Source organism: Phocoena sinus, chromosome 6, assembly GCF_008692025.1.
Source record: "Phocoena sinus isolate mPhoSin1 chromosome 6, mPhoSin1.pri, whole genome shotgun sequence".
NCBI lineage: Eukaryota > Metazoa > Chordata > Mammalia > Artiodactyla > Phocoenidae > Phocoena > Phocoena sinus.
The window spans coordinates 84,729,326-84,936,890 of NC_045768.1; the positions used below are offsets into that span (position 1 = coordinate 84,729,326).

Genomic DNA, 207,565 nt, shown 5'->3' on the forward strand with positions numbered 1-207,565 from the left:
CATTTTACATTTAAGTCTTCAATTCATTTTGAGTTGACTTTTGTGTATGGATAATGGTTCAGTTTGATTCTTTTGCATGTTGATATCCAGTTTTCCCAACACCATTTATTACAGACTCTCCTTTCCCATTTAATATTCTTGGGACCTTTGTTGAAAATTAGTTAACCATATATGTGTAAGTTTATTTCAGGTTCTCTATTCTGTTGGTCAATGTGTCTCTTTTGATGGCAGTATCACCTTTGTAATACAGTTTAAAGTCAGGGAGCATGATGCTTCCAGCTTTGTTCTTCTTGCTCAAGATTGCTTTAGCTATTTGGGGTCTTTTATGGTTCCATAGAAATTTTAGGATTGTTTTTTCTATTTCTGTGAAAAATGCCATTGGGATTTTGATAGGAATTTCAACTTAAAGAAAAAAAATTACAACTCATAAAGGTACCTATTTTGTATGTGGAACCTATGCTTTCCCATACTTGCCATGCATTTGGTCCATTTCTTGCCTTATAGGTTTAAGTTTGCACAGTACCATCCCAGTTTACGCCTAATATTTCGGTATAATTATTAATAGCACCCCTTTATACTCTCAGAAGCATCCCAGTTTGGATGAGAAATTATATGTTCACCTTATACATACATGTTGTAATACCTCCAACATGAATTATCTCCCAACTCTCCATATTGAAAAGATTCACAGCTTCCATGACATAAATAAAGCACTACAGTTTGATAGAATAAAATAGTACAATTTATACCATATGGAGTTTTACACTTTATTCAAAGATTGAGGACTAAGCTGGCCTTTTTGGAACAGGGCAGCAATCCTTGGCTACATCTAAAATCTGCTCACTACTGCTATGGTGTCCTCTGGAATTTCATGACTCCAGATTTCACCTTTGTCAACAAAGGATGAGTATGTGCTGTTATTTGGCAAGAAATATGAAGTCAATATTCTTGTTAATTAGAATTTGTTTAGGATTATCATGTCCTCACATAGAAAAAAGAAGCTGCTACATTGCAACAGTCTGAGAGTTGGGACCTAGTTACATAGACAGGTTGACTTTTGGGGAAATTTAAGGGTAAAAATTGAATATTAGCAATATTGTGAACTATGGTAAGCCTGTATATAGTGATAATAGTGAGAAAATGTTGCATATATTGTAGTCTTGAAAGAATGCATCAAAAGCTTTCTTTTAAGGATTGAAAAGCGCCCATTTTGTATTTAAGAGAAAGCAAATCTGAAGCTCAAATGTTAAGAGATCTCATGCAGATTTAAACCTGATTAAAAAAGAACAAAACTGAGAGACTGGCAAATAAAAATGCCATAAGCTCCTTATTTCGTTGTTTTGTAGGTAATATCTTATTCATCCTTTCTCTATATCTGGAAGTAAACTCAAAAAATAGGCTTTTTAAAAACATGCTAATTAATTTAAATCCTCATAATTAACTAAAAGTCTATTTAAAAAATAAAAGTGATGTACCATCTCTGCAGCTATAAAGAGAGAGAGAATTTTATTTTGCATCATAAGTCAAATTCAAAGGATCTTATTTAATAAGATGTTAAGTTGAAACTTTCACAAAAATACCCATCTTGTTCTCCTTGTGAAATATGGAGACTTGTGTGAATTTGCATTAACATTATTTAGGTTTTGTCCTCTATGAATGTAAAGTCTTCCAGGAAATATTATTTGACCAGAGTCCTTTTGAAAAACCCACTAGAAATTATTGTCATATCCTTTGAAAATAACCTCCAAAATATTCTATATTTTAAATTATTCTTCATACTTGATAAATTGTAGCTCTGAGTGTCATGTTGACTTGAAGATGCAATGTGGCCACTTTTTTAGGAACATCTCTGTATTCCTAAAGTATAAAAATACTTGTCAGATTTCTTTATCAATGCACAAAAAGATCATTGCCAGCTTGATTCTGTTGGCACATAATTGAGAATCTGTTTTTCAATTAATTTAGCATGAGACTGGTGATTTTGAGAGACTTTTCATTGGTAACCTACATGCATTTTTTTTTTTTTTTTTTTAGCGTTACGCGGGCCTCTCACTGTTGTGGCCTCTCCCATTGCGGAGCACAGGCTCCGGACGCACAGGCTCAGCGGCCATGGCTCACGGGCCCAGCCGCTCCGCGGCATGTGGGATCTTCCCGGACCGGGGCACGAACCCGTGTCCCCTGCATCGGCAGGCGGACTCTCAACCACTGTGCCACCAGGGAAGCCCGACCTACATGCATTTTATTCAATAAAGTTTTATTTAGATTTTTGTGTTATTTTTAAAATACCATTTTAGAGAATAAACTAAATAGTATAAGGCAATAGCTCCAAAACACCAATCTGTACACCTCTGTTTCCAGATAATCAAATTTTCACTGATTCTTGATGAAAGGAGAAAAATAACACAAATTACTGAACTTTACATAATACTGATTTATGCAATGTAAAGGATCTTCCTTTATGAGATTATGTCCTTACTGATTTTTTGTATCACAATTCTTTCATCTATGAAATAAGGATGATGGTTAACATTAATTTTTATTATTTTTTAATGTACTTGGTAAAATAAAATTTTCCAATTTTATGTTTATTATTAAGATAGAATTTTTATGTTCTGAGAAATTAAGAAGTTCAAGTCCTCTGTTATCATCAAAAGTCACACATTACTACCATTTTACTGTTCATAAAGTGTTTAAAATAACATACATACAGCAAAAATACCTGCACCAAGTTAAATTTACTAATCAGAAATACTGATTTTAGTCCAGAAGTGAAGATGCTCAGTGTACCTGTAGGCTAGGCTTCTCTTCTACTTGACTAATACTGCCATTGATGATCATAAAAGCTGGACAAAATATAGAAAACATCTGCTTGAAAGCACCAGAAAGATAACGTAGTAAAGAATTGCTGGGCCAAAGAATTGCTTCCAAGAGAAGACAGGAATCTTGACAGTTGGAATCATTTCCTTCTGGGACATTTGTCACTTGAAAGTCTGACTAGTGCTTTTGAAAGCTTTCATGTAAAAGAGGGACAAAGATTTTCACCAAGGGAAAAGTCTGATTAAATCCCCCACTTTGGGCCAATACCGTAAAAGATGGTACCATAAGAGTAATGGTGAATCAAAAGCATAACACCCCTTACTCAGAGTAGCTCCCAGTTATTTAGGTGGCCCATAAAAATCTTAGTCTCTGAAACTGGATTAAGTAATCCAAGATGGCAGTGGTCATACGCACCTGCTCAAAACAAATGAAAATCTTTTCTGGGGAAAGATAACATCCTAGGGCTCATTCAAATAAAATGTTCAGCACATACTCATAGAGAACCAGGCACATAAAGAGACAAGGCAACATGAATGAAGACCAGTAATAATCATAAGCAACGAAACTAGATCCATAGGGATTCTGGATATTGGAACTAACCATGCTTACTATATGTAAGTAATCAAAACATAAGATGGAAAATTCAGCCCCCAAAACCCCACAAAACCCTGAAAACTGTACCGAAATGACATAGAAGACTTTTTGAAAGAAGTATCCAGAAATTTTAGAACTGAAAAAGTATAGTAACTGAAATTAAGAATTCAATGGGTGGGTTTAACATCCAATTTGACATAGCTGAATAGAGAATTACTACAAGATAAGACAGAAGAAAAAGAAAATAACCAGAGTGAAGCATAGAGAGAAAAATAGATAAAAATTACGGAAGAGAGACTAAGAAACCCAGAGGAGATGGTGAAAAAACAAATCTAACATGCATTCCACTGGAGTTCCAGAAGAAAAGGAAAGAGGATGGGTCAGAAGAAGGGAATATAGTTGAGAATTTTCCAAGCCGATTGAAGACATTGTTATTACCCAGATAGCCTAGGAAATCAGAGTGTGAAGCAAATGCTTATTTGTTTTAACACTTTATTGGAGAGTGTTATCCCACAGGAGCAGGAAGGAGGTAAAAGTGGTGTGAGACAAAGAAGGAAATAGTACAAATATTAAGGACTGTGTTTTTACCAACGTGGCCATAAACTCACAACAAGCTTATTATTTAGTCTCACAGGGCATCTTCAGAGAGGGTACATGAGCAACTATTATTACAACAGTCTGGTTGGGAGGAAGAAGGAAGAGAAGGTTATCCACCAGTTCTCCTCTTGCATTGGGTAGAGTCCACCACAGGGGTGATAACTCATAAACTTCAGGATTGTGTGTGTGTGAGTGCCCAGTGGGTACAATGTTATCTCTCACCTCAGCCACACTGGGAAAGCCCCAGGGCAGGATATGAAAGTGCATGGTGCATGCATGATGTGAGACAATTGCAGATTGTGCCCAAGTGTGACAAGGGATGGGAGTAGCCACTACAGACGGCAGGGGTGGGGGTGGAACTGGGGGCTTTGACCTGAATCTGTGACAGAAAGGCTAGCGCATGGATCCAGGGTGACACACAAAGTAACTCTTGTACAGATATCAGTCCAATCAATTCAAGAAGTCCTACAAACCTGAAGCAGGATAAGAAAAACATTGGAGTAAAACTACCAAAACCCAGGAAAAAGAGAAAATCTTAAAAGAAGCCAGAGGGAAAAAAAGGCAGATCATCTTTAAAATGAACAACTAAAATGATAGTTTACTTCTCAGTAGAAATAATGGAAGTCAGATGACAATGAAATGGGCTCTTCCACTGGCTGAAAGAAAATAACTGCCACAAGCCAGAAACTGCATGTTGTAATCTCTACGACAGCCGCAAAAGAAGAGTAAAATGTGTCTAACTTCCTAGCAAATAGAGAATAAAAGTAAAATTTTTTTAAAAAGCAATCAATCCAGAAGAGGTAAGAATGGAGAGAAAATAAAACATAGAGCAGATAGAAGAAATATAAATCATGTGGTAATTACACAAATATATAATCACAAAATCAAATATATCGATAATTACAATAAATGTAAAGCGATTAAAAGCTCCAATTAAAGCACAAAGAATGACAGGCTAACTTAAAAAATAAACCCCAAGGAAGAGAGTTTAGAGTTCATCTCCTCCCAAGTTATCTATAAAGTATCTATCTATCTATCTATCTATCTATCTATCTATCTACCTATCTATCTATACATACATACAACCACTTGGCTATGGTTTGAACTTGTAAACTATAGGAATCTCACTATATCACTATGTCCTGATGCAGATAATTTTTTCTAATTCAGCTCCTTTGCCTCCAAACGTTAGAGCCCTTTCATTAATGAGCCAAAAAATTCATTCTAGTTTTACTTTATGGAATTCCATGACAGTCCTTCAAATATATAAATATTGGCTACCTATTTTTTCCTTTTACATATCCCAAATTCTTTTCAACAGCTTTTACATGATCTTCACCATCTTTTTATACTGTTTATGAAAACAGCCTCCTCTATGTTTGGCTCGCTGATTCAGCTTGCTGAGTTATTTTTGGATTCTGCTTGAGTTGCCCATCATATTGGCACTTTCTTTAGTTTCATGTCATTGGGAAATGATACGAAGCCCTGCTTTCTGTGTTTTCATCTTATTCAATGAGAAAAATATTGAATAGAACATATCTGATGACAGTGCTTTAAAGCAGGGATTGGAGAGCTTTCTTTAAGTTGACGTTCATCCATTAATCAGCATTCTGAAAGTCTCAGCATTTAAATATTAATATCAAATATGAATCAATAATAGCAATAACAAATGTAAATCAACAAGCAGCTCACTTTTCTCCAATTTTTCTACAAAGTCAGCACAAAAGGCTCTGTTAGACATCTTGCTGAAATTCAGATACCCTAGGTCTACTTACCAGACTAGAGCTAACAATTTCAGTTGTGATGGTAAATCTCATTACCATTTGTTTATGGAGACAGATAGGCAACTATAAAATGCAACCTGCAGGTTTAGATTATTTTGGTACAATAATCCGGCCCCTCATGCATCTAGAAGCACTGAAACTGCTGGATATTACTTTTCTAAGAAGAAGCCACATTGGAATGTACTGGATCTTTGAACCCCTGGAGAAATTCAACTGGTCTCAAAGCATGAATAATCAATAAGTAAAACCAGTCATAGCTTTCAGAGACCCCAGGGACCACTGCAAAGGAAGTCAAGCTAGACTAAGGTCTCCTACAGTCCAGAAATTACAAAGAGGTTTATCTGAGGCTCAGAGGGCACTGGTCTCAGAATCTAGGTGAAGATGCTCCATGGAGCATTTGATTTATGTGGTACCAGAACTCTGAGGTCCTTCTTAGTGAATTGGAACCATGGCAATGGACTCTTTTCCTAGGGGACCTGTATGCATTAGAATGCTTTATGCTGTGTGTAACAAAACCCTGACTCAAACTGGCTTCAACAATAGAGAAATTCAGGGACTTCCCTGGTAGCACAGTGGTTAAGAATCTGCCTGCCAATGCAGTGGACACTGGTTCGAGCCCTGGTCAGAGAAGATCCCACATGCCGCGGAGCAAATAAGCCTGTGTGCCACAACTACTGAGCCTGTGCTCTAGAGTCCATGCTTCACAACAAAGAGAAGACACCGCAATGAGAAACCCGCGCACCGCAACAAAGAGTAGCCCCTGCTCGCTGCAACTAGAGAGAAAGACTGTGCACAGCAACGAAGACCCAACACAGCCAAAAATAAATTAATTAATTTTTTAAAAAAAAACAGTGAAGACATTCATTATTCCAACTGTTAACAGCAACCCAAGAAACTTTTCATCACTCCACTTTGGAAGAGAAATAGAACTACTGCAACTGACTTCCAACTATTTATCTGAGATTGAATGGAGGTGGATGAATCAACCAGTGCCCACGACGGTGGTTTTTGAACCCTGAATGTAGAATAGAACTCCTAGTTCTAACCCAGGGTTTCTTTCCTAACTTTTAAGATAGAGCAATAAAATTGAAGTTAAGGGTGTAAACTGGCTGGCCTGAGAACATCTAATAGGCTGTAACTTTACCCCCACCTACCTACCTATGTACAGTCCTATGGAGACTCTCCAACACGGCGCTGACATAGTTCTTAAATTCTAAACAGAGGCCTGGGGTGAGGTGTCGTGGGAGAGCACGAGTTCCAAAGATATGATGCTTGAGAAGAAACCTATTTTTTCTTTTGGAAGCTTGTGGCAGAAAATCTACCAGAGGGGAAAGACACCTAGCCTAATTTTCATCAACCTAGCCTAATTTTAACAAATAATAAAACATAAGCTGATGGATGATTCTGTATTTCACTGGCTATTCAATAATGGACTTAGTGAAAAGAAACTGGAACTAATGAATAAGCTAAGAAATGGGCATTGACTTCATTAGTATATGCTAACCTTACCTTTGATCAAGAATATATGAGCTAGCTAGCTATATAATATGGGCAACAATACTTGTCTTTTTTCTTTTTTTGGCCATGCCATGTGGCTTGTGGGATTTGGGATTTTAGTTCCGTGACCAGGAATTGAATCCGGGCCCTTAGCGGTGAGAGCATGGAGTCCTAACCACTGGACCACCAGGGAATTCCCAGCAATATTTTTCTTAATTTATTTCTTACTTATTGAGGTGTTTTGAAAAACAGGGAAGTATTTTTGACAACCCAATTTATTACATGTACTAAAATTTACAATGTATACTAAAAAGAGAAACTATTAGATGAATTACTGAAAATGAAACATTGATTTTACCATAGAATGATTTCAGTGTTCTTGGACATGTACGTTTGTCTCAGTCATGGGGATTGCTCTTTCAAAGAAAAGAGGATTGAAAGGAAGAGAATTTCATTTCTAGAGGAAAATGAGTGAGTAACTTGTGTTGATTAAGAATAAAAATTGCCTGAAATTGAAGCAACTCTCATTCAAGCCACATACTTTCTGTCTGGTCTCTCTACCTTTGGAGAGACTCAGCATATAAATTTCTAAGAAATAGACAGGGAGAATGTTGGATTTGCATACAAATGTTGGTGCTTTTGCCAAATGTAGCTATGCAATGTAGGAAAGCCATCTCAGGAACTGACAACACATATTTGGATAATGGCATCTTGGGATTAGAAAAGACCATGTATTTCTATCTGATGCCTGCACTGCATTCTACAAATAATTACAAGTTAATTATTTTTGGAATTTAATATTTTAAAGCAAATATTTCAATGAAACTTTGAGACTCACTCAACCTCCTATGTATAGATAATTAATTTAGCTGACTATCCTTTTGACACTTCATAATTTATTAATTTGCTCAACAAATTTGATATCTGCCAGACAGGCCCTGCTCCAAGCACTGGGGACAGAGCAGAGAACAGAATGGGTACAATCCTTGTGCTTGGGGAGATTACATTCTTGCGGGGAGGCAGGATAAATAACTAAGCAAATGAAAGCAGGGTAATTTCAAATAGTGATTAGGCAATGGGACAGGATGATAGGATAGAGAGTGATATAGGAAAGCAATACAAATTGGTCAGAGAAGGCCTTTGAGGAGGGGATCATTGAGCTGAGACAGAAATGATGCAAGGGAGGCAGCTATGTGCAAAAAATCTTCTTTCACATCAACTGTCCAGATCTTTTGTCTATCTTTAAACTGAATCATTTGTCTTTTTATTATTGAGTTGTAGTAGTTCTTTTTTTGTTTGTTTGTTTGTTTGTTTTGTTTTTTTCGGTACGCGGGGCTCTCACTGCTGTGGCCTCTCTCGCTGCGAAGCAACAGGATCCGGACGCGCAGGCTCAGCAGCCATGGCTCACGGGTCCAGCCACCCCGCAGCACGTGGGATCTTCCCGGACCGGGGCACGAACCCACGTCCCCTGCATCGACAGGCGGACTCGCAACCACTGCGCCACCAGGGAAGCCCTGTAGTAGTTCTTTATATACTCTATATACAAGTCCCACATTGGATATATAACTTACAAAAATTTTCTTCCATTATTTGAGGTCTTTTTACTTTCTTCAAAGCTTCTACCACTGTTGTGGCACTCTCCTTCATTCTGGCTCACAGTTGTACTTAGTTGTTAACATGCAACTCTCTTCCTTGAAATCAGAAGCTAGTTGAGGGTCATGCCTTTATTTTGGCACACCCTCAGAAACCTAGATAATTCTTTGCCCACATTTGGGATTTGAGGACTAAATTCTAGGTCCTGTTATCTGAACTATTTCAAATAATATCACTAAAGCCAGAGATTGTTTTTCAAGCAAAGATGACCCAACTGCATTGTATCTGGATGAAATAAATAGATGAACACAGTTGATTCTATCCATTGACAATTATTCCCTTTAACAAGGAAAAATAACATTGCTATGTCAGTCAACACTTTATAAATAAGTCACGTACCAAAAATTCATTTGTATGGCAGTTATTTGTAATGCTGAACATATTTTCACCTAGTACCAATTTGATAACAATGGTTTAGTTTATGATTCTGGTGCTCGAAGCCAATTAAATTTTTGAAGAAGCATAATGCCAAGAGTGCACTAAGTACATCATAGGCAAAAAACAAACAAACAACAACAACAAAAGAAAAAAACATAATCCTCATGATCTGGACTGGTCTAGGAATTGAAGATTATTCATCATGTTATTTCTATGGGAAAGTGTGTCATAGCATTGGTCAATAGCATAAATACAGGTCTCCTTTCTGTGTGAGTCTGTTATAGACCCAGTGACCTCTGATCAACAAGTCTGAAGTTAAAAGATCATTTGGAGCTATAAGGAGCATTTCTCACAAACTCCAGGGTAGACCAGTTATTCCTAAGGATGGGATATGTGAACCTGAGGTATTACCCAATTGCCCGTGCCAAGAAATAATAAACATGTGAGCTTTATAGACTATCAAAATGATGGCCATGAGAATTATGCAGTTACATGGACATACATATTTGCACATATTCACAAGTGCAAAAATGTAGGACCTAGTATGTTAAACAACACCTCTCTCTCCCCGCAGCCATTCACCCAAAAGGGAAAACAACGACAAATTCTGGCAGAAGAAAAAAATATAGAAACAAAGAGATAAAAATGCTAACAATAATTGTGTTTGGCATGAATTAGTGTTTCCTGCTTTTCTTTCTTCTCAGTTACCTCTAATTTGCTAAACTTGCTTTATAATAAAACACCAGAATAATTTAGCTTCATAAATTATAACTTCTGTGAGAGCAGGGATCTTATTTGTCTTACATACAGAGATATCACCACTGCATATAAGAGAACATGGTACAAAAAAAAGACACTTAATGAGTATTTGTGTTACATAAAGTAATCAAAAAGTTACAAAACTGAAAAAATAAGAGTTTGTAATGCAGTGATGGTAAAAGAGGTAATTTCTCTTCTTTGTACTTTTCTCATATGGAGTAAAGAGAGACCAGCACCATGTGAAGATGCAAAGAATCATATAGGTCTGTGTTGTGGAGAAAGAGTCTACAACATGAATGCAATCTGCTCTTAGCAGAACAAAAAGGATGTGCAGAAGTGAAAATTGTATACAAAAATCCTAAGAAATAGACATGTCCTATCTTGCTCAGTCTACTTTAATTTCCAGGAAGGATGAGCAAATAAGGAAAGAAGAGGAGTGCTTGCAGACATTTTTAAATTGTATCTGTTTGGTTGTAATATATGTGTGTAGAACGGTGTCTCTCATACCTTAGATTCTTGAAGAACCTTGAATTTGTGATGCTCCTTTGAATCTTTTAGTACAACTCCAGGTATTCTACCACTCGTGTGTTGACATTATAATGATAACCCTAAATTTCATATATTGCCATTATCTAGCTCTTAAATGTCCCTAAGGACATTCCTAGTTCTTGAACACCTCTAAGGAGAAAAAGAATAGAACAGTACTGCAAAATTGCCAATCTTAGTTTGTAACAGATCTTTTTTTTCCTACACCCTTACCAGTATATTTTATCTGGATTATTTTCAAATAATTTTGGTAAAAATTTTGTAAGAAAGATTGCTAGAGTAGATTTCATTTTGCATTCTTTTTGGCTACTTTACCTTCCAGTTTTGAATGAATCATATTATTAACTTCTTGTTTTATATTCCTACTTAATATTACCAATGAATATAAATCTCTTTTGTTTGTGCTAAAGTATACTTTAAAGATTATCTGGCACACAAAGATGGAAATATTGCTATTCTATAAATAACAACATTCTTCTCATGATTTTCTACATTTGGGTCACCCAAACATGTTTTTTTACCTTTGACAGAATTCTCCAAGGACTTCAGATGTCTAGGGACAGTGCAGGTTAAAGTACTATTTCATACTTCTTTTCTAAAAGGTAAACATGACCATTTATAGCTCTTAAAAAGTCATGTCTAGGGACTTCGCTGGTGGCGCAGTGCTTAAGAATCCACGTGCCACTGCAGGGGATACGGGTTCAAGCCCTGGTCCAGGAAGATCCCACATGCTGCAGAGCAACTAAGCCCAGGCGCCACAACTACTGAGCCTGTGTTCTAGAGCCCACGAGCCACAACTACTAAGCCCGAGCGCCGCAACTGCTGAAGCCCACGCGCCTAGAGCCCGTGCTCGGCAACAAAAGAAGCCACTGCAATGAGAAGTCCCTGCGCTGCAATGAGGAGTAGCCCCCGCTCGCCACAACTAGAGAAAGCCCGCACGGAGCAACGAAGACCCAATGCAGCCAAAAATAAATACATAAATAAATAATTTTTAAAAATAAATATATAAAAAAAGAAAAGTCATGTCTAAAGGATAGGGAGAAATTTATATGTCTCACGTAAGCATCTACATTTTTGGTTCAATTTAGTTTAGAATAAAGGTGGTTTTACATTTTATGTCAGGGCTGATAATCATAAGAGGCTTAATATAAATCTTCAAGCTTCTGAATGGCTGCATTTTAGGCAACTAAAAAGTACTTCTGCAAAGTGCTGAAACTGAAGCATGAGTGCCTTTATAGTTTTATAAACTCAAGTCACTGAAATGGTTTTTTTTTAATTAATTAATTTTATTTAATTTTGGCTGCGTTGGGTCTTCTTTGCTGTGCACGGGCTTTCTGTAGTTGAGGCGAGCAGTGGCTACTCTTTGTCACTGTGCACCGGCTTCTCCTTGCGGTGGCTTCTCTTGTTGTGGAGCACAGGCTGTAGGCGCACGGGTTCTAGGCGCGCGGGCTTCAGTAGTTGTGGCACACAAGCTCAGTAGTTGTGGTTCACGGGCTTAATTGCTCGATGACATGTGGGATCTTCCCAGACCAGGGCTCGAAACCATGTCCCCTGCCTTTTCAGGCAGATTCTTAACCACTGCGCCACCGGGGAAGCCCTGAATTGGATTTTTGAACAGATGAGCGTATAAAATAAAGGTCCTTTTCCTCAAAGATGTTTAAAAATGGAATAAGCAGACATGAATCTGGGTGTGACAAAAGTGAAGTCCTGGAACTTTATTTTCAGTACTAGATAAATAACTTTCTAGACCATGTAGTCAAGTAGCACTAGAGAACTGAGATATCAGAGGAATGAGAAAAAGGATTACATTATGTAATTTTACAGTTCTCTAAACTTTGATTCTCACAACTCTGTAAGCAATGTAAAGTCATTGCTTTACGAATGAGGACACTGGAATTTAGCATGTTCAAGAAACTTGCTCCAGATCCCTTCCTCAGACTTCCTGTTAAATGTGGAGGACTGGAAACAGGTATAAACCTCCACAAAATGAAGATGAAAAGGCACACACTCACAAGGACAAAAGAAATGGATGAAGAAAAGACAATGCCTTTGATGATATGAAGCAGATGGATGAGGGCACTTACATAGTGGACCCAAGAGAGTTAGATCATGAGCCAGTGATGGGGAAACCCAAGAAACCACCCATTTTGTACCACAGAAACACCTAGAATTTCCAGGAACAGATGGAACCAGCTACCTCCCAAGGTGGAGGTTAGGATGAGGCTAAAAGAAGGGGAATATGTTTCAGAAGTACCAGGACCTGACATCACCTCCCTAATGGGGAGGCTGTGACAGCCCCTCCTCAATCCCTATGGAAGACTGGAAAAGGTAAAGGAATCTCTGGCAAAGGGGGTGCTTATGAAAAAGGGAGATTAAGTGAAAATATTATAATGGATATTGATTCTCCCTCCCTCATCTCCCAGTCTTCTTCCTCCACTCCAAATGGCTACTCAGCTAGTAGATTTTTGGAGCAAAACTGCTAAGTTGCACAGCTCTGGGGGAGCCTTACGTACACACAATTTATGTGAAAGACACCCCTGGTGTGCAGTGCCCAGGCTTGCACAGCCACACCTGAAGGCCCTGGATCAGAAGCACCTTTGAGAAACGAGACCAGCCTAAGACACAAGACACAAAGTTGATGCTGTCAAAGATTCACCAACTGAATGGCCCAGCCAGGTCTTCTCATAGTGAAGACAACGTTTGACAAGCCCTTCCTGGAAGCACAAACCCTGAGAGCTACTCTCTGAAACACCATGCTTCAATATGAACTTCTAGCCAACAATCACCAGACTGAAGAAATTTCTCATATGAAAGACAGAGACTGAAAAAATTAGAAAAAAATAAGGTATGGAGGGAGAAGAGAAAGTTATTATTTATGTTATCAGAAGATAATGCATATGTGGAAGATAGTATTATAAGAAACATTTAGGGAACCGAAAGGACCTCTTGGAAAAGCATCTGACATTTTCTCATTATCAAATACAAAGAATGAAAATTAAAGGAACCAACTACTCATCTTATTTTTAAAATTTATTTTATTGAAGTACAGTTGCTATTGAAGTTCAATGTTGTGTTAGTTTCTGCTGTACAGCAAGGTGATTCAGTTATACATATACATATAATTTTTCATATTACTTTCCATTATGGTTTATCACAGGATATTGAACATAGTTCCCTGTGCTATATAGTAGGACCTTGTTTTTTATCCATTCCATATATAATAGTTTTCATCTGCTAATCCTACAATTCCAATCCATCCCTCCCCACCCCCCTCCCCCTTGGTAACCACAAGTCTGTTCTCTATGTCTGTGAGTCTGTTTCTGTTTTGTGGATAAGTTCTTTTGTGTCATATTTTAGATTCCATATATAAGTGATATCATATGATATTTGTCTTCGACTTGCTTAGTATGATAATCTCTAGGTCCATCTATGTTGCTACAAATGGCATTATTTCATTCTTTTTTTATGGCTGAGTAATAGTCCATTGTGTGTATATACCACATCTCCTTTATCCATTCATCTGTCGATGGATATTTAGGTTGCTTCCATGTCTTGGCTATTGTAAATAGTGCTGCTATGAAACTTATCTTATGAAACTAGAAGAGGACTACCAACAGAGCCTGAGATGGCATTAATGAGGAAAAATAAGAAATTAATTAGTTAGAAAACATACAAAAAGGACAAAACTTTAAAAGCTGTTTTTTGGGGGAAAAACCTACAAACAGAAAAATTATATGAGTTAAACTTCTTACTAACCTGAAAAGGAAAAAAAATGTTCAAGATCAGAAAATCACAAAGGAGAAATAACACAGATATGAGTAAGATTTAAAAGAATCCTATGAGGGGAAAAAATACTTGTGTGTCTGAATGTTCCACAATACTTTTTATTAATGTGAAAGAAATAGCTCATTTGGAAGTTAAATAGAATACAAAGCAATATGTACAATGAGAATCCACTTTTAATAAACAAAACAAAATAAAAGCATATATATGCCTGAAAAATGAATGAACAGTATAAATATAGGTCATCTTTCAGTCTCGGATTATGGGCGATTTTTATATGCTAGCTTACATGCATGAGTAATTTTTTATATTGGTTTTATAACAAGAAAAATACCCAATGGTTATGGTAGTAAAATTTTAAAAAACATTAAAGAATTTAGGTCACTGAACAGTAACTCTTTAGTGTAACATTTAAGGGAAGACAATTTTAAATTTCCCAATTTACTTTGCAGTTTCCACACCAACATGTTTTATTTTGTAGCAACATACTTGTTGCAATGTTTCATGTTACTCATATTGCTAGGACTATGGTAATACAGAAGAATAAAAACCATTTTGTCCTTCAATGAGATAAAGCCGTTAGGGACAGATACTTGGCTACTAATTTCTTTCTTCAAGAAAACTTTTATTATGAAAAAACTAAACATACACAAAAGTAGAGAGAACAGTATAATGAACTGTTATGTCCATCAATATCTTCCATAATTATCAACAAATCTTATTCCCTCTATCCATTTACCTCCAAACCCACTGGATGATTTTGAAGCAAATACAAGGTATCAAATATTTTCACTTATAAATATTTCAGTATGCATCTCTTAAAAATATTAAGACTGATGTTTTTAAAAGATTACTACAATACCATTATACTACCTAAATTTTTAAAAATGTAATATCAAATATCCAGTCAGTCATCAGATTTGCTCAATAGTCAAATTATTTACAATATTTCAATTAGCATCTAAAGTTTATCTAATTTGTACTTTTTCACTATTTCTTCTCTCATTTTCTCTTCTAATTCATTAATTTCATATTCTATCTGCAACTGGTTGATATGTCTTCTATGCTCATTTCCCATTTTGATAGAAGTTTAAGTTTCAATATTTATGCATTAGACAACTATTGATGGCCTTGTAAGTAATCTACCTATGTAGTTAATCTTTTTTTTTGTAAAAAATTGACTTGATAGGTCCCAGGAAACTGCTTGAAAATCATCCATAAAAAGGAATTTTGAAAAGATTTTCTTATAAAGAAAGCAGTGTTATAAGTTATGTATGCGTGTTGTTATTAAAGGGATAATTCGGCGTTAACATCTCTTTCAGATTCAGTGAACCACTCTCCTGGTTTTTCTCCTGCTTCAGCCTTTGTTCTCAGCGTCCTGGATCCTCTTCCTCTACTTGATCTCTAAATGTTGTGGTTCCTCAGACTCAATTTTAAGCCCACTTCCCTCTTAATAGCATCTTCTTATGTGATCTCAATAATTCCCATGTTCTAAATGACATCTTTATTAATAACTTTGACTAAAAAATATTTTCAAATAGCAAATAAAAAAATAAACCAAAACAAAAACTAAACAACCAAAAACAAAGTAAAAAGACAAATGACACATTGGTTTAAAAAATTTCAACTTAAATAAAAAGTGAATATATAGAGCATCTTAAAAGAAAAAGAAAATAATCAATCCCATAGACAAATGGGCTAGAGATGAGGACAGACAGATCACAGAGAAAGGTGCAAATTGTCCTTAAAAAGATAAAAAGATTTTCTACCTCACTCATGATAAGAGAATACAAATTAAAACTATACTGAGATAGCATTTTTATCACTTAGCAGTTTGGGAAAATTCCAAAAGTTTGGCCACATACTGTATTGATGAGGTTATGGAAAAGGGAACACTCTCATACGTTGCTAATTGTGGGGAGGGGACACTTAATGGGGGGAATTTGGCGATAGCAAAATTACATGTGCACGTATTCTTAGACCCCAAATGCTGCTTATGGGAATTTATCCCAAAGATACACTGGCAATATTATGAAAAGGCATACGTACACTGCTATTCATGGTAGCACTATTTATAATGGAAAAACCCTGCAAACAACCTAAATGTCCATAAACAGAGAACTGGTTGAATAAATTATGGTGTATTCACTCAGTGAAGTGGGGTGACTATCTTTTTAGATTGTCAATCCAGGACACAGCCACATAGGAAAAAAGATGTATAATAAATATACACATATGTCTTAAACATAAATTTATGAAAAAGATATTTGAAATTGTATATTCTGTATTTAATTTTCTGTTACTTAAATGCTGTTTTTAAAACAAAACAATAGGACTGATTAACAGTGGTGATCAGTAGTAATTGGTAGTAGGAACAACTATTTAATGTGTGAGAAAAATATAACTAGAAACATCATACAGAGGATACTTATACATTATCCCTTAACACAGAAGTTTACTTTAACTTTTTTATAACTCTTTATTGGATTACTGTATCTTTCCCTTCTCAGGGAAAATGGTTTCTAAAGCAGAGAGATAATTAGAAGTTGTGAAAATAAATTTGAATTTCAAATAAATTATGGTTTTAGTAAAGAAATTAAGAAAATCCTGTTTCACTTGGCTACTCTGTTCTGATGATTTTTCTTTTTCTTTTCTTTCTAACTTTTATTTTTCAGTTATTTTGGATGCAGTCTTATTTCAAAAATTTGGTGTTTTGCTTTGTTTGTTTTTTTGTGTGCTGTATTGGTTTTTGTCACAATCTACACATAATACTGAATAACTCAGATGCAGTCAGTTCATCCTTTTCTAGATTTCTTACGGCCCCTGAAAAGATCATCAAATGCTTTTGGAGAAACAATATAAATTTCTGTTTTACTGTCATTCTTTTCTATATTCTTATCTTCAGTGTATTTAGTGAGTACCTACTATAGGCCAACCACTGCTTTTTATGGTAGGGATACAACTTTGATCAAAATAGTTAAAGCTCCTGCCCTTAGGAAACATTATTCTATATGAGACATGAAGATGTATATTTTTCTGTTTTTAAAATCAACTTTACTGGGCTTCCCTGGTGGCGCAGTGGTTGAGAATCTGCCTGCCAATGCAGGGGACACGGGTTCGAGCCCTGGTCTGGGAAGATCCCGCATGCCGCGGAGCGACTGGGCCCGTGAGCCACAACTACTGAGCCTGTGTGTCTGGAGCCTGTGCTCCGCAACAAGAGAGGCCACGACAGTGAGAGGCCCGTGCACGGCGATGAAGAGTGGCCCCCGCTCGCCGCAACTAGAGAAAGCCCTCGCACAGAAACGAAGACCCTACACAGCCAAAAATATAAATAAATAAATGAATTAATTAAAAAAAAAATCAACTTTACTGAGGTTTGATTTGCACACAGTAAAATCCACACGTTGTGTGTACTTCAATGAACTTTTACAAATGAATTCGGCCATATAACCACCACCATAATCAAGATACAGAACGTCTCCATCCCCTCAAATCACCTAGCCCTATTCCAATTAATCCTTCCTTGACACCCACCTCGTCTCCTGGCAGTCACTGTTCTGTTTTGTCATGAGAGATTAGTCTTTTTTAGAATTTCATATAAATGGAATCATAATCTTTTGCTCATACTCTGATTTCCTTTGCTCAGAATAATGTTTTATGAGATTCATATTTTTGCATGTCAAGAAGTCATCCCTGTTTGTCGAAAATTACTATTCATTATATGAATAATTACATATCATTGTATGGATATGCCACCAGATGATGAAGATTATGGTTGTTTCCAGTTTTTGATCATTAAAAATAAAGCTATAAAGAGGCAAAAACCAGAGCCGATCAGTGGAAAGTTAACTATGTGGAAACATCTGCTAAAACACGAGCTAATGTTGACAAGGTATTTTTTGATTTAATGAGGGAAATTCGAGCCAGAAAGATGGAAGACAGCAAAGAAAAGAATGGAAAAAAGAAAAGTTTAGCCAAGAGAATCAGAGAAAGACGTTGCATTTTATAATCAAAGCCCAAACTCCTTTCTTATCTTGACCATACTAATAAATATAATTTATAAGCTTTGCCATTGAAGGCTCAATTGACTGAAATTACTTTAACATTTTGGAGATCATGTATGTCTAAAAGCATGAATTGGAACTGCACTGAAAGTCAAATTCACTTAAAAAAGAAATTAATGTGGCTTCACCAAGAGAAAAAAAAAGCTTTTGTGTGTGCACATTTTCATTCCTAAGTAAATACCTAGGAGTGTGATTGCTGGATCATGTAAATGCATGATTAATTTTATAGTAAAATTAATCATGGTAAACAGACAAACTGTTTACCAAAGTGGTTGGACCATTTTGGATTCCCATCAGGAACATACGAGATGTCCAGCTGCTCCATGTTGTCAACATTTGATACCGTCTTTTAAATTCAGGCTATCTTAATGGCTATGTAGTGATAAGCATGCGTTTCGTTTCCTACCCATACTAGTCTACTTATGTAACCCCACTTTAAAACTGATCATTAATTTCAGGAAAAATCTAAACCATGTAAAGGGTCTAAAAGAAAATAACTGGCTTGATTCTGCTTATATTTTGTTTCAATTTTTCCGCATGAAATCCCCAGTCTCTCTAGGAAACATAAAACCGGTGTCAGGCAGCACCAGCTCGATGGAGCTCTCGTAACTGGGCTCTTCATGCAAGGCCCCAACAACTAACCCCTGCGCGTACTTCCATCGCTTCCTCGCGCCTTCCCGGCACCTTTCTAAGAATTTCCCAGAGAACCGCGCGACGCGAAGCGGGACGGGCTCTGGGCCCTCAGGCTCCGCCCCTTACCGGCACTCACCCACTACCCAGGACAAGGCCGCAGGCTGGAGAAGGAAGGTAGCTTCCGGTCTCGCGATTGGCTCTAATCCCGCGAGAAGAGAAGATAGCCGCCCCGACCTAAGGCTGTTGGTAGCGAGGAAGGGGGTGTGGCCGGGGAGCGCGAAGTCCCAAGGCGTGAGGGAGAGGAGGCGGGGTCGCGCGCACCGGGCGTACGCGTGCGCGCACGCGGCCGGTCGGGCTGGGCTGAGAGGGGAGGGGTTGGCTGCGGCGGCCCAGGCGGCGTCGTTATTTCCGCGAGCTGGGCGGTGCGTGGCAGCGCGGGTGGCCACGGGAGAAGTAGATAGGGACCGCTGTTCGGAGCCATTGAGACTTCTTCCCTCCCGTGTCAGAGAGCCGCAGCACCCCGCGCGCGTGGCGGACCCTGGGGACGCCAGGTCACCCTGCGGCCCCTGCCCTCCCGCCGCGCTTCAGGTAGGAGCTGCGGGCTTCCCCGTGCCCACTGCCCGCCGGGGCCCTGGCCTTACTCGGTGTTATCGGGGCGACGACCTGGCACCGGGCGTGCCAGTTCTCCCGCGCGACGACAGCCCTGTCCTTGCCTCCGTGCCCGTGGGGCTGGGGCCGGGCCGGGCTGACCCGGGTGGGGCGGTCCCCTCCTCAGGTGCGCCCCCGCCCTGGGCCCGGCGACTGGGGCCCGGCGGTGCGCTCCCTCACGCTATGCCCCCCGGACAGGCTGTGTAGGGGTCCGGCCGGGCCGGGAGAGGTTGGCTCGGCGAGCTCCGGGCAGGTGAAGGACCACCTTGACTTGTGTAGTTGCTGGGGTCTTGGGCTTCGAGAGGGGACCCTGAAGAGTGCCTTGGTTATTTGTGGCCAGTGTTGAAAGTAGGAAGCTCTGGAGTTGGTTCTCTTTGGGCCAGCTGTGGGATGGTTTGTGATTTTTTCTTCCTAAATAGGCAAAGCAGCAGCAGTGTTAATTGACGTGGGATTTAATTGCAGTAAGGTAGGTTTTTACAGTGCGGTCCTCAAACTCAGAAGAGCTGTGCTTAAAGAGTTTAGTAAGACTTTCATCCAATACTTAAACGCACATGGTTTGCAAATACTCTTGCCCTGAAAGCTACATTCTCTCTTTTACACCAATATTAATTTTATAGGAATAATGGTTATGAAAGCTTCTGTAGACGATGATGATTCAGGATGGGAGCTCAGTATACCAGAAAAGATGGAAAAAAGCAACACAAACTGGGTGGACATAACTCAAGATTTTGAAGAAGCTTGTCGAGGTGAGTTTGAATTTTTGAATTAGAAGTTCAAAATTTTGGAAATGGTGCAATAAAAATGTGGATTGTGATTTCTAAACTATCTCAATAAATGGAAAAAATCAACATGTGTGGTTTATCGAGTTTGTTAACCACACTTATTCATTCTCTATCCTCTGATTTTAACTTTCATTTAAAGCCAGTTTATGTAGGTTATAGCATTAAATACAGATGTTCAGGCAGTTTCTTGGGTTAAAATTTTCTAACTTTTAAATAACAGGTTAGAGAGCACATAGCAGTCATTTCAAACTGTGGAAATACGAATTCTGTTGCCCTAAAGACGGGAGTATTATTGTATATTTGAGGTTTGAAAATAATCGGATCATGTCATTCCCTGCTTAAGATCCTCCAGTGGCTTCCTGTTACATGTAGAATAAAATTCAAACTTCTTCCCTTTAGCCTATGTGATCTAGTGTCTGCCTCAGACTTTTTTTGTACCACTGCTTCACTAGACTCATTATGTTCGGTCATGAGATCCTTATCTCATTAAACACACTAAGGTTGTGTCCCCAGGTCTTTACATAGCTGGCTCCTTCCTGACCACTTAAATGTTACCGTTCCAGGGACTCCTCTGGTGGTCCAGCGGTTAAGACTCCGTGCTCCCAATGCAGGGGGCCCAGGTTCCATCCCTAGTGAGGGAACTAGATCCCGCATGCCGCAACTAAGACCTGGTACAGCCAAATAAATCAATAAATATTTTAAAAAAAAATGTTACCGTCCCAGTGAGGTCTCAACAGCCAATCTAAACAGATTTATCCCCTCATTCTCTTCTGTACAGCTCCACCTCAGTTGAATCACCCTGCTTTATTTTCTTCATAGCACTTATCTACTGTGAGAAACCATCATTTTCAATTATCTTTTATTGTTAGCCTCACCCACTGAAATATAAGCTCTGTGAGTGCAGAAATCCTGTTGATAACGCAAAACGGGAGAGGCCACGGTGGTGGGAGGCCCACATACCGCAAAAAAAAAAAAAAAAAGTTTGTTATTCATAGGCCACCCAATTTATGGTATTTTAGTTATAGCTGCCTGAGTGGACTAAGATTCTCAATTTAATTTTTCTTTTCTGCTGTAATGTGTTTTTTTTTTTTTTTTTTTTTTTTTTTTTTTTTTTTTTGCGGTATGCGGGCCCCTCACTGTTGTGGCCTCTCCCGTTGCAGAGCACAGGCTCCAGACGCACAGGCTCAGCGGCCATGGCTCACGGGCCCAGCCGCTCTGCAGCATGTGGGATCCTCCCGGACCGGGGCACGAACCCGTGTCCCCTGCATCGGCAGGCGGACTCTCAGCCACTGTGCCACCAGGGAAGCCCCTGCTGTAATGTTTTTAATTTCTAAGATTTTTTCCCTCTGAATGTTTCTTTTTTTTAATAAAAGTAGAGTGTTTTTGTTTCAGGGTTGCACTATTTTTTCTAAGAATAATAATAGTTCTTTTGAAATCTTGTTTCCCAACTTAGCGTCTTTCCTCCAACTTGCCTTTTTTAGTTTGTTTTCTTTGGTTTCTATCTTTCGTGTTAGGGGATTACTTCAGATATCTAAGGATCCTTTGTTGCCTGTTGAAGGTGGGGGGAGGCTGCCAAAAAGCCAGCTGGAAGCTCGGAATTTTTGAGCAGGACTCCTCTGCTATGAACGCCAGTATCAGGTGATCTGACTTGGCTTTTGTGTTGGAGAGCCTCTGGTGTCAGTTATTTAGCTCCTTCCTCTTGGAAAGATTATATTCTGTAGAGAAAAATTTATCTAATCTCCTGCTTGAGGTTGAAGATTTGACTGTTTGCCTGTGATTTAACAGTTAAGTGGGGGAAGAGGTCTGGAATTTTTACATATTCACTTAATGCCCCCTCTTTCCAGTACTGAATCCTACCCTTCAAATAACCTTCTGTCCCTGGAGATTTTTTGGTTTGCCCTTTTAAGCCTTCAGTATTATCCAGGGTGAGGGAGGGGTAGTTATCTTGTTCTGTAAATTAGGGCAGTGCTCTGGGCTGTCTAATGGCTCAGTTCTCTATATTTTAGCCCATCTTTATATCCTCACTTTCAGAGGTAAGTGGTAAATCGGGTTGGTTTTGGCTTTCTCCACTGCTGGTTTTATTTTTCTTGGGTTTGCTAGGAAACGTCTTTCTGTTTCCAAGTTTCCCTAATTTTGTTGTATTATTTCTGCACCAATTTTTCCTCTTCCTTTAGGTTCATAGCTTTCTTTAAAAAAAAAAAATTTTTTTTTTCCTTTAATTGTTTAAATGAGATTTCAGGAGGGAGTTAAAGGTTGTTGCATGTGTTCAGTTGGCCACCTTTACCCAGGGGTAAACTTTAATTCATCTGTTTAATTATCACTGTACAACGGTACTGGATTCCAGCTATATTATAGATTCAGTAGGGTCTTCATAGCGACCCTAGCAGTGAACTTAACCATGATTTACAATGTTATGTGTAGAAATATATTCAAAGATCTGTAACACCAGTTTTCAAATTATCTTCTCATTTATAAGAGGGTAAAATGTATTTGCGTTGTCAAATAGTTACATGTTTTTCTCATCCCGTTAGATTACTTTTCTTCAGGGGAATGATCGTATGCTTCAAGTGCTTAGCACTGCTGCAAACCCGAACTCCAGCTACAAGTTATAGTTCATTGTTCATTTCCAAGGCAAAAGGGAGGATGTCCTAAGGAACTTTAACAGAATCATCTAGTACAGGCCTTCATTTTACAGATGATAAAATCTGGGCCCAGAGTGATCGACTTGCTTCTAGGTCTGTGGAGTGTTAAGTGAAGCTATTTGATACCCAAATCTACCCTAAGTATATGGTAAATTATTACAGCAGTTCTCAACTTTTTGGTATTAGAACCCCATTATACTCTTAAAAATACCCTCTTATGCTTTTAAAAAGTATTGTTTATGTGTATTATATGTATATTGATGTTTACGGTATTAGAATTTAAAACAAATTTTAAAAATACTTGTTCATTTGAAAATGGTAATAAACCCATTGCATGTCAACATAACATTTTTAAAATGAAAAATGTATTTTCCAAAACAAAGAACAACTTTGAAGAGTGGCATTGTTTTATACTTTTGAAAATCTCTTTGATGTCGGCATAATAGAGGACACCTGAATTCCCTATCTGCTTCTGTGTTCAGTCTGTTGCCACATGTCATTTTGGTAGAAGTATAGGAAGTATATCAGGCCTCACCAAATGTGTAGTTAAAAGATGGTGGAACCTTTTCAGGTAATTGTGGATATTCTTTGCTACTATACCAAAACTTGGCAGGTGGTAATTTCTTAAAGATTAAGATTGCAGTGTGGAATCTGAAAGCATATCAGTGGACCTTTCATGCTGTGTTACATAAAGTATATTGGTCTGTCTAGAACATTGAAGGGATCTTTTATCCATGCCTAATTTTGTAACATGCATTGCTATTTGCAAAATATTGGTTTAGTGAGTTAAGCACATTTTCCAAGTGTTGACACACTTCATTATTCAGTATTAAAAAGCACATTTGTTAATATCACCACAGTATCCTCAGGAAAGCCTTTTTAAGTATTGGGACACTGTCAAGTTCACAGTGGCAGCTAACATGCTTTCCAAAATTCCGATTTTTCCTTGAAAGCTCAAATTTTATCACTGGCAATAAACCTTGTCAGTTATTTTCCTAAAGTGACAAACTCATTTATTTTCAAGAAAATGCCATATTGTCAAGTCTGAATAACTATAATTTGTCACTGTTCTTTCAAGTAAAAGTGGCGTTTCATGATAGTTGTGCAAGAGCTTTTCCTTGAGACGGTCTCTTACTTTGGTAAGCAGAGGAAGTGTTTATGTACACTTCCATTTGTCAAATAGAATATTAAAAAGATGTATTCAAAGATTGAAATTTAATTAGGTATATCAGGACCAGCCCTAGGATGAAGTGAGTGAGGCAATTAGGGTACAAAATTTAAGAAGGCACTACTTGAAAGTGCCTTCTTAAATTTTGCAACCTACATGCCTTACTTGCACTCTGGTCCTGGCCCTGAGATTAATAATTTTTTCTGTTCCATCGAGGACTTCTTAAGTGAAAGTGCATGGAAGTGAAGAATACACTGTTTAGCTTGGGGCCACTGTCTTGATTTGTGCTGAAGATAGAGTTTTGCCCTTTTCCTCTTTACACCATTGCTTTTGCATCATCATTGTAAATGTCAACACAATGAAAAAAAGTTTAGTATTATTTACAAAATGTATTAGTATTATTTTAGTATTATAACAAAATGACTTTAACATCACAGGCTCCTGGGTTCTCAAACCATCTTTGAGAACCACTGTATGTTCTATTATGCTTCATTACAGTATTTTGATAAATGCTTCTCATTGATTTATCTGTTTTGGTACATGGAACTTTAAAAAATGAATGTCATTTAACTTATTAGCTAGGGAGATTAGTAATATTCTGAGAACTGCTTCTTTATATCTTCCACAGGAGTTGACCATCAACATTTAAGCTACTTTACTTGCACATTGAAATCATCTGGAGTACTTTAAAACCACTCTGGGTCCCACTCCTAGAATTTGATTGGTTTGGGGTGCTGATTGGACATTGGGGTTTTCAAAAGCTCCCCAATTGATACTGATACGCAGCCAAGGTTGAGAACTGCTGCTTTATGGAGGATTAACACTCTTTTGATCAGCTGTTTATGCAAGTGTTTTCTACATTATTTAAATAAAATGTAATAAAAAAATAGTTTCAACACTGTTCCTGGGACAAAAGGAGATTAGATTATGGTGCCAAGTAGTTTAAAAACAACTTGAGAGGGCTTCCCTGGTGGCGCAGTGGTTGAGAGTCCACCTGCTGATGCAGGGGACACGGGTTCGTGCCCCGGTCCGGGAAGATCCCACATGCCGCGCAGAGGCTGGGCCTGTGAGCCACGGCCGCTGAGCCTGCGCATCCGGAGCCTGTGCTCTGCAATGGGAGAGGCCACAACAGTGAGAGGCCCGCGTACCACAAAAAAAAAAAAAAAAAAAAAAACAACTTGAGAAATAGCATACAGTTCTGTGAAAAAGTTTACTTAGGGAGAAATGTATTAGTGGTTTTTTAAAAATGGGCCTGATAATTCTGGTTGTATTATTGTAGCCTGTGATGGGTCACTTGTTAATTCTCAGAAGTTCAATTTATAGTTAGTGTTTAAATATTCACTGTGTAGAAGACATTATATTAGTAATTGAGTAGAAATAATATGACCATTTCTTAGAAAATGAAGTTTAAAGGACTGCAAGCACATTTTTCAGGTGCTAATATTTTGTTTCATTTTTTTCTTAGAATTAACAGTTAAATATAAATATGGTATTATTCAAAAGATTTTTCTCTTTGTTTCTTTTAGAATTAAAGTTGGGAGAACTGCTTCATGATAAGCTGTAAGTATTTGTGTCCTTTGAAATAGTGCAGTGTAATATTTCCATCTATTTTGTCTCCTGTGCAGTAGTATTCCTTGAAGTCTGAGTAATTTTACATTTCAAAGCTGTAAGAATAACACTGACTATATATTTTTAACCTTGGTCAGCTGTTTTGGGGCAGCTGACCTTAGTCGTGATAGGAAGTGGTTGTACCTAGTGAAACTGTGACTTATGGTCATTCCTTGAAGGTAGGTATACAGGATGTGGAATTTCTTGAGAAAAGGTATTGGTTGCATGTTGTATGTGATATGCTGGTTGATGACCAGAGGTAGGTGATTAAATGCCTAGATGAAAGTAGATTGAGAATCCCTAGAAAGGTAAATGAAAGGAAATTCTTGATTATATTTATATTCCCATAGATAGCCTCAGTTCCTATACTGCTGTGGCCAGACTCAATTTTCAAGGTTGGGAGTATGAAATTTTAAATTAGTAAGTAGACAAGATTGGACGTTTGTTAGGGGAAGTAGAAACTTGAAATTTAGTTCTTCTCAGACTTTAGTGACATCAGAATCATCAGAAGGGGTTTAAAATACAGATTCCTGGAACCCACCCCCAGAGTTCCTTATTTAGTAGGTCTAGTGTGGGGTCACAGAAGTTGAATTTCTCAAGTTCTCAGGTGAGATTGATGCTGCTGATCTAGGGACCACACTTTGAGAACCACTGTAGGTCATCATTTTGATGTCACAGGCAATGATAGGAAGGGTATAATGAAATCAAACCATAAGCTAATGCAGGAAAGAATGTGGCTCCTGACTATGGAATAACATTTGAGAGAGGGCCGCTAGAGGGACATAGCCCTCTTCATTTCCCCAAGGTTTTAGACACTGAGTCCAGGGATCATGATTGCCAGCAGCCTACACTGGCCATCTATTAAATTTGTATCCTTTTAATCCATATCTTCTTTAACTGTCATTTTTTTTCCCCCTAGCATGTACGATGTTCTAGCCTTCTGTGTCATTTACTTATCTTTATTGTTTGTTTCCTTCCACTAGAACGTAAGCCCCATGAGACAGGCAAATTTGTTTTGCTCACTCATGTATCTCAAGTGCCTAGAACAGTGCCTAGCACATAAGCAGGCACTCAGTATTTGTTGAATGCGTGGAATAGCTAACTTACTGCTACTCTGGTTCCTATAGCAATTTTACTAGTGAAGCAAATACCTTATTTTTTTTTAAATTTTTTTATTGGAGTATAACTGCTTTACATTGTTGTGTTAGTTTCTGCTGTACAGTGAAGTACAATGTATCAGCTATATGTATACTTATATCCCCTCCCTCTTGAGCCTCTCTCCCACCCCCCACCCCACCTTTCCAGGTCATCACAGAGTACCGAGCTGAGCTTCCTGTGCTTTATAGCATGTTCCTGCTAGCTATTTTATGCATGGTAGTGTATATACGTCAATCCTAATCTCCCAATTTGTCCCACCCTTCTCTTCCCTGCCGCCTGTGTCCACGTGTCCATTCTGTACATATGTGTCTCTGTTCCTGCCTTGCAAATAGGTTCACCTGTACCATTTTTCTAGATTCCACATATATGCATTAATATACGGTATTTGTTTTTCTCTTTCTGCCTTACTTCACTCTGTGTGACAGACTCTAGGTCCATCCACATCTCTACAAATGACCCAATTTCGTTCCTTTTTATGACTGAGTAATATTCCATTGTATATATGTACCACATCTTCTTTATCCATTCATCTGTTGTTGGACATTTAGGTTGTTTCCACATCCTGGCTATTGTAAATACTGCTGCAGTGAACATTGGGGTACATGTGTCCTTTTGAATGGTTTTCTCAGGGTATATGCCGAGTAGTGGGATTGCTGGGTCATATGGTAGACTTTATTGATCTAGGGTTTTAATTGTGCCATTAACAACTTTTCTTTAGTTGTTTTCATATAAGTAATAAACGGATACTTTGTTTTTAACAAATTTAAACATTAGGGATGAAGCAGAACTTCTCATGACACCATCTCTGCAACACAATCTCTGTTCTTTGCTTGGAGATAGTCATTGTTATAAGTCATCAGATTGTTACATGTCCTTGACCTATAAAAATATATATTCTTATATACGTGAATGAAATCTGTAAAACTAGTTAACTGTAAGTGGGGATATATAGTACAGTATTCAGCTTTGCCATTCTTTATGTAAGGGACTTGAGCATCTGTGGAGGCTCCTGGAGCTAACCCCCTGTGGATAGCGAGGGTTGACTGTGTGTATTCTGCAAATTCCCCACCCCCCACTTTCAGTATATCTTGGAGATCTTTCCATGTTAACTCCACCTTGTTCATTTTAACTGCTGCTTTTTATTTTATAAAATGACTGTGCCATAATTTGTTCTATGGTATCCCTATTGATGGACATTCAGATGGCAACATATTTTGGTAACGTGGGAAAATTGAAAACATTTAATTTATACAAGCCTCTTTATACATATACATGTGCAAATGAATTTTAGAAGCCTAGAAATCAAATGATTGGATTTTAATGGATTCAGCCAAATTTTTTCCCTCACAAGAGTCTTTATCAGTTTACACTAACACCAACAGCATATGAGAGTACAAATTAAAAAAAAAGGGCTTCCCTGGTGGTGCAGTGGTTGAGAGTCCGCCTGCCGATGCAGGGGACACGGGTTCGTGCCCTGGTCCGGGAAGATCCTACATGCCGCGGAGCGGCTAGGCCCGTGAGCCATGGCCGCTGAGCCTGCGCGTCGGGAGAGGCCACAACAGTGAGAGGCCCGCGTACCGCAAAAAACAAGAAAAACAAAACCAAACCAAAACAAAAGTTTCCTTACTCCCCCCAACCCCTGCCAAAAACCAGCATCATTTTGTTTTGCATTACTTGATTACATTAGAATTTGAATAGCTTTTTACTTTTTTATTAATAGTTTATATTTTCTCTTCTGTTAATTATCCATTCATGTCCTTTGCCTACTTTTCTTTGGATTATTTGCCTTTTCCTATTTGTATGAGTTAGTTATATATTCTGGATATTAACTTTTCAAAATTACCTATATTAAAAATATTTCCCCTAGATAATTGTCAGTGTTTTAACTGACTGGTTTATTGCTACATATAAATTTTTAATATTTTACACAGTTGGAGTTACCGACTTTTTTGTTTGTGGCTTTGTAAATTATTAAAAGAGTTTGTTTGCTTATTTTAGGTTTAGAACTTAGATCTGCCTGGGGTTTGTTTTATTAAATTGCGTAAATCAAAGATTTCACTTTTTCAGGATGGTTAGCCATTTGTCTTAATAGTATTTATTGACTAATACACGGTTTTTCCACTAATTTGAAATTCCACCTTTATCTTATGTACTTCCTACAAAAACATGGCTTTGGATTGTTTTTTCTTCATCTGTGTGTGCTAGAATGCTTTTAATTATTACAGGTTTATAGTATCTTTGATATTTGGTGAATCCCTGTTCTTTTATTGAAAAGGTTCTTTTCCATTTTTGCATATTTTCTCTTTCGGCTTGACAAGCTCATTGAAAAATACCATTTGGGTTTTGATTCACAACATTGCATCAGATTTATAGATGAGAGTTTTCTTCAGTATGCTCATATTGTCAGAGTATCTTAAATTGAAGCATTAAGAGGTTTGATGGATTTCAGGGAGTGTCTCCTTAAAGCTCTTCTTTTTTTTTTTTAATTGAATTATAGTTGATTTACAATGTCGTGTTAATTTCTGCTGTACAGCAAAATGATTGTTATACATATGTATATATATTTTTTATGTCTCCTTTTCCATTATGTTCATCATAGGACATCGAATATAGTTCTCTGTGCTATACAGTAGGACCTTGTTGTTTATTCTCTATATAATAGTTTACATCTGCTAACCCCAACCTCCCACTGCATCCTTCCCCCAACCCCCTCCCCCTTGACAACCACAAGTGTGTTCTCTATGTCCATGAGTCTGTTTCTGTTTCGTAGATAGGTTCATTTGTGTCATATTTTAGATTCCACATATAAGTGATATCATACGGTTTTTGTCTTTTTCTGTCTGACTTCACTTAGTATAGTAATGTCTAGGTCCATCCATGTTGCTGCAAATGGCATTATTTCATTCTTTTTTTATGGATGAGTAGTATTCCATTTTATTTATGTACCACACCTTCTTTACCCATTCATCTGTCAGTGGACTTTTAGGCTGTTTCCGTGTCTTGGCTGTTGTGTAATAGTGCTGCTGTGAACATAGGGGTACGTGTATCTTTTTGAATTAAAGTTTTGTCTGTATATGCCCAGGAGTGGGATTGTTGGATCATGTGGTAATTCTATTTTTAGTTTTCTCAGGAACCTCCATACTCTTTTCCATAGTGGCTGTACCAACTTACATTCCCACCAACAGTGCAGGAGGGTTCCGTTCTCTCCACATTGTCTCTGGCATTTGTTATTTGTAGAGTTTTTAATGATGGGCATTCTGAGCAGTGTGAGGTGGTACCTCATTGTGGTTTTGATTTGCATTTCTTTAATAATTAGAGATGTTGAGCATCTTTTCATGTGCCTGCTGGCCATTTGTATTTCTTCTTTGGAGAAACGTCTGTGTAGGTCTTCTGCCCATTTTTCAATTGGGTTGTTTTTTGTTGCTTTTGTTGAATTGTATGAGCTGTTTATGTATTTTGGAAATTAAGCCCTTGTTGGTTGCATCATTTACAAATATTTTCTCCCATTCTGTAGGTTGTCTTTTCATTTTGTTTATGGTTTCTTTTGCTGTGCAAAAGCTTCTAAGTTTGATTAGGTCCGATTTGTTTATTTTTCTTGATGTCTTACTGCTGCTGCTTTTCTGAGAGAAATGATTTAATGTAACAAGGTAGATGCCTTTTTTTTCCTGGTAATCTAATGGCTTAGACTAAGCAAAATAGGAAGTCAGTAGCTTGATGGACAGTCACTTTCTTTTAGGCTTTTCGTTTCTCATATCTCAAAGATATACTAACTAATCAGTCCACACTACATCACAACTATCTGCTTCTGTGGCTAATAAGCCACAAACACCAGACCATCAGAATTTCTGGATTTTATTTTTTTCTTATGTAATTGCCAAAACTTTGGGCATTATAGATGGTAACATGCCAGGTTTTTAGACTTTCAAGATGTAAAGAAAATGAAAAAAATCTAAAAGTTACATTTGATAATGATTATTCCAAACATAACTTTCTAAGTGTTAAATAGTTAGAGAAAATTATTTAAAGAAGGCAAAATGAAATCCATTGTAGATCAGTTGATCTCTTTTTTTTCAAAAACTTCTAACTTTTTGAAGGAAGAACTAAAACAACTTTGGTTTTAATTCTTTTCTTGCCTCATAGTACATGTAAAATAATTTGAGTGACAAGTACATGGAAGAATTTTTATGTTAAAGGAAGATTATCTAATTGAAGTAGAAGTGATAGCAAGTTGGAAAGACCAAATACATAAAATAGGGTAGTTATTTAAAGTACTGTAATAACTTTTGTACCATTGTAGGAATCTGGGTAAGCTTATTAGTTCATAAACAATTTGTAGAGTCAATTTTTTTGTTTGCAGATTTGGTCTTTTTGAAGCTATGTCTGCCATTGAAATGATGGATCCCAAGATGGATGCTGGCATGATTGGAAACCAAGTTAATCGAAAAGTTCTCAATTTTGAACAAGCTATCAAGGTAGTCACCATTGTGCCGTTTGTGTTTTCTTTTATTGTTTGTTATTCATATGTTAAAACATTTTGATTAATAATGGAAATTAAACTTAGTATGTTAAAGTGTAATTTTCTTAAATGTCTCTCAGGTATGTAAACAAGCGTTGGTTATCTTTCTCTTTCCATTGAAATTTGTATTGTTTAATGTCTCCATTAAAAGCTTGCTCTAAATTTGTGTCTGTGCACACTTTTTAAGTTAATTTTTGAAAGGATTTGAGTATGTATTCACATACCTGGGTAATTGGCTTAGGGATTAAATTTTATGTATTAATATATTAAGTAAAATGCTTGTGGTAGTGAACTAGATGTTTAACTCAATGAGAATTGATTTAGAAGTTCATTCATAGTTGCCTCAGTTTAATTTTTGCATATTTTGTGAAGAAAGATTTGCTAAGTAAGTGGATAGTGTTTAAAAAAATTATGAGTATAGTTAGTATAGTTAGTTTAAGGGAAATGTTTAAAACTTTTTTTTTCTTTGTAAGTAGTTTTATTTTCTTTGTGAGTAGTTTCAGTTTATTAAAATGCTTCATACTTATTAATGTTTAAAACTAATTTGAACTGTGCTTTCAAAATGCTTGTTGGTTTGACTCTATTTTTTTTTTTTTCTGGCGGTACGTGGGCCTCTCACTGTTGTGGCCTCTCCCGTTGAGGAGCACAGGCTCCAGACGCGCAGGCCCAGCGGCCATGGCTCACAGGCCCAGCCGCTCTGTGGCATGTGGGATCTTCCCGGACCGGGGCACGAACCCATGTCCCCTGCATCAGCAGGCAGACTCTCAACCACTGAGCCACCAGGGAAGCCCTGACTCTCTTTTTTTATAAAGGCCTTTATTCTGTTTCAAATTCGAGAGGCTTTGATTTTTCATATTGAAGACCCATTAAGATACATTATTTTTAAGAATACAGAGTTTATTTGGCACCTTAGTTTTATCAGATGATGAGATAGTTTCCTTAGAATTGATATTTTAAAATATTTATTGTACGTAGTAGCCATACATATTTTTAAAACTTATATGTCATATTTCTCCTTCTTTTTAGGATGGCACCATTAAAATTAAAGACCTCACCTTGCCTGAATTGATAGGGATAATGGATACATGTTTTTGCTGTTTGGTAAGAGTTAAGATAACATGTTGGTTAATTTAAAAACTGTGACTTACTTGAATTTCAGTTTGAAAGTATATACAACAACATTGAATATGAAATATATGTAATGCTTGGTCTAGTAAGATGTACATAAGATTAGCAGGCCAAGTTATGCTGTAGGAAATAGCATTTTATCTTTTCATCTGGGTGGTTTTAGGTTCTCATTTTCTGGAAGGATATTTTCTTTCCAAGGAAGATAATAATATATAGGCATTATCCAGAGTACCCTTTTTATTCTCAAGCTACCCAGGGAAACAAATCTGAAATTGGGAGATTCCATTAATAAGCATGAAATTAAACCAAAGAGAATTTTGGATTGGCTTTGGATAAGTTTTTTTCCTAATCTAAGGTATATTGAAGTAAACTGACCATTTTCTACTATGAAGAAAATTTTTTAGTGATTTATATATATATGCTGAATAGGTTGTCTTCCCTGGATCATGTGGTTTAATTGTGGGAAAATTCTCATTTGTACAGCCCTTTTTTCTGCCCCCTTCTTTCTGGCTGTCCCTTTCTTTTTTAAACTTGATATTAAATCATTGTCCTTAGAAATAATATAAAATTTCTTCATTTGTGCATCTAATGAAATACTCATTGATTGCCAGTGTGTATGAAATACTTCTGTTATGTATTTTTTGTGTGTATTTTTCACTTAGGTCTTTTTTTAAAAAAATAAATTTATTTATTTATTTTTGGTTGCATTGGGTCTTCGTTACTGCGTGTGGGCTTTCTCTGGTTATGGCGAGCAGGGGCTATTCTTCATTGCAGTGCATGGTCTTCTCATCGTAGTGGCTTCTCTTGTTGCGGAGGACGGGCTCTAGGCGTGTGGGCGTCAGTAGTTGTGGCATGTGTGCTCAGTAGTTGTGGCTCGCAGGCTCTAGAGGGCAGGCTCAGTAGTTGTGGCTCACGGGCTCTAGAGGGCAGGCTCAGTAGTTGTGACACATGGGCTTAGTTGCTCCACAGCATGTGGGATCTTCCCGGACCAGGGCTTGAACCCGTGTCCCCTGCATTGGCAGGCGAATTCTTAACCACTGTGCTACCAGGGAAGTCCCTCACTTAGGTCTTACATCAGCTCTGCGAGCTATCTGGTACCACTCTTATCTATTTGCCTAGGGTTACTTTGCTAGTAGGGAGCATAACCAGAATCCTGATCCTGATTCTTCTTCCTCCAAAGCTGTCTGTTTCTCTCAGAGATGTTTTTATTACTCTTTAGCCATTTACTGTCCTAGTGGAATAGGATAAAAGGAGGCAAGGAGGAGAATTTTTGTCAAAGTTGAGGAACTATTCTATGAGACTCGGGGCTGTATCTAAGTTTGAACTTGAATAGGCAGATGGTTTTCAGTCTGGAAAGTCTTCTGCACACTAGTAACGCAAAATACATATCTTAATTAGAGCAGTTTTCATGTGCTTTTCTCATTTTGTAATGTAGCATTTTTTTTTTTGCTCTATTGCAGAATTCTTGGACTTAGTGTAAGTTATAACTAAATAAACTTGGACAAATTATTTACACTCTCTGACTATTTCTTTATATGTAAGATGAGAAAAATACCGCCTTCCTCAAAGTGTTAGGAAAAAATGAGATAAGATATATGAAAATACCTAGCATAGTACTTAGATGTCATGATTACTCAGTTTTGGCTGCTGTTCTTCTAGCTTCTAGCACATGGTACTTGCCTCATGGTAGTCACTCAAAATAGTGTTGCCTGATTATTTTTGTGTTTTAGAAAGATCCCTCTGAGTGGGGGTACTGAAGTAGAGGTGGGAGGAAGGGAAACAGTTGCATAGTTTCTTGTAGTAATCTAGGTGAGATGTGATGCACTTGACTGGGTTAGTAATAGTTGGGATGAAAAAGAAGAGTTGAATGAGTGGCTAAGAACTGGGTTAGCTATAAAGTTGTGAATTCCTTAATTTCACAGGTTTTTATTGACTGCTTTGTAGAACTGATAGCTTTTGGATGTGATGTAAGGAGGCCCTGTAATTTCATTAATCTCCGAATATTTGCAAACAATTATATAAAAGAATGCTTCCTATATCTATTACTTTAAGGTAATCATGTTTTTAATTCTTGAAAGACTTTAGTTAATGAAAGTGAATTCTAACTGTACTTTGTCTTTTCTGACCTTCCTTTTAATCATCTTTTAAATCTTGTGATTAATCATATTTATTTGGGCCTGTGGCTCTCTGGCCTTTGACTGTTGGATCAGACTTTTCAGACTCTGTGTATCACCTTAAACATGTGTGTTCCTTTATTTCTTTATAGATAACATGGTTAGAAGGCCATTCCTTGGCACAGACAGTATTTACGTGCCTTTACATTCATAATCCAGACTTTATAGAAGATCCTGCCATGAAAGCTTTTGCTCTGGGTATCTTGAAAATCTGTGACATTGCAAGGGAAAAAGTAAATAAAGCTGCTGTTTTTGAAGAGGTAAGATTTTGTAATACAAGAATTCCTGAAGCTCATTGACTACCTTATTCACTGTGAAGTATTTAAATGATTGTGTGATATGTATTTTTTTGTCAACATTTATAGTTAAAAATAGTTTTTTAAAGTAATATGCTGTTGATGTTTACAAACATATTGGCTAAAGCAATCCAGTTTTCTCCAAGAAAGGACCTTCATCTTAATGTGTGTTCCTTTTGTCAGTACCATTCATTGAATATCCGTAATGTACAGACGTACTTTATTTTGGATGTTGTGGGGATTCACAAAGAAAATAGAAGAGATAGCCTCATCCCTCAGGTCTCTTATAAATTATAACACAAGTTAATCTCAGTCTTTGGATAAGAGGGAGCTAAGGAAAACAAAGTTATGAAGAATAATTTAGAATATAAACGTTTTCTTCCACTTAGTAGTAAGTACCTCAGCCTGAGGAAGTGTTGTGCATTTTAGACATAGAAAGATTTTTTTCTCCTTATCATAAAAAAAAGATTTCAGATACTGATATTTTAAGGGGAGATGTGATAGCATTTGAAACTATTGATAAGTAATTATTTTTGTTTAATTCTTTCCTTTGTTGAAACTGGTTTTGTTTTTCACACTGTTACTGATACAGAATAAATATCTTAGGCTTCAGCAATCATTCAGTGTAAAGCTTTTCTAAATTTATATTATGTATATGAGAATAATGAAATATATGCCTAATGAGATTTTCACATTTGAATGTGTAGCTTATGAGTTGTTTTTGAAATACTGTGTCCTTCTTATACACTCATTGGTTATTTAGCTACATATTTGAATTGATAGGGATATCATTATGGAAAGTCTTATCCATTTGGATGGAATTTTTTAAAAGATTAGTTTGAGTTAAAAAGTGAGAAGAGTCATACAAATTATTTTAAGTACATTCTCAAAGTATACCCAAAAAGACATAAAAAATCAGTGGGACAGAAAAAGGATTTTTTTTACCAAATAGTACTGGAACAATTAGTTAGTACCCTTGAAAATTACTTCATCAGCATTTTACATCTGCCTTAGTCCATTTAGGCTGCCATAACAGCATACCATAGACTGGGTAGCTTATAAACAATAATTTATTTCCCATAGTCTGGAAGCTAAGAAGTGTAAGATCAAGGCAACAGCAGATTTGGTGCCTGGTGAGGGCCTGCTTCCTGGTTCATCTTTGCACTGTGGCCTCACTTGGCAGAAGGAGGGGTGGGGAGCTCTCTGGAGTCTCTTTTATAAGGACACTAATCCCATGTATGAGGGCCCCAGCCTCATGACCTGATCACCTCCTAAAAGCTCCATCTCCCAGTACCATCACATTGAAGGTTAGGTTTCAACATATAAAATCTGATGGGACACATTCAGTCTGTTTATTGCAGTTGATTGATATGTCTGAAGTCTCGATCTATAGGTTCCCCCTCTTTTTTATTTTTTTTTAAGCCTTGTGACTTTTTGTTAAACAACTCTGTGGGTTCCTCCCAAAGGCCTCACCTCCAAATAACTATCACATTGGGCATTAGAATTTCACATATGAATTTGGGAGTGGGGGGGAGACACAAACATTCAGTTTATAACAACATCAAAGTAAATTGTAGCTAGAAAAAATATTTCAGGTGTAAAAAGTTATTTAAAAATCGGAAGACAGTTTACGGAAATAAAATGACCATTAAACATAAGATGCTTAACCTCACTTTAGAAATGCAAATTAAAACTGTGAGATACCATGTTCTACCTGTAACAGGCACTCACATGCTCTGTGTGTGTGTGTGTGTGTGTGTGTGTGTGTGTGTGTGTGTAGGATATGAATAGTCATTGTTTCCCTCTTTTTAATCTTTAAAAAAAAGTTTATTTGGAAATATTTTCCAAATAATAGCAGTTACAGTAACTGCACAAAGAACACCCAGATTCACCTGCTATTAACCTATTATCTCATTTGTTTCTTCAGTTTTTCTCTCATGCATGTATGTATATATGTATTTTTTTCTGAATCATTGCAGAGTAAGTTGTGTACATTATGATCTTCTTCCCTGAGACACATCAGTATGCACCTTGTAAGGAAAACGGCACTCTCATACACAACTACAGCACAATTATCAACCTCAGTAAATCTATAATACCAGTCCATTACCCATGTTCCATTTCTATCAGTTGACTCAGTAATGTCCTTCTTATCTTTCCCTACGGTATGGGATCCAGTCTAGGATCATGTCCTTCATTTAGCTGCATATCTCTTTAGTGTCCTTTAATCTACAACAGTTCCTTATCCTTTTGTCTCTAATGACAGTGATATTTTTGGAAAATGCAGCCCTCTCCTACTTTCCCTTTTTTAATAGAATGTTCCTCACTTGGGGTTTGTCTGCTCTTTCTTCATGATTAGATTTGTATTATGCAGTCCTGGCTGGCATATGATGTGAGTGATGTTGTGTCCTTCTTATGGTATCACATCTGAGGCATACAGTGTCCATCTGCCCCTCAATGGTGATGTGATTTTATCACCCCATCAAGGTGTTTTCTGATTGCTATATGGTTACTTTAAAAAAATTTTTATTTTACTGAAGTATAGTTGATTTACATTGTTTTTGTTTTTGTTTTGCGGTACGCGGGCCTCTCACTGTTGTGGCCTCTCCCGTTGTGGAGCACAGGCTCCGGACACGCAGGCCCAGCGGCCATGGCCCACGGGCCCAGCTGCTCCGCGGCACGTGGGATCCTCCCGGACTGGGGCACGAACCTGTGTCCCCTGTATCGGCAGGTGGACTCTCAACCACTGCGCCACCAGGGAAGCCCGCAACTCTAGTTTTTTGAGGAACCTCCATACTGTTTTCCATAGTGGCGGTACCAGTTTACATTCCCATATGGTTACTATATCTAACCTTGCATACATAATAAGCAATCTATAGGGAAACACTTTAAGATCATATAAATATCCTGCTCATTAAAGTCTCTCCCTGTATATTTAGTATCCATTCATGGTACTTGCTTGGACTAATCTTGACTGTGTTGGCTGCAAAATGATGATTTTGAACTCTAGCACCTCCTCCACATTTATTAGTTAGGACAGGATTCCATTATAAGCAAGATTTGTACATTTTTTGATGGGAGTGTAAATTCATACAACTTTTTAAAAGAGCAGTTTAGTAATACCTGTGACTTAAAATGCATGTCTTGTTTCAGCAGTTTCACTTTTAGGAATTTAGCCTATAAATATATTTGTGCTTATCCCCAAAGGTCTACGTACAAGGACATTAATTGTACTAACTAAAGTCCATCAGTAGGAGACTCATTAAATGACACTACATTCATGCAGCCAAGTAAGTGCTGTGTAACCTTTACAAAGGAGGACGTAGGCTTACTTACACAGATGAGATTAGATCTCCAAATTAATGTAAAATAAGTCAGGTGTAGAAAAGCATGTGTAGCTTGCTACTGTTTTTTTCTTTTTTCTAAAGAGATAGGTAGTTAAATCTTCATACACAAGATAACTAGGGTATTTGAGGGTCAGGGTATATACTTGTTTTTACTATTGGAATTTTTATTATATGCGTGTATTACTTTCTTTTTAAATAAACTAAAAAAATTTTTTTTATGATAGAAGTAATCATCAAATTTCTATATAGTCTCTGGATGAAGGACTTACTAAGAGATGGGAGAAATCCTAAAGGAAAGGACTAATAGGAAGAAAACTGATAGAAAAAAGTCTTAGGAAAAATATAGACAACAAAATAATCAATTTTTATGTATTAAGGTCCCATTCAAATAAAGCATAACACTAAAACCCGAATGAATAAATGCACAATAAAATAAATAGCCCATTCATAGAGGAAGGTTATCAAATGGCCATAATATTTTAAAAATTTAGGTTCAGTGTAATCCAAGAAAAACAAAATAATAATCAGTTCACTTTTCATCTACAAAGTTTTTAAAATGAGAATATTCAATGTTGGTAAGGATGCAATATGTTGGCACATTTTTTTTTTTTTAATAGTGGGGGGTATGCATTAGCATAGCTGTTTTGGAAAACAGTTTAGCAGTGTATATATCAAGAGTCTTAAACATATTGACACCATTTAAACTACTTAGTTAAACTCTAGAACTCAGCCTTAAAGAAATTATTAGAAATGTGGACACTTTATGCTCAAATACATTAATCATTGTTTTTAATAGTGAAAATTGGTATCAATCAAAATGCCACCATTAGTGTTATGGTTGAAATAAATTATGGTTAATTTATTATACATAATTGATTACATGTAATGAATATATAGTGATGACAAAGTAATATCATGGAAAAAGGCATACTTTAAAAGATTAAGAAGGCAGCACACAATGTAATCAATTATGTAAAAATAAAGAAAACTGAAAAGAAACATAAAAGTTAGCTCCTAGGCTGGAAAGATGATATTTTTCCTGTTTTGCTAAACTTTTCAGATTTTCCAGATAAATTTGTCTCAGTTTTAATAATTAAAAAAAAAATTGATCTAGTAAAATCCTTAAGAGGCCTGGTGATGAATCAATAAGAGCGACTTAAATAATTTGCTTGTTTGAAATGGATGCTTCAGAAGTTCCTAAATGATTATGTATTTTGTCTCTGCTTTGTTTTTACTCCTGAACTGGAGACGTTTTCAGTTGCCTAAAGATGTTTCTTTCTCGATATCTTGCTCACGTGCAAATGGGAGCCACAGTTCCCCCATCAGGTGGCTTTTCCTCTTGGATTCTGTATCTTGTAAAATGGTGTCTTTAGTGTTATCTTTGATTACTTTTTTTTTTTTTTTTTTTTTTTTTTTTGCGGTACGCGGGCCTCTCACTGTTGTGGCCTCTCCCATTGCGGAGCACAGGCTCCGGACGCGCAGGCTCAGCGGCCATGGATCACGGGCCCAGCCGCTCCGCGGCATGTGGGATCTTCCTGGACCGGGGCACGAACCCGTGTCCCCTGCATCGGCAGGCGGACTCTCAACCACTGCGCCACCAGGGAAGCCCTGATTACTTTTTTTAACCTCCAACATCCAGATCCTTTCACCTTGCAAGTGTCTTGAATCTGGGCACTGTTTTTTCTTTCCTCTCATTGTTCCTGCTTTAGTTCATGCCTCTGTCAGCTTTAGGTTAGGCTCCTGTGAGAGTTTCTGAACTCTACTTTCTGGCCTAGTCTTTTCCCTCTAGTCCATTCTCCACTTGACCATCAGTTATCTTCTTAAAGATATCTTCTTAAAGATATCTGGTCATGTTCAGTTTTGCTATTTGAAAGTTTTCACTAGGGTGTGTATTTTAATAAAAGTAATAATACTTGTACATAGTATACAAAATCGAATAGCCCACAAGACTTACAATGAAAAAATTATAGTGCTCTGCTCTTTCCTTATCCATTCATAATAATATTCAATTCTTTTACCTTTTTCTACTATCTACTTCTGTGTTTCTGTATAATAGGCTTATATTCTAGTTTCTGGGTTTAAGGGTTTATCAGTTTTTAGCTATAGTATAGCAGCACATTTTTAGCATATGTTTAGCATTCATACATTACCTCCTCCTCACTTCAAATAGTAATTCACTTTGTGGTTAAATCATTCAATTCTAACATTATTGTGATTGTATATATATTAATGACAGGTGAGCCAGAGTAGTGTATGCTTTTTTTCCCTCATACAAATTTTTTTTTTCTTGAAGGTAATAACTGCCACTTCTTTTCGGTTTGCTTAGTTTTATGTGTACTTTTCCTTAATTCTTCCTTTCCCATTATTATTAAACACATCAGGTAATCCATATATTTCATCGTGTATATAAACATCTATATCTATATATATATATCAGGTAATTTATAATTTTTGTTTTGAAATGCTCTTGAAGTTCTTTGTTCTCTAGCTTCAGGCTGGGTCAGTTGCTTTCTAGGCCCACTGCACAGCTGTCATCCCAGGTTTCTCTGCACCATTCTCCTGGGAATTCCATTTCCCTCTCTTTTTGTTAGATCCCTAGTTACCTGCATCTCGTGCCTTTATTGTTCTTAGTTTATTACTTTGTGCAGTGTCTTCAGTTTCTTCGGGGAGACAGGGAGGGAATTTTTCTTTGAGACCTTGCATGTCTGAAAATGTCTTCCCTGCCCTCACACCTGATTGATAGTTTGGCTGTAATGGATTTCTAGGCTGGAAAATAAGCATTTTGAAGGCATTGTTCCACTGATTTGTAATCCCAGTGTTACCATCCTGATTCTTGATATGTGACTCATGTTTTCTCTTTAGAAGCATTTAGGATTTCTCTTTTTAATGACCATACCTTAGATTAGTCTTTGAAACCCCTTAATGATCTTTGAAGTTTAAAGCATCCCGTTCTTAGACCACCACCTCTGTTTCTAAATTACTTGTGTTCTGATTCCTAGAGTTCTTCACTCCTATTTGGACTTCAGTTTATTTATATCATTGCTTCATTGTTATTAACCTCTTGACCCTCTTTTCCAAATTTAAGTATCATCATCCTTTATTACAGTCATTCCCTTGCATATACTTTCAGCTCCCTTCCTCTCTTGCCTTGTTATACCTCAATTCTAGTTGAATCTAACCCTTTGCCTACCTGCACATCTCAGTGTGACTGGAAAAAAATGCATTTCCACTGATTGGTCCTACTACCATTTCATCACCAGTAACTGCATGTAGGCCCTCAGTGCTCCCTAGCAATCATTACATCTCCCTAGTTCATTCACTCCACTCCCCTCAAACTTCTAACACTTTGGCCATCCTCACTTGAAGCAAATGACCTGCCTTTCTATTGCACTGAATAAACGGAAGCAGTCTTCCCACCTACCTGCATATGTGACCTCTTTTCTGCTGCCCTTCTGTTACGTAGATGAACTTTCTCTGCTCCTAAGAGTGATCCCTTCTGCTTGCGCCTTAGATTCCATACTCAGTCTTATATTCAAAGACATTGGTCTACCAATTCTCACCTTTATCCCTTGCGTAATGAATTTGCTGCTCTACTGGATCATTCCTATCAGCATACAAACATGCTTTATTCATGTTACTCAATCTCAGAAATACCATTTCATGGCATAGTCTTGTCCTTCAGCTTCTGCCCATATCTCAGTTCTTCTTTTCAGCCAGTATCCTTAAGAGGTGTTCATACCCACTGTCTCTGGTTCTCTCCTCTTCTCTGTTGAATCCACTCCAGTCAGGCTTTGAACATGTGTTCCACCAAAATTGTGACATTATGGTCATCAGAGACCTCAGTGTTGCTAAACCCAGTGGTTAATGTTTGGTCTTAAACTCGACCTATCAGAAGATTTTGACATAGTTGATCACTCCATCTTTGAAACAAATTATTTTCTGGTTTCTCATCTCACTGGTTGTTCTTGTTTGTCATCTCATTCTCTAAACCAGCAATATCCAATAGGAATATAATGCAAGCCACATACATAATTTAAAATGTTCTAGTAACCATGGGTAAAGTTAATTTTAATAACATTTTATTTACTTAGCCCTATATATCTAAAATAATACTTCAATATATAATCAGTTTAAAAATATTAATGACCCTAGCTGCATAGGGTATCCTGTGTGGAGGATACCAATCCATAGTACTATCACATCTGTTTTTTATTTAGTATTACTACCCACTTCTATGGAAAGCTGGGCAAGACACTAATTGTAGGGTATTATCTGCCTGCCACTGGACCTTAGAAGTGGGGGAAGAGACAATTTACAAAACAGGAAATGCATATGGCTTACAAAATTGTGGGAAAAGAATTTTTTTAAACAACTCACTAATGATCCAAAAATGCATGTTAAAACTAGATATCATTTTTTTGGCCTGTGAAATAAATGGGTGTAAATTTGAGACAACCTGAAGCTTGCAACAGAGCAATAAAATGGACAGTTCTTTTTTTTTTTTTTTTAATCTTTATTTATTTATTTGGCTGTGCCGGGTCTTAGTTGTGGCACGCAGGATCTTTTAGTTGTGGCATGCGGGATCTAGTTCCCTGACCAGGGATCAAACCCGGGCCCCCTGCATTGGGAGCACGGAGTCTTAGCCACTGGACCACCAGGGAAGTCCCTAAAATGGATACTTCTTTTCACTGTTGGAGAGAGAATAAATTGGTCCAGATATTTTGGGGAAAAAATATTAATGAAATACTTTGAATTCTTTTTTTTCTACTGAATATTCTCAATCTGGTATGTATTTTACACTTACAGCATATCCCAGTTTGAACTAGTCTCATTTCAAGTGCTCGGTAGTTATGTGGCACACAGCTCTAAACATTGGTGTGACTCAGGCTTAGTCTTTACACTTCTTTATCCATACTCTTGATGATCTCATGCAGTTTCATATTTTTAAATTCTGTCTCTGCTAATGAGGCCAAATTTATATTCTTAACCTAGGCTTGTTCCCTAAATGTCATATTCATATATGCTGCTGCCTATTCCTACATTCTCACTAGGATGTCATACATAACATTTCCAAAATGAAGCTGCTGGTTTTCGCCTTGCTTCCAACTTCTTTCTTCTGTAGTCTTCTCAATCTTAGCAAATGGAACTCCATTCTTCTAGTTGCGCAGACCAAAAACCTGGGCATCATCCTTAACTCTTCTCTTTCTCCTGTACCCTGCATCTAAACCCTCAGAAAGTCCTTGGCAAACTACAGCCTGCAGACCAGCCCTGCTGCCTGTGTCTTTTATGGTCCTTGAGCTAAGAATATTTTCTTTCCTTTTAAATGGTTACATTTATATAGTTATATAAGTGCCTACTCAGTATTCTCTGTTTTGCCACTTGGTCTGCAAAGCATAAAATATATATAACCTGGCCCTTTAAGAAAAAATTTGCCTATCCTTAGTCTATACTATCTGTTTATTGATTTCATTAGCATACGCTGGACATTGTGGCAAGTGCTGGGAATAAAATGATAGGCATATCACTTTGCTGTGCACAGTGAGGATGGGAGTCTAAGAGCTCCTTTCTTAGACATCCAGCTTCTTATTCCTCTAGCCCTACATCTTTTTCTTTTTTTTTTTTAATTTATTTTATATTTGGCTGTGTTGGGTCTTTTCTGCTGCGCGCAGGCTTTCTCTAGTTGCAGCGAGCAGGGGCTACTTTTCAGTTGCTGTGTGCAGGCTTCTCATTGCAGTGGCTTCTCTTGTTGTCCAATTACTTGGTATCTTCCAAAAATTGCCTTATGTGTCTTGAATGTTGTCTTCCATTCTGTCTTCTTTGTTCTTTGGAATTCAAAATTTTCATTCCTTTACTGATGATTTCAAGAGGTGTAGTGGAAATACCACATTTAACCAAAAGTCCATTGTTTCTACTGCCTACATGATAAAATTCAAAACCCTTAGAGTATCTCTTTTTATCATCTGGCCCCAATTTTATTACTCATTTTTATTACTTCTTAATTTTTTATTGAGTTATATGGCATACGACATTGTATAAGTTTAAGCAGTATGGCATATTGATTTGATTCATTTATATTGCAAAATGATTGCCATAGTAGCCTTAGCTAACACCTCTATTGTGTTACATAATTGTCATTTCTTCTAGTGTTGGGAACAATTAAAATGGAGTCTCTTAGCAAGTTTAATGTTTATAATAGTTTTGTTGTCTGTAATCACTGTACTGTATATTAGGTTTCTAGGACTTACTAATCGACTAGTTGCAAGTCTGTACCCTTAAACAACATCTTCCCAATTCCCCCACCCCTAGCCCCTGGTAAACACCATTTTACTCTTTGCTTTTACGATTTTGGTTTTTTTAGATTCCACATATGAGAGAGATCATACAGTGTTTGTCTTTCTCTGTCTGACTTAGCATAATGTCCTCAGGGTCCATTAATGTTGCTGCAAATGGCAGAATTTCCTTTTTTTCTTATGGCTGCATATTATTCATTGTATAAATATACATATTCTTTATCCATTCATTCATTGATGGACACTTAGGTTGTTTCCATACCTTGGCTTTTGTGAATAATGCTGCAATAAACATTAGAGTGCATGTCTCTTTGGTTACCTGTTTTCATTTCCTTTGGATATACATATACCCATTAATGGGATTGCTGGATTGGATGGTAGTTCTAATTTTAATTTTTTGGGTAACCTCCATACTGTTCTCTGCAGTGATTGAACCAGTTTACAGTCCCACTAACTGTGCACAAGGGTTACTTTTTCTCCACATCCTAGCCAGCATTTGTTATCCCTTGCCTTTTTGATGATCACCATTCTTATGGGTGTGAGGTGATACTTCATTGTGGTATTTATTACAGGCGTACCTTGGAGATATTGTAGGTATGGTTCCAGGCCACCACAATAAAGCAAATATTGTGATAAAACGAGTCACACGAATTTTTTGGTTTCCTAGTGCATGTTAAAGTTATATTTACTATAGTGTAGTCTATTAAGTGAAACAGCATTATGTCTAAAAAAACAATGTACATACCTTAATTAAAAAATACCTTATTGGGGCTTCTCTGGTGGCGCAGTGGTTGAGAGTCCGCCTGCCGATGCAGGGGACACGGGTTCGTGCCCCGGTCCGGGAAGATCCCACATGCCGCGGAGCGGCTGGGCCCGTGAGCCATGGCCGCTGAGCCTGCGCGTCCGGAGCCTGTGATCCGCAACAGGAGAGGCCACAACAGTGAGAGGCCCGTGTACCGCAAACAAAAAAAAATACCTTATTGCTAAAAAATGCTAGCCATCATCTGACAATGCAGGGTTGCTACAAACCTTCAATTTGTTTTTTAAAAAATGCAGTATCTGCAAAGTGAAATAAAGTAAAATATAGTAAAATAAGGTATGCCTGTATACCTTTTTCTTCTCCCCTGGCATTTTATTCTTCAGCTGGTCCTGTATGTTATTCTCTTTCATTATCCCATGCTTGTGCACAGGATGTTGCTTCTGACCCCTTGGCCTTTTCTCTTCTCCTTACCCTTTTAGGGCAGAGTCTTACTTATCTTTAAACTTGTATCCCAATCTCCTGACTTCCCCAGACTTCAGTTTTGTTCTCTGTTGTTCTTTAGCATGTTCTTCTGTCATAGCTAGTGTCTGTGCATGCTGGTTTGCATAGAGCAGTCCTGCCTGACACCTTTTGTCCTGGTGTAATTATTATAGCGTTCCCTCTTACTCTTAGTATACCGCTTGAATATGCATGTGATGTTTGGAGGTACTGCTTCATTTTGTGAACATGAAGTGACAGATGTAAAAACCTAAAAGCTTAGGATAGTGGAGCCGAAAGAAAGATTACTTTCTAATATTCTGATGTTCATGTTATTTGGCATGCTGTAAATCTGTATCACTTAAGTCAGTGTAGTTGGATTTTTCTCTTACTGGCAGCTGAGCATATTTCTAATACAACAGTAAATAAATGAAACTATAAAAGTTCTTGGCTTGTCTGGCAAAGAGTAAACACTATTATCCATTTGATGTATATCTTTCCAAGTGTTTTTTATGTATGTACCCATGTGTATTTTACTTAACATGATGGAATTATGTAGACTGTTTGCAACTTGCATTTTCCCACAGAGTATAGAGAATAGATTTCTGCACATACCAGCACATGTAGGTAGATCTACCTCATTGTTTTTATTTGCATTGCATCGTGTTGAGAATACAGATTTTGAAGAACTATTTCTGGCATGAATCATCAAAGGATGCTCAAACTAGTAGACAAAAGTGTAATGAGACACAGGATTTGTACCTAGCCTCAATGTATCATCCCACAAGACATTTATTAATTACAAAAGGGAAAATGATAAGTTTACAGTGTAGACACTTAGTATCTTAGCCAAGTGGCCAGAGTTAACCACCAGTAATGGGATAAGTCAACACCATGTGTCTCCAGATTCAGTGATCTAAGAAGGACACAACATCACTTCTGTGGTATTCCGGTCAAATATCCTATCAAATATTAAATTGATTTGAATTTCGGAAAAACATAAGACAAACCCATATTGAGGGACATACACAAAATAACTTTGGCTTGTACTGTTATAAAATGTCAGGGCATGAAAGACAAGGACAAAAGAAATGTTCCAGGTTAAAGAGACGTCAGTTTCCTGATTTGATAATTGTATTGTGGTTTTGTAAGAGAATGATTTTTGTTTTTATAAAATCACACTGACATTTACAGATAAAGGGATATCATAGTCTGCAACCTAGTCTCAAAAGTTTCAGGGAAGAAAAATAGAGAATTATAATGTAAATGTGGTTTAATGTTATCATTTGGGTGAAGGCAACATGGGACTTCTCTTTACTATTTTTGTGATCTGAGTTTTTTTCAGAATAAAAATTAGAAAAGCCTCTGGGGAGTGAGACCACATAAGTTTGTGTTCTTACTCTGTCGCTTACTAGCTCTGTGGTTTTTCAGAATTTAAACTTCCTATGCCTCAGTTTCCTCATTTATAAAATGTAGTTTATAAAAGTACCCACCTTAGAGCATTATTGTGAGGATTAACAAATTAACAAGTAAAATGTTTAGAACAATGCCTGGCACCTGATAAGCACTTAATAACATTAGCTGCTATTAGTAGTTGTAGGAGCAGCAGCAGCAGTAGTATTCCACTGTATGTACAATAAATTACAAGCCACTTACTAATGGACATTTAAATTGTTTCAAGTCCTAATCTGAATTATCTGTGCTCATGTTTTACCCTTACTTGTACCCTTACTAGGTTACCCAGTATCTGGTCTGTGGTAGGTACTCAAATTTTAGTTGAATGAATCAGATTATTTTAGGAGCCCTTGAAATATTTATGCGAAGTATTTTATCTGTGAAATGAATGTTTAAAGCAGTAATAAATCACAACTAATACATTGTGACTATTAAGTTTTAGAAGCGATTGAAACAGTTTTACTTAATTAGAATATTAGTACAATCAAGATTACTGCTTTGGTGAAATCACATTCAATTCTGATATTGGGTGTTCTGTTACAGTTATGATTGTAAATATTTACTATTCTAAATTTCTTTGCAAGGCTGCATTGTTTTAAATGCTGTGTTTTATAGAATGCTAAATATCCCTTATAATTTTCTGCAGTTATATCTTGGTAGTATTGTAAAGATATTGTAGAGTACAAGTGAAGAACATGGGCTTTATCTGTCAAGACATCTTACTTCTGTCCCTGGATAATAAGCTCTATAATTGCAGTGATAGTATTTTACCATTGTATCCCTGGTGTGTAGCCTATACCAGCCATTATAGGGTGCTCAGAAAATGATTTGTCCATTGCTCAGAAATGGACAAAATTTTTTCCCTACTAATTACTCACCTCTAAAATCTTGATATCAAGCTGTCAAACTATATCAAAGGATATCAAACTATCCTTTGATCCATACCACTTACTTGGATTCCCCTATTCCTTCTGTCCTTTAGTGCCATAGAGACCTCCAGTTCATAGGTGCTGTCGCTTTAGTTTTCTCTGTTACTTTCCTCACGTTCTCATTTCCATGGCCCAGTTAGTGCTAAAATTGCTTTCGTGCACCCAAACAACAGAAGGCAGCTGGGGAAAATTCACATCTGTGTGTCTGTTCTCACTTTAATTTTAGGACTGCAAGTCTCAGATGGGCACTCAACACTAGAGACAATCCTATCCTACAACACTTCTGTAGCAAACTTGCTTTTCTAGTCTCTAAGGTAACTTTTCCCCATCTGTTACTTCTCAGACCTCCAGTGCCAACTCTCACTGTCAGCTTGCTTTCTACCATAATGGGATATTAGATACAGTCAGATGTAATTAGAAGTATCCCATCTTCTCATTATCACAAATGCTAACCTGTTATGGTATCCACACTGTTGTTAAAACGAAAGTATCCCTGTGACATTCTAAGCTCTCAGCCCCTCCACTGTGTTCTAGATTCCCCCCCCTCTAGCCTACTGCAGTTAGTATCCCTTTCTTTGTATTGTGTTACTGCTGTATCCTTCTCTACTAGATTATTCTTACTGGCATATAAACATGTTTTTACATGACTCAGTTTAAAACCAAAACACCGCAGTTCCCTTGATGCCATGGCTCCTTATATCTACAGTCTCATTTCTCTGCTACCCTATATGTACCAAAAACTCCTTGAATGAGCTGTTAATATTATTTTACTTTCTCTTTCATTCTCTTCTCACCCACACCAATTGGACATTCTTCTACCACTACAGAAACTGGTTTTAGCAAGCTCCTTAATGATATCCGTCTTGCTAAATCCAGTGTTCTCACTCCTCCCTCTTCAGCCTGTCGGCTTCACTAGACTCAACTGACCACTTTTTGAAATACTTTCTTCTTATCTTCCTATTATGACAATCTGTTGGATTTCTTTCTTTCTCACTGGTTAGTCCATTTCCTGTGCTTGCTCCTGTAGATCTCCAGTTCTCTTGGGCTCTCCCTGGGTTGATTTCCTCTAGTTCTGTGGCTTTTAATACCAACTATAAGCTGATAAAGTCCAAATTGATATCTCTAATCCTGATTTCCTCCTCTGACTTTCAGACTCAAGCAAGTGCCTTCCTGAAATCTTCCCTTGGATGACCAAAGGAAATACAAACTTAATGTAGTTAAAATTGTGTTCCATTTCTGCCCTTAAACCTGCTCCTTCCAAACTGCCCCATCTGAGTAAATGGCATCATAATTTACCAGTTGCTCAGACCGAAAACCCTTGATTGTACTACAGTTTACCTCATATTCAGTTCTTCAGCACATCATGTTGGCTTTACCTTTTAAATATATCCTGATTTCAACAACTTCTCATCATTTCTGGTTATGGTATCAGTCCCGTTCACCATCAGCTCCTGCTTGGAGTGTTGGGTGGTATCCAGTATCTGGTCTCTCTGGGTTTACTTTGATTTTTGTCCTCCTTAAGTCCACAGAGTTTCAGTAGTGATATTTTAATGGCAGCATCTGTTGACATAACTCTTCTGCTTCAGACCTCCAATGACTTAGATTAAGTTCTTGTTACTGAGGTTTGTATTTATTACACAGACCTGTGATAGTCTCCCAGATGAATGCTTTTCCTTAGACTCTTCTTGGCAAACTTAAGGGTCCACAGATGGGGCTTACAGGTTGCTTTTTTTTCCCCCTGTTTTGTTTTTTCTACACAGTGTTGGGCTACTTAATTTTTTAAAACTTGGTAACATTAAAAAGTCTGATGATTTTACATTAAATTAGGTTTTTGTTCTGAAAACCTAGGAGACCGTACCAAACTAGTGCTGTATTCATTCATGACCATAAGAGGGTAAGCAGCGGCCTACTTCCTTTAGATGACATGTATGTTCTCTCATTTGCCACAGTCTCCACCACTCCTCAATGTAACTTGTAACCAGCCTGATGTTCTTAGTAATGTTAACGGCCAAATGGCCCCTGCCCTGAAGTAGCTCATCATTCCTTCAACAAATATGTTTGAATAGTACTCTGTGCCAAGCACTATTCTAAGCCCTAGAGATAAAGCATGAATACAACAAAGCCCTGAGCTCAGAGATTATGCATTCCTTGGGACAAATAGTCAGTGTGTAAGTAAACAAATTACATATATAATGTCAGGTGCTGACAAGTTCTGTGAAGAAAAGTAAAGTAGGGAAAGGGGATATAAAGTGGTGGAGGGTGCTATTTTAGAGAGAATGCACAGGGTAAACCCTCGTATGAGAAATTGACATTGAGGGCTTCCCTGGTGGCGCAGTGGTTGAGAGTCCGCCTGCCGATGCAGGGGACACAGGTTTGTGCCCCGGTCCGGGAAGATCCCACATGCCGCAGAGCGGCTGGGCCTATGAGCCATGGCCGCTGAGCCTGCGCGTCCGGAGCCTGTGCTCCGCAACGGGAGAGGCCACAACAGTGAGAAGCCCACGTACCGAAAAAAAAAAAAAAAAAAAAAGAAATTGACATTGAAACAGAGGTTGGAATATAGTAAGGGATGGAGCTTTGTAAATCTTTTGAAGAAAATCAGTTTGGGGAGGGGGTTTCAGTGGGTACAGAGGTCCTGAGAAGAGTATGTGTTTGATATGCTTGAAGACAACAAGAAGGCCTGTGTGATTGCAGTGCAGTGAACATGGAGATGAGTGGTAGGTAGGAAATGGGGTTGGAGAGGGAGACCAGGGCCACATGATGGAGGACCTTAGAGGCCATGGGGGAATTTGGGATTTTACTGTGAGGAAGAAAATTCCTGAAAAGTTTTGAGTAGAAAGTGACATGAAATGGCCTATCTTAAAACAATCCCTTTGGCCTTTGGTGGTGAATAAATTATATAGCAGACAGTTGTGGAAGGTGGGGGACCTGTCTGGAGACAGTTATAGAAGTGAAAGATGGTGGATCCTTGAACTGGAGATAGCTGTGAAAGGAGTCAGACTTGGTGATTAGAATTTGGAGATAGATCCTACAGTGTTTTCTGATGGATCTGATATGGGTTTCAGGAAAACAAGATGACTTGAAATACAGGTTTTCAGCCTGAATAATGGGATGGGGGTGCCTTTTAGCAATGTGGTAAACACTAGGAGAGTTCCTATTTAGACATGTATAATTTGAGAATCCTGTTTGATGTCCAAGTAGAGATAGAGTATAAACTTCATCTGGAGCGTAAGTTTATAGCTCTGTAATACAGCCTGAGACTTTTGAAAGACCCAGTCCTGTGAGGCATACAATTCTCCTGAGTTCTTTCAGACTAGAGACATTGTTTGTACTTCTGTTTGTCAGATATAGTACCTGACATGAATTGCATGCTTACTGAATGTTTTTGTTAAGAGTCCAGAAATCTCACTATAGTTCTGGCCACTGCTGTGAATATTTGTTATTTCATTATATTAGGCTTTTATATACATTTTTATAAGAATCGTAATATGGCAGAAACACTCCTTTAATAGAACTTCTAACTTCTTAGCTGAAATCAGCCAGATATTATTAAACTCTTCATAGTGAATCCAGCAAACCACTTAATTTGCTGGTATCCCAGCAGTGTTTTAAATGATTTTGGGAGTGGGAATCCATGTATGAATCATTTGTTTTCTTTACAATGGGCAGAAGCGGGAATGTGGTTTTGCTGTCACTGAGTAATTCTGTTTGAGAAGACTTAACCTTTTAGCCTAACAGTGTGTAAAATGACATATAATAAGTTTTGAAGAGTCTTGTTTAAATTTTGCAAATAGTAATTATTACATATTTATTGTTCACCTGTGAATGTGAGAATTCTTTGTAAGTGGGAATTATTTGTGATATTATCATAAGCATTATTTTGCAAATGAACATATTAAATGCAAGTATGTTTAAATAGCCTAAGGACAGCAATTGAAATTAAGGGGACAGAGACAACATTAGAATGTGGTGTTTTAATGGTATGCCTATGAAGATAGCTTGGATGTATGATAGCAATATTTAGGGTGACATTCCATTACTGTTTTCTTATTAGCAAATAGTGATTTTGTAAGAGAAATATAATGAAAGGTTTTGCTACTGTTCAAGGGCCTAATTATTGCTTTTCTGTATAGGAAGATTTTCAGTCAATGACTTATGGATTTAAAATGGCCAACAGTGTGACAGATCTTCGAGTTACAGGTAAAAAACCATTTATAAATATAATTCACAAATTTTACATTTGGATTTGTTTCCTTTTAAAATCATTGTCTCTCTTTCTAGGCATGCTAAAAGATGTGGAGGATGACATGCAAAGAAGAGTAAAGGTATATATTTTTTTCTCTTTTTTTGGTATAGGATATTTATATTCTTCTAAATGGCAGGTTAACTTTAGCTAATTACAGATAGCTAGTGTAGGTAGGACCACCAACTTTCTTTATATATGCTGTACCGTTTTTTGGTAATGAATTAGAACACTGCTAGAGGGGTTTCTGGTGAAGTAGTGTTACTTTCAAGTGTTGAAAATTTAACCGTTTCAAAGTTTTTCAATTTTTTGCCAGTGTTTTAAAATTTTAGTATGCTATTTTAAGAATAGCATAAGATTCTAGAATTTTAAATTCCTCAAAGGTAAGGACTACCTTCTTCACCTTTGTATCATTAATAGTTAGGGCAGTGTCTAGAACATAGCAGAAGAGCTCAGTAAATGGAAGCTCCTCAAATCTGATTAAAAGCCTTCTATGAATGATATCCTTTGACCAGATGATCCTGATGATTTTGTTCTCATAGAAATTAAAAATGAAAAAAAGTTACATTTCTTCTGTTTTTTTATACCTGTATAACACAGCATGGTTGTCAAAACAATTTTGCATTATTGTCTTATCAGATATTTACAGTTATTCAGTGCATTAGGCAATAAAATGTACTTTTAGATGAAGAAAATACAGCTGAAAAGATTAAGTAACCTGTCTTGAGTCTTATTAAGGGCATGCCATTAGTAAGTGGCAGCTCCAGGGCTAGAACCCCGATCTACCAGATCTTCCTGTGGGTACTGCCTTGGAATTTTGTCAGAATAGTCAACCATATGTAACACATGTATTAACAAGATGTTTTGCATTTTAGTATAGAACTGATCAGTATTTACCATGTGACTTTATGATGTGATTTTGTATAGGTTACTTTTTTTTCTAACAGGGTTAGTTTGGAGAGCATCAGGAATTTCAGTTAATAGATTTTTTAAAAGCAGGAAGTACTATGTACCATGTGCTTCTGCTTTTCATTGTTCTGCTTTTGCTCTTTTTAATACCTTATTCTTTTGTGTGATCTTTATAATTTATATCAAAATGAACTTTCTGTACATAGTATTAATAAGAAAATAAATAATTGATACAGCTTTTTTCTTCCAAACATTTTTCTTCAAATAAATTCTTGCATATATTCAATAAATTAATTTATTTCTTTACCTTGTATAATTGTAATCTAATGCTTTTACAGGTTTGTGTGTGTTTTAATGTACCTTTTTTAAAATTTTAGAGTACTCGAAGTCGACAGGGAGAAGAAAGAGATCCAGAAGTTGAACTAGAAGTAATTGAACTTATTTTCTGGTAGATAATATCAGAGAAGTTAATGTTGTAGTTTTATGAACTACGTTATAATTTATGGAAGCCCTTTTTAAGGTATTTCTTTACAAATTGGACATTGCAAGGGAGTTTATTTCCCTTGTATTTATTTTGATAGAATTATAATACAGCTCTTTCAAATACGTGATTTCAAAGCTCTTCAATATTCCTGTGAGGTAGGAAGAAAAAAATGATTTTTTTTTTTAACAGATGATCCACCAAAAGTTGGCAGAATTCAAGAACTTACACAGTATCAAAAGTTGTCAAACCTTTGTTAAGATCCTAAATTTTCTGACTCTGCTTAAAGCACCTTTTTATCAGTCCTTTTAAAAATGCTAATTAAATCAGTTTTGAAATAATAGTGTAACTCCTGACTTAGGGAAAAATCAGTGCTCTTGACACATAAGCTTTATTATGTATTTCTATTTCGATAAAATAGGCTTTGTTTTATTATGTTTTCTGCAGCTCATTTTTCAGACATTTAAAAGACTATAAGTGAAGGTGTTTGTTATGTATTCAATAGTAAGTTATTAACACTGAGATTTAGGACTTAAAATACTATATTTTAAAATGAAATTTCTTTGACAGACTTTGCATCTTTTAACTTTTAGTCCTGTCTTGTTTTTTAGCACCAACAGTGTTTAGCAGTATTCAGCAGAGTGAAATTTACTCGAGTGTTACTGACAGTGCTTATAGCTTTTACTAAGAAAGAGGTAAGGGTATTTACTATAATCTAAATTTTAGTGTTTTTTTTTCGATGGAATGCTTTATTTTGGTAGTTCTGAGACTTTTCCATTGAAATGTATATGCACACATATACAGCACTCAGCATTTGGTGTGTTTACATCAGAGTATCCCTGATTTTCTCCAAAAGTCACATGAATTTTACATTCTGCTCCATAACATGTCCATGTCTGTTGTTGATATAAAAATAACATATTACGTATTAGTTGGTAAAATAACAGAAGCTGAAATTGCTTCTGGGTAGTTATTGTGAATTGGAGAAATTAAAAATGAGAATTTTAGGTAGGCCTCTTTCATTCAGTTAAATAATTAACTTAGATTTGTGTGGAATAAATGGTGAATATTTTTGTGTGTATATTGCATTAACTCTAAGTAAATTATAGACTAATTTGTGAATAGTTAATAAGTGGTAAGTAGAGATCCAACCTTTACTAACTTCTGTAATTCTGTTCTTTTTTTGAAATTTCACCTTGATGAATGATTTAGTAGGAATGTTGCAATTTCCCATTTTCTAGTTGATTGCATCTCTCTTTTTTTTTTTAAACATGAGATTAGTAGAATAAACCAGAAATGTTTCCTATTGTTCTTTAATGGCTCCTACAATGTATAGATATGGGTAAAAAAATTATTTCTATCCTAACAGGATCTGGGCATCCTATATTAAGTGAATAGTTTGTGAAAACCAATGTCATTACAGCAAGCATTTAATTTCATTATTGTTTATAGGATTTTCCTATTTAATGTATATCTTTCAGTGAAAGAATATGTAAGAATGTTTTTGGTGATTTATTTGCTAGACCAGTGCTGTTGCAGAAGCTCAAAAATTGATGGTTCAAGCAGCAGATCTTCTTTCTGCCATTCATAATTCATTGCATCATGGCATCCAGGCCCAGAATGATACTACAAAAGGAGGTAATTGTCTCTTTTGCTCCTACTCTTTTTTTGTTCTTTCCCATCCAGCATATATAGTGTTTGGTTTGTTCTAAAATATCCGTTAAGTCAGTCTATGCAGACTTTGGAATGTTTTGCTCCATAGACTTATATAGAGTGTTTATGGTACCTTCTTTTTAAATTTTTTCTAGACCAGTTTGCCATCCCCTGTATCTTACTGTTTGGGTTCTGAATCTTTACCCTGTCTCGTGATCAGGCTGTGATGTCAGCAGTAAATCGTTCTTTTTTAATCACGTCTCCCCTCTTACTCCTTTGAGAGATCATCAGCTCCGTTACACAGTCTTCCCTGACCCCACCAGGCAGGCCTAGGTATTCCCTCTGTGGCCTCATTGCATTCATACATGCCTTTGTTACATTTTTTTAGTATATCATATTATAGTTTACCTTTTGTCTTTCCATGAGATTTTTAGTACTATTAGGCCAGAGTCTCTTCTTTGCATGTCTCTACAGTGCTTGGTACATTGTTGACAGGCAGTAGATTTTATTTATGAATTAGGCCTTAAAAATAAAAGGAATAGTGTACCTTTATTGTAAAAGCTCCAACTGAGTTAGCATTTTAGTAATGTGTAGCAATTTTGGTTATCCTTAAAACCATTAAAATGAGATGATATTTGTATTTTAAAATTAGTTTTTCACAGTTGTTAGTCCTCTGACCAGGAAGTCCAGTTTTATTGATTCACACTCTTTTCCTTTTTCATCCTTTCTCCTCCTTTTAGAGACAGAAGTTGTGGTATTCCCCTTCCCATGAATTTTTTTTCTTAATCAAAGGTTAGGTAGTGGAGCAGTCCAAAAGGTAATTTAGTTTAGGAAATCAGTATTATCTTTATGGATAATAATTATACTGAACTTATAAATTCATTATTAATTCATTACCATTTTCTCCAGGAGAGGGGAAGATAAGTGACTATTAGATGATTGACTAGGTGACATTCTATAACCATGGGACCTTAAAAAGAAAAAGGTTTTTATGCATAGCAAGCTATCTAGTACATGTTTACAGAGAGGTAAACATATCTACAACTCTTCAATACTTTGAAATCTAGTGCAAGAATACTTTATGAAAACCACTGTAAAATACATTGCTTCCAAATAATTTGGTTGGTTGGTTGGTTATGTATCGGTAGGGTATTGTGATGCAAAACAAGAGTCTTTCAAATGACTATTCTGATGCTCCTTTTGCCATATCCTGACTACTGTGGGCTGTTCTGGTCTATAACTGAGAATAATAATTGCCATGGGAGCATTAGTTGCCCATGTGGTCTGTGGCTTCCCTGTAGTTCAGATCAGTCAGCACTTAAAAACAAGCAAACAAACAAACAAACCTGTGTGTATATTCTCAACTGTTTCTCTGGTTTTATGGGCTGTTGATGAGTGAGCTTTAGGAAGATGGCTTGCATAAAGTTGGTTTGAATAAACTAAGCAAGTGAAGTTTTAAATTTAGGGAGTATTCACTCTGTGCTTAGTTAAACACTGTTTAAGCTCACTTAATTTAACTTTGTAATTATCCAACTGAAGCGTGAAGCTAAACAGTTCTGTAATAAAAAAAAAGTGAATGCCTTCTCAGCAATGTTTATTCTAAGAAAATGGTGATAAAGCCATAGTGTAGATTAGTTTTGGTCTCAGGTTATTCATTTTGCCTTCTTAATATTTTTTTTTTAATTTATTTTATTTATTTGTTTATGTCTGCGTTGGGTCTTCTTTGCCGCGCGCGGGCTTTCTCTAGTTGCGGCGAGTGGGGGCTACTCTTGGTTACAGTGCACAGGCTTCTCATTGCGGTGGCTCCTCTCCTTGCGGAGCACGGGTTCTAGGCTCACGGGCTTCAGTAGTTGTGGCACACGGGCTTAGTTGCTCCACGGCATGTGGGATCTTCCCGCACCAGGGCTTGAACCCGTGTCCCCTGCATTGGCAGGTGGATTCTTAACCACTGCGCCACCAGGGCAGCCCTGCCTTCTTAATATTAGTACAACTCCAGCTAGTGACAAAATGACTGTGTAAAGCTTGAAATTGCTGAACATTACTTATAGCTTCTCATTGAAAAGCTACTTAATCAGTGGGAACTTGGAAACAGCAGTGTAAAGGGAGAAAGTAGGAAGAATCAAACTTGATTCAAGGATTACTTGCTGGTGGGTTTACTCAGTGGATGTGATGTGTTGAAGATGAAGGAGGCAGAAATGGTTTGGGAACAAGAGATGCTTAAGGAAGGCAGCTCAGGTATGACGAATGGGAGTTTTTGACGCGGTGACATGGAACAGTCCACCGGCAAAGTAAATATTTTGCTCTGGAAAATGGATGGAAGAGCAGGTTTTGGAGTTATTTTCATGTTAAGTGCTAATTAAAGTTGAAGGAGTGGATATGGTTCTTCAGGGCTTGCTGAGTTCAGGACCTTGAGTTAGAACTTTGTTGAAAAAATAAGAAGAGGATCCAGTGAAGCACATGTTGCTCCTTGTATTTGTTTATGCTGTTGTATTGCTTGTGAATTCTGTACTTCTTTTTATATGTCTGTGGAATTCTTCAAAATAATGTTCAGATAATTTCTTCCAATGAGATTTTCCATGTTCTACTTGTCAAAATTTATTTCTCTTTCCCATATTCTTTTATAGTTATCTGTGGTTTAGGCTTGGTTTACTCTTTAGAATGCAAGCATCTTTAACATTTGCTAATGGAAATGAAAAATTTAATTAAACTTATGTTGCCTGAAATTGGTAGGTACTTTTGAAGTGTATCTCCAAATCTGACGTTCAGTTTCAAGAGGCCTTGGAGAATTCCCTGGTAGTCCAGTGGTTAGGACTCTGTGCTTTCACTGCTTCAAGGCACGGGTTCAGTCCCTGGTTGGGGACCTAAGATCCCACAAGCTGAGCGGCACGGACAAAACAACAAAAACAAAAAGAGGCCTGTCATTCTTTTGAAAAAAATTAAAAGGCGTCTGATTCAAGTGGTAGATTAAAGACATGCATTTACCTTCTGAAACCTTAATGAAACAATGGTAAGTGTTTGGATATTTTTAAAAAATAGGTATAATCAATAACGAGGAAAAGGAAAAGAAGACAATAGCAACAGAATTTTAGAAGCTGGAAAACAGAAGGACATTGAGCTGTCTGTCCACAAGTAACTGAGTTCTTAGCCACTGATAGGGAAAGTCAAGATACAGTCCAGTTTATACTGCAGACCTCTGAAGGGCCTCATTTTTAGTATACCAGATACCTCTAAAAATGAGGATGAGAATTAATGGTGATGAGAACTGGTTGAAAACTGTTTAGAAACAGAGATTTCCTCCCCATTTTCTCCATGGTAACATTCCTGAGCCTCAGAATACTAAAAGTTTATTCTCTGGAATAGGGGAGCAGAGAGATTCTGAACTGAGAAGATACCAGACACTGTTGAATGGTACACATTATGGGGAGCTAAGTGGTAATTTAAAAACTTATTGTAACACCTGTTCTCCCCTTTCCTGCACACCACGTGAAGCTCTAGTTGTTTTTCCCGCCTACTCAGCTTCCAAAACAGTGCAGCCTGGCTATTGCACTTCACCTAAGAATTTGGAAGACCCTTAGGGAAATCTGGCAAACCCAAGAGATGGAGAAAAACATCAGCAAAATCTAAATTTATTGGTATTAGCAGTTCTCCTGATAAAATGGTTTGGTAGAAAAGCCTAACCTAATTCATAGAGCTCTTAATGAGGTTTTGGTCCTTTAGTTTCAAGCCCGAGTATATAGTCATGGGGGGAAATGTCTAGCCTATAAAAAAGGCCAAAACAGGCAAGCAAACAAAAACCTTTAAAAAAAATTTAAAAAAATAATGCATATATAAAACAAAAATAAGATGTTATTAAAAAAAGGGAAAAAAGAGTATATTTGAGGTTCACAATATAAGAGCAGAAATCATTAAAAAATAGAAAATATAGAACATAAAGTTGAGGAAATCTTAGAGAAAGTAGAATAAAAATGAACAGGTTGAAAATAAGGAGGAAAAAAGTAAAAATACTATAGGATCAGTCCAGAAGGTCCATTGTCTAATAAAGATAAATAATAAACAAGATAAATGAAGGATAAATTGATAAAAGTTTTTCCAGAAATAGAGATCAGAAAATAGAAGCAAAAAAAAATATCACTTGATCATTTAAGAAGATTTCCTGGAAGGAAATGAAGCAAATAACCAGGTTAAGAGGGCCAGTTAAGAGTTACCCAGCACAATTAGGATGAAAGTAGACCTCTTATCAAGGCATATCATCATGAAATTTTAGAATAGTGGGGAAAAGTAGAAGGTCCTAAGAGATTTGAAAGGGAAAAGGAAGTGCACACACAGAATCAAGACAATGTAATCAAACTTCGACAACAGGAATGGAAGCTAGAAGTTAGTGGAGCAAAGAACAAAGTTGAAGTAGTCACACTTCTTGATTTTAAAACTTACTGCAGTGCTACATTAATCAAGAGAGTTTGGAACTAGCATAAAGATAGACATAGATTAGTGGACTAAAATTGGAAATCCAAAAATGATCCCTCATGTTTGTGGTCAGATGATATTTGACATGAGTGCCAAGACAATTCAATGGGGAAAGAAAAGTATTTTCAACAAATGACACTGGGACAATTGGATAACCACATGCAAAAGAATAAAGTTTGGTACCCTCCCCAACCCCTTTTTCACATCATAAACAAAAATTAACTCAAACTGGATCAGTGACATAAATGTAAGAACTAAAAATATGAAACTCTAAAACCTAGACATAAACCTTAAGAATCAATAAAAAGAAACATTAAGTCAATGAAAAAATAGGCAAGGGATCTATATAAATTAGACATTTCTCTGAATAAGATTTACAGATGGCCAATAAGCATGTGAAAAAATAGATGTGCCATGGGAAATGCAAATCAAAACGAAAAGATACCACTTCCCAACCACTAGATGGCTGTAATCAAAAAGACAGGTAGTAACAAGTGTTGGTGAGGTTATGGAGAAACTGGAACCTTCATACACTGCTGGTGGAAGTATAAAATAATGCAACTGCTTTGGAAAACAGTCTTGCAGTGTCTCAAAACGTATAATGTAGATTTATCACATGACCCAGCCATTCTAATATTAGGAGTATATATACACCCAAGAGAAATGGAAATATATGTCTATACAAAGAGTTGTACATTAATGCTCACAACACTATTATTCATGATAGCCAAAAGGTGGAAACAACCCAGATGTCCATCAACAGATGAGCAGATAAATGCTGTGCATCCATGCAATGGAGTAGCATTTGGCAATTAAATGAAGTACTAATATCTGCTACAACATGGAGGGACCTTGAAAACATGCTAAGTAGAAAAAGCCACTCACAAAAGATCGTATATGATTTTAATTTATATAAAACATCCAGAGTAGGCAAATCCAGGGAGACAGTAGATCAGTGGTTGCCTAGGGCTGGAGGAGGGTGGGAAGAAGGAGGACTGCTAATGTATATGGAGTTTTTTCTTAGGGTGATGAAAATGTTCTGTTTTTCATGGTGGTGGTGGTTTTATAACTTTGAATGTACTAAAAAACTATTGTACACTTTTAATAGATGAATTATATGGTATGTTAATTATATCTCAGTAGAATTGTGATTAAAAGGAAAGCAGTGGACCGGTGTTTTCAGAATTTGGGGGGGAAATGGTTTCTAATCATTGAATCCTTTTCCAAAATTATCATTTAATTGTGAAGAAAGATAATTTCAGGTATTTAAAATCTTACAAAATTAATCTCCCCAAAAGTTTTTCAAGGCTACTGGAATGTGCTCCATTAAAACAAGGGAGTAAATCAAGGTAAAGGAAAGTATGGAGTTTAAGGAATATAAGAATCCAGCATAAGAGAATAATGAAGGAAATCATAGGGTGATAGTGCAGCAAGATCATAAGATACTATATATCAGAGCATAATACATGGAGGACAAGTCCAGACTGAACAAAGTCACAAGGCTTGAGGGTAGATGGCGCAAAGTAGATACAAGATCTGTTGTCACCAATGAAATTGATACAATAGCTGTTCTCTTTAATGTAGAAAAAAGAGATTTAGAGAATTGGCAAAGGATTTGGGGTCGAATTAAAGTGTTAAGTACAGGGCTTCCCTGGTGGTGCAGTGGTTGGGAGTCCGCCTGCCAGTGCAGGGGGCACGGGTTTGTGCCCTGGTCCGGGAGGATACCACATGCCGCGGAGTGGCTGGGCCTGTGAGCCGTGGCCGCTGGGCCTGCGCGTCCGGAGCCTGTGCTCCGCGGCGGGAGGGGCCGCAGCAGTGAGAGGCCCGCGTACCGCAAAAAACAAACAAAAAAAAAAGTGTTAAGTACATACAAACAAAGCAAACAAAAAGTAAGAAGTGATTAACTTCAGAATATATATGAAAGTAAAACTTATTTCCATGTTTGCGAAAGTTATCCATGGCCCAAATATGAATGTAATTTACTTAATCATAATGGTGCTGAACATTGATTATAATCAAAATTTTGATCTGTGTTGCGAGGTGAGAGGACAGAAGTGTATATATGCGTATAATTTATATGTGCTTATAGCTGCTACTTCATATCTTTTTCATTATCTCTTTTTTACACATATCATCTCCTTTTGAAGCTGGAGTAAGTCAGATAACGTGTAAAACTGAAAAAATATGAAGTAAGTAGCACTATAAATTTGGTGATATGGAGGTAAATACCAAAAGAGCTAAGAAGAAGTGGAAGACATTGCCTCTGGGAAGAGAGGAAATAATGGAATTGGCAGGAGAGGGTGGACAGAAGATTGTTAGTTTTAATAAAAACCTTGTTGAGCTCTTTGATTCTTAAGTGGTATGCATTTATGACTGAGTAAAAGAAACTAAATTAAAAGTTAATGTGAATTAAAAGTAGATTAAAATATAGTTTAGAATTATGATGGTTTATTGTCTGGTAGACAATAGGGTTAAATAACAAAAGGGTTAAATAACCCTTTAACCTCCTGAGGGCTGTACTTGGTGCTAAAGCAGAAATTATGCTGCCTCAACCCAGTCAACTTCATATGCTGGTTTGACAGTGCACAGGAGAGGTGGGAACTGACTTCTTTTTAAAATCACCACCCATTAGAGAGGCCTATGTCATGAGGTACTAGTGCCAGGAACTTGAGATGGTTTTACTCTTTTTTTTTTTTTTGTGGTATGCGGGCCTCTCACTGCTGTGGCCTCTCCCGTTGCAGAGCACAGGCTCCAGACGCACAGGCTCAGCGGCCATGGCTCACGGGCCCAGCCGCTCCGCGGCACGCGGGATCCTCCCAGACCGGGACACGAACCCGCGTCCCCTGCATCGGCAGGCGGACTCCCAACCACTGCGCCACCAGGGAAGCCCGGTTTTACTCTTTTAAAACATTTTCTTTTTACAAAAAATAAACATACATCCTCACACATGTGAGGGATATGTGTAATCTAGAGGACTTCTGGTTTTTGGAGTTAAAGATATTTCTGCTGCTTGCTTCTCTTGTCTACAACCAATTGAAAACTATAGGAATATGAGAAACAGAATCCTCTCAACTTCTTAAAAAATAGGAAACCTTTATAACCTTAAAAAAAAAGAAAAAAACAAACAGCCAAACACTGTAACAGTAGGACCCAGATGAGGGAGAACAAAACCCCACCCCTGACATAGCACCACACAATTGGGAGAGGACCCCCAATACTCAGGTTCTATCTAAGGAGTGAAGCATTTGGAGCCTACATCTAGCACCCCAACTTTGACTCCTTCCTGAGGGATAGGCTCCCAAAACACTTAGCTCTGAAAGCCAGTGGGGCTTGTGTCCATGAGACCTATAAGACTATGCCAACCAGAGGAGCAGTTCCTATTGGGAATGCAGTCACTTGCTATGACTGTCCCCACAGGGATCAGCTCGGAGGAAGCAGGCAAAATTGCCCATCTCCTAGTCTTTCCTTGAAAGAGGTTTATCTGTATACATTAAAAGCTGCTGTCTGAGGGCCAAGCATCTAATTTAGCAGACACTAGGGGCCAGCTGCCTGGCTTCTGCCTCCAGCCCACTCCAAGTCACCGGAATCTGCCTGGAAAAGTTTGTACATACATTTGCACCCCAGCTTTTGTGGCTTCTGCCTGAAGCATGGGACCCAGATCTGGCGGTGATAGCCAAAGAGGCTTCCAGTCATGAGTTCCAGAAGACTATAGCAAAGAAGCATTTTTAAACTGACTCTACACCCCAAGGTTCAGCACAGAGAGCAAACGAAATAACCCGTCTTCCAGTCTTTCCCTGAAATAGGTTTAACTCTGTACTTTAAAAGCCGCTGCCTGCATGCTGGGCTTCTAATTTAGCGGGCATCTAAGGGCTGCCTGAAATCTTCCCCAGAGACAGGGGAAGCCAGCAGGCATCTCTCCCACCTTCTCCCCATTAGCCTGCTCCAATAATAAAACCCACTTGACAGCGTCTCCCAAAAAAAAGCTTGTACACACATCTGGTGCCCAAGCTTTTGCAGCTGCCATCTGAGGGATGAGCCCCCAGGTCATCTGGCTCTAATGGCCAATGGGGTTTGTATTCAAGAGTCTTACAGGGCTTTATCAAACAAATAGTTGTTAATGAGTGTAGGAGAACCCTTCCCCATGGCCATGTACGAAGGTCCAGCAAAGAAGGATTAGGCAAAAACAACCTTCTCCCACTTTCTCCCTGGAAGAAGTTTAACTACATACTTATCCAGCTGCTCCCTGAGGGTCCAGCTTCTAAGCAGCATGCATCTAGGTTCTGATTGTGATCCTTCCCATTTGGACACTGATGGGTCTTGGCACACCCTCAACTACTGGGAGCCACTAAGAGCAAAGGAGGCGGCTTGGACGGTCACAAAACTTTGAGAGAAAACTAAGGCCTTGGTCTGGGCTGATTGACGAGGTCCATCTCTTATATGACAATATTCGTCTCCTACATGAGACCACTCCGTCAAGACTGGAAGATATGACTGTTTTATCTAATGCACGGAAACCAACAGAGAGTCAAGAAAAATGAAGAAACAGTGGAATATATTCCAAACAAAGGAATAAGGTAAATATCCAGAAACAGATCTTAATGACATGGAGATAAGTGGTTTACCTGATTGAGAGTTTAAAACAAAAGTTATAAAGATGCTCACCAAGGTTAGGAAGTAATGCATGAACAAAATAAGAGTTTCAACAAGGAGATAGTAAATATTAAAAAGTACACAAGAGAAATCACAGAGCCAAAGAATTCAAAAAATGAACTGAAAAATCGAGAGGTTCAACAGCAGACTAGATCAAGTGGAAGAAAGAGTCAGCAAACTTGACAGGGCAGTGGAATTCATTCAAACAGAGTAGGAAAAAAAGAGATAGATTATGGGATTTGTGGGACAACATCAAGAAGACCAATATGTGCATGATAGGGGTTCCAGAAGGAGAAGAGAGAGGAACAGGGCAAAAAGCATATTCAAAGAAATAATGGCTGAAAACTTCCCTAACCTGGGGAAAGAAACAGATATCCAGATCCAGGATGCTCAGAGAGTTCGAAAGAAGTTGAATCCTAAGAGACCCACACTCAAACACATTATAATTAGTCAAAAGTTAGAGACAAAAGCTTTTGACAATTGTCAAAAGTTAGAATCTTAAGAGCAGCAAAAGAAAAGCAACTGGTTGTGTGCAAGGGAACCCCCCATAAGACTATCAGTAGCTGTTTCTGCAAAAACCTTGCAGACCGGAAGGGAGAGGGATGATATACTCAAAGTACTGAGGGAAAACAAAACAAAAAAGCTGCTAACCAAGAATATTCAGCAGTTGTCCTTAAGAATTAAGGAAGAGAGAAAAAATTTCCAGACAAACTAAAGGAGTTCATCACCACTAGACTGACCTCACAAGAAGTGTTAAAGGAAGTTCTTCATTTGAAACAAAAGGACAGTAGTTAGTAACAGGAAAACATGCAAGTATAAAACTCATTGGTAAAGGTAAATTTATAGTTAAATTCAAAATAATTCTAATATTGTAATGGTGGCAGGTAGACCGTTTATCTCTGGTATGAATGTTGAAAGACAAAAAGTATTTAAAAAACTATAACTGCAGTCATTTGTTATTGGATACACAGCATAAAAAGATGCAAATGGTGAAGTCAAAACCATAAAATGTGGGGGGAGGGAGCTTTTGTATGCATTTGAAGTTATTATCAACTTCAGATAGACTGTTATAAATATGTTTTATGCAAGGCTCATGGCAACCACAAAGCAGAAGCCTATAGTAGATATGCAAAAGGTAAAAGGGAAAGGAAGCATACCAGTACAGAAAATCATCAAATAATAAAGGAAGAGAGCAAGAGAAGGAAAAATGGAACAAAAGAATTGCAAAACAACCAGAAAACAATTAACAGACAGGAAATGGTAAATCCATACCTATCAATATTTATGTTAATTGTAAATGGGCTAAATTCTCCAATCAAAAGACATAAAGTGTAGATAAAGGTTTGTCAGTTTTATCTTTTCAAAAAATTAGCTCTTAGTTTTGTTGCTCTTCTATTCTTTTTCTTTCTCATTTATTTCTACTCTGATCTTTTATTTCCTTCCTTCTGCTAACTTGAGCTTAATTTGTTCTTTTTCTAGTTCATTGAGGTGTAAAGTTAGGTTGTTATTTGAGATCTAATTTCTTAATATATGCATTTATCACTATAAACTTGCCTCTCAGAACTGCACTTGTAGTATCCTATAGCTTTTTGTATGTTGTTTTTTTTTAATTTTTAATTTCTTTCAAGATTTAAGAAAAATTTCTCCTTTGTTTTCTTCTTTGACCCATTGGTTGTTCAGGATTGTGTTGTTTAGTTTCCACATATTTGTAGATATTCCAGCTTTCCTCTTCTTGTGTTCTAGTTTCATACTATTGTGGCCAGAAGGGATAGTTGGTGTGCTTTCAGTCTTAAATTTGTTAAGAGTTGTTTTGTGTCATATCGTATGTTCTATCATGGAGAATGTTCAATGTGCCTTTTTTTTTTAATTATTCTTTGGCTGCGTTGGGTCTTCGTTGCTGCGCATGGGCTTTCTCTAGTTGCGGTGAGCGGGGGCTACTCTTCATTGTGGTGCATGGGCTTCTTATTGCAGTGGTTTCTCTTGTTGCGGAGCACGGGCTCTAGCGTGCAGGCTCCAGTACTTGTGGCTCATGGGCTCTAGAGTGCAGGCTCAGTAGTTGTGGCACATGGGCTTAGTTGCTCCACGGCGTGTGGGATCTTCCTGGACCAGGGCTTGAACCCATGCCCCCCTGCATTGGCAGGCGGATTCTTCACCACTGCGCCACCAGGGAAGTCCCTCAGTGTGCCTTTGAGAAGAATGTGTATTCTATTGCTTTTGGATGAAACATTCCATATATGTCTGTTAGCTCCATCTGGTATAATGTGTAGTTTAATTCCAATGGTTTTTTTTTTTTTTTTTTTTACTGATTTTCTGTCTGGGTGATCTATCCATTGTTGAAAATGGGATATTGAAGTCTCCTGGTATTATTATTTCCCTTTTTAGAGCTCTGAATATTGGCTTTATTTTTGTGCTCCTGTGTTGGATGTATAAATATTTACGTTTGTTATATCCTCTTGATGAATTGACTGCTTTATTATGTAATAACTTTCTTTGTCTTTTGTCTGTTTGTCTTAAATTTGTCTACTTTGTCTTAAAGTCTATTTAATCTGGTATAAGTTTAGCTACTTCTATGCTTCTTTTGGTTTCCATTAGCATGCTTTTTCAATTAATGCTTTTTCTAGCTTTATTCACTATAGCTAAGGTACGGAAACAACCTAAGTGTCTATTGATGGATGAATGGATAACAAAAATACAATATATATACAATGGAATATTAATCAGCCTTAAAACAGAGGGAAATCCTCTTGTTTGTGACAACATGGATGAACCTGGAGGGCATTGTGCTAAGTGAAATAAGCCAGACAGAGGAAAACAAATACTGCATGGTATCACTTATATGTGGAATTTAAAAGAGATAAAGTTTAACTCATAGAAGCAGTAGAAACATGGTTGCCAGAGGCTGAGGAAAATAAGGAGAGGTTGGTAAAAGGGTACAGACCTTCAGTTAGAAGGTGAATAAGGTCTGATGATATGATGTATGAAATGGTGACTATAATTGATAACGCTGAACTGTATAATTGAAATTTGCTCAAAGAGTAAAACTTAACTGTTCTCATCAAAGGAAAAAAATAAATATATGAGGTGATGGATGTGTTAAATTAACTCAGTGGAGGGAATCCTTTCAGAATTATACATATATCAAATCATCACATTGTACACTTTAAATATCTTACAATTTTATGGTCAATTATACCTCAATAAAACTGGAAAAAAATATAAAAAATAAAAGGAACTAGTACATCTTGGAGGAATGGGTGATTTCAGGGCTAGGACAGGGAAAGAACAAGATGAGCCTGGAATGTCTTATTAGCTGGAAGTGAGTAAATGTTCAGAGAATGATGGGACAGGTCAATTAAACACAGAAAACAGCTTAAATGGGCATTCACACAGTCCAAGCTGGGGACAACTTGAGCATCAAAATAAATAATTCTGATAGATCATAACCAATTGAATAAAAGAAGAAGCCATGGTTCCATACTGATATAAATAAATGAATTAATGAGTAGATAGTTTGATGATAATGAGCATACTTAGGTGTCCTTCCCCTGCACCCCAAATATTTATTAACTAGAAAGGGAAAAGGTAACAATAGTGAAGAAATCTGGCAGACACCAACTTAAGTGATCAAAGTTAACACCACTAGTAGTTAGTTAAAATCTCCACTTTGCTGATGGGTTGCAATAAGAACAATATAATGTCACTTCTTTTATAATCCAAAGGTTAACAATTTGAATCTAATCACAAGGAAACAGGAAAACCACATTGAAGGGCAGTATACAAAATTATTGACGTGTTATTCTTCAAAGTTGTCAAAGTTATCCATAGAAGCCAAGCAGAAGAACTGCTCCAGATTGAAGGAGACTAAGAGACAATGAAAATAAATACAACTTGTGATTCTGATGTCGATTTGAAGCATATTATTGGTACAGTGTGCAAAACTTGAATGAGGTCTGAGCATTAGATGGTAGTAATTGTTCATTGTTAGTTCCCTAATTCTGATTGTTGAATCGTGAATATATAAGGGTATGTTTTTATAGGAATAACACTGCCATTGTATTTGAGAGTGATTTGGTATTGACTGCACTTGCAACTTTACTATAAGTTTGAAATTGTTTCAAAAGAAAAATCCACCTTAAAAAATAATGCAGAAAAGCAGATTAGCGCGTATAAAATGTTGATGTTTTGTTTACAAAAGTAACGTTGTTTGAATGGGCAAACAGTGGTATATCCATACAATGAAATGGTTTTCAGCAGTAGAAAAGATTGAATGTTGATGCACACAACATAATGGATAAATCATTGAAACATTATGCTGAAAGGAGTTAGATATAAAAGAGTACAGATTGTGTGACTCTTTTTGTATCAAAGTAGGAACAACTGATTTATTCATGGAGGAAACAGTGCCATGGTTGCTGGGCATGGGAGTGACTGGCTCCCTTTTGGGGAGATGAAAGGGGACCTTCTGGGGAGATGAAAATGTTGTATACGTTGATTGGGGTGGTAGTTACATGGTTGTATATATTTTTCAAAACAATGAACTATAAGCTTAATATTTGTATTGTATACCTCAATAAAGTTGAAAATATATATATATATATAAATAACCACACATGAAAGAAGCTTGTAGTAGTGGTTAGTTCTCAAGAGATTAACTAGTCACAAGTGAGCAGGAGATTTGCTTTTCTTTGTACCTCCTTTTGTTGCATTTGCAACTTTTTAAATCTGTTGCATGGATACCTATTCAAAAATACACACCAAAGAAACTCCAAACTTTATAGATGTGTCTGTAATATCATTTATATGCATATTTTATTGCTTATATAACTTACTGTGACCAGTGATTAGGATACAATATTCATTGAGACTATGCTTTTTGAGGTTAACAGTTGTGGTTAAATACCTTTTTATAACGTGTGTGTGTTGAAATATTTATAACATGAAATTTGCCATTTTAACCATTTTTAAATGTAGAATTCAGTGGCATCAAGTACATTTACATTGTTGTGAAACTGTCACCACTGTCCGTATCCAGAAATTTTCATCTTACCAAACTGAAACTCTGTACTCACTAAATAATAACTCCCCATTTCCCCCTCCTCCAGTCCCAGACAACCACCATTCTACTTTCTGTCTCTATGAGTTTGACTACTCTAGGTACCTCATATAAGCAGGATCATACAATATTTGTCCTTTTGTGTCTGGCTTCTTTCACGTAGCATAACTTTATAACATTTTATAAAGGGAAATCAAGTAGCCAAGAAGTGTAGTATAATATAACAAAACCTCAGCAGCTTCTGCATTGTTTTCTAGAATTCCTTCCAACTTCAGGGCATCTAAAACTTATTTCAATAAGTCTAACTGAAAATTGCCTAACTTGGGAGAGATGTATTATCCAAAAACGATATAATGTCTCTATCTCTTTTGACTTACACACTTCCAAATCTTTAATTTTGGCATCTAATTAATTTTAGAATAACTTACTTTGTTAAGTTAAATCAAAGCACATTGTTACTATAAATCTTTTATCCAAGGACCTTGTGCTGTTTGTAATACTTTTCTGCTATTGATAATGAAGGTCAGTTATCTAGCAAGAACTTTAGTAACTAAAACACTCTAAACCAATGTGCCATAATATTTTGAATATAGTAATTATATGTTATTATTGTATACTTAAAAGAGTGCTAGTGTGAAGGGAAAATCATTTTATTTGGCATTGAAGAATTTTATGTATTTTTAACTGGAAAACCAAGACAATTTTTGTACACCTATAGACTTGTAAAGTCAGAAGAGAGTCTAGAAGTTGTCTGATCTGTATCCAGTTTAATTCAGGAAATCTTTACTGAGCGTAGCACACAATGGGTAGAAAGTGATGTGAATTAGCATCTTTTCTAGGCTCATTTAGTAAGGACTATTCAGGTTATTTTAATATAAGACAATCTTGAGATAAATTGTGTGATAGAGATATATGAAATTTAGTGGGAATATGTTAGACTGGTTTATTCTGGGAGGGCTTGTGTGGTAAAGCTGTCTTTAACTTTTTGTAGTTTGTGTTGCCATGAAATCAGATGCAAACTCCTGCCTGGCTTTTATCCCCACTCCTCCTTAACTCTTCTATATCCTGAATAACGGCTTTGATCTCTTATTATATTTCAGTTCTTATGCTCTTTTCTAGTTAGGCAAGTTACTATGTCTTGTATAGGATGGTTACAGAGTCCTTAGGCATGAGATTCAAGAACAGCTGAGACTTAAAAATAGCTACTAGGATGAGACTTAAAAATAGCTACTAGGAACCACTTTAGCACTTAACCATTTACAAAGACTATGTCCAGAAAAATGTAGGGGGGAAATTTAAATGTGTGTAGAAAATAGAGAGAAACATGTAGATGACTTCTAACTGTTGTGCCTAGGGATTTTGTCCTCACTCTATTTATATGCATCTATTTTTACTTTTGAGTTCAGAGAAATTATGACTTGGAAAATTGCAGCTCCCTAAGGGAAAAAGAAAAACAGCCATATTATCTGTCTTCCAGGCCTTTGATATGCTTGGAATACTTTGTCCTGACTAATATTTTATCCTTTAACTAAGTTATCATTTAGGTCTTTTTTAAAAAATTTTATTTATTATTTTTGGCTGCATTGGGTCTTTGTTGCTGTGTGCTGGCTTTCTCTAGTTGCGGCGAGCAGGGGCTACTCTTCATTACAGTGTGTGGCCTTCTCATTGCAGTGGCTTCTCCTGTTGCGGAGCATGGGCTCTAGGCACACGGGTTTCAGTAGTTGCAGGCACATGGGCTCAGTAGTTGTGGCACACGGGCTGTAGGGCACATGGGCTTCAGTAGTTGTGGCGCACAGCCTCAGTAGTTGTGGCACACGGGTTTAGCTGCTCCGAGGCATGTGGGATCTTCCAGGACCAGGGATTGAACCTCTGTCCCCTGCATTGGCAGGTGGATTCTTAACCACTGTGCCATCAGGGGAGTCCCCATTTAGGTCTTTTCTTAGACTTCACTTCTTTGAAGTCTTTCATCTAATTTTTACATGGATAAGACGCTCCTCTGACATCCTGAGCTTATCCTCACTGAATTATACTTGCATCTTGTGTTCATCTAGACCAGTGTTTCTCAACTGGGGCTTCCCAGGGACATCGGGCAATGTCTGGATCCATTTTACAGTTAGGAGGTTGCTACTGGTATGTAGTGGGTCGAGGTCAAGGATGTTGCTAAACATCAGCTGTGCAGAACAGCTGAGTTTCAAAAGTTAATATTGTTTTATATTGCACTTTTTTGTTTGTATAAAATTGAAGTCAGAATATATTGTGTTTGTTATCCATTTCCCATTAATATTTACTTCTTTCCATGGTAATATAAATTTTCATGAGTGTATTATTATGTATTTATCTTCTACTTGTGGTTTAAAGCCTAAAAATAGATGTATTAAGAGTAAATGCATATTCCTGGGTAATAATTTTCCATGCATATTAGAATACTTTCAGAGAAAATCAGTGTAATGGACTATTTAAGTATCTGGATTCTGTGCGTTTATCATTAAAGTCTGAAATGTATTCATGTTAATATGGTAAAGAAGCTTCTTACAGCATCGTTACTACTACTTTTACCTTAGTTCTAAATGAAGTATTATAGATCAGAAATTCAAATTATTATAGTGGTGGCAGTCTTTCATTTTATTTTGAGCATGCATATCTTGTCATTCAGCAAACAAGTATCCAGTACATGTTATGAGCCAGGAATTTGGTGTTTGGGATCCAACCCTGTTCTTGCTTTCAGAAGAACTCAGAGAGAGAGACAAATGATGTAATCCCACACAGACAGTATAGTAGTATATATACAAAGAACATTGTATATACATCATTGGGAGGAACAATGATGAGAGAGAATTCAAGCTATATCAAGTTCAGGCTAAGAACAAGGGGGTAGGTTTTACAGGTAGAGAGAATAGTTTGTATAAGCAAAGAGGCATAAAAGGACATGATACTTGTAAGTCACTGTGCTTGTTTATATCTTATAGTACTTAGGGAATAGGAAGTATTAAAAGATGATTTTCAGACAAAGGTAAAACCATGACTCTTATACAGATATAAAAGTGAACATGTGTTAAGAAACTCATTCAGTGACACAACCAGACATGAAAAGTTGTAAAACACACGTTTATATGGAGTAGTGGAATATTGAAATAAATTATAAATGGAGGCAAAACATTTTTCTATAGAGTATAGAAGAAGTCGGTTGAATCTCTACCAGACAGAACAGAATTTCATGTTTATCAGTTACCTACAATTTCTAGATTTGTAAAATAGGTCCCATAGAGTCAGTCTGACAATGCATACTCCATTGGAGTACAGAATTTTTTTCTATAAAAGTGGCAGGAAATTTCAAGTTGAGAAAGACTTAGTTTGGAGCTTTCTACTATTGTGAAAAGTGAGATCACCAGAGGACAAAGAATGGAAGAGAGGAACTCACCCTCAGGTCTCTTGTGATACGTCATTTTCATTGTGAATTTCTGGAATTACATCTCAGTGCAAAATGCATTCCAAACTCATGGGATTGGGATGAGGACTGTTTTCCTCTGCCGCTTTACATTACTGTGTAGTTGAGTGTGAGTTGATTCTGCAGTTCAGAAAATGAAGGGAAGACAAGCCTATGTTTGTGTTCCCGTTTGAAACATTTCTTCACAGTCTCATGGTTAATACAGCATTGCCCTTTTATTTATTCTGAGAGAATATGTTAACTCTGTTTTATCCCATTCTTGACTTGGAGTTAATTTTGAGGTAGAAACCTCTCTCTGTCACCACTACCACCACCATGTCGGGAGGAAGTACGATTTTAGGTTATTAAATCTGCTTATCTCATTTTTAAAATGTGTGTGTGTAGATACATTAATTGTAAATTATAAAATCCATTTAGAGAATATTGTGATTAGAATTCAGAGATGCTTTTGAAACTGGCCTTTTTCTTTTTATATTTAGTAGTATTTGAGGTTTAAAATTCAGAGAAATGTTGAAAATGTTACCTTTGTTTCTTTTTAGATCATCCCATTATGATGGGTTTTGAGCCTCTTGTTAACCAGAGACTACTTCCACCCACCTTCCCTCGATACGCAAAAATAATTAAGAGGGAAGAAATGGTCAACTATTTTGCAAGATTAATAGATAGAATAAAAACTGTCTGTGAGGTGGTCAATTTAACAAATTTACATTGTATCCTGGTAAGTACAAATCTCTATTCTGGAATGTAACTTTGATTTAACAACAGAATAGTTTATTACTTTTTGGAGACTGACCATCCCAAGGGTAAATAATGCTGCTCACCTCTTATCTGTGATATCTGGAGAGTTAAGTCGTGTGTGTGTGTGTGTGTGTGTACTTTTTGTATTTAATCCTCATAAGGATTTTATACTATCCATTCTAGAGATTAAGAACCTAAAGTGTGGAAGAAGTTAGATAATTCACCCAAGTTTTAAGAATGGGGCTTTGAATCATCAATTCTGTGTTCAGAACCTTTTATATAAATAAATGTCTGTGTTTATGCATGCAGGTATACATATACACGTACATATATATGTGCATATGTATAAATATTTTTTCATATAAAAATTGGATCATGGTATTTGGTAACTTGCTTTTTTTCATCACTAGTCTATACCACGAACATCTTTTCGTGTCAACAAATATACATATTTCTGCATTATTTTAATGGCTACATGGTATTGCATTGTAAGTATATACCACAGATTTTTTTAGTCCATTCACGTTGAATTACATTTAGGTCATTTTCAGTGTTTTACACTTATAAACAATACTAAGATGAACATCTTTGTAGGTAAATCTTTATATCATGTGCTTCCTTACCCCTTAAGATAAATTGCTAAACAGTGAAGTTATTGGGTAAAAGAGTATGTACACTTTTAAGCTAGCATATTTTGGATTAATCTTTTTTATGGGTTAAAATATAGAAACACAAGATTTATTTGGGGAATGTTAAAACATTCAGAGACGGAGTTTTATTAATTGGTAAGGCTATAATGACATATACTTCAATTAGGAAGGTAAAAAACGGGCAAAAAAAATAGTGTTATTTAGACATTAGTACACTAATTAATTTTGCATGACTATACATATATATGCATTTGACTGTTGCTCCCCCTCAGTGTTGAGGTACATAATTTCTAGCCCCATGTCATTTCCTCTGTGAAGTCTTCCCTTTTGGTTTCAGGTTGCTTCTGTACCTGTGTTACTTGAGATGACAGATTATCTAGTTTATATTCCTAGAATTTAGCAGCAGCCTCGGGGGTATAATTGATAAATGGTCAATAAAGATTTGTGCTTCTGTTACACTCTTTCTTATAGTAACTTTTCCTTCTTAAAAAAATTTTTTTTCTTTTCTTTTTTACATTTATTTATTTTTTATTCATTTATTTTTGGCTGTGTTGGGTCTTTTGCTGCATGTGGGCTTTCTCTAGTTGTGGTGAGCAGGGGATACTCTTCATTGCAGTGTGCGGCTTTCTCATTGCTGTGGCTTCTCTTGTTGTGGAGCACGGGGTCTAGGCGCACAGGCTTGAATAGTTGTGGCACGTGGGCTTCAGTAGTTGTGGCTTAAGGGCTCTAGAGTGCAGGCTCAGTAGTTGTGGCGCATGGGCTTAGTTGCTCCGCAGCATGTGGGATCTTCGTGAACCAGGGCTCGAACCCGTGTCCGCTGCATTGGCAGGCGGATTCTTAACCACTGCGCCACCAGGGAAGCCCTCCACTAATTATCATTAAAGCCCAGCTTAAGTCTTTGTTCCTTAGTGAAACTTTCACTGATTATGCCTTTATTCCCTCCTTTTGTGTTTCCTTTCTTTTTAGTAGTTTTTCCTTATTCTGTCATAAGAATCATAGAGTCTTAAGAGTAAAAAAGATTATATGCACAAGCCAGTTCATTTTGCAGTTTATTGTGCAGCTAAACAAACTAAGGTTTACAGGGCTTTATAACCAAATTAGATGGTTAGTTAGTGTTATAAGAGAATTAGAATAGAGATTTTATTGTTCTTCTCCATTTGCTTTTCTAATCCTTAATTGATACATGAATATATATTTGTGTTCACTAGATTAATTGTAGGATTTTAGAAAAGGAGATCAATGTGAATTGGAATAAGAAAGTATAATGCAACGGTTGGAACTTGATATTCTGGCAAAAGATTATGGATTGCCTTGTCAGGGGCGGGGTGAATGCATAATGACATGTCATAATAGAGGGGAGCTGGCGGAGCCAGGCCTGGACTGCTGTCACTGGACATGAAGAAGGCATAGTAATGGAAGAATTTGGATCTCTGAAAGACTTGAGACAGAGTGGTAGTGGGGGGAGTGCAGTAGGGGCCACGAGTAGAGAAAAAGATTAAAGTTATGGAAGATAAGGGACCAAATAGTCTTGTGGATCTGCATAGGAAACCTGTTATTATTAGGATAAAGTGCCAGGTTCTAGAGAGCGCTTCTACATATCAGTAAGATAAAAATAAACATCCCAATGAAAAATTGGGAAAGGACACGAGCATACATATTTAAAAAGAAATAAACATGAAAGATGCTTAACCTTACTACTAATTAAAGAAATGCGATTTGTAACAGCTAGATTGAAAAGTATAATAATATATAATGTTGGTAAAGGGAAGTACTCATTCTCTTATACTCCAGTGGCTGTCTCTCTCAAAAGTCTTAAAAATGTGTATACTTGGCCCAGAAACTCTCCTTCTAGACATTTAGAATAAGAAAAAAGGTGTTTGTTGCATCATCCTTTGCAATGTTCAAAAACTAGTAACAGTTTAAATACTGAATGGTGTCAATATCCATTCTGTGGTATGTTTACAATGTATGTCACAGAGCCATTAAAAAATATGTTATAGAAAACTATTGACATGGGAAGTATTGACATTGGGAAATGTTTGTGAATGTCAAGTTATGTTTAATGTTCTTTTTTAAAATATACATTTATTTATTTATTTATGTGTCTTCATTGCTGCACGCGGGCTTTCTCTAGTTGTGGCGAGCAGGGGCTACTCTTTGCTACAGTGCATAGCCTTCTCATTGCTGTGGCTTCTCTTGTGTGGAGCACAGGCTCTAGGTGTGCAGGCTTCAGTAGTTGTGGCATGCGGGCTCAGTAGTTGTGGCTCATGGGCTCGAGAGCTCAGACTCAATAGTTGTGGCGCATGGGCTTAGTTGCTCTGCGGCATGTGGGATCTTCCCGGACCAAGGCTTGAACCCATGTCCCCTGCATTGGCAGGCGGATTCTTAACCACTGTGCCACCAGGGAAGTCCCTGTTGAAAGTTTTAAAATATATTTTTTATATATGTTGTTGCACACAGAAAAGATATTCAGAGACAAAGTCAAATTCAACCAAATTCTTTCTCAAAAGATTAGAATAAAAAATACCAAAATATTAATTATGACTGTTTATAGATAGTGGAATGCTATATGATAGTTTTGTTTTTTGCATTTTTCTGCATTTTCAAAGTTTTTGGTATTTTGCATATAGGGCAAAAACCAGTGGTAAGGGGGAGGATAGTGACACTAGTAAAGGGAAACTCATAGTTTAGGAACCCATAAGATGATACTTTTGACAGCTGTGGATTGATTAAGAAGATATACGTAGTTTAAATGAGGTAAATAGTGGACTTTATAGACTGTATCCTGTTAGGGATGTATACTAGCAATAAGAAATTGAGTACAGATGAACTGTGATAGCAAGTACAGTATATGTACATTCATCAGTTCAGCCAACATGCTTGTTTTGTGCTAGGTGCTGTGCTATGGCTGGTATACAGTGATGAGCAAAAGCATATCATCCATCCTGTCATAAGGCTTACAGTGTAGTATGAGATAGAAATTGATCAAATAATCATAAAAATGATTATAGAATTACAAACCAGTGTAGGGAGTATGAAGCAAAGGAACTAGAACATATAGCATATAATGAAGGAACTGACCTAAATGATCAGAGAAGTCTTTCTTAAAGAAATGAAGGTAAAGCTAAGATCTAACAGTTAGGTGAACATCATTTGGGACAGTAGGGGGACAGTTCCAGGTGCAGGAAGCTGAATGCTCCTCCATGTGATGGGAAAGAACATGATACATTTGAGAAACTAAAAGAAAAGTAGCAGAATGGAGCATTGAGTGATGGGGATGGGGGATTTGGTGAGGCTAGAGAGGTAGGCAGACCAGACCAGGCCATTTAAGCAACATTAAGGATTTCTATCTTTTCACAGAGCAAAGGAAAACCATTAGTTTTATCAAGAAAAATCAGTGTGGCGGGGGGGGACAGTGACATAATAGGATCAAGAATGTGCAAAGATGTGGCTGCATTGTAGAGAAAGGATTGGAAGGGACTAGAGTAAACACAGTGTGGTAAATTAGGAAACCAGTACTGCAGTCCAAGGGAAGAGAAGATGGTAACTTGGACTAAAAGGATGGCAGGGAGATGGTGAGGTTGTCAGTGTTAGAGCTATGTGTAAGCTAAAATTGATAGAATATTGGTGATGTATTAAATATGGGGCATGAGAGAGCTCTGAGGAAGGTCTCTAGGCTTCTGTCTTGTAAGTCTACATGCACGTTTGGTGCTGTACACTCAAAGGGGGATATTCTCAAAGGACCTTTGAGGGTCTTAGTGAAGTAAAGTTTCAGGTACCTTTAATATATTTAAGTAGAGATACTGGATAGTATTGGCTATATGGATAGAGTTGAGAGGTCTGTGCTTAGAGTTAAAATTTTAGAATTATTACAGTATAGATAATAATCGAAGCAGGAGTGTTTATGCTTCAAAATTTACGAGGAAAAAATATATAGGTTAAGAAAAGAAGGTTTTCTGGAACTAAACTTTGAACCTACAGAACAAACTGAGAAGTAGCCAGAGGAAGAAACATATGAAAGCCATTTAAAAGGTTTTTCAAGAAGGAAGTCACACTGCTGAGAGGTCAAGTGAAAGAGATGAATAAGGTCCAAAATCAACGTCCATTGGATTTAGTAATGGGGAACAAGTGGTGACTAGAGCAAAGAGCCAGGTTACATGTGTTGAAGGTGGATGAGAGTTGAGCTGAGTGAGTAGAGACAGTGGGTGCAGCCAACTTCTTCAGAAAGTTTGGCTGAGAAGGCAGCAGTTGAGAGGAGAATGTGACATCATGTGATGACCTTTTCTTTTTAAAGTTGAGAGAAACCTGACTGTTTAAATGAAAATGGGAACGATCTGGTAGAGAGGACGAATTTTAATTATCTAGGAGAGCAAAGTATGGATAATTGAAAGTGTGTAATGTTTGTGAAAAAGCCAGAAGGAATGGAGTCTTTAATACATCTGTTGTTAAAGTAGGCAAGGAAAGGATCTGTGTACAGATGGGGATACAACTAGAGGTTTAGAGGCTGAAGTTGAGGGATTTTCTGTGGGGTAAATTGTTTTAATTTTCTTTGTAATGTGGAATAGTAGAATCTCTCTCTGGTGGAGAATATTCACTTTGAGGAGTGTGTGCAAGGTGTAAAAATTAATTATGAAAAAAGAGAATGTGAATTCAGTTAGCCTGGTTACTTGGTATTTATTTCTGTGAAGTAAATCTCTGTCATTAGTTAGTAAATTATTATTGGTACTGTTATTTTCATGATGTACAAATTTAATATCGGTATCCACATAATACTGTTACTGGTAAGTTTGTTAAAAATAAATTTTAGGCTCCAAAATTGTCCATTTTTCCATTCATACAATTAGACAGTTCTTACAGAAATGATCTTTAGCTATCTTTCTTATTTTAACTTTGGTAGTGTATCATTCCCAGAAGGTCTGGTAAAAATTATACTCTGTGTACAAACATTTTCAGCTTTTATTTAATCTATTAATGACACTTTTTTTCTGTGTATCTATTAGGATTTTTTCTGTGAATTTAGTGAACAATCACCTTGTGTTCTTTCAAGATCTCTATTACAAGTAAGTTCCACTTAGTATCAAAATATGTCTTTAAACATCAAATACTGTGTATTGACATCGTTTTATTGATGGATGGAACAAAAGGTAGATGCTTTTAAAGGCCATTCCACAGTTAGTGGTATATTTTTGTAACAGAAGTATTGACTTACAGTGTTAGACATGCATCAAGACCATATTCTGGGCCATAAAATAAACCTTAATAATTAAAAAAAAATTGAAATCATACAAACTATGCTCTCTATTTTGGAGTTAAATTAGGAATCAGTAACAGAAGTATCTGGAAAATTCTCCAGATATTTGGAAATTAACACACTTCTAAAGAACCCATGGGTTCTTTATTAACACACTTCTAAAGAACCCATGGTCAAAGAGGAAGTATTGAGGGTAATTGGAAAATATTTTGAACTGAATGAAAATGAAAATATCAGAATTTGTGGGATACAATTTAAGCAGTGTTTAGAGAGAAATTTATAGTACTAAATGTTCATATGAAAAAAAGGAAGAAAGGTCTGAAATTATAATTTAAGCTTCTATTTTAAAAAAATAGAAAAAGAAGAGCAAATCAAACTAGAAGGAAGCAGAAGGAAATAACAAAGATAAAAGCAAAAATGAGTAAAATAGGAAAGAGACAAACAATAGAGAAAATCATTGCAGCCAAAAGCAGGTTCTAAAATTGATGAACCTCTAACTAGATGGAACAAGAAAAAAAGAAGATACAGGTGAATAATATCAGGAATTGCTACAGACCCTAAACAAATTAAAATGGTAATATGGGAATATTCTAAACAACTGTATGTCCATAAATGCAAAAACTTAAATGAGATGGACCAATTCCGTGAGGGACACTACCAAAACTCACTCAAAAAGAAATAGAAAATTTGAATAATCCTGTATCTATCAAAGAAATTGTGTTCATAGTTAAAAGCCTTCCAACAAAACTCCAGGACAATTCTATACACAGTCTCTTTCAGAAAATAGAAGAGACAAGGGCACTCATCATATGAAGGCTGCATTACCTCTGTACCAAAACCAAACAAAGACATTTCAAGCTTAGAAAACTATAGACCTATATTCCTTATGAACATAGACATAAAAATCTTAAAAAATCATAAAAATTTTGGTACAGAGGCATTACCTCTGTACCAAAACCAAACAAAGACATTTCAAGCTTAGAAAACATAGACCTATATTCCTTATGAACATAGACATAAAAATCTTAAAGTATTATCAGATCAAATCCAGCAATATGTAAAGAAAGAATACATCATGACCAAGTGGGTTTTATCCCAGGAATGCAAGGTTGGTTCAGTGTTTAAAGTGTAATTTACTATATAATCTAAAGTCTCAATAGATTGAGGAAAACCATTTGACAAAACCAACGTCCATTCATGATAAAAACTCTCAGCAAAACAAGGAATAGAAGGTAACTTCCTTAATCTGATAAAGGGCATGTGCCAAACACCTATAGCTAACATCATACTTGATGACGAAAGATTAAATTCTTTCTTCCTGCTGGGAGGAAAGCAAGGATGTCCACTCTCGTCACTCCACTTTCACTCAACATAGTACTGGAAATCTTAGCCAGTGGAAAAAGGCAGGAAAAGAAATAAAAGGCATACAGTTGAGAAACTGAGAAATAATGTTTCTTTACAGACAACATGATTATCTATGTAGAGTACCAAGGAATCTGCAAAGAAGTTCCTAGACCTGGTGGATGAGTTTAACAGTATCACAGGATATGAGGCCAATTTACAAAAAGCAGTTGTATTTCTATGTATTTGTAATGAACAATGCAAATCAAAAAATTTAAAGCAGTACCATTTATAATAACATCAAGAATGGAATATGTAGGTATAAATCTAACACCTGTTTGGAGAACCTGTATACTGAAAAACTACAAAGTACTGATGAAAGACATCAAAGGAGACTTAAATAAATGGAGAGATACATCTTGTTTGTGGATTGGAAGAATTGATATTTTTTTAAGATGTCAGTTCTCCCCAAAATTGATTTACAGATTCAGAGCAATCCCAAAATCATAGCAGAAATTTTTGTAGATGTCAACAAGCTGCTTCTAAAATTTATATGGAAAGGAATAGAAACTAGTACAGCCAAAAACAAATTTGTAAAAAAAAAATAAAGTTGGGGAACTCAGTACTACCTGACTATGAGACAGGTGTGCTGTTGGCAAAATGATGGACATGTGATCAACGGAACCAAGGGGAAAGTCCAGAGAAGTTCTGATCCTTAATTAGTCCTTTATTATGTAGTACTGTATGTGAAACCATAAAACTGTTAGAAGAAAGGATAGGAGAAAATTTTCGTGACTTTGGGAAAGGTAGAGAATTCTTAGGTATGACATCAAAAGCACAGTCCATTTAAAAAAAATGGCAAGTTGATAAATTTGAAACTTTAATTCTGTGGAAGACACTTAAGAAAATGAAAAGAGACTCTACAGAGTAGGAGAAAATATTTGCAGATCATGTCTGACAAGGGACTTGTATCGAGAACATAAAAAGAATTCTATAAATGTAACAGTAAGAAAACAGGGAAATGCAAATTAACACCACAATGGAATACCACTATCCACCTATCAGAATATCTTTAAAATAAAGCAAGAAGAAAGAACAAAACTGAAAATATCAAGCACTGGAGAGGATGCATTACTGATAGGAATATGAAGTGCTATATCCACTTTGGAAAATGATGGCAGATTGTTACAAAAACAAATATACAAATTTTACTCTTGCTTATTTACCCAAGAGAAGTGGAATCTGACATTCTCCTAGAAACCTGTATGCATGCCTGTGTTTAAAGCTGTTTGGTTCGTGATCACCAAAAACTGGAAACAACTCAAATGTGTTAGGAAATCAAGTAAGGTATAGTATAGTAAATATTCAGATACATTGAGATTGTTAAGGGCAGAAAATTAAATGTAAATTATTATTAAATAGTAGTGTATTTCAATTTAATAATTTATTATTTTAACTATATTTTTCCAATTTCAGAAAGTTTGTATGTATTCCAAGGTGTTTATTAGAGATAAGGTTATAGACTGACTTGATATTTGTAACCATTAAATATTTCATAATTTATGAAACCCTTTCTTGTATATTAGCTCATTTGACATATTCAGACCCATCAGTTCACGTTTCACTAGTTCAATATTACTACTCTTGACCTGAGAGATTTTTTTCTGCACATTTTTTGTTCTCCTGCATCAGAATACACCTTAAATAGGGATTAATAAGTAGTACCCATTGTGGAGGCATTGTGGAAAAAGAAATTTTCCACCAACTTTTTACATTTTAATCTCTTGTATTTTGTGGCATTTATAAGAAGTATGTTCATGTCACAGTAATGACAACTACATGTACAATATGTCAAGATTGTGACAGCATTACTAATATATATAACATTTGTTTTAAGACCACTTTCCTGGTGGATAACAAAAAGGTCTTTGGAACCCATCTCATGCAAGACATGGTGAAAGATGCACTTCGGTCTTTTGTCAGTCCTCCGGTGCTCTCCCCAAAGTAAGTTTCATAAGACATTGTATAGCATGTGTGTTTCTTAAAAGCCCAAGTTCTCTGTGCTCCTTTATAGCAAAGACATAAAAACCGTTGGAATCAAGTCTCCACATGAAAAAATAACTCAATCATGTTAAAATTAATTGATTTCTGCCACATATTATTTAGATTTTTTAAAATTTTATTTAAATTTATTTATTTTTGGCTGCGTTGGGTCTTCGTTGCTGTGCGCAGGCTTTCTCTAGTTATGGTGAGCGGGGGCAACTCTTTGTTGCGGTGCGCGGGCTTCTCACTGTGGTGGCTTCTTCTGTCGTGGGGCACTGGCTCTAGGTGGCGGGCTTCATTAGTTGTGGCTTGCGGGCTCTAGTGCACAAGCTTAGTAGTAGTTGTGGTGCATGGGCTTAGCTGCTCCGCTGCATGTGGGATCTTCCTGGACCAGGGCTTGAACCCATGTCCCCTGCACTGGCAGGCAGATTCTTAACCACCGTGCCACCAGGAAAGTCCCAATTTAGATTTAAATTGAGGTTTTTGTGAAGTTGATATTGGGTCCAGTACGAGAAGAAAAGCTTACAAGGAGTGATCAGAAATTCAGCAAGTTGTATTCACCCTTACTGTGTGCAAAGCACTGTGCTAAGTAGGCACTTCGGGGAAATAATTATGAAATGATAAGATTTCTTCTCAATAATCTGATCTAGATAGAAATAGAAAATGCAGATAATCGATCCTTAAATTATATTCTGGTAGAGTCACCTCCCCAAAAACATGCTGCCATAAAATGCTGGAAAGGATCGTTCGAGTTGGCATTTTGGAAAACAGTGCCAACTTTATTGGCATTTGCCTCAGGAAAGGAAGAAAGGAGATGTTATTTCTTAGGAAAGAAACCAGGATGTGTGAAGACATGGTGTTTGAAATTATATATTTTAAGAAAAGTTAGTGGTTCCGCTTTCAATTTGTTGAATAAATCGTGCCACATTTCACATAAAACTCTGGTAGCTTCCTGTCTTAGGTTGGTTCTCCAGAAGCTGACCCTGATACAAAGATTCATGTAAATGTAATTTAGAAAGTAATTCCAGGAAAACTTGCAGGGTTGCAGGCAGGTGGGACATAAAAAGGAAGAAAGCCACTTGAAGGTGTGCTTCACAGTTGGTAACTTTGGTTTGGTCCTGTCAGGGAGCCCTGGAGACTTGTGTGGATTATACCTCACAGTTGTCCTGTCAGGGACAAGGGAACCTGAGAATTTACATATCTGTCAGTTAATAACTGCCGCTGGGAGGCATCCTCAGTGTTGGTTACATTTCCAGTTTCATTGACAGTAAAGGCCAAAGTCCTTATTGTTGAACCCATGAGGCCCCATGTGCTCTGGGTTAGACCCCTGTCTTGGTGCCTCTCTGACCTCATCTCTTACCATTGTCCCCTCACCTTCTTTGCTTCAGCCACACTGGCCTCCTTGCTATTCTTGTAACTTAACTGTCCCTCTCTCACCTTACAGCGTTCACATACAATCTGGGGTAGAGGGTATTTTCCTCAAAACTCCCCAGGTTGACTCTCTCACTGCCTTAAGTCTATTCAGTGTCACCTCAGTGAGGGCTGCCCTGATCAGTCAATTTAAAAAGTATAAACCTTCCCCATTCTCCCAACCTGCCCAGCACTCCATTTCTCTCTCTTGTAACAATTATCCTCTTACATACTATATGTAGAGGGGTTCCCAGACCCAAGCCCAGTGTGCGTGCATGCGTGCTTGTGTGTGTGTGTGTGTGTGTGTGTGTGTGTGTGTAGGCTTCCCTACAACAAGTAATTCTCAGATGCCAGCAGGGTGCCCAAGAATTCAACTCAATTCTGACACTTGTCTACCTGGAGATAGAATCAGATTCCATAGGTAAAGGGCTTGGTCCCATAAGACCACCCTCTACTTCCCAGGTTGTTACTTGTGCTTCTGACTGACCGACTGGCTACAAATTAGAGGTTCTGACCAACCCCTCCTCTGGTACAGTTAATTTGCTAAAATGACTCAGCTCAGGAAAAGCCATTTGCTCACTAGATTACCAATTTATTATAAAAAGATGTTAAAGGATACAGATGAAGAGATGCATAGAGTCTGAATGGTGGCACATGGAAGCATGTTCCCCAATGTGGAAGCTCTTGGAAAAGGGCCCCAAAGCTTTCCTTTTCTGGTTTTTATGGAGGTTTCATTAGATAGGCATGATTACTAAATCATTGGTGAGTGGTGATTGATTGAACCTCAAGCCCCTCTCCCCTTCCAGAAATCAGGGAGTGGGACCAAAAGTTCCAAGCCTCTAATCACAAGGTTCTGGTAACCAGTCCCCATTCTTAGGTGCACTCCAATCACCTCATTAACATAAGGAAAGACACCTTTATCACTCTCAACCCTTAGGAAATTCCAAGAGTTTCAGTAGCTGTGAGCCAGGAACTGTGATGAAGACCCAAATATATCTGAGAAATATATATCTGAATGACAAAATACATATTTATTATAAATCATATTGCACTATATAATTTGCTTGTTCATTATGATTACTTCTATAAGAGCCTGTATAATTCTTCATTATGTTTGTTTATTTCCACCCCCCATATATATAGAACTATATAAATTCCACAAGGTCAGCGCCTATAGTTTTGGCTGTTTGTTCACTGTTGTGTAGTAGGTGCTGGAACAGTGTCTGTCACACAGTAAGCACACTTTGTTGAATGAATGAATAAACAAAGAAATAAAAGTTGAACGGTTAGGATAGTTTGGGGTTAGAGTCCAGAAAGTTTTGAATCGTTTGGTAAAGTTTGGTCTTTATTTTATGGTCAGTGAAGAACTGATTGAGTTTTTAGGAGGGAATTGGCATAGTAAAATATGTATTTTTTAATTGGAGGCAAATTGGTAGTAATTAATGGAGGCAAAATGTTTAGCTAGGCTAATTCCGTTGTACAGGTGAGAGATGAGGAAGGATTAAACTCTGGGAATATAAAGGAGGAGACAGGTTTGAGAAACATTTCAGTAGTAAAATTTAACAGGAAGCTGATTTAATAGGGGAAGGAAAGCAGGGGTAAAGTAAGTTGATTTAAAACAAGAAACAGAAGCTGATTATATAAATAATACATGGCCACACTTGAAAATTTAAACATGGTAGAAAAGTATGTGGAAAACAGTGAAAATCAGCCGAAATCTTACCTCTGAGATAACTACATTTCGCTGACCATCACCGTGGATATCTTTGTGTATAAAGACACACACACCTGTGACTTTATATATATTTGGGATCACATTAAACAGTTTGTTTTTATCAGGAACTTTTAAATTATTTTTTATGGATTGCTTTTTAAAATAAATTTTAAAATAAAAACTTTTAATCTTTTTTCCATTCAGAAATACATCATGATTTTATGTTTCGGAGTACCTAGTTAATTCTTTTTAACGGATGCCAAATGTTTCATAATATGAATGTATTTTATAGGGTGGGGTTACTGCGTGGGAGGACATGTGTAGTTTTAATTTTAATATAAGCAGATTGTATTCTGAAAGATTTCAACAATTTATATTTCTATTAACAGTATAAGAGAGTACACTTTCCCTGCATCCTGACCAGCAGTAGGGGTTATCATTCTTTAATTTTTTCCAGTATGTTGAGTGAGAAGTGATATCTCATTGTTAGTTTAATTTTAGCACTTAATATGATATTTATTGGACATTTAGAATTGTTCTATAAATTGCTTGTTTATATCCTTTGCCCATTGACTTTTTTTTTTGAGGGAATAGTATAGTATTATAGAACATTTTAAATAGAAGATCTAATGAACATAGTCTTTTTCTCTTCTGTTTACAAAAAGTTTTCCAGTTTTAAAGTATTCTTGTTTTTGAAATAAGAAAGTATAAATGGAAGACCTCTTCCCTTTGCTTGATAAACTACCACTTCAAGTATTTCAAGATGCAACTTGTTTCCCTTTCCCCTGACTCCCCCCTCTCCTACTCCTGTAGGATTTTTTTTACACACATACACACACACACACACACACACACACACACACACTGTATTTTATTTTTACAAGAGATAAACTGACACCAAGCATTGCAAATGGACGACCACAACAAAAGCAACAATGATTGCAATTACCAAACACGAAACACACTCATACTATGTCATAATATTGACAATCAGTCCAGTAACCCTCCACTGTAACAGCTCCTTTACTTTGCAGTGAAAATTGACTTGTGTATTTTTTGCCTCTGAGTCCTTGTGGGATTTTTTTTTTTAATTCAAACAGAAAGTCATAAAAATTATAATCATCCTCATCAGTTCACTCAGTCCCATGTAATTAATTTTTTTTTTCATCTTGATCTTCTGTTAGCACTTTTGTGAATTCATCAGTTTTCCATTAGGGTTCTGAAAATGCATATTCATTCAGTTCAGCAGTATAGTCAGTTACCAGAAACCTGTACTTGTCAGAGTCATTTCCGTGAATTCCTTGCAGATGAAACCCTTTTAGAGGAACATTTTTGCAAAAGCATCAGAGTACACCCAGAACTGTCTGTAAATGACAAAAGACTTAAAAATGACCACAGTTAGGGCTTCCCTGGTGGCGCAGTGGTTGAGAGTCGGCCTGCCGATGCAGGGGACATGGGTTCCTGGCCTGGTCTGGGAGGATCCCACATGCCGCGGAGCGGCTGGGCCCGTGAGCCATGGCCGCTGAGCCTGCGCATCCGGAGCCTGTGCTCCGCAACAGGAGAGGCCACAACAGTGAGAGGCCCGCGTACCGCAAAAAAAAAAAAAGTGACCACAGTTAAAGATTTGATGAAAGTTCATAATAATGCAATTGACAAGGAAATTTAGTTATTTCTGAGATATTCATTTTAAAGTAATAACTAGAATTATGACTTATAACATTATACCAGAACATATAAGATTTTTAGAAATTTCATGTAATGTCTGAAACATTTATATTAACATATTTCCATACAAATAACCCAAAGAAAGTTTAGTATTAGTTGTTTTTTTGTTTTTTTATACTGCAGGTTCTTATTAGTCATCAATTTCATACACATCAGTGTATACATGTCAATCCCAATCACCCAATTCAGCACACCACCATCCTCAACCCACTGCGGTTCCCCCTTTGGTGTCCACACGTTTGTTCTCTACATCTGTGTCTGAACTTCTGCCCTGCAAACTGGTTCATCTGTACCATTTTTCTAGGTTCCACATACATGCGTTAATATACGATATTTGTTTTTCTCCTTCTGACTTCACTCTGTATGACAGTCTCTAGGTCCATCCACATCTCAACAAATTACTCAAATTTCGTTCCTTTTTATGGTTGAGTAATATTCCATTGTATATATGTACCACAACTTCTTTATCCATTCGTCTGTGCCCATTGGCTTTTATTAAGTGGTTTACTTTTTTCAGAAAATTTGTGGTAACTCTTTGTATATTATGAGAGGTTAATCTTTTATCTGTGATAGGCATTGCAGATTTATTTTTTTCCCTAATCTTTTGTCACATCAAAATGTGAAAAATGCTATTTGAATTTTGATATGGATTACACTGAATCTGTAGATCACTTTAAGTAGTATGGACATTTTAACAATATTAATTCTTCCAATCCATGTGCCTGGAATATCTTTCCATTTATTTGTATCTTCTTCAGTGTCTTTCATTAATGTCTTACAATTTTCAGTGTACAGACCTTTCACCTCCTTGGTTAAATTTATTCCTAGGTATTTTACTCTGTTTGATGCTATTGTAATTGGGATTGTTTTCTTAGTTTCTCTTTCTAATAGTTCAGTGTGACAGTTTTTTATATTGAGTTTGTATCCTACAACTTTACTGAATTCCTTTATTAGTTCTAACAGTTTTGGTGGAACCTTTAGGGTTTTCAATATATAATACCGTGTAATCTGCAAATAGAGATCATTAAAAATTAGTTTTAAATTTCTTTGATTAAATATATCATATATTCAGATGTATGAACTGACAGACATCTGTACTGCCATCCATTTTAAGCAAAGTTTTTATTTTGCTTTTATAAATTCCATTACTGGTAAGGAAATTGATAAAATTTTATAAATACTAAATATATTGTTAATATGAATTAATAAATTTTATTAATTCCCTTATTTAATAAATATAATAAATTAGTGTCTACTATTGCCAGATACCTTTCTGGGTTCTGGAGAAAAGACACTCCTGCTGACAAGGAGCTTGCCTTACAGTGAGAGAGACTAAACAGTAGACAAATATATAATGTCAGGTCATAGTAATGTATAGAAAGATAAGGTAAGATAAGATGGTTCTCTTAGATGGGAGGCCTCTTGGAAGTGGTGATACATGTAAATAAACAGAGAGTGAGCTATGCAAAATCAGGGGATGGAGCTTCCTGACAGTAAGTAATAACTGAATCGTCTCAAGAGTAGGGCTGAGCTTAGGTATCAAGGAGTGGGCTAATTTTAATGAATTCATTCTTGAAAGATATTAAAGACCCAAATAGCTTTTGTTTATATGGGTCCTGTTTATTGATACCTACTATTTTAGAAATTAAAACAATACTTTAAAAATATTTATTCTTTTTGAAAAACAGTAAATCTATTACATGTTAATATACATACATAACATTCATAAATTGCATATTAACAAAATTTTTATGGAAAATAACTTTTTAAGAAAAATTAGTAAGAAAAGTGGAATTGTTTTACCTTTTTGCAGATCTCTTTCATGTCTGTTTTAGTAGAAGATAGCTGGATTATTTTAACCTGCATCTACTTTCAATCTGTTGTAATATTACACACCATGTAGCCTCTGGAAAAGCCAACTGTACACTTGTGAGAGAATGAGAGCAAAAGGCAAATAACATCTTAATGTTATTATGAAAATAGTTTTGACCTTGTGTTCTCCCCAAAAGCATCTCAAGGGCCATCCCTACCATCACCACCAGGTGAACCTAGGGCACATTTTGAGAACTGCTGACTATAATTTCAAATCCTCCTCCCTCACCTCATCCTTTTCTCTTACTTTAGTCCTAGAGGTAACCACTACGTTACAGTTTATGTGTTTCACTTTTATGAATGCTTGTATACTTTACCCAAATATATGTGTCCATAAATAATATCAGTTTATTTTATGTTTTTAAACTTTGCATAAATTTTGTCACACTATATATACATCCTTTTGTCACATGATTTTTCCCTTCAACATTAGCATTTTGAAATTGGCCAAGTTTATCCAGCAAATTTATTTTATTTGTTAAAATCTGTCCTTCAACTGTACTGCAGTTTATTTTGCTTTTCTCTACAATTGGATAATTTACCTTGTTTCTAATTTATCACTGTTAAAATCAGTGCTGTAGTGAACATCTTTGAATTATGTCTCCTTTTGCACGTAGACTATATACTTTAAAATACAATTAATTGCCAATCATAGGCATGTGCATCTTCAGCTTTACTAGTTTTGCCAAATTGCTTTCCAAAATAATTGAACCAATTGGTATGCCAGCCAACAGTGTATAAGGATTCCAGTTTCCCCATAGTCTAGGCATTATCAGACTCTTCAGTTTTTGACAATATGACGTATATGAAATAGTGTCTACATCCTCTTAATTTGCATTTTGTCTTTTCTATTTAACAGTCTTTAACACTTAGATTCCACACTTATCATTACCCATTTAGATTTAACTACAGTTTGATCCTCATTACTTGCAGATTCTGTATTTGTTAATTTGCCTACTTGCTAAAATGTATTTGTTAACCCTCAAACCAATATTCACTCTGCTCCTGCTGTATTCATGGACATGTGCAGAGTGGCAAAATATTCAAGTCGCCCAACGCTGAGGTCAAACAAGGCAACTCTGTCTTCTTGTGCCTTATACTGTAAACTCTATTAGATACCCCTGTTTTTGTGCTTTTTGTTGGTGATTTTGTAGTTTAATGGCCTCCAAGTGTAGTGATGTGCTGTCTAGTGTTCCTGGCACAAGAAGGCTGTGGTGTGCCTTACAGAGAGATTATATGTGTGTTAGATAAGGTTTGCTCAGGCGTGAGTTCATTGCTAATCAATTAACAATGTACATTACGTATAGTGTCTTTAAAAAGAAATACAGGTAAACCAAGGTTATACATTGATCAGCTGATTAAAATGTTGGGACCAGAGGCTGGCAGGAACCTAACCCTGTATTTTACCCTAGCAGCAGTGTTTCAGTATTCTCTGTTCAGGGTCCACAGCAAGTTTATAGACCATAACTATCACAAATACCAAGAATCGACTGTGTATATAGGAAAGTTCATTGCATGGTAGCCTATTGATGTTATCCTGCTGTTTTAAAAATTCCAATGTTACAGATGTTACAATGTTTTTTTTCCTTTGTGAGTGACTTGACACTTTCTTCTGGAGGACTGTAGATTTCTCTTTATTTTAGGAGTTCAAGAGTTTTACCAGAATGTTCATGTGTGATTTTCAACTATTCCTATCTGGAAATCAGTCATTAAAGCCTCAAGTCTTCAAATCAGATCATTTTTCCTATTTTATTATTTATTTAATTATTGCCTCACCTTCATCTGTTTCTGTTTCTTTTTTTTTTTTAAAGAGCTCCTTATATACTCTATCTTGTAGATTTTCCCCCCTGTATTCCTCATGACATCTATCTCTTACTTCTGCTGTGTTGTAAAAAAGTTGTTCCCTAGATCTTCAAGGCTACTATGAGCATCTTTCACCTACTAAATTTTTAAATTTGAAAATCCTAATTTTCAGATCCAGAAAGTCTTTTTTTTAAGGGCTTTATTTTTGTCATCTTAAGTAATTTTCTTACTTTGGGCCTTCAAGCCCAAAGTAAGTGGCCTTCCACTTCTGTTTTGCTGCCACCTGTTCCAGGTGTCCTGCCGTTTCTTTCTCCTGGCTGCTGCATGCTTTATCATTATCTGTTGCGTGAACATGACTGTTTATCTTTGAGGTTCTGGTCACATTGCTCAGTTATGGCAAACACTTAGGAGTAGCAAGTTGTCAGCTCCTTTCAGTGCACCAGGAAAAGTGTTTACTTTTTCCCATCTCCTTAGGTGCAAAGGCTACAGTCAGTCCCACCTCAGGGAAAGAAAAAAAAATCTTTCCAACTATTCAGCCCTGTATTTCCTCCAGGGCCAGGCAGGTAGCAGATCCTCCCAGACTGTAATGTTAGCAGTCTTCAACTTAGTAATGTATTTGGTTCCATTTTCTCATTTTCCCACTTTCCCTATGTGTTGGTAGCACCTACAATAATCACCACTTCTATTTGTAGGCCAAATAGTTTAACTTTAATAACAAGAATATTATATTATCTTACAGGTGCTGCCTATATAATAATCACCAGGCTAAGGACTGTATTGATTCCTTTGTTACTCACTGTGTTCGGGTAAGAACTACAATTTGGATCATTATGGTGGACACTTAAAAATCGTGGTGTGCAGTATCTTCAGTAGCATTAATTTGTGCTATTTTTTCATCTGACATTTCTTATTCATCTTCCCTGAAATTCGTAGGAAATTTCTGTCTCTTCTTACACTCAAGTGGATAGCTTCATAACCTGTAGTCTTCCTGGAACGTTGTTAGATACTGAGGGCACCTTTTGATGCCCTTTCACTGTATCCTTTGGGGACCACAGAAACAGAATAAGCTATGACCTCCATCTGGGAAGAAAGGAGTTCAGTTTTTTTTTTTAAATGGACACAAAAACTTTATTTATTTTTGACCTTATAAACAAAGAATATGGGTAACATCCCCAGGCACTTATCTTTGTACTGACTTAATGAGAACAGGATTATAGTAAAATTAAAATTATCCCTTTTAGATGAGAGCATGAACTTTTTTCAAATCTCAAATAATTTGGAAAAATAAAAACCTTGTAGGTGATTAATTATAAATCATTCTTATTTAATTATAAGCTCTTTATAGACAGCTCTTTCTTGCCTAATTCCAGTTACTAAATATATATATGTGTGTGTGTGTGTGTATATATGTATATGTATATAATCTGTATAGATATAAAGGCAGCATGGTTTAATGAAAGGAAAACTAATAAAAGACCAGATTTTATTTTTATTACTAACATTTTATTGTTATTAGGCAGATCACTTTACTTTTCTGTAAACTTCTCAATCTTTAAAAAGTGAAACGTTAATACTGCCTCTATACCCCTTATCGGCTGTTTATCAATTAAATGAGATAATATCTGTCAAAGTATGCAAATGTAAAACATTATTATCCTTAAAGAATCTTAAAATGCATACTTCTTAAATCAGAACAAACTTCTGATCCTGTCTGTTGTCTGATTCATGAAATGTTACAATATTTTATATGAGAATACTGTGTAGGTAAGAATAGGAATAAAGAACCTTAGTCAGGGTTTGTAGGTATTAGCCATTATCTAATTATTAAGCATTCTGGTATATTTAAAGCAGCAGAGAAGTGTCAGCCTTGAACATTGACTTTTGGCTTGACATAAGCAAAAAAGAAACTGTCCCTTTTAATTTGTGGGAAAATATCTAAAGATTGAAGGAAGATATTTTTGCCATATGAAAACAAGTTTCATAAACAGCCATTCCTCTAGCTATTGGTAAATTCCAGTATTGTTTCTTAAAAAGAAACACCTATGTAAAAAGTATGCATAGCATGATTCTTCTAGACATTTTTTTCCCTTAAACAAGATTTTGAAAACTTGTTAACTTTTGAATGTTAATTTTCTTTAGTATAAGCATATTTCATATTGACGGTTAACAAACTGTTTGTGTATTGTAGCCATTCTGTAGTCTCATTCAGATCCATGGACATAACAGGGCTCGACAGAGAGATAAGCTTGGTCATATTCTTGAGGAATTTGCCACCTTGCAGGATGAGGTAAGAGCCAACAAGTTGCCCTCCCTTCCAAAATTAAGCAATTCATATACCTTGACCAGATTTTCAAAAACAATTCTTTGGAACAGTAATTTGGCTATTTAATTTTTCAATATGGTGAATTGACTTAAAATGTAACAGTTATGTATGCCAAAGAAAGGGTTTACAGAACAAAAGAAAACAATAATCCAAACCTTGAAACATCTTAAATTATTTTTTTTGATAATCGGGATGAATTGTAAAATATGCGTAGAGCTGTAGTTATAATTAGAGCAAGTTTACATTATAATAAAAATGTATTAATCTTCAAGTAAATTTGTGAGCAGAACCATATTAATAATATAACTAGAGTTATGATGTCAGTTATTTTTATTTTTGTACTATAAAATGGATATCTTTTTAATTTAGGAAATGTTTAGATAAATGTTATGCTTTGAGAAATGAGAAGTTTGAATGTAGACCTAACCAAAGGTGCATTTGAAAGTATGAATTCTTGAGGTGGTGAGATGTACATTTTCTGCTCATGTGCTGTTTTTAGCTGTATGTTTTTGTAATTCTCTCATTACGTTAAAAAGAAAGTTAATGTTATGATGTTTTGTTGTGATAGGCAGAGAAGGTTGATGCAGCCCTTCACACTATGCTGCTGAAACAGGAGCCCCAAAGGCAACATTTGGCCTGTTTAGGTACCTGGGTCCTTTACCATAACCTTCGAATTATGATACAGTATCTTCTAAGTGGCTTTGAATTGGAACTCTACAGCATGCACGAGTACTATTACATATATTGGTAAGAGAGCAGTTGGAGTTAAAATTGGTGGTGGGTGGGATACGTAACATCTGAGAGAGTATCTGTAAAGTAGAGTGTTAACTTTAAGGTACTTTTTTATTTACTGTATTTGAAATTTAGTTGTGGGACAATTGAAAAATATCTGTTGAAAATTAGAGCTAGATCATCTTAAACATCTTAAGTGTCATAAAAATGTACAAATATATTTTTTCTAGCCATTGTAATATTTATTTAAAATTCACTAATAAAAGTGGCTTCAAAGTAAATGGATTAAGTGACGAGCTTTTGTTGTTTCCAAAGAGAAAAATTAACATACATTTTGCACTGACTTCAGTGATGCTATGTACTAGCTGTGGAATGTACTTAACTGAATTAAAGTTTCAAAATTTGAACCAGATCTTTCTTCTGAGAAGAAATTATGGCTAAGATTATCATTGGGAGTATAACTTGGCAAACTATGGCCCTGAGGATTTGTCTCAGGAGCTTTGAAGGAGTTGATAATAGGTGATCTTCAGCAGAGTAGTTCTTTGCTTTCAGTTGGAAATGAGATAAACGTAGTAAGAGGATGCTTGAGACTATTTTAGGTGTGAAATAGCTGTCACAGAAATAAAATAAGAAAATTGAGAGCTAATGAATTCAGTTATCTTGCATCTTTTTCTTAGTCTAGTAAAGTATGGTAATTTAGTTGTGGTAATTTTAAAATAGTAATGACCTATTATTGCCAATCACAAACAGCTAAGTTTAATATATTAGATCTTAATATATCTAAGATATACCTAATATAACTAATTAGATATTAGTTCATCTTTTTAATTCATATTTAAATTATTTAAGTTGGTATTTAAGATATTGTATATTCCCTGGAGTCACTGCTGGTGGAGGCAGGAAAGTCATTATATTCTACGCTGTTAACATGGTTTTGTGGTCATGGCTGCTAGGGCTCTTAACAGGTAATTCTTGGTTATGAAAAACAGATAACAACTCTTACCAACAGGTGTTGTTATAGCTACTTGGGATTTTTTTATTATTAATTCATACTAGACACCCCTATTCAAACGAGGCATTTTATAGGGGAACATGCTCAAGTATTGTGGTTTGAGGCAGCTAATTGGAAGCTTTTGTGCTCTTGATTTCTCAGGACACAATTTTTATATGTTTTTTTGCACAATGGATTGGCATATGATATTCAGATAAATACTCCATTAGAAATTTACCTGAATACTTGAGCAGATTCATTTCTTCTCTTGTTAAAAAAAGAAATTTTAGTTCTGCTTGTAAGTACCCTTCTGGTCTACTTTCATGTTAGTTTTAACTGCTTTTTAGTTTCAAAATTACAGATTGGGCTCCAATATTTTCACAAGGTATATATACACTGTTGTTCTTCTTCATGAATGTGATTCCTAAAGCATGTGGACCCTTCTAAAATCAGTAGAAAACAGTGATTCTTAAATTTAGCGTGCATCATAATCACTTGGAAAGCAACTTGCTGGGGCTCTGTTCCTAGAGTTCCTGGTTTACTAGGTCTAGGGTAGGACCCACCGAATCATTTGCATTTCTAACTGCTTTCCTGGTTAAGACTGCTGCTGGTCCTGAGATCACAACTGAGAATTGGTATAGCATATTAGCACACTGACTCTCCTTAGATATAATTAGATATAATTATAACTCTCCTTAGATATAATTGTGTATTAATTTTGATAAAGCACTTTAATAAAAGCTCATTGAAATATCTGATATTTGAAAGGAAAGTCCTGAATTGTGCCAGCTATCCCCTTTACTCGTCTGTCCTTCTGTTAGATAGTTAAAAGGTAAAAGGTATCATTAGTTCCCTATAGAAATCTTCTCAGGACTTCCCTGGTGGTCCAGTGGTTAAGACTCTGCGCTTCCATTGCAGGGGGCAGTGCCTTCGATCCCTGGTCAGGGAACTAAGGTCCCACATGCTGCATGGCACGGCAGAAAAAAATAAAAGAAGAAAAAAAGTCTTCTTATTGAGTTAAGAGAGGTTACAAACCCTCATTTTGTAGTGTGATGGGGGAAAAAATTCATTTGTATCCTATAAAAGTATACTACATTGAATGCTTTTCTTAAATTCATTGCCAGGAATGATTTTCTCTCCATGTGAAATTATATACTTTAAAATATATATATATATATATATATATATATATATATATACTGGTTTGCTTTAACTGCCAGGAAGTGTAGTGCTCAGTTTAGCTTTAAGATACAGTATCTGAGTCATTCCAGGTGTATCATTTCATTTGTTTTCGTTTTTGTTTTTTTCCCGTGCCACATGACTTGCAGATCTTAGTCCCTGACCAGGGATTGAACCTGGGCCACTGCAGTGAATGCGCCAGGTCCTAACCACTGGACTGCCAGGGAATTCCCTTGTTTTGCTTTAAAATGTTCTTTTTTTATGTTTTTTTTTAATGTGTTTTAATATTATAACCTGCCTTATAACTGTTTGAAAAATTGGGGGAATAGGTGTCATACACTCAAACTTGATCATAATAAAATTTCTTATAAATCTTTGATTTTCATTAATGTAGTAGTGGTCCTTAATTTTATTTAAAGAATATATATTCATATCCTAGATTTAAACTACTTTTCTGGCTTAAGAGAAAGTATTGTTCGTTAGTTTAAACTTATGAAAATTTAGTATCTGGTGGAATAATCTGTGTCACATTTCCTTATTGAATAAACTCAAGTAAATTGTATGCTAGCATGTTTATAATTTTTTATTTTTTCTGTATTTGTTTCCTTTTGTAATTAATAACAAAATAAGACATTTACTTAATAGGTTTTGGAGAAATGTGACCTATATTGATATAGTAAAAACAATTGAATGGCCATTCATTTGATTTACATATATATACATAATTATCAAGAAGTCTCTTTTTAATTGAAGTATAGTTGATTTACAATATCGTGTTAGTTTCTGGTGTACAGCAAAATGATTCAGTACTTTTGCAGATTCTGTTCCATTATAGGTTATTAAAAGATAATGAGTATAATTCCCTGTGCTATGTAGTAAATCCTTGTTGCTTATCTTACTTTATATATAGTAGTTTGTATCTGTTAATCCCATACCACGAATTTGTCTCTCCCCACCAGAAATCTTTAGAAAAGTTGTAAAACTCATATCATTGTAGGAAATTAAACAAAATTTTCTGCATTGTGTGGCAACAAGGGAGAGTTAATCATTTGTAATGCCCGTTTCTTGTAAGATCTGTCAATTATCTAATTGAATAATTTTGTTTTTGAAAAAAACTTCTAAAGCATTATAAAAAATATCTCTTTATTAATACTAGTACTTGTGTTGACCAAGCTATCTCATTTAGACATCTGCCATTAACTAACATTTTCTTTCCATTAAGGTATCTCTCTGAATTCCTTTATGCATGGTTGATGTCAACATTAAGTCGTGCCGATGGCTCTCAGATGGCAGAGGAAAGGATAATGGAAGAGCAGCAGAAAGGCCGTAGTAGTAAAAAAACAAAAAAAAAGAAGAAAGGTAAAAAAAAAAAAAAAAAAGAAAGGTGCTGTGAATTTTCTTTGAATTTTATTTATTTTTATACAGCAGCAGGTCCTTATTAGTTATCTATTTTATACATATTGGTGTATATATGTCAATCCCAATCTCCCAGTTCATCCTACCCACCCCACCCCCCCGTTTCTCCCCTTGGTGTCCATATGTTTGTTCTCTACATCTGTGTCTATGTTTCTGCCTTGCAAACCGGTTCATCTGTACCATTTTTCTAGATTCCATAAATATGTGTTAATATACAATATTTGTTTTTCTCTTTCTGACTTACTTCACTCTGTATGACAGTCTCTAGGTCCATCCACTTCTCTGCAAATGACCCAGTTTTGTTCCTTTTTATGGCCGAGTAGTATTCCATTGAATATATGTACCACATCTTCTTTATCCATTCATCTGTCGATGGGCATTTAGGTTGCTTCCATGACCTGGCTATTGTAAATAGTGCTGCAATGAACATTGGGGTGCATATGTCTTTTTGAATTATGGTTTTCTCTGGGTATATGCCCAGTAGTGGGATTGCTGGGTCATATGGTAATTCTATTTTTAGTTTTTTAAGGAACCTGCATACTGTTCTACATAGTGGCTGTATCAATTTACATTCCCACCAAGAGTGCAAGAGGGTTCCCTTTTCTCCACACCCTCTCCAACATTTGTTGTTTGTAGATTTTCTGATGATGCCCATTCTAACTGGTGTGAGGTGATACCTCATTGTAGTTTTGACTTGCATTTCTCTAATAATTAGTGATGTTGAGCAGCTTATCATGTGCCTCTTGGCCATCTGTATGTCTTCTTTGGAGAAATGTCTATTTAGGTCTTCTGCCCATTTTTTGATTGGGTTGTTTCTTTTTTTTAATATTGAGCTGCATGAGACTGAATTATTTTTAAACTTAAGAAATAAGTATAAAAAAAATAAAAATTAAAAAAAAAGAAATAAGTAACATTGGAGTGAGCTACCTGTGCATTTTAATGGGTGAATTAGTCATTATATTTTAATTCTCACCCATCTTCTCTTAAGAAGGTATAAGGGTAGAAACTGAGTCACAATATTGGTACAAACCTTTTGGTTCCTTTTCTTGCTTTTCTTTTACTGCTTTGCTATTTCATGTGTCAAAGGACCTTAGGACAAGAAGAAGTAGCCACATGGAATAAGATAGGTTAAGGAACAAGACAGCAGGAGACTTTTGATACTCTTTTGACAGAAGGCTGACAGCTCAGGAAGGAAGGAAATCGAGTTGTGCTGTTACAGTTAGCACAGAAGGATGATCACAGAGCACTTCAGCATACTGCCCAAGGACCATGAGGAGAAAGAAATGTTTCAGAGGGACTCCCCTGTTAATCACTCATGGGAGGGTACAGATAGGCTACAATTGTTACAAAATAGTGCTTTGTGTTCCCTTCAGATTTCAACACTTTGGGTGGGTCATTAAATGACTTGTATGCGTGGCTTTCCTATAAAAGAAGTCCCTGTATTGTGACCTGAGAAGAAATTACAATTAATTCATACTAAAATCTTGTGGTATTAACTATTTGGGAACACAGTTATTGTTTAAACTTTCTGCTATATTTTATTGTTTGTAGATTTGGGCCATAAAATAAAATTTAGCCTGTAGGAACAAACTGTTTGAAATTTTAATTTAGTAAACAAGGTAGAAGGAAGGTTTTTTTTTAAATTTAGATTTCTCCTGCAGTAATGCAAGAGGAAGGGGGAAAGAGTTTGGATGATTTTCTTTCTAATTACAGTTCGCCCACTGAGCCGAGAGATCACAATGAGCCAGGCATATCAGAACATGTGTGCTGGAATGTTTAAAGTAAGTTGCTACATTGCTATTACATTGTTTAATTCTTGGATTGGCCAAAAAGTTCGTTCCGTTTTTTTCTGTAAGACGGCTCTGGTAGCACTTAGTTGTCTTTAACTTCATTCGAAACAATTTTGTTAGATTGTATGTGACAGCTGTCATATCAGCGTGCATTTAAAAAAAGACATCAAAATTGGTGAATTTTTGTGTAGCCATTTTAATATTGAAATGGAAGAAAAGCAACATTTTTGGTATATTATGCTTTATTATTTCAAGAAAGGTAAAAACACAATCGAAACGCAAAAAAAGATTTGTGCAGTGTATGGAGAAGGTGCTGTGACTGATCGAACATGTCAAAAGTGGTTTGCGAAGTTTTGTGCTGGAGATTTCTCGCTGAACGATGCTCCATGGTTGGGTAGACCAGTTGGAGTTGATAGCGATCAAATTGAGACATTAATTGAGAACAATCAACGTTATACCATGCGGGAGATAGACAACATACTCAAAATAGCCAAATCAAGCGCTGAAAATCATTTGCAGCAGCTTGGTTATATGAATCGCTTTGATGTTTGGGTTCCATACAAGTTTAGCGAAAAAAAACCTTCTTGACCGTATTTGTGCATGGGATTCTCTGTTAAACGTAATGAAAACGTTCCGTTTTTAAAACAAATGGTGACGGACAGTGAGGAGTGGATACTGTACAATAATGTGGAACGGAAGAGATTGTGGGGCAAGTGAAATGAACCATCACCAACCACACCAAAGGCTGGTCTTCATCCAAAGAAGGTGATGTTGTGTATTTGGTGGGATTGGAAGGGAGTCCTCTATTATGAGCTTCTTCGGGAAAACCAAACGATTAATTTCAACAAGTACTGCTCCCAGTTAGACCAACTGAAAGCAGCACTCGACAAAATGCATCCAGAATTAGTTCAACAGAAAACGCATCATCTTCCATCAGGATAACGCAAGACTGCCTGTTTCTTTGATGATCAGGCAAAAACTGTTACAGCTTGGTTGGGAAGTTCTGATTCATCCACCGTATTCACCAGACATTGCACCTTCGGATTTCTATTTATTTCGGTCTTTACAAAATTCTATTAATGGAAAAAATTTCAATTCCCTGGAAGACTATGAAAGGCACCTGGAACAGTTCTTTGCTCAAAAAGATAAAAAGTTTTGGGAAGATGGAATTGTGAAGTTGCCTGAAAAATGCAGAAGGTAGTGGAACAGAAAGGGTGAATATGTTGTTCTATGTAGTTCTTGGTGAAAATGAAAAATGTGTCTTTTATTTTTTCTTGAAAACCGAAGGCACTTTTTGGCCAACCCAATAAAATGAACCCTCTTCTGTGATTCTTTCCAGGTTCTAATTTCACCTTTATTTTTACTATCTGCTTGAAAATTACCTTTTTTCAAAGTCTAGTGGTTTACTAATTTGTTTAACAAATATTGAACCCTTGTCATGTGTCAGATATCTTGTACTGGCTACATTGCAGCATACCAAGTCTAATCAGATGTGATCCTTGTGTCACGTGCCTAGTTAATGACAGGCCAGGTGACATATATGTGGCATAGGTACTAAGAGAAGGAAGAGTTTACTTCTGATTGATGATCAGGAAAGGTTTCTTAGAAGAGATGGGGTCTGGATTTTTTTTAGAAGTGTATTAGGAATGGGGCAAGCTCCACAGTAAATGGCTTAAGCAAAGCAGCCATTTTCAGGAGTTAGTAACTCTTAAGTTGTGCTTGGCAGTTCAAGAAATTATTTAAGGCAACTTATATTAAAATACATAAAGCAATATGGACTTCTGTGTGAAAAACAGGACCAATGCTTTTCTTATAAAAATTATATTCTGCTTTTTCTTCAGGAGCTTTTACTTGAAGGTTTCAAAGCTATTATAAAAGCATTAGGAAGAATAATGTGCATGTGGCATCATTTCCCTAGGAAAATTAGTAATATATTAGACATTGGAACTTGAACATTTTTTGTATAAAAGGTGGCTCAGGATATCAAAATGAATACTAAAGTCAGTTTTTCTCTCCCTGTTTCTGATTTCTGAGCCTTTTTTTGATTAACTATGTGTAAACAGCTGTTTCTTGTTTTCTATTCTGTATTAATGAGGATGTTCACATTTTCATATTAATACCATCTGTTTTTCTCTCTTTTTTTACTGTAGACCATGGTAGCATTTGACATGGATGGCAAAGTACGAAAACCCAAGTTTGAGCTCGATAGTGAACAAGTTCGATACGAGCACAGATTTGCTCCATTCAACAGTGTAATGACACCACCGCCAGTGCACTATCTGCAGTTCAAGGTGAACCTGCTCCTTAAAATAATTGTAAAATAGTTAGTCTTAGACCTCCTTGGATATGGGCTGTTCGTACCTAGCCATTTTGTTAAAATAGTCAAGTCAAACTAGTATTGGATCAATGGGATAAAGTAATAAAATAGCAGTTTTAAATAGTAGGAAAATTATTTGATTTTGGATATACTCATCACATTAACAGTTATTTAAATATGAGAATAATATGAGGTGTGGTATATGAAGGTTGAAAATTGAATAGGGGGCTTCCCTGTTGGCACAGTGGTTGAGAGTCCACCTGCCGATGCAGGGGACACGGGTTCGTGCCCCGGTCCGGGAAGATCTCACATGCCGCAGCGGCTGGGCCCATGAGCCATGGCTGCTGAGCTTGCGCGTCCAGAGCCTGTGCTCCGCAACGGGAGAGGCCACAACAGTGAGAGGCCCGTGTACCACAAAAAAAAAAAAAAAAAAAAAAAATAGGGACATGCCAAGTGTTTGCTTTAGTGTCTGTATGTGAATGGATAATAAATGTAGAATTCTTTAATTAAAAAAAGGTATTTTAGAGTTTTTTCATATTAAGCATGTTTTAAATAATAGTATTTCTTTTTTTTAGGAAATGTCTGACCTCAATAAATATAGCCCTCCTCCTCAGTCTCCCGAACTGTATGTGGCAGCTAGTAAGCACTTTCAGCAGGCAAAAATGATATTGGAAAATATCCCAAACCCAGACCATGAGGTAAGACTGCAGTCACAGTAATTCTAGAGGAAAAGCTTGGCAGGAAGTACCTATCTTACTACTGGATGACAGTTTAATTATAAAATGAACCTTACAGTATTAATAAATGAAGCCTGTCAGTGTTCCTGCTAAGGATTTCAAAAAGCTTTGCTAACCTAACCTTGTCAGACTTAAAATTATTTGATGAAAGAAGTGATGTAAATATCTCCTTTGTGTACATTTAGAAATCAATGCAAAGAGAAATGAAGACTTAGAACCATAAAGTAAGCAGAAAGAATAGAAATAAGATCCAGATTGATGCACAGTTCAGTTATGTTAAGATTTAAAATTTTTGATTTATAGTTTACTGTATTAAAATATAATTATATAAATCTTAAGTCTAAAAGGTGATCTGGTCAATTATCACAGGAAGTAAAAATAACTGTATTCCACTTGACCATTTAAAATGAAGACTATTTTGAGTATCATTCTACAGAGTTTAGAACTTGTAAAATATAAAATACTGTTTCAGCCTTTTGTTAGTTTCATAATTTATACCTAATTTTATTGAAATGCATTTATTCTGTAAATGAGAGTTACCTGTAACACAGACCATTTTGTGGAGTATATCTTGGTACAGCCTCCATGGAAGGGTATTTAGCAATCTGTCAAAAATCACATGTCCTTAGGCCCAGAAATTCTCCTTCTTGGGATTTATCTTATAGATACATGTGCACATGTGGGAAATGATGAATATACAAGAGTATTTATTACAGCAGGATTTGTAATAGTAAAAAAATGAGGAAACTTTAGTGTCCATCAGAGGGAACTGTTACATGCCTTTTCATCATGCAGTAGAGTACCGTGCAGCCCTAAAAAGGACAAGGAAGATATTTATTTACTGTAATGGAATGTTCTTCAGAATATAAGAAGTTTAAAAAGCAAGCTTAAAATCTGTATGTATAGTATGCTGCCCTTTCAGTCAAGGGGAAGAAAGGAAGACTACATGTATGTGTGGCAATATTATATGAATATAACATATCTCTGGAAAGATACATAAGAATTAATAACAGTGTTTGCTTCTTAGGAGGGTTGCTAAGTGCCTTAGGGAAGAGGGGTAGGAGAGAGATGACTTTTTAAAAAAATCATATATAGTCACATAATGAAAGAAAATAAAAGAGGGGAGTATAAAAATTAGAGGAAGGTGCCTATAATAGATGGAATATTTCTTTTAGTGGACTTCATTTATTTAACTCAACAAATATTGTTGAGTGCCTACTAGGTCCTAAGCACTCTGGTAGGTTCCAGCAGGGAAAAAACACAGAAATCTGGGCCCTCCTGGGGGCAGGGGAGGCAAACAGTAAATAAATAAATGTTATATAGTGTATTAGAAGATCATAAGTACTATGAAGAAAGATCAAGCTGGGAACAGGGATAGTGAATGCTACAAGGAGGCAGGTGGAGGGGATTAGACATTTTTAAATAAGTTGGCCACTGAGCAAGTCCTGGAAGAAGGTGAAGAAGCAAGTCACGTGGCCCTCTGGGGATGGAGCCTTCTAGGCAGAGGGATCCACTATGTGTAAAGGTGCAGAGGTAGGAGTGTGCCCTGTTGTATTTGAAGAACAGCCAAGGGCTTTTTTTTTTTTTGGCGGTACACGGGCCTCTCACTGTTGTGGAGCACAGGCTCAGCGGCCATGGCTCACGGGCCCAGCCGCTCCGCGGCACGTGGGATCTTCCCGGACCGGGGCACGAACCTGTGTCCCCTGCATCGGCAGGCAGACTCTCAACCACTGCGCCACCAGAGAAGCCGGCCAAGGGCTTTGTGTTGGAGTGAGGTGAACAAGGGGGTGAGCTGTTGGAGAGTTTTGAGCGGAGATGTGATCAGATCTGATTTTTGTCCTAAAGGATCACTCTGGCCACTGTGCTGAAAATAGACTGTGGTGGGACCAAGGGTGGAAGCAGGAGAGCCAGTTAGAGGCCATAGCTATGATCCAGTTGAAAGGTGGTGGTGCTAGTGGATCAGAAGTGATTGCGTCCTCTGTGAATTTTAAGGCCTAGTCAATGGGATTGATTGATGGTGATGGATTGGATGTGGGGTAAGAGAAAAAGAGTCAAGGATGGTTTTGAGGTTTTTGGCCTGAGCACCACCAGGGTAGATTGAGTCATGTAGGGAAGACTGCAGGCTGGAGCATGGGGGAGGCAGGGCTGGGAAGGTCTGGAGCTCAGTTTTGGACATGGCTTTTGGATGTCCAAATGGAGTAGTCATGTAGGTAAGTGGATGTGTGATCTGGAGCTGAGGAGAAGCAGTTCCTGAACTCGTGGTGACGTGTCAAGTGAGGTCACTAAGAGGGCAATGGGAACTTGTTTTCCTTCAAGTTGCCCATTACTTCCTCTTAAGAGAAGTGAATATTTCATTCCATTGTTATTCATGTGTTCAGGAGAAGTCTTTTAGACAAATGGTTGTCAGAAGTAACAGTTAACACTTAAAGGACACTTATTACCTGCCAGGTGTGGGTCTCAGCTCATAATATATATTAACTCACTTAATCCTCAGAACAAGTCTTTGTGGGAAAGGTAAATTATTATCCCTATTTTTACAGATGAAGAAACTAAGGAAGAGAGAGGTTAGAAAACTTCCAGAGGTTTCATAGCTAGTTAGTGGCAAAGCTGGAATTTGAAAACGGACAGCTTAACTTCAGAGTCCATGCCCCAAACACTACATTGTATTGTCTTTGTAAGACTTTGCAGTGTAATATCTTTCATTTTAATGAAAAAGAGATACAGTAGCCCTTTCAAGTCTTCATGGTTGACTACTAGAGTTCTGTGTTACTAAAAGACGTATGATGGTGTTCATGTTTTTAAATTGCCTTTTAATAAAATATTTTATTTTAATAAAATAGCAACACGTACATTGTGCCAATTTCCTCTTATTATCTATAAATAAATACATTTTGACTATGAATTTTATGTTTTGATAGCTTAATGTTGCTCATTGTTTAGGTCAATAGAATTTTAAAGGTTGCCAAACCCAACTTTGTGGTTGTGAAGTTATTGGCAGGAGGACACAAAAAAGGAATCTAAGGTAAGTATATTGTAGGGAAAATAAATGGTCTTAATTTATTGTAAAACTTCATTTTTTTTCAGTAAGATGAATAAATATTACCAAAAAGTCAAAACACTCATAAAAACTATTCTAAAAGAGATTCAGTGGCAGAAAATAGATCAGAGCTTGCTGTTTTTCCTTGAAACTTAAAGATTTTGTTGACTTAAAATCTCTAAAGTCTTTGCTTCCATGTAAATTACTGAATGACTTAAGGTAATCAAAGAAAATGTGTGTAAACAAATTTATGGGCGAGTTATTTAAAAAGTCATCTGCCTTTAGAAAAGTGAATGCTTCAATAATTAGAGCCTTTAATGGCTCAGGACATGGAAGATTCTGTTAGCTTCCATCGGTAATGCTTTTGTATCATTAGTGCTGTATCAACATTCGGTGCAGAAGAGGCCAACCACCGAGGCATTTTCGGTGGCATTTGCCCATTATATGCATAACGTCTGTTTGTGTACTCCCATTACTTTGCTATGATCTCTCTTATCTCCTGCTCTGCTTTAGCAGTGATTCATTTCATTGCTCAGGAGTATCAGCGACCCTGGAACTAAAAAAAAAATTGCTGGCCCATGACCGTTTCCTGTAATTTAAGTCCATTTTCCTTTGTTAACTATTCTCTGAAGTTAGAAAACCGCTGCTCAGCATGTTTTCTAATGAGCTTCATAAATCCAGAGATAAGCTACATCATTTTGTTTTAAATCTCTTTTGTGCTGCCTTGTCTCTAAAAACATGAGAAACTCTAAAATTATAATAGTCTTTATTTTGTTTACTGTCTGAATATGTATAAGATACATAAATTGACTTTGTTTTCTTTACAGGTTCCTCCTGAGTTTGATTTCTCTGCTCACAAATATTTTCCTGTTGTGAAACTTGTTTGAAAGAGAGACTGAAAAGGTGACCAAAGAGGTGAAGTCTACTTTCAGATTCTACTCTTAGAGGATCTATCCATCAGTCTTACATGAAGTGAAATGGATTTCTTGGGTAACAACCCATTATAAGGAATACTTTTAATTTGACAGCCTTACATGACGTGAATGAAAACTGCTGTTTTAAAGTGGTTTATTATGTTCCATGGATGAAACTGGTCTTATTGAATGCATTGATGAACATTATATGGTTTTATTACAGATTTACTCAGAAATCATTTTTTATGAATGATTGAGTGAAAATAGTGTTTGTAAAGGTTAATAAATTTCTTGACAAAAAATGCACTACTGGAGATGAAAAACAATAGCACTTCGTTGATACATGTTAAGAATTGAAGGTGTTTATTACTCCTAATGTTTGAGTAGTTCAAACATTATCCAAAAGAAGTTTCAAATTAAGGGATTTTTTTAAACACATGGGATTTGGGCAAAATACATTTTAAAGGGATTGGGGGGGGGGGCTCCTAGCTATATAGGGAGACTAAATTACACGGGGATTGTGATTTTATGTGTCATGGATCTTAAATTATATACCTGTCAGAATATAGATTTTTTTTTAATCCTTTAACTGTTACTTTTGGCACTTTTAAAAGATTACACATCATGTTTGCTAGGGACATTATTCAAAAGATAAGACTGTATAGATTTGTTCATTTTTAGAGTTAGGTTTCAACACGGCATACTCCTTTTTGTTTACTACTTCACAGTTTAACCCATCAGACATTTTCAATCGGGGTCTTTCCAGCATCCTCTGGCTTTGAAAATTGACTTAAATCACCTATACCTACAAATGCCCAGTGCCAGTGGCTTCACCCTTCTTTGCTGCCAGTTCCTCTTCCTGTCTCTGCTCTGCTGTTCTGTGTCAAGCTGCCATGGCCTCTGGGGGCCTTTCCTTCTCCTCCACAGGAAGCAATACTATTAGCAGAATGAGCTACCTGCGCCTAACTTAAATTGACTTTTGGCTTGGCTTAAGACTAGCAACCATTTTATATTTGCTCTGTGGTTTCTGAGTTTCAAATATCCTAATTCTTATTTGACACCTTTCTTGCAAATGTGATTATTGAAACTTTATTTCTGGAAATATTTGCAAGCAGCTAACCTGAGCAGATCTTGCCGGCTACGGAGTAAGAACTTTCCTGACCCCCTTCTTCGTGGCTGTTGAGGTAGACTGGCGACACGTGTGTCATCCAGGAACAGCCCGTAGGCATCCGGAAATCTCAGAATCCAGAAGTCTTTAAAAATAAAGTAGGCCGTACAGTAGAAACTTGAGCTATGAAGAGATAAAGAATATACCTGTTGTTAGCTATTTGGTTAGTTTTTAAAGAAGAAACACTGTTTCTGGCTGGTAATTTCTGAATACTTCAAACAAAAAAGACAAAGAAATGGTAGAAAAGAGGCAGTAGAAGAAAGAATTAAAAGAAAATGCATGGAGGATAAAAAACTGCAAGATTTTGCAAACCACCAAGAAGAACCTGAGGCAAGCTAGAAGAATGCGGGTCAGGGCCACCAGGGACTGTTGGATTAAGAGGGCACTCTGGCATTTTTTAAATGTCTAATTAGGTCAGCTAATGTAAATGAAGGTTACTGAGCAAGTGTTCTGCCTAATTATAGAGAGCACCTAAGGCTGTTTTTTCAGGAGTGGGTCTTTTTTTTTTTTTTTTTTTTTTTTTCAGTATGCGGGCCTCTCACTGTTGCGGCCTCTCCCGCTGCGGAGCACAGGCTCAGCGGCCATGGCTCATGGGCCCAGCCGCTCCGCGGCACATGGGATCTTCCCAGACCAGGGCACGAACCCGTGTCCCCTGTCTCGGCAGGCAGACTCTTAACCACTGCGCCACCAGGGAAGCCCCAGGAGTGGGTCTTCTTAAGAGCAGAGTGTTCCTACGTGTTAACTGCAGGTTTCTAATCAGAAAAGCTGAAAGTTACATTTTTTAGAACTTTTAAAATATCTGCCATTCGAGGTGCTAAAAAAAAAAATGATGGGGTAAATAAGACCACCTCTCCCCTCACAGATCTAACAACCTTAAGAATGCAGAAAAGCAGACAGGTCTTTATCCTGGGGAAACGCAGTATGCTGGTGTAGGAGAACCACCTTACATAAAAGATTTACGGAGAAAATCTCCATCTCATCTGGGTCCCAAAGGTTAAGAGGCATTAGCTGTTAAAGGGGTCCTAGACAGGGACACAGATGTGCACAAGCTTGAGATGAGAAGGTGGCAGTTTGACTAAAGTATAGAGCAGGACAAGGGACTGGAGGGATGTGCTTGAGAGGTAAGGGGAGGCCAGTCCTCCAGAACCTGGGAAGCCAGGTGAATGAATTTGACTGTCTGATGTCGGTGGATACCACTAAAAGGTTTGATTCGGGGAAACAAAAGGATCAAATCAGATCTGCTTGCTCAAGACTGCTGGTTCAAAAGGTAACAAGGCTGTAGGCAGGGAAGCTCCTTTGGTGAGAGGAAATGATGGCTGGTCTTAATTAAGGTAGTGGCAGAGGGAATAGAGGAAAGTGAATAGAATCAAAAGATAAAGGAGGTACAGGACTTGGTAATGATTGGGTGAGTTTGTGGAAATCAAGGGTGATGATTCGTAGGTTTTATGGCTTTGATAACTAGATGGAGTGGTGCCATTTGCTTATATAGGCAAAATAGGAGACAAGGTTTGGGGATAAAGATTGTTTTAGATGCTGAGATGTCTTTTTTTTTTTTTTTTTTTCCGGCTGTGTGGCTTGCGATATTTTAGTTCCCCAACCAGGGGGAACTGGCTGTTTCTGGCTGGTAATTTCTGAATACTTCAAACAAAAAAGACAAAGAAATGGTAGAAAAGAGGCAGTAGAAGAAAGAATTAAAAGAAAATGCATGGAGGATAAAAAACAGCAAGATTTTGCAAACCACCAAGAACCACCTGAGGCAAGCTATAAGAATGCGGGTCACCCAGGTCCCCCAGCAGTGGAAGCGTGGAGTCCTAACCATTGGACCACCAGGGAATTCCCTGTTGAGATATCGCTGAAAGACATCCTAGTGAAGACAGCAAGTAGTCTGGTGTGGAGCTGAAAGGTGCATTCTTGGGTAGACATGAACTGAGGACTAAGTGGCTGCAAAGATGTAAACTAAAGCCTAGACTGGGGGTTGCAGTTGCTCAGGGAGCCTGTAGAAGAGCCTGAGATTGGTCCCAAGGAATAGAGTTGGGACAGCCAAGTTCTAAGAGTGGGCCAGGGAACAGGGGTGGGGGGAGCAGGTAGATGAAACATAACTGAGCACCTTAAAATCATGCCCTGCCACCTTCTGGCAAAGTTTTTATGTCACTATTTTCAAGACTCTGACTTTTCTAAAACATTACCTCAGTTATTGGTCAAAGAGCACCCTGTTTAGAAAAGTTTAGGAGAGTTCCACTCCGGCTATGCAAAGCATGCAAAGGAGATTTAGCCAGAAAATAAACAATGCAGGGCCACAAACAACTGGAAGGCCTAAGATAGGACCAAAATGGGCCCATTGATCTGACAAAGGTTGCTGGCGGCAACAGGGAGACATTTCTTGAAGGGGTGGGGCAGAATCTAGAGAGTAAGCTGAGGTGTGGGTGAGTGGGGTGAAGTAACTGGAGACAGAGTCATTGCCTCGGAGGAGCTGGTATGATCGTAAAAGATCCACTATTCTCTGGTTAATGATATAGTCTTCACCCACCGACGCCCAGTTTGGCCACTTCATTTCTGCCCTCTCCCCTTGGCTTCTCAGCTGCAGCTCTGTTGCTTTTCCTCTGACCAGCAAGCCTCTTCTCTTGGATAGCTTCCCTTTATCCTTCGAGCTTCAGATGAAAATGTGACATCTTCAGAGAAGGCATTTCCATCTCCTGGTTCAGGAGGCCGAACCCTTTAAAAGTGCTTAGCATTTTCAGTTGTAATTTAAATAGTTAATTGTTCTGTCTTCCCAGCTGTAGTATAAACTTGAGAAAAAGGCCTTCATTGTTCCAGAACCTGCTCACTCAGTTAACGGGATGTGGATCTTTAAAAATGTAAAAGACATCCTGGACGCAATTTGTTGGAAAACTGAATAGAGGAGGTAAAACAAGGCCTCCGGGGTTCCCTTTAATAGCAGAGACACATGATGGTGAGAACACAGGACACTAAGCGTGCAGAGGAATTTGGAAGTAGGAACTTGGAGGTGGCAAGTTGGGAGTCTGGTAGCTTTACCCCTAAACAGTTTGCTTCCAGTGAAGTGAAGAAGTTGCATTCACTTAAACTATAAGACTCTTTTCTGTTTTCTCTTTTCTCTTTTTTCAGACTTTTTTCTGCTAACATTGCCTTCTATTTAAAAAGAGAATGTATCAGCTTTTCCAGGATCACATAAAGTTATGTAAAACTCTGAATTTCTAAACTACTGCAAAGATAAAATACCTGCAACCTTCTGTTTAGAATTCAAACATTAAGCCAAGTTTAAAGGAAAGTGTGGTGCTTTGTTTTGACCACAGATGTGTTATCTGTTGACTCTCCGAATAACTTCTGAATGAACCCCTCTCAAAAAACAAGAGCAAAGATGTTATTATACCAAGATACCCTTCACAGGGAAAAAACTGGCAGTTGTAGACTGCTGGTTAAGGTCACAGAACTACTCTTTTAAATGATGCTCAGATGTTAAATGTTGATAATGCAGCAGCTTTTTTGGACTGAGTTAAAACATTCAGGTGGGGCTTCCCTGGTGGCGCAGTGGTTGAGAGTCCGCCTGCCGATGCAGCGGACACGGGTTCGTGCCCCCGTCCGGGAAGATCCCACATGCTGCGGAGCGGCTGGGCCCGTGAGCCATGCCGCTGAGCCTGCGCATCCGGAGCCTGTGCTCCGCAACGGGAGAGGCCTGCGTACCGCAAAAAAAAAAAAAAAAAAAAAAAAAATATTCAGGTGAAGGTTTGATTTCTGGATAAAGGCAGACATGTTACATTATACTGGAGGTTCCATTGCATTTCATTACAGCTTTAAGAGAGAGAAATTAGTAAAAAGCAAGCTTTAACATCAGGAGCTCTTCCACAAAGACTCCGGCTTACCTCTTAATAAGCCTTGAGTTTTCTATCCTAATTCCCATGTGTTTATTAACATTCATTCTAAAAAGGCATTTGTTCATCTAAATCTGTTTATAAAGGTTCTAAAAGGCAAAACACTGGTCAGTTACAGTCACTTACTTGGACTTTAAAAAGTCAAATATTTACCAAGCACTCCCACAGTATTAGAATCTCTGTAGGGGTATGAAGTATTAAACCTATGTCACTTGACTCAGGATTTTTGTTCTACTTTAGAACTTTTTTTTTTGGATGTGGACCATTTTAAAGTCTTTATTGAATTTGTTACAATACTGCTTCTGTTTTATGTTTTGGTTTTTTGGCTGCAAGGCATGTGGGATCTTAGCTCCCTGACCAGGGATTGAACCCGTACCCCCTAAATTGGAAGGCAAAGTCTTAACCACTGGACCAGCAGGCAAGTCCCTAGAATATTTAATTTTATTCTAAGGAGTAAGGATAAAAAAATAGGCATTTGTGGATTAAAAATAGGCATTTGTCTTGGTTAGGGTCCTGGTTTATAAGAATGTCACCTTAAGTTTATATATAGTTTACAGATGAGAATATTTCAAGTCATGTAACTTTCCCAGAGATGTGTTTCACAGGCGCACCAACAAGGACAGAAGCATTTTAGTTTAGTATTTTTGTTTCTTTGTTTGTTTTTTTAAAGTGCATGACAAGATAACTACTTCTGCGTAATCCTTCCGTGTATATGTTACCAGAATTTTACAAACCAGCTGGTACAGAACAGTGGCTTAGTTAGTACACTTTAAGTGTTGCCCTCTGAGCTGAAATAGTACACAAACACACAAACATTTAAATACACGAGATAAGCCATTTCCCCAACTTTCTAACACTAATGAACATTTTCAGTCTAAGCTAACTATGTGAAAAAATGTTAATATAACCCACAGTTAATGGAAACTTTAAAATGTATATATTTGTTTTCAAACTTATTTCAAAGACAAGTGTTAGAAGTTGTTGAGTGTCCTATAAATTATTTATTTATAATAATCTTTTAGGCTAAAATACATAGTGGGAATAGACCAATTCCCCCTGGACCTTAAAGGACCCTGAAATCACAATTCTCTTTCACCATTCCAAGTTCTACTATGAATAGATAGCCACCTATTACCAATTAAAACTATCAGGCTAGTTATCAATCTAGTTATTTAATGACAGCATACTGACTTAACAGATAATGGTTTGTTTCTCAAATTCTATCGCACAAAGGTATATACTGTGTGTGGTGATTAAGATAATTCATGAAATCTAATCCAAAATTGCTTTAGGGAATCTTCATCTGCAGTCCTACCTGCAGGAAAAAAGATCAACTGAATCATCACTCCTGTCTGCTCACCATCTGAGAGTATAGAGGAGGGTTGTGAATCAAAGAGTTTATATAAACCTATTAAAAATTGGACTACCTGCTGGTTTAATTTTGGGTGAACCCAAAAGACCAAGGTTGGGGGTCTGATATCTATTTGATGCTTATTACACAGGTTTTGTTTGTTTTTTAAATAACCATGACACCTCTAGATTATTCCTTGGAAGAGGTGTCTGTGATCCCAAGGGAAGTCAACAGTAATAAAGCATGACTGCTTGAAGAAATAGCTAAAGTACACACCTCCTGAACAAATGGCCTTTTGGTGCCTCTGTATAGGAGATGAAATCATGATTTTTTAAATTTACAATGACATCTCATTCCACGAAAGGTTGAATTTATAAGGCAAACCACCATGCTTAATCCACAGTTTACAAGCTGATTCCTTAGGGATCCAACAGGGGATGAAGGGAAAACTGAAAGCAGTTTTAAAAGTTGAACTAACAGTGTTTTATTTCTCAGCAACTCTAGGCACACTGATTAAACATGAGATGAATAAAGGCTAAGCAAGAGAGAATATCAACCCTAAGACTAAGACACAGAGGGAGGCTTGACAAGGACTTAGATTTATAAAGCTACTTTCATACCCTTATTCAGTTGCCTCTTCTGGGTGGAAAGTTGAATCTTAGTGATTAGGTAGGAGAATATCACACAGCATTCGAGTTGGACATCTTAACCTGAATGCAAACCAGGACCTGCCCTCGGTGACTGCCAGTGGCACCCGGAGTCCACAGCTGGCCGGGACGCAGGCACTCCAGCTCACGGGCTGCTGGCCTGGAGAAGCTTCAGAACTCCGGGCCCCAGTTTCTTCTCTGTAAACAAGGGAGTTAGTTATGTCCAATGACCTGAGGCCCCTGCATCTCAAATCCCATGACTCAAAATGTATTTTAATAAGCATCACCACCCACCTACCCTTTAGAGAGCCTCACTAAAGGTCATTAGTGTGACTTTGCCAGTCATTCACAAGCCCGGCAAGAGCCTATTTACCTTAAAATGTTAAGAACCAACTCGAGTCAAACCTGACGTCACTATTAATGTAAATTATGATTAGTCGTTTTCAGATTAACTTTTGATTTTTAAATCAGTTTTGTGATAGTCCTTTACCACATGCTAAACGTAAACTGACACAAACAACTACTGCATTTCTCTTGACTTTCTAATCTGTAATGATGTATGTATATCCTTCAACATTAACTTTCTCTTCTTTTCTTCTAGTAGCGAAGTAGGCGGTTCTCCCCACAGTACTGTGCTGCCCCCACTGTTCTGCCGCAGGCAGCCAGGGTCAGCTCTGCTTTGGCCCCTGCTGTGTCAAAAGTCTAAGGGCTTGTTACACAAGATTTTGCTTTGCCCACACATATTAAGCAAAGCAAGTATACATCACAAGTATTCAAATTACAAGTCACTTAAAAGCATTTTGTACATTAATGACAAGGTTATTATACAAGTAATCTTTTAAAAAATTATCGCACAGAACACCTGTGTGTTTAGACTTGTTTAACACCGTTGCTAGTGATGTTTGTGTTAACACTCAGCGCCCTAGGCCACTGATTGTCAGAACCAGAGGTGGGTACAAGAAGACAAACCAAAAATCATTCAGTGCCCACCGAGGAGAAATAACAGGGGCTGGTACCCATCACTCAGCACAGCATGTGGAGAAGAGAATGACTCCAGAGGGGACCGAGGACAAGGAGCTCTGCAAGTGCGGTGGGCCTCCTTCACGTCAGAAGTTACTTCCACAGTAGAACTACTGCTGCCGTACTTGAAGGAGAACCTGTGTTCTATTGCTGGTGTTGATCTTCTCATGAAATACCTATTAGCCAACAAATTTCGACAATTTTGACATCTCAATACAGACACTTCTAAAGTGTCTCAAAGACAGTCTCATTTTCCTACATAGTAAATACAAACTAAAGCTCCACAATAATCATCTTTAGATATTTTACTTAGTACATTTCACAGTATCCAATCCCTCATGAATATTTTGTAGTGATCTCTGTTCAATTCTGACACAAAGTGTGTGATTCCAGTTTGGTTCAGAGTGTGTGATTCCTCTTTTCTCGCTGTTCTAGTGAATTTATTGTGCCTCCTTTCTGATTTTCAGCGTTAAGAACTAAAAAAGGAAAACAACAACATAATGTTCTAGTATTAAACATTTTGAGAAACCCAGCCCAGGCAGGTCCCATTGGACATAAATGTCTAGAAGCTGTGTCATAAAGAGGACTGTGTCTCCCACAGTAACATTACAATTTGGAATTGCACTGCTAATCAAGGACAAGATAGCTAAACCATCTAAAAACTCCGTAATTGTGTGAAAGAGTGAAATAACATCCTGTCAAATGGACAATATAAAACGTACTCTCATGGAACTTTTGACGTGATCGTGAACCTTGTGGGTTGCCTGAATCTCTGTTCCTGCACCTCTAGCCGCAAGCACACTGCCTCCTAAAAGCCATTCGCAACTTAGGTCAGCTTTCGTGACGCCAAAGCTCTCATTACAGAGCTGATGTCTAGACATGGCTTCCAGCCTCCTTACTCTATCCTTTGATGCACAAAGGACGTAAAAAGACACATCACAAATAAAACCTAAAAGCAAGATCTTCATTTACAACTACTGCACGTTAAATGGTTGACAATTTTATTAAATAAACGACTGCCTTAAGTTCTCTAATAAAGTTGGAGCTAATGCCTCTTTCTTCTAATTCTCCCTGGAGCAAGCAGGGTCTTAAACTATCTTGATGACATAATTTTAAAATGATTTCAACTTAAAATTCTTAAAAGAGCTGACAGAACATTCAGCTTCTTTCCTTTGCCGAACTCCTCAATTCGTTTAAAGTCTTAGCAGGTACAAGGTCAACCTGGGTCCTTACAAGGACACCTGGGTATAAGGGATGAATGATCCCAGGGCTTCACTGCAAAGTCACACATATAACTTGTATCTGTTTAAAATTCTGACTCCTCATGTGTTCATCTTTTGCATTAAAAAAAAAAAAAAAAAAAAAAATTAGCAGGGGACACAGGTTCGTGCCCCGGTCCGGGAAGATCCCACATGCCGCGGAGCGGCTGGGCCCATGAGCCATGGCCGCTGAGCCTGCGCGTCCGGAGCCTGTGCTCCACAACAGGAGAGGCCACAACAGTGAGAGACCCGCGTACCGAAAAAAAAAAAAAAAAAAAAAATTAGTCTATGAAAATAATTTAAAAATCAACTTAAGACTTCCAGTTTTAGAAACCCCAAACAACCAACTGTAGTGAGTGACATGCTGGATAAAATATGAAAGATATTTTTTAAGGATGCATTGTTAAACAGCTTTCTACCAAACAACTGGCCAGAACACTTCAAAAATTATCAATGATATAAATGATAAAGACAGAAGGTTCCAGGTTAAAAGACACTAAGTACAATGCTAAATGCAGTGTATGATCCTGGCTTAGATCTTGGACCAGAAAAGGGATATTAGTTGGACAATTCAAGAAATTTGAATAATGTCTATAGATACAGCATTATATCAGTATTAATTTCTTCATTTTGATAATTGTACTGTGGTTACATAAGATGTTAACATTTGGGGGACCTGGATGGAGGATATATGGAAACTCTTACTAGTTTTTTTTTTTAAAACTCCAAATTATTTCAAAATGAAAAGTGAAAAGTTTTTTTAATTAAACATTAAAATGCATTGCCTATGAATGACACTAAAAGGAGGAATCTGAGGCCAAAACTGAAGTGGAAGTATCAACTCCTGAAGGTAATAAGCATCAAGGCCAGCTTTTTCCCTGAGGACTTCTGAAGCCTGTAGACTCTGGGCTTCTCCCTTTGCAGCTTCAAAAGGTGCAGGAGGACAGGCCCTAAAGACAAGGGCTCCCCTCAAGGTGGGGAGTCAAGAAGGCGATGCCTATCTAAAGCTGAAACCCCAAAGGTTCACATCCTTGGCTTAAAGGTAATAGGAAATAAACTTGCAATGAAAGGGGGACAGCAAGAAAGCCTAGTGTGTGGGGTGCGGGATTCTTAACTGCATGAGATGATTGTACAGGTATATACTTAGAACTCACATTTTTCCACGTGGTCCAAAAACAACCCTCAAGACAACAATCTACTTTATTGAAAGGGTTGTGAGTTTGTAGTACCCTCCTTGAGACTGGCAGAGGTAAACGACCTTCTCTAATCCAACTGTGACTCAGTCCTCAAAGACTTCCCCCAGATAAAGTTCCAAGGAAAGCAGTAGCTCACAGTTAAGAAGCACAAAACACAACAAGGAAACAAGGGATCGAGGAGAGCCTGCAGAAACAAAATAGAAACACCCACAAAGTTTTCAGATACTGCAATTGGAAAATATGAAACAACCCTGATAGAGAAATAAAAGATGTTTGAAAACATGAGCAAGGAATAAGGGCCCATAAAGAATGGCCAAGTAGAAAGTTTAGAAATGAAAAAGAACAGATAAGGCATAGCTGAAGGAAAAATTTTTGAACTGGAAGGTATTCTGACGAAATAATTCTCAACACAGATCAGAAAGGCAGAAATGCAAAATATGAAAAAGAGGGTAAGAGACACAAATACACTGAGAAGATCTAATATACTTCTAATCTGAATTCAAAAAGGAATCAAAAATGAAAGAAGGATTATTCAAAAAGATGTTGGCTGGGATTTTCCAGAGGAACTCAACTTGCCACACATGTTTTTTTAAAAAGCTGTTAAGAGTAATGTGGTACACTGCAAATCAAGAGACAAACCAATGGAACAAAGAGAAAATCCAAAAATTAGGACCAAGTACATATAAAAATTTAGTGTTTGATGACGGTAGCACCTCAAATCACTAACTTTGAAACGGTGAATTAAGATGGTGTTGGGCCAATTGGAAACAGCTTTGGAAAACGAAAATTGGACCCACACCTTGTGCCATTCACCTGAATACATCTGAAACGATTCAAATGAATCAAGAGATCTAAATGTAAAATATGAAAGCAGGGGAGGATTCTGGAAAGATGGTAGAAACAGTGGTGTAGTTTTTGAATCTCTCAGAGTCCCTACATAAAGCAACTAAATTTAAAAACGCAAAAACTGGAGAACATTTAGAAAAAAACTAGATGACAAGGAGTCCTGCAGACCCCCCAAATACAAACGGTTAAAAACAAACCATGGGCAGCGACCCATAGGATAGGGGCAGCGAAAGAAAACAGAGGGAAGCAATGGAGCATCAGATGGACCTGAGAACGACAGAAGCCCTAAGAGCCAACAGGTTTACACCAGAAAGTACCTGGGCCAGTGGGAGAACTGCAGCTGGAAGTGGCAGTGTTTCTGCTACTCCCACAGCAAGTGACCACAGAGTGTCCATGGTAAAGACAAAGGAGCTGGTAGAGGCTCCCTCTGAAACTGGCTCCTTTCTGGGTCCTTCCTAGGTAGAGCCCCTCATAGAGAAAAAGCACTGTGTGGAGAGAAGCAGTGGCTGAGCAGGACAGGGACAAAAGAACCAAAAGGTTCCGACGAAAGTGGGGAAGACCCCACTGGCCAAAGAAGGTGGGACAATGTGAACTTCAAAAAGGATAATAAGTGCAACTGAGTGAAACCTGTCAGAAAGGTTTAAATCCTCAAGTTTATATTTTTTAAACGGTCACCTTCAGAAGATGAGAGGAAATAATTCCTTACTGTGAAAATTGGTAAATTTCACAGTAAATTACCAATGCTTAGGAGAAGCATTTATCCTGCCTATGCCATATGAACAATACCACTGACATCTATTTATAAAATATTCCAATTAACAAATGAAATAGGAACAGTTGAATTAAAATACCACCTAGATATCAGCCAGTGATCTGCAGGAAATAGGGAGGAAAGAAGAATACACCACACCGAACCATGAATACACAACACTATCCAGACTGTGGGAAATTCCAGGTCAAACAGCTATGGCTCTTTAACAGACTGTAAACAAAAAAAGAGAAAGGAATGGAGGGGGAACCTGGAGACTCAGAGACTTAAAGACATATCAAATTTATGAAAACAGGCAAGACTAAACTATGGTGTCCAGGGATGCCCACTTGAGTGATAAACCCATAAAGAAATTCAAGAAAATGCCGAATGGAAAGGTCAGGATAGGCCTTTCTAGTACAGGGAGGGAAGGTGCCGGGACAGGACAAGCAACAGAGGAGCCTCAGGAGGACCCCCCAAGTTCTATTTCTTGACCAGGGAGGCAGGGGGCAGTTACAATGTGTTTACCTTCTAAAAACTCACAATCTGTTTTATTTCACAATGGAACCAAAAGAAAAATCTGACAGCATACTGAACAAAAACATGGGTGAATTCCTTTCAAGTCTAGATGACTCAATATCTAGAGGCAGTAAAAGAAAAGACAAAAATTTTTGAAACTTTCACATGGCAAAAAACCATAAGCAAAACCAAGACACACTGCCAGGCAGTATTTGCAACTTAAGTCACCGATAAAGGCCAACCTCGCCAGCATATAAAGAGCTCTTAGAAACAAAGAAACACCAAGCGTCTGATGGAAAAACGAATTTCGAAAAAGAAAACCTTGAGTCCACAGTGATACTAAAACAAGGGGGGAAGACAGAGAGTCAAGTGTGTGTGTGTGTGTATGCACGCACACTCACGTGTACACGTCAGGGGTGAGGGGGTCCTTAAAGAACGGCAGTTAATAAATGTGAGGAGTTATTATTTAGACAACGGTTTTCTATGGATGGTAAAGCCACACTATTTCAAAGCATCCCCCTCTAGACAGTGTATTACACAGGGAATATGGACCTTTGCAACGGAGAGACCTGGTGGGCACTACCTTAACCAAGGATCAACCTGCCATTCCGTGCCTCCTGGTGGGAAGCCAGAGGAACACAACTGCACCTATAAAATGTTCAACCTGAATCCAGTCACAAGAGGCAGACAGATCCGGAATCTGATCATCCTGCTGGCCTGGACTCCTCAAAAATTCAGAATAACAATAACACACAGTGCTACTATAAACAACTGCCTGGAAGCTCTGCGCGTGCATCAGGGCTTTTCAGCTGGTGCTGTGGAGTAACGAAGCAGTGAACTATCATTTTGTTGGGAAGTCCCTAAATGTCACTGAAGACAAATCCTCACTGATTCCTGAGGGCCTGAGCCCCACATCATATATGCAGACTTTCTGACAGGTCTTCGTCATGGCCTTTTCAACCCTTCACCTCCCTCCACTGCCCCTACACTCAAAGGCTTCTGAAGAAAACAAAGTCTTCTAATGATGGATTCTTTACACTCTTATTGTTGGGATTCGGTGTACAGTCACTGCACAAGTGAAGGACCACAAAGCAGAAATGAATGAAATGACCCCACTACCACCATTAATTACCATTTCCGTTTCTGTCATTCCCCGCGAGGGCTGCCTGCTTGTCTGTTTCAGATTCTGCCTCGTTTTCATCCATGTTGTAGTCATCCTCTGCTCCCAGTTTTTGCCGGTTTCTCCCTATAAAATTAGCAGAGCCATAAAACGTAAGCTACATCATTTTCTCTCTCGATGCCATAGGAACACCAGAGCCCAGGTACTGGGGTTGTCCCAATCCTGGTTTAACAATCAGATCTTTTGGCTTCCTCTCAGGAAATGACAGGGACGCATGTGCTTGCTTCCAGGGCGAATACCGTGCAGGAGTTCTCTACTTTTGTATGCCCCACTCCGATTCTGAATCTGTACAAAATACGGCCCTAAATAAAGGGCTATATTCCAGGCTGGAAACGGGGTAACTAGCTCACCAAACCAAAAATCCCAGTTTTTTAAAGAGACAATCAACTCAAGGTTAAAGGAAGGCACCACTGTTTTCGGAAACTACGGGTTGCTGGTTAATGGCAGCCATCTCCTTAGAAGGGTTCACTGCCCCGAGAGAAGGAAATGGAGTGGCTACTGTGAGCCAAAGGATAAAATTTTCACAGAATTAGATTATTTATCACTGCATTCATCCCTGGAGAGAAGAGCAACCAGAAAAGAAGATCGGGACAGAATGCATTCAAGAAACATACTCATAGGGTTTAATGTAAACATTTTATATCTATATATAGGTAGGTAAATAAAATCTTTTGTTAAAAAAAGTGTGCCTGGAAAAGGCAGCTCTAGTTCTATTTCCCTGCACTCACTGCCTGAAGTGGGAACAAAGCCCAGGCTTGCGTGCCCTGTAGCTTTATTCTACTGATCAGACCATTACCGCTGACCTAGGACGAGGTGTGACACACAGCCCCAGCAGTATCTCAGGCCTACTGGTAGCGGTTACACTTGATGACCAGCTACTGAATGGTCTGAAATTTGAGTACCAATCTGATCAGCCACCAGAGTTTCCCTTTTTCTTTTTTCCCCCCAATTCTTAAACTGAAAACTTATGAGAACACACTCGTCAGAAGCTTCAGTGAAAATTAAGATTTAAATGGAATCAGGGTAACTTCTGCAAATAAGTACATTCCCCAACTTCTGTCACTCGATCAGGCTCAGAACACAGGTGTCTTCTGTCTAAGCACTCCTGGCTTAGCTAGGATTGAAATTTTCCCCATCTTTCAGGGACCAAAATACATCCCAGAATACTCTGCTAATCTCAGTTTCCCACACTTTTCTTTAAGAAAGAGAAAAGTCAACCAAACCAGAAAGGTGGGATTCCCACGTCACTTTTCTGCAAGGCTCAAACGTGCATGAAACTCCGTCTAGCCAATCCTTCTGTCCCTCCTTCCTCCATCTGCTCGCTAGGCACTGCTGGTGATGCCGCATGAGGAAGTGCAGCAACAAAGGTGAGGCGCGGGGTCCACCTGGCAGGAGACCTATGTGTGCTCGATGCTCAGCTCCCATCCCAAGGTCTGCCACCTGGAAAGCCCCCTAGGCTCCCTGTGAATATTATTTCTAAAAGTTCCAAGTGCTGGGAGTGACGGCTCTTCTGTCCTGCCGCCTGCTGGACAGTGCAGACAAAACGAACCACCAAACGGTGACCTGCTGTTTGGGAATCTTCATGGCTGCCCATCCCGCGTCAGGAAGGAGGCTGAGGACGCGGGTGCCAGGTGGACAATCTCACCCACCTTCCTCTTCGGCATCCCGCTCCTCCTCTTGCCCGTCGGGGATGACGAGCTGGTCCCGCTCAGGGCTCTCCATCTCCTGATTCTCCTGGCTTGCCAACAGGGCAGCTGGCACCTGTGGGGTTTGGCCCAGTTCTCCAGGTTCTCCACGGCCTTTTCCGCCCACACGTCTGTCTTCTTCCGCATTCTGCTCTCGCCCCGGCTCCTTCGACAGCCCCAGGCCGTCCCTCTGAAGCTCCTCCTTGCTGACGACCTGAATCTCCTTGGTTCCCTCTGTGCACAGAACATAGTTAGCTGTGACCTCACTAGCAATTAATTAAGACAAAACCAGAAACCCTCGTACCACTCAATTCCCAGAGCCTTCCCAAGGACTGTGGACCGATGGGGCAGGTGGATCATTTCTTTTGTGGCCTCAGCAGACTCCAGGCCTCTCTATGCCCGCAGCTCATCTTCAGAACCACCAGGAAGAGGAAATGGCTTAGAAAAAAAATTCAGACTAAGTGATCTGGCTCACAGAGACACCCTGCAAGTGGAGGAGGCTGCACTGCTGAGGTTACCCGATCGTCCTATTTAAGACGAGTGCTTGGGAGCCAACGACAGCTGCCTAGGACTCAGCCACATCCCCTTAATCCCACAGTCCCACCACTGTCCTGAATAAAGGCTCTGCCTGGACCTTCCTTTACAGAGCTGCCAAAGAACTAGGCACTTAGTTTACAATGTGAGACATCAGTAAGGCAGAGAAAAAGCCTGTGGCCCCAAGTCCAGGTGCCAGAGAGACACTCACCTGCCACCTGCAGCCCCGTTACCGAGTCCCCACCAGCCACCAGCAGCACACCCTGCCCTGTGTATTTGTGTGGACTGGAGGGCATGACCCGCTGCTATACTTTCTATTGGCACGGGACCCTGAAGAGGGCTTAAACGTGTCATTGCCAAGCTTCACTTACCTTTCTCACCTTGTTTCTTCAAATCCAAAGCCACCTCAGAACTGGGGACTGGTGTCTGGGGCTCGCTGTTGCTGGGCATGTTCCCTCTTGCTTGTGGCACCTCTGCCTGGGGCAGGCCTGCTTCCTGCGGCCTGGGCTGGGGCTCACTGGAGGCTTGGAGCTGAAACAGGAGCACAGGCAGCCAGGGGCTCCATGACCATAAACCTTCAACAACGCTGAGCAATGCAATGGACCCACTACGTCCTTCTGATGAATACGAACATGGAAACCCTGAGAAATGCCATACTCTACCCCGGTCATGCCCTACCACCTGTCATAAAGCAGAAGATCTGAAGCTGGATCCACATCTCCCAGAAAAATCTTTTAATAAGGTATTAACAAGTAAGCAGAAGATCAATAAGGAAAGAGAGGGCTTGAACAACATGACAAACCACCTGAACAGTCACCTGCAGAGCACCCAACCCAACTAGAGCAAAATACATTCTTCTCCAGGACAGACAGATGCTAGGCCACAAAACAAACCTCAACAGGTTTTAAGTGTTGAAATCATACAATGTATGGTCTCCAGTCACAATGGAATGAAATTATAAATCAATGACAGGAATGAAATTTTTTGAGAAATTCACAAATATGTGGAAATTAGATAACATACTCCTAAATAACCAATGGGCCAAAGAAATCACAAGGAAAATTAGAAAATACCTTAGAGAAAAATGAAAAACACAACACATCAAACTTCTGGAAGGCAGTTAAAGCAGTACTAAGAGGGACATTTACAGGCCTATCTCAAGGAATAAGATATATCTCAAATTAATAACCTAATCTCTCACCTTAAGACACTTGAAAAAGGAGAGCAAACTAAACCTAAAGCAAGGTAGCACATAATAAAGGTTAGATCAGGAATTAATGACATATGGAAACGAAAATAAAGAAAATCAATGAAACCAAAAGTTAGTTCTTTGAAAGATGAAAAAAATTGGCAATGCTTTAGCTAGATGAACTGAGAATTTAAAAAACTCAAATTACTAAAATCAAAAATGAAAGAGGATAACACTACCAACCTTACACAAATAAAAAAGTTTTGTTATAAGGAAATACTAAGAACAATTGTTTGCCAACAAGTTTGATAACTTAGCTGAAACAGACAAGTTCCTAGGAAGACACACACTACCAAAACTGATTCAAGAAGTAGAAAATCTGAGCAGACTTATAACACAAGAGACTGAAGTAGTAATTTAAAAATCCCCGCCCCCCCAAAAACCCAGTTCCAGATGGCTTCACTGGTGAATTCTACCAAACATTTAATTCTAAATCTTCACAAACTCTTCCAAAAAACAGAAGAGGAAAGAATACTTCCCAACTCATTCTATGAGCCCAGTAATTACCCTCATACCAAAGCCAGAGAAAGACATTACAAGAAAACTACAGACCTAATATGAATATAGACCCCCAAATCATCAACAAAGTTCTAGCAAATCAAATCAAGCAACATACAAAAGGATTATACACCACGGCCAAGTAGGATTTCTCCCAGCAATGCAAGGTTAGTTTAACATCTAAAAATCAATTAATGTTAATACCATGTCAATAGCATAAAGGACAAAAACACATGATCATCTCAATGCAGAAAAAACACTGGCAAAATCCAACAGCTCTTGATAAAAACACTCAACAAATTAAGAATAGAGGGGAACTACCTCAACTTGATAATGTGCATCTATGAAAAATATATAGGCATACCTTGAAGACATCGCAGGTTTGGTTCCAGACCACTGCAATAAAGTGAATATCGCAATAAAGCGAGTAACGCCAATTTTTTGGTTTCCCAGTGCCTATAAAAGTTATGTTTACACTATACTGTAGTCTATTAAGTATGCAATAACATTATGTCCAAAAAATGTACTACCTTAATTAAAAAATACTTTTGCTTAAAAAAGGCCAAAACAGTTACAATAGTAACATCAAAGACCCCTGATCACAGATTACCGTAACAAATGTAATAGTGAAAAAGGTTGAAATATTGTGAGAATTACCAAAATGTGACACAGAGACATGAAGTGAGCAAACTGGAAAACATGGAGCCAATATTATTTGCTCAACACCAGGTTACCATAATCCTTCAATTTGTAAAAAACACAAGTATCTGTGAAGCACAATAAAACGAGGTATGCCTGCACAGCTAACATCAGACTTAATGGTGAAAGACTTAATGCTTTCCCTCTGTGATCAAGGACAAGACGAAGATGTCTATCCTCACCACTTCTATTTAACATTACACTGGAGGTTCTAGCCAGGGATATTAAGCAATAAGAAGAAATAAAAGGCATCCAGATCGGAAAGGAAGATGTAAAACTATTTTTAGATGACATAATCTTAATACAGAAAATCCTAAGGAATCAAAAAAAATACTATTCAAACTAATAAGTTCAGCAAGGTTGAAAGATACAAGATCAATATAAAAAATGAATTGTATTTCTACGCAATAAGCAGTTCGAAAATGAAATTAAGAAAACAATTCCATTTATAATAGCATCAAAAAATACTTAGAAATAAATTGTACAAAAGAAGTGCAAGACTTCTGAAAATTACAAAATATTATTCAAAAAGACTTTTAAAGGACTTAAGTGGAAAGACATCCCACATTCACACAACAGAAGACTGGATGTTGTTAAGATGGCAACGTTTCCCAAACTGACGTACAGACAATGTAATCTCTGTCAAAATCCCACCTGGCTTTGTTGAGGACATTGACAAGCGGATCCAAAAATTCATATAGAAAGTCAACTAGTGCAGAATAGCCAAAACAATCTTGAAAAAGAAGAACAAAGTTGGAGCAGTTAAAGCTGCTGATTTCAAAGCTTACTACAAAGATACAGTAATCAAGACTGTGTAGTATGGACATAAGGACAGAAAAAGAGATCAATAGAACAGAACCGAGAGTCTAAAAATAAACCCTCATATTTACAGTAAACTGATTTTTGGACAAGGATGCCAAGGCAACTCAGTGGGAAAAAGAATAGGTTTTTTTTTCAACAAATGGTGTTGAGACAACTGGATATCCACAGGCAAAATAATAAAGTTGGACCATTAGCTCACACCATATACAAAAATTAAATTAACTCAAAATGAATCACAGGACTAAATGTAAGAACTAAATACTAATCAGTATAAAAGTCTCAGAAGAAAATACAGGAATAAATCTTCAGGATGCTGGATTAGGCAAAGCGGTTTTAGACATGATACCAACAGAACAAGCAACGAAAGAAAAAATAAACTAGACATAATGAAAATTAAAAACTTTTTTGTGCTTCAATGAACACTATCAAGAAAGTGAAAAGACAACTCAAAGAATGGGAAAAAATATGTGCAAATCATATATCCAATATCTTTATATGAATATATAAAGAACTCTTACAACTAAATAATAAAAATAACTCAATTTCAAAATGGACAAAGGATACAGACAGACATTTCTCCAAAGAGGATATACCAACAGCCAATACAGCATATGAAAAGATGCTCAAAATCATCAGTTATTAGGGAAATGCAAATCAAAACCACAATGAGATACTACTGCACACCTACTAGGATGATTATGGTGAAAAAGATAATAACAAGAGGTAGCAAGGATGTAAAGAAACTGGTACGCTCATAAACTGCTGGGAGGTATGTAAAGAGTATGATCACTTTCAGAAACAGTATGGCAGTTTCTCAATACATTAAGGAGAGTTGAGTTACCATACGACCCAGCAATGCTACTCCTAGGTATACAGTATACCTAAGAGAAATGAAAGCTCACATTCACACAAAAATGTGTGCGTGAATGTTCACGGCAGCATTATTCACAGTAGCCAAAAAGTGAAATAACCCAAATGCCCATCAACTGACCAATGAATAAACAAAATGTGGTATAGTCACACAATGGAATATTATTCAGCCATAAAAAGGAAGTACTCATACATGCTACAACATGGAGGAATGCTGAAAGCATTACGCTATGTGAAAACCAGTATGATTCCATTGATATGAAATATCCAGATAAGGCAAATCTGCAGAGAAAATAGATCAGAGGTTGTCTCAGGCTCCAGAGACTTGGGGTAAAAGGGGAGTGAGCTAATGGGTATGGGATTTCTTTTGGGGTAATGAAAATGTTCTAAAATTGACTGTGATGATGACTGTACAACTTTGTGAATATACTAAAACCCACTGAATTCTAAATACCATATAGGTGAACTATACGGTAGGTGAATTATATCTCAGTAAAAGTGCTGTATTTAAAACAAACCAAGATCCCCAGAAGGCTGTGAGCAGCATTTTCATGGGCTGTGCTTTCACAAGCAGCAGCCTGATAGCACGCGCTCTGATCAGCTCCACCACTGACCGGGTACTGTGACCTTGGGACAGTTTCTAACCGCCTCCATGGGCCTCAGAGCCCTCCAAACAAGAAAACAACAACAACTCTCTCCCAGGGTGGCTGTGAGCTTTAAATCAAGCAATCGCCTTATGGCCCGGAGCACGGGGACCAGGTCTGGAGGCCAGCATGCTCCGCCAGAGACCCTGCGTCCCGGGACCAGGCTGTCGTGTGTCAGGGAACTAGAGCGAGTCAGAGAGCAGATGAAGGAAGGAAATCCCTGAAGAGGGGGTAGGAAGACCTTTGGGAGATCCTCAGCAGAAAAAAGCCAGGATTACCTGCTGGCTTTGGTCCTTTTGTTCACTCAGGTCTCTGGAAGCTACAGCCTCATTTCCCTTTTTGGTGACTTCTTCTATTCGCTCTTCACACTGCTCCTTCACCTCTTTCATCTGATTGATGCACTGGTTCCTGTGAAGGTGAAAGCAAGCAAATGAAAGGACAGCTATTTAGAGATGCGTCTATATAGCAAGTCCGTCCCTGCTCTGACAGTGGAATCCACTTCCCCACGAGACACAGCCCATCTCTTTCCTGCTTCCCGCACTTTATCTGAAGAGGACACAGGCAGGGCAACAAATATGTTTTCAGTTATTAAATGACAAGAAAACTGGAGTTAATTGAAAGTTACAAAAAAATATGTCACACTGTTGTAAAATAAGTGAACTTCACTGGTTAGAAAAATCAAATTTTTAAAATATAATCTGTGGCATAATAAAAAAAAAAATGTGGTCTTTGTCCCCTAGTACTGCACAGAGCTCCTAAACCCCTTGGAATTTCCTGAGTAACAGGAGTGTCTTCTGTTGTACATAATGGGCCCCTGCAGACCATACCTGAGTTTATGCTAGTGAGTTGACTTACTGGGAGGAGCCAACATAGCTTTAGGATGGGGGCTGGCGGCCAGGGGAACCAACCATATGATTAGAGGGCTGGAACTTACAGCCCCATTTTTCAGGAAGCAGGGAGAGACTAGAGATTGAGTTCAAACACGTGGCCAGCCACTCAATCAGTCACGCCTATGTAATAAAACCTCAGATAAACATCCTGGACTATGAGACTTGGCGAGCTTCCTGTTTGGTGAACATATCTGTGAACCAGAAAGGTGGCACCCCACCTCCAACAGAAGTTCCTACCTGCCCCCAACCTCCACCCCAGACCTTGCCTTATGAGTCTCTACCATTTAGCTATTCCTGAGTTGTATGCTTTATAATAAAACTGCAATTGTAAGTTTAGGACTTTCCTGAGTTCTAGAGAATTATTGCTCCTGAGGGGGGTGGGGAAGGCCTGAATTTGTAGCTACCCAGGCAGAAAGAACAGGTGGTCTGGGGCCACCGAGAACTTCTGACTAGCGTCCAAAGTAGGGGCGGTCTTGTGAGACTGAGCCCCATAACATGTGGGGTTTGTGCTACCTCTAGGTAGTGTCCAATCTGAACTGGACTTCTACTCCAGGAAGATGGGGTAGATGTATTTTTCACTCTTCCTCCACTAAGTACAACTAGAACTCTGGACATTACATTTAAAACAAACAGGGACTTCCCTGGCGGTCCAGTGGTTAAGACTCCACACTTCCAATGCAGGGGGTGCAGGATCAATCCCTGGTCTGGGATTTAAGATCCCACATGCCGTATGGTGCAGCAAAAAAAAAAAGAGGAAGTAGGGTGGGGTAGGTGACTAACATTGTCTGCCATGAGAATTAAACATTTAAAACAATAAATAAATAAAACAAACGTAAGAAGACTGAAAGATAGAGAGACGAAGGCAGACTGGCTAGGGACCTTAGGATCTAGAACAACACAGTGGTGTCACTGGAGATTACATGGGAAGCCTGCATTTCCATCCCCATCTGACACTAATGAGGTCCCCCTCCCTCTCCCCAGGTGGTGGCGTCAGAGGACGTCAATGAAGAGCCAGGGCTTTTACCACCACTGCCCAGAGGTTTCAATCAAAGATCATTCATCATATGAAAAACCAGGAAGATCTTAAATTGAAAAAAAAAGAGACAATCAACAGACACCAAATCAACATGACAGAGAAGTTAAGATGATCTGACAAAGACTTTAAAGCAGCCACCAGAAAAATGTTTCAATGGGTCATTCAAACATGCTTGACAGAAATGAAAAACTAAATAGTCTCAGCAAAGAAAGAAAGATATAAAGAAGAACCAAATGGAAATTTAATGCAATAACCAACATTTTTAAACTCAGAGAAGGAAAGAATCAATGAACTGGAAGACAGAACAATAGACATTATCCAATCTAAACACAGAGAGAAAACAGAGGGGGGAAAGAGAGAGGACACAGCTTCATGGACCTGTGTGACTATTCCAAAAGACCTAACATTCACATCATCAGAATCTGTGAAAGAGAAGATTTTCCCAGCAAGGTCCACGTAACTAGTCACTTTCACGCCCATCCTCAAGATACTACTCGTACTCACTCCCCTCCGTGACCGTATGATACTATCTGCCTTGCCCAGATCACTCTGGGCTCCCCAGGTTCTCTTTTCCTAACATCTCCTAATCTCCTTTCTCTGCTCCTTATTGTTTAGGACTCAATTCTAAATGGCCTTTCCTGAGAAGTCTTTTTTGGGGGTAATAGATGAGCATTGATGAAAATGATCTAGTTTAAGAAACAACAATATTTAAAGGCACTTTCAAAAAGTATCTAAGTTAGCATCGGGTTTGGCTAGGTGAAACAAAAAGGCCAAAAAATAGCAGTTTATTTTTTCCTCACATGAAAGAAATCCAGGGTTAGTATGGCAGCTCTGAGTCATCAAAAATTCAGGCTTCTCTTGCTGTTTCAATATCCTAACACTGGTTTCTATCCCCCATGATTACCTCATGATCCAGGATAGCTGCGAGTGGTCCAGCCATCTTGTGTGAAGCCCAGGCAGCAGGAAGGAGGGAGGAGAAAAGGTAAAGGAAAGGGATGTGCAGTGGACTGTCCTTATTCTCAGAAGCCTTCCTGTAAGTCCCACCCCACGATTTCCTTTCCCCACTGGCCAGAACTTAAGTCACCTGGCCATACCTAACTGCAAGGAATTTGCCCAGTAGTTTTGCTGGGCAAAAAGATGAATGGATTTGGATAAGCATTGACTGGTCTTTGCCACAGGCAGTTTCAAAATGTTTTCAGTCACAGTGACTTCCCTGGTCCAGTGGTAAAGAATCCACCTTCCAATGCAGGGGACGCAGGTTCGATCCCTGGTCAGGGAACTAAGATCCCACATGCCATAGGGCAACTAAGCCCACACGCCTCAACAAGAGAGCCCACGTGCCCTGGAGCCCGCACGCTGCAACTAGAGAGAGAAAATCCACATGTCACAACTACAGAGAAGCCTGCGCACTACAACAAAGAGCCCACGCTGCAATGAAAGATCCCACATGCCTCAACGAAGATCCCACATGCTGCAACTAAGAACCAACGCAGCCAAAAAAGTAAAAGAAAATAAATTTTAAAAAGTGTTTTGAGTCACAAAACATTGATAAAATAATTGAATAGCGTCCCACATTGAGAACATAACCAATAACATACTATTATGTTAATGTAAATGGATTAGAGTTGGGGACAGCAGTACAAATTCATGTTTGGTTTAATTTAGATACAGATGAATACATATAGAAATATTTATCAGTATCTATATATAACACAAGTTAGTATACACACACGTATATCTCTTTGCTCCGTCATCTGAGAGAGCCTAGCAGCAATGACACCCTAGTAGCAACAAACACATGTAGTACCCAGATCTTGGTTTCTAATACCATTCTCCAATAAAAAGAACAAGGGCTCCTTGGAGAAATGGTTGATTGGCTGATTCTAGGACTGGCACAGGAAATATATGAAAATGAGTCTGGAGCGTCTTTTGGTGCCAGAGTATAAAAAAGTAATTTTAAAAGCGGCGGGGGACCAAACCCACAATATCAGGGATATGTCAATTGGATAAAGGAATCAACTGAAAGAGTTCCCAATGGCAAAAGCTGGAAAACATGTAAGCAAAAGAAAAAATAAATAAGATAGTATTAGATTATAACCCAAAATATTCATGAATCCATACTGATATAAATAATTAGACAGATAAGAAGAAGAGTCAAATCTCCTGTGCAGGAAAATTCCAAATAATCTGTGTAGACACTCCATCCTTGGGGAAGTGGAGCATAACTTCACAATCTTTAAGTGTAGCTTAAGCACAGTGAATTTCTTCCAAAGATGATAGCATAAAGGGAGAAAAAAACAGAGTAACTTTATAGTGCAAAAACCTGATAAACATTACCTCAATCAGGTGATCAACAGTGATAAGTCATCCTGATAGCACGTACTGATGTGAAGCCATGAGAATAGCACTTTACCTCTGTGACCTTCCTCTCAAAAATGTGCTGCCCCAGTTTCACCACGAGAAAAATATCTGATAAATCCCAACTGAAGGACATTCTACAAAATACCTGACCAGTACTCCTCAAAACTAATAAAAAATAATCCAGACCATAAAAAGTAAGTAAAGCTTGAGAAACTGTCCCAGCCGAGAGGAGCCTAAGGAAACATAATGAAGAGGGCATGCAGGTATGCTTCAGCGGTCCCTCAAATTGAACATGCAACTTTGTGTATACATCCATTTATAAAACTGCTAACAAGGAGTCTACACCTTTCATCGAATTCTCACAAAGGGTCTATAACCAGAGAAAGTTAAGAAAACCTAACTCATTCCAGCTTTCAACGTTTTATACACATCAGATAGAGGATGGGAAGCATCCTCTATCTGGTACAAGGTTTTGGGCACAACTAGTAAAACAGATGCAGTCAGTCAGCTTTTTCAATTTACCTATCAACTTCCTGAGAGAAAAAGAGTGCATCCTGCACGCATGGCCACCAGGTTTGAGTATTCTGCTCACTGCCTGTCTGAACACTCCTATATGGGAGCAGAGCTGCCCTCCTTGTCACTGGGTCCTGGCCGATTTCCAGCTAGTTCAAAATCTTCTGGGTCAGCATTTATCAAGTGAGGCCATTAACGGCTTCTTGTATTTCAATCAATGGAAGGGAAATATGTGTGTTAAGGTATCTTTCAAGGATGAATAAGAAGACCGGAGCACTTCACTTTGGTCTGAATGCTTTCCAGTGACTACCAGCCTAACTCAGGGTTTCTCAACTGGGCACTGTTGGTGCCCTGGGCCAGATAAACACTCTGTTGTGGGAGCAGCCCTGTGCTTTGCAGATGTAGCAGCATCTCTGTCCTCTACCCACGATATGCCAGTAACACCTCCTCTGAGTTGTGACAACCAAAAATGTCTTGGGACCTTGCCCAAGGTCTCCTGGTAGCAAAACTGCCACCCACTGAGAGCCACTGGCTTAGCTGAAGAAGGTTCCATATGCATGTTTTCTAATGACATTTCCTTTGCATTGTTTGCACATGTCCTTTGCATATTTATGTATTTGAGGCTTCCTGGTTTTAGTAGTATTTAGTTTTAAAGTGATCAGAAGGATATCATGGTGAGTGGAAGGACATCAGAATCCTTATGAGGAGGTGTGAGGTCACCTACACTGCTGTTGACCAGATGGCTAAAATCCTTTCAGAGGGCAATTTGGCGATTTATACCAACTGACACACTAAACCTACAATCCAGTCTTTTTTAGAAGGAAATAATCCAAAATAATAACTTTTAAAAGTTATATGTATTGATGTCAGGCCAATGTATAATAACCAAAGCTTAGAATTCATCTAAATATCCAATTGGGAAATGGTGAATTGAATTTGGTACCTCCACATTATGCAGTATTTAATATTTGGAAACAAAATGGATTTTTCAATACACATAATGCAAGAAAGTAAAAAAATGATTAAAAAATTTAATGGCAACTGCAATTATGTAAACACTCTGTATGAACTTGGACATGGACTAAATAGAAGTCAAAGAAAAAAGAGGGTGGAGTTAGGGGAGCTGGTTGTCTCAGAATCCCAAAGTCCCTGTACTTGAGTTATACTGTTGCTATGAAGAAAATGGGAGAAAAATACATAGACTACAACTTTACTTGCTACCCTCTAAACTGGTTTTTACTATCTTACTAATGGGTTTAGCCCAACTTTTAAAAAGTTTATTGCTTTGTTTTGACCACAGAAGGACTGTGATATGTAAAGTGTAGAGTTTTTGTACGTGACTAAAGTCATCAGCTTATAACAGATTGTCCTAACCATACGCTAGAGATCTAATGTACAGCATGGTGACTACAGTTAATAATAATGTGTTTTATACTTGCAATTTGCTAAGAAAGTGGATCTCAAGTGTTCTCACCATAGACACAAAAAAGGTAAAGATGGGAGACTATGGATGGTTAATTAGCTTGATTGGGGGTATCATTTCACAATGTATAGGTATATCAAAACATCATGTTTTTATGCCTTAAATACATGCAATGATTATTTGTCAATCATACTTCAATAAAGCTAAAAAAAAATAAAAGTACTCCATTCTCACTGCAAAAATTTGGAAAGACACTTAAAAGTCTCAAGAAAACAAAATGCCCACAATGCCAACACCCAGTGATACATTATATTATTATTCCAAACTCCTTTTATTCTATGAGTTTGACTTAGGTCACTTCTGAGCACTTTTGGAACACATTTTTAAAGGCTTTAGACTATTGATTTAACCAGCACACCTGCGCTTTACAGAGTTCTCAGTTACATATTTTCAGGTATATTGAGTTAAGTCATTTCTTGCTAAGGAGAACTGCCCTCTTGTATGAGGAGCCCACTGGCTAACACTTCTCCAGGGCTTTCCGAAGCACTGCTGACACTTAAAAAATAAAATGCATTATGTCTAAAGGACATGACTCCTAGAAGGGACTGAACCTTCTCCTCAGAGACCTATATGCTCTATAACAGAAAAGGCCAGTGGAGACCATGCTGCACCCCGTCCACCGCCCTCCGCTTAAAACACGTCAGCCCCCCGAGTGGCACACACTTGATGTGGACACACTTACAGGTCGTAGGAGAACTTCCTCTCCAGGTTGGTCTGGTTCTTCTGAAACTGAAGGACATCCTGCTGCAGCCTGCCGTAATTCTTCTGCAGGGCCTTTAACTGGTCTAAACCGAGAGGAGGACACGAAATCACACAGGGCACCGGCATGGCCATCCTGACAACAGCAGACACACCAAAACCCACCCACAATGGGCCGTGGCACCAACAGAATAAGGAGGGGAAAGAGGAAGGGATGAGAGCACAGCCCCTCCCCAGGAACCTCCCCAACCCCAGCCCTGGAAGCGGCCCAGAAGATGTGCAATCCTATGGGAACCAGCACCTTGATTCCTTTTCACACATCTCTCCTAAATCTCCTTTTTGACCTGCAACCCTTACAATGCACCAGGAGGTTCTAACCACCTATTTCTCTCCTAGACATCATAAACCCTGAACTGTCCCACAAGGGCACACACGCCACTGTGTCTCCTGCCCCCAGAAGACGTATCCCTCGATCTGTGAAACACTAATTTCGACATCCAGTCAGATAAGCAGCCACTCCTGCTGCACCCCCTGTTCTCAGCTACCAGGATACCTGCCAGCATCCTGTCATTTGGTCACAGCCCAGTTATTCTCTGAGGCCCCATGTGCACTTAGTCACTGACCCTCCTATCTGGGAAACAACAGCTTTCTTTGAGGAAATCCATCAGCCGCATCACCACTGCCCTGATGACTTGGCTCGGAAAAGCTCTGTAGAAAAAAAGCAGCAGCTCACTGACCAAGAGCCAAGCTGGGGGGTAGAAGGAAAAGCTGCCACAAAGGGGACGTCAGAACGGGCCGAGGGCAGCAACGAGGGCCTGAAACACGGCCCTGGACAGACACTGGAGTTTCCCCAAGGTCTGTCCTCACAACCCTAGACCTACAAGGCTCTCTGGGGGGCAGGAGGGGGGGGATCAAATTAAATAAAAGTGAAGGATTCGATGAACTGCTGATACACACAGCAACAGAGATGCATCTCAAAAGCACTTATTTATATGCCATGCTTGAAAAGACAAAACTACAGGGGTGGACAACTGGTCGCTGGGTGCCTGAGGCTGAGGTGAGGGCAGGTGTGGGTGGGGCTTCCTGGAGTGACAGACACAAGCTGTGTCTTGACTCTGGTATCCAGGGGAAGGTGCATGTGTCAGAACACACAGAAAGGTACACTGCAAATGGGTAAACTTTATCATGTGTAAATTATACTTCAACAGACCTAACTTAAAAAAAAAAATTCTATAATCAAACCGAGCATGGGGCGATGGAATACTCCTCAGCAATGAAAAGGAATGAACTATGGCAGCCATAACAGCACGGGTGAATCTCAAAATAATTATGCCGCGTCCAAGAAGCCCGACGAAAAAGGGTATATGCCGTCTGATTCCATGTGTACAAAATTATAAAAATTACAAACTCATCTAAGAGGGACGGAAAGCAGATCAGAGGGGCCTGGGGAGGATTACCCAGGGGCACAAAGACACTTCTTGGGCTGATGGATCTGTTCACTGTGTTGATTTTGTGGTGGTTTCTTCAACCGTACGTTTACGTCAAAACTTCTGTCACACTGTGAAATTTAAATATGTGTAGTTTACTGTACGTCAATCACACCTGATTAAAGCCGTTCAAAATACGAAGTCCAGGGCTTCCCTGGTGGCGCAGCGGTTGGGAGTCCGCCTGCCGGTGCAGGGGACACGGGTTCGTGCCCCAGTCCGGGAGGATCCCACATGCTGCGGAGCGGCTGGGCCCGTGAGCCATGGCCGCTGGGCCTGCGCGTCCGGAGCCTGTGCTCCGCAGCGGGAGGGGCCGCGACAGTGAGAGGCCCGCGTACCGCCAAAAAAAAAAAAAAATACTAAGTACAGCAAAGGCTGCAGGCTGTTGTGCCCTACTTGAGGACGGACCAGCAGATCATCAGCTCTGAGAAGCCCCCGGCAGTCAAGCAACACATTTAAACTTAGTGAATCTCTGAGTTTCCCCTATTAATATTCTTAGAAGCTGATCTGGAACTAGAATTCTAGACCATCACTGTCAAACAGAACTATAATATTATAAACCACACAGGTCACTTAAAATTTACTAGCAACCACATTTTTAAAAAGTAAATAAAACCAGGTGAAATTAATTTTAATAATATATTTCATTTAACCCAACAGATCCAAAATATTACCATGGCAACATAGAATTAATGTAAGAAATTATGAATAAGATGTTTTATATTCTTTTTTCATACTAAGTCTTTGAAACCTGGTGTGTATTTTACAGTTATAGCACATCTCAATTCAGATGTTAAACAGGAATTGGGAATTCTTGATCTGATCTGAATTTAGATTTCATAAAATTTACAGTTAAAAAGGATATTGGTATGCCCAAGTTGTCCCGAAGATACTTAAGTTTCCCAATAACTGAGTCAAGCATCAGTTTTAAATTTAAATTGCCGAAAATTAAACAAAAATTAAAAATCCAGTTCTTCTGTCCCATGAGCCACATTTCAAATGTTCGCTGGCCACAGGGGGCTTGTGGCTACAATTCTGGACAGCCCAGTTCTAGACTGACCTTCCCGCCTTAGAGGTGGAAACTGAGGCTGAGGGCACTGATGGAGTTTAATTAGGGGCAAAGGTGAGACTAGGGTCAGGTCAGGGATCAGAGGCCCCAGTGCTCCTTTCATCAGGTTCTCAGGCTGCACTGGACCCTGTGACCCCTCCGGTCACACCTCACAGAGGGGCTTCACCCCATCCCTGCCTCCCCCGGCAGCTTCAGAAGGGCCCAAAGAAAAACCTTGGCTGCCAAACTGAATAAGAAGAGCCAAGAAATGGAATTAAACTAGGCTGGATCATTTTTATATAAATTTCATGAAGGAAATCTGATTTCTGGGTGACCTAATGAAAAGAGAGCATACATATACCATATATATATATATATACATATATAAAACAGATCACACACACATATATTTCATAATGTATCACAAAACGAGAATCTGAATTCTCTACGTAACAGCCTGCAATGTATTCAGTAAACTCAGAAAAGGAAAAGCTCTTTAAGGAAACATAGTTAGGCAAAAAGAGTAAAGGTTACCCAATGACTTGTAATACCACCCATCATTAGACTGCGCTAAGCGACCCTAGAAAAGGACCGAGGAAAGGTGGGTTTCTCCTAACAGGCCTGATGTCTGGGGGGAGTGGAACTCACCTTGCAAGGTTCTGATGAGCCTCTCGCTGGTGGTGATGTTATTCACTAAAACTGCCTGCAAGGAAGATAATCACATAATGAAACACTGGCAACCTGACAACTCAGAAGAGCCCTGACAGATGCGTCTGTGGAAGAAAGGGTGGGGAGCGGCCCCCCTCCCACGCTGGGCTGTGAGCCCTCTGCGCCTGCGGAGAGAAGAGCACCTGTGTCCCAGCACCCGCCTGCGACCCAAGCAAGGGGCGGGCGGGCGGCTCCCCGGCCCTGTTTCAGCTCCGCGCCGGCTGAAGCAGCAACTCCGGCCTTTCTCTGGGGGAGCCCAGGTGCAGCCCTGTCTCAGTCAGAAGGCAAACTGAGTTCCAGCACAGCTGATGGGGAAAAGAAACGGGGGTTCAGCGACCACTCCGCCTGCGAAGCTTCCCGATCCATTTTAACTTCTGACGTTCTAAGACCTTCTATCCAGACCCTGCGAGCTCCAAGGATGGAGAGGAACTAACTCCCAGTTAGTTACACAAAGCTGGGAATGCTGACAACAGAGGAGGAAGAAGCAACACAGGCCCCGGGATAACAGTGAACAACAGTAAAAAGTAAGAAAAGTGAGTGTGGGGCCAGGTGCCGCTCTGGGCGCCCCACATCCGTGGCCCCATGGCTCTTCACACCAGCTGTGTGAGGGGGCACAATATGATCCCACTGTAGGGGACAGGAAACTGAGGCACAGTGGACTTTAGAGACTCAAGGTCACGTGGCCTTCTCAAGAGCAAACAGGCAGAGCCCGAGCCCGGCAGGTCTGCCCCAGACACGGAACTCTTCCTTACTGCGTACTTGCCAAAGCGGGGTGTGAACCCCAGCAGGACAACGATCCCGTGACTGTACCCAGTGCAAAAGCAAACAAGCACCTGAAGCAGAGGGGACCGGAACGTTAAATACCAACACGCGTCACACAGGTGAGTGATGCTCTCTGGACACACACACAGAGGTGCACGCTGGGCCATAACATGGAAGTTTCTTACTGTGTCATAATCAACAAGGTTTTGTCAACCTGCTGGCCGTAACTTGGAGACAGGCTGCTGTCTCATTCCTGGGTAAAGGAGAACAATGACAACCACGCCGCCTTCACCCTTCTGTGCCTCTGTTTCCTCCTGGACCTCTCCGTCCGGCCCTCCGTCCTGGATGGAGCTTTCTGGAGGAAGGTGTTTCCAGGGGTGAGTGCCTAGCTGTGCAATCTGGCCAAATGATTCTGGTGTTTATTTCAGGAGGTCTGAGCATGTGGAACATTTCCTGGCACAACAGGAAAGAAGGCACAGTGATACTATCTGTACAGTTAATCTCTCACGGAGAGATCATCAAGAAGAGTGTTTATGGACATTCTGCGTGGGCCAGCGGGGAATCAGATTCACACAGCTCGCAGGTCCTGCTACTCTCAGACAAGGTTTGCACACATTCAATTAAAAAGGCAAAAGAGGGCTTCCCTGGTGGCGCAGTGGTTGAGAGTCCGCCTGCCGATGCAGGGGACATGGGTTCGTGTCCCGGTCCGGGAAGATCCCACATGCCGTGGAGCGGCTGGGCCCGTGAGCCATGGCCGCTGAGCCTGCGCGTCCGGAGCCTGTGCTCCGCGACGGGAGAGGCCACAACAGTGAGAGGCCCGCGTACCATAAAAAAAAAAAAAAAAAAAAAAAAAAAGGCAAAAGATCGCCCTAAGACACAGAGGTCCCACTTTGGGGTATATATTCAAAAGAACACAAAGCAGGATCTTGAAGAGATATCTGCACCCATGTTCACAGCAGCATTATTCACACTAGTCAAGAATCGAAGCAACCCAGGTGTCCCTCAATGGATGAATGGATAAAGAAAATGTGGCATATACATACAGTGGAAGAGAACATGGCCTTTAAAAAGAAAGAATGTCACATGCTACACCACCGGTGAACCTTGAGGACATCAGGCTAAGCCAGTCACAGATGGGCAAGTACTGTATGATTCTATTCACAAGCAGTGTCTAAAGCAGATGGAATCATGAAAACGTGAAGTAGAAAGGTGGCTGCCAAGGGTGGGGGAGGGGAGGAGGGGGGGACGGGTAGGTGGAGGGGACGGACTACGGTTTAATGGGCGTAAAGGCTCAGTGTTGCTAGACGAAAAAGTTCCAGACATTTGCAGCACAACAATATGAATGTATTTAACACAACTGAACTGCACACTTCAATTTCCACCTTGCATGGATATCAAAACCACCTTCCCTCTGCACGACAGTGCTGAAACAGAACAGAAAAATAAAAGGATCAGAGAAATGCAAATCAAAACTACAATGAGATATCATCTCACATCTTCAAAAAGTCTAGAAACAATAAATGCTGGAGAGGGTGTGGACAAAAGGGAACCCTCTTGCACTGCTGGTGGGAATGTGAATTGGTTCAGCCACTATGGAGAACAGTATGGAGGTTCCTTAAAAAACTACAAATAGAACTACCATATGACCCAGCAATCCCACTCCTGGGCATATACCCTGAGAAAACCATAATTCAAAAAGAGTCATGTACCACAATGTTCATTGCAGCTCTATTTACAATAGCCTGGAGATGGACTAAGCGCCCATCATCGGATGAAAGGATAAAGAAGATGTGGCACATATACACAATGGAATATTACTCAGCCATAAAAAGAAATGAAATTGAGCTATTTGTAATGAGGTGGATGGACCTAGAGACTGTCATGCAGAGTGAAGTAAGTCAAAAAGAGAAAGACAAATACCGTATGCTAACACATATATATGGAATTTTAAAAAAAAATGTCATGAAGAACCTAGGGGTAAGACAAGAATAAAGACACAAGCCTACTAGAGAATGGACTTGAGGATATGGGGAGGGGGAAGGGTAAGCTGTGACAAAGCGAGAGAGAGGCATGGACATATATACACTACCAAACGTAAAATAGATAGCTAGTGGGAAGCAGCCGCATAGCACAGGGAGATCAGCTCGGTGCTTTGTGACCACAGAGGGGTGGGATAGGGAGGGTGGGAGGGAGGGAGATGCAAAAGGGAAGAGATATGGGGACATATGTATATGTATAACTGATTCACTTTGTTATAAAGCAGAAACTAACACACCATTGTAAAGCAATTATACTCCAATAAAGATGTAAAAAAAAAAGAAAAGGAGCACTTAAATGATTACATGCTGATAATCTCGAAAGCCAGTCTCTCCTGGGCAAGTCATTTCTACAACAATTATGGCAATCTTACTTGCCCCTTCTCCACTCATTCCCCTCAGCCCCACCCAAAAAATTCTTATTAGAGTTTGCAACTGCCTGAGGGCTCAGGAATTGCTGCAATTTGAAACATCTGAAGATATTTCTGTCTCCCACGTGACTTTATTCTTCCAAACAAAATACATTTTAGTTATCTTCCCCCGCCTACTTACGGATGCATGGAAAAATACAGTCTCCACGTAAGTAAATGAGAAAAGAACCATAAAATGCCAGCAATATCTTTATATCTGCAGTTTTATATTTACTGAAAATCTTGAATCATTTTTAGGAAAATGCTTCTAGCTTTTCGGGGGGTTCAATATAAAGGAAGAAACACCTGCATTAAACAAAATTATTTTTAAATGAATTACGTATTGTACTCTAAACAACCCAGTTGACTTTCGCATTTTGGTGCAGAGAGACTTTGGGGGAGTTGTACTTCCTGGTGTGTGTGACCCGTCCCCTGGAAACTCTCAGCAGCAGACAAGGAAGTGCCACCAGAGTTTAACTGGACACTAAGCTCAGAACACCTCGGAATGAATCACCCACAAACAAATGTATTATAACCATTCTATTCTAGGCAGGAAATAAGTATATCTGATCAAACTATTTCTCCATTAGATTCCTAAGAAAATAACCTCAACGCGTCATAGTAAATTTCCAAAACAATAAATCTACAGTAGATTATCATGTTCTGAAAAGCTCAGTAAGACACAAATGACTAAATCTGTTAAAATGCTAACTTTTGAAAAGCTCACTGGAAGTGTGAGGCTCATCACGTTATAGAAAAGAGAAGGTGACCTTTACTGCTGTGCTTGTTTGGCTCATTAAAATAACCAACCTGTTTTCAAGATGTGGGTCCATCTTAAGCCTTACTAAAGATGACCCTCAAACAATCTAGCCCTTGTCAACCCCCCCGCGATCAGGTGCCTGGATAACTTCTTTGTAATGACATTCCTGTTAATGCTCTGGGAGATGAACCTCAAAAAGAAGAGTTTAAGCTTCGTGACCGGTGAATGACATTAAGAATGAAGGGAAGAATATGAAGTATGCACGGGAGTTTTTTTACCCCTCATCAGTTTCAAAATCTCCCAAAGCAATGCTACCCAAGGGAAACATAATGTCAGTCAGATATGGGAATTTTGAATTCTCTAGCAGTTACATTCAATTAAGTAAAAAGAAACAGGTAGGCAAAGGGTTTGAATAGACATTTCCCCAAAGAAGATACACAGATGGCCAAAAGTACATGAAAGATGCTCAGCGTCATTAGAGAAATGCAAATCAAAATGAGAAGGTACCACGTCACAACACTAGAATGGCTACAAGAAAAACAAACAAACGAAAGGAAAATAACAAGTACTGCAAGGAGGTGGAGAACGTGGAACCCTCAGACCAAGTTGAGGGAAGTGTAAAATGGTGTAGACGCTGAGGAAAACAATTTGGCAGCTCCTCAAACAGCTGAACGGTTATCATATGACCCAGTAATTCTACTGCTAGGTATATCCTCAAGAGAACACATGTCTACACGAAAACTGTCCACTGGACGATGAGGGAAGGAGGGGGAGAAGAAAGGGGAAGAGGGGAGAGGAGGGGAGAGGAGGGGAGGGGAGGGGAGGGGAGGAGGAGGGGAGAGGAGGGGACGGGAGGGGATGGGAGGGGAGGGGAAGGGAGAGGAGGGGAGGGCAGGGGAGGGGAGGGGAGAGGAGGGGAGAGGAGAGGAGGAGGAGGGTAGATGAAGGGAGGGGAGGGGAGAGGAGGGGAAAGGAGGGGAAAGGAGGGGAGAGGAGGGGAATGGAGAGGAGGGGAGAGGAGAGGAGAAGGGGAGGGAGAGGAGGTGAGTGGAGGGGAGAGGAGGGGGGGAGGAGGAGGAGGAGGGGAGAGGAGGGGTGGGGAGGGGAGAGAGGGGAGAGGAGGGGAGAGGAGTGGGGTAAAGAAGGGGAGGGGAGAGCAGGGGGAGGAGGGGAGAGGAGGGGAGAGGAGGGGAGATGAGGGGAGGGGAGATGAGGGGAGGGGAGAGGAGGGGAGAGGAGGGGAGAGGAGGGGAGAGGAGGGGAGAGGAGGGGAGAAGAGGGGAGAGGAGGGGAGAAGAGGGGAGAGGAGGGGAGAAGAGGGGAGAGGAGAGGAGGAGGGTAGAGGAGGGGAGAGGAGGGGAGAGGAGAGGAGGGGAGAGGAGGGGTGGGGAGGGGAGGGGAGAGGAGGGGAGATGAGGGGAGAGGAGCGGAGAAGAGGGGAGAGGAGAGGAGGAGGAGGGGAGAGGAGAGGAGGGGAGGGGAGAGGAGGGGACGGGAGGGGAGAGGAGGGGAATGGAGAGGAGGGGAGAGGAGAGGAGGAGAAGGGGAGGGAGAGGAGGGGAGGGGAGAGGAGGGGACGGGAGGGGAGAGGAGGGGAGGAGGAGGAGGAGGGGAGAGGAGGGGTGGGGAGGGGAGAGGAGGGGAGGAGGAGGAGGAGGGGAGAGGAGGGGAGAGGAGGGGAGAGGAGGGGAGAGGAGGGGAGAGGAGGGGGGGAGGAGGGGGAGGAGGGGAGAGGAGGGGAGAGGAGGAGAAGGGGAGGGAGAGGAGGGGACGGGAGGGGAGAGGAGGGGAGGGGAGGGGAGAGGAGGGGGGAGGAGGAGGAGGGGAGAGGAGGGGTGGGGAGGGGAGAGGAGGGGAGAGGAGGGGAGAGGAGTGGGGTAAAGGAGGGGAGGGGAGAGCAGGGGGGAGGAGGGGAGAGGAGGGGAGGGGAGAGGAGGGGAGAGGAGGGGAGAAGAGGGGAGAGGAGAGGAGGAGGGGAGAGGAGGGGAGGGGAGGGGAGAGGAGGGGAGAGGAGAGGAGGAGGGGAGAGGAGGGGTGAGGAGGGGAGGGGAAGGGAGGGGAAGGGAGAGGAGGGGAGGGGAGGGGAGGGGAGAGGAGGGGAGAGGAGGGGAGAGGAGGGGAGGGGAGAGGAGAGGAGGAGAGGGGAGGGGAGAGGAGGGGAGGAGGAGAGGAGAGGAGGGGTGGGGAGGGGAGGGGAGAGGAGGGGAGATGAGGGGAGAGGAGCGGAGAAGAGGGGAGAGGAGAGGAGGAGGAGGGGAGGGAGAGGAGGGGAGGGGAGGGGAGAGGAGGGGAGGAGGAGGAGGAGGGGAGAGGAGGGGTGGGGAGGGGAGAGGAGGGGAGAGGAGGGGAGGGGAGGGGAGGGGAGAGGAGGGGAGAAGAGGGGAGAAGAGGGGAGAAGAGGGGAGAGGAGGAGGGGAGAGGAGGGGAGGGGAGAGGAGGGGAGAGGAGAGGAGGAGGAGGGGAGAGGAGGGGAGAGGAGGGGTGAGGAGGGGAGGGGAAGGGAGGGGAAAGGAGGGGAGGGGAGGGGAGGGGAGGGGAGAGGAGGAGAGAGGAGGGGAGAAGAGGGGAGAGGAGGGGAGAGGAGAGGAGGAGGAGGGTAGATGAAGGGAGGGGAGGGGAGAGGAGGGGACAGGAGGGGAGAGGAGGGGAGAAGAGGGGAGGGGAGAGGAGGGGAGAAGGGGGAGAGGAGGGGAGAGGAGTGGGGTAAAGGAGGGGAGGGGAGAGCAGGGGAGAGGAGGGGAGGGGAGAGGAGGGGAGATGAGGGGAGAGGAGCGGAGAAGAGGGGAGAGGAGAGGAGGAGGAGGGGAGAGGAGAGGAGGAGGAGGGGAGAGGAGAGGACGGGGGAGGAGGGGAGAGGAGGGGAGAGGAGGGGAGAGGAGGGGAGAGGAGGGGAGAGGAGGGGAGGGAAGAGGAGGGAAGGGGAGGGGGAGGAAGGGAGGCGAGGGGAGAGGAGGGGAGGGGAGGAGAGGGGAGGTGAGAGGAGGGGAGAGGAGGGGAGAGGAGGAGGAGGGGAGAGGAGGAGGAGAGGAGGGGAGGGGAGAGGAGGGGAGGGGAGAGGAGGAGAAGGGGAGAGATGGGGAGGGAGGAGAAGGGGAGCAGAGGGGAGGGGAGGGGAGGGGAGGGGAGAGGAGGAGGAGGGGAGAGGAGGAGGAGGGGAGAGGAGGAGGAGGGGAGAGGAGGAGGAGGGGAGAGGAGGAGGAGGGGAGAGGAGGAGGAGGGGAGAGGAGGCGGAGGGGAGAGGAGGAGAAGGGGAGGGGAGAGATGGGGAGGGAGGAGAAGGGGAGCAGAGGGGAGGGGAGGGGAGGGGAGGGGAGGGGAGGGGAGGGGAGGGGAGGGGAGGGGAGGGGAGGGGAGGGGAGGGGAAGGGAGGGGCGGAGGGGAGGGGAGGGGAGGGGAGGGGTGGGAGCAAACTGAGACTGCCCTCACTGAGAACCTGGGGTAACTGCCTCCCATGTCACAGGCCGCCCAGCATCTAGCCCACCATGACCTGGGTCACAGAGAACTGCCAGGAGGACCCAAACAGGGCAGGCAGCAGGAACCCCAGATGGTTCTTTGCCGCCTGTCTAGCAGCTGGCTCTCAGGCGGAACGGCGTCCTTCTCAGCGCGCAGACCCTGATGGTCTGTCATCAGCTGCCAGGGGACTTGGAGCCCTTCCCCTGGAGCAGCCCACTTGGGGTGCCCCTCCTCAGCACCGCGCCCCAGCCCTCACCAGGACAGGCACAACTGGAGAGCTGCCCACACAGGGGCTGGAGCTGGAAAATCTTCCTCCGTGCTCTCAGTGGGAGAAAAGCACTGATGGCAGCACGTACGGCCTCAGCAATCCAATCGCTCCCTGGCTGTCCTTAACCGGCCTGGAAGCGCCCCTGCCGCCAGCAGCGTGGGGTCCAGCCTCCTCCTGACCCACCCGCACAGGCCGCGGGAGGAGCCGGGCTCAGCCCCTTCCGCGGGCGCCGGTTTTCCTGTTCCCAAATGGGAATCCCAACAACTCGCCCTCCCCGGTGGGAGAGGCCACAGTTTGGGAAGTTCTAACTTTCCGCAAGCAGGGTGTACACAGACACTTGGGGACTAGAGAGAAAACTGAACTAAGTGCATGGATCCAGGGCTGCAGCCAGCGCTCCTAACACATCCCACACTGTTTTAAACAAGAAACAGCGGATCTCACTCATCAGCACCAAAGGGAAATACGTGCAAAGACAGCTGGTCAAAGACCCTTTTTGTATTTCACATCAACGCTGTCCTGCAGCGCTGGGTTAGAAGAACAGAGGGCTGGGGAAGTGTGAGGAGGGGAGAACCAGACAAAAGCCACCCGGGGGGCGCCCCTCACCCCGCTCCCGAGGAGCACGGAGATGCTGGTGGAAAGGCTCTTCCCTGTAGGAAGAAGCCGAGCGGAGAGCGAGCACCTTTGCAGGGCTTGTTTCCCTGCCTGTGGACACAGGAGAGCAGAGCACAGAAAACGCATGCCCACCTGCTCATCCGAGACGGTCAGGGGCAATTCACAGACGGGAAGGCAAGATACCACCCTCCCCATGGAGCTAACCCAGGACGTACTGTGACATCTCATTGGGTCTTGAACCAAGTAAGCTTCTCCCTTAGTTTCTCCTGACGTCCAGCACCAACCACAACAGACCCCAGAAAATGTGTTTTGCGGTTTCTCCTAACAAACACTCTTTTTTCCTTTTAATGGTGGGGGGTAAATTACTTGAGTTTAATCACAAAGCTGTCTTTGAAGGCTACATTCAAGCAGCAGACTAAGAGTATTTACCTGAAAACACGGAGTCTTCCGAAACACTTTTTCTCAGGAAACAGATGTTTGGTGGATTGCTTTCACCTGCTTCCCCTTTCTGCCTCTATACAGACCTGTCCCTCCCCTCTCCCCATGCCACCTGCCACCCAGGCCTGTCCACTCTTCCTCCTGGCCGTCTCTCGAACATGCTCACTTTACAGAATTCATTCCACTCCTACCTCAATTCAGCTCAGCAACATGTCTGCATCAGATATTTCAAGAGATGCCTGAGTGGTCTGCCTCCTCTCTGCCCAGCTCCCTACCCTAAGCACACTCCCCCAGGGGCCTGGGCCTGCCTTTAAACCCCCAGGTCTGATCTGACAGCCTTGATCTACAGCTTGAACCCTGTGATGGTTCCCCTGTCCTCGAACTCAAGTCCAAACCCCCTAGTGACTTAAAAAAGATCCTCTTCTTAGGACCCCTGCACCCCTCTCTACTCTGCGTCCAACCCCACTCTCTCTACGCCCAGCCACCAGGTGCTGTCCCTGCACCCGGGGAGGGACACATTCACCTGTCGCTTCCAGGTGACACCTGAGACAGCTCTCCTCACACAGTGACTCACACAGCGTGCAGACACCCCGCTCCACCTGCCTGGTGGAAGATGCACTAGGCGTCTGAAGCATGTAGCTCTTACTTACTGTGCCCTCCTGAATGGCAAAGGCTAATGCACGTTTTTCAGATTCGTTCCCAGCAGGATTTAGATTCAGATCAGAGGTGTTCACTTGTGACTGGAATGCTGAACAGGGTGAGGGCGCTGGAGGTGCAGAATGCAGCAAGGCATGGGGACCCTGGCTCTGAGCTAGAGGGGCAGCAGCGGCCTCCCGTCCAGCTCTAGGTCGGGCACAGGGAGCAAGCCTTTGGGGCCAGTCCCGCCTGGTGCCCCAGGAGCCGTCCCTGGCCCGGGGCTGCTCCTCCAGACCTTCCCACCTTTCTATAGTCACCTGCTTCCCTGTACTAAATCCTTTCTGCTTAAAAATCGACACCGATAGACCCATTAACTCATCTTTCTGCTGCATTCGACGGTAAGTGCACAGACAAAGGGCCCGGCCTGGTCCACCACAGGGTTCAAGGCCAGCACCTGGCAGAATAAATACTGAACAGATGGATAGAAATGGACATGGAGAACTAATGGGAATAAAAACAGAAAAGCTATTTTAGAACCCTTGATTCTTCAGTCAACCACAGGGGTAAAAGGTGATAAAAATCAAAAAAACTACTTTTATCTGCACAAGTCCACTCTGATTCCCTAAGAAAACCCACTGTCTGGAAGAAAATCATCATTGTTCCCAGCTACGGAAGAAAGGCTGGCCCAGAAAGAAGAAACTGGAACACTCAGAACTGTGTCCTGCTGTTTGAAAATTCAGTGTGGTGAGGCCAAACGGATGGAAAGAACCAGCAACCCGGGCCCGGCCCTGCCCCCGCCGGCCACTCTGCAGGCCCCCCGAGCCGGGTTACCTCTCAGGGGGTCAGTCCTTGCCTCCATCTCAGAGGTGACAGTGCCTGTCTCCCAGGCTGGCACGTTGAGAAATGACATGTGTTCACACGTGTGGAAGCATTTTGGGAACTCTAAAGCAGGACAAAAGGCCAGACTTCTTAACGCTTGTTGTTTCCTCTTCAAGAGGCAGAATCTTACAGAAGTCACTCATAGAAACCAACGCTGCTGCGACCGAGGGAAGCAGCCCCAGCCCAGGTCCAAACACCACACAGGAACCAGGAGGCACACACCTGGGGTTCTCCTGGCCCCAACACTCACCCCTCCACACTACCCGTCACTCACAACAGGAAAGCCCCAGAAACACAGGATATTTTCCCACCACACACTTCAAATAACGCCTTCCAGAGCCCCTTCATGCCCCGCGTCACCGTGCGAGAGAGGACAAACCGGCAGCTGTGACAGGCCACCTCGACGGGGGCGCAGGTCACACAAGTGGGTGACAGCGGGGGGCCAAGGCAAGTGGAATGCGGGCCCGTCCTCCCTCCACCTTCCCAGCTGCCTCTTCTATTTAAGATTTCCTCTTCCTGGACACAAAACAGTTAACGTGTCGCCAGCGTCCCCTCTTCCACCCTTCCGCTTCACCATCTTTCTTCTTTTAGGTCAGGAACCACACAGGAACCATATTTCCACCACAAATGAAATGTTACTCAAACGATTTTCTTTGCACTACCCAGTGTTAATTTACATATTTTAACAAATAAGTGAAAAGACTCAATATGCCATAGCAGACAAATGGCTGCAAGAAACCGTCCTAGAAAGAACGTCCCAAACAAAACTATGGCAAACGAAGCTATTTCTGACTCCCACTTCCGGCAAGTGAGAATGAACACAACAGCAGGACGTTCAGCCTGCCCTGGACAAAGTGCTACTCGGTAATTCAGGGTCTCCCAGACTTCTCCCTCAACCATCTCAGATATTAGGTAATCAGTCCCTCAAATGCCTTTAGGGCCACCACGTGGCTACAGGGCAGCAACTAAGTCTGGAGGCTACCCAAGATCTTGGTAAGCCTTCAGACCTACAAACATTAACTGGCATTCTGCCAAGAGGAAAAGAATGAATTCAACCATTCTGTGCCATCCTCAGGCGTCCACGCAGACCTGTACAAGAGACCCTCCATTAGCTTTTGCCAAAACTAACTACAACCTGGGGCTCTGATTCCACTGAGGACCCTTAAAAACTTGTTTTATAGGTATACACCTACACACCCGTACAAAGAAAATAGTATTTCACTGGGTGCTTATGTGAGGATTATTTGTACCCACACAAATGTGGTGGTTTAAAAATATCCCCTCAAGGGGCTTCCCTGGTGGCGCAGTGGTTGAGAGTCCGCCTGCCGATGCAGGGGACACGGGTTCGTGCCCCAGTCTGGGAAGATCCCACATGCCACGGAGAGGCTGGGCCCGTGAGCCATGGCCACTGAGCCTGCGCGTCCGGAGCCTGTGCTCCACAACGGGAGAGGTCACAACAGTGAGAGGCCCGCGTACCACAAAAAAAAAAAAAAAAAAAAAAAAATCCCCTCAAGTTCTTGACACTGCTCCCCAAAATGGAGTCTAATTCCCGATCCTTTCATCTGGTCTGGCCTTAGTGACCTGCTTCTAACTAAGGCACAGGAAGTGACCCTGCAGACTTCTGAGGCTCAGCCAGCGAAAGGTGTACAGGGTTGAATACTGTAGCCCCAAATTCACGTCCACCCAGAACCTGCTAATGAACCTGTTCACAACCTCATTTAGAAACAGGGTCTGTGCAGATGTAAGCTGTAGTGAAGTCAGGGGGGTGGGGCCCTGAATCAGTATGACTAAAGAGAAGAGGTGAAGGTACAGAGACACAGAGGGAAGATAGAGGCAGAGACTGGAGTGAGGCACCTGAAGGTCAAGGAATGTCAGAAACCACCAGCAAACACCAGAATCTACTACAAGAGCCAAGGAAGGGTCCTCCCCTAGAGGCTTTGAGGCAGCATGGCCCTGCTGACACCCTGATTTTGGACTTGCGGCCTCCAGAACCATGAGACAACAAACTTCCGTTTTAAGCCATCCAGTTTGTGGCATTTGTCCTGGCAGCCCTGGGAAACTCCTGAATTGCTTGCTCCCTCTCCGTTTGTTGGTATCGTTGCCCTGGGAACCCAGCCTCCATGCTTCGAGGAAGCCGCCAGCCACATGGAAAAGCCACGTGTAGGGTCCCTGACTGCCAGACACACGAGTGAGGAACCCTCAGACAACTCCACCCCAAGCCTTCAAAGCACCCCAGGGACTTCCCTGGTGGCGCAGTGGATAAGACTCCGGGCTCCCAACGCAGGGGGCCCGGGTTCAATCCCTGGTCACGGAACTAGATCCCACATGCATGTCGCAACTAAGAGATTGCATGCCACAACTAAGAACCCGCCTTCCGCAACTAAGACCCGATGCAACCAAATAAATAAATAAATATTAAAAAAAAAAAAAAAAAGCACCCCAGAATGTGGAGCGTGGAGTAGAGACAAGTTGTTCCCTCTGGGCCCTCCCAAAGTGCAGATTATGAGCAAAATAAACGTCTGTCACGGTTTTAAACCACTGTGTTTGGGGGCAATTTGTTATCCAATAATAACTAACAGGACAACACATGTATAATCCTGTTCACCTGACTCAAACGCAGACCTTCACACTCAAAACATGGTCCCCATGCCAACTAGACGCCAAGGCAGTCTACAGAAAACATGGTCCCCATGCCAACTAGACGCCAAGGCAGTCTACAGAAGTCCCTTCAGCAAACATTTATGAAGAATCCTCTTATCTGGAATTATACCCTTGCCTTCCTCCCTAAGGGGGGGTCACCTCAATACGCCTAAGATAACAATGCAGAGTAAGCCAAGAGTTTCTGGGTCTTTTTAAATGACGTGTGGAAACTACGTGTGTTCAAACACGTTTATCATTTAAAGAACCCACTTTATCTACAATCTTCATGGCACACTACATTTAAAAAGCTTGACTGCAACCATAATTTATAAAAGCTGGAGTGTAATGTGTATTTTTTAAAAGGGGGTGGAAGGTTCCCAGTGGTTAATCTCTGAGTGATGGAATTACAGGTGATTTTGATTTTCTTTTTATATTTTCAAAATTGTCTACAACAACATTTTGATAATTAAGAAAAAGACAACTTTTTGACATTTACTTAAGCCTGACTCATACACAATCATTTTTTTGTTTTAAAACAAAGCTGAATATTCCTACTTATATATAACTCAGGAAATGAGCTTCCACCCAGTTAACTTGCATAATAGCATCTATGCAAACAGTCTCAACCACACCTATTTATGCAACAGACAGGAATGCAGAAAAGAAAGAAAATGAAAATGACAGTTCAATCTCCAAGAATCATCTGAAGTCTCATTTGAAGTGTTTACCATCAAGTGATCAGTCTGTGAGATTTGGTTCAAATTATCAAGACAGAGAACCTGACTGATCAGCCGCTGCCCTAGCAATGGGTGCACTTCACTGTACCAGGCTTCTCCCTGCATCCAATGGGCTGTGGCTGGTGAAAAAGGAACAGGCCAGGAAGGTGCCGAAAGAAAAAGACAACAACAGCAGGACCACATTTGGTGAGCAAGGCAGAAAGAGCTAATAAAAATGTAATAATATATATGTCCAACTTCTGCTCCAGCAATTCAACTTTTTTTTTTTTTTTTTTTGGCGGTACGCGGGCCTCTCACTGTTGTGGCCTCTCCCGTTGAGGAGCACAGGCTCCGGATGCACAGGCTCAGCGGCCACGGCTCACGGGCCCAGCCACTCTGCGGCATGTGGGATCTTCCCGGACCGGGGCAAGAACCCGTGTGCCCTGCATCGGCAGGCGGACTCTCAACCACTGCGCCACCAGGGAAGCCTGACTTCATTCTTTTTTACGGCTGAATAGTATCCCACTGTATGTATACACCACATCTTCATTATCCATTCATCTACTGATGGGCACTTAGGTTGCTTCCATATCTTGACTATTGTGAATAATGCTGCAATGAACACAGGGGTGCATATATCTTTTCAAATCAGTGTTTTTGTTTTCTTAGGATAAACACCCAGCAGTGGAACTGCTGGATCATATGGTAGTTCTATTTTTAATTTTTTTGAGGAACCTCCATACGGTTCTCCATAGTGGCTGCACCAATTTACATTCCAACCAACAGTGCAGGAGGGTTCCCTTTTCTCCACCTCCTTGCCAACACTTGTTATTTGTTGTCTTATTGATAATAGCCATTTTGACAGGTGTGAGGTGATATTTCACTGTGGTTTTGATTTCCATTTCCCTGATGATTAGTGATGTTGAGCACCTTTTCATGTGCCTGTTGGCCATCTGTATGTCTTCCTTGAAAAAAAAAGTCTATTCAGATCCTCTGCCCATTTTTTACTCGGGTTCATTTTTCTGATGTTGAGTTGTATGAGTTCTCTGCTTATTTTAGATACTAACACCTATCAGATACATAGTTTGCAAATATCTTTTCCCATTCATCTGGCACTTTGGTCTTGTTGATAATTTCCTTTGCTGTGCAAAAGCTTTTTTAGTTTGAGACAGCCCCATTTGTTTAGTTTTACTTTTGGTCCAAACCTGTGCTGTCCAATATGTGGTTATCTAATTTTAAATTAGTTAAAATTAAATAAAATTCAGTTCCTTAGTCCCACTAGCCACATTTTAGGTATTCAACAGCTACATGGGGCCAGCTGCTACCGTACCACAGAGCAAAAAAAGGGAACATTTCCACCGTCACAGGGAACTGTTAGACAGTGTTGACCCGAACGAGGCATCAATTTCATTACCACACTGTCCCTGATAGGTTCGGCTTTCAAGCTTCTACCCAGCCCCCAACCTGGGGACTTTTATGCCCATGCAGAGTAGCAATGCCAGCCTGAGGTAGGGATGTTGGTCAAGGTTGGAACGCCCTAGGTCACGTCAGATTTGCACCCATACGTGCCAGCAAGCCAGCTCCTCCCACAGCTGAGAATCACTATTAGACCACCAGTAGGGTCTTTAAAATTCTGAAAAAGAGCCTCATTCCAATTCAAAGCACGAGTGCTAACTTCCTAAGATTAAAAAAAATAGATAACACAGAGTCATGTACTGGGGGTGACAGACCAGCCCAACTTCTCTGGGGACTTCCCAGCCAGATTGAAACAATCAGGTTATTTTTTGCCTCAGAATTTGGAATTGGGGACAAAGGAGAGCTAGCGGGAATAACAGTAGTCTTTCGAAGCAAGGAGACAGAAAAGTGATCCCATCGCCCAGCTTTAACAACTATCAACTCAGGTCAACCTGGCTTCTTCTGTGGCCACACCCAGGCCCCCTGCATGATTTAGGTGATGGAGAGCTCTGGAGAGGCCCCCTGCGGCCCAGAGAATCGGGTTCTACACAGAGCAGAAGGAGGCCAGGGGCAGAGATGGAGGCCCCGCTGGTGGCCACCCAGGGTCTAGGTCACATCCTAGGTGACAGTCACTAACTCCCTTTGGACCTCAGATCCCTCCCTGTACGATGAGCACCAACTTCATGAGGCTACTGAGAGGACGACAGGAGACAATTCCTGTGTAATGCTGAACGTAACCCTGGCTCGGCAAAGATTTGCAAAACACACGCTCTGGTCGCTGGTGTGACAGCTGTTGTTGGTGCTCTTTGCACGGCTCAACTGCGCTGTTCGCGCTTGGCTCCAACAGACACCCCAGCACCTCCTTCATCTCTTCTGAAAGCCAGGACAATCTGTTTTCATGGTTTTAATTTAGAAGAAAAAAGAAGAGTCCATACCAAAAAAAATAATAATAATAATATTATCACTCCAGATGCTGTGGTTTACTACTACCTCTACCCCTATGCTATCACCATTACTACCACGACGACTAGCTGTAATAATACTAGCTACCGCGTTTCGGGCTTCTGCTCCATGTCAGGCACTGTGATAAACCCTTCATAAATATTACACTGAATCATTGCAGCCACCCTGCAAAAGGGATTCTGTTGTTATTTCCACTTGGCGGCTGAGAAAACAGGTCCAGGGAACTTAACTGACTTGCCTGAAATCATACAGTTAAGGAAAACAAGGATTCGAACCCAGGGCTGCCTGGCCAGAAGCCCCATGCCATTCACCCTCACCCCAAACTACGGCAAAAATCCTCCTGGAGCTAAGAAACGAGCCCCCATCCCCACCCCCAAAATGAAAAGAACTTTGTATCACATCTCCTATAAAAGCTTAAAACTCCAAATGAAAGGACTCTCACCCTTTCCCAGCGGCTATTTGACTGTCTCTCAAATGTGTACTTTACCTTCTATACTGGGGCTCCTCGACTTTCAATATCCACTGTTAGATGTTTACTGTGACTACAATAGCCTCCCTCCCCTTGGATGCTCAAACAGTTCTTGAACTTGGGGGTGGGGCGGGAGTGCTAAGATCCCGCATTATGTCCCCTTTTTAAAAAAGAAGCCGTAAAACTGAAGTGTTCAGAAGCGAGGTGTAACAGTCACCTGGTTTCTGGCTGGGAGATGTTCCCTCTCATTTCCTCCTATAGAGGCAGATGCTTTTAGGAAACAGTCGGTCAATCACATTTCAAAGAATTCCAAGTCTGAAGGCTTATCCCCACCAAAGCTTACACTCAATAAACCAGCATTTCTGTATCTAGGGCTTGCCTGTGGTGATGAAGCTTCATTGACTGTGTTACTATGAATTCGCTAGAACAAATGGCTCTGGGCAGCGCAGTCTCTGAGGACTCCGCCCATACGATACGGGAAGCCCGGCTGCCTGCAACCTGTTTTACAGGACTCTGGAGCCCCTCGGCGTACCAAGGCCAAGGCAGAAGGTCCCATGAGCAGAAATTACCCTGCAGTCGCTCTTGCTTCTCCCCACCCCAAACAGGCACCCACACTTTGTGCAATGCACAAAAATATCCAGAAGCATGGAGGAGTATGAAAAGAGAGATTAGTCATTCCCAGAATTTTGGATTTCAAGAGCCAGTAAAATTTCAGAGGCATTTGGGAGACTGATGAGGTTAAGAAAACAAGGACAGTTAAAAGCAATAACCAAACACCACATGGAGACATGAACAGCCCTTCTATCTTCTATCACTACCATTTCAAAAAAAAAAAAAAAGTTAAAAACAAAATGTAGAAGGCCAGAGAATCAGAGTATCAACAAAAGACAATTCTTCCTACAGAAAAAAGAGTCAAATTTTCAGGTAATGACACACATACACACAGGGGTGGAGAGGCAGGCAGACAGGTACACAAAACATCCTCCTTTTTCCTCCCTCCCTGCAGATGGGAAAACCTTGCTCTGGCTGGTCCCAGACCGTAGCACATACGGTCCTTTCCACCTTGCCCTGTCCAGCCCAGGCCCAATGGGGCAAGGCTGCTGGTCTCTGCTGGGTCCCCTTTCCCAGCCCAACACTCCCCAGGTCCCATCACAGCCCTCCTTCCTAACTGGGCAGAGGGCCAGAGTGCCAGAGACCTTCTCGGTACGTCCTGCAAATCCCAGATGGAGTTTCTGCCCACTCTATCCCTTGAGAATAAACTCTGCAGCCTCCCAAAGCGTGCTTCAGGAGGTTAAGCATGTGTACACACTGTGAGAAATGGCAAAGTCCCATTCTACTAAGTTAAAGGGGATTTCAGGAGCACAAATAGTGTCACCCACACATGAGAAAAAGGGAGACCTTTCCTATAGGGAAGCACTTTATTATAAAGTTACAGGGAGCACTTTCCTATAACAGCATTAAAACTGGAACAATTCCCAAGGAAGAAATACACATTTGTGGCTATGAGAAAGTACTCCGCAAATTAAAAAAAAAAAAAGCACTTCTCACCTTTTAAACCAGTTACATAGGAAAAGTCTGAGGCCCTATCTAGAAATGATTCATTATCTGGTAACTAGTAGCACTTTACACAGATCTGGCTCTTACTAATCCGTGTGCCTCTCTCTGTGAAATGCTTGATTTATTGGAAGGAGGTCATATCCTGAGATCCATTATCTTGAATGTGGACTTGGTTTTAGTAGGAAATAGTCAAACCTTGCGAGGAAATAAATAGTCGTGAGTTTGATGCACCTTAGAAAGGAAGATATTAGTGACTCACACCATTATACAATTTAACAAACAGGAAAGTGGAGTCACACAGTCCCAAGAAAACCAGAAAAAGCAAGACACATAAAGCTTAGATACGCTCACTAATGGGAAGCCCCTTTTTTAATCTGTGCAGGATCTGGTATTTTTTAAATTTAAAAACCAGCACTCTTGGGTCCCCTTCTTTCTTTGTTAGTATATATTAGGAGGTCTACATCTCCTCTCACTGTGAGATACTCAAGGGCACAAATGCTATTCCTCTGTGAGATACAAGCATCCAGCACAGGCCTGGCACAGAGCAGGTACTTAATGCATACTTGTAGAAAGTAAGGAAAAAAGGTAACAGGAGGATGAACATGCTGCTAAGACAGTTCTTTTGCATTTCTCCCATTTATCAGCACTGCAAAAGTTTTTCCAACAAACCCACCCAGGGCCTAATGGCGATATGAGGAGACATCCAAAGCTGGATCAAGAGGCTCATTCCATGTAACTACACCACATACACACACAGCGGCTTATCTTCCCACTGAGGAGAATTCGACAGGGTATCAATGGTACTTAGAACAGAATTAAGAGGAAAACCAAGCAGGTCTTGCCTTTTCATCCTGGTATAACTTGTTGACGCTCTCCATCTGAAAATTGTGGCTGGACTGAATTTTGTCCAGCTGTTCCCGCTGCTTTTCCAGCTCCCCCTGGAACTCGTTCTTTTTCATCTCCACGGCCCCTCGCTCTGCTGCCGCCCTGCGGACTCTGCCTTCCAGCTCCACGATGCGCGTCTGCAAGGACATTGTATTTGTTATGATGATCTGCAGTCATGATCACTGAAGTTACTACTATGACTCCCTGAAGGCTCAGGTGACGGTTACCATTTTTTAGCAGTAAAGTATTTTTATTTTTTTATTTTTTAGCCGTGCCTCGAAGCATGTGGGATCTTAGTTCCCCAACCAGGGATCAAACCCACACACCATGCATTGGAAGCGAGAAGTCTTAACCACTGGACTGCCAGGGAAATCCCAGCAGTATTTTTAAGTATGTACTTTTCAGACATAACACTATTGAACACTTAACAGACTACCATATAGTGTAAATATAACTCTCTATGCACCAGGAAAACAAAAACTCACATGACTTGTTTTATTGCGCTATTGGCTTTATTGTGGCAGTCTGGAACTGAATTCGGGATATTGCCAAGGTCTTCCTGTACGTAAAATGGCTTATGCTTTACCTGGCGTGAGCTGGTGCTGAAATATTTAGTTCCTTTTCCTCACTAACAGAGCATTTAAGCACTCTTTATAAGACACAATCTCTGAAAACAGATTCAGTTCTCTGCACACCAAGACCCCATCTGCCCAGAGAACAGGGGTCCAGCGGAAGCTCAGACAAAAGCACTGCCACCGTGGGGAGGTAAGCATGAGAGGAGGACAAAACACCCCTATGGGATGGATTTCCACAGCTAAGAACTCAAGCTCTGCCATCAGAAAGACTGGGTTGGCATCCCAGCTCCCCTCGTCCTTAACCTCTCCGAGCCTTAGTTTGCCCACCTGTGAAATGGGGAACGTAAAATCCCAACCTGAGAGAGTCTGTACAAAAGAAGGCAATGTATGCAATATATCCTCAAAGAAAAATTATTCTGACGCTTGCTAAAGTGATAAGGAAAACCTTACTCAAGGCTACTGCAACAGGGGTCATGACTATTGCAGTCGGGAGAGAAACTGTTCTCGACTCTGAGCACAGCAAGGACAGCAGAGGATTTATAGCCAACAAGCAGAGTGAGGGGGTCAGTGGGTGCAAAAGCACTAAGAGGGTGGGGAGATTCTTGCTAAACTGGCCTAACAGGAGTCTTGCTAAAGGCAGGCCCAGGGCTAGACATCAAAGATAAGGGATGAGGACCTTGCTCAGGTATCAGGGGTGGAGGGATGAGTTAGAGGGATTCTTTGCTAAGCCTGCGCTGGGCAGGTCAAAAACAGGATGGGGGACCAAGATGGAGGCCTAGTCACGAAGGGGGGCTCCTCAGAGGCTGACTAAACTGCGGTCAACGAGAGTCTCTGTCACTGCTCAGCACTGCCTGACCCACGACGGGCAGCAATGAATGGGAAAGATAAAGTTATTATTATCAGTAAATGATGCTGATAAAGATTGGTACCTCTAAAAACATATTTCTCAGGCCCGTTCTCCACGTGCATTACCAACACCACTCTTAGATTCTGACTGTGGACTGGAGGACCAGAACGGGCTGTGGGCAGGGTACTTAATGCAAGTTGTCTTCCCAGAACCAGCCCAAAAGGCTTGACTGAAAATTGTTAACTCACAGGAAAAGCAGAGGCATGTCCTGGCAGCAATCCTAAGAAGTCACAAGGGGGTCCTCTCTCACCCAAGAGCAGAGCTGGCGTGCCGTCAGGCCGGGGGCTGGGTGGGGGGACATGCAGAGCCCCGCAGCGAGCATTACAGCATGCAACACCTTAGGTGGTGATAAACAGCAAACCCCTTGGACCCCACCGCCCAGCAGCTTTAAATACTCTGTGACATCCACACAAACAGAACACCTGGAGATCCACGCTCCGGGAGCTCGCAATCCAGTAGTTGAAGCCCAGGACAATGATACAGGCCACCAGGGCAGCCAGCACGAGGGGCGGCGACTTCATGCTCCGACGCCCGTTTCCCAATCCCATCATCTCACAGACCAGGCTGAGAATCTGCCAAATAAAAGCAAACACACAGGCCTCAGTACCAGTATTACCATGCCCCAGGCACGCCACATGCGTCACCACAACCAACACGAAGGTGTCCCGCCCCGAAACACGGGCTGGCGGCCTCTTCTCCTTGAAATGCAAAGCTGTCGGTGGAGAAGACCGTGTAAGTAGCCCACCCAGAGCCAGCGGTGTGTGCCCTGGGCAGTGCGGCCAGACCCCTGCGACAGGCTTGTGGGAGCAAGCACCGTCCTAGAAACCCATCAGACACGGGCTCAACACCTCGGGCAGGTAACAATTTCTCTTACACTTCCGTTTTCTTGTCTATAATTATAGTTCCTACCTCCCAGTACAATCTGAGAAATCATCATCTCTTTAAACAGCAATAGCAAATAATAGTGCTTCTACATCACACTAGAAAGACTCCATTTCTCATTATTCCCCAAAGCCTTTTTGATCTGATTCCTAACCAGGGAGGGTTTTTTACCCTGTGACAGAATTGCCAAAGATACCCAGTTAAAGTGTTTCCTGAGCAAAGCCGGAAAGCCTTCTAGAGGTGTGTGAAGCCAGGACCGGAGGTGCCCTGCCTGCAGCGGGAACAGGCATTTATGCTCTGCTTCCTTTGAAAACTGTTCTCTCTCCCTTTGAAGCCGTATCTGTGCCGCACAGCCGAGTCAGGAGAAGACTTCAAGGGCTGCAGGGAGCATGGAGCTTCTTAAAAGGAATACAAATACAGCTGAGAAGAAAGGAACTATGTTTCACTCACCGGCTTCAACCCCAAGCCAGGTCTGGCTGGATCCTGGCCCTGGTCAGCAAGGACAAGGGAAACTGACTTTTCCAAACGGCTTTCGCTGAGCCAGATCAAAGGTCCTTATCAGAGGGAGGGCAGCACACACAATAAACAGTGTCCCTCAGAACACATATGCTTTTATGCCAGGTGTGGCCAGCAATGGAGGAAGAGGAAAAGGAGGTGAGGGAGGAGGGGGAAGGGAGACTACCAGGGACTCAGCTTTGAGGTGAAGTTCCTGCAGGTGAGAACACAGAAGAGCTGACAAAGCTGGCTCTCCCCCATGGTACCTGTAGCTAAGTGTGTCCCTGGGAGACATCCTCTCTCTCTCTGAATGAGCAATCTAGTTGAATCACCTAAAACAAAGCACCCCCAGAATTCCCATAAATTGAGGGCTGAGTCCAGCCTCCACTGGCTGATGGCTTCTTCACCAGCTTCTGGTCTCTCGGGACAAAAGAGGGAAAAAAGTTTTAAATTCAACTGACAGTTGATATCAGCAAACATTGTACATACTAACAGAGACTAATGCTCAGAAATACTAAAGTTCTAGGAAATTTTATAGATCTGCTAAAAATGCCTCTACTGCCTCATCCTGTTTGATTTTGATCACAAATTTTTTTTTTTTCTTTTTTACTCATTAACTTTTTAAAATATAAGAAGACAAATACAATTGGGGAGAAAAATCACAGGAAGTGTAAAATTAAAAGTCCTCCTCTTCCCACTCCACTGGCTGTATCCTTCTATTCCAGCTGCTCTTAACCCTCAGAGAGTATCAGAATCGCCTGGGACGCTTCTTAAATTACAAACAACTGGGCCCACTCCTCTTTTCTCTGTAAAATTTTTTGCCCATAATTTTTGGTTGTTGGTGGTGTTTTTAAAATAACCTAATCTTATCACTCTTTTCTTTTACTGCTTCTAGATTTTGCTTATGATTAGAAAGACATTTCCTACTCTAAGTTTATATATACATTTACCCATATCTCCTCTCAACATATCTATGTTTTCATATTTATATGTAAATGTTTCATCCACTTGGAATTCCTTTTTGACGTAAGGAGTAAGGAAATACAAAGAAAACAACTCTTTTTTATTTTTTGTAATGGCTGGCCAGTTCCTTGGGCATCCTTTATGAAATAAACTATTTTTACTTAGTTCTTTGAAAGGCCATCTTTGTCATATGCTTAATTCCCTAAAAATAAACTTTTAGATGGGACACTCGACCTTTTGTTATTCCTGCAGATGTAAGTCAGGGTGGGTATACTTTAGCTCTGAAAACAATATAACTCAACTCTCACTCCAAGGACGTGTACAAATGATCATTTAACATTCTCCTTCCTTTAGCCAGTCAGTAAAAAAATTTAATGAGCAACTACTAGGGGACAGGTGATGTGCTAGCACCAGGAAGCTCAGGGCAGTGTTAAGAGAACAAACTCTGGAACCTGATGGCCAGAGTTGGATCCTGGTTCCACCTCTTCGGAGTCACAGGACCCATCTGTGCCTCACCGTCTTCGGCAGAGGGTTCAAGTGAGTAACAGATGAGTAAAGATATGAGAAGTGCTTAGAACCACAACTGGTACATAGCGTCAATTGCTCGATAAATGCTGACTATCATTATTAGAGATGGAAAGATGAAAAACAAATCATTTCCAGATCTGGTCTTTTTCTTGTTTTATAAGAAAATGGTGATGAATGCTTTCCTTCCTCAATCGTTCTACTTTATAGGAACCAGCCATCTGCATTCTTCCCTTGACTCTGCTGTCAACTGAAGCAGCAGTAACTGTCACCTCCTGGGACTGACTCCGGATACCGCTGCAGCAGTAGACATCCCAGACCAGGACCACATTATGCAAAAGAGAGATGCCAGGAAGTTGAGTACAGTCTCAGAAGCCCGTCACTGTGACCCAGCACTTGGCCAGCCGGACGGTGTGCAGCCACCCAGAGGGATGGTTAGGAGAGTCTTGGACTTCCCAATGGACACAGGGCTGCCCAGGTAAGATGACCACAGCTGTGCCAAGAGGAAGGGAGGGCCTGCAACATGCCTCACCACGGACTTCCAGGACTGCAGGAACCCTGCTGCTGAAGACAAAAGGACAAACACAGGTGGTAAATGCCAAAGCCTAAGGAAGACTGAGGGCGGGAACTCAGAGCCAGAGTTTACAGCTGTCAAACAAACGCCTTCCTCTCCTCCACCTTAGAATTTATGTAGACTGCAGGGTGATGGAAGTGGGTGGGAGACAGACTGTGTCAGACAGATTAATAGTTATAATTTAGGCTTCAGAATGTGCTTTGTCTCATATTTGATTACAGTCACCTGACATACTGAAAAAGATTAACCTAAATCAGCCGAACTCTGTGAAATTCCAGGTTTCCCTGGAATGAAAGAAAGTGGTGTGTGTCTGCACTAAAAGTTTCTTGGTAAGTTGAAAGAGTCATTAAAAAAAAAAAAAAAAACCCTGCGGATTCTTTCTACTGGCTTAATTTTAAAAATTCAATCTACTGGTTAAAATTACTGTTTGCTTGTAAGACAAAAATTTTTATAAGCAAACAGAGACCTCTAATTACTTTTTTCAGAAAAAGAAAAAGCATAAGAAAATGGGCAACTGGCCAAATGCATGAGCCCCTTGAACCTCCTAGTTAAATAATTTTTTCATTTCCTCATTTTCACATAGAGGTTTAAAATCATATAGGCAAATAGATGGGAGCAATCAAATCGGATTGGCTTGTTTGACCAATGTCATCACTGCAGAAACAACACACCTTCTCCAAACAGCAGGGGAGCCGCACCTTTATTCCTTTTCAGAAGAACTGGCTTCACCCGGATGGTGGAGGGCCGGAGGTGCCCTGCACGGAGTTCAGAAGTCACCATAGTGAAGCAAACAGACTGGAGGACGCCCCACTCAGCATTTTTTTGGAGGGTTTAGAGATATTCTACTCCGTCCCAAGAATGTCTCCAAGGCAGGGGTTAGCATACCAAGGCCCACAGGCCATGGTGGCCCATTTTGTAAATAAGGGTTTGCCGAACACAGCCATGCCCAGCCCTTGAAGTACTGCCCACAGCTGATTTCTAGCTACAAGGCAGAGTTGAAAAGTTGAGATGGGTTATTATGAAGGCTGAAACAGTTTAAGTATTTACTATCTTTCCCTTCCGGAAACTTTGCCAACTCCTGCTCTAAACCATTAGGGTTAAATGACAAGTCCATTGTATTCTCCTTAAATTGCTTTAAAAACTTATTAGGGGCTTCCCTGGTGGTGCAGTGGTTGAGAATCTGCCTGCTAATGCAGGGGACACGGGTTCGAGCCCTGGTCTGGGAGGATCCCACATGCCGTGGAACAACTAGGCCCGTGAGCCACAACTACTGAGCCTGTGCGTCTGGAGCCTGTGCTCCGCAATGAGAGGCCGCGATAGTGAGAGGCCCCCGCTTGCCACAACTAGACAAGGCCCTCGCGCAGAAACGAAGACCCAACACAGCAAAAATAAATAAATAAATTACTAAACTCCTACCCCCAACATCTTCTTAAAAAAAAAAAAAAACTTACTAGGAAGTGCACAGATTCTCCTCCTCTCACTTTCCCAACCTCCAATTTTTCCCCAATTCTAGAAGCTAACAGTTTAGAAAGAAAAACCTTTAATAGCATGGTAAATGTAGTTAATAATACTGTATTGCATATCTGAAAGTTGCTAAGAGAGTAGATCTTAAAAGTTCTCATCACAAGAAAAAAAAATTCGTAACTATGTGGTTACAGACGTTAACTAGACTCATCGTGGTGAGCATTTCACAATATATACAAATATTGAATCATTTTGTTGTATGCCTGAAACTAATGCTATATCAATTATACTCAATAAAATGTTTTAAAAAGAAAAACTAAAAATTAATGTGCATGTTTAGCGCTATGCAGTGAAAATACCAAAAACTGAAGTGAATGAGTGAAAATGAATGAGGAGAACCAAATTCCACTGTGCTTCTTCCAGCACTTGATTTTCTGAAGAAGGGCCACCTTCCCTACAGACACCAAGACTACACGTTGGCAGGCATTCCCAAATTCCTCCTAGTCTACTTCAGGAGTTGGCAAACTTCAGCCTAACGGCCGAATCCTGCCAGCCACCTGTTTCTGTACGCTGCCTGAAAGCTCAGATTTTAAGTTTTTTAAGTGAAAAAAATCAGAATAATATGTCATGACATGAAAAGTACTGAAATATATGAAGTTAAACCTTCAGTGTCCCTAAATGAAGTTTTATTGGGATACCACGATGCCCATTCATTTACGTATTGTCTATCGCTATCAGGCTACAAGAAGTGAGCAGCTGGGACACAGCCCACAGGGCCTGCAGAACCTAAAATACCATCTGGCCCTTTACAGAAAAGGTTTGCTATACCTTTAGACACCTGCTGTAGTTCAGTGGTTCTCAAAGCGTGTTCCCTGGACCAGCAGCATCAGCATGTGGGAATGTTAGAAATGTAAATGTTCTGGCCCACCCCAGACCAACAAGTCAGCGACTCGGGGTCTGTGTGTAAAAGCCCTCCATGGGATGCTGATGCAGGTCTAGGTTGAGAACCACTGTCCTCTCCAGAGCTCACTGGACAAATCTGACAAGTGAATCTTGTTCTGGCTGCACTCATTTATTTTCAAAAAGCAGAAAGACATGTTGGAGGGGGTGTGTTGTTTATCTTTGGAGAAATACTTGTATTTCCCTACTGTTCAAAGGCTGAGTTTGAGTTTTTTCCTCCCAACTCTTTCATGGCCTTTGGCCTTCCGTTTTACTCTACTATTTTCTCACACCTCCCATCTGCAGTTGCAAACATTGTCCCCAAACCTATCTACTACTGTGTGCCCTAGAGAAATAAGGTTTCTTTTTACCTCCCTAAGAGGTAAAGAGTAACCCCAAATGGACTCCATTTAAAGAAACTTCGTCGAGGGTCTTTTCTCCCTTTGGCCATCTCAAAGTCACTGTTCACCTGTGGATAAAGGTACCTCTTCTTTAATCAGAATGAAGTGATAACTAATTCCAGAGCAACATGGCTTCTACAGGACCTCCCTCACTGATACAGAAAACACAGAGGAAAGATAAGGAATCATCTATCTGCTACACAGATATAAATGACAGAGAACATTTTGATGGGCTAGACCCTCCAGTTCTGACAGCACTGATATCAGAGAAATAGTTAAAAAAAATTTTTCTAAATCAATCATTAGTATATTAAAATTCTGTCCAAGAATTCACCAAGGCAATACTTTAAAAACTGGTAATAGCGAATGAGCCATCTTGAAGTTCCAGCTCAACTGGGCCTCAAAAGACTGCAGCCCAGTCAACCCACAGAATCAGGAGCAATAATAAAATGATGGTTTTAAGCTTGGAGATGATTTGTTACAGAGCAACGGATGATCAAAATACAAACTGTTACATGAAAAAAGTTACAAAATAGTAGTTATCATATCCTACTTTTGTTGAAAAAAATTTTTAAATACACTCAATAAATCAATATATTTTTCTACCATAGAAAATGTATAGCAAATGTTTATAAGGAAGGATATATACAAGTTGTAGTAAGGGAGCAGAATGTATAGAGGAATGAAGCTTTCATTTTTTTGCTTTATACCATTTTTTTTTCCTCAATGAGCGTATCTTTAATACAAAAGCCAAACAGTAACAATAAAAAATTGAGATGTTAGGAAGATGTATAATGGTAACATTAGCAAGTTCTGAAGCTGTATTTGTAGCATTCCCAGATTAAATCACAGTATTTTACAGCTTCTTCTAAAACAAAACAATGACAACATATATATGTATTACGAAGTAGAGAAATACACTGAACTCACTCAAATACATTCCAAGGCTCCCTTCTGTGCTGGACCCCACCACCAGGGACACTAAGAAGACCCAGGTCCCTGTCTTGAGCCTGGGCAGGTAACTGAGAGGAGATGCAGGGCAGCGTGAGGACCCGTTTCTGACTTGCTGACGGGGCAGTTCCTCTTCTCCTCCCAACCTCCTGGGCTCGTCTGTAAAGGGATAACCTTGGAGTCTGTCTTCTAAGGCTGGTGTGAAAATTAAACGAGGGCATTTACTTGCCACCAAGTAAATACTTAACTGAAAGGAACTGCTGTGGTATTGAGAGTGGGGCTAAAGTGAGAGAACCAACTGTCTACCAGCAGGGTGCATGCATCCCAGAAGGTATAAAAGATGCTCCACCTGGCTGGGGAAAAAATCCTAGAAGTTACATTTATTTTTATCCAAAAAGTAGAATAGCAACTATGCTTTAGTAAGATAAATATTACATATAACAAGTTAAATATGTTATGTATATACTAATTATTTTACACTATGTTACACTGTACTACTTATACTACCATGAAATACTAATAGTGCTAATAAAAGCAGGAACTGACTGACTGCAACCTCACAAAGACCCTCTGTCGAGGGTCACCTGTCACCAGCCCTCTGAGGTGCCTGAAGCACTCCTTTGGCTTTGGCAAGCGCACAATGAGGTAGATGGACAAATTATAACTAAACGAAACCCCGCAGAGGATGTGAATAGCTTTAAGATTCCTACCGAAAGCACAAATTAAAGCTACACTAATAAACGCAAGCAGAGGTGAACACAAGCCCAAGGCTGGGAACACACTTCCCGCCCTGAGTCAGCTTCACCGGAGCCACATCACAAAGTAAAAACAATGATGATGTACTCAGATCTGACAAGAACCAGGCCAAAAATACTCAAAATTCAAGGAGTATATGAAAAAGGGTTTTACCTCCACTGTGATTAACAGTGAATCCATCCCTAAGTGTACACTGAATCTTGAGACACAAGAAAACGATGACAGTAGCACATGTATATAATTTATAATTAAGTAACAAACACACATAAGAGGAGTGCTAAAAATTGGTCTTAATTGAGACATAATTGACATATTACACTGTATTCGTTTTAGGTGTTAAAATTTTTTTACTAACAAGAATGAGCAAAAAGGCTTGGAAACCACAGCAAACTACAATATATATCACTATAATCATATTATATAGTATTTTTACATATATATTCTTCCTGTCAGGCGCTAATTAATCTTCAAAACCTTAGTGAGAGGAAGTTCTATTAATGCAGCCTTGCAGGAAAATAAGATCAAAATGTTCTAAAAATCTGAGAAGGTATGCATTTTTTTCCTGAAAATGGGGGAAATTTCTTTGTGAAGCAAAGTCAGCTCTCTGGGAATTTTGGAAATAATCCTTAAACTTCAAGCCAAGTCTCTCTTTCAATGTAATTTCATCAGTAACTTGAAAAAGTCTAGAAAAGAAAATAACCACAATCTAGGACCATCTTGGGGGAGCAAGTGAAATCACATTCACACTTTGTTAAGGTGAACGCCAAGAGCATATCAAGACCGTTCCTTTTACTCCTGTGAATTTTTAGAAAATAATTTTAACCAAGTTTTTTTTTTAAACCAAAAAAAGTGCTTTTTTTTCTTATCCCAATTACAGATGTTATTTCCCAGGTCATTAAAAAAGAAATTAACCTTTTCCTAAGGCACCTTATTTTTTTCTAAAGAAAAATAAAAACAACAATAATACAACTGAATTAAAGCCCCAGGCACAGGGCCTCATCCCTGTTCCTGCCTCCCCCTCTCCCCGCCACCCCAAGCCTGTTTAGAAGCAGGGCTGGTCTTCAGGAACCACACTACCTTCAAGCTCCCTTTCACTAAACCGCCCGTGATGGGATCCTGTTCCCCACGCAGCACAGCTGGCTTGAAGCGACAGGCCACCTTCTAACTCTCCCTGGCACAGGCAGTTTCCCCAGGCTCTGCCTGGCTATCCTTTGTGCTTCAGATGCAGAAAGCCAGCTTGCAACATTCACAGGATCTTCAGCACAGTAAGCAGTTCCCTCCCTGCTGGGAAGGTGGCCACATAAATGGACCGAAGGTAGCCCTGGGCCTAACATGGTCAACCATCCTCACTGCTGTTTCAGCCGCACCCCTCAAAAAAACTATATAAATGCAAAATCTTTTCATTACCCCATCAATAACTGGACCTAGGGCCAGCAATTAGAAAGCAGACGGCATCCTTAGCTCCTAATGGCAACGTCCCCAAAATCTGACACCCCCACCCCCAGCATTCCTTCTTCTCATCGTTGGTCTTTTATTTTTGAGAAAAACCCAAAAAAAAAAAAAGAAAAGTGGTATCTTCACAGGAGAACAAAATACGTCTTGAAGAGTTAACCTGTTTTCTTTAAACACTCTATGAACTCAATGTTTTCACCACTGACCCCTTAAAACTTGAATTCTGACCTAAGAACAGCAAGCCTTAGCAAGTTACTGGTTTCTATTTACAAATAAAGTAAAACTATTCTTCACGATAGCATGAGCTTGGCTTAATCTTCTCTAACACAAGTAGACAGAGCTAGGGATGCCCTAGGAGACCCACAAGGACCAACAAGAGATTCCACTTCTCATGTCTCACGTTGCAAAAAATTCAGAAATACTAAAACTGCCAAATTTGAGTCAATCTCATGGCCATGAGTCAAACAGAGTCACTCTAGAGCTGTTAAATATTTAAGCAGGCTACTGGACATCTTACTCTGCTCCTAGGAATGTCCCTCAATATTTGCCTAATTTAGAGCAACTGGGCCTTGAAGACCACAAACCAGACAAAAGAAATCTCAAAACCGTGAAAGCCACACGAGTCTGGTTTTGCAAATTTGTAAACGGGATATCTTAAGCACCACCATTACTTGCCGAATACAATGATTCTTAAATTCCGCTAAAAAGAACACTCATCAAAATAGCCATTTTGCCTGTTTTGTTTTACAAAAAAACAATCATTAAGAATACTAAATAGGGTGTGACATATAAAGAGTATGGAAACCCAGGAGACTATTTCTACAGCAGAACAAAAGTTCTGCGGATCCTCCACGCCGCCAAAGATGGGAAATACTGGTACAGGAGGGAACCCGGAGCATCCCTGAGAAGGGCTTCAGAGGAGCTCTGGCAGCTCGCAGACCGAGAACCCGGCGTCAAGCTCCCGGTCACCTGCCAGGACGCGACCGCTGCCAACTTGGGCACCGCGGCGGCCCGAGCCCGCGCGGGTCTGAGGGGGAAGAGATGAGCGGCGCGGCCAGCCCGCCCTCCCCGCGTGCCAATCACGTCCGCACGGCAGGCACTAGCGCGACTTTGGAGAATGCTCGCTTTTGACTTTGGATGCCGACGCGCGTGACACAGCTAAGAACAAAAAGAAAGGCCCCGCATCGCCCCAGACCGGCCTCCGCAGGGGAGCCCAGCCCGGGAGACGGAACCCGGCGGGTCAGGGCGGCCCCGGGAAGGAGGCTCCGGCGCGGGGAGGTGCGGGGCCGGCCCCGAGCCGACTCCGGTAAAAGGCTGAGGCCCGGGCACAAGCCGGGGGGTGTTTCCGGGACCCGGCGCGGGGTCTCTGGGCGCGGGCCCGGGGCCGAGGAGGGACAAGGAGAAGCAAGGCGGTCAGTGCGGCCGAAGGGCGCGCCGAGCACGCGTGCCGCCCACTCACCTCCTGCAGCGGCTCCGGTGGCCGCTCGGTGCTGCGAGGCCCGGCTCCCAGGCCGCCCGGGCCGCTCTCCCACCGCCGCCGGCCTCGCGCTCCCGCCCGCTCCGCGCGCCGCGCAGCCTCCAACGCCGCCGCGTCTCCGGCCTCCGCAGCTGCGAGTCCCCGCCCCCGGGCAGCGCCGGCGGCGCGGTGAGGAGGCGGCCTCGCGAGGGCGAGGAGGCGAGGCCGTGGCCGCGCCCGGACACCCGGCCCCAAGGTGCGCGCGCCCTGGCCCGCGGCCGACCTGTGACTGGAGCCGGGAAGCCCCCGTCGCGCCCCCTCCCCTCCGCCAGCAGCCCCTCCCCTCCCCACTGCGGCTCCCGGCTCGCCTTCTGGTCGCGGCTCAGAGAGCCGAGCAGAGCGGTCCAGAGGCTTTCGGAGGAGGCGCGTAAGGTGGGAAGCGGCGGCGGAGAGAAGGGGTCCGGGAAGACGGGGCCCGGGGAGACACGGGCCCGGAGAGACACGCCCCCCAGTACCCCCGCCTCCGCCCGGAGGGAATTTTCCGGAACCCAGAGCTGACCACACCCAGCGCCACACTCCTGGTCACACTCACGTCTCCTCAGTAGTCCTTTTTCTTCCACCAGCCCTTCGCAGTTGGTCTTAATCTCCCCACAGCTGTTATCTCTCACCGCTAATTTGTCGGGTTGCGACCCTGGGACGGCGTGCAACAGAAAATGAAGATTCCTGGGCGTTGCGCAAGGGGGATCCTCTAGGACTTTCTAAGGATGGGGCTTGGGAATTTGAATTTTAAACAGCGCCCAGGTGGCCTTCGGGCACATGGGAGTTTGCGATGAGCCACACCTGCCTGAGAAGCTGCCACAAAACTAGCGACCTATAGGATAACCATACTAGGAAATTGTAAAGCAGTGGTTCTTAACCGTGACGGCATTGGCCAGACATTGGAATTCTCTGGGAGCTTTTAGAGTATTCAGAGACCACGGTCCCACCTCTGGAGTTCTGAGCCCGAACATTGGTATTTTTGTTTTAAAGCTTCCCAGATAGTTGTAACATGTGGCCAGGATTGAGAACAGTTTTCCTAGAACCATCTCTTTTGAACCTACCTGGCTCTAGTGTCTGGGGAAAGAGTCCCTTGGCCCACCCCTCCCAAACCCCAACACCAAAAAAACGAGCAGATACACACGCGAACTCCTGAGGGAACGCTCACAGCCAAAACTGTTTTCAACCAGAACAGACTCCCCTTCAAACAGGTGACCAAGATGTCTTACTACCACCTGAGCATGGATCTCGTTAACTGCAGGAAAAGTATCTTCATGAGCTGACAATAATGACCCCTTTAGAGTGATATTCGAGTATATTCCAAAATGATGTTTTCATTACCCATTGTTAGACTGCCACCTGGTCAGAATAAGTGTTCAAAAGCTGAGCGTGTGTTGGCTGTCAGCCCTGGCTTTTCCATAGACTTGACTTGTATCCCTTGGCTCTGACCTTCTCCCCACCTTCAGGCACGGTAACTTCCCTTATCGCTCCTTTTGGCTCTCGTAGCAATGTTTTGCCTTCTTAGACTGTGGACCATAACTTCCACTTCATTTGCCTCTAAGTATGCTCCCATTAGTGTCTGTGATTTATCAACAGCTAATTAGTCAGTGACTAAGCCAGTGATTCTTAAACACTTTATAGAAGAGGTCCATATGTCTAGGTACTAGGGAAGCTGGCTGAGTTAACTACATCTTTATTGAGGGGGGAATCAGTCCTTTCCAAGTTTCATAAGAATCTTTATGACAAAATTTGGAATTTTTAAAATGTAGTTCTTAAAGTTCTTTTAAGATGCAATATTTATATATGCAGTGTTGCATATGTAAATTTGGGTTTACATTTCTTATAAAGTTCTCTTCTGTCTCCTCAAGACTTCTCACCCAGAACGTTTAACCTAATCACTTTATGGCCCTAAAAATTCAACTGGACAGATTTTGATTAAACAATGTGCAAGGGGCTGTGGTGGTTGGTTGCAGCAGGCCCCCAGGTTTTGTCTGTTCAGCATTCTTTCCCTCACTAGGTAATAGCACCCGATTTTCATACAGGAACTTACCTCCTACTCTCCAAGGAATACAGCCTTGGTCAGACTGTCAAAGTGATGACCTCTCCAGCTCAAGCGATAGACTGTTGTATTAGTTTTCTATTTGCTACCCTAACAAATTATCACAAACCTAGAGTTAAAACAACAGAGTTCTGTTGGTCAAAAATCTCACTGGGCTAAAACCAAGGTGTCAGTAGGGCTGCATTCCTTTCTGGAGGCTCTCAAGAAGTTCCATTTCATTGCCTTTTCCAGCTTCTAGAGGCTGCTGGCATTCCTCAGCCCATAACCCCCTTCCTTCATGTTCCAAACCAGCAATCTTCAAAATCAGTAACATCTTTCTAATCCTGCTTCCAATAGTCACATCTCTCAGATCCAGCTGGAAAAGTTTCTTCACTTCTAAGGATGCTTGTGATTACATTGGTCCCACCCCAATAATCCAAGATAATCTCTGGAGCTCAAGGTCCTTAATTTACTCACATCTGCAAAGCCTCTTTTGCCACTTAAGGTAACGTTTACAGGTTTCAGGGATTAAGACATGAACATCTTGGACTTCCCTGGTGGCGCAGTGGGTAAGAATCCACCTGCCAATGCTGGGGACACGGGTTCAAGCCCTGGTCCGGGAAGATCCCATATGCCGCGGGGCAACTAAGTCCGTGTGCCACAACTACTGAGCCTGTGCTCTAGAGCCTGCGAGCCACAACTACTGAGCCCGTGCTCCACAACAAGAGAAGCCACCGCAATGAGAAGCCCACACACCGCAACGAAGAGTAGCCCCTGCTCGCCACATCTAGAGAAAGCCCGCACACAGCAACGAAGACCCAATGCAGCCCTAAATAAATAAATAAGTAAAAGAAAGCCCAACAGATAAGTAAATAAAGAAAATTTTTAAAAAAAGACATGAACATCTTGAGGGACCATTATTCTGCCTACTACAGACCCCTACTCTCAGCTGATCCATTACACTCTATTTCTGAGATGAGCAAAGTGATGACCCAAGAACTAAAAAAGATCATTGGGCACTTATCTCAGTGATGGCACCCATCATTTTTGGCATGTAGATCTGTGGGGCTGGTTCCTGTGCTTCCCAAAGCCTGACTTTTCAGTTTATCCTGCAATACTGAGAATTTCCCCATAGCTAGAACTTGCTAGAAATAAATGTAATACATAATAGAACAACGATACAGAATCAATCAGAGTTTTTGGTTGCAAACAACAGAAACAGCCTTTGTAACTCTTAAGGAAAAAAAGGAATTGATTGGACAAATGTCAGGTTCTCAGAGAGTCAATGGTGAGAATCCATGAAATCATACTGATTGATCTCCAATTTGGAAAACCTAGATGCTGCAGAGGGCTAGGCAGCAGAAATCACGGCAAAAGTGACACAGCAGATAGGGTGAGTATAGTATATATGCCACACTGCTGCATCACTGGACCTCCAACTGACCCCACTTGTTTGCAACACTTGCTCAAGATACATAGTGTCCAGAGGGAGCTTCCAGTTGGAGGTCTTTGATTCTATGCCCATCTCCCAGGCTAGCAGGGACAGCTCTGGTTTCTGTAGCTGTATGTGGCCACTAATTCCACAAACGGAGATTGAGATGCCTATAGAAAGAGGAGGCGAATAACTAGCAAATGCCCCCCACGAAAATCCTAAGAGAAATTCAAAGAGCTGTGGAGGAGGCAGAAGTCATGTCTATTTAGGAAAATCAGGAAAGACTGAACAGAAAATGGGTGTAGGACAGGGCTGTCCTTATAGAAATAGAATTCAAGCCACATATATAATTTAAAAATTTCCAGTAACTGCGTTAAAAAAGTAAAAAGAAACAAGTGAAAATAATGTAAATGTATTTTATTTAACCCACTATATCTAATATATCAGTGGTCCCCAACCTTTTTGGCACCAGGGACCAGTTTCGTGGAAGACAATTCTTCCATGGACTGGGGGGGTGGGGATGGTTTCCGGATGATTCAAGCACATTACATCTATTGTGCACTTTAGTTCTATTATTATTACATTGTAATATATAATGAAATAATTATACAGCTCACCATAATGCTGACAGGAGGCAGAGCTCAGGTGGTAATGCGAGTGATGGGGAGCGGCTGTAAATACAGAAGAAGCTTCACTGGCTCATCCGCCACTCACCTCCTGCTGTGCAGCCCAGTTCCTAACAGGACACAGACCGGTATTGGTCCATGGCCTGGGGTTGGGGACCCCTGTAATATATTATCATTTCAACATGTTATTAATAAAATACAAATGGGACATTTTACATGCAATAAAATATTTAACAGAAAAAAAGTACACTGCTTCAGGTTTTTTTTTAATTAAATTAAATTAAAAATTCATTTCCTTCTTGGCACCAGCCACATTTCAAATGCTCAATAGCCACACGTGGCTAGTGGCTATAACATTAAACAACAAAGGTGTAGAAGGATGGTGTATCCTCTTGGATCTAATCTAATCTAGAAAACACAGTAATTTAAACAGGGTAAGTTTAAATACAAAGAATCATTAACATAGCAGCAGATTGGACTCATGAGCGTCTGGCTAGTAAAAAGCAAAGAGAACTGTAAAGAATATAGGAACGGAAGGTATTCTGAGCAGCTGCTGCCCCATGGGGCTGAGGTAGAGCATCTGAGAAAGCTGCCTCTCTATCCACAGGCTATAGGAATAAGACTGAGACCTCCGTGGACAGGGCTTGTGGCTCCCTGAGTGGCAGAGAAGTTGCTGTGGCATCAGCAGAACTTGCTGAAAATCTGCCCTCCAGAACTTTCCAGAAATCACCTTCTAAGCTGCCCGGGAAGGCTGTTCATGGGTTGGTTTCTCACGGGAGGCGCTCTCTTACAAAACTGCTCCAGGTGCCTGGAGAAGCTGCTGGTTGCTGCCGGCCACCATGGCGCTGCAGAGCTGGGCGCTGGGGAAGCCGCGTGCACGGCAGGAGCTCGGCACAGACCTGGAAGTGTGGAGAAATACACCAGCATGATGACAGGCCTAGAAAGAGGAAAGCGTGAAGCAGAACAGCAAGGGGACTAGTTCGGATTGGGGAGTCATTGTAGATGGGAGGGTAAGATAGAAATGCAGTAAGATAGAAAGGTAGACCCAAAGGTTCTACCTCAGACTCAACAAACCATTCTCTACAATATTGTAATTTTCCCCAAATACCACTTTGGTCACCTCACCCCTCTCTTAATAACTTTCCATGGCTTTTCCGTGCCTATATAGAATTTAGCGTCCTAGACTCTCTGTCCAAACTTCCTCAAGCCAGGCCACTCTCCTGTGCTCCCCACAGACCAGCTTTGCTCTGCTATTCTGCCTAGAAGGTCCCCCTTCCCCCTTCCTTTCCTCACAACTCAGCCCAAAAGTCCCAATCAGAGCCAACTCCCGTAGTACCCACCACAGTCTGCCCACAATGTAAAATCAGTAAAGTTCCCAAGGGGAGGGACTGCCCTTTGTTAGCATGGTTTCCTCCCTGGTACTTACACAGTAGGTGCTAGATAAATACTCCAGACTAGACTACAAGCTCCTGTGGGCAGCACAGTGCCCAGGACATTGGAGGCTCTCTCCAGGTAGTAAATACATGAAATCAGTGGAATGGAATAGAATAGAAAGTCCTTGTCGTAAACCTCTTGCTCTGTGTGCTTTGTAGCGTCCGTTTTTCCCTTCCTCAGGTACGTATTTCTTACTGACTTTTCAATCCTAAATGCCTGTGGTAAACAGAGCAGTTATCCCCAAAGATGCATTTCACTGTCCTAATCCCAATAATCTGTGAATATTACTCCATATGGCAAAAGATGTGATTAAATAAAGATCTTGAGAGGAGGAGCTTATCCTGGATTATCCATCTGGGCCTGAAATGCAGTCACAGGTGTCCTTATAAGAGAAAGGCAGAGGGAGTTTTGGACAGAAGAGAGGTGGAAGCTATGTGACCACAGAAGCAGAGATTGGAACGATGTGGCCACAAGCCAAGGAATGCCTGGAGCCCCCAGAAACTGGAAGAGGTAAGCAATGGATTTTTCCCTAGAGCCTTTGGAGAGAGCACAACTTTACTTTCACTACCACGTCAGGATAAAACCTCTGTTGTTGTAAGCCACCCAGTTTTGGTAATTTGTTATGGCAGCCACCGGAAATGAATACAATGTCCAATTCCAGGGGTTGTAGTGATTGATTCACACATGGGCACATGACCCAGTTAATGCATTGAGACTCTGTAACAGGACATTTGCTGGAGCTGCTGGGAAAGGGAAGCTCTTTTTGCCACTAAGGCAACCCATACTAGGAAAAGATAAGCCTAGAGCTGTTTGGGGCCTCCATGTGGAGACATCAGCCTAACACGTTGAAAAAGACAGAGACAAAATCTAGTGTTGCTATCATTTGATCTTCTGTATCCAGCCATATCCGAAGCCAGTCCTATCCCTGGACTTTCAATTATATCAACCAATTAATTCCTCATTTTACTTAAGCCAGTATGAGCTGGATTTCTGTCACAAGCAGCCCAAAGAATTCTAATTCATAGAGTCTTTTCGTTACCTGCAGAGGGTTGTCAGATATATATGAATTGTAGATAAACAACAAATAAATTTTTAGTGTAAGTATATCCCAAACATTGCATGGGTCTGATACCATATGTGTATATATTGTTATTTAACTGAAATTCAAATTTAACTTGGCATCCTGTTTTCTCGGTTTTGGGGGGTTTTTGTCTTTTGCCAAGTCTGGCAATCCTATGTCGAAAGAAGTTTTTTTTATTGATCATCTGAAACCTTTGAAAGGCCAGTTGTTATAGTACAAAGGAAGATAGACATAATCTTTATTCTAAGTAGATACCTCATAATTTTAGGCATTTGAATGACTGTCTTCAGTCTCTTGTATTGACTGGAGCTGTAAAAGAATGTGATTATAGCCTCATAATGTCATGAACCTTCATATGATTTGAAGTTGAGAAGGACACATTATCAGTTTTTAATAGCCTGAGCAATACTGAGCAAAGCAGTAGAAAGGTGTCTGAATGTGTTGAGACACCTACAACAAAGATGTAAAAATAAATAAATAAATAAAAGAAACTAGTATTTTAGAAACAAAGCAAACCAAAAACAAACAAACAAAAAACTAATGCTCTTCCAGAGCTGCTGTCACAGTTTACTCTACTTGATGTGATGTACCCATTAGGGTGTGGTCCAGTTGCAAAGGATTATGGGAGGCCCAGCTGGAGGAGCAGAGGAGGGGGCCAGGCAATGACCATTGAGCAGGTGAGAAAAAACAAAATGGCCAAGCTGAGGGTATCCTGAAATCTGGAGACCAGCCTGACGGCATGAAGTCTGGCATATATAAAACAGTACCCCAGCCCAGGATATACGGGAATAGTGTTGTGTGTTTTTTGCACCCAGATGCAGTGTTGAAGAAAAGAAGGTTCTTCTACTTTACTAATGCTTGCACGTCTTTGGTTTTCAAAAGCCCCTTCAAAAGACTTCTGCGGTAGATTAGTTCTTTAACCTTGAGACGTATATCTAGAATGAGGGATTCACAGCTTGTTTTAACTTTGCAGCAAAGGTAAGAATACTTGAAAACTTACAAACTTGAGAAGTTGCCTGGCTCAACGACTGTTCCACTATTGCTTATTTTTCAGTGATGTTTGAGAAAGGAGGATATTTCTTGAAAATACTGTTTGAAATGTCAATTGTATTTCAGTCGTTTCTGCCCTTCGTTTTGATGTGGATTCTTTTCTTCACGCAAATATATAGTGAAGCACTGTGGCATCCGATTCTCCTGTCCTAGCTTTTGTTGACGTTCCCACTGACTGACCATCTTACCAAATCTGGCAAGTTCTCCACGCCCAGCAAGATCTTCTCACAACTTGTGTTAAGAACTACTTCGTGTCACCTAGGGTGACATAGTGAGATCACACCCTTGTGAGTATGGGATGGGTCGTGCTTAGTAACCGTCTTCAGAAAAAAAGAACTAAAGTGGGTGGGTCAGTCTCCTTGGTCTGGAGTAGTGGTTCTCAGCTGAGGGTGGTATCCTGCACCGAGGGAGCATTTGGAAATGTGAGGAGACTTCTTTTGTTGTTCTGAATTATATTTTACATATAACATTGTGTAAATTTAAGGCGTATAACATGTTAATTTGGTGTATTTCTATATTGTAATATGATTGCCATTGTAGCGATATTTAGCACCTCTATCATGTTTTGTAATTATAATTTCTTTTTAGTGATTGGAATAATGAAGTTTAGTCTCTTGGCAAGTTTGATGATTATAATCAGTCTTGTTTATAAGTCTGTTTTTAAACAGTGATTCATGGGGGTGGGGAGAGGTTTGCTATTGACCTTAATTGGGTATCTTACACAGCAAAAAGTGCTCCTACTCCAATGCCATTAGATTCTCTGGTCTCAACAGAGAGCCTAATGATCCAGTGAGCAGTACAAGGATAGTCACCCTATGGAAGGACCTGGAAAAGATCTTTATTCCCTATAGGGTTCCACCCTATGGGACATGGACTTTAAGCACAGAAAGGGAGCTTTGCTTTGTTTATCATTTTAGGATTGGGTTCAGCTGCCAGTGACAAGAAACCCAAATAATAGTGGCTTAAGCCCATAAAGTTCCATTCCCTCACAGATGAGTCTCCAAGTAGACAGTCTTGGCTGAAGTAGCAGGTCTGCAGAGGCAGCAGGAATTCCAGCTCCACTGCTCCGAGGTGTGGCCTTCATCTGCATGGTCCAGGATGGCTGTTTAAACGGAAGCTGTCACTTTCACATTCCACCCAGATGAAGGAGAAAAGGAGAAATGAGAGCTTGTTCTCTCCCTTTGAGGACACCTCTCAGGAGTTGCATATGACATTTCCGTTTACATTCTTTGGCCAGAACTTTGTCTCATGTCCATTCCTAGCTGCAAGGTAGCTGGGAAATAGAGGCTCCTATTCTGGGTAGCTGTGTGCCCAGCTGTGGGCACACAGAAGAAAGAAGCAATGTTTAGCAACAGCTAGCAATTTCTGCCATTCCTAGCAAGGCAGATTACCTACATCAATAAAGTGAAGCCCTAGTATGTTATTAAAGCTGGTCCAGCCTTGACTAAGTAGGGAAAGAAGAAAAGTACTGACTTGCCTTGGCCCCAGAATTCTTTGACACTCCTCCCATTGAGACTGGGGCTGTGTCTCCTCCCCATAAATCTGGGTGGGGATTTATGACTGCTCCAACAAATAGAGCACAACGTAACTGATGTCATACAAGGCAGCACAGCTGCCCTCTGGCTTGCTCTGGGATGTTCGCCACTGGGACCCAGCCACCACGCTGTGAGGGAGCCCAGGCCACGTGGAGGCCACATGTGGGTGTTTGGCCTCCAGCCCCAGCTGTGGTCTTAGCCAACAGCTACCAACTGCCAGACATGTGAGTGAAGAAGCCTCCAGATGATGCCCCCTCGAATTCCAGAGTCACCCACTGCTGTGACCTGAACGTGTCCCACCGCCAGATATTTAACCCCCAAGGTGATGGTATAAGGAGATGGGACCTTTGGGAGGGACTAGCGCTTTTACAAAGAGACCCCAGAAAGCTCCCTTCTCCTTTCACCATGTGAGGACACAGTGAGAGGTCGGTAGTCTGCAACCTGGAAGAGGGCTCTCACCTGGTCCTCTGACCTCCAGCACCATAAGGAATAAATTTCTGTTGTCTGTAAGCCACCCAGTCTGTGGTATTTTGTTACAGCAGCCTGAATGGACTAAGACAGCCTTTGGGTTTTCCATGTGACTGTGGCTGCAGGAGGGACCCTGAGCAAGAAGTGCCCAGCTGCGTCCAGTCAGCACCAGGGCTTTCGGGAGGGTCACAGAATGATTATTGTCTTAAGCCACTGCATTTGGGGGTGGTTGTTTAAGTGGCAATAGGTAATCAGAACAGCCCGCAGAACACTGACACTTTAGTATTGACTGGTTTTTCCAGCTCATTCCTGAGGCCAGTGAGTGTCAATCGATCAGGAGAGACATCAAGAACACAGTAAATCAGGGCCCAGCGGGGCGGGTGGGGTGGGGATGGGGTGGAGATTGCGGAGAGAGAGGATGTTGCTTAGAAAGCGATGCAGCTGCTCTTCATCATCAAGGGCATCTTCTTCCACTGTCAGCCTTGGTGGACCACAGCTGGGGCTGGCGGCCAACTAGTTCTTCACATGGTACAGTCAGAAGAAACCACGTGATGTGAATAAAAAAGTAAGGAAGCTGGGAGCCAAAGAAAAGGAGGAAAATGTGTTATGTGTGCCAAGGAACTGTGACTGGAAATAGAGAAAGACAAGAATCCAAAAATCTAAATTATATTGTCCACTGTGTATATTTATACCATACCTTCTTTATCCATTCATCTATTGATAGGCACTTATTGCTCTCATATCTTGGCTACTGTGAATAATACTGAAATGAACATAGGGGTACATATATCTTTTTGAACCAGTGTTTTGTTTTCTTTGGAAAATAATCCAGAAGTAGAATTGCTGGATCATTTTGTTCTCCATAGTGGCTGCACTAATTTACATTCCTAGCAACAGTGCACGAGCATTCCCTTTTCTCCACATCTTTGCCAACACTTGTTATTTGTGGTCATTTTGATGGTAGCCATTCTGACAGGTATGAGGTGATATCTCATTGTGGTTTTGATTTGCATTTCCCTGATGATGAATAAGGTTGAGCATCTTTTCATGTGCCTTTTGGCCATTTGGGAAAACGTCTATTCAAATCCTCTGCCTATTTTTTAATCAGGTTTTTTTTTTTGATGTTGAGTTATATGAGTTCTTATGTCTTTTGGATATTAACCCCTTATCAGATATAACATTTGCAAATATCTTCTCCCATTCAGTAGCCAGCCTTTTCGTTTTGTTAATAGTTTCCTTTGCTGTGCAAAAGTATTTTAGTTTGATGTAGTCCCGTTTTATTTTTGTTTTGTTTGTCTTACATTCAAGTCTTTAATCCATCTTGACTTTATTTTTGTACACTGTGTGAGAAGGTAGTCCAGTTTGATTCTTTTACATGTAGCTGTCCAGTTTTCCCAGCACCATTTATTAAAGACAGTATCATTTCCCAATTGTATAATCTTGCCTCTTTGTCATAGATTAACTGACCATGTCAGTGTGGGTTCATTTTGGGGGGTCTTTATTCTGTTCCATTGACCTACATGTCTGTTTTTGTGCCAGTACCATACTATTTTAATTACTATAGCTTTGTAGTATAGTTTGAAATCAGGTAGCATGATACCTCAGCCTTTTTCTTCTTTCTCAAGATTGTTTTGGTTATTCAGGCTCAGGACCACAAAATTTTAAGTAGACACACTTAAAAATTATTGATGGGGAATTCCCTGGTGGTCCAGTAGACAGGACTCGGCACTTTCACTGCCAAGGATGCAGGTTCAATCCCTGGTTGGGGAACTGAGATCCTACAAGCTGCGTGGTGCACCCAAAAAATAAAATGAAAATTAAAAAAAAATAAAGCGATAACTTATTTTTAAAAGATTATTTGTGACCCCAAAGAGTTTTTGATCATGTGAGTTCCACTATCAATATTTTAGAAATTAAAAAAATATTTATTACTTTATTTAAAAATGAGTTCATTCCATGTTAACATAAATAGTACTCTTCACATTACCTTGTGGGAAATGGGGCTCAGAGGACTGGCATGAATGTTGACGCCTTTGCCTACTGCTCTGGCTGTGATTAATCAACTGTCCTTTGTCTCTGCCTCAGAAGTCTCCTGTCTTCTATGAGCATCTGTGACACCATGATATGCTAATTTGTACCCTTTGAAGGAGGGCAAAACCTCAGCCCTTCACAGTTCTTGAAATAACCTCTAACTGAGACTCAGCATACCTTCCATTTTAATGTAGCAATAGACCTCACTGTATTCACAGTACCCGTGACTTTGTAACCAATAGAAAACACAGATATTTTCATAACATACCATATTTGTATCAAATATCTCTAAATAACATTTATGCATATCAACACTGAAATCAAGGTACTTAATCTTATTGATATATTAAACAAGCATGTATATTACTATATCACAATCTGTTTTTTAATATATTGACAACTGTATTTCAACATGATTGGTTTCTTTTTCTTTTATTTTTATGCATTTAACATTTTTATTTTAAGAAGGGGTCCATAGACTCCTGAACTAGGCACTCTGTTCATTGCCTGAGGCTCTGAATAGCACAGGAAAACCAGAAAGAAAAAAAAGTTTCAATCATTGGTGTTTGAATTTTCCAAGCCCAGGCGCCAGGGAGAAATGGAGGGATACATGCATGTAGAAAGAGATTTGGAAGACATGAAAGCAGTAAAAGCCTTCTGTACCTGAATCTGGAAGGGAGTCCCTGGACTCGGGGGAGGGGATTGGACCCAGGAGTGAGACTGATGAAGTCTGGATGGGGGTACAGAATCTGAAGGGTGGATCTCACTTCTAGAGGCCATCAGCCTCCTCTTGACATCCAGGAGGCCTCATGGGGGCTTCTCCAGCCTGCGGCCCACCTGCTCTCCATCTGAGTGAGCCACAGAACTGCCTCACCTCAGTCTACCTTCTCAGAGACTGGTGATGCCCCCTTCCTCCACAGCCAGAAGCCCCCATGCTGTACCTGTGTCAGTCACCAAATTGTGTTCAGTCCCAAGTAACTCACTTCCCCCCCATTCCGTAGCCCAGGATGCAAGCCTCGTGAGTTGTAGGGTGACTCTAAGCCCTTAGAGGGATGGTGCATTGTGGAACAGAAGGTCCCCTGGCCTATATATTGGGTCACCCCTATATTGGGTGAGATTAAACAGAACCATCTTGAGGTTTTCCTCAGCACTGGGTTAAAGAAAAACTCTATCAGATATATACAGGAGATGAAAGAGGTCTGGAGGTGTGTAGTAGTTTGCCCAAGAGATAATCTCTCCCTATTTTTAATGTCTGTGAGCTAGGAAATGCAGAGTTGCCCCTTTAGCAGGCCTGAAACGGCTGTGTGTGGGAGCAGGTACCCCCCTGCCCTTCGTTGGTGCTGATTTCAGCACTGTGCTCCTATTGCTATGGTAATGAGCCGTGAAAGCTTTTCAAGCTGGCCAGGAAGAGCAACCTGCATAAAAGAGAGGATCAATCAGGGCTACAGTTTGACATTTGAAAGGAGTCAGAGTAGAGAGACGTGAAAGTTTGAATTATTGATGGAAGAAATACAACAGCGCGGCCAGCTTACCCCAGGGGAGGAGAAGGGGCAGGAGAAGGGGCACATTTTGGGAGGCTCAGAAGTAGCTTGTCCTACCCCAACTATCTCCCTGAAAGGCCTCACTGTTCCAGACTTCTGATTTTGCACCGTTTGTACTGCATCTCCTTGTGTGTTTACCTACATATGTGTATTTTTAAGCAAACCCTCCAGAGATGAAAAATACATATATCAAGACAGTAAGACATTTGATTTTAAAATTTTAAAAAGACAATTTAAAAAGATCTTTTCAGGGCTTCCCTGGTGGCACAGTGGCTGAGAATCTGCCTGCTAATGCAGGGCACACGGGTTCGAGCCCTGGTCTGGGAGGATCCCACATGCCGCGGAGCAACTAGGCCCGTGAGCCACAACTACTGAGCCTGCGCGTCTGGAGCCTGTGCTCCGCAACAAGAGAGGCCGCGATAGTGAGAGGCCTGCGCACCGCGATGAAGGAGTGGCCGGCCCCCGCTCGTCGCAACTAGAGAAAGCCCTCGCACAGAAATGGAGACCCAACACAGCAAGAAAAAAATTAAATTAAATTAAATTAAAAAAAAGATCTTTTCCTCTTCCCCTATCAGAATAGAGCACCATTCACATATGGATGGAGCAGCTAGAAAGGGGCACGTGTGGCAAAGAAGAATGAGGAGAGAATGGAGAGAGGGTTGCTGAAAATGGGTTTGTGAATTGCCTAAGATTCCAGGACTAGTGATAAGGAAAAAAATCACTTAGAACACTGACAACACCAAATGCTCACAAGGAAGTGGAGCAACAGGAACTCTCATTCATTGCTGGAGGGAACACAAAATGTAACAACCTCTCTGGAGGACAATGTGGCGGCTTCTTACAAAACTTAACAGACCCTCTTCCCATAGGATCCAGCCATCATGCTCCTTGGTATTTACTGAAAGCAGTTTAAAACTTATGACCACACAAAAACTCGCACATGGATGTTTATAGAAAATTTGTTCACAATTGCTAAAACTCGGCAGCAGCCAAGGGAATCAGTAGTGAATGGATAGATAAACATTGGTCCATCCAAGACAATGGAATATTATTCAGCGCTAAAAAGCACTGAGCTGTCAAGCCATGAAAAAGACATGGAGGAACCTTAAATGCCAATCACTAAGTGAAAGAAGCCAGTCTGAAAAAGGTTACGTACTGTATGATTCTAACTGTATGACATTCTGGAAAAGGCAGCTATGGAGACAGGAAAAAATCAGTGGTTGCCTGGGGTTGGGATGGGGGTAGGATGAATAGGTGAAGCACAGAGGAATTTTAGGGACTCTGTAATGATGGATACATGACATTATACATTTTTTAAAAACCCATGGAATGTATAACACCAAGAGTGAATCCCAAGGTAAACTATGGACTTCTGGCATGATATATCAGTGTAGGTGCATCTGTTGTACCAGATGTATCACACTGATGGGGATGTTAACGCATGGGGTGGAGGTAGGGGGAAGTATATGGGAAACGCTACCTTCCTCTCAATTTTACTGTGAACCTAAAACTGCTCTTTAAAATAAGTCTTAAAAAATAATGATAAAAAAATGGTAGGTTGTACCCTTGTAATTCAAATGTTACTTAATCAGGCTTCATCTTGGTATAAATTACGTATTAATATACATTTGTATTAGTTTGCGAGGGCTGCCATAACAAAGTACTATAGATGAGGTGGCTTAAACAACAGAAATTTCCTTCTCATAGTTTTGGAGGCTAGAAGTCTGAGCTCAAGATGTCAGCAGGGTTGGTTTCCCTTGAAGCTTCTCTCATTGGCTTATAAATGGCTGTCTTCTCCCTGTGTCCTCACATGGTCTCCCCTCTGTACCTGTGTTCCAATCTCCTCTTCTCATAAGGGCATCAGTCATATTGGATTAGGGCTCACCCTAATGACCTTAATTACCTCTTTAAAGACTATCTCTTAATACAGTCACATTCTGAAGTGCTAGGGGTTACAGCTTCAACTTATGAATTTTGAGGGGACACAAAACACACCAAAAGTGGTGTTTTCATGAGGTAGAAATGAAATTTTTTGGTATTTTCTTGTATGGAATATTTAGATACAGTGAAATGCACAGACACTTGCTGGGTTGACAAATGGATTTACCTGTGTAACCACAAAACCTGCCTGAATTCTTGTCCAGCCTCTTATCAATTTCTACCGATTAAACAGTCCAAGAACCCAGGTCGGTAACAATGAGGCATTTGCTTTTTAATCCTTTACCCATTTAGCTGAAGGACTGAGGTCTTCACAGTGAGATTTCAGGGTGGACCTTAAATGGAGAGGCAGCTGTCGGCATCTTGGCCTTGAATCCATATCACATAATGAAGCTGTGTACATTGCAGGACCTTAAGGAAACAGCTACAGAGCCTGTCACCTGGGGTGCCTGTTTCAAAAGCTAATGTTGGGCCCAATCTTTAGGAATATTGATTCCATGGCTAGAGTGGCGCCCATAAAGGTGGATTTTAAGAGAAGATCCTAAGTCATTACTCTATGCTTTGAGAAATGTTGCCTTGGGAGTGAAGGAGATGAAGTATGACACAATTTTGACAATGTATGATTCTGAGAGACTCTTCCAGCCCCGCCCCCCCCACCAAATCAAGGGGTGTGTATTAGTGTGCTGGGGCTGCCGTTACAAATTACCACAAACTGGGTGGCATAAAAAACCAGAAACATGTTTTCTCACAGTTCTGGAGGCTAGAAGTCAGAATTCAAGTCACAGGCGGGGCCATGCTTGCTCTGAAGGATGCGAGCATAAAGGAGGATGCTTCCTTGCCTCTTCTAGCTTCCGGTAGCTACTGGCAATCCTTGGTATTCCTTGGCTTATAGCTACACCACTTCTGGTCTCTGCTTCCTCTCTTCACATGGCTTTCTTCCCTGTGTGGATCTCTGTGTATCCTCTCCTCTTACAAGGACACCAGTGGTTGGATCTAGGGCCCACCCTAATCCAGTATGACCTCATCTTAATTTACATCTTAGTTATGTCTGCCAAGACCCTATTTCCAAATAAGGTCACAGTCGCAAGTACTGGAGGTTAGGTTAGGATGTGAACATATCTTTTCGGGGGATACAATTCAACCCATTACAGGTTCTATACTCTGCTACTCAAGATATGATGCTCAGACCAGCAGTACTGGCCTCACTTAGGAGCTGTTAGGAATGCAGAGTCTTGGGGTGTATCCCAGACCTACTGAATCAGAAACTGCATTTTTAACAAGATGCCCGGGTGATTAATCTGCATATTAAAGCTTGAGAAGTACTGTGTTACAGGTCCAAATAGTTCGAAGTAAAAAGGGACAAATGTTCTTTTCACACCTAACTCTGGGAAATAAGGGTTTGTGTTCCCTGGAATTCCCAGCTATATTCCATTTATCCAGTTGGAATCATCTCTTTAACCCCACAACAATAGATTCTTTTGAGAATTTGCTCTGTACTTAGTTTTACAGATGGCAGAGACTAATCCTTGTCCCCCATTATCTGTTCTCTTCTTTTCAGCAGTAGCAACCTTGAGTTTCAGTGGGACATGTGACCACCCTGAATATACTTTCCATTTTCCCAGCTTCCCTGGAAGCAAAGCCTGCCCATGTGGCTAAGTTACTTACAGCCAGTGGGATGTAAGGGGAAGTGATGTATGTATAATAGTTTCTGGGACATAGCCTCAAAAGGAGGGGATGTATACTTTCTTTTCTCTTTCTTCCATCCAAATGAAGCAGAAGAAAGGAAATAAATATCAAAGTGGAAATCAGTGATGTAGAAAACAATAGACAAAATTAATGAAAATCTGGTTTTTGAGAAGATTGATAACATTGATAAACTTCTAGACAGACTGATCAAGTAAAGAAGAAAAGACACATATTACTAATATCAGGAATGAGATGGGCGACAGCTACAGATGTTAAAAAGATAACAAGGGAATAACATAAACAATTTAATGCCAATAAATTCAACAACTTAGATGAAATAGGCAAATTCCTGAGAGAGATAAACACTAGACATAAACCCTAGCTCACTGAAGAAAAGCATACATAACCAGAGTAACTCTATATTTATTGAAGAAATTGAATTTGTAATTAAAAACCATCTCATAAAGAAAACTCCAAGCTGCTACAGTCTGAATCTTTGTGCCCCTCCAAAATTTATATGTTGAAACCTAGCCCCCGAGGTGATGATATTAAGAGGTGGGGGCCTTTGGGGTTATTAGCTCATGAGCATGGAGCCCTCGTGGATGGGATTAGTGCCCTTTTAAAAGTGGCCGGAGAAAGTTCCCTTGCTCCTTCCACCGTGTGAGGATAAAATGAGAAGTCAGCTCTCTGCACTAGGACGAGGGCTCTCACCAGAACTTGACCATGAGGGCACCTTAATCTTGGACTTCCAGACGCCAGAACTGTGAGAGAGAAATTTCTGTTGTTTATAAGCCACCCAGTCTGTTATTTTGTTATGGCAGCCTGAATGGCCTAAGACACAAGGCCCAGTGGCCTTACTGGTGAATTTTAAAAAGGATTTAAGGAAAAAATAATAAAAATTCTACACAAACTCTTCCTTCAAAATTGAAGAGGAAGAATAAGCAATACTGTCTAACTCATTCTACAATATAAGGCCAGCATCACCCTGATCCTGACACCAGTCAAAGGTAACACAAGAAAAAAAAACTGCAGACCAATATCCTTCGTGAATATGGGCGCAAAAATTCTAACATTTTAACAAGTTGAATCCAACAATATATTAAAAGAATAATACAACATGACCAAGTGGGGTTTATCCAGGAATGCAGAGTCATTTTAACATTTGAAAATCAGTTATTATAATTCACTATATTAGCTAAAAAAACAAGAACAAACAAATCATATGATCATCTTAATAGATGTAGAAAAAGTGTTTGACAAAATTCAACATTCATTTCTTATAAAAACTCACAGCAAACTAATAGTAAAAGGGAACTTCTTCAATCAGATAGAGCTCACCTGCAAAAAACCTGTCTGACGTCATACTTAATGGTGAAAGACTGAATATTTTCCCCCTAAGACCGGGAATAGGACAGGGATGTTTTCTCTCACCACTTTTATTTAACATTGTACTAGGGGTACAGTTGGACAAGAAAAATAAATAAAAGACATCCAGATTGGAAAAGAACAAGTAAAACTGTCTTTATGTGCACACAAGTGCATCTATCAGAACATTCCATCAGAATATCAGACGGAATTTGAAAAAATAAACAAAAAACCCCACTAGAACCAAGAATTTGGCCATTTCTTCAAAAGTTAAACATATATCTACCATATGATCTAGCCATTCCACTACCAGATATTTAAACAAAAGAAAAGGAAATATTCATCCATGCAAAGACTTGTACACAAATGTTCATAGCCACTTTATTTGCAAGAGCCCCAAACAGGAAACTACCCCCATCCGTGGGTAAATGGATAAGAATGTAATATAGCTACAGAATAGAGTAGTCCTCGGCAATAAAAAGGAATGAACTATCGACACACACAACAACATGGATGGCTCTCAAAGTAATTTTTCTGAGTGAAGAAACCAGACAAAAAGAGAATAAATATTTGTATGATTCCATATATATTTTAGAAGTCTACATTTTTTAGAATTGGAATTGTTGAAAGGTGATCAAAAGGTACAAACTTTCAGTTACAAGATAAATAATTACCAGGGCTGTAATGTACAGCATGATGACTGTAGTTACCACTGCTGTGCGATATGTAGGAAAGTTGTTAAGAGAGTGAATCCTAAGAGGTCTCGTCACAACGAAAACACGTTTTTCCTTTTTGATTTCTCTTTTTGTTGTATCTATGTGAAATGATGGATGTTAACTAAACTTATTGTGGTGATCATTTCACAATATACGTAAACGAAACCATTATGCTGTGCACCTTGATGAAATAAAATTTATATTTTAAGACTGGACAAGAAAAAATTAAATATAAAATTCTCCTTGTGTGTCTGCTTGGGCCTCCTCCCTCCCTGATGTGCAGTGTGCACCTGCATTACACATTAACCAGGGCTCCTCAGAGATGGGACAGCCTGCTCAACTGTAAAGATCTTTTTTTTTTCTTTCTTCTGATGCTAGTAATATAACTTAAAGAATGGCGTTCTTTCGCAGCTCTGTGGGGGGTCATGGTGACTTGCCGCTTGCTTTGTACGTGCTTACCTGGACTATGTATCCTTGGTGAACTTTATGTAACATATCAGTATGTCATTTTGATGTATGACCCTTTGTCTCAAAAAGCGTATTCGACTTCCAACAGGAGGAAGAGTTCTCAGAGCTTTCTGAGAATCTGCTTCCGCGGTTATAATTCTCAGTTTGGTTCTAATAAAATTCCCTTTTTTTCCTCTTAACTTCATAGTCAATTGAATTTTCTTCAACAACCTTAAATTTATACTGTGATGGGGGTCAACTCTATCTCAATAAAACTGGGGGAGGGAGTCCCGGACATGCAATTTATATGGACAGAAAGCACATCGGTGGTTGCCTGGGGTTGAGGAATGGATGGGGAGGGTCGGGAGGGCCTTTTAAACATTGAGGTGAAAATTAAATTAAATTAAATTAAATTAAAAAGTAAACGCCAGCGTGAACTAAGGAGAAGTCCTAGAGGACATTAAGAGATGTGATTAGAGGTAATGCCCATTCCAGGCAAAGGTTTGCCTTTCTTAGCATTTCCTCATCCTGACGTGTTTATTAAGGAGCATGCTAAAAGCTGAGACAATTATATTAATGATAATTATGGGTGTATTTGCTACAAGCAGACGGTTTGTGGGCAAAACAAAAGAAGGGAATGGGAAATGAAGTCTCTCCCTCATGCGCTTCTTCCTAAAATAAAATTCTGCATTATTAATGTGGTAACGCATATTTTGGAGGGTAGCTAGTAATCTTTGCTGTAGTGGAATATGTATTTTCTAGGAGATGTTTAATGGGAAGATAATTCTTGTAAGCTCCTTGCAATTATAATGCATCTTTATGAAAAATTAGAATTTTTAATATTCAAATCTCTCAAAAAAAAAGAGAGAGGTATGATTCTGCCACCTGTGTCTGCTAACTAGTGCTTATTGAAGTTGGTTCCTACCCTCCCACAAAGACTGCATGACAGGGGCCTTATCCTTCTTGATGATCACATTTCAAAGGAAAGGCTCCGTTTGAGAAACACATTCCTGGGTTGTAGAAGATACATATACTTCTCAAAGAGACAGGACAAAGGACTTACAACTGCAAGTTTTCTAACATAAATGCTCTCAGAAAAGGGAGGTGGGGGCTTATCAGGTCTTGGCTGGAACAAACAGTAAATTCTTTCGGCAGCCTGGGTTTTCCCAGGCAGGAACTTAGGGGGGCTGGGTCAACCCAGGGACACAGCGTTAGGCTACTAGGAGCCAAGTTAGAGTTTGGTCAAGTCTCTTAGTGTTGGGGATTGGATGGAGTCTTCGTGTTGAGAGATTTCGCAATTTTCAATACATACGTCAAACATCAAATTATACACTTTAAATGTGTACAGTTTATTGTCTGCCAATCCTACTTCGATAAAACTGCCTTAAAAAAGAAAACACAGCATTGTAAATTAGCTATATTTCAATTAAAAAAAGAAAAGGAAGGAAAAGGAAAAAGTCTTGTTGGTTGAGATCTCAGATGGAGGAGGGAACCAGAAATTCACCTTCTTTCTTGATAAAGAGTTTCTTTGCTTTGGGACCAGATGGGACCACGGCACAGGGTTAAAAAATACCTTGCTCAGACACAACATTTCCTAATGTTCTCAGAAATAACTTAGTGTCTTTGTAAACAACAATAGCCCCAGGATCCAAACCTTGGCTTAAATTGATCTGATGGACAATTTGACTTTTGTTCTTACCAAAATGGAAGATTTGCAATACTTCCTGATAATTTGCTCTCGAAATTTAGCATAAGAAGCGGCATAGGGCTTCCCTGGTGGCGCAGTGGTTGAGAGTCCCCCTGCCGATGCAGGGGACACGGGTTCGTGCCCCGGTCCGGAAAGATCCCACATGCCGCGGAGCGCCTGGGCCCGTGAGCCATGGCCACTGAGCCTGCGCGTCCGGAGCCTGTGCTCCGCAACGGGAGAGGCCACCACAGTGAGAGGCCCCGCGTACCGCAAAAAAAAAAAAAAAAAAAAGAAGCGGCATAAGTGCTTTTGAATTTCATTGTTTGAATAGGTAATACATTCACATGATTCACACATTAAATATGTATAAAGCTCCCCCTCCTGCTCTTCATCCAACCAACTCCCAGCCTGCAAGAGGATAGTAAATGCCATTAGTTTTTTGTATATCCTTCTAGAGCTTTTTATGCATGCACACTCTACTCTATACCACTGATCATTTTGTCTACCATTACGCCAATACCAGGGTGTTTTAAATAGTGTAGCTATATAATATTTCTTGAAATCATGTACTGTTAGTTCAACTCTGTTCTTTTCCAGACTTGTTTTGGCTCTTCCAGGATCTTTGCACTTCCATTTGAATTCTAGAATCAGTTTAGAAGCAGAAAAAAAGCATGCTGAGATTTGGATTGAGATTGCATTGAATAAACAGACACACACACAGACACTTGCTTCTCTATACCGCAAATGAAGAACGCTACTCGTAGGTGTCTTAGAAATTATTTTAAGTTCAATTCAAAAGATACTGAAAGATAGTACATTCATACTATAACAAATTCAAAAATAGTGAAAAGTATGTCCCATCCCACTCACCCCCCTCTCCAACTCCTAGTCATGCAGTTTTTGTCCCTAAAGGAAATCTCTGTTACCAGTTTCTTGGGAATGTTTCTGTGTTTATTCTCTGCATATTTATATCCTCTTCCTCCCCATTCCCTGCTTTTGGCATGAATGGGAACACATCAAACACACTATTCCACTCTTACTTTTGTCAGTGTCCAGTGTGTTCTGGGCTTGCTCCCTGTCAGCACATATGGCTCTGCCTTGTTCTTTTTAATGGGTGCACAGTCCTGGCCTCAGTGCTTTAAAGCCATGTATTTATGTGATTCATCCTCCCTTTGCTTAGCTCTGGAGTTTGTGAGGACACAGGCTTGACTTTGGCAAGCTGGGTATCAGCTCAGTGCCACTTTTCTATTCCACCCCATCTTCTTGTGCACTTGTGGGTCCAAGCGACCGTGAGTTTACTGAGGGCAGGGACTCCAGTCTCCATAGTTATATCCTCCACCACAGGTAATGTTCTACAAAGAGCAGATACAAAGAGAGAACACAGCACAAAGTTTAGATCCAACCAGCTTCAACTTTGTAGAGCAAGCAAGAGGGACTCAGCAAGAATTAGCATCCTTTCCATTAGTGAGAAGGTGGTGTCTTAAGGACAGAGTCTGCATACTTGAAAGGCTGCTCTGAGGTCGGTGATAACACCCCTCTGTTTGGGGGTTCGTTTGTCTTCTAGAACTTCCTCCCAACACCCTTTAGAAAGGATTTTGAAAGTAGTGGAAAAATCAGTATGTGCAGCCACCAACAGGGAAAAAAGCCAGCCACAGTTATTCATGGTCATTTTAACAATCAAGCCATGTTTGCCCTGCGGGTGAGGGGGAGAGAAAACAGGCCTGTGTGAAGCATTTTCTACAGCAGAGCTCAATTGACCTGTCAAAGAAGGCTGGGTCACTTCTCCCGCTGAGCCCCGTCTCTGGCAGTGTGTGCCTTTGTTGGGAGCCAGCTGGGCCCCCAGACTTTGGCAGTGTTCCTTTGGACAGAGTGACGGAACAGCTGTTCATTCATGAAGAAAACTGGCTGTCTCCATAACAATCAATGTTAACTTGACTCTGTTGAGATATCTGAGTGGCCACTGGGTCTCCTGGCCTGGCTGCCATCATGCCTGTGGCTTTTAATTGGGTCCCTTGAGTGTTTGCAGGACCGTGAAATAGGCACGATCTGGGTCAGCTCCCCACTAGAGTCGGGACCCTTGAAGTTAAGGAACCTATGGATGAGGCAGGGCGGTTTTCTGAGTCTCTTCTAAAATGATTTTGAAACCGATGGTGTGTATGTCTGTAAGATCTAGCCTGGAGGAAAGTGCTGTGTTCAGTTTGTGACTTACTTGCTTGGTGGCCAGCTTTACATGTTGTCTAGCTTTTACCTTTGTTTTATTACTTTATTAAGTAGCTGTCACAAGAACGGGGACCATTTCCTCCATATTTGGAATCTTGTTTTACTTGATACCTCTAGATATGTGTCCTAGGGGCAGGACAGGAATAAAGACCCAGACATAGAGAATGGACTTGAGGACACAGGGAGGGGGAAGGGTAAGCTGGGACGAAGTGAGAGAGTGGCATGGACATATATACACTACCAAATGTAAAATAGCCAACTAGTAGGAAGCAGCCGCATAGCCCAGGGAAATCAGCTCCGTGCTTTGTGACCACCTAGAGGGGTAGGGAGGGTGGGAGGGAGACACAAGAGGGAGGAGATATGGGGATATAAGTATATGTATAGCTGATTCACTTTGTCATAAAGCAGAAACTAACACACCATTGTAAAGCAATTATACTCCAATAAAGATGTTAAAAAAAAAGAAAAAAATCATTATATGTGACCCAAATTGGAAAATAAAGTGAATAATAAAAAAACTAAAAAAAAAAAATGTGTCCACTTTAGAGATAAGAGCCTTGAGAATTAAAAAGTACGGACAGTTTTTACCCTTCAAACAAAACTGACATATTTAAACATTGGTAATCAGTAAGATTTGTCAGTATGCCTTTCAATAATCATCATAGTATTTACCATATTTATAAATCATAAACATAAATGCACATTGCAATAATTTATTGACAATGTCCTATAAACCTAAATGCACCATGAATGCAAAATAAATTATTAGAGTTCATGAGCAGTACTTGCACCTGTTGAATTTTTTATGACCTTCAGCATTCAGCCCCCTGCTCAAAGAGGAGAGCAGCTTTCCAGTAGAAGATTTTGCTCTAGCTGAGGACTCAGGTTACTGAAGAATTTCAGTTTAGGCCTTAGTGGATCTGCCTCTTCTTGGTTATTGTAAAAGTCCACAAGACTTTGTTTCCTTGATATGCTAGACATTTGTCTTGATAAAGCTCCATCAAGGGGGCCTGAAAGAAACTCCCTGGAAAGAAAACTACAATTTGTTGATGATAAGGATGAAGGTGAGGGTGATGATTACAGTGATATAGGCATCGTGAGATGGCCGTAGCTTGAAGAAGCTCATGGCAAGGGTGACAAGCCACAGCAGATTTATGGAACCTGTATGCACTTACTCAGTGGTATGGGCTGAGTTGAGTCCCCCTCCAACTTCATGAAGCTCTAACCCCCAGTGTGCTTGTATTTGGAGATGGGGGCTTTATGAATTAAAGTTAAATGAGAACCTAAGGGTGGGGCCCTGATTTGATAGGATTAGTGTCCTTTCCTTATAAGAAGGGATGCCAAAGAACTCTCTCTCTGTCTGCCATGGGGGGACACAGTAAAAGAGGGAGAGAGAGAACACAAACCTGATCATAACCATACTGGTGTTTGTTTTTAACAAGTTGGTAACATTTTAGTGTTTCTTCTCTTTCTTTTTTAAGAGAAATAGGACTTGAATAGACATATGTCCGAAGAAGAAATACAAATGGCTAACAAATGCATGAAAATATGCTCAACCTCACTAATCATAAGAGAAATGCAAATCAAAACCACTGAGATGTCACCTGATACTTGATAGTAGGATGGCTACTATTAAAAGAAAACAAAACAGAAAATAACAGGTGTTACAGAGGCTGTGATAAAATTGGAACTCTTGCACACTGTTGGTGGGAAGGTAAAATGGTACAGCTGCTAGGGAAAGTAGTATGGAAGTTCCTCACAGAATTAAAAATAGCACTACCATATGATCCAGCAATCCTACTTCTGGGTATATATCCAAAAGAACTGAAAGCAGAGTGCTGAAGAGATATTTGCATACCCATATTCATAGCAGCACTATTCATGATAGCCAAGAGATGGAAGCAACCCAAGTGTCCAACAACGGATGGACAAATAGACAAAATGTGGTATATACAAGCAATGGGATATTATTCAGCCTCAAAAAGGAAGAAATCCTTGCACATGCTACAGCACAGATGAACTTTTAGGACATTATGCTAAGTGAAATAAGTGAGTCACAAAAAGACAAATACTGTATGGTTCCACTAGTTTGGGGTACCTAAAGTAGTCAAATTCATAGAAAAAGAAAGTATAATGGTGGGGCTGGGGAGAAGGGGTAAAAGGGAGGTGTTGTTTAATGGGTACAAAGTTATGCAGGATGAAAAAGTTCGGCGATCTATTTTACAACAGTGTGAATATACTTAACACTACTGAATTGTACAGTTAAAAATGGTTAAGATGGCACATTTTATGTATATATATTTTTTAACCACAATAAAAAAATACACTTAATCCTGGATTGATGAGTATAATAACAGCTACCAAGGTACTGTGCAAAGTGCTCAATGTGCAGAATCTCATTTAAGTTTTTGTAGTTCCTGCATAGGAGGTGATAATAACCCCACTTACTGAAGGGTTTATTTGGGGTTGGCATTGTTCTAAATGTTTTGTATGTAACTCCTTTAATCTTCACCACAATCCTAGGAGGTTGTTACCTCCATTTTGCGGATGAGAAAACCAAGGCACAGGGAAATTGTCACTCAACCAAGGACACAACAGATGGTAAATGGCCGAACAAGGATTTGGGTTTGGTCTTCTCCTGTTATTTAACCCCTTTCATAGTTGTCATGTGGCTAAGAGAGATGTTGTAATTTGGCCAATGTCATATAGTCATAGTGACAACTCTGGGATTTGAATCCAGGATTTTAAACCCAAAGCTGATCGCAACAACTTGGTGTTTGTTTTTAACCAGTTGGTAACATTTTACTGTTTCTTCTCTTTTTTATTAAGAGCAGATATTTGATGAAATATGCATCCTCAAGAAGTTGATAGGTTGTATATAAAAAGATGTTTGATTTAATTGTTTTTTCTAGGCTTTGAGTTTGTGTATTAACTTTTATTCCTTTTTCTTTCAATGGTGAATTTACCTCATGCTTGTTATAAAACGTTCAATCAGTACTGAAGTCTGCAGGATGAAATTTCTAGTTGTCTTGCCAGCTCCTCCAAATGCCTGTTCTCAGAGGAAATCACCATTAACTCTTATCCTTCCAGATGTTCTCTCTTCATTATTCTATACATGTAATAGGTAGAATAGGTTTAAATTTTAAGTTTGTGGTTTTAAGGTTTTTATTATTTGACAAATAATTAAAGAACAAAAAGTAAATATTCATCAATTACAGTACAACTGTAAACAATTATTAAAAGTTATATTTCAAAGTCCTCTTTCTTTCCAAGCAACACTTTTCCCCCAAGGTAACTGTTATTTAAATTCTGTGCATTTTATTCCTATTTTATCCACATGTATAGGGTCAAATTTCTACATCTATCATCTAACTACAAAATTTTATATTGATGAAATATAATTATGTTATATATTTTTATCTTCAACTTGCATTTTGCATGTACCAACCTGAGAAAATGTATTATAGACATTTTCTCAGGTTGGTACATTTAGATTGAATTCTTCTTTTTTTTTTTTTAAACTACTTTAATAGGGACTTCCCTGGTGGTCCAGTGGCTAAGACTCCACTCTCCCAATGCAGGGGCCCCCGGTTCAGTTCCTGATCAGGGAACTAGATCCTACATGCCGCAACTAAAGAGCCAGTGTGCTGCAACTCAGACCGGTGTAGCTAAATAAATAAATAAATATTTTGAAAAAGTAAAGTATAAACTACTTTAAAATAAATCTATAATATCATGTTATTTTACCCCAACATATTTCAATATGCATCTTTAAAACATTAGAACATTTTTCTATTAAAAAGCACGTCTAACAAAATAAGTGGTAATTCCTTGATATCGGGTAATACCTAGTCTATATTCAAATTTTCCTAATTGCATAAAAAATCAGGGATTGCATTAAAAATGTATTTTTATAATGTTTGAGTCAGGACCCAAGCAAGGTCCACATGTTTCACTTCATTGTTCTGTTTCTCTAGTTTCTGAATCTGCAGCATATACCCCCTCCCCTTCTTTATACATGCTTTTGTCCCACAGAACGTTCTATGACTTATCTGTTTTTTCAGGGTGTTATTTAACTTTTATTGCACCTTCGTATTTCCTCTGCATTGAAAGCTATATTTAAAACTTGATTAGATTCAGGTTCAGTGTTTAAGGTATGACTAGTTCACAGTTGGTGCTGTGCTGTGCAAATCATAATTGCATCCCCTCAGGAACACATAATGTCTGTGTGTTCCACTTTTAGTGATGCTGAGATTGACTGACAGGCCCAGTAGCTGAAGGATAACAGGTTTGAAGACATAAACACTTTGTTCTTCTCTGACACTTAAGTTTTGGGTTTCCCTCTGACTTCCTGAGCATTGAATCAATGGTTGTTTGAAAGGCTTGACTGAGAGATAAAGGTCTTTACGAATTTCAAAAGCCCTCTCTTGAAATGGCAAGAGCCAAGACCTGGTTGACTCAGATCACTTTAGCCACTGAGATGATATGGAAAGAATATCATGTAAAGCCATCCTCACCTGGCAAGAAAAGGGAAGGCCTTTTTGATGAGGGAAGGACTGAGTAGATGGCTGCGTGTGTTAAGGGTGAGTGAGAGCGGATGGGGTGAGGTTGAGGAGGTGGGGAATAGAAAAATCAAATAGATCTGGGTCAATCTGAAGCCTTTTTGGTTAGTGCCCCCTTCCCCCAGGTATAGCCTAAAGATGATTCAAACTTGGCATTCCACATATTCAGCACAGGAGATGGGAGGTTTCTATTGAGACAGGATTCAGTTTTCATGGTTCATGACTAGAGGGGATCCTGTACTGAGGGCTGCGAGGCGGGGTATGGAGGTTAAATTAAGCTATTTTTGGTTAATGGGAACCTTTCAAGTTGGCTTCTGGTCTTTCAGATATGACTCCTGTAGCTTTGATAACTTCCTTGCTTCCTAATATGATATGATGTTCAGGCTCATCTCGTACATTTCCTGTCTCAGACTTGGTATCAGTGATTTTTCCAAGGAGCCCTGGTTCCTTTCAATGGAAGATGATTTGGAGAGTAACCAAGGTGCTGGAGGTCCTCACTGCTACTGGGGTTGTCATTTTTTTCAAAGCTTTTTCAGCAGAAAGGCATGGAAAAAAGTGGTTTATTTTGTTTTATAAAAAGTATATCATAGTCTCAAAGTGATGTTTCCAATTCAAATGTAGGGCTACAGAGTTTTACTTAATCTCTCTTATTTTACATCTCTATCCCTTCTCTTTCTATTATTATAATTTTTTTTGCAGTAGGCGGGCCTCTTACTGCTGTGGCCTATCCCGTTGTGGAGCACAGGCTCCGGACGCACAGGCTCAGCGGCCATGGCTCACGGGCCCAGCCGCTTGGCGGCATGTGGGATCCTCCCGGACCGGGACACGAACTCGTGTCCCCTGCATCGGCAGGTGGACTCTCAACCACTGCACCACCAGGGAAGCCCTATCCCTACTCTTTGACCCTGAGAATCCTGGTTCTTGAGAACACTGAAGATGTGGAATTTGGAATACCACAAAATTGCCTATTTGTTTTACCCACAGAGAAAACTTTCAAAATAGAAACACTACCAACTATATGATATGTGAAAAAAGTTTAAAAATATGTTACAGTTTTCACCTAATTTCTTTAATTCACTCTCCTTCCTGGTCTCCCTCCTTCCCTGTTCATTGAGCTCCTCTCCTGCTTCCTGGGATTAATTGGCAGCATGTAAGCCTTTGCCTCTGCTTTCTGGGGAATTCAAGCTATGATATTTGTCAGAGAATGTGTATTCTAAGAAACAGTGCCATTTTACATAGGAACCCTGAGCATGACCGAACCTTATCTCTGTCAATCAGATAAATACAAATAATCTCATTGATTTAATTTGCATTTCTTCAGTGATGAAAGAAATTGAGTAACTTCATATATATTTTTTGGTCACTTTTTTTTTTTTTTTTTTTTTTTTTTTTTTGCGGTACGCAGGCCTCTCACTGTTGTGGCCTCTCCCGTTGCGGACCACAGGCTCCGGACGCGCAGGCTCAGCAGCCATGGCTCACGGGCCCAGCCGCTCCGCGGCATGTGGGATCTTCCCAGACCAGGGCACGAACCCGTGTCCCCTGCATCGGCAGGCGGACTCTCAACCACTGCGCCACCAGGGAAGCCCCTTGGTCACTTTTATTCTTACTTTTTCTGGTCCTTTGCCCATTTTCCTATGGGGCTGTTTGTCCTTGTTTATTGATTTATGAGCACTCTTTATACTAAGGAAATAAGGCTGTCATGTGTTGCAAACATAGTTTTTCAACTTGCATTTTTTTCCTTAGCTCTGCAAAGGATTTTAATTTTCACTTAATCAAATCTGTCAATTGTTTTACTTATTTATTTGCTGCAGGCTTAAATAGGTCTTCTCTCCAAGACTGTAAACATAGTCTTAATGTTTACTTCTATTCCTTTATGGGTTTTAGTTTTTACACTTGAATCACTGATATATCTCAGTATTATTTTGATATGAGGCACTCTATAATTTTAACTAATGAGATGCATAAAGTCCAAACTGTATTAAAGAAAAATGTGCCTCAAGATAACACACTGTCTGGGTATAAATTAATTTCTGACCTGCAGTGTCAAAAAATTAAAAACTCAGTGATCTATTTCTTGAAAATTTATTCTAAAGTAGTATCTTTTTTAAAAAATAAAAAGTTATATGCATGGGGCTTCCCTGCTGGCGCAGTGGTTGAGAGTCTGCCTGCCAATACAGGGGATGCGGGTTTGTGCCCCAGTCTGGGAGGATCCCACATACCGCAGAGCGGCTGGGCCTGTGAACCATGGCCGCTGAGTCTGCGTGTCTGGAGCCTGTGCTCCGCAATGGGAGAGGCCACAACAGTGAGAGGCCCGCGTACGGCAAAAAAAAAAAAAAAAAAAGTTATATGCATGAACACCTTTCTATACATTTTACTTACAATATAAAAAATTAAAAACAAACCATGTTTAATAATAATTGTGTTATTTTAACTTGAAATATGTTTCCTTTAAAATTTTAATTGTCAAATTATATAAAAATATGAAAAATACATATACATTATTGTAAAGAAAATACAATATTGTATTTATCCAATGATTTCAATATATAGTGCCTTTATATGAGGGAAAAATGAAAATGGACAGGGTTCACCCTGAAAGTCTGAGGGTTTTTTTCCTGTTTTTGATTTGCATTATTGTTACAATGTTTATTGATGAAAAAGTTTTTTTTTAAATCCCATCATATTTATAATATTATAAATATCTGTAAATCATAACTGAATGAAAAGTTAAAAATGCCTTTTAGGCGACTGAGAAAAGAGTAACCACAATGAGAGAAGCAAGAAGAGCTACAATCCTGCAGCTTGTGGAACGAAAACCACATTCGCAGAAAGACAGACAAAAATGAAAAGGCAGAGGGTTATGTACCAGATGAAGGAGCAAGATAAAACCTCAGAAAAACAAATAAATGAAGTGGAGATAGGCAACCTCCCAGAAAAAGAATTCAGAATAATAATAGTGAAGATGATATAGGACCTTGGAAAAAGAACTGAGGCAAAGATCTAGAAGATGCAAGAAGTGTTTAACAAAGTCCTAGAAGAGTTAAAGAACAAACACCTAGAAGAATTAAAGAACAAACAAACAGAGATGAACAATACAATAACTGAAATGAAAAATACACTGGAAGAGCTCAATAGCAGAATAACTGAGGTAGAAGAATGGGTAAGTGACCTGGAAGACAGAATGGTGGAATTCACTGCCGCAGAACAGAATAAAGAAAATAGAATGAAAAGAAATGAAGACAGCTTAATAGAGCTCTGGGACAACATTACATGCACCGACATTCACATTATAGGGGTCCCAGAAGGAGGAGAGAGAGAAAAGACCCGAGCAAATATTTGAAGAGGTTATAGTCAAAAACTTCCCTAACATGGGAAAGTAAAGAGCCACCCAAGTCCAGGAAATGCAGAGAGGCCCAGGCAGGATAAACTCAAGGAGAAACACACTGACACATAGTAATCAAACTGACAAAAATTAAAGACAAAGAAAAATTATTAAAAGCAACAAGGGAAAAACAACCAATAACATACAAGGAAATTCCCATAAGGTTAACAGCTGATTTCTCAGCAGAAACTCTACAAGCCAGAAGGGAGTGGCACTATATATTTAAAGTGATGAAAGGGAAGAACCTACAACCAAGACTACTCTACCTGGCAAATATCTCATTTAGATTTGGTGGAGAAATAATAAGCCTTACAGACAAGCAAAAGCTAAGAGAATTCAGCACCACAAAACCAGCTCTACAACAAATGCTAAAGGAACTTCTCTAAGTGGGAAACACAAAAGAAGAAAAAGAGCAACGAAAACAAACCCATAACAATTAAGAAAATGGTAACAGGAACATATATATTGATAATTATCTTAAATGTGAATGGACTGAATGCTCCAACCAAAAGACACGGGCTCACTGAACAGATACAAAAGCAAGACCCATATAGATGCTGTCTACAAGAGACCCACTACAGACCTAGGGAAACATACAGACTGAAAGTGAGGGGAAGGAAAAAGATATTCCATGCAAATGGAAATCAAAAGAAAGCTGGAGTAACAACACTCATATCAGATAAAATAGACTTTAAAATAAAGAATGTAACAATAGACAAGGAAGGACAGTACATAATGATCAAGGGATCAATCCAAGAAGATATAACAATTCTAAATATATATGCACCCAACATAGGATCACCTCAATACATAAGGCAAATGCTCACAGATATAAAAGAGGAAACTGACAATAACACAATAAAAGTGAGGGTCTTTAACCCCTCACATACACCAATGGACAGATCATCCAGACATAAAATTCATAAAGAAACACAAGCTTTAAACGACACAATAGACTGTATACATTTAATTGATATTTATAGGACATTCCATCCCCAAAACAGCAGATTATACTTTCTTCTCAAGTGCACATGGAACATTCTCCAGGATAGATCACATCCTGGGTCACAAATCAAGCCTTGGTAAATTTAAGAAATTGAAATCATATCAAACATCTTTTCCCACCACAACGCTATGAGATTAGAAACAAATTACAGGGAAAAAATGTAAAAAACACAAACATATGGAGGCTAAACAATACATTACTAAATAACCAAGAGATCACTGAAGAAATCAAAGAGGAAATCAAAAAACACCTAGAGACAAACTACAATGAAAACATGACAATCCAAAACCTATGGGATGCAGCAAAAGCAGTTCTAAGAGGGAAGTTTATAGCAACACAAGCCTACCTCAAGAAACAAGAAAAATCTCAAAAAAACAATCTAACCTTACACCTAAAGGAACTAGAGAAGGAAGAACCCAAAGTTAGTAGAAGGAAAGAAATCATAAAGATCAGAGCAGAAATAAATGAAATAGAAACAAAGCAAACATAGCAAACAAAGAAAACCATAGCAAATATCAATAAAACTAAAAGCTGGTTCTTTGAGAAGATAAACAGAATTGATAAACAATTAGCCAGACTCATCAAGAAAACGAGGGAGAGAACTCAAATCATTAAAATTAGAAATGAAAAAGGAGAAGTTACAACAGACACCACAGAAATACAAAGTATCCTAAGAGACTACTACAAGCAACTCTATGCCAACAAAATGGACAACCTGGAAGAAATGGACAAATTCTTAGAAAGGTATAACCTTCCAAGACTGAACCAGGAAGAAATAGAATATATGAACAGACCAAACACAAGTTTTGAAATTGAAACTGTGATTAAAAATCTTCCAACAAATAAAAGCCCAGAATCAGATGGCTTCACAGGTGAATTCCGTCAAACATTTAGAGAAGAGCTAACATCTATCCTTCTCAAACTCTTCCAAAAAATTTCAGAGGAGGGAACACTCCCAAACTCATTCTATGTGGCCAAAATCACCCTGATACCAAAACCAGCCAAAGATACTACAAAAAAAGAAAACTACAGACCAGTATCATTGATCAATATAGATGCAAATATCCTCAACAAAATACTAGCAAACAGAATCCAACAACACATTAAAGGATCATACACCATAATCAAGTGGGATTAATCCCTGGGATGCAAGGATTATTCAATATATGCAAATCAATCAATGTGATACGCCATATTAACAAATTAAAGAATAAAAACCATATGACCATCTCAATAGATGCAGAAAAATCTTTTGACAAAATTCAACACCGAGTTATGATAAAAAATCTCTAGAAAGTGGGCACAGAGGGAAGCTACCTCAATATAATAAAGGCCATATACGACAAACCCACAGCAAACATCATTCTCAATGGTGAAAAACTGAAAGTATTTCCTCTAAGATCAGGAACCAGAAAAGGATGTCAACTCTCCACTATTATCCAACATAGTTTTGGAAGTCCTAGCCACGGCAATCAGAGAATTAAAAGAAATAAAAGGAATACAAATTGGAAAAGAAGAAGTAAAACTGTCACTGTTTGCAGATGACATGATACTATACATAGAGAATCCTAAAGATGCCACCAGAAAACTACTAGAACTAATCAGTGAATTTGGTAAAGTTGCCGGATACAAAATTAATGAGCAGAAATCTCTTGCATTCGTATACACTAACAATGAAAGATCTGAAGGAGAAATTAAGGAAACAATCCCATTCACCACCACAACAAAGAGAATAAAATACCTAGGAATAAACCTACCTACACAGGTAAAAGACCTGTACTCAGAAATCTATAAGACACTGATGAAAGAAATCAAAGATGACACAAACAGATGGAGAGATAGAATGTTCTTGCATTGGAAGAATCAATATTGTGAAAATGACTATACTACCCAAAGCAATCTACAGATTCAATGCAATCCCTATCAAATTACCAATGGCATCTTTTACAGAACTAGACCAAAAAAATCTTAAAATTTGTATAGAAACACAAAAGACCATGAATAGCCAAAGCAATCTTGAGGGGGAAAAAAAAGGAGCTGGAGGACAGACTCCCTGACTTCAGACTATACTACAAAGCTACAGTAATCAAGACAATATGGTACTGGCACAAAAACAGAAATATAGATCAATGGAACAGTATAGAAAACCCAGAGATAAACCCATGCACCTATGGTCAACTAATCTCTGACAAAGGAGGCAAGGATATACAATGGAGAGAAAACAGTCTCTTCAATAAGGGGTGCTGGGAAAACTGGACAGCTACATGTAAAAGATGAAATTAGAACACTCCTTGGCACCATAAACAAAAATAAACTCAAAATGGATTAAAGACCTAAAGGTAAGACCGGACACTATAAAACTCTTAAGAGGAAAACATAGGAAGAACTCTCTTTGACATAAATCACAGCAAGATCTTTTCTGATCCACCTCCTAGAGTAATGGAAACAAAAACAAAAATAAACAAATGGGACCTGATTAAACTCAAAAGCTTTTCCACAGCAAAGGAAACTGTAAACAAGACGAAAAGACAACCCTCAGAATGGGAGAAAATATTTGCAAACGAATCAACGGACAAAGGATTAATCTCCAAAACATATAAACAGCTCATGCAGCTCAATATTAAAAAAAAGAAACAACCCAATCAAAAAATGGGCAGAAGACTTAAAGAGACATTTCTCCAAAAAAGACATACAGATGGCCAAGAGGCACATGAAAAGCTGCTAAACATCAATAATTATTAGAGAAATGCAAGTCAAAACTACAATGAGGTATCACCTCACACTGGTTAGAATGGGCATCATCAGAAAATCTCCAAAGAACAAATGCTGGAGAGGGTTGGAGAAAAGGGAACCCTCCTGCACTGTTGGTGGGAAGGTAAATTGATACAGCCACTATGGAGAACAGTATGGAGGTTCCTTAAAAAAACTAAAAATAGAACTACCATATGCCCCAGTAATCCCACTACTGTGCATATACCCTGAGAAAACCATAATTCAAAAAGAGACATGTACCACAATGTTCACTGCAGCACTATTTACAATAGCCAGGACATGGAAGCAACCTAAGCGTCCATCAACAGATGAATGGATAAAGAAGATGTGGCACATATATACAATGGAATATTACTCAGCCATAAAAAGAAACGAAATTGAGTTATCTGTAGTGAGGTGGATGCACATAGAGTCTGTCATAGAGTGAAGTACGTCAAAAAGAGCAAAACAAATACTGTATGCTAACATATATATGGAATCTAAAAAAAGAAAAAGTGGTTCTAAAGAAACTAGGGACAGGACAGGAATAAAGATGCAGATGTAGGGAATGGACTTGAGGACATGGGGAGGGGGAAGGGTAAGCTGGGATGAAGTGAGAGAGTGGCATTGACATACATACACTACCAAATGTAAAACAGAGAGCTAGTGGGAAGCAACTGCAAAGCACAGGGAGCCCAGCTTGGTGCTTTTTGACCACATAGATGGGTGGGATAGGGAGGGTGGGAGGGAGATGCAAGAAGGAGGGGATATGGGGATATGTTTATACATATAACTGATTCACTTTGTTATACAGCAGAGACTAACGCAACAATGTAAAGCAATTATACTCCAATAAAGATGTTAAAAAAACCAAAAAAAGACACATGCACCCCAATGTTCATTGCAGCATTATTTACAGTAGCAGGTCATGGAAGCAACCTTAATGCCCATCGACAGACAAATGGATGGAGAAGATGTGGTACATATATACAATGGAATATTACTCAGCCATAAAAAGGAACGAAATTGGGTCATTTGTAAAGATGTGGATGGACCTAGAGACTGTCATACAGAGAGAAGTAAGTCAGAAAGAGTAAAACAAGTATCATATATTAATGCATATATGTGGGATCTAGAAAAATGGTACAGATGAACTGGTTTGCAAGGCAGAAATAGAGACACAGATGTAGAGAACAAACGTATGGACACCAAGGGCGGAAATGGGGGTGGGGGTGGGATGAACCGGGAGATTGGGATTGACATTATACACTAGTATGTATAAAACAGATAACTAATAAAAACCTGCTGTATAAAAAATAAAATAAAATTCAAAAAAAAAGCACAGTGAGATCTTAGTTTAGAAAAAAATGACATGGTAGTGCTACTTGAGGCAAAAAAAATCACATTGATTTTAAGAATAAAATAAAAACACAAAATAGGGCTTCCCTGGTGGCACAGTGGTTGAGAGTCCGCCTGCCGATGCAGGGGATACGGGTTCGTGCCCCGGTCTGGGAGGATCCCACATTCCACGGAGCGGCTGGGCCCGTGAGCCATGGCCGCTGAGCCTGCGCGGCCGGAGCCTGTGCTCCGCAACGGGAGAGGGCACAACAGTGAGAGGCCCACGTACCACAAAAAAATTTAAAAAAACAAAAAATATTTTTTAAAATCTCATAAATGTGGAATAAACAAAGTTGTCACTGCCAGTATTCAATCTGGAAAAGGAATTGGCCACAGAGATAGAGAAACAATATGGTGAAGTTTATATTGTTGTCCTTAACTGGCAAACTTTTTTTAAATAAATAAATTTATTTATTTATTTATTTACTTTTGGCTGCATTGGGTCTTCGTTGCTTGGCTCGGGCTTTCTTTAGTTGTGGCAAGCAGGGGCTACTCTTCGTTGCTGTGTGTGGGCGTCTCACTGTGGTGGCTTCTCTTGTGGTGGAGCACGGGCTCTAGGCATGCATGGGCTTCAGTAGTTGTGGCACGAAGGCTTTAGTAGTTGTGGCTCACGGGCTCTAGACTGCAGGCTCAGTAGTTGTGGCACAGGCTTAGTTGCTCCGTGGCATGTGGGATCTTCCTGGACCAGGGATCGAACCCGTGTCCCCTGCACTGGCAGGCGGGATTCTCAACCACTGCGCCAACAGGGAAGCCCTTAACTGTCAAACTTAGTAGCCAAGGCTTTTTGTCCTGTACAGGGCAACACATTTCTTTACAATTTCCAAAAGAAACTGAATGAGTTGTTTTGTTCTGGTCTTAATAGACTGTTTTTTTTGTTTGTTTTTGTAGGAGTTTTAGATTTATAGGAAAATTGAGTGTAAACTACAGAGTTCCTATAACCCTCCCCACTCCCAGTTCCCTATCATTAACATCTTGTGTTAATGTGGTACCTTTGTTGTAATTGATGTGACAGTGTTGATACGGTATTATCAGCTAAAGTCCACAGTTTCATTAGAGTTCATCCCTGTTCTATATTCCTTGAGTTTTGACAAACATGTAACGACACGTATCCACAATTATAGTATCATTCAGAGTAGTTTCACCGCCCTAAAAATCCTCTGTGCTCTGTTTATTCATCCTTCCCTCCCCCCAAGCCCCTGGCCACCACGGATCTTTTTACTGTCTCTATAGTTTTGTCTTTTCCAGAACGTCATCAAGTTGGAATCATACAGGATGTAGCCTTTTCAGGTAGGCTTAAAACTTAGTAATATGCATTTATGTGTCTTCCAGGTCTTTTCATGGCATTATTATCTGCAACTACCAGAGTTTGTTTATCCACTCACCTGTTAAGAATGTGGGTTTGGTTTTTAATCATAGGTTCAGTTTTAATCAACTTTAAGTGGTTAATGATA

General features: G+C 39.9%; 2 protein-coding genes across 8 annotated transcripts; one reads left to right on the forward strand and one right to left on the reverse strand.

Annotated features, from left to right (window-relative positions):
• The first annotated feature begins 19,462 nt into the window (after positions 1 to 19,462).
• On the forward strand, positions 19,463 to 116,646 carry NAA35 (N-alpha-acetyltransferase 35, NatC auxiliary subunit). Of its 3 annotated transcripts, XR_004350250.1 has the most exons (24): positions 19,468 to 19,693; positions 20,371 to 20,499; positions 25,872 to 25,905; positions 31,469 to 31,583; positions 32,654 to 32,728; positions 35,022 to 35,189; positions 52,614 to 52,680; positions 52,762 to 52,805; positions 54,010 to 54,060; positions 54,725 to 54,808; positions 55,637 to 55,751; positions 73,918 to 74,096; positions 79,767 to 79,826; positions 83,256 to 83,362; positions 92,665 to 92,731; positions 94,114 to 94,212; positions 94,817 to 94,995; positions 98,373 to 98,509; positions 100,280 to 100,347; positions 102,507 to 102,647; positions 103,249 to 103,371; positions 106,351 to 106,432; positions 107,275 to 107,362; positions 115,019 to 116,646. XR_004350250.1 is itself a non-coding variant. In XM_032634141.1 (23 exons), exons 2-22 carry the CDS (start codon positions 20,376 to 20,378, stop codon positions 106,429 to 106,431), a joined length of 2,118 nt encoding a protein of 705 aa, XP_032490032.1. In that variant the 5' UTR covers positions 19,463 to 19,693; positions 20,371 to 20,375; the 3' UTR covers position 106,432; positions 107,275 to 107,667. The 3 variants fall into 3 exon arrangements, 2 of the variants coding, with proteins under 2 accessions (XP_032490032.1, XP_032490034.1); XM_032634141.1 differs by lacking the exon at positions 115,019 to 116,646 and having other exon boundaries at positions 19,463 to 19,693; positions 107,275 to 107,667; XM_032634143.1 differs by lacking the exons at positions 54,010 to 54,060; positions 115,019 to 116,646 and having other exon boundaries at positions 19,474 to 19,693; positions 107,275 to 107,667.
• On the reverse strand, positions 113,045 to 170,613 carry GOLM1 (golgi membrane protein 1). Of its 5 annotated transcripts, none has more exons than XM_032634148.1 (10): positions 170,277 to 170,613; positions 159,249 to 159,398; positions 157,302 to 157,481; positions 138,346 to 138,400; positions 135,149 to 135,251; positions 128,462 to 128,591; positions 123,782 to 123,932; positions 122,832 to 123,101; positions 121,135 to 121,248; positions 113,045 to 115,610 (listed from the first exon to the last, which is right to left on the reverse strand). In XM_032634148.1, exons 2-10 carry the CDS (start codon positions 159,375 to 159,377, stop codon positions 115,600 to 115,602), a joined length of 1,143 nt encoding a protein of 380 aa, XP_032490039.1. In that variant the 5' UTR covers positions 159,378 to 159,398; positions 170,277 to 170,613; the 3' UTR covers positions 113,045 to 115,599. The 5 variants fall into 5 exon arrangements, with proteins under 5 accessions (XP_032490039.1, XP_032490037.1, XP_032490036.1 ...); XM_032634146.1 differs by having other exon boundaries at positions 113,045 to 115,910; positions 123,773 to 123,932; positions 170,277 to 170,548; XM_032634145.1 differs by lacking the exon at positions 170,277 to 170,613 and adding an exon at positions 169,688 to 169,963 and having other exon boundaries at positions 113,045 to 115,910.
• Between the last annotated feature and the right edge of the window lie 36,952 nt (positions 170,614 to 207,565).

Excerpts from the sequence above, each read along its gene's own strand:
- NAA35 (XM_032634141.1), top strand. The coding sequence starts at position 20,376 with ATGGTTATGAAAGCTTCTGTAGACGATGATGATTCAGGATGGGAGCTC. Across the intron at positions 25,906-31,468 it reads GAACTGCTTCATGATAAGCT|ATTTGGTCTTTTTGAAGCTA; the intron begins GTAAGTATTTGT and ends TTTTGTTTGCAG. Across the intron at positions 31,584-32,653 it reads ATTTTGAACAAGCTATCAAG|GATGGCACCATTAAAATTAA; the intron begins GTAGTCACCATT and ends CCTTCTTTTTAG.
- GOLM1 (XM_032634146.1), bottom strand. The coding sequence starts at position 159,377 with ATGATGGGATTGGGAAACGGGCGTCGGAGCATGAAGTCGCCGCCCCTC. Across the intron at positions 157,482-159,248 it reads CCCGGAGCGTGGATCTCCAG|ACGCGCATCGTGGAGCTGGA; the intron begins GTGTTCTGTTTG and ends ATGTCCTTGCAG. Across the intron at positions 128,592-135,148 it reads AGGAAGTTCTCCTACGACCT|GAACCAGTGCATCAATCAGA; the intron begins GTAAGTGTGTCC and ends TCACCTTCACAG.